At 38.7% G+C, this 209,898-nt stretch overlaps 5 protein-coding genes, 4 long non-coding RNA genes and 1 pseudogene across 12 annotated transcripts; 4 read left to right on the forward strand and 6 right to left on the reverse strand.

Annotated features, from left to right (window-relative positions):
• Window positions 1-1,587: 1,587 nt before the first annotated feature.
• LOC106179190 (ferric reductase 1) lies at window positions 1,588-5,519 on the forward strand. Of its 2 annotated transcripts, XR_015333922.1 has the most exons (5): window positions 1,588-1,930; window positions 3,832-4,060; window positions 4,431-4,497; window positions 4,841-4,967; window positions 5,004-5,519. XR_015333922.1 is itself a non-coding variant. In XM_013562725.2 (4 exons), exons 1-4 carry the CDS (start codon window positions 1,708-1,710, stop codon window positions 4,853-4,855), a joined length of 534 nt encoding a protein of 177 aa, XP_013418179.2. In that variant the 5' UTR covers window positions 1,588-1,707; the 3' UTR covers window positions 4,856-5,519. The 2 variants fall into 2 exon arrangements, 1 of the variants encoding a protein (XP_013418179.2); XM_013562725.2 differs by having other exon boundaries at window positions 4,841-5,519.
• A 4,025-nt stretch (window positions 5,520-9,544) lies between these two features.
• Window positions 9,545-27,616, reverse strand: LOC106179194 (uncharacterized). Its single transcript, XM_013562727.2, has 10 exons — window positions 27,287-27,616; window positions 26,216-26,389; window positions 24,533-24,802; window positions 24,006-24,262; window positions 23,202-23,836; window positions 18,024-18,382; window positions 13,447-13,620; window positions 11,545-11,814; window positions 11,023-11,279; window positions 9,545-10,847 (listed from the first exon to the last, which is right to left on the reverse strand). Exons 1-10 carry the CDS (start codon window positions 27,574-27,576, stop codon window positions 10,204-10,206), a joined length of 3,330 nt encoding a protein of 1,109 aa, XP_013418181.2. The 5' UTR covers window positions 27,577-27,616; the 3' UTR covers window positions 9,545-10,203.
• Window positions 27,617-28,306: 690 nt separating this feature from the next.
• On the reverse strand, window positions 28,307-28,430 carry LOC112042390 (U4 spliceosomal RNA; annotated as a pseudogene).
• A 1,445-nt stretch (window positions 28,431-29,875) lies between these two features.
• On the forward strand, window positions 29,876-37,867 carry LOC106179189 (cyclic nucleotide-binding domain-containing protein 1). Of its 2 annotated transcripts, XR_015333878.1 has the most exons (13): window positions 29,876-30,104; window positions 30,801-30,879; window positions 31,089-31,205; window positions 31,484-31,533; window positions 32,286-32,466; window positions 33,194-33,345; window positions 34,226-34,359; window positions 34,660-34,721; window positions 35,035-35,246; window positions 35,716-35,825; window positions 36,242-36,392; window positions 36,734-37,084; window positions 37,303-37,867. XR_015333878.1 is itself a non-coding variant. In XM_013562724.2 (12 exons), the coding sequence occupies exons 1-12, from the start codon at window positions 30,026-30,028 to the stop codon at window positions 36,928-36,930; spliced, it is 1,524 nt and encodes a 507-aa protein (XP_013418178.2). In that variant the 5' UTR covers window positions 29,876-30,025; the 3' UTR covers window positions 36,931-37,867. The 2 variants fall into 2 exon arrangements, 1 of the variants encoding a protein (XP_013418178.2); XM_013562724.2 differs by having other exon boundaries at window positions 36,734-37,867.
• A 2,423-nt stretch (window positions 37,868-40,290) lies between these two features.
• On the forward strand, window positions 40,291-43,351 carry LOC147762274 (uncharacterized). The gene is made up of 2 exons (XR_015333942.1): window positions 40,291-40,538; window positions 43,222-43,351. It is a non-coding gene; the product is annotated as an uncharacterized LOC147762274 (long non-coding RNA).
• A 2,502-nt stretch (window positions 43,352-45,853) lies between these two features.
• Window positions 45,854-58,643, reverse strand: LOC147762275 (uncharacterized). 2 transcript variants are annotated; one of them, XM_087011336.1, is made up of 8 exons: window positions 58,231-58,643; window positions 57,661-57,798; window positions 57,018-57,527; window positions 56,380-56,552; window positions 55,614-55,678; window positions 53,136-53,230; window positions 51,334-52,866; window positions 45,854-46,047 (listed from the first exon to the last, which is right to left on the reverse strand). In XM_087011336.1, exons 1-7 carry the CDS (start codon window positions 58,424-58,426, stop codon window positions 52,760-52,762), a joined length of 1,284 nt encoding a protein of 427 aa, XP_086867462.1. In that variant the 5' UTR covers window positions 58,427-58,643; the 3' UTR covers window positions 45,854-46,047; window positions 51,334-52,759. The 2 variants fall into 2 exon arrangements, 1 of the variants encoding a protein (XP_086867462.1); XR_015333940.1 differs by lacking the exons at window positions 51,334-52,866; window positions 53,136-53,230; window positions 55,614-55,678; ... (2 more) ...; window positions 57,661-57,798; window positions 58,231-58,643 and adding an exon at window positions 47,596-47,731.
• LOC106179191 (uncharacterized) lies at window positions 46,912-160,278 on the forward strand. The gene is made up of 4 exons (XR_015333941.1): window positions 46,912-47,053; window positions 48,384-48,518; window positions 157,328-157,449; window positions 160,149-160,278. It is a non-coding gene; the product is annotated as an uncharacterized LOC106179191 (long non-coding RNA).
• LOC147762276 (uncharacterized) lies at window positions 61,613-62,780 on the reverse strand. Its single transcript, XR_015333741.1, has 2 exons — window positions 62,472-62,780; window positions 61,613-62,051 (listed from the first exon to the last, which is right to left on the reverse strand). It is a non-coding gene; the product is annotated as an uncharacterized LOC147762276 (long non-coding RNA).
• A 2,569-nt stretch (window positions 160,279-162,847) lies between the features above and the next one.
• LOC106168648 (uncharacterized) lies at window positions 162,848-175,423 on the reverse strand. Its single transcript, XM_087010774.1, has 8 exons — window positions 175,228-175,423; window positions 174,658-174,795; window positions 174,015-174,524; window positions 173,377-173,549; window positions 172,611-172,675; window positions 170,133-170,227; window positions 168,331-169,863; window positions 162,848-163,041 (listed from the first exon to the last, which is right to left on the reverse strand). Exons 1-7 carry the CDS (start codon window positions 175,421-175,423, stop codon window positions 169,757-169,759), a joined length of 1,284 nt encoding a protein of 427 aa, XP_086866900.1. The 3' UTR covers window positions 162,848-163,041; window positions 168,331-169,756.
• A 3,192-nt stretch (window positions 175,424-178,615) lies between these two features.
• LOC147762277 (uncharacterized) lies at window positions 178,616-179,777 on the reverse strand. The gene is made up of 2 exons (XR_015333742.1): window positions 179,469-179,777; window positions 178,616-179,048 (listed from the first exon to the last, which is right to left on the reverse strand). It is a non-coding gene; the product is annotated as an uncharacterized LOC147762277 (long non-coding RNA).
• Window positions 179,778-209,898: the final 30,121 nt, after the last annotated feature.

Below are 209,898 nucleotides of genomic sequence, written 5' to 3' on the forward strand. Positions count from 1 at the left end.
AGCTTTCTTAGAAATAGAATCTTTCACGCCACTGTTATAACTTGAAACGGTCTTTCTTTTTAAAAAAAAAGATTGTATATCGGTCCATGTCATTCCACCTCCGTTTACTGTCTTGCTCTTGCACTCGTCCCGAGGTGACCTCGCGTCCACATAGTCTATTTTCTCCACTGTTCTCACATTTTCGTCATGTTTTAAAGTGGACAGTCCACACATTGACCCATGTATTGTGCAAATAACGATCTCCGAAGGGAAAATGAAAATGAAAGTACGGGGAAAAATTTTCCATTCGATCATTAAGCGCCCAGAACTGATCTGGGGGATTTCCCTTGGACTATTTCCCCGATGACTTCCGAAGTGAGTTGTTTTTACAGGTACCTCTGACGAGGAATTCACGTGGTTTAACAATGGGGTTGACTTGTACAATCGTTTTAGTTTAAACTGAATTGTTACAAGGAGATCTATGATTGTTCTTGCAGTCTTACCGACTCCCCCTCCCCCCTCCCCCCCGCCCACCCTACCTAGACTCAGCTTGAATTTATCTAGCAACTTATTAAATATCCACGGCTTTGACTTCTCTTATTGTTTGTCCCAATACCTTAATATAATTTACGCCTGTCGGATATTTTGGATTTTAAGACTCTCCCTCAAATGTATACTGTACGTCAGTGAGCTCAAGCCGAAAGGAAAATAGTCAATAACAGTGCTTTTTATTTCGTTAAAATGTCATCCATTTAATAATGGATGCACGTCACGATTTGACATAGGCATAACACGACGAGACAAACATAAACCCTTCTGCATGGTGGAACTCAAGCTCTGTATATCATGATAAAAGGTGTGTAATGTTTTTTTTTTTTTTTTTTTTTTTTTTTTAAGTTTTAAGCGGAGAGCGCTAGCAACGGGGGTTGTCAATTACAGAAGTCAATGCTGCCTTATCTTAATTATAAAATAGAATTTAGTGTGAATATATTTATTACTGTGAAAATTTCTACTACGTGCAGGCAGCACGATTGAATGTAAATTCTGTTTTGCGACTTTGGAAATACCCATTGTGCTACTCCACAAATCGAGCCGAATAGCTGCACCCATAGTCTTTTCTGTATTCTCTTTTTTTATTGTATCTATAGGCAAGGTGATGGCAACAGGAGCAGATTTCAGCATGCGGCATATAAACTACATGTACTGTGGTCTGCAAGACGTAAAATATATCTTGATCACGCATTATTGTGGTTATGTTTGTCAGGCTCTCTCTCCTGCAAGAGAAGACAGCATGACAGGATAGGTGACATTGAATGCAAACGAATCTTATTAAATATACAGGCCCGTTGACTGGGGGATTCGGGGGGTTCGAAAGAACCGCCTTTTTGTCGGGAAAAGGCCCATTCTGGGTAAAATTTGACCCAAGTACACAAAGGTTCCATTGTAAAAGGTCAATTTTTTTCAGAAAAGACCCCCCCCCCTTTTGAAATTGCTCGCTACGGACCTTGCTACGTATGTGCAAACCATAAAAGATTCGAAACTACAGCTTCTCCCGTTGCGATTTCATCATTTTAACCCTCTCTCTTGTTTTAAAACAAAACGCTCAGCTCATTTCAGTCAGCTCAGTGCGCTGTAACCCCAACGTAAGGTTAACAGTGGTCGTCCTCTTTTGTCAATACCTCATAGTTTTCAGTTTATTAACCTTCTGAAAATAAGATAACCTCCACCATGCTTCTGGTCATTGCCACGTCTGTTCTTCCATGTCTTCTACTGCTGTGTGGTGGTGTGGCGTCCTACCCGTCAGGGGCGTACATACCGTCCGGCGCGTGCGACTCCATGCTACCCAGCCCAAACGCGGACTCAGGCCACGGAGCAGCGCAGCAGACCGGGTCCAACCCCTTTTCTTTGGTCCTAGGAGCGTCCAAGTACACCCCCGGCCAGCCGTATAACGGTGAGTAGTTACCTTCCACAGGGACCACAGAGAAATCTGTACACTTGATAGTCACGGGTATCTGACTGTTTACATTAGCTGTGCACATTTTTATTCTATGCCCAGCAATGATTTTGACACTTGAAGAGCGTCAATACCCTTTGGAGCTCTGGTAGAAAATAGTAGGCTAAGTACTAGAACTCTCAGTGAAATGCATTTTCAACAACCTCTTTGTATTTCAAACGAATTCAAATAACCTCTTCTCCTATAAACCCAAATTCTCAGCCTCGTCTGAAAAAGACGAGACTTGTCAGTTTGCAATAGTGAAACGATTCTATTACGGCTCTGTAAGCCGTCATATTTGGGACGATGCAGTGCGATTTCTATGAGCAGTGTGGTGTTATGGGAAACCCCATCGTGCCTTCACTATTTAAATCTTTCGGGCTTAAAGGGGTAGAGTAGTATCGAAAATTCAGGAAGTGAAACTAGTTGTGACCCGAGCATTAAAGATGAATGAAAAACTTATACAGAGCAGCCAGGATCTCTTTCGTAATTTTTTTTGTCATATTTTCAGTGATTTTTCGGTAGGTAGGCCTATATACTTTAAATATCGAAGTGTTGGAGGGAAATTCCAGTATTTTCTAGGTAGTTGTTTTGTTTCTCGCATTTTTACAGGACAGTAGATTTTTGATCTTCGTACGCGTTCTATGTTTGTTTGGAATCGTTGGTAGGTTACAAAATGACGTAAGATCAAAATGTTGGTCCTCTTCATTTCAGATTAAATTCCAAAATAAGGTAACTGTTGTCTAGCATTTCACCTATATCATGCTTCTTAGAAATCAGACGCAATATTATATATAAGCAGAGTGATTTATTTTATGCAAAATCGATCACATTTTTGTCTGAAAGTGACCTTTTCACACGGAAATTATCCCTGTAGGATATTTCTAAGCAAAAAGGAGCAGAACGGAAAAGATAAAATTGTATGACATCCCTAATTTTTAGAAGTTGATGAATTCATCTCTGAGAAAAAAATTCCACATAACAATAACAACATCATAAATATTGGTATTATAATAATTAGCTAGCTTTACCCGTTTTTGTTTACCTACGTGGGAAGAAACAACGTGTAACTTGCTTACAAACGCATTTTAATGTAAATATTATGTTTTCATTTAACTGTTCATTTCACTTATTTCAATGTCGCATACCGAGTGTGTCTGCGTCTCCACTGGAAGGAAAAAGAAAGTTATAAGCATTGGCACTTTCTAGAATAAACACAATTAAAAAAGCATCAAACGGCGGGGATCATCAGGACTCCATGACATGACACATTTTTATGCAAATAATTCAACCACAAAATTGTTGACTCACCTTGTGCTTTTAAACAGGTTCTTATGCCCGGACATGAACATGTAGTTCTAGATTAAAATTTATTATTGTCATTATCACAATATATATTTCTTGTTTAGCTCATTTAGTGCATTAACAGAAGGGTCTTTCCACAAAAACTTAATTTTTATGCAGTGGCCCAGACACAACTTTCATGTCCAGTAGCAATAGGCCTACTGTGTTGACCGGCAACCCCCTCCCTGCACCTATGCTATCGAAATTACGTGCCTAAGACCTACACCAGTCTTAGACGATCCTTGTCTGAACACAGCGCTTAGTATGCGCACCTTTTTTTTTTTTTTTTTGCTTCGTAATGATGACGGTGTAGATTGGAAGCTGCACAGCTTTTTAATTCAAATCAAAGCGTAATTTGCTTGTTGAAAAGATAAATGCGTGAATTCCACGGCACAGTTAATTGGTCCCGTTTCGTCTGCACACTGAAGTGCCACGATTTTTTAAATAAAGAAGCAATGAATAAAGATAATAGCGACCACAGGTCAATTTCTTACCTTTCCGTTTCCAACTTTCAGTTTCTCTAATTGGACCTAGTCACTATGAGGGGTTCATGATACAAGCCCGGTCTAACACCACAGGGAGCAGAGTTGGGACGTGGCAGACATCTACTCTGACGGTTCTGAATGAAAACTGCAGCGGTGCAGAAGGCAAAGCGCTGGTTCACAAGGCGACACTAGAGGGTACAGGGAACATGACTTTCACGTGGACAGCGCCGCCTGCAGGCACCGGATACGTTAAATTTTAGTAAGCACACGTAGGGATTATAAATCTCATTTTTTGCAAAAAAAAAATATATATATATAATAATAATAATAAATAAATAAATAATAATTATTATTATAATGATCGAAATTACCCTTGATTGCGTTGACGGCACGTCCTGTAAATCGGCAATGCCGTGCTCATCCGTCTAATTATTTAAAGAGAAAAACACATTTCTCGAAGAGTTTGTTTTTAAATCTCAGCTAGGTGCATCATTTTTTAATATAAATGGCATTTCTGTCAACTCATATTAGACAAAGGAAAATATAAAGAACAGTTTTGAGTGTTTGATGCGGATGATAGGATTAAAAACAGACAGACAGACATCATAACATCCTTTGATTATTTTCAGTGCAACAGTGGTGCAAGAGAAGGAGGTGTTCTGGGCGAAGTTCCCAGGGCCGATGTTGGTGGGAGAGGTAGGCCTATGTAGACGATTCTCTTCTAAGAGAGGGATTGAGAGGAGGGAGAGAGACAATGTGGAAGAGAGAGAGAGAGAGAGAGAGATAGAGAGAGAGAGAAAGAGATGGGGCGGGGAGAAATAAAGAGATAGAGATACGGTTGGAAAAGAGAGAGAGAGAGAGGGGGCGAAAGAGAGAGAGATGGGGGTGGAGGGAGAGATAGAGAGAGACGTGGGGGTTAAGTGTATGCATAAGCCGAATTCTTATCCTTGCCGTGTTTACTATATTTTAAATCTTCTCTAGTTATGTATTTTCATCTTTTAGTTTTCTAACCAACTAATCAACATTTTTATTTTTCTAGGATCCATGTCCGTAACTTGCCACAGTAGCTCAGGGGACCGCTGGCGTCAAGCGATCACAGGAGCATATACATATGAATTATTTTTCCATTAATTCAATAGCTTTAAAAAATAAATAATAATAATAATAATAATAATAATAATAATAATAATAATAATAATAAAAAATACCAAACTATTTGCCCACATTAATATCCTAGCCATTTAACTATTGCTCTGCGACTCAAGCCCGCCCCCCCCCCCCCTCACCGCTGTCACAGAAGGGAATAAAGATACTAAATGCCACATCCCCCCGGATTTAAAAAAACTTTGAATGACTTTGAATGGTAGAAAAGATAAGTCGCTTGAAGACGTAGCCCAAGACTAACCCTGTTTTAATTAAAACATGCCCCCCAAACAAGCGTTTATGATAAAAATGGTGTTAAAATTTGGGATTATTCTACATTTTACACGTACATATCTCTATCATTAGTTATTTGATCACTTATCAAAGAAAGTGTGTGAAGAGAAATCATGTGAGATATAGCATTTTGGTTTGCTTAGGCCTTTGTGTTCAAGTACAGTAATTTCAACTAAAAGTCCTGGAGACTGGGATCGAATCTACCATTAAACAAACACACGCCACATGTATGTTGTACAATGTAGCAATAAGAACAATAATAATGATAATACACGAAACAAGTATTTTATTTGCGTTTTCAATTGCTGGTTTTGATAAAAATGTGGGTTTCTTATGATCTGTTTAAACACTGGCGTGCTTTCGTGGCTAGGAGTCCTACTCATTGGACACTGTTGACAGTCACTTTGTATGTGTTTTCCGCATCATTTGAAACCTCTGAGGTAAGCCTGCAGCTGGTTTCAATATAATTTGATTTTTGTTTTATCTGATTAAATGCCTTTGTCATCGTTTGCCAATATAATCGCCCATGTGCAAATCTATGTATCGAAGCATTGTGCAATTGCAACTAATTATTTTCTTAAAACAAAGCAAGTTCAAGTCATATTACAGTAAATAGTCTCACAACTTATGATACTTTTAAACAAAAAAAGAAAAACATCAAATCTTCCTTTAAGATAATTTACGCCACAGTAAACGGGACACTTTCGCTCTAAAGAATTTCTATGGTGTTTTTTATTTGGTCGACAGAAATGTACTTTTAATGACGACTGCGCATTAACATTAACATTACGTAAAAACATAAACGCTCTTGCGTGACGGAAGTTCACCCTAACTAACGACTGCGCCAAAGGATTCAGTATAATCCTATGTGGAAGAAGAGGGTGCAATGAGGGGAGGGGGGGTCAGTGATGGAGAATTGGGTGTGGTGGAATAAAAGTCATTTATTACAGGCGTCAGGTGTCCTTTTCAACTTCTGTGAAATGACTTTGATCAAAGCACTAAATGCTTTTGAAGAAATAGCCATAATCTAAACGTGCGCCGCGCACTTTAGTTGGCAAACCCTTTGGAGTAGACGAACAATTTCCGAATGAGATCAATGAAAAGAGAAAGCTTTTGATGCCCCGTTTGAGAGCAGCAAAAATGGGTTGGAAAGAAGGCTGTTTTGGTTGTGGATAAATTATTCATTGACGATCGTGAGTTTATCCCCCCGACATGCATCAGAGCACGGCACGTGGAACAAGTACTACTCAGCAGGATGTGATTCATGCCACGGGTCAACAACGCGCTCGCAGCCTGTCAGACCGTACCGAGAGAGGAAGACGAGGGAGACCTCGCTAGACGAATTTGCAGTACACCCGTCACATGGAACATTGATAGCGCTAACAACTTGAAATGGCAGAAATTATCAGCGTAAACTGTCAAGGTATGGGGAGTTTTGAGAAGAGAAAAGACGTCTTTCAATATTTACGAAATTTGAAATGTAATATCCTCTGTTTACAGGATACACATTTTATTATGAAAAAAAAGCTCAGATAAGGAATGAATGGGGTTACGAAGCCTATTTCAGTTCTTATATTTCAAACGCCCGAGGCGTAGCAATTCTATTACAAAATAACATAAATTTTAAATTGCTACAGGAATTCAAGGACGAATCCGGGAATATACTTATTCTTACATTTGATCTTGATGATAAAATAGTAAAAGTTGCAAATATCTATGGTCCTAACACTGATAACCCCGCATTCTTTGATCGATGAAATAGACAGTGAATTCCAAATAATCTGTGGAGATTTTAACCTGCTTCTGAATCCAGATACTGATTACTATAATTATTCACGGATAAATAACCCAAAGGCAAGATTAAGTGTTTTAAATATGATAAAAGAAAACGGCTGTGTAGACCCACATGGAGAACTATATGGCAATGTGTCTAATTTCACTTGGCGAAAAAGAAATCCAGTTAAACAACCCAGGCTGGATTTTTTTCTCACCTCAGATAATTTAGTTCCAAATTTGGTCTCAGTTAGCACCCTACTTAGTGATAGATCAGATCACTCACCAATTAAACTTCAAGTAAAATTTGACAGTTTAAGCAAGGAAGAGGACTTTGGAAATTTATTAATTCCCTTCTATGACATGACCTATGTCGAAAAAATTAATGAAGCCATACGAGATTTTAAAAATGAATATTGCATTCCTATATATAATCTTGAAAATATTGACAACATTCCTGACCAGGAATTGCAGTTTATGGTGAATTATCAGATGTTTCTAGAACTTTTGCTTTTACGTTTAAGAGGAACGACTATTTCGTATGCATGTTTTAAAAGAAAAAATTACAAGAGGTAGAAAAAGGGCTTATGAAAGAAATAGAACAATTAACAGAAGATTATGAAAATTCTGATGCCCGTCTTCAACTAGAATTTGAAAGGAAAAAACAACAGTTAGTTGAGATGAGAAGTGCAAGGTTAAAAGGTAGCATTATTAGATCGCGCGAGAAATGGTTAACTGATGGAGAAAAACCCAAAAAATATTTTTTCAGACTTGAAAAAAGAAGATTTACAGAAAAAATTATTCCCCGACTTCAGGTTGGTGAAAATGAATATATTACTAAACAGAATGAAATCTTAAAAGAAACAAAAAAGTTTTACGAAAAATTGTACTCAGAAAATACACAGTATGCTGATATTGACTGGCAAACAAATTAAAAAGATTTTAATGTACCAAAACTGACTACAGATGAGAGGGAAAGCCTAGAAGGCCCAATAACTAACGTTGAAGCCAAAATATTCCTCACTAAAATGAAAAATGATTTAAAGTCCAGGTTCGGACGGATTTACTGTGCAATTCTTAAAGTTTTTTTTTTTTTTTTTTTTTGGACGAAAGTAGGGACCTCTGTCATACGATCTTTAAATTATGGTCTTACACATGGGCAGCTCTCTGTCACCCAAAGGGAGGGAATCATAACATGCATCCTGAAGGAGGATAGACCAAAACAATTTCTAAAAAAATTGGCGCCCTATTACACTATTGAATACCGTTTACAAGATTGCCTCAGGTGTCGTACCAAGTAGAATAAAAACGATATTGGATAAATTGATAAGTAAAGAACAGACTGGTTTCTTAAATATAAAAGGGAGATACATAGGGGAAAATACTCGTTTAATCTACGATCTCATGCAATATACTGAGGAAAACCATATACCTGGAATATTACTTCTAATAGATTTTGAGAAAGCATTCGATAGTATATTTTGGAACTTTCTAAATCAAGTTCTTATCTTTTTTAATTTCGGTCTAGACATAATAAATTACATTAAAACTTTTTATAAAAATATTACTTCAAGAGTAAATCAAGGAGGTCATTTATCCGAAATGTTTTAACCACAGCGTGGCCTGAAACAAGGTGATCCGATATCACCATATTTATTTTTGATATGTTCTGAAATTCTTTCAGTAAGCAGAAAGAATAACCCTCAAATTAAAGGAATACAAATTGGGGAAAATGAATACAAGATATTGCAATATGCAGATGACACGTCCATAATCTTAGATGCTTCTGAACAGTCCCTTAACGCCTCCCTACAGGATCTAAGATGGTTTGAAAAAATTTCGGGTTTAAAAATGAATTATGACAAAACTCAGGTTATTTGGATAGGGAGTAAAAAAAAATTCAAAAGAGAAACTGTGCAATAATTGGACACTAATATGGGGTGCAACGTCTTTTAAATTATTAGGTATTAAATTCTATGTTGAACTAGATACTATATGTGAAAAGAATTATCGGGAAAAAATTGAAAATACTGAAAGATTACTAATTATGGGAAAGACGAATTTTGACCCCCTAGGCAGAATTACAGTAATTAAAAGTCTCATGATATCGAAATTTAACCATCTTTTTATTTCACTGCCTAACTCATCTAACCAAATAATTAAGGAGCTAAAAAAGTTAATCTTTGGATTTCTTTGGAAAGGTAAGCCGGATAAAGTAAAAAGGGAAATATTATGTAAAAAAAAAAAAAAAAAAAAAAAAAAAAAGATGGAAAACTAAATATGATAAATGTAGAAGCTTCAATAATGGCATTAAAGGAGGTAGAAACTATATACCATATACTTTGGGATTGGGATATTGTACAAAATTTCTTACGCCAAGTAGAAGCATGGTTAATTTCCTGTAATATATATTTAAATTTCAGTAATATACCGTTTATTCTAATTGACATTAATGAACGCAATGTATCCAATATAATCATGACTATACACATTAAATTTTTCATATACAAAACAAAATGTCAGAAAGACGCACTGTCACTCAAAAAAACTTCAACTTTATTTAGAAAATATATACAAAATCTATAAGAAAAAATACACTGTATCTCAAGATGTAGAAAAATTCAATGTTATATGGCAGAAATGCACAGTACACTTTTTTCATTCGTTTAATACGGAGTAAGGTAACATCTATACCGGTATCTGGTCTATAATTCAATCATGCTATTAGTCTCTAGTTCAATGTTTAATCATTTACTAAGACTTTGTAAGTACTGAAAAAAATATTGCCACCCTAAGATTTCTGTTCAACCTATAAGAAATACGGTGTGAACATTTCGGAAATAAGTCACAATAATTGTACTAGAAAAACATAACCTGCCACATTCTACAAAAGCACTAATATTTTAGAAGTCACCAGGGGCAGACACGTTTTTCCCCATCATAGTTTTTTTTTAAGATAGTGCTTTCAGTTAAGTATAATATGAACTTAATCAAACAGCAGACATATATCTCAAATGCAGGTAAAAAATTACAATTTCGTAAAGGACATGACAACGGCTGCTTTCTCAAATTGTCGTTGTTTTCATGACCATTGCTATGCCTTATATACAAATCAAAATAAAAGGAAATTTGATATAATTGTCTTATAACAGGGTATTTCAAGAAGTCATTTAGCCACACAAAGGGTACTAGTTATTTCAATAAGAACAATAAAATAAGTACATCGAGGACGGGAAATACCGAATTCATTCGCGACGCAATCGAAGTGGGACGCACAGCCTCTCTAACAAATGTGGGTGGGTCCCTCTGTTCCAATGACTCGAACGTTACAGCGTCTATGTCACCAGACTCTGCGTAGAGACTTTTGAATAATACTCCATTTAGTCTGAGAACAAACGCAGGACCAATTCCTTCGCCGTAGAACTCGTCTCCTCCAACGGGGTACAGCTTCCAGCGACCAAATGGACCGTAGAACATGCGGAGAAAGTTCTCCTCGTCCTTGTGAATGATTTCGATTTCGTCATACAGCGGCTCCTTAAATTTTCCTGTGTAACTCCTAAGAAGTCTATCCGCAGTCCCTGGCGTTCCTTTGGTAGGTTTTGTCGAGTTTGGAGGGTCCGCAAAAGGCTCAGGGAAGGAGCAAACTGAGGAGCTATTCAACCACGGACGTTCTCCAAGGAAAAGGTCCAAAATAAGCATCCCCAGCGCCTGCTTCTTTAGCCATGAACTAGGCATCGTGTTGAAGGTGTAATATATGCCAAGCCCTTTGGATGGAATGAGAACCAAATTTGAAGAGAATCCCCATGATAATCCAGTGTGAGTAACCATGGGATAACCTGAAATATTGATTAAAAGTTGGTTTTCTGAGAACGGTTGGCGCTTTCTTTCTCTCTCTCTCTCTCTCTTTTTTTTTTTTTTAAACTAAAACTCACAATTTGCTCGTGGAGGCGATTGCTTTCTTTTAAAATCAAAACATCTTTTGTGATTGACAACCATGCATACAATTATTACCTCGGTAACTGCCAATCCTCCACCCGAATCCATAGTGGGAAACATTGAACGTGACTGGGATGATAGGAGTGGAAAGATATTTGTCCAGTGAAGACGGGCAAGCAATATTCGGTCTGTACGTCTCCTCTAACGCATTCACCGACACAACCTGCGACTGATCATGAGCTTTGCCCGAGTTGAGGTGAAACAGCAGCCACTTTGCCATATCCACGGAGTTGCTCAAAATGGAACCAGAGGGAGAATTGCGGGCCCAGGATCTAATAATGAACGGATTAACATTATCGCAATAAGAACTTTCAACCAGATTAAATAAGATGTTGTCGAATTGTCAATTTGAAAAGGTGATGACAAAAAGTAGATCTGAATAAAAAGAAAAACAAGATCAAACTATTTGACGTTGAAACGGAAATTCCGAACACAAGCTATCGAAAACTATCAATAATAATAATAATAATGATAATAATAATAATAATGATAATAATAATAATTATTATTATTATTATTATCTGATATCAAACTCACTTTAAAAACTCTAAAGAGCCTATCCTCAATCCTCCGGGCCGTTCATCATCGTAATAGTGGGGAGATGCAATTGACAGTCCGTCTAACTTGGCGGTGGATATAAAAGTGGTGGTATCCATTCCCAGTGGAGAGAGAATGGTAGCTCTCACCGCCTCTTCCCAGCTCAGGCCAGTAAGTTGCTCCGTGATGAGACCGGCTAGCCCGTACATTTGATTGTTGTAAAAGTACTCCGCACGCAGCGGGGCTGAACTGTTGAAATACTTAAGCTTCCTGAAAAAAAAAAAGCGGCCGCACTGTTAGTTCGCTATGGTCAGCTGCTATGACATAGGAAATAATGGGCCTATTGTCTGACAGTCACGACTGAAGGAGGAGAAAGCGGGACAAAATGTAGGCCTACTTTTCGCTTCAGTTGCCCCCTTAACCTACCAACAATCATGGTAGAAAATTGGGAAAGAGAACCCCCAATCCAACTGTAGATATACAGGATTACTAAAAACGTAAGCAGCTAGTGATACCATGATACACTAGTGTAAAGATCTCTGTCCTTTATTGTTACAAATTGAAAATCACAGTCATAGAACTCTATCGTTTCAATATCAAACATCTTCTTTACGTCATGGCATCAACGATAGGATAATTTTAGCAGAAACTATTACGGAGAATACGTTGCCGTTGATTAATTAATTTGTTTATTTATTCATTTATTTATTTATTTACGGTGCAATTGACTAGTACCTGACATTGCATGGTTCGCCATTACACGAAGGCAAAGATCGTTCAAAGAATTGGACTTCCCTAAGTAGCAATCTGATAGCTTCTATTATGTCTGTTATTTGCAACATTAATAAATAGCATTTAGTGACATTTCAGCTTAGGGACAGAGAAAGACAAAACATCCCAAAAGTCTAAACTTTTACGCACATGTTTTGGATTTGACAGATAAATCTTCAGTGTTAAATAACTAAATTTCATTGCATTTACACTAGTACATAGTGTCATATAACATATAGCCTTCCAAAAAAGGGACTGTGCTGCACTCATTACCAACAAGTGTACTGGCAGTTGAGTAGGTAGAGCCAATTGGGCTCTGCCAAAAATGTTTTGTATTTTTCTTACAAGTAGTCGTACTATATAACGATTTAACATAATTCATATTTATTTATATTTGCATTCCTATTGTACATTTTCATCTACCCATGTAGATGCATACGATACAATGAATAAAGTATATAAAGTATATAACAGCTGACGTTATAATTAATAGATTGTGATTTTGGGGAGAAGATCGCTAAAAAGTTTCTCAAGGTTTCTGCGCACCCACGAACACCATTTAAACGCCAATGTAACGACACCATTGAGTACTTCAGAACCTTAGCAGCAATTTTATTTAAAAGCCTGACTTCGCAATATATCGTTATAAAGGCAAATTAATCCCTTTTTCATTGAAACATTGTAACAGGGGCCCATAATTCCTTGACATAAACTTTGAAACCGGTTTCGGGGCAACCTCAATTTGACGGCAAGGGGTTAAAGCCCATAATCCTATTGTCACCTATGCCATTTTCGTGATAAGATCTTGTTTAGGGATGTAGTTATGTCCCATGCCTATTGTTATCTCACCTCAAAATAGAAAGCTGTTTAAATGACGATAAACGCTCATGGGTGCAAATGCTTATATTATATTATATTATATTATATTATATTATATTATATTATATTATATTATATTATATATGCTTAGCAACGGGAAATATATATGCCTATATTTTATATTTTCGCGGGGACTTTTTTAATTGTTTTCAATCAGAAAAATGGTAGTTATCAGGCATTATTGAACAATTATATGCAGAGTAACCTCATTTTCTGTGTTTTGACGATCATTATACAGTCCCCAAGACTTACTCCCCAATGGTCTCCAGTGAGAAGTTGTTTTGGAGCCGTATTCTGTTGTAGTCGTTGAGACCCGTCCTGTGGCTTAGAATATCTCTGGCAGTCACTCGGGCCGTGAGTTCCTCTCGTATAAACGTGAGATTTTTCAGTTCATCGAAAGATGTCAGTGGAGCATCTAAATCATACCTAAAATTTGAAACAAAAGGAATTTAGTTGCTTGTGTATACAGGTTATGTACTAGTCCTAGATGATTCATTGTCACGTCTGAAAAATAGGCTTACAACAGTCACACAAATCCATAGTGATCTGGAATTCTGCTTTTTTACAGCCAACGTTTAAATGTTCTATAGATAACATAGGCCTATTTACAGCCAGAATGGCGTGTGATGAATATTGAAGGGGGGGGGGGGGTATAAAGAGCCCCTCCCTTTTTTGCTGGGAAAAGGTCCACTCATGAAGGTTTCACGGTAAAAGGTCCACTTTTTCAGAAAAAGAACCCCCTTTTGAAATTTCTGGCTATGGGCCTATATTGATATGAGTGCAGACATGTAACTCTTGTTGGAGGCATGCAGGAGATTAATGGCAGTTAGTGGACTACACGCTAACCGACACGAGACTTTTACAGAGAGCATGATGCCAATAACCTTGCGCGCGTTATACGTCACAGGTCTTGCGTAACTACCCACGTGCTACGATTTTTCCCTTGGGGGGGGGGGGGGGGGGGGGGGGGGCAGCAAGCGGACATTTTGTACAGGAGCAATGCAAAGACGGGTGAAAACGATACGTTGTTTTTAACCAAAGACGATGTCCCCGGGGCGAAACTGCCAACACCAAAAGTAAAGGAGCATAAGCTACTCTTACAACCGGTCGTGCGTGCTTCTACGAGCGGTTTGCGTGCAAAAAATTGGCCAAGTAGTAAGATACACGCACGTGGAGCGTACTATTTTTGGTGGACGCAAACACGACGCAAAGCACGCAGCCCGAAAACTGGCCGGCCAGTTTTTCGCTACGACCTGTCTGCGACAAATAGAACGCCTGGATCACGCTCGTAGCACGCAAGACAAAAGTACTGAGTAAGTGCGCTAGGCGTGCGTGTAACGCAGGAAAAGCATGCAGAAATTACGGGGTATTTTACCACGAAGACGTACTTACCACGCAAGAGACTCGTAAGTTTAACTTGCTTTCAATGTACGTGTTCACAAAAAGGGGGGTGAGCGCACTTCTTCCGTGCGTTTATCTTACTTCCAAAGTGCGTGGCGAGGACTACTACCATACCTGTGAAGTGCGTCACACTAACACGACGCACGTGCCCAGCACGATAAAAGTGCAGGCGATCCCGAGCAACCACTGCCAGCATTGCGTCACGATCTTCGGCCTCCTCTAGCATTAGCAGCTGTAGAAGTCGATGGCGCATCCTTCTTGGAAGTGCCTTTTTGGAAGCCAAAACAGTGAATGATGAAGAGACTCGGTGCTCCCTTTTATATTATTTTGATTATCCGTGCGTTCCACTTCCGTGCTTATTACGTTTCTCTTACGTTTCTCTTACTTCGTAAGTACGGTTTCTGAAAACGTACGCTTCACTTGCAATACACGTATGATTATCTCACTCACTGTGTGCGACACGAGTACAGATCGTACGTGCTCCTTACTTCTTCCTACTTCCAAAAAAAGGCGTACAGACCACTTGCGGGCCCCACGTTTAGAGCACGACACACCTACTCATAAAGTACTTACTACTTCGTCCGCTGCGATTTAATTTTCATCCTGCGACAACGCTACGTCTGACGAGAACTCCGAGGACGCACGATCTCTAAGCACGCACGACGGGTTGTAAGAGAGGCTATACCAACGTTGTTTTGAAACGATGTGGTTAGCCTGTCAGTGGCAAGTTGGGGAGAAAAGAGCAGCACTGATAGCAAGGTACTGTGTACACGTGAACCGGCAAAGTTAATGATAATTTCATGTTGCAAAAGCATAATTAAATCAGTTAGTTATTATCCAAACGATATTATTTGAATAGCAGATACATAGATCAAACTAACAACAATAAAATATTTTGATGACATTGAAAATCAAAGCCTGCGGTGCACGATAGGTTGAGGAGGACATTGCCACAGCAAGTAATGCATGGATTTTGTTACATAACACCATATGCTTGTGTCGTCGTTAACTCTGTTGTATTATTACTGATCAAATTAATACCTGATATTATTTCTCAGGCTTCCAAGTACAAATCAACTTATTTTTGTGACTATTGACCTCCATGTCCCATCATGTGTGCAGGTTGTTTATCATTATTATCATTATTATTATTTGTTCAAGCACATTTTGATAAAGTGGCTATGCTTTAACATGAAAAATTCAAAACTTATGCTGAAGTTTAAAAGATTAAATCATCAGTAGTATTTACAATTAAAGCTATTTGATTATGTAGATTTGATTTTCAGTTATCTTGATTATGATATGAGGTTTCTGCCTTTTTCTCTTGCCCTCATTCAATATATAACAAGCAAATTGATAGTGCTTTATTACAATTTTTGCTTTATACTTTCAGATGTAAAAACTGTGTAGCAGTTGGTAAAGCTGTAGAGATTGATGTGAGCATAGATCAGGGGAAATGGTATTAGAGAAACTAGGAGGACAAGACATAGATAATGTACTAGTAGATCCATCATCACAGCAAGGGTACATGTAGATGGTGTGATCTTGTCCCTGAAGCTGTGCCACAAGTTTTCAACTGGTTGAGTCCTTACTAAGACAAGCTGCTGCGGTGTGAATCGCAATATGTACATTCAGGTTATACGTGGCAGATTTATGACAAAAGAGACCTTCACAATATACTTCAAAGGAGTTTTTCTGGCGTCTGTGCCTCATCAAAAGTACACAGTTACAGTGACTAGAACATTGTCTGCAAATAGTGAGGCAGTGAAGGCTGCAAGGTGCCATTGTTTTTCAGTATTAAGAATGACAGTATCTGTTTTTTTATTTATTTTTTTTATTATTCATTTTTAATGGGAGGGAGACTCACTTTGTTCTTTCTATGCCCATTCAGTTACAGTAAGGGTTGGTGGCAATATATGGTAAATCTGTCATGCCTGTATGTAGAATTTCTCTTGCTCAAATTTCTACATTTATTGAGTGCATTATGAAGTTTCCTGACTGATTAATGAGGTTACTTGTAGAAATATCTTGCCTACACACATTTTGTGATATTTTTACTACTTTATACATATAATTATTAACATTTCATCAGTGGTGTGTGAAAGGTACTTGGTATTTGCATTTTAGAACTGTAGATCTGTGTACCAGCAGGGTTATATTGCAGTAATATCTGTTTATGTTTCTAAAAATAAGCTTCATGTTTGATAATTAATTGGTTTGAAATAAATAAATAAATAACCCAAACAAAATCAATTCATTTTATATTTCACATAATCTGTTTTTATTATTTCTTCTAAGCATTTAATCATAACATCTCCCATCATTATAGTGTTATTGTGTAATAACATTGAAAGGTTCCAAAATTTTATTAACAGGTTGATGCTAACGTATTACAAATAAATATAAGCATCAAAGCATATTTCCTTCCTCAAATATATCACACGTACCACTGGCATAATACCGGTAGAGATACAGGTAAAGATGACAGCCTTGATAACTGGGTTCACAGCTCTGTTAGTGCAGCACGGTTAATTAGTGTCAGATTGTTATCCGATAAAGTTTGCTACTAGTACCTGGGAACAAAAGGTCTGGCACTTGCCAATCAAGTTGATAAAATCACAAACCCTGTAGAAAATAGAGCATACCTGCCCAACATTGATTTGTTCAGATTCTTGACTAAGGGGTGCGTTACTGGTGACAAGGGCCAAGACTTGAACTTAGGGGGTTTGGTATGTCACTGGACATTCCTCTCGATTTCTGCCCAAATCTAATAAAGCCTGAGTTGATTGCCGTAAATATCAAATTTGTGAACAGAATGAGGAATAATGACAGTAATGATAAAATGCTTGAAAGTACCTGTCACCTTCGCCACAGTAACTATATGGGCTGTGCCCCCCCCCCCCCCCCCCACACACAACCACAGGCGACACCTTGCGGAGCAAGCGCGCGTAATCCAGGGTGCAACTGAAAATAACCTTGTCGCGCGACCCGTGTATGGATTTGATGACCTTCGGTGTGGGTTTTTCTACTTTCTGGCCATCTTTTACTTCTGTGAAAATCACTATGGAAACTAAGTTTTGAAGGGGTGCATGTTCTTAATTTGGATAAATAGTATAAAATATGGAAATCTTCATCAGTATTTTGAATTTTTTAACCCTTAGTCATGTTAAATATCTAACGTACCTTAACCTATTAATAATATAGCTTTTAAAACAGAAGTTAATTCGTTGACGAAAATAAATTCACTGGAATTCAGAACAATTATAAATTAAAGTGAAAGTCATTTTAGCAGGTTCACAACAGTGGATACCGATGCTGCTCAGTCCCTCGAGATCTCCCTCTCCCCCCTGCCCCCTCCCTCACCACCTTCTCTCTCTCTCTCTCTCTCTCTCTCTCTCTCTCACACACACACACACACACTGACTTACCCTTTATCTTCCATTACCTTTACCAAAGTTGTGGCAGCAAACGCTTTTGTTAGGGAAGCGATATTAAACAGCGTGTTATTGGACACGGGTTGATTGCTTTCTCTGTCCATCACTCCATAACTTTTTGCTATGACACTTTGCCCGCCTTGTACGACGGCGAGTGTTAGTGCAGGGGCGTTGAAACAAGCCATAGATGCGTTGATCAGATCGTCGATCCTCTCCTCCATTCTGGTCGCTAAGCCATAGCATATGCACGATAAAACAAGACTGAGTAAGATGATGATATGCATAGCGGTTGTATGTTCTTTTGGATCTGCCCTGATGAGTGTGGACCAGACGTGCAGACTGAGTAAGATAAAGCGTCAATAAGGGTTACCGGAGGAGATCAGCATTGGTCTGAATTGTGCCGGAAGTGACGTGTAGTGGTGTAAGACGTAAAGCTGAGATGTTATTTTTAGCTGGAGGTGAATGGGAATGAAGACGTGGGCTTGGAGAAAAAAGTAGTTATTCTAACAACAAGGTAAGATAACATTTTATCTTTATGCATTTGGGACAGAGAATACTTGTAGAAACAATAGGCACATGATATGAAAACGTGTCACGGAACTTGAAAGTGTAAAATTGTGCTAAATTTGCAGTCAATTTGTTTTGAAATACATGCTGCATCGACCGCCAGCGCGACAAAGAACGTAAAGGGAAAAGAATTCCCGGAAGGCTATAAATCTTTGTCATGTGGAATTTTGGAATTTATATAATCTGATATGTCCATATCTAAGTATGGGGGTATGGTATGGGCTGCAATTATAACGATGTTTTATGGTCTCTGAAGGACCATGTGAAAACCAGGAAGTAGTTCGTAAGTGACAACTGAGTCGTACAGATCCACAACTGCAAATATGAGGAAATTGATTGCCAGTCTCTATTGCTAGTGATTTTTAGCTCAGTTAACAGGTTGTCAGAATGTCACCTTTGTCTTGGCATTTGTCACTGATTAGTGCCTACCCCGATGTAAAAGGTGTAAAAGTGTGATCATATGTGTGGAATTTCATGTCAGATGAACATATAAAGATCTAAAAATTCGTCACAATATCAAAAAAGATAACTGTACTTCTTTGCACAGCAGTCGTAGATCGGTACGAATCAGTTGTTAGTTACGAACTACTTCCTGGTTTTCACAAGGTCCTTCAAGAACTCTAATATATCATTATAATTGCAACACATACCATAAAACACCCAAAAATACTTAGATATGGACATATCAGATTATATAAATGTCAAAATTCTACATGACAGACAACGATTTATAGCCTCCCTGGAATTCCTTTCCCTTTACGCTCTTTGTCTCGCTGGCGGTCGATGCAGCATTATTTCAAAACAAGTTGTCTGCAAATTAAGCACTATTTTGCACCTTCAAGTTCCCTGTAACGATTTCATACCATGTGCCTATTTTTTCTACAAGTATTCTCTGCCCAAAATGAGTAAAGAAGAAATGTTATCTTACCATGTTGTCAGAAAAACTGCTTTTTTCTCCAAGCCCACGTCTTCTCTCCCGTTCACCTCCAGCTAAAAATGACCACTCAGCTTCGCGTCTTACAACACTTGACGTCACATTTCCGGCACAATTCTGACCAATGCTGATCTCCTCCGGTACCCCTTATATAAGGTTGTAAAGGTCGTGCTTCGGTCAGGCGGCACAGCCTGAAAGTTGTTTACCAAACAGCCCTTAGCAAAATGATAAATTGCGGCAATAATGCTGCAAAGTAAAATATCGCAGCAACGACTTTGCAAGGTTTTGAAAGAAAAATTTTACTCCTGCTAATTTGCAGCCATATTGCAGCCATATTGCTGATATTTTGATAAGGGAGAGATCGCGAACGAGCTGGGGTGCCTTCTCCTATTTTCTTTCGGTGTTTGCATTTTTTATCTGTAGATGGCCATGTAGTTACATATTTCAGGCAGTTAATGATAACAATTTAAGTAGGTTTAATGTTAATACCCCCAATGCCTACAACCTATGCTATAAATAGAGGTCCTGTTAAGTTGAAAAATACGGAAAATTTAGTACGCATGCCTTTCATCATATAAATGAATATTTTTACAGTATATTTTAGTTGCATGTTGGGACACATTGTTATCTGCTAAATATGCATGAATATCTTCCATCATTGTTCCACAGTACATAAAAACAGAATTAATTATAGTTTAATTACCATATCCGACATGTAGGCCTACAATAGCCTATTGTTTACCTTTCAGCCTTTTTGTGTTATGTTGACAACCACCTGTAATCTCAAACACGATTCTTTACTTCAGAATACTCATAACTGTTCCATGATAATATTAAAAACAATAATCTGATGGTCATTTCAATTTCAATAAACAACTCCTGTTTGGGCCTGACATTATTTAAGTCATCCTATCCGGGATTTTCCGGTAAAAAACTAATTTCTTCAAAATTCTTTTCTCCTACTCACAAACCATTTCTCAAACCGCCCCTTCATAAAATTCGTTGTTTTATATCAATGCTAAGTGCACAATTTAATTAATTCTAAATGATTGTCCATTCACCATGAAAGTTATCGACATTTGGGTACATGTAGGCCCTACTTTATTTGAAGTGTTTTATCATTTTTAAGGACTGAATTAATTTAGGTCACATAGGGCAGGTAAGGAGCTTTGCAGGAGAGTGCACCTTTGGGAGATTTTTCATTTGAAGCGAAGCACATGGCACACGATTTTGATGACTGACTCACCTCCCTCAAATAGTGCAGACCTTTAAAACTATAAATCCCCTCAAATAAAGTAGGACCATACCTGACGTCGTTAGTTCCTTCGGAAATATACAAGAAGGCATGGCGTTTTTAATGACTAGCTTTTGTTATTAAGTCTCTACTTAAAAGAATAAAATAACTCTCCTTTATAATCCTATCTAGAAATCATGAAAACTCTTCACCTGCGACCCTGTCCCTACTGCAATGTATGGATATTGGACCATGTATCTTAATTCATGGGCCCAAACATCAATTCAATTAGAAATCGTTTAATAGGTTTCTATATTTGCCAAAGAATACAAGTTTCTCGTCAAGTTAGTCGTGAAAGAAATGTGATAAGAATCCCAAAGAAAATATACACACAATCTATATTTTCCATCAAAGACACTTTTAACTACTTATAACTTTAACTGGCGTCCACAGTTTTGTCCATTACAATCCAAAACGAGGTCCATGGTTGGAGGGTTTTTAACTCTCGTTACTCAGATCACACAGTAAATTTGTACAAAGACCAAGCAATAATAATATATATTTTTCTAAAAAAATCATTTTATAATAATAATCATAATAGATGGTTCTGAACAGTCCCTTAACGCCTCCCTACAGGATCTAAGATGGTATGAAAAAATTTCGGATTTAAGAATAAATTATGACAAAACTCAGGTTATTTGGATAGGGAGTAAAAAAATTCAAATGAGAAACTGTGCAATAATTGGACACTTATATGGGATGCAACGTCTTTTAAATTATTAGGTTTTAAATTCCATGTTGAACTAGATACTATATGTGAAAAGAATTATCGGTAAAAAATTGAAAGTACTGAACAATTACTTAAACTATGGGAAAGACGAATTTTGACCCCCTAGGCAGAATTACAGTAATTAAAAGTCTCATGATATCGAAATTTAACCTTTTTTTCATTTCACTGCCTAACTCATCTAACCAAATAATTAAGGAGCTAAAAAAGTTAACCTTTGGATTTCTTTGGAAAGGTAAGCCGGATAAAGTAAAAAGGGAAATATTATGTAAAAAAAAAAAAAAAAAAAAAAAAAAAAAAAAAAAAAAAAAAAAAAAAAAAAGATGGAAAACTAAATATGATAAATGTAGAAGCTTCAATAATGGCATTAAAGGAGGTAGAAACTATATACCATATACTTTGGGATTGTGATATTGTACAAAATTTCTTACGCCAAATAGAAGCATGGTTAATTTCTTGTGATATATATTTAAATTTCAGCAATATACCGTTTATTCTAATTGACATTAATGAACGTAATGTATCCAATATAATTATGACTATACACATTAAATTTTTCACATACAAAACAAAATGTCAGAAAGACGCACTGTCACTCACAAAACTTCAACTTTATTTAGAAAATATTTACAAAATCTATAAGCAAAAGTACATACACTGTATCTCAAGATGTAGAAAAATTCAATGTTATATGGCAGAAATGGATAGGTATATATGGATTTGTGTAGTTGCATGTATACAAGTTATTGACTGTAATTTTTTTATATGTTAAAACCTTGTGGACTTTGCTATTGTAATGAGTATTGTGTGCTTGTAAAGTTTATTATGTACTTGCTTTTTTTTCTATTGCAAAAAATTTTTAAAATAATAATAATAATCTAAACTTGTATTTCTTTGGCCACGTCTTCAACTTGCTCTTGAACTGAGTACTTTCGACATAGGAAATACTCAGGAAAAAACGAAAACATGTTCCAAAAAAAATATGCAGAAATATTAACTTTACAAAACTGGAAACCTCGTTTTACATGTTTTAAAGCAGCGGTATTCAGAGTAACAAAAGAATTTTTATCCACACCATTACTTCTTTTTAAAGAAATATGCACGTTTAAGCACATTACACTTTTTTCATTCGTTACGGAGTAAGGTAACATCTATATCTGGTCTATAATTCAATCATGCTAGAAGTCTCTAGTTCAATGTTTAATCATTTACTAAGACTTTGTTACTGTACTGAAAAAAATATTGCCACCCTCTGATTTATGTTCAACCTATAAGAAATACGATGTGAACATTTCGGAAATAAGTCACAATAATTGTACTAGAAAAACATAACCTGCGACATTCTACGAAAGCACTAATGGTTTAGAAGTCACCAGGGGCAGACACGTTTTTCCCCATCATAGATTTTTTTAAGATAGTGCTTTCAGTTAAGAATGATATGGAACTAAATCAAACAGCAGACATATATCTCAAATACAGGTAAAAAATTGCAATTTCTTTAAGGACATGGCAACGGCTGCTTTCTCAAATTGTCGTTGTTTTCATGACCATTGCTATGCCTTATATACAAATCAAAATAAAAGGAAATTTGATATAATTGTCTTATAACAGGGTATTTCAAGAATTCACAAAGGGTACTAGTTATTTCAATAAGAACAATAAAATAAGTACATCGAGGACGGGAAATACCGAATTCATTCGCGACGCAATCGAAGTGGGACGCACCGCCTCTCTAACAAATATGGGTGGGTCCCTCCGTTCCAATGACTCGAACGTTACAGCGTCTATGTCACCAGACTCTGCGTAGAGACTTTTGAATAATACTCCATTTAGTCTGAGAACAAACGCAGGACCAATTCCTTCGCCGTAGAACTCGTCTCCTCCAACGGGGTACAGCTTCCAGCGACCAAATGGACCGTAGAACATGCGGAGAAAGTTCTCCTCGTCCTTGTGAATGACTTCGATTTCGTCATACAGCGGCTCCTTAAATTTTCCTGTGTAACTCCTAAGAGGTCTATCCGAAGTCCCTGGCGTTGCTTTGGTAGGTTTTGTCGAGTTTGGAGGGTCCGCAAAAGGTGCAGGGAAGGAGCAAACTGAGGAGCTATTCAACCACGGACGTTCTCCAAGGAAAAGGTCCAAAATAAGCATCCCCAGCGCCTGCTTCTTTAGCCGTGAACTAGGCATCGTGTTGAAGGTGTAATATATGCCAAGCCCTTTGGATGGAATGAGAACCAAATTTGAAGAGAATCCCCATGATAATCCAGTGTGAGTTACCATGGGATAACCTGAAATGTTGAGTAAAAGTTGGTTTTCTGAGAACGGTTGGCGCTTTCTCTCTCTCTCTCTCTCTTTATTTTTTTAAAACTAAAACTCACAATTTGCTCGTGTAGGCGATTGCTTTCTTTTAAAATCAAAACATCTTTTGTGATTGACAACCATGCATACAATTATTACCTCGGTAACTGCCAATCCTCCACCCGAATCCATAGTGGGAAATATTGAACGTGACTGGGATGATAGGAGTGGACAGATATTTGTCCAGTGAAGACGGGCACGCAATATTCGGTCTGTACGTCTCCTCTAACGCATTCACCGGCATAACCTGCGACTGATCATGAGCTTTGCCCGAGTTTAGGTGAAACAGCAGCCACTTTGCCATATCCACGGAGTTGCTCAAAATGGAACCAGAGGGAGAATTGCGGGCCCAGGATCTAATAATGAACGGATTAACATTATCGCAATAAGAACTTTCAACCAGATTAAATAAGATGTTGTCGAACGTGTGTACGACCACATCCCCATTAAATGAATTGTCAATTTGAAAAGGTGATAACAAAATGTTAAGAACTGAATAAAAAGAAAAACAAGATCAAACTATTTGATGTTGAAACGGAAATTCCGCACACACGCTATCAATAATAATAATAATAATAATTATTATTATTATTATTATTATTATTATTATCTGATACTAAACCCACTTTAAAAACTCCAAAGAGCCTATCCTTAATCCTCCGGGCCGTTCATCATCGTAATAGTGGGGAGATGCAATTGACAGTCCATCTAACTTGGCGGTGGATATGAAAGTGGTGGTCTCCATTCCCAGTGGAGAGAGAATGGTGGCTCTCACCGCCTCTTCCCAGCTCAGGCCAGTAAGTCGCTCCGTGATGAGACCGGCTAGCCCGTACATTTGATTGTTGTATAAGTACTTCGCACGCAGCGGGGCTGAACTTTTGAAATACTTAAGCTTCCTGAAAAAAAAAAAAAAAAAAAAACAGCCGTATTGTAATATCACTATGGTCAGCTTCATTATGGGACCATTCCCACAGATATTTGGATCGATCTATGTCCCTGGGGAGTCTCACAAAATTGACCTATCAACGATCATGTTAGAAAATTGGGAAAGAGAGCATCCGATCCAACTGTGGACAGGATTACTAAAACGTAAGCAGCTAGAGATACCATGATACACTAGTGTAAGGATCTCTGTCCTTTATTGTTACAAATTGAAAATCACAGTCACAGAACTCTATCGTTTCAACATCAAACATATTTACGTCATGGCATCAACGATAGGATAATTTTAGCAGAAGATTTCCCCAAGATGCTATCTGACAGCTTCTATTGTGTCTGCTATTTGCAACAAAAATAAATGGCATTTAGTGACATTTCAGCTTAGGAACAGGGAAAGACAAAACATCCCAAAAGTCTAAACTTTTACGCACATATTTTGGATAAAAGATAAATCTTCAGTGTTAAGTGACTTTGGCGGAGTTCACATGAAAAATCTATTTTCTAAAAATTTAAAAATCTATTTGCGGTACATTGTGATCACGGTCTGTGCCCTGAATACCCCGCGGCGTAATTACTGGCAGCGCCGAGAATTAATTACAGCTTTGGAAGTAACTGGCTCTCGCTGCCCGTAATTACGCCGTGGGGTATTCAGGGCACAGACTGTGATCACAAGAAACCGCAAATAGATTTTTAGATTTTTAGAAAATAGATTTTTCATGTGAACGCAGCCTTAATTTCATTGCATTTACACCAGTGTCGTATAACAGCTGACGTTATAATTAATATATTGTGATTTTGGGGAGAAGATCGCAAAAACTGGTTTCTCAAATCTCTTTTACCTGCGCACCTACGAACACCATTTAAACGCCAATGTAACGACACCATTGAGTACTTCAGAACCTTAGCAGCAATTTTATTTAAAAGCCTGACTTCACAATATATCGTTAAAAAGGCAACATAATCCCTTTCCATTGAACCATTGTGGGGTCCATAATTCCTTGACATAAACATTGAAAACGGTTTCGGAGCAACCTCAATTTGACGGCACAGGGTTAAAGCCCATAATCCTATTGTCACCTATGCCATTTTCGTGATAAGATCTGGTTTAGGGATGTAGTTACGTCCCATGCCTGTTGTCATCTCACCTCAAAACAGAAAGCTGTTTAAATGACGATAAACGCTCATGGGTGCAAATGCTTATATGCTTAGCAACTGGAAATATAAATGTCTATATTTTATAATTTCGCGGGGACTTTTTTAATTGCTTTCAATCAGAAAAATGGTAGATATAATTCATTACTGAACAATTATATGCAGAATAACCTCATTTTCTGTGTTTTGACGATCATTATACAGTCCCCAAGACTTACTCCCCAATGGTCTCCAGTGAGAAGTTGTTTTGGAGACGTATTCTGTTGTAGCCGTTGAGACCCGTCCTGTGGCTTAGAATATCTCTGACAGTCACTCGGGCCGTGAGATCCTCTCGTATAAACGTCAGATTTTTCAGTTCATCGAAAGATGTCAGCGGAGCATCTAAATCATACCTAAAATTTGAAACAAAAGGAATTTAGTTGCTTGAGTATACAGGTTACGTACTAGTTTTAAGATGATTCATTGTCACGTCTGAAATGTAGGCTTACAATAGTCACCAAAATCCATAGTGATCTGGAATTCTGCTTTTTTTACAGCCAACGTTCAAATGTTCTTTAGATAACATAGGCCTATTTACAGCCTGAATGTCGTGTGATGAATATTGAAGGGGGGGTATAAAGACCCTTTTTTTGCTGGGAAAAGGCCCACTCTGGGTAAAATTTTATCTACATGTAGGTACATGAAGGTTTCATGGTAAAAGGTCCACTTTTTCAGAAAAAGAACCCCCTTTTGAAATTGCTGGCTATGGGCCTATGTTGATATGAGTGCAGACATGTAACTCTTGTTGGAGGCGTGCAGGAGATTAATGGCAGTTAGTGGACTACACGCTAACAGACACGAGACTTTTAAAGAGAGCATGATGCTATTGTGTATGTATTTGATGACATTCGGTGTGGGTTTTCTACTTTCTGGCCATCTTTTACTTCTGTGGAAATCACTATGGAAACTTAGTTTTGAAGGGGTGCATGTTCTTAATTTGGATAAATAGTATAAAATATGGAAATCTTCATCAGTATTTTGGATTTTGTTAACCCTCAGTCATGTTAAATATCTAACGTACCTAATTAACTTTATTAATAATATAGCTTTTAAAACAGAAGTTAATTCGTTGATGAAAATAAATTCACTGGAATTCAGAACAATTATAAATTAAAGTGAAAGTCATTTTAGCAGGTTCACAACAGTGGATACCGAGATCTCCCTCTCCCCTCCCCCCCCCCGCCCCCTCCCTCACCACCCTCTCTCTCACACACACACACACACACACACACACACACACACAGACTTACCCTTTATCTTCCATTACCTTTACCAAAGTTGTGGCAGCAAACGCTTTTGTTAAGGAGGCGATATTAAACAGCGTGCTATTTGACACGGGTTGATTGCTTTCTCTGTCCATCACTCCATAACTTTTTGCTATGACACTTTGCCCGCCTTGTACGACGGCGAGTGTTAGTGCAGGGGCGTTGAAACAAGCCATCGTTGCGTTGATCAGATCGTCGATCCTCTCCTCCATTCTGGTCGCTAAGCCATAGCATATGCACGATAAAACAAGACTGAGTAAGATGATGATATGCATAGCACTTGTACATGTACGTTCTTTTGGATCTGCCCTGATGAGAGTGGACTAGACGCAGGGGCGGATACAGAGCTATTTTCTGACAGTCTTCCAAGTTATCTTTGTTGATCCATCCTCCATTTTGACCGTCTTCCGACAGATAAAAAATTAGATACCCGTCAAGGTAAACTTGAAAATCTGACCGTCTTCTGGAAGACCCAGAAGACGGCCTAAATCCGCCCCTGAGACGTGCAGACTGAGTAAGATAAAGCGTCGATGCAAAGGTCATGCTGCGGTCAGGCGGTGCAGCCTGAAAGTTGCTTACCAAACAAACCTTGGCAAAATGAAAGGTTTGCAGCAACGACTTTGCAAGAGTTGAAAAGTAAAAAAATAATTCTGCTAATTTGCTGCAAATTCACTGCAAATTTGCAGCAGACCTGATATTTTGCTTAGGGAAGAGATCGCGAACGAGCTGGGTTGACTTCTACTATGTTCATTTGCTTTTCGTGTTTGCATTCTCTATCCGTAGATAGCCATGTAGTTACATATTTCAAGCAGTTAATGATAACAATTTAAGTAGGTTTAATGATAATGCCTTCAATGCCTATGCTATAAATAGCTAGAAATCCTGTCAAGTTGAGAAATACAGATAATTCTGAATGCATTCCTCGCAATGAACTAGACCTTTAGCTGGCTGCCAATCTTCGACAACTGTAAGCCAATCAGGACAATCAGCGTGCTGTATCTTTTCTAAGTGCCTCAAGTCCTGTCATTAGACATAGCTGTTATTCTGTTATTGGGTATAATTTTTCAACTAGCAAAAAACACGCCTCGGATAAATCTCATTGGCTATGGTACCGCCGCTGCGCGAAAGAAATGGGCTCAAAAACCTAGTTGCCTGTTAAGGTAGTGGTTTTCACGAACGCGAGGTTTTTGGGAAAAATGCCATAGAAGGTTTTTCTCTGGATCTTGAAACTCGACCCGATCTTAGTAAAAATGATGAAAAGGGTCACTTTGAAGATTCTGCAAAAGACAGTATATTTCCTGAACATTTATCAAGCGCGCATGCTGATCTATTTCCCAAAAACGTATCGTGATCCGTATATGAATTTCATCATATAAATAAAGATTTTTATATTTTAGTTGCATTGTTGGAACACATTATAATCTGTTAATTATGCATGAATATCTTCCATCATTGTTCCACAGTAGGCCTACATAAAAACAGAATTAATTATAGTTTAATTACCATATCCGACATGTAGGCCTACAATAGCCTATTGTTTACCTTTCAGCCTTTTTGTGTTATATGTTGACAACCACCTGTAATCTCAAACACGGTTCTTTACTTTAGAATACTCATAACTGCAGAATATCCCTTTGTATTAGAATTTTATTGTCAGTGACAACTGTTTAATCTGCTGTATATGCTGAGCCAGGGGCGGATCCAGGATTATTTGAAGGGGGGGATCCGCGGATGCGAAGCCGACCCTTTTCCTCCCCCCCCCTCCCCCCTTGGCGTGGGGTTCGAAAATTTTTGGTATTTTAGAGGGTGAACAATGCCATTTGGTGCGGTGTAGAACTATGATTCAGCTAGTCAAAATTCTAATTTCAAGAGGGGACCAGAAATTGAAAGGGGGAGGGGTGGTCAGGACCCCCTTGACCCCCCCCCTTTAAATCCGCCGCTGTGAGCCCCGTATAGGACCCAGCAGAGATATCTTTAAATTAAGCCCTCTGTGGTAACAAATTAAAGAATGCCTCCTGTAACAGAGATACTAGTTAGTAGTTGAAAATGGTATTCCTTACGAACAATCTGACGCTTAAAATAAAAAGAAAGGTCCAGTTAAAATGTGTGTAGCTCATTTCCCCATAGATACATGGTCCCATGAAAATATTGAAAACAATAATCTGGTCAGTTCAATTTTAATAAAGACAATATAGGCCCAAACATCAATTCGTTTCTTTCATAGGTTTCAACATTTGCCAAAGAATACATGTTCTTCACCAAGTTAGTCGTGAAAGAAATAAGAAAAAATTCCAAAAAAATATATATACACAATCTGTATTTTTCATCAAAGACACTTTTGACTACTTATAATTTTAACTGGCGTCCACAGGTTGTCCCTTACAATCCAAAACGAGGTCCATGGTTGGAGGGGTTTGAACTCTCGTTACTCAGATCACACAGTAAATTTGTACAAAGACCAAACAAGCCTTCAGCTGAAATTCCAACAATGTATAGAAATAATATCAACTTTTCCACAAATTGGTTAGGCAAATTCACCCAACAAAATACACTCAATGGTCTAACGATAGCAAAAATAGCACGATAAATAAACGAGAATCTGCGAGGTTTAACGAGACCTCAGTGTTTTGGTCCGCATGGTGAACGTAAACAATCACCTGTCGACGGAGTCCACCATATTTTCAGCTAGACAACTGTTACATTACGGGGAATTACAACGCTAAAATGTCGTTAGTGAACGTGACTGATGGAACTGTGGCTTTACCCACAAACTATTCTGTAGACAAAAGCATAAAACACAGACGTGAGTAGAAAATAATTTGATTTTTTCAACTGTATACAGATTTTGTCCTGTTTGAACGTCTTTGACGTTGAGACACAGTGTGTTGGATGAGTTGACGTGAAGTTGAGTGGGAAGTAATATTTACCTTGGTTGGATTAATTAACTTGAAGTTGAATGGGAAGTAGTATTTACCTGAACCTTAAAGGTCCTGCTCTGGTATTTACCTATGTACTAGCACGAAAATCCATGCGTTAATTAGCACTCCTATTGACGATTCTGATATGTACGGTACTGGCTGGCAATGCACAGCCAGTACATATCAGAATCGTCAATAGGAGTGCTAACGCATGAATTTTCGTGCTACAGGACCTATGTACCTGCTAAAAAAAGCAGAGTAAAGCCTTTAAAAAATGGAACTTGGAAGGAAAGGGGTTAAATGAAGTACATGTACACATCTGCACGAAGATTGTCTTCGACTTGAAATTTGAATTAAAATGTGGCTGTCAGTGTCAACATTGTCAAACTGTATGTTTATAATGGTTCGAATTGCTATTGGAGAGAGGGTATTATTCTAATATGTCTTTTTACTGTGTCATCGTTTCTCTTAGTGCTCATCCCTCAAGATGGACATGGTCAAGTTGAAATCCTATGTCAATACATGTTAAAACACAAAACATTTTTCCTTCAAAATAATCTGCCTCATGTGTACTGTTTCAGTGCCAGCACTTCAAGCAACACCAGTATTAGACTATGACTTTCTTAGAAGACTTTGCAAGGATCCTGGATTACAAAACAGGTATGTAAACTATAATTTGGGGGGGGGGGGGGATCTTAAAGAACTAGGTTTTTTGTTTGTTATCTTTTTGCTTAATTTATTAATTCTTTTAGTTTTGCTTTTCTTGTCCAAGACTTAGTTTTTCAGTCTCTTTAACAAAAAGATGAGGTTAATTACAAAAAAAGTTGTAAATGCTTTGAAAATACAGTCTAACCATTTCTTACTAACAGACACAACCCAGAAACCACAGAAGAGGCACATGAGCATTTCATGAAGAATTACCATAAGATGTTTATTGATCCACATGCCCATCTCAAGTCAAAGCCTCCTGGAGAATTGAATACAGGGTAAGAAAAAACAATTGGGATACATTTAAAAAATCTGTGTTAATTGATGGCAGTGGTGTGGTTAAGACTAATAAAACCAGTTTTACTTTTTTTTTTTGGTGTGGAATGGGAAAAATATACGCATGTTACGACAAAAAGTAAATTTATTTTAATGATTTAGGTATGTCTTCATTCTCGTGATTGCGTTATTATTATTATTATTGTTATTATTATTATTCACTCGTTTTTATTTGATAAAATGTTTCTCAATATTGCTCTGTAAATGTATTGAATTTCAGAGAAAGGAAGAAAAAAGCCTCACATCCAAGCTTGATATCACATGCAACTGGTAAGGGCTTATTATTCTTAATGCTATGCAACAAACAACTTTACAATTTGCATGACAAACTGTTCTCATTCTAAAAGGCACATAGGCCAATTATTGATGCAAATTACTTGGTTAACTTCATCTTGCAAGCATTTTTAAGCACTGTATCCAACATAAAACTGTTACCACCTCTGAACATCATCAACTTTTGTGAGTGATCTCAAAAAAAAAAAAAAAAAAAAAAAAAAAAAAAATATATATATATATATATATATATATATATATATATATATATATACAATTGCAATTAATAAATAAATAAACAAAAGACATGCAATAACCCCGACTAATTAATTGCAATTGTGTACAAATGCTCCGGACTGTTGAGCACTCTGTTCCACGCTCACGCTTGTTATATATATATATATATATATATATATATATATATATATATATATATATATCTTTTGCATCCAAAAAAGCTCTCATGTTTTCAGATGACCAAAACTCTGTATAAAATAATGTTTTTATTCACAAAATATTATTGCTTCATTCTGATATGGAAATGTTGCCTCCTTTGCATTTATATTTTACACATTAAGCCTTCTAACTTTTTCATAATTTAAGCTTATCGAATACAGGACTCCCTTTATTAAGTTACCAATCAATACCCATTTTATTTGCTAAATATAGACCTAGTTCTTAACAAACTCACTCATATAGCACATAAACAAATTTCCATGGCAAATAATTTTTATGCTTAACTTTTCTAGGGGGTTACACAGGCAATGTGCCAGCAATGAAGGATTTTCCTCAAAAATCATATCCCATAGATACCATCACTCACAATGTTGGAGACTACCTTCCATTTCTACATAAAGAAAGGAAAATATCAGATCCAAAACATGTCAGAAAACAGGGTATCAAAACGCTAAGGAGACTGACCAGAAAGTAGTAAGTTGAACTCTCGGTACTAGCCTGGCCTTCCAGTGTTGTGTGTTATTTATTTATTTATTTATTTATTTATTTATTTATTAAAGGAACAATTTTCATGGAAAAAAATATTAGGAAATGGAAAAATGCTGTAGAATAGCCTTAAAATTGAATGTTAGTAGTTGATCTTTACTTTAGCTTCCATGCATATCAATATAACAGCATTACCTTTTTGGAACATGAGAGAAACATCAACTTAGAGCCGTGGGTAGTCTGCTAGTAAAAAAAACTACAACAAACCTCAATTTTGGACTGATGTTTAGTCTGCTAGTATAGAAGACTATTAAAAACTGCAATAAGCACGTGTTGTATAAAGGTTTGATGCAGTAAATTTGTAGAGATTTCTCCTTTTTTTTTTTTTTTTTTTGCAATGCCCCTATTACAGGAAGGTTGTGCATGTGTCAGAAAAACAGTGTAGATAAAGAACTGGACATTGACATATGTTTTTCTTAATCTGTGAAAAACACATCAGTAAATAGACATTTTCTTTTTTATAATTGATACTAAACTGTCATATTGATGTTTGTCTTACATTTGAGAGAATGTGATACATTGTGGAGTGATGCAATGTTACAAAAGTAACTTTTTCTTTGTATTTCTTTAATATCTGTATCTTTAATTGCATGTGTTCACATATAAATAATGATATCAGCCAGTGCTATTTTTCTTTATCTTTTCAATATTTCAGCCCCTTTGAGAGGACAACAGATGAAAATAAAGTCATATTTGATATACTGAAGAAGATGCCTGTTATAACAAGACAAGTGCCCTCAGAACGTGTGCTCAAGGAATTAGCTGTTGTAGTTACCATAGATATCTGGAAAGAGCCAGAATTCACAGGTGGGCATAGGAGGCCTCTTGGGAGAAAGACAACTCTTCAAACTCAAAGTGAATTATAGACAAACATAAATAATGATGAAATTTGGCTTTGGAAATAGGGAAAAGTACACAATCTGTGATTTTAGATCTGGCCACATGCCAAATGCCAATATAAACTTGGGACCAGGCCAACAAAATTTTATGAATAAGTTATTGGTCACTGTTTCTGATTTGGGACACCAGATTCTTAGACAGCAGACCTTCATGGACCCTAGAGGCCAATAGCTTTTTAAGTGTTTGGCACAGACTGAATATGTAAAATATTTTTCAATTCTTTGCATACCGGGTAATTTATGGTTGATTTAGCTAACATTTTAATTTTTTATTTGTATCAAAATATCCCTCAAATTATTGCAAAAAGGATTCCACACCAATGTGCGTCCAGAGAGAGAGAAAAAAGTAATTGTTAAGTTTATTTTTTAGTTATTAACTACTGTGGCCACAGAGAACGCACTATTAGAGTTACTTCTTGTCTATACCCCTCGTAGTGTAAATTTGTGGCTCAGTTATTTGATCTAACACCCCATTCTCATAGATTAGATCGACCTACATTGGATCGACCTAACTCCCTGGGGGTTCACGCTAAATAGCTGTCAGCCGGGCGGACACGAAAGTTAATTACCCCTTAAAGCTTGTAGTAGGCGGGGACGGACACTTAAGGGGGATTATCTGACAGTAATCTAGTGAGACTCCCCGCGGTGATAGATCGATCTAAAAGTTGTGAGAACAGAGCCTAAGAAAGAGTGACAAAAAATTTACATCAGAAAAATTTTACAAATGAGGCATGTTAAATTTAAGTTTTCAATTACTTTAAGTAATCTTTTAAACTTTTTTTATCCAGTGTTTGGTAACACAGGGTTACATTTGATCCTGAAGGGTTCTGTGTCTCCACTGGCAATACCATATGTAAGGACGGAATCGAATGTGGCTGCTTTCAACAGAGTGCCCACACCAACACCATTTGAAGAGGATGTCGTAAGTATATACTTATGTCATGTTCAGGTTTGCAGGCAGGCGTCTATGTGTGTGTGTGTGTGTGGGGGGGGGGGGGGGGGGGGGGAAGGGGGGGTTGCTGCTCCATTTTGCTCATCTCAGGTCTGCTCTTTATCAATTCATTTTTTGCACTTGATCCTCTAAATTTAACATAATATCACTTTGATCTGTGAGAGAAAATTAAAACCTGTTCAATCTTTTTTTTTTCTCCATTTTTATGTTTAAGTATGTCTTGTTATTCAAATTTGTGTTGGTAAGAAAATTCTTTGTTGAAAATTTCAGCTGACAGTTGGAGAAGTATTTGGTACTTTAGTCAAAGTAGAGGGAAGAGAGCCGAACAGCAGGTGACTTTTTCACTTTCATTTGAAGTGGTGAAGTGGTCTGATTTTTTAATGTTTTTTTTATTGTATTTTCTAATCTGTAACTCCGTGTATATACACTTACTGTACATTTTAGTACTCACACACTGTAGCTCATTCTAGAAGAATTCATGGCCCATGTGAAAAACAAGTTTAACAATAATTCAGTTGACTTGCGTATAGTAAATTCAAAAACATTCCTATTTTCATAGGTGTTCACTTTTCTTAAAGAAGATTTTGTCACCAATATTTTCAAAACTATTTTAACCAGTGTATTATATTATCTTCTCTTCCTCAGGCTTTTGACAGTTAAAACTCTTGAGACAAACTGTGAGTTCCTTCGCATCACAACAACAGATTATAAAAGAGTTATAGAGCAGATTGAGAATCGTGACCAGACAGAGAAAACCAATGTTCTTTCATTCTGTTCATCCTATAAATACTGGCCACGTCAGCCTCTGTTAGCTTTGGCTAACTTAATAGAATGGACTTCTTTCCAAGCAAACACAGGTAGAGAATATGTTCGGATATTTAATCATTTGAGTATGAAGAGGGTGGGTGGTTCAGGTAGAAAACAAATAGTTTTATTAGTACTCTAATTTAGGATAATTTTTATTGGCTGTCATCTGTAATTATAGCTTATATATATATATATATATATATATATATATATATATAAATATATATATATATATATATATATGTTCCACTTGATTTAATTTTTTTAACGTATATGTGGTAATTTGTATATCATGAATTGTATGGAAATAATTTGCCATGTGAAGTCTTATTTCTTGATTTGATATGTACAATGAATGATATGGATACAGTGACACAATACAGGTTATCTGCATAAATCAATTATCAAAATAATAAAGCATGGGCGGGATAACAACTGAAACCAATTTATATCAGATATAATGATCTTGATGTTATTTTGCAAAATATATTTGAGTTCAAATTGTTTCTTATCTTCTAGTGTTGGTGAGTGAAGGGTTTAATGCCCCCTTCATAGGGTTCATCAGATCTGGAGAGTGCCATGTGCTGCGCCAAGTGGACGTTAAACACACTTTACCCAATGGAAAACAGGTACAGAATAGTGGAAATCCTTTTTAACACATGTATGTCATATGAAATGCAATAAAAAAAAATGAAGAATGAAGCCCAGTACTTAACAGACATATGTATGAAATACTAAATATTCTTTGAGATTAATTTTGATATTCTGAATGATATTCTGGAATTAGTTGTTTTTTTTATCTTATGCCAGCTGAACATTGTTCTTCTTTTTTATTATTTTAAATGTAATTTCATGTATAAAGTATACTGATCACAACCTTAATAACAGTGACCTTGGGAATATTTAAAATCAACTTCATTATGATATTTAAAATTTTACCAACATAGAAAGCAATATTTAATGACCAACTGAACATTGAGACGGTGTGAAAATAACAAGTTCTTTACTACTTTAATACCAGAATCCTGTTATGCTCTATTTTTAGGAGCAGAGAACCAAGCAAGTGGTGATGGGAAAGTTGACAGAGTCACAGTCATTTGGGGAAATCAGTGTGCTGCTGGATGAACCAATGACCTGCAGCATAGTAGCATCTACACATTTGGAAATGGGAATAATAGATCCAACAAAATTGAAAGGTACAGAATGAATAAAAAAAAAAGAAATAGTTGTCATATTTTTATCTTTAATGCTCGAATTATGTGTTGGTAGGTCTATTGAGAGTGTTTCTAACTCTGTAAAATTTGTTCTTGGTACTTGTGTTGAAATAAGTTTACTCACCTGAGAGGATTATTACGCGCCTTACAGGTCTTCTCATTTTCACACTTTAAATTCAAATTTTGATAGCTGTAATTACTGTGTTTTGAGTCTTGTTGATATTGTGGTAGATGAAACATACATTCCAAAGCTTTATAATGCTGACAAGACTCTTTTTTAAAATGATTTTGAGTTTTATCTTTTATCATTTTCTTTTTTTCAGAACTAGATGAAGTGACACTGCAGTTGCTTAAACAGTCAAATCAGAGAACATTTGGCAACTTAACACAAGAAGATATTCACGAGGAATACATGCAACAAGAACTGAAACGAGAGTGGAACGAATACAAGCACAGCATTGTAGTGGACGCTATCAACACCAGGGGAATCAGGCCTGGCTACGGGAAATGGGCAAAATAATGAACTTCTCCCTTAATCACGAAGCATTAAAACTTGTTTCTTTTTTTAATCTATTTATTTTCATTTTTATTTTTACCCTACATCACATTACCCACTGTTAATCTGTGACAAAAGCTTTGGTAACTATTGACCATACCAAACTCCAGAGACTAAGGCTCTATTCCCATAGATTTTAGATCGATCTATCCCCGCGGGGAGTCTCACTAGATTACTTTCAGATAATCCGACTTAAATGTCCGTCCCGCCTACTACAAGCTGTAAGAGGGTAATTAACTTTCGTGTCCGCCCGGCTGACAACTATTTAGCGTGAACCCCAAGGGAGTTAGGTCGATCTAAAGTAGGTCGATCTAATCTATGGAAATGGGGTGTAAGGCTATGTTCAGAATAGATGTTAACATACTAGTATGATCTATCTATCTCTGCAGGGATTCTCACTTAGATGCAGTCAGTGTAATCAGCTGATTTGTCTGGCATGTCCTTTCACAAAGCAACATGAACAACATCAAGTTTTCCCGACTTAATCCAAGTACTTAAAGTCATGAAGCCAGGTTTTGGAAAATGGGCAATCTAACAAGGTTAAAGGGTGCATTCCCATAGATTTTAAATCAATCTATCCCCGTGGGGAGTCTCACTAGATTACTGTCAGATAATCCGGCTTAAATGTCCGTCCCGCCTACTACAAGCTGTAAGGGGGTAATTAACTTTTGTGCCGGCTCGGCTGACAGCTATTTAGCGTGAACCCCCAGGGAGTTAGGTCGATCTAGTTGGATCCATCTAATCTCTGGGAATGGGGTCAAAGATTAGCCATAAAATTAAGAATTATAAATTTTAAAGAATATTATTTAAGTGGTTAACCTGCATCATATATTACCCAATAAGCACAAATCCTGGTATCAGTATGGAAATGGACTGATGAACAATGGATTTTGAACATTCAGTGATTGTTTTATCTTTTTTTAAGTACACTCTTGTACAGTATGTACAGTCATTCTGTATATTTATGAAATAGTAAAAGACTGATATATATATTCCTGGTTCATTTCATTTTTGATTTAAGGATAACTGGACTCCAATCGGATATTCTCAGAGAGAAATATGGGTCATATGTTTATCACTGTAATATGGGCACACAAAGAATAAGCACTGTTCATCGTTTGTAAACAATGACAAGATGAAAAGCTCATGCACTGTTATCATGTGTGTTTTGTGCTATGATCTGCAAAGAATATACGTAATTTTGCAGAGCACAGTTTAATACTACATACAATTTTGTTAAATGAGAATAAGAGGATTTATGACAAGTTATTATTAAGGGGGTCAAAGCATAGGTTGGTCATTTCAACAACGCATTATAAGGGCACATTCGTATTCCGACATCATAACAGCTGGTTCCGTCTTACTCTCTACGGAATGTGCAATAATGGCGTGATCATCTTATTGACTTATTTGCTCCTTTATAAGCAGGTAACGGAAATTGTTTAACTATAAAAAATGCAATACGTTTTATTAGCCTTATTCTGGTCAACAATGTTTCTGGGGAAAATGCTGCAGGGTGCTTTAAATTTCCACCTTTGCCTGGATCTATTTTACATAAAGACTACATGCAGTTTTTATTTCTTGTTTAACAGATTGCAGTGTTAAAATTGACCTTAGATACGGTTGTGCTGCCTTATATTGTGTTAAGTTAATACATAAAATCGATCTCATTAAATAAGGAAAACATCTTGGTAGAGCTTTTCTTGAGATATTAGTGGTTCTGAAAAGGACCGTTTGTTTTCTCAATGATAGGTTTGCTCCTAACCGCCGAATCCGTACAGAGTACGGCCTTGACGTTTCAAAGCATAGACGACATCCATGGCGGTGACCGTCTTCCTCTTGGCGTGCTCCGTGTAGGTGACGACGTGACGGATAACATTCTCGAGGAACACCTTCAGGACACCCTGGGTCTCTTATTAGATGAGTCCAGATATACGCTTGACACCACCACGGCAAGCCAAACGACGGATGGCTGGCTTGGTGATACCCTGGATGTTGTCACGCAAAACCTTGATTTTAGTCACATTTCGGAAAAATCGGAGACGGGTAGATACTGGGTGATTTTGAGTGATTTTCATAATAGTCTGGATGACTGGTGCTATATATTGGCCAAATTGCTCAGAATGTGGAAAAAGCATGAAATTTGGTTTACTTGGGCTTTTAATGGCTTAAAATAGTATAGTGATAGTTCTGATGGCTTGAAACATTATTAAATGCCTTTTTAAATCATTTAAACTGAACAAGAAAGGCCCAATTAGCTTGTTACTAAGGTAAATCACTTCCTTAGCAACGGTTGCTAAGCAACGCTTTGAAATTTTGGGCACTGCCCTTGAAAATGATCAGCATGGTCCAAAGAACATTTGTGCCAAGTTTCATGCTTTTTTCACCTTTTGAGCAATTTTTTCACCAGTCATCTAGACTTACCCTGAGCGTCAGAGCAACGTAAAAGCTAGCTTGCTAAATATACCTTGTGGTGGAGTCGCTTTTACTTTTACTGGTATTGCTACTATGGGTTATATATGAAATCAAGATCGAGCTGGCAATACCGGAATCTAGAACCTAGGGTATCTAGACTATAAGGGCCGGCACTGTCAGTCGATTCTCGGTGATTTTTGGGTGTTTTCAATAAGGGCCGACTCACTCATTGAAACAGCATGTTTTAATCGATATTAAAACAAGTTCATTTTTTTTTTTTTTTGGGGGGGGGGGGGTATACCTAGTAATCGATGAAATATCAGCATTCACCTTATTTCCCTGGTGTTTAGTTTTGTGGCAGTATCAAAGAAATATGAAATATGAAAGTATTCATGATAGAAGATGCATGCGCGATATTAGTGGAATTAAGCGGTGTGTTTTAACTAGTTTTGTCAAATCTACGTGTACATGTACATGTACATCAGGGGCGGATCCAGGATTTATTAACGGTGGAGGGGTCCGATTTTGTTACGGGTTCACCCCCTTGGCGTTAGGTTAGGGGCACGCACTAGGGCCCTCTAAAATTTGGTGTTTTAGAGGGCGAATTGCACCCATTTAGAACTATGATTCAGCTAGATGTTTTTGGTACAATTTTTGTAAATCAGAAATCGAAGGGTAGGGTCCAGAATCCCCCACCCCACCTCCGACACCCCCTAAATCCGCCACGTTACATATATTTGACTGTGAACATTCGTGAACAGTTTCAACCACAATGGAGGATAAAAGGGGTGTCAGGGGAGTCCGGACCTTCCCCTTCGACTTCTGATTTACAAAAATCGTACCAAAAATGTCTAGCTGAATCATAGGTCTAAAAAACCAATTTTTTTTTGGGGGGGGAGGGGGGGGGGCTACTAGAGCGTGCCACTGTACATGTATTTGACCGTGAACATTCGTCTACAGTTTCAACCACAGTCCCTCACCTAAAATGAGCCATACCTGTCTTTAATTTGCATAACAATAACTTGCTCATTGTAGTGCGAGGTGTCTTCCCGAATGCTCACTAGGCAGTAGGACACAATTGGGTGAAGACGCAACAGCATGTGTGGTGCAGACGCAAGGGCGAGCTTTTATGAGGTGTAGAAGCAAGTGCATGCTTCGTAAGTATTACTTTTTCTTCAGTGATCTATGACATTAGATGGAAAAAGCGTAGAAGAATGCAAGAAAATTTACGTCAAGTATATATGTTACAACTCTTTGTTATACTTTGCTTGTCGTTTTTGTTACTCAGTATGTAGGTCCTATATATTAGCTAGCGTATTAGTACATGTAGATGGGCATATTACTTCAAAGATCACGGACTATTTTAGGTGCTAATACCGTTCTTGTCACAGTTCTGAATTTTTGACCCATCAACATGTACATAAATTAAATAGAGAGTTTATCAAAAATTCAAACATTTATTTTACGACAATCACGATAGTTTGAAAGAAATAAAATACCCTTTTGATTTAAATTATCTTATGGTTACTTTTGTCTCTTTGAAGTTTCATTTCATTTCTTTAATTCAGTTTTTGTAGGTTTGTTTATTTTATCATACACGTATCCGTAAAAATGATTGTAAGCTATGTTGAAAAAACTGAAAATTAATAGAGAAATACAGTATGGTCCCCAAACGTGTGATGCATAGCGATTTTAGATATTACAAGATTAAATAGGAGGTAAAATAAATAAACGTCCCTTGTAATAACCTCCACAAATTAAACAAATATGTTCAATGTTTTTCTTTTTCAAAGCATGGTGTCTCAAATACCTTTATCATTAACTTAAGGTTTTAATTTTGGCGTAAGGTAACTTTGATGTCGATTGCTTTTTTATGTACAGACACAGATGTGCCTGTACTTATTGCCGTCACCTGCGTCTGTTGTCGCCGTCGTCGCCATGCACTTTCACCGATAACACGATAAGTGAAAAACCATTTTACTTTTTGGCTTGAAACTTCCAGAACTAATGAATATTCATAATCCGCAGGTCAAGTTCGAAAATCAGCATGATTGGGTCATTTTTACGTAAGTGATGCTGTTTTTTTTTCACTTTTTTTCAGCGTATATGTAACACCGATAACACAATTAGTGGAAATCCGTTTTACCTTTTGGCTTAAAACTTACAGAACTGATGAATATTCATAATACGCAGGACAAGTTTGAAAATCAGCATGATTGGACCATTTTTTTTTCTTTCTTCAGCATATATGTAACACTGATAACACATTTCAGCTGATAAGCAATTGTTTTGCAATTTACAGGAGTGATCAATCTTACTTAAATACAGTTTGGGTTTGAAAACCAGCTTGATTGGTTCAGTTTTGATGAAGTTATGCCCTTTTTTGTATATAAGTGTTTTTTCCTCAGATTCTCAGGCATGTTAATAGTCTCATTATTAAACTAATTAGATGCGTAAAAGAGTTCTTTTGACATTTTCTGCATCTTAACATCATTGTTAGTTGATTATATAAAAATGTCAAAAATGGAAATAAACTCATGAGTCATATCATTGAAGTTTGTCAAATTCAATCATTTACTACGTTCAGAATCTCAGAATAGAGCAAATTGGACATTTAAAATTGTTCCATTGATATTTTTCCCCATGTCAACAATTATCATAGATGATCATATTAACATGACAGTAAATGGATCATTTTGCTTTATATAAAGTGTTGAAAATGGCAAGAAATGCATTTCAGTAGTGGTCAGTCTGTAATTGTCCCTTGGGTAATCACTAGTGAACTTCAGAGCTATTACATCACTTGCCTAATTAAGTTTCAAGTGACCATTAAATGAGATTACATAAAACACACATGTTGTGATTTCCCTGTAAACTCCCATCAGTTTAGCTCTCTGCCAGATACAGTTTGTGAAAGTCTAAATCATTAGTGTCGTGTAATTTATAATCAGTGATAATTATGTAGGTAAATATTGTTTAATATTGCAAATAAGATTACAGAAGAAAAAACTATTTTGTGTAATGCCAACATTAATGCTATAGATGAATAACAGTGCTTTATTATCCTCAAACTCAATGGGGTTATTAATATCATGTTAATACAGCTGGATTAAAAGTATATATAGCATCTTTATTAGTATATTTTTTTCTTTTTTAATCTTAAATTTTTTAAACACTGGCATTTTCAAATGTGACTTAACTCCCATCCACCTGGCCCTGGTTTCAGAAAAAAACTTCAGTTCCCTGGCTTAGTTGATTAGGATTTCCAAGAGAGTGCTTTTACACTGCTCCCAGTAGGGTAAGATGTGACCATGTAACCTTGGTAATTAAGTTCTTAGCCAGGGAAATTGACAAGTTTTTGTGAAACATGGGGGCCTGAACCTCTGTACATTTTATGTATTTCCACATAAGCTATAATATTGGTGTTAATGCAGTTAAATATTATATAATATTGTTTTGCACTGTCATAATTTTTCACATGTTGGTATTTTCATTATGTGAATTTGAACTCTCATGGTCACGAAACTGTAATCTTAGTGACCATCTTACCTGTTGTGCACGATTAGAATTTAGTGTTGACTTTGCTGTCACAAGTATTATTTATTATTACATCAAAATTGACAAAGTGACCTATATTCTGCGTCCTTATTTTCTGCTTTTTGTCTGTACATTAGACGGCTTTGCTGCCTTTTTTGTGCTATCCGAGCCTGAACATCGGACAAGTCAGTAAACACCCACATCAGTTCAAGTGCCCTTTTCTTTTTGATGTAAAAAGCATGTGTCGTATTTCCCGAGCCTGCCGTTTAGTTATATATTGTTAACATTACCTTCTCATTTCAGGAGTCTACTGAGATACTGAGAACTGTACGACAGCCGCCTGCTAGCAACCAAGTCTTTCGTCCACGTTCTGGGACCCTACGAGCATTCATGCATCTGTTGTATTAAAGTTGAATAAATACATTTGTAATTCCTTGTTTTTTTTTCACTTTGATATGAAATAATGACAATAGAAATATTAGTAATAATAAAGCGAAAGGGGTAAAATTATAAAGATATGATTACTGTCTGAGCACTTTTAAGTTTAGTCTGCTAAAACTGATCTGTAAATATTGAGTTTGATTTTTACAGTAACAGAATGTCTTAAATCATGCAGTGTTTTGTAAATAATTGAGTTTGAGTATTTTAAGAAAACTACAAAATTTTACAACAGCCCACATTTATAAACACAATTTATATGAATTTACGACTCACTTTTGAAAATCTATTCTACATTTTGTTCTATAGTTAAACGGTTTTTTAATATTTCTTGGAATGAATTAGTTCGTCCTCCCCGATGTCATTTTCATAATTTTATACGGGTCCATTTTTAAAGGGTTCTGGTTTTTGCTACAGAAAATTGATTCTAATTTTACGCCCTTCTCATCTGATGAATGCTTCAATTTTAAACAAAAATGAGAAAGTTGACACACTTTTTGAAATGGTAACAGTTGAAATCTGCTTCTCCAACAAAACATGGGGTCTGTACATTCTGATATTTTTTAAAGAATGAAAATAATATAAAAAATATATTGATCCTTTAGTTTTGTGACGTATATTTATTTCCAAATAGTCCCAAATGCACAGACAAAAATATAGCATTAAACTGTGGAAATGAAAATTTTTAGACCAAACATTTAATGTCTATTTCTGCATTATACAAGTTTATATCATCCAAATACTTTGGTAACGTTATTAAAAATGTGTTCTTTATACACTTAATTACAGTGGCATTAAAATGTAATTTTGTGATTATTTAACTTGCACCTCAAGTGGGAATAAATTGCCCCACATGCCATCCCTCATTTGGAATGGACTCACCCTACCTGTCACCCTTCAAATTGAATGGACTCGCCCTACCTGTCACCCCTCAAATTGAATGGACTCGCCCCACCTGTCACCCCTCAAATGAAATGGACTCGCCCCACCTGTCACCCCTCTGACGAAATGGACTCGCCCCACCTGTCACCCCTCTGACGAAATGGACTCGCCCCACCTGTCACCCCCTCTGACGAAATGGACTCGCCCCACCTGTCACCCCCTCTGACGAAATGGACTCGCCCCACCTGTCACCCCTCTGACGAAATGGACTCGCCCCACCTGTCACCCCTCTGACGAAATGGACTCGCCCCACCTGTCACCCCTCTGACGAAATGGACTCGCCCCACCTGTCACCCCTCTGACGAAATGGACTCGCCCCACCTGTCACCCCTCAAATGGAATGGACTCGCCCCACCTGTCACCCCTCAAATGGAATGGACTCGCCCCACCTGTCACCCCTCAAATCAAATGGACTTGACCCATTTGTCACACTTAAAAAAGGATTCCTCTCATGTCACCCACATCTATGCAATCATACAAACCAGACTCCTACGAAACTATAAAACAAAGTCATTCTAGTGTGATATTTATTTATTTATTTATTTAGAACATCTTTTGCGACAGAAAATCATGGTGAGGAACTGTTATAAAGATAAATATATGCACACTTAGACTCTAGTCAAACTCTAGGCAAATAATTTTAAAAAATATGAATTATTGACATTTGGGAAATGTGGTTTGGACTTGCATTGGAACTTGTTCCTAATACTTTCTCTATTTGTACTGGAATTTCAATACCAGCATTCACGCTTTATACTTAAAGAATCCAATATTAAATTTAAAAAGGGTGTTGAGCTAAATTTAAAATTCAAGGAAAAAATATGTCGGCTTTTCCATGGACATTAAAAAATATCATTAGTACTGTATATTGTGTATACATTTATTGCTGTATACAGGATAGACCAAGGGGCGGCATGCTTTTTTATTTGAGCAGACATGATACATCTTTAAATTGGCAGATCCAGAATTTATATCAATTTTGTGACATACTACACTGCATAATTCTAATCTTGATTTCAGCACAAAAATGGTTAATTGCAACACTTATTTGTACAAATTCAATTTTTCTTTTTGTTTCAATTTGAAGGAACGAAATATATTTAAGATAGAGAAGACTGTAATTAATATTACTTTGGCTTTTATGTCTTAGATCGCCATTCACAGGATCAGGCACAGAACACATACAAATTTTAAAATAGAAATGACTCCTACAATGCAAATCAAATTAATGTAAACAAAGTAAATTAATTAATTACCCGAACTTCAACCTGCAACGTTGTGGAAATGTTACTTTCACCTTCAAGTTTGAATGTTGTGATACACAAATGCTTTAAAAATGTATTGTGGCATTTTAAACCCTTAAATAATACGTCATTGCACAATAATAAAATTGGAGAAAGACTGATGAGTTTCAAATAGAATCAGATGCATCCCAATTAACGTATAATTTAAAATTAAAAATGCTCAATAACTGAGTATAACTTGAAAAGGGAACATGATCGACCACATTTTTGAAAAACATTAAAATATGTTCAAATCTGATATGCACATGGTGTAGTCCTAAAATTTTTGACATTCACAACAAAAAACGTGTACCATTTTCGCCATATTACATGTGCGCTGCGTGTTGGTTCGAGCACGTCAGTGCGTGCGTGTGTGCCTGTGCAAGGTTCCAAAATCTGAGGCTTTGGAGGATTCTATCAGTCAGATGCACGTGCATTTTGCAGGCTCACCGCAGAGTTGACAGTTCTGAAAAATCAAAATAATGTGTTAATTACGATATTAAAATGATATCCCAATGCAATGCAATTTGAACTGAGATAAGAAAATTGAAAAAAAAAACGCATTAATTTTAAAAGAGTTTATTCAAACCATTCCATAAATCTTACAAATTAAATGCATTACACACACCAGCAATATTAAACTAAAATCACAGCAGGGAAGATGTATGTAAATTATCCTGACACTACCGTACACTTGCCTCAGTTTTCTGCGTCACATGCTATATGTAACCTTATTATACATAAAGGGAAACCATACACTACAAGGTGCGTCGGGGGAGGGGGGGGGGACAAGTTCTGACTGGGTGTGTATATTTATGACAACTACAGTCAACAACTACAACACCGGGCGACTTGAGGCCTTACCTGCGGTAGGCCTATGTGTAACTGCCCGTAACACTCTTTATTTGTTTTCATTTATGGGGGTCATTTATTTATTTATTATCATTATTTTTTTTTCTTTTACAGTATGTCCTTTATTATCTCCGCCAAGGAGGTTATGTTTTCGCCCCTGTTTGTCTGTCATGAACATAATTCAAAAAGTTATGGACCGATTTTGATTAATTTTTCAGGAACTGTCAGAGGTTGGCCAAGAAAGATATGATTAGTTTATGGTGGTGATCCGGATCTATAATCAATCAATAATCGATAATAATAAAAAAAATGCTGCCTTGGCAGAGGTCTGCGCTCTCGGAGTGCTTTTCTAGTTTATATATTATTCACACGAACTGCATTTTCCTTTCTTTCACGTTTGGCTTCCTTTGCTTTCTCTCGCTCTACTAATTATAACGTTACAGGCCACCGCACATACCTAACCGCGCCGTCACATGCCTCTGCCACATAATGCACTAAACAGTTCTCATTCCACTGTATATATACGGCTTCCTCTCTTGCTTCTTTTTCGCTTTAATATCAACCACAGAACGGGACAGGGAAATTTCTAAAGATATTAGCTCACTTAGTAGGAGGATAAGGTAATTTATTTCAAACGTAAACCTCTTTGACTTTAGGTCCTTGCAACGTTTCTGTCTATCCTTTTACAACGATATTAGCTCACTCAGTCAGTGGACAGGTACTGTAGTCTATTTTAAGGCTTACGGCTTTGGGTCTTAACAGCGTTTCTGTCTATCTTTTTTCTTACTCATTCCTATGTACTTCGTGTAATTTTCAGTTTCATTTTTAGGTTATTTTTCTTGTATTTCTAATTTGTGTCCAATATTTATACATGTACATTTTACGTTACACTTTTGTTCCTTTTACCGGGAGGCCTACTTATTATTTTATTTCTTTTCTTTCAGTTTAACGGTTGGTTTTTGGGAATAAATTGAATAAACCAAATCAATCAGTGTGAGTTTCTTGACCGAGTGCAGCTACAGTACGGTTACCTACATTGTAATATTTAAGGGCGACAACTTAGGAAACCAGTGCATTTACGTATGCACTGTACACGTACTACATTATTGGATCATTTAATTTCTTTCCACTTGTAAACGCTAGTAGACGATACTTTACTCACAAAACATTTTCTTCAACCGTGGTTCCACCAAACATGTACACAATGGGTCCGAGCTTCAACCACACATCATCTTGCAGGTCATCTTGTTACAGGGCCCAGCTGTCAGGTTACCAGCCAGAAGCACAGCTCGCACTGCGATGCATGACTTATTGTTATGCAAATTACAACTGGTACAGTGCATGGCACATTTTTATTGAAGGGGTAGTTGTGGAAATCGGTCTCAAAGAACGGCGAATCTACAGAATATTATTTTATTATTGTGACAAAACCATAACCCTGGCTGCATAGACCTATTTGTCACCATAGACCCTATTTCTTAAGGACAACAGTTTATATCAAATCAAAAATTGAAAATAACAATGACGATAAAAATAACAACTCAAATATTATTAAAGTGAATGATGCTCATACGGTCGGGGAATAGTGTTGCACGAGATGAAAAACATTTGTACGGTCCCCGGGCTATCTATTTTAATTGAAGATCTATACATTGCATGCAATCTGGCCCTCTCCGTGACAAGCTAAAATGTTTCCAATTGATTTAAAGCATGCCTACGAAGTTTCTGCGACTCCGCGGTAACTTCGTTGACTTAAAAACATGCCCCAGAAACGGAAAGCCGCGGAAACGAATGCAGGCTCTCCTGGGTCCGGACAAATTACAGTTTGCAATTTTAGATAAAATCCGGTATAGTTTAGGATAAGAGAACGATTTCACAACAATTTATTGCACGTTATCATGATGATGTATGCGTCGTCAATAATATTTCCTTTCTATTCTTCACTTAAAGGTCTGTAAAATGATGCTTAAGCGGGGATTGTCAGCAGCTGTTGTACCATACTGGGTGAATCTGTACAAATTGCAGGCCTACATGTATGCCAACTGCTGTCAGAAACACCCTGGCGATTGCTTTAGTGGAGATCAAGTAAGTTTTTCCCCAAACTATCACTCCTTTTATTAAAATGAAATGTATACTGTACTCAGTTTAACTAATTGGTGGTCAAATGATTGATGTTTTTAACACTTGTGTAAAAACCCGTCTTCCGTGGCGAACTGTCAGCTGTTTTTTCATGTAATTTGCTGATTAAACAGAAAATTAATTATTTGAGCATGTTCAACAATTCACTCTGCCTATTTCCATGTCAAAAAGAACTGGTGTATTTTTTTCTTTTTGCATAAAGTATTTATAGTAAATGAATAAAATAAGAAAGGAGAAAGAAATTTGGCAGAAAATCCAACGACTTAACATTTTCATAAAGCAAAGCTTGCAACAAAACCAAAAATAAAATTTTGAAATTCCTGTAACAATTTACATAAAATACTATTGGCATCACGCAACATGTACGTAGTAGCCGAAGGAAAGATGAACAAATAATGAGTAATGACAAAAGCAACAGTGATTTTAGAACAAATATCTATATCGCAAACAAGCTTATTACACGTAGTCTAGCTCACTTAATACAAATCACATGTACTGAAAAACGGGCTTTCTCAGATGACTGTTAACTAGGGCTCATTTTTAATAGGTTTAATTTTCCCACTATTTTTAACAACAAACTACATATTAACATGGACAATCAACAATGTGTCATGTTGCGCAGTGTTGAACGACCCGCGTTTAATTGGACGCATATTCAATATCTATCTGCAAGATTTTATTGGGCTTGACTTTTGACTTTATCCTGTTTAGTGCGTTTATACAACGTATTTAAACAATGTGAGTAAAAAAATTCTAGTTCCTGAACGTAACGATCGGCCGTTGTGGAACGGCCCTCTGGTTTAATTAATCTCATTTCCCTGCTGATGATCTGTCGACCTCAGATTATTTTTTCAGTTAAGTGCTTTATTTATTTCCCCTCCTTTGTGATATTTCAAGAAAGGGAGAGAGAAAGAGAGAGAATTCAGAAAATGCGTAAAATATATTATAATATAGCGGGCAAAACTTTGATCTCTGTCGATTTTTGTATAACGGCCTCTTTCGATCATGAGCTTATGACTTGAGCAACAATAATTTGAAATCATCTTTCTTTGTTTAGAAATTAAAGGTAATAAGTTTTTAAGTTTAAGGAAATGAAAGGTATCGCTCAGTATCGCTATTCAAAACGATTTTGTAGAGTTTATTACTGATACATTACGATACATTAATGTCAGCGAATAAAGTTTGTTGTGCACAGTCTGCTATTCTAGTTCTTAATAAACTTGACCCAATATTCAATACATTTTAGTCATGTATGACACATAAAGAGGAACTCTACCAAATTCGCTTAATGCTAGAAAATCTGTCACATTTTGTTTTAAGGAAGCCAGTCTTTTGCAAAAACGGGCATGGATTTGTTCGACTTTTGTGCACTGTTGAAATCACCATGGTTCTGCTGCATACAAGGTATATTAAAAGTAGTTTAACAGTTGCATCAAACAGTTTAGAGGCTTCTTGATGGTCATAATATCATAAGTATTTTTGACAACGGAATATTCCGTTAGATGCCTTTGTCGCTTGTAATGATAGGCGTTCCTGTGTTCTAGACCATGCTAATCGAAGGGTGAACAGGATTCCTAAGTATTTGTAACTGGATACGACCTCAGTTCTATTTCCTTTATAAGTCCGTTTTTCACATTTTACCTGTAATACACAGTGGCGGGTTTCGATTTCTGGTCCCATCTCGTAATTACATTTTTACAATCCTGGGCACTTTTCAGATTTGCCCACATATTGCTAATAAACAAATTACATACACACGATCAAAGAATTCTTATATCACTTTGTTAGAGAATGGTGTAAGTAAACACTGAAAACAGAAACTAAATATCACCACCGAGTCCAAAGTTATGCTAAAGCATAGTCAGAAAAATTACCAAAAAGTTTTCCCGTTTTAGTCATATGAAACAAAAAGCAATCTGAAATAAACTAAAGCAGTGTTTGGCATAGCATTTTTTTTGGATTATAAAACACTCAATAGCATGGTAGAAGCAAAAAAAATTGAATATTAGCAGGTATGAGAAGTATCCCAGAAAAAAGTCCTTTAATGGCATGATGGTATTTCCGTTGAAATGTCCATTCCGAAACAAAACAAAACAAAAAATAAATAAATAAATAAATAAATAAATAAATAAATAAAATAAAAATAAAAAAGGAAAATGAATTTCAGAAAATTTCATAAGGCATACAGTATAATAAACTATCCTAATCATTACTTGGATGCATTGGTATTGTTTGTATCAAATAATGAAAGCCTTGTAATGATCCTGGAGCTTGACATCGAGTGCAAAATAACCCTGCCGTATTTTTTCCGTTAAATTTGTCCATTCCAAAACATTGGGTTTCTCTTACAAAAAAAAAAAAAAAAAAAAAAAAAAAAAAAAAAAAAACATGTTGACACCTAGCCTGTAACAATATACATATATATTTCTATAAAGCCCGGGGCATACAGTATGTTATTTATTTTTATATAAGAAAACTCCCATTCAACTGTGTTTTTTTTTTAGATGCCTGTTAAGTAGAATACAAAAAGCTGGTGACTATATGAGTATGTTGGAAACAAGAGGAGGCATATCAATCTGTTCAGCTGATTGCACTTAGCAAGAGTCCCCGCAGAGCTGGGTTGATCCACACAGACTGATGGTGTGTCTATAGGAATGGGGTCTTACATACATGACAAACAAAAACTACAAAACAGTTTCACTTATTTGTTATGTCCTCTTGTATTGGGCATTGCACAACCCAAGCATAATAATAACCAAACCTTCTAGACTACTGGAACCTGCTCTTTTTGGCTTTAAGCAGTTCTTCTGTTGTGGGAGCAGGAACAGGTGCAGTATTTGGACTGAGGTTCCTTGGGTCCCATGGCTCAAGTTGCATCCGTGCTGTCATGGGACAAATGCTTGTCAGACTCAATGTCACTGCATGAGACTGTAACGTGGGAATGTAATGATATCTTTATAACTTTTTCCCCTTCTACATGTACACTGGATAGGCCACCCATGCTCTTATGTGCTTGCTAATCCAATTTCCATACCTACAAAGTGAGGATCAAATAATTATAATTATCATCTAGCTACATGTAATTATAACTTGGACTTTAGAATGAAAAAAATTTTAATTCTTCCTTTGCTCTTAGATTAATTATCCCAGCAGGCACACAACGTTGAATCAACGTTGGCAATTCAACGTTGAATCATGATTGATAGTTCAACATTGTTTCAACATTAGAAATCTCAATTAACGTTGATTATATGTTGATTTAGCATTGATTATATCTTGATTTAACATTAAATAAAAGTTGAGACAAATAGCATTTTCAATGTCTTTATTTTGTCACTGCATAAAAGGAAAAATGCTGCTAATTTAAGTTAAAATATACATAGTTTACAACATAGCAATAATAAATAAAAAAAACTAAGAACAACACTTTTTTTTTTACAAAACAAAGCTGCACATCGAATCTGAACTAACACAAAAATTGTAATTAAGTATGCATGTACATTGGGGAGGGGAGGGAGAGATTTTTGCACACCTTAACCTAAATTATACTGTACATTGTCATTTTTAAAGTAAATTATAATTCAAACATATCATTAATAATCATAATCGCTATAGTTCTGTATTAAATAAATCTTGAATAATGAATGAAAAAACATTGTTTTTTAGATGATGGAGAGTTCATTATAACAAAATTATAAATAATTAATCATGCAGTAATTAACTGTTTCAATTCAACTTGCATGCTGTCTACAAACTCTGAAAAAAGAATTATGTATGGTACCCCAGCATAAAACCTCATGTCTCATATCAAACCCCATGTCCCTTTCACTACTACAAATTCAAAAAAGGGCTATGGAAGTTAAATGTCAAGCAACATATCTTGTCAAAACACTGTATACAGTACGCATGACAACAGAACCAAATTGTAGAGTGAGTGAGTTACTGGCTGCGCTCGGAGCAGATTCTTACATCTTGACGCATGTGCAGTTAAGTTAGAGAGATAGAAATGGCTGTTGTGGTTGCTTTGATAAATGTTTGTCGATTTTTGTGCAACAAGACGTAGAAGATGAGGTGCTTATACACACGACAGATATGAGTGCAATCTGATGAACTCCACAGTTTAGAGATATAACTGTAAGCATTCTAGCAACGTCCTTCACCAAAATAATAGTTCAACTTCCTAATTGCTACTTTCTTCCTCCTCCATCTTTTCTTTCTGGTGCCCATTTTAGATACTTAACAATGCTGTCAGAGACTTCCTTCTCTGTAGATCTATATTTTGACATCATGACATCTGGAAAAAAAAGTGAAGTAAAAATGTAAGCATTTATGTATCGAATGTATGCTGGCAGGTGTGCCTATCATAGCTCATTGAGGGATTCTAAGAATGAGGTTAAGATTGGGGTTAAATTCCAACTAGGGTGCAAAATGTAAGAACTATTTTTTTAGGCTTAGGTGCCCAAATTGTAGCTGATAGATAGCTGATAAGTTTATTACAAAAATCAAATTGGGCACAAATTACAGCAGTAAATGTAAAACACAATGCAACATTAATTTAATTACCTTTGATCACCCTACAAAAGTTGGTGTGCCCAAAAGGAAATTTATTTTTCTTTCCTGAGAAATTCATCGTAGACATGATTCTGTTTGTCATACACCTACAAATAATATTTATAAAACTAGAGGATCAGAGAGGCGATATCGCCTCTGGATATTGTACCACCAGCTGGAGTAAGCGCATTCATATGGAACCCCCCCCCCCACCAAAAATTTAAAAAATGGACGCCACCACCAGTCTATAAAATGCAATAAACAAGAGTTCTAAAAATAAAAAAATAAAAAAAAAATCGAAAAACATAACTGTTAAAATGGTCCAATCAAGCAGATGTTCAAATTGACCTGTATTTTCCTAACACTGATCACTCCTGTGATTTTCTAGACAATAGGCCTACTGGTTTTCCTTGAAATGCGTTATCAGTATTGCATATATGCTGACAAAAGAGAAAACCTGGGGACAACAGTAAGCAGATCTCTGCTAGTTTTGAAGATATGAAGGGCAAGAAAATATGCAGAGTTCAGTTTGTGGTGAAAAAGTAGGTCAAAGGTCAATTTCAAGGTCACAGTATATGACTTCCTATATAAGTTCAATAGTAGCTATGGGCATTTCTTTGCGAATTATGGAGATATGAAGGCCAAGAAACATGCAAAGTGCAGTCCATTATAAATAGTAGGTCAAAGGTCAATTTCAAGGTCACAGTAAGATTGCCTGTGTATGACTTCCTATTCAAGTTCAATAGTAACTTTGGACGTATCTCTGCCAGTTTTCGAGATATAAGGGATAGAAAATTTGCAAAGTTCAGTTCATGGTGAAAAGTAGGTCAAAGATCAATTTCAAGGTCACAATAAGATTGCCAGTATATGGCTTCCTATTACAGTTCAACAGTAACTATGGGTGTATCTTTGCCAGTTTTGGAGATATAAGGGCTGGAAAATTTGCAAAGTTCAGTTCATGGTGAAAAGTAGGTCAAAGGTCAATTTCAGGGTCATATTTAGATTGCCAGTATATGACTTCCTATTCAAGTTCAATAGTAACTATGAGCGTATTTTTGCCAGTTTTGGAGATATAAAGATCAGAAAACTTGCAAAGTGCAGTACTGAAAAGTAGGTCAAAGGTCAATTTCAAGGTCACAGTAAGATTACCTGTATATGACTTCCTATTCAAGTTCAATAGTGACTATGGGCGTATCTTTGCCAATTTTGGAGATATAAAGATCAGAAAACTTGCAAAGTGCAGTTCATCATGAAAAGTAGGTCAAAGGTCAATTTCAAGGTCACAGTTAGATTACCAGTATATGACTTCCTATTCAAGTTCAATAGTAACTATGGGCGTATCTCTGTTAATTTTGGAGTATTTCACATTTTCCCCATTGAATATTGCGATGTTGTAATTTTTGATATAGCACAACGCCTAAACCATATCGAAAACAAAAAAATGGACGCCACCTCCAGTATTGCACTTGACAAGGTCTACAAAATGCAATAAACAAGAGGTCTCTGGCATTTACCGTTCCAGAATTAGAGCGAGTTTTCAGTTTTATATCTAATGGCTACTTCTCCCGTGAAAATGCACTGATTGACCCCAAACTCCCAAAGATGAAAGGAGTCCCCAATGGTAACCCCTCACTATAACAGGAGAGCTAAGGGCTGTGTAGTTTCCAAAAATTAGCACAAACAATTATTTTTTTGCAGAAAATTCCCATTTTTAGAAAATTTTAGCTTGTTTGACCTTGAAAAAAAGGTCAAAAGTCAAATCCAAGGGCATATTTGGAATCTCCACATATGACTTTCGGTCAGACTTCTATAGTAATTTTTCCCATAATTCCTTTGGTTTGGGAGATATTCAGCATTGAATTTTCAAAAATTTTGACAAGGGTGCGTTTCAACAAGTGTCACGCCCAGGCCAATGCACCAACTGAGACAAAAAAAAAACCAGGGTGTTCAAGTTGAGATTATATGTGACCTAAATCCAAGAGATGGGGACACAGGTCCTTGTGGTCTAGGAGGAGAAGCGGTAACGGTGACTTGTTTCCGGCGCCCGACTGCGGAGCCGGCGGAGCCGCAGGAGCCGGCAGAGCTGTACGAGACGGGTTGGGACTAAAACCATGAGTACCGCCAGCGTACACGCTGGTGGTACTAATAAAGGATATATTGAATAAAATCAGAAATGTCTTGGTTTGATCAAGAAAAGTCCAAAAAATTGGAATAATAACCTGCACTTATTTTTAAAATTCTGATAAAAAGGTTTTTACTGCCAAACAAACCAGTATAACGTAGCTATACACATGTAGGTTCGACTTTTTAATGTAATTAATTTACTAACATAGACAGAAATGTGTCAAGTGTAAAAGTATTAGTTATCATTTCATAAAGGTTTGATCATTTCTTATACCCGAGTTCTAGGTTTCAGATAATGAAATGTATTTTACACATTAAACACAGGAAAAAATTAAGTAAATGCATATATATTAGTATTTGTCCTACCTTTGCATGGCCTTTTTAGTGTGATCACACATGTTAATCCCTCCTATTGCAGCAACTGTGGCTTTCTATCAAATGGAAAAAATAAATGTCATTATTATAAAAATAATAACTAGTTTTTGTAATTATATTATTGAAACTGTGTGACAAAACTTGCAAATATACAGGCATCAAACAGCAAAACATGCTTTCTTTTTGGTAATTTTAGGTACTGATGTTATATATGAAATGCCCACAGTCACAAGATGGACAGAGACATACATATGTAACATTGATCCATATTGCATGAACTAATAAAAAAGGGAAAAAATCTTCATATTTGAGTTTTGAAAGAGTAAATCTTTTAAATTTTTAGCTACATGTACTTGTTTGAAATAATTGAATCAAATAAAAACCATAAGTACAAGCATGAAGTTGACTGATTATGTTGCCATTTTCTGCCTAAAATTAACTGAAATGTGATGAACTTTAACTGTTATAAGTATGTACACAAATAAGCATTTGTGAGGCTAATTTTCAAAATAAAAAATGCATCTTCCTCTCACAGATTTGGCTTGTTGGATCAAATCAGTACAACACAAAGACGGTGGTGATTATTATTAGAGCAAGTGAAGAATGATTCAATTCAGTGAAAGATTTAAGTAGTTTTCAAGTTGTAGTTATACTGATCCTGATGTTACTCCATATCATTCTCATCATTTTTATCAAGTCCACCTGATCAATGATACATAGCATGGACATAATTTGAACAGAAAAGTAGTATACTTACACAAATATCATATTCTTCTTTGTCCTTCAATGCATTATCAAATTCACTGAAGGAATCCATGGTATCATGTTGTTGCATTTGCATTGTTCTCATCTCTGTGTTGTTATTAGATTGATTTTTCTTCATTAGATCTCTTATTTCTGCTAATATGTATAATACTCTTCTCTGAAAACCTGTGGAAAAAATTTACACTACATATACAAAAAAGACAATTGAGGAATTAGCAAATTTGTCCTCATCCTATGTTACAGGGTACAATTAGGCACTGAAACTTCATAAAATTTTTCCTTAGGTAAATTGCTATTTTTGCCCTTTCTAGTCATTGCCTGTCTCAAATATTCATTCAAATTCACCCAATTGCAAAGTCTCCATAAGTAAGTGTTTAAATTTTGACTTAACAAAATGAAAATTAGTGTCAAAGAAAGAACCTGTGCATTATGTTAAGATTAGTTTCATATTCCCTAATTATTATATCATGTTCTATATATGGCATTAACCTAATTCTAAAATTTGAGAATAATAAATGACAACTTCACGTATGCCTTCTGCAAAAAAAAAAAAAAAAAAAAAAAAAAGGTTCACTCTTGGGGGTTGACATGTACAGATTTTGTCATGAAATTGAAAAAAAAAGTACATACGCTCTTCGGACATTGGAAATGTCGATCTCCTTGGTATTGGGCTACTTCTGCTATGATGACCCCCTCGACTCATACTCATGCTTCTCTGAGCCATGCGGTCACTGCTTCTGCTACATCTACCAACACGGTCCCTGCTTCTGCTACGTCTACCAACACGGTCCCTGCTTCTGCTACGTCTACCAACACGGTCCCTGCTTCTGCTACGTCTACCAACACGGTCACTGCTTCTGCTACGTCTACCAACACGGTCACTGCTTCTGCTACGTCTACCAACACGGTCCCTGCTTCTGCTACGTCTACCAACACGGTCACTGCTTCTGCTACGTCTACCAAACCGGTCCCTGCTTCTGCTACGTCTACCAACACTGTCACTGCTTCTGCTACGTCTACCAACACGGTCACTGCTTCTGCTACGTCTACCAACAGGCACGCTCCTGTCAGGGGGCGTTGGGCTCCTTGGTGGTGGGCTTATTGTTCTAGGAGGAACCCTTCTGTCCATGTTAGCTGCCTCTAAAATGCCAATATACATTATGAGGCATCAGTTTTTCTGTCTTTTACCTTTGGCAAAAATGTTTAAAAGATGGTGCTTCTTAACATTGCATACTGAATTTCTTATTAAGCAATTTCTTAGTAGCACTCTTACCGCTACTACTGCCCCCCGTGGTGAATTCTGCTCCAAAGGTTTTTTTCTTGGGGATTCTCTTCCTAAAAACTCCTAAGTCTTCTTCATCAGTATCTTCTGTGCAGGTAATGTTAACTGTCTCGCAATCTTTCTTGTTGTCTGTATAATTAAAATATATTATTATCATATCTTTTGTTCCATCTTATGCATGTATCTAACGTAACTTTCTGCTTTGGTCAAGCAATCTTATTTATAAAAATGAAAAGTGCAGTATTATTTTACAGTATTGAAAATATTCTGAATTCATAGTCAATGTAGACTAACTATGGGCATAGGCAGGAGAGAGAAATCTGCTCATTAACATGTCCCTTTGCCAATGGATAATTCCAAAACCCTGCATACATGTAGTATACTACCTTTACTAATTAATATTGCCAGGTATGAAATGTAATAAATCTGCAATTTTCTTAATATTAAAACGGAGAAAATTTTCAAATGGCACAAACTAGATCTTTTGCAAACATAAATGATATTGTTTATGAAGCTAAAGCATTAGTAGTGTGTGAAGATTAAACAGAATTCTGTACTGACCAGATGATTTCTTTACCCGCACAAGAGGGTACTTGATCCAAGTATTTTCAGGTACCCATCTTTCTCTAATTGCTCTCATGGCACCAAGGTTAGTAACATTAGGCGGCCACAGAACCTCATCGTCCACCACCCAGTGAGAAGGGATAACCTCCTCTACCTCCACATTGTTCTCCTCCCAAATAACTCTACTCCACATCTGTAATAAACAGAAAAAGTGTGATCTACTACATGCAGACCATTATTATGATGTGTCTGTACATATATCCATCATCTGCGTCTGTCGTCGCCGTCGTTGCCGTCGCCGTGCACTTTTACCGATAACACGATAAGTGGAAAACCATTTTACCTTTTGACTTGAAACTTGCAGAACTGATGAATATTCATAATACACAGGTCAAGTTCGAAAATCAGCATGATCGTGTCACTTTTAGGGAATTTATGCTGTTTTTTCACTTTTTTCAGCATATATGCAGCACCGATAACACGATAAGTGGAAAACCATTTTACCTTTTGACTTGAAACTTACAGAACTGATGAATATTCATAATACGCCAGTCAAGTTCGAAAATCAGCATGATTGGGCCATTTTTAGGGAATTTATGCTGTTTTTTCACTTTTTTCAATATAAATGCAACACTGATAACACAATATAAGAACAAGGCAGCAAAGCTGTCAAATGTACAGACAAAAACCAGAAAATAAAAACGCAGGAAATAGGATACTGTCAATTCTGATGAACTAATGTATTATGCTTACTGTAACTGCATAGCCAACATCAAATTCTTATTTTGCATAACATTGGATTAGGATGAAAGTAAAATGTGTATCAAGCGTAAGACTAAGTTCCAATACCTAGATCAATCTAACAGGATCAATGCAACTCCAAGGGGTTTCTCACTAAATTGCTTTCAGTTTGAGAGTCTTAGGATTCTGGCATGCCAGTTTCAGTAGGCGTGACAGACAACTAAGCCACTTACATTGATTGCAATTTAGCGAGAATTCCCATGGAGATAGATCGATCCACAGTTAGCGTGATAGGGTCTGGAAATAGTCCCTAAGGTGTCAGGCTGATAAGAGTTAAACTTTGGAAATGCCAGAATGAGGTACAGTGAAAATTACACACAAAAAAAAATTGCTTAACTCATTAAAATATATATATATATATATATATATATATATATATATATATATATATATATATATATATATTATTAATTTTTTTTTTTGGGCTGTATGTCAATCCTAAGAATCATTCTTGTAACTTAACAAAATACAGAAAATGTTACAAAGTAAGAGTACAGGGCTCCTGGCAGATGGGAGTGATAAGTCACAACTTGAAAATGCCAGTATAGCACTCTATAAACCTGCATTGCCTCCAAAACAGAAAACAATCACACTGGTTTTCAAACACAAGCTGCGCACTTCTGTCTTATGAAACTTTTCACTAAGTTTCAGTATCGTAAGTAACATGGTTTTCCCTTTATCGCTATCCTGGCAGCAGTGTCCAAAATAGGGTTTTCTTCAACTTTCATGCAATAAAACATAATACTTAACAGCATAATGACCATCAAATTTTTTATAAAAAAATAAAAGTATCATGAATATTCAGAAAATGTGATTTGGGAAGGTCTTCAAGGCCATGGAAGTTCAGAGTCACACTTTCAAAATGCCAAAATGTAAACAAGAGATAACTGTACTGAAATGATTTTCTTTCCATTTTCAACACCTTTTTTAAAACAAAATGATCAATAAACTGTCATTTTTAAATGTTCAACTAGGAAAATTGTTGACATAGGAAAAATAGCAATAGAACAATTTTCAATGTCCAATTTGCTCCATTTGCAGATGCTGAACATAGTGAATGATTAAATCTGACAAACTGCAATGATGAGTTCCTTTCCATTTATGATACTTTATTACACAATGCACAATATTATAACAGGTTTACCGTCATTTTTATATAATCAACAAACAATATTGTTAAGAAGCAGAAAATGTCAAAACAACACTTTTACATATCTTATTAGTTCCATAATGAGACTGTTAACATGCCTAAGAATTAAATCTGAAGAAATAACAATTATATAAATATACAAAAATACAGAAAATGCACAGCACTTCTGGTGGATGGGAGCATAAAATCACATCTTGAAGATGCTTGTGTTTGAAAAATAATTAAAAAAAATTTTTTAATAAAACGTAAAAAATTCCAATAAAGCTGCTATTCAAACTTTTAATCTAGCTGTATTAACTTGATATTAATAACCCCACCAAGTTTGAGAAAAATAAAGCACTGTTATTCATCTATAGCATGTTGGCATAACACAATCTTTTTGTTGTAAATTTATTTGCAATGTTAAACACCATTTATCTGCACAATTATCACCAAATCCTAATTTTGTGACACAGTTAAGAGAGCTAAACCTATGGGACTTTACAGGGAAATCTCAAGGAGTGTTTTATGTAATCTCATTTAATGGCCAATTGAAAATTAATGAGTAGGCAAGTGACTTTATAGACCTTAATTTAATTAGTGATCACCCAAGGGACAATTTTATAGACTGTCATCCATACAGTACCATCATATAGCACAAAGGTGTTGCATACATGCTGAAAAAAGTGAAAAAACAGCATTACTTCCCTAAAAATGACCCGATGATGCTGATTTTCAAACTTGACCTGCATATTATGAATATTCATTAGTTCTGCAAGTTTCAAACCAAAAGGTAAAATGGTTTTCCACTTATCGTGTTATCGGTGCTGCATATATGTTGAAAAAAGTGAAAAAACAGCATATCTACCCTAATAATGACCCGATCATGCTGATTTTCGAACTTGACCTGAATATTCATTAGTTCTGCAAGTTTCTGTGTCTGTACATAAAAACGGATTGGCCAATTGTCATTATCCTCACAGGAGTGGTCAATCTTACTAAAATGCAGGTTGAGTTCGAAAATCAGCATCAATTATTAGGCACGTTATCAGTCTCATTATTGAACTAATAAGATGCGTAAAAGTGTTTGTTTGATATTTCCTGCATCTTTACAACTGTAAATTCTGTAGTGTACGTAGCTGTACGAAGACATTTTCATGACTTGACAATGATTAATCAACATAGACATTTTTTGACATGTAATTTATTTTTTAAAAATTATATGATATCTTGTTGGCGTAAATTTTTCAAAATATACATTTGAATTGCAGACTATTAACTACATGTAATATTTAAATGTTAAAATTGCAATATTTCCTGAGCATTTTTTTTTTTTTGCTGATATATAAAAAGGTGCTAAAGGGAAATTGTACTAGTGTCTACAAGTCTTTCAAAAGTTAAATACCATATAAAAAATACTTCGCTATTAAAAAATGAAAAGAATGTACATTCAATGGAAATGTCTGCTTTTATTTCACAATAAAATATTGTATGATGTACAGTTACATAAAGAAAAGATAAAGTAAAAAACAAGATCACAGTATTGTAGGCAGGATTAATGGGAAAAAATCCAAGGAAACAGAAGTAAACTTCTATTATTTCTGAGAAGAATCTTTTTGCAAATAAAATATATTATTCAAAAAGAAAACTGGTCATTTAGTAAAGGGGCGCTGGATAAAAATTAAATTTCAATCTGCTTTAGAAATTTGTAAAAAAAAATTCATTAATCTAAATAGTGAAGTAATCATGCATGTAGCTGTTGTAAATTAACTTGAATGATGGATTCCTTCATGTATCCTCTCTAATATATATATATATATATATATATATATATATATATATATATATATCATGAGGTGCCTTCAATTTAACTTGCATGTTGGCTTTTCTGGAAAGAAAAAAAAAGATTTAGATGTATTTAAAAAAGAGAATTCTAGATATGCAAAAATATTTGTGCACAATATCTTACTTACATTATGTAAATAGACTTGCAGTAACTGTTGTAAACTTATATGTTGGCTTCTCTGAAGAAAATACATATAAATGTATTTAAAAAAGAGAATTCTGGGTATACAAAAATATATCAGTGGATATAAGAATATGAAGAACACATGCACACACACACACACATACATTTTTTAGATAGAGAGAGGGACAACTCTTCCATTATAACTGACTAATTTAAATGTCAGTTCAATATGATTGAATCAATGTTGAATCAAGGTGAAAAACTTACTCAAACATCAACATTCAAAAATGCAAGTTGAATTAAAGTTGAAATATTGTTGGTTTATCAACTCAATCTTACTTCAAACTTGAATCAATGTTGATATGCCAACTTTGAATTTGTTGTCGTTGAATCAAAGTTGAATCAATGTTGAAATGTCAACGTTGAATTTGTTGTCGTTGAATCAACGTTGAATCAACGTTGAAATGCCAATGTTGAATTTGTTGTCGTTGAATCAATGTTGAATCAATGTTGAAATGCCAACGTTGAATTTGTTGTCGTTGAATCAACGTTGAAATGTCAACGTTGAATTATGGTCGTTGAATCAACATTGATTCAACGTTTATCAACGTCTCAACATAAATTCAACATTGATTCAACGTTGAATCAACGTTGTGTGCCTGCTGGGATGCTTTTATATTTTCAAGAAAGTTGGGAACATCTAATTTAAAACATTTTATTATGTACCAGTTGACAGTATTTCATAAAAAAGTGTGAATAAATTGTGAGTCACAAAGCTGCTTTTCAGTTACAGTATCCAACAAACATTAAATATTTCAGTAGGTGAGAAAGCGCGTAACCATATGCTAAAGCTGCCGGTAGTAGCAATACCCAGTGCGAGTGTCTTGGGGACTGCGAATGTGTAACACGAGGAAACGTTAGCACTTACGTACGCTACTTACCTTTCACTACCAGGCATTTTGGATTCCCGGCCACCTTCCTACATGTATTTGAAAACTGCCCATAGTGAATATAACTCGCTTACCTGTTAAGGTTCTCTAAACATGGTCTATCTTCACCCATGATTTGTGTTTGTTTACATCTCGAATCTGACCAGAGACACCGCGTTATTTCAAACTGGGCCAATTAAGATGGCTTACAGACGGGGCGTGGCAGCTGCAGACGGTGATTATTATTATTATTATTATTTGCGATATTAAGGCACAATATTAGCACTTTCACATAAATGTGATTTATTCTGAAATGAGAGGCCTATATATAAGTACCGGTAGCTATGGGCAAATGGCTTGGATAATATCAGTTTATTTTGTAATACGTTTATATGCACACATCATGAAAACAATTGACAAATAATTTCCCATTGAAATGCCTGCAAAACTGTATGAATAAATAATTTGGTGAAATATTTCATAACCCTATGGACAGCAGACTCACTGACATAACTGCCAATGACACAAAAATATACTGTCAAAATGTTACCGGTACTTTTCATAACGTCATGCAGTACTTGAACACGTGCACACCCCTTGTGTGTAAACAAACCACTGCACTGCTCAAAGTCGGAAGCTCCCTCCGCCAGCGGTCTCACACGGCACAGTACCTGTGCCTGGTCCTGCAAAAAAATTGATGCCTCAATTGACGCCCCAGCCTGCTCCTTGATATCAAAATTAAACCTAACAACACTAAAAAATACCAGAAAAAAAAAAAAAAAAAAAAAAAAAACGGGAAAAATCACTAATTTTTTTCACAGCACTTCATTCGTTTATAACAATACGTGATTAGCCAGATAGGGTTGAAAAAATTTTTTTCTTCATTATTGTGATCAGAAGGTGTGTTTGGTCATTTGTAGTCAGTATAAAGTACTAGAACAGTGGTTTTGTCAACATTAAGGAAGAAATAGCGCAAAAACTCTCCCTGCCCCCCTCTCTCCAAATCCTATTCTCAGGAGTGCTTTTTGGCAATCCTTAAAGCTGAAATTGGGGGCTTTAATGAAGTGACCTGGACGCGTTTCCACATTTTTTAAGAATGACAGGTGTGGTAGATTGATTACAGTCACATTTCGGAAAAATCAGAGACGGGTCGATCCTGGGTGATTTTGAGTGATTTTCATAAGGTCCGGATATGGCAGTTTTCTTCAATTTTGGCCAGATAGGGTTGAAAAACTTTTTTCTTCATTATTGTGATCAGTAGGTGTGTTTGGTCATTTGTAGTCAGTATAAAGTACAAGAACAGTGGTTTTGTCAACATTAAGGAAAAAATAGAGCAAAAACTCTCCCTGCCCCACCTCTCTCCAAATCCTGTTCTCAGGAGTGCTTTTTGGCAATCTTTAAACCTGAAATTGGGGGCTTTAATAAAGTGACCCGGGCGCGTTTCCACATTTTTTATGAATGACAGGTGTGGGAGATTGATTTTAGTCACATTTCAGAAAAATCGGAGATGGGTCGATCCTGGGTGATTTTGAGTGATTTTCATAAGGTCCGGATATGACAGTTTTCTTCAATTTTGGCCAGATAGGATTGAAAAATTTTTTTCTTCATTATAATGTCAGGTAGGTGTGTTCGGTCATTTGTAGTAAGAATAAAGTGCTGGAATAGTGGTGGTGTCAACATTAAGGAAGAAATAGAGCAAAAACTGTCTCCCTCTCAGATTCTGTTCTCAGAGCTTATTTTTGGATCATCTTTAAAGCTAGAATTGGGGGCCTTGATGAAGTGACCCGGGCGCGTTTCCACATTTTTTATGAATGACAGGTGTGGTAGATTGATTTTCGTCACTTTTTGGAAAAATCGGAGACGGGTCGATTTTTGGTGATTTTGAGTGATTTTGAACAGTGCCGGCACTGTGAGATTTCTTCAATTTTGGCCAGGTAGGGATGAAAATTTTTTTTCTTCATTATAGTGTCAGGTAGGTGTGTTCGGTCATTTGTAGTAAGAATAAAGTGCTGGAAGAGTGGTTGTTGCGGATCCCACATCAAAACAAACAAACGACGGGAAATGTTCACACTTTATTTCACGCACACTGACATGGATATGGTGAAACTAAAAATAACAAAATAATGAAATATAAATACCAAACTAATTATACAAAATACACAAATATAACATAAATTGAATACAAATATAAAAAGAAATAATAAATTAATTATAAGAAACGGAAATGTTGTGCAAATGATTAACAATAGAATTGAATACAATACGTACAGAGAAATGTGGCTTTCCCGTCCAAATGTTGATCCACAAATTTTGCCTACTAAAACTTCAGACTCGGCGACCTGAGCCTTCGCTCGTCAAATACAACGTGGCCGCGCCCAGAAACTGCTGCATACAGTATATATACAGAGTAAATGATTTGCATAATAATACAAAGCTGACTAGTGATACGATTGTAAACGCAAATTGTTGGCATAAGCGACAACACTCCCACTTAAACAAAAAAAAAAAAATTAATTGTACAAACACACACACAAAAAATGCATTTATCTACCTCACTATATACTCAAACAAACACATATTCACTATATTATCTGTCACAAACAAACAAACAAAAATAAATAATATTACTTATTCTTATTCAAATCTACTTACAATTTATTGTTTAAACAATGTCACTTAAAAAATATTGTAACAATATAATACATATCTTAATAGTCTACTTATTCTTATACAAATTTACTTACAATTTATTGTTTAAACAATGTCACTTAAACAATATTGTAATAATATAACACATATCTTAACAGTCTCCCTCTAAAAATACTAATTTTGTGATGGGTCTATTATAGCGAGACGATTTAGTACGAACCGTAGCGCTACGCACTAAGCTATCTCTCCCAATCTTAACATTTTCTACTACAGCTAGAGGCCATGAACCACGGGGCATAGAAGCATCAACAATAAGGACAAGGTCCCCCTTCTTTAAAATTCGCTTGATCTCCCGCCACTTAGGTCTAGACTGAAGCAAAGATAAATATTCCCTAGTCCGTCGCTTCCAGAACTGGGAAACAAGAAATTGACAATGTCTCCACAACCGTCTATACGCATCTGCTATTTCAAAATCACCCCAAGGAAGAGAGGGATTGTTACGGAGTAGTAACAGATGGTTAGGAGTAAGAGCGTCACAGTCATTTGAGTCAGTGCTGACTTTTGTCATGGGTCTTCCATTTATAATGCTTTCGCACTCACATAAAATTGTTTGTAATACCCAATCAGATAATGACTTGGTAGACACATTTGACAACAGTGCTGTCAGGATTTTTCTGACAGTTCTTATCATGCGTTCCCAGATCCCTCCATGATGGGATGCATGTGGGGGGTTAAAATTCCACTCGACGCCTCTGCGTCTTGTTTCCCTAAGTATTTTACTCTTGTCAAGCTGACGTAAGCTTCGCGCTAGCTCACTTTGAGCACCAATAAAATTCGTAGCATTGTCACTATAAAGTTTGGAAGGACATCCTCTTCTCGCGACAAAACGGAAAAACCCATTGAGAAACGCGTCTGTACTCAAATTTTCCAACACCTCAATATGCAACGCCCGTGTTTTGAAACAAGTAAAAATGCATCCATAACGCTTTACGTCAGAACGTCCTACTTTCACAACAAGTGGCCCGAAAATATCGATGACGACAATATCAAAAGGAGGCCCCCCTGCGCTACACCTGTCCTCGGGCAAATCCGCCATTTTCTGCGACATAGAACGCGTAGAGCTTTTTGCAGATTACGCAGTTTTTGACGATTTTCTTCACCAAATTTCTTCCATCGACTATCCAGTACTTCCGACGGACAATACTATGGGTCCACTCAGTTCCCATATGTGCTCCACCGTGAAAGTCGCGAATGATTGAAGAGCAAATTTTGTGAGATCTGGGCAAAATGGGGGGCTGTTTACATGCTAATGATGAATGAATAAGCCGACCGCCAACAACTAAAATCCCGTCCTTCACAATAGGAGATAACTTGTAGATTGCACTCGATCGCGAAATAACGCCGGACTCACTCAAAGATTGAATTTCACGACCGAATACTTCGCTTTGGACTGCTCTGAAGATGTAATAGAAATAATCAGGCATGACTTCCCATTTAATCCCGAGAGCCTTTGCATGAGAATCGAACGCTAATTCTTTCACCTCTTTAGCTCTGTCATCAACAGGGATAGCTCTATTTAATTCGAAGTCATTTACTACGAATTGAGTGAGATCGAAACCGCCGCGGCTCACCGCGCGTTTTGTGCCTTCAATGACCTCACGAGCCTCTTTTCTGGTTTTCACGGATTTGAACAAATCATCTACATAAAAAGATTTCAACACGGTGTTTCTGATCAATTCTGTGACTTCATGGTCTTTTACTGTGCGTCTTAGAGCATAACAGCTTGCGCTCCCTGACCACTTTCCACCAAACAAATGGACGCGCATGCGATAGTGAACAAGATTTTCCCCGTCGCGCCATAAGAATCTGAGCGAATTTCTATCGCATTCGGGCACCATAACTTGATAGTACATGGCCTTGATGTCCGCCATTATCGCGTATTTATGTTGACGAAATCGCAACAAAATACCTAACAGCTTGTTTATGAAATCTGGGCCTTGTTTGGTCTGAGAATTTAGACTAACACCCTGCCATTTGCACGCACAATCATAAACAACTCGCAATTTCTCAGGTTTTGAGGGATTCAAAACATGTCTGTGCGGAATATACCATACTGTGCCGTCGCGCAGATCAATTTCATCATCTGGGACTTTCTCAACATAACTATCGGAAATCAAATCCAATATGTTGTCGTGATATTTTTCGTATAACCCGTCCTTCTCCAGCTTACGTTCTAAACTGTGTAAGCGGTCGAGCGCCACGTTCTTGTTATACGGAAATTTCGGACACCCTGTTTTCCACGGTATCGGTAACACGTAATGACCGTTGTCCTCACTAACAGTCGATTCCCACAGGGCCAAAACTTCTCTATCTTCTTGCGAGAAAGAAACCGCGCTCTCATTTTCGAGTCGCCATAAATTCTCAATATTTTCTTCAACCGAGAGAAAATTGACTGAAATGTCAGATGCCAACTTTTCGTTCAACGGGCCGTTCAATGTCCAACCTAAGCGCGAACGAGACGCGTAAAGTTTCAAATTTCCGCTTTCATCGCAACGCGTCTCTAACGGCATGATCAAATGCGCGTTGTCCATTCCAATAATAATATCTGCGTGACCCGATCCTGTGTTACTGAAAGGTATATCTTTCAAATACGGATACGCATCAGTGTTAACTCGCGAATTCGCTCGCACACGAATTTGTGGGATAACTAACACATTTGACAAACAATAGGAGACATTCAAATCATGAACAGGTGACACCTGAAATGACACAACGTGAGATTTTGTACTTTGTGAACAACTCAACGTGTTCATTTGATAGTTCAAGCTTTGTGAGTGTTTGAGAGAAAGTTCATTTGCAAGACGTTCAGAAATAAATGTTGAAGTAGAACCATTGTCCAAAAGAGCGGAAGCTATCACGTGTCCGTTTACTCTGACGGACACAATGGGCAGATTCACATGATTGGAATTAGAGTGAACACTAGCGTTCGTCACGGTGTCTGAAATGCCGGTTCTTGCGGTTTTGGAGGACGACTTCTCACTTTGACCGAAATGAATAAACTTTGAGTGCTTACGTCCACATCCTGGCACAGTACACACAGTATTTTTCCGACAATCTTTAGCAAAATGTCCAGCTGAAAAACAATTGTGACACAAGCGATTTTGCTTTATGATATCAAAACGAGCTTGAACGCTTTTGGCCTTGAAGACCTCACAATGAAACAAATCATGCGGCTGATGACAGACAACACATGGAGGGAGATCACGCTGAACAGGGGGTTCAAAAGGGGGGTCAATGGGCCCTTGGGCGGTATAGGAAAAAGTACTAGATGACTTACGGCCAGGATGATATACAGGACTGTCCCCATAAACCGGGTCATTGGCCTCTGTTGCTTGTTGTGACACAAAATCTACAAATTGTGAGAATGTGGGATACCTTTTCTCAACACTTTTAATTTTGAGTGCTTTATATCGCCATTTGTCTACTATCTTTACTCTACACCTTTTCACAGTATCTAAGATTGATTTTTGATTCTCAACCTCACTTAGCATGTCTAACTTTTCCAAAGTGACACTAGCAACTTGCAAATCATCTGCCAATTTTTGTAATTCATCTGGCGTATTTACATTTTTGCCTGATTTGAGATCATTAATAATACGCTGGGCTACTAAGTGATCATTACCAAATCTGGCCTTCAAAATTTCCCGTGCTTTATCATTACCCGATTCACCAATTAGAACACAATTTTTTATTGCATCTTTGGCAGCACCAGACGTGTATTGCAATAACCTGGTCAACTTGATATTTTTATCATCAATTTTGCTGTCAATAGTTTCGTCAAATACTGCACAAAAGCTATAGAAATCAGATGGATTTCCAGAAAATGTGTCTATTTCTGCTTTTGGTAATGAAAGTAAATTGATAAGTTTTTGCTCAGATAATTGTTCAGATTCACTTTCTGGTTTTAGACTTTTCATGAAAGTAACACCTGCTCCAATACCTCTTATGTAGCTATCTTGTACCTGAGAAAACCAAGCTTCACTGGTTTCAATGTCAGAGTCAGTTTCAAGTAGAGAATGATACGCATCATGACAGTTTTCAAAGCTTGTAAACACTTCTTTCAACTTACTAACGTTTGCGTCGACAGTCTTTGGTTCATCCGCGGCTATAGCACGCTCTATCACCCCAATCACTCGTGTAACAGCGCCCTTCCGTGCCCTACGTGCGAGTCGCAGCTTCTCGATTTCTTGATCCTTGCTTTCACTCATATTGTAGTTTCTTACATGGAAATGGTGTCGTCTAAGGGTAATTCAGTTGTCCAATGTCTAGATTTCTCTTTTCACTATTGCGGATCCCACATCAAAACAAACAAACGACGGGAAATGTTCACACTTTATTTCACGCACACTGACATGGATATGGTGAAACTAAAAATAACAAAATAATGAAATATAAATACCAAACTAATTATACAAAATACACAAATATAACATAAATTGAATACAAATATAAAAAGAAATAATAAATTAATTATAAGAAACGGAAATGTTGTGCAAATGATTAACAATAGAATTGAATACAATACGTACAGAGAAATGTGGCTTTCCCGTCCAAATGTTGATCCACAAATTTTGCCTACTAAAACTTCAGACTCGGCGACCTGAGCCTTCGCTCGTCAAATACAACGTGGCCGCGCCCAGAAACTGCTGCATACAGTATATATACAGAGTAAATGATTTGCATAATAATACAAAGCTGACTAGTGATACGATTGTAAACGCAAATTGTTGGCATAAGCGACAACAGTGGTGGTGTCAACATTAAGGAAGAAATAGAGCAAAAACTCTGTCTCCCCCCCCCCCCCTCTCAGATTCTGTTCTCAGAGCTTATTTTTGGATCATCTTTAAAGCTAGAATTGGGGGCCTTGATGAAGTGACCCGGGCGCGTTTCCACATTTTTTATGAATGACAGCTGTGGTAGATTGATTTTCGTCACTTTTTGGAAAAATCGGAGACGGGTCGATTTTTGGTGATTTTGAGTGATTTTGAACAGTGCCGGCACTGTGAGATTTCTTCAATTTTGGCCAGGTAGGGATGAAAATTTTTTTTCTTCATTATAGTGTCAGGTAGGTGTGTTCGGTCATTTGTAGTAAGAATAAAGTGCTGGAAGAGTGGTGGTGTCAACATTAAGGAAGAAATAGAGCAAAAACTCTGTCTCCCCCCCCTCTCAGATTCTGTTCTCAGAGCTTATTTTTGGATCATCTTTAAAGCTAGAATTGGGGGCCTTGATGAAGTGACCCGGGCGCGTTTCCACATTTTTTATGAATGACAGGTGTGGTAGATTGATTTTCGTCACTTTTTAGAAAAATCGGAGACGGGTCGATTTTTGGTGATTTTGAGTGATTTTGAACAGTGCCAGCACTGTGAGATTTCTTCAATTTTGGCCAGGTAGGGATGAAAATTTTTTTTCTTCATTATAGTGTCAGGTAGGTGTGTTCGGTCATTTGTAGTAAGAATAAAGTGCTGGAAGAGTGGTGGTGTCAACATTAAGGAAGAAATAGAGCAGAAACTCTGTCTCCCCCCCCCTCTCAGATTCTGTTCTCAGAGCTTATTTTTGGATCATCTTTAAAGCTAGAATTGGGGGCCTTGATGAAGTGACCCGGGCGCGTTTCCACATTTTTTATGAATGACAGGTGTGGTAGATTGATTTTCGTCACTTTTTGGAAAAATCGGAGACGGGTCGATTTTTGGTGATTTTGAGTGATTTTGAACAGTGCCGGCACTGTGAGATTTCTTCAATTTTGGCCAGGTAGGGATGAAAATTTTTTTTCGTCATTATAGTGTCAGGTAGGTGTGTTCGGTCATTTGTAGTAAGAATAAAGTGCTGGAAGAGTGGTGGTGTCAACATTAAGGAAGAAATAGAGCAAAAACTCTGTCTCCCCCCCCCTCTCAGATTCTGTTCTCAGAGCTAATTTTTGGATCATCTTTAAAGCTAGAATTGGGGGCCTTGATGAAGTGACCCGGGCGCGTTTCCACATTTTTTATGAATGACAGGTGTGGTAGATTGATTTTCGTCACTTTTTGGAAAAATCGGAGACGGGTCGATTTTTGGTGATTTTGAGTGATTTTGAACAGTGCCGGCACTGTGAGATTTCTTCAATTTTGGCCAGGTAGGGATGAAAATTTTTTTTCTTCATTATAGTGTCAGGTAGGTGTGTTCGGTCATTTGTAGTAAGAATAAAGTGCTGGAAGAGTGGTGGTGTCAACATTAAGGAAGAAATAGAGCAAAAACTCTGTCTCCCCCCCCTCTCAGATTCTGTTCTCAGAGCTTATTTTTGGATCATCTTTAAAGCTAGAATTGGGGGCCTTGATGAAGTGACCCGGGCGCGTTTCCACATTTTTTATAAATGACAGCTGTGGTAGATTGATTTTCGTCACTTTTTGGAAAAATCGGAGACGGGTCGATTTTTGGTGATTTTGAGTGATTTTGAACAGTGCCGGCACTGTGAGATTTCTTCAATTTTGGCCAGGTAGGGATGAAAATTTTTTTTCTTCATTATAGTGTCAGGTAGGTGTGTTCGGTCATTTGTAGTAAGAATAAAGTGCTGGAAGAGTGGTGGTGTCAACATTAAGGAAGAAATAGAGCAAAAACTCTGTCTCCCCCCCCCTCTCAGATTCTGTTCTCAGAGCTTATTTTTGGATCATCTTTAAAGCTAGAATTGGGGGCCTTGATGAAGTGACCCGGGCGCGTTTCCACATTTTTTATGAATGACAGCTGTGGTAGATTGATTTTCGTCACTTTTTGGAAAAATGGGAGACGGGTCGATTTTTGGTGATTTTGAGTGATTTTGAACAGTGCCGGCACTGTGAGATTTCTTCAATTTTGGCCAGGTAGGGATGAAAATTTTTTTTCTTCATTATAGTGTCAGGTAGGTGTGTTCGGTCATTTGTAGTAAGAATAAAGTGCTGGAAGAGTGGTGGTGTCAACATTAAGGAAGAAATAGAGCAAAAACTCTGTCTCCCCCCCCCCTCTCAGATTCTGTTCTCAGAGCTAATTTTTGGATCATCTTTAAAGCTAGAATTGGGGGCCTTGATGAAGTGACCCGGGCGCGTTTCCACATTTTTTATGAATGACAGGTGTGGTAGATTGATTTTCGTCATTTTTTGGAAAAATCGGAGACGGGTCGATTTTTGGTGATTTTGAGTGATTTTGAACAGTGCCGGCACTGTGAGATTTCTTCAATTTTGGCCAGGTAGGGATGAAAATTTTTTTTCTTCATTATAGTGTCAGGTAGGTGTGTTCGGTCATTTGTAGTAAGAATAAAGTGCTGGAAGAGTGGTGGTGTCAACATTAAGGAAGAAATAGAGCAAAAACTCTGTCTCCCCCCCCCTCTCAGATTCTGTTCTCAGAGCTAATTTTTGGATCATCCTTAAAGCTAGAATTGGGGGCCTTGATGAAGTGACCTGGGCGCGTTTCCACATTTTTTATGAATGACAGGTGTGGTAGATTGATTTTCGTCATTTTTTGGAAAAATCGGAGACGGGTCGATTTTTGGTGATTTTGAGTGATTTTGAACAGTGCCGGCACTGTGAGATTTCTTCAATTTTGGCCAGGTAGGGATGAAAATTTTTTTTCTTCATTATAGTGTCAGGTAGGTGTGTTCGGTCATTTGTAGTAAGAATAAAGTGCTGGAAGAGTGGTGGTGTCAACATTAAGGAAGAAATAGAGCAAAAATTCTGTCTCCCCCCCCCCTCTCAGATTCTGTTCTCAGAGCTTATTTTTGGATCATCTTTAAAGCTAGAATTGGGGGACTTGATGAAGTGACCCGGGCGCGTTTCCACATTTTTTATGAATGACAGGTGTGGTAGATTGATTTTCGTCACTTTTTGGAAAAATCGGAGACGGGTCGATTTTTGGTGATTTTGAGTGATTTTGAACAGTGCTGGCACTGTGAGATTTCTTCAATTTTGGCCAGGTAGGGATGAAATTTTTTTTTTCTTCATTATAGTGTCAGGTAGGTGTGTTCGGTCATTTGTAGTAAGAATAAAGTGCTGGAAGAGTGGTGGTGTCAACATTAAGGAAGAAATAAAGCAAAAACTCTGTCTCCCCCCCCCCCCCTCTCAGATTCTGTTCTCAGAGCTTATTTTTGGATCATCTTTAAAGCTAGAATTGGGGGCCTTGATGAAGTGACCCGGGCGCGTTTCCACATTTTTTATGAATGACAGGTGTGGTAGATTGATTTTCGTCACTCTTTAGAAAAATCGGAGACGGGTCGATTTTTGTTGATTTTGAGTGATTTTGAACAGTGCCGGCACTGTGAGATTTCTTCAATTTTGGCCAGGTAGGGATGAAAATTTTTTTTTTTCATTATAGTGTCAGGTAGGTGTGTTCGGTCATTTGTAGTAAGAATAAAGTGCTGGAAGAGTGGTGGTGTCAACATTAAGGAAGAAATAGAGCAAAAACTCTGTCTCCCCCCCCCCCCTCTCAGATTCTGTTCTCAGAGCTTATTTTTGGATCATCTTTAAAGCTAGAATTGGGGGCCTTGATGAAGTGACCCGGGCGCGTTTCCACATTTTTTATGAATGACAGGTGTGGTAGATTGATTTTCGTCACTTTTTGGAAAAATCGGAGACGGGTCGATTTTTGGTGATTTTGAGTGATTTTGAACAGTGCCGGCACTGTGAGATTTCTTCAATTTTGGCCAGGTAGGGATGAAAATTTTTTTTCTTCATTATAGTGTCAGGTAGGTGTGTTCGGTCATTTGTAGTAAGAATAAAGTGCTGGAAGAGTGGTGGTGTCAACATTAAGGAAGAAATAGAGCAAAAACTCTGTCTCCCCCCCCCCCTCTCAGATTCTGTTCTCAGAGCTTATTTTTGGATCATCTTTAAAGCTAGAATTGGGGGCCTTGATGAAGTGACCCGGGCGCGTTTCCACATTTTTTATGAATGACAGGTGTGGTAGATTGATTTTCGTCACTTTTTGGAAAAATCGGAGACGGGTCGATTTTTGGTGATTTTGAGTGATTTTGAACAGTGCCGGCACTGTGAGATTTCTTCAATTTTGGCCAGGTAGGGATGAAAATTTTTTTTCTTCATTATAGTGTCAGGTAGGTGTGTTCGGTCATTTGTAGTAAGAATAAAGTGCTGGAAGAGTGGTGGTGTCAACATTAAGGAAGAAATAAAGCAAAAACTCTGTCTCCCCCCCCCCCTCTCAGATTCTGTTCTCAGAGCTTATTTTTGGATCATCTTTAAAGCTAGAATTGGGGGCCTTGATGAAGTGACCCGGGCGCGTTTCCACATTTTTTATGAATGACAGGTGTGGTAGATTGATTTTCGTCACTTTTTGGAAAAATCGGAGACGGGTTGATTTTTGGTGATTTTGAGTGATTTTGAACAGTGCCGGCACTGTGAGATTTCTTCAATTTTGGCCAGGTAGGGATGAAAATTTTTTTTCTTCATTATAGTGTCAGGTAGGTGTGTTCGGTCATTTGTAGTAAGAATAAAGTGCTGGAAGAGTGGTGGTGTCAACATTAAGGAAGAAATAGAGCAAAAACTCTGTCTCCCCCCCCCCTCTCAGATTCTGTTCTCAGAGCTAATTTTTGGATCATCTTTAAAGCTAGAATTGGGGGCCTTGATGAAGTGACCCGGGCGCGTTTCCACATTTTTTATGAATGACAGGTGTGGTAGATTGATTTTCGTCATTTTTTGGAAAAATCGGAGACGGGTCTATTTTTGGTGATTTTGAGTGATTTTGAACAGTGCCGGCACTGTGAGATTTCTTCAATTTTGGCCAGGTAGGGATGAAAATTTTTTTTCTTCATTATAGTGTCAGGTAGGTGTGTTCGGTCATTTGTAGTAAGAATAAAGTGCTGGAAGAGTGGTGGTGTCAACATTAAGGAAGAAATAGAGCAAAAATTCTGTCTCCCCCCCCCCTCTCAGATTCTGTTCTCAGAGCTTATTTTTGGATCATCTTTAAAGCTAGAATTGGGGGACTTGATGAAGTGACCCGGGCGCGTTTCCACATTTTTTATGAATGACAGGTGTGGTAGATTGATTTTCGTCACTTTTTGGAAAAATCGGAGACGGGTCGATTTTTGGTGATTTTGAGTGATTTTGAACAGTGCCGGCACTGTGAGATTTCTTCAATTTTGGCCAGGTAGGGATGAAAATTTTTTTTTCTTCATTATAGTGTCAGGTAGGTGTGTTCGGTCATTTGTAGTAAGAATAAAGTGCTGGAAGAGTGGTGGTGTCAACATTAAGGAAGAAATAAAGCAAAAACTCTGTCTCCCCCCCCCCCCCTCTCAGATTCTGTTCTCAGAGCTTATTTTTGGATCATCTTTAAAGCTAGAATTGGGGGCCTTGATGAAGTGACCCGGGCGCGTTTCCACATTTTTTATGAATGACAGGTGTGGTAGATTGATTTTCGTCACTTTTTGGAAAAATGGGAGACGGGTCGATTTTTGGTGATTTTGAGTGATTTTGAACAGTGCCGGCACTGTGAGATTTCTTCAATTTTGGCCAGGTAGGGATGAAAATTTTTTTTCTTCATTATAGTGTCAGGTAGGTGTGTTCGGTCATTTGTAGTAAGAATAAAGTGCTGGAAGAGTGGTGGTGTCAACATTAAGGAAGAAATAGAGCAAAAACTCTGTCTCCCCCCCCCCTCTCAGATTCTGTTCTCAGAGCTTATTTTTGGATCATCTTTAAAGCTAGAATTGGGGGCCTTGATGAAGTGACCCGGGCGCGTTTCCACATTTTTTATGAATGACAGGTGTGGTAGATTGATTTTCGTCACTCTTTAGAAAAATCGGAGACGGGTCGATTTTTGTTGATTTTGAGTGATTTTGAACAGTGCCGGCACTGTGAGATTTCTTCAATTTTGGCCAGGTAGGGATGAAAATTTTTTTTTTTCATTATAGTGTCAGGTAGGTGTGTTCGGTCATTTGTAGTAAGAATAAAGTGCTGGAAGAGTGGTGGTGTCAACATTAAGGAAGAAATAGAGCAAAAACTCTGTCTCCCCCCCCCCCTCTCAGATTCTGTTCTCAGAGCTTATTTTTGGATCATCTTTAAAGCTAGAATTGGGGGCCTTGATGAAGTGACCCGGGCGCGTTTCCACATTTTTTATGAATGACAGGTGTGGTAGATTGATTTTCGTCACTTTTTGGAAAAATCGGAGACGGGTCGATTTTTGGTGATTTTGAGTGATTTTGAACAGTGCCGGCACTGTGAGATTTCTTCAATTTTGGCCAGGTAGGGATGAAAATTTTTTTTCTTCATTATAGTGTCAGGTAGGTGTGTTCGGTCATTTGTAGTAAGAATAAAGTGCTGGAAGAGTGGTGGTGTCAACATTAAGGAAGAAATAGAGCAAAAACTCTGTCTCCCCCCCCCCCTCTCAGATTCTGTTCTCAGAGCTTATTATTGGATCATCTTTAAAGCTAGAATTGGGGGCCTTGATGAAGTGACCCGGGCGCGTTTCCACATTTTTTATGAATGACAGGTGTGGTAGATTGATTTTCGTCACTTTTTGGAAAAATCGGAGACGGGTCGATTTTTGGTGATTTTGAGTGATTTTGAACAGTGCCGGCACTGTGAGATTTCTTCAATTTTGGCCAGGTAGGGATGAACATTTTTTTCTTCATTATAGTGTCAGGTAGGTGTGTTCGGTCATTTGTAGTAAGAATAAAGTGCTGGAAGAGTGGTGGTGTCAACATTAAGGAAGAAATAAAGCAAAAACTCTGTCTCCCCCCCCCCCCCCTCTCAGATTCTGTTCTCAGAGCTTATTTTTGGATCATCTTTAAAGCTAGAATTGGGGGCCTTGATGAAGTGACCCGGGCGCGTTTCCACATTTTTTATGAATGACAAGTGTGGTAGATTGATTTTCGTCACTTTTTGGAAAAATCGGAGACGGGTTGATTTTTGGTGATTTTGAGTGATTTTGAACAGTGCCGGCACTGTGAGATTTCTTCAATTTTGGCCAGGTAGGGATGAAAATTTTTTTTCTTCATTATAGTGTCAGGTAGGTGTGTTCGGTCATTTGTAGTAAGAATAAAGTGCTGGAAGAGTGGTGGTGTCAACATTAAGGAAGAAATAGAGCAAAAACTCTGTCTCCCCCCCCCCTCTCAGATTCTGTTCTCAGAGCTAATTTTTGGATCATCTTTAAAGCTAGAATTGGGGGCCTTGATGAAGTGACCCGGGCGCGTTTCCACATTTTTTATGAATGACAGGTGTGGTAGATTGATTTTCGTCATTTTTTGGAAAAATCGGAGACGGGTCGATTTTTGGTGATTTTGAGTGATTTTGAACAGTGCCGGCACTGTGAGATTTCTTCAATTTTGGCCAGGTAGGGATGAAAATTTTTTTTCTTCATTATAGTGTCAGGTAGGTGTGTTCGGTCATTTGTAGTAAGAATAAAGTGCTGGAAGAGTGGTGGTGTCAACATTAAGGAAGAAATAGAGCAAAAATTCTGTCTCCCCCCCCCCTCTCAGATTCTGTTCTCAGAGCTTATTTTTGGATCATCTTTAAAGCTAGAATTGGGGGACTTGATGAAGTGACCCGGGCGCGTTTCCACATTTTTTATGAATGACAGGTGTGGTAGATTGATTTTCGTCACTTTTTGGAAAAATCGGAGACGGGTCGATTTTTGGTGATTTTGAGTGATTTTGAACAGTGCCGGCACTGTGAGATTTCTTCAATTTTGGCCAGGTAGGGATGAAAATTTTTTTTTCTTCATTATAGTGTCAGGTAGGTGTGTTCGGTCATTTGTAGTAAGAATAAAGTGCTGGAAGAGTGGTGGTGTCAACATTAAGGAAGAAATAAAGCAAAAACTCTGTCTCCCCCCCCCCCCCCTCTCAGATTCTGTTCTCAGAGCTTATTTTTGGATCATCTTTAAAGCTAGAATTGGGGGCCTTGATGAAGTGACCCGGGCGCGTTTCCACATTTTTTATGAATGACAGGTGTGGTAGATTGATTTTCGTCACTTTTTGGAAAAATGGGAGACGGGTCGATTTTTGGTGATTTTGAGTGATTTTGAACAGTGCCGGCACTGTGAGATTTCTTCAATTTTGGCCAGGTAGGGATGAAAATTTTTTTTCTTCATTATAGTGTCAGGTAGGTGTGTTCGGTCATTTGTAGTAAGAATAAAGTGCTGGAAGAGTGGTGGTGTCAACATTAAGGAAGAAATAGAGCAAAAACTCTGTCTCCCCCCCCCCTCTCAGATTCTGTTCTCAGAGCTTATTTTTGGATCATCTTTAAAGCTAGAATTGGGGGCCTTGATGAAGTGACCCGGGCGCGTTTCCACATTTTTTATGAATGACAGGTGTGGTAGATTGATTTTCGTCACTCTTTAGAAAAATCGGAGACGGGTCGATTTTTGTTGATTTTGAGTGATTTTGAACAGTGCCGGCACTGTGAGATTTCTTCAATTTTGGCCAGGTAGGGATGAAAATTTTTTTTTTTCATTATAGTGTCAGGTAGGTGTGTTCGGTCATTTGTAGTAAGAATAAAGTGCTGGAAGAGTGGTGGTGTCAACATTAAGGAAGAAATAGAGCAAAAACTCTGTCTCCCCCCCCCCTCTCAGATTCTGTTCTCAGAGCTTATTTTTGGATCATCTTTAAAGCTAGAATTGGGGGCCTTGATGAAGTGACCCGGGCGCGTTTCCACATTTTTTATGAATGACAGGTGTGGTAGATTGATTTTCGTCACTTTTTGGAAAAATCGGAGACGGGTCGATTTTTGGTGATTTTGAGTGATTTTGAACAGTGCCGGCACTGTGAGATTTCTTCAATTTTGGCCAGGTAGGGATGAAAATTTTTTTTCTTCATTATAGTGTCAGGTAGGTGTGTTCGGTCATTTGTAGTAAGAATAAAGTGCTGGAAGAGTGGTGGTGTCAACATTAAGGAAGAAATAGAGCAAAAACTCTGTCTCCCCCCCCCCTCTCAGATTCTGTTCTCAGAGCTTATTATTGGATCATCTTTAAAGCTAGAATTGGGGGCCTTGATGAAGTGACCCGGGCGCGTTTCCACATTTTTTATGAATGACAGGTGTGGTAGATTGATTTTCGTCACTTTTTGGAAAAATCGGAGACGGGTCGATTTTTGGTGATTTTGAGTGATTTTGAACAGTGCCGGCACTGTGAGATTTCTTCAATTTTGGCCAGGTAGGGATGAACATTTTTTTCTTCATTATAGTGTCAGGTAGGTGTGTTCGGTCATTTGTAGTAAGAATAAAGTGCTGGAAGAGTGGTGGTGTCAACATTAAGGAAGAAATAGAGCAAAAACTCTGTCTCCCCCCCCCCCCCTCTCAGATTCTGTTCTCAGAGCTTATTTTTGGATCATCTTTAAAGCTAGAATTGGGGGCCTTGATGAAGTGACCCAGGCGCGTTTCCACATTTTTTATGAATGACAGGTGTGGTAGATTGATTTTCGTCACTTTTTGGAAAAATCGGAGACGGGTCGATTTTTGGTGATTTTGAGTGATTTTGAACAGTGCCGGCACTGTGAGATTTCTTCAATTTTGGCCAGGTAGGGATGAAAATTTTTTTTCTTCATTATAGTGTGAGGTAGGTGTGTTCGGTCATTAGTAGTAAGAATAAAATGCTGGAAGAGTGGGGGTGTCAACATTAAGGAAGAAATAGAGCAAAAACTCTGTCTCCCCCCCCCCCCCCCCTCTCAGATTCTGTTCTCAGAGCTTATTTTTGGATCATCTTTAAAGCTAGAATTGGGGGCCTTGATGAAGTGACCCGGGTGCGTTTCCACATTTTTTATGAATGACAGGTGTGGTACATTGATTTTCGTCACTTTTTGGAAAAATCGGAGACGGGTCGATTTTTGGATCATCTTTAAAGCTATAATTGGGGGCCTTGATGAAGTGACCCGGGCGCGTTTCCACATTTTTTATGAATGACAGGTGTGGTAGATTGATTTTCGTCACTTTTTGGAAAAATCGGAGACGGGTCGATTTTTGGTGATTTTGAGTGATTTTGAACAGTGCCGGCACTGTGAGATTTCTTCAATTTTGGCCAGGTAGGGATGAAAAATTTTTTTCTTCATTATAGTGTCAGGTAGGTGTGTTCGGTCATTTGTAGTAAGAATAAAGTGCTGGAAGAGTGGTGGTGTCAACATTAAGGAAGAAATAGAGCAAAAACTCTGTCTCCCCCCCCCCCCCTCTCAGATTCTGTTCTCAGAGCTTATTTTTGGATCATCTTTAAAGCTAGAATTGGGGGCCTTGATGAAGTGACCTGGGCGCGTTTCCACATTTTTTATGAATGACAGGTGTGGTAGATTGATTTTCGTCACTTTTTGGAAAAATCGGAGACGGGTCGATTTTTGGTGATTTTGAGTGATTTTGAACAGTGCCGGCAATGTGAGATTTCTTCAATTTTGGCCAGGTAGGGATGAAAATTTTTTTTCTTCATTATAGTGTCATGTAGGTGTGTTCGGTCATTTGTAGTAAGAATAAAGTGCTGGAAGAGTGGTGGTGTCAACATTAAGGAAGAAATAGAGCAAAAACTCTGTCTCCCCCCCCTCTCAGATTCTGTTCTCAGAGCTTATTTTTGGATCATCTTTAAAGCTAGAATTGGGGGCCTTGATGAAGTGACCCGGGCGCCTTTCCACATTTTTTATGAATGACAGGTGTGGTAGATTGATTTTCGTCACTTTTTGGAAAAATCGGAGACGGGTCGATTTTTGGTGATTTTGAGTGATTTTGAACAGTGCCGGCACTGTGAGATTTCTTCAATTTTGGCCAGGTAGGGATGAAAATTTTTTTTCTTCATTATAGTGTCAGGTAGGTGTGTTCGGTCATTTGTAGTAAGAATAAAGTGCTGGAAGAGTGGTGGTGTCAACATTAAGGAAGAAATAGAGCAAAAACTCTGTCTCCCCCCCCCCCCCCCTCTCAGATTCTGTTCTCAGAGCTTATTTTTGGATCATCTTTAAAGCTAGAATTGGGGGCCTTGAAGTGACCCGGGCGCGTTTCCACATTTTTTATGAATGACAGGTGTGGTAGATTGATTTTCGTCACTTTTTGGAAAAATCGGAGACGGGTCGATTTTTGGTGATTTTGAGTGATTTTGAACAGTGCCGGCACTGTGAGATTTCTTCAATTTTGGCCAGGTAGGGATGAAAAATTTTTTTCTTCATTATAGTGTCAGGTAGGTGTGTTCGGTCATTTGTAGTAAGAATAAAGTGCTGGAAGAGTGGTGGTGTCAACATTAAGGAAGAAATAGAGCAAAAACTCTGTCTCCCCCCCCTCTCAGATTCTGTTCTCAGAGCTTATTCTTGGATCATCTTTAAAGCTAGAATTGGGGGCCTTGATGAAGTGACCCGGGCGCGTTTCCACATTTTTTATGAATGATGGATGAAAATTTTTTTTCTTCATTATAGTGTCAGGTAGGTGTGTTCGGTCATTTGTAGTAAGAATAAAGTGCTGGAAGAGTGGTGGTGTCAACATTAAGGAAGAAATAGAGCAAAAACTCTGTCTCCCCCCCCCTCTCAGATTCTGTTCTCAGAGCTTATTTTTGGATCATCTTTAAAGCTAGAATTGGGGGCCTTGATGAAGTGACCCGGGCGCGTTTCCACATTTTTTATGAATGACAGGTGTGGTAGATTGATTTTCGTCACTTTTTGGAAAAATCGGAGTCGGGTCGATTTTTGGTGATTTTGAGTGATTTTGAACAGTGCCGGCACTGTGAGATTTATTCAATTTTGGCCAGGTAGGGATGAAAATTTTTTTTCTTCATTATAGTGTCAGGTAGGTGTGTTCGGTCATTTGTAGTAAGAATAAAGTGCTGGAAGAGTGGTGGTGTCAACATTAAGGAAGAAATAGAGCAAAAACTCTGTCTCCCCCCCCTCTCAGATTCTGTTCTCAGAGCTTATTTTTGGATCATCTTTAAAGCTAGAATTGGGGGCCTTGATGAAGTGACCCGGGCACGTTTCCACATTTTTTATGAATGACAGGTGTGGTAGATTGATTTTCGTCACTTTTTGGAAAAAATCGGAGACAGGTCGATTTTTGGTGATTTTGAGTGATTTTGAACAGTGCCGGCACTGTGAGATTTCTTCAATTTTGGCCAGGTAGGGATGAAAATTTTTTTCCTTCATTATAGTGTCAGGTAGGTGTGTTCGGTCATTTGTAGTAAGAATAAAGTGCTGGAAGAGTGGTGGTTTCAACATTAAGGAAGAAATAGAGCAAAAACTCTGTCTCCCCCATCCCTCTCAGATTCTGTTCTCAGAGCTTATTTTTGGATCATCTTTAAAGCTAGAATTGGGGGCCTTGATGAAGTAACCCGGGCGCGTTTCCACATTTTTTATGAATGACAGGTGTGGTAGATTGATTTTCGTCACTTTTTGGAAAAATCGGAGACGGGTCGATTTTTGGTGATTTTGAGTGATTTTGAACAGTGCCGGCACTGTGAGATTTCTTCAATTTTGGCCAGGTAGGGATGAAAATTTTTTTTCTTCATTATAGTGTCAGGTAGGTGTGTTCGGTCATTTGTAGTAGGAATAAAGTGCTGGAAGAGTGGTGGTGTCAACATTAAGGAAGAAATAGAGCAAAAACTCTGTCTCCCCCCCCCTCTCAGATTCTGTTCTCAGAGCTTATTTTTGGATTATCTTTAAAGCTAGAATTGGGGGCTTTGATGAAGTGACCCGGGCGCGTTTCCACATTTTTTATGAATGACAGGTGTGGTAGATTGATTTTCGTCACTTTTTGGAAAAATCGGAGACGGGTCGATTTTTGGTGATTTTGAGTGATTTTGAACAGTGCCGGCACTGTGAGATTTCTTCAATTTTGGCCAGTTAGGGATGAAAATTTTTTTTCTTCATTATAGTGTCAGATAGGTGTGTTTGGTCATTTGTAGTAAGAATAAAGTGCTGGAAGAGTGGTGGTGTCAACATTAAGGAAGAAATAGAGCAAAAACTCTGTCTCCCCCCCCCTCTCAGATTCTGTTCTCAGAGCTTATTTTTGGATCATCTTTAAAGCTATAATTGGGGGCCTTGATGAAGTGACCCGGGCGCGTTTCCACATTTTTTATGAATGACAGGTGTGGTAGATTGATTTTCGTCACTTTTTGGAAAAATCGGAGACGGGTCGATTTTTGGTGATTTTGAGTGATTTTGAACAGTGCCGGCACTGTGAGATTTCTTCAATTTTGGCCAGGTAGGGATGAAAATTTTTTTTCTTCATTATAGTGTCAGGTAGGTGTGTTCGGTCATTTGTAGTAAGAATAAAGTGCTGGAAGAGTGGTGGTGTCAACATTAAGGAAGAAATAGAGCAAAAACTCTGTCTCCCCCCCCCCTCTCAGATTCTGTTCTCAGAGCTTATTTTTGGATCATCTTTAAAGCTAGAATTGGGGGCCTTGATGAAGTGACCCGGGCGCGTTTCCACATTTTTTATGAATGACAGGTGTGGTAGATTGATTTTCGTCACTTTTTGGAAAAAATGGGAGATGGGTCGATTTTTGGTGATTTTGAGTGATTTTGAACAGTGCCGGCACTGTGAGATTTCTTCAATTTTGGCCAGGTAGGGATGAAAATTTTTTTTCTTCATTATAGTGTCAGGTAGGTGTGTTCGGTCATTTGTAGTAAGAATAAAGTGCTGGAAGAGTGGTGGTGTCAACATTAAGGAAGAAATAGAGCAAAAACTCTATCTCCCCCCCCCCTCTCAGATTCTGTTCTCAGAGCTTATTTTTGGATCATCTTTAAAGCTAGAATTGGGGGCCTTGATGAAGTGACCCGGGCGCGTTTCCACATTTTTTATGAATGACAGGTGTGGTAGATTGATTTTCGTCACTTTTTGGAAAAAATGGGAGATGGGTCGATTTTTGGTGATTTTGAGTGATTTTGAACAGTGCCGGCACTGTGAGATTTCTTCAATTTTGGCCAGGTAGGGATGAAAATTTTTTTTCTTCATTATAGTGTCAGGTAGGTGTGTTCGGTCATTTGTAGTAAGAATAAAGTGCTGGAAGAGTGGTGGTGTCAACATTAAGGAAGAAATAGAGCAAAAACTCTATCTCCCCCCCCCCCCTCTCAGATTCTGTTCTCAGAGCTTATTTTTGGATCATCTTTAAAGCTAGAATTGGGGGCCTTGATGAAGTGACGCGGGCGCGTTTCCACATTTTTTATGAATGAGAGGTGTGGTAGATTGATTTTCGTCACTTTTTGGAAAAATCGGAGACGGGTCGATTTTTGGTGATTTTGAGTGATTTTGAACAGTGCCGGTACTGTGAGATTTCTTCAGTTTTGGCCAGTTAGGGATTAAAATTTTTTTTCTTCATTATAGTGTCAGATAGGTGTGTTTGGTCATTTGTAGTAAGAATAAAGTGCTGGAAGAGTGGTGGTGTCAACATTAAGGAAGAAATAGAGCAAAAACTCTGTCTCCCCCCCCCTCTCAGATTCTGTTCTCAGAGCTTATTTTTGGATCATCTTTAAAGCTAGAATTGGGGGCCTTGATGAAGTGACCCGGGCGCGTTTCCACATTTTTTATGAATGACAGGTGTGGTAGATTGATTTTCGTCACTTTTTGGAAAAATCGGAGACGGGTCGATTTTTGGTGATTTTGAGTGATTTTGAACAGTGCCGGCACTGTGAGATTTCTTCAATTTTGGCCAGGTAGGGATGAAAATTTTTTTTCTTCATTATAGTGTCAGGTAGGTGTGTTCGGTCATTTGTAGTAAGAATAAAGTGCTGGAAGAGTGGTGGTGTCAACATTAAGGAAGAAATAGAGCAAAAACTCTGTCTCCCCCCCCCCCCCTCTCAGATTCTGTTCTCAGAGCTTATTTTTGGATCATCTTTAAAGCTAGAATTGGGGGCCTTGATGAAGTGACCCGGGCGCGTTTCCACATTTTTTATGAATGACAGCTGTGGTAGATTGATTTTCGTCACTTTTTGGAAAAAATCGGAGATGGGTCGATTTTTGGTGATTTTGAGTGATTTTGAACAGTGCCGGCACTGTGAGATTTCTTCAATTTTGGCCAGGTAGGGATGAAAATTTTTTTTCTTCATTATAGTGTCAGGTAGGTGTGTTCGGTCATTTGTAGTAAGAATAAAGTGCTGGAAGAGTGGTGGTGTCAACATTAAGGAAGAAATAGAGCAAAAACTCTATCTCCCCCCCCCCCTCTCAGATTCTGTTCTCAGAGCTTATTTTTGGATCATCTTTAAAGCTAGAATTGGGGGCCTTGATGAAGTGACCCGGGCGAGTTTCCACATTTTTTATGAATGAGAGGTGTGGTAGATTGATTTTCGTCACTTTTTGGAAAAATCGGAGACGGGTCGATTTTTGGTGATTTTGAGTGATTTTGAACAGTGCCGGCACTGTGAGATTTCTTCAGTTTTGGCCAGTTAGGGATTAAAATTTTTTTCTTCATTATAGTGTCAGATAGGTGTGTTTGGTCATTTGTAGTAAGAATAAAGTGCTGGAAGAGTGGTGGTGTCAACATTAAGGAAGAAATAGAGCAAAAACTCTGTCTCCCCCCCCCCTCTCAGATTCTGTTCTCAGAGCTTATTTTTGGATCATCTTTAAAGCTAGAATTGGGGGCCTTGATGAAGTGACCCGGGCGCGTTTCCACATTTTTTATGAATGACAGGTGTGGTAGATTGATTTTCGTCACTTTTTGGAAAAATCGGAGACGGGTCGATTTTTGGTGATTTTGAGTGATTTTGAACAGTGCCGGTGTAACATGAAAATCTGACTCCCATGAAAATGTGACTCCCCAGTCAGATTTTCATTATGAAAATGTGACTCCCCAGTCAGATTTTCATAATGAAAATCTGACTCCCCCCATGAAAATTTGACTCCCCCTCCACAAAACTTCATACATCTTATTTTATTTGAGTATATGACTGTGATCTTGTAGTATGTAAAATGGATGATACGTTGGCACATTTTTTGTAGTTTGCACTGAAAATTTTAATGAAAAAATTAGAAAATTAAAAATGTGCACATAATGAAAATCTGACTCCTCTATGAAAATTTGATTCCCCTATAAAAAACTTCATAAATTTTATTTTATTTTGGGTATATGACTGTAATCTTGTTGTATGTAAAAAGGAGGATAGATTGGCACATTTTTTGTAGTTTGCAGTGAAAATTTTAATGAAAAAATAAGAAAATTAAAAATGAGCACATAATGAAAATCTGACTCCCCTATCGTAAAACTTTATAAATCTTATTTTATTTTGGGTATATGTCTGTGATCTTGTAGTATGTAAAATGGAGGATACATTGGCACATTTTTTGTAGTTTGCAGGTGAAAATTTTAATGAAAAATAAAGAAAATTAAAATGTGCACAAAAGGAAAATTTGATTCCCCTGTGAAAATTGAACTCCCCCATCATAAAACTTCATAAAACTTTCTTTATTTTGAGTATATGTCTGTGATCTTGTAGAATGTAAAATGGAGGATACATTGGCACATTTTTTGTAGTTCGAAGGTGAAAATTTTAATGAAAAAATAAGAAAATTAAAAATGAGCATGTAATGAAAATGTGACTCCCCCATGAAAATGTGACTCCCCCATCATAAAACTTCATAAATCTTATTTTATTTTGAGTATATGACTGTGATCTTGTAGTAGGCCTATGTAAAAAGGAGGATAGATTGGCACATTTGTTGTAGTTTGCAGGTGAAAAATTATGTGAAAAAGTAAGAAAATTAAAAAATGAGCAAATTATGAAAATCTGACTCCCCCATGAAAATATGACTCCCCCTCCACAAAACTTCATAAATCTTATTTTATTTTGAGTATGTGACTGTGATCTTGTAGTATGTGAAATGGAGGATAAATTGGTGCTTTTTTGTAATTTGCAGATGAAAATTTTCATGAAAAAATAAGAAAATTAAAAATGTCCACTTAATCGCCTATTGTCTCCCCTATGTTATTTAATATTCAATGATCATTTCAACACCTTTTCTTTTAGGATACTTTATGAAAAATATATTGGAAATATTTAAAGGTTTGTTGATAAAATAGTGAAAGCATTAAAAAGAAATCATGAAAATCTTTATTTTTACACCCATGAGATTTGGACTCCCATGGAGAAAAGGACCTATTTTGTATTCAGTGACCATACCACTGTTTTCCACATTGTTTACATAGAGATGGATATTTTGTCATTATTTGAAAGTTTGATGATGAAAATTTTGGTCAATATTTAAAAAACAAGTATCCATCTTTATTCTTGTAGGTTTTGCACTCCCATTTCAAAACACTACATTTTTAAGACAAGAAATTGGCCCCATCGCCTTTTTGATTTAATTCTTCCTATATGGCATACCCAGCAAAACACTTCCTTTTGTTTTCCCATTATTTTCCCCAAAGCTGGATGAAAGATGGGGGTTAATTAAGCAAAAAGGATAATAAGTATGCATTCTTGCGCCCAAAGGACTTTGACGACCCATCTTACAAATCAAATGTTTCATATTTAATATTTTTTTTCCTTTAAGCTACGACATATGATTAAGCTACCACCAAGCATGTCACAGTCATATCACATTTTCAATTTTCTCATTTTTTCATTAAAATGTTCACTGCAAACTACAAAAAAATGTGCCAATGTATCAACCATTTTACATAATACAAGATCACAGTCATATACTCAAAATAAAATAAGATTTATGAAGTTTTGTGGCGGGGGAGTCAAATTTTCATGGGGGAGTCAGATTTTCATTATGTGCACATTTTTAATTTTTCTTTTTTTTTTGAAAAATTTCACCTGCAAACTACAAAAAAGTGCCAATGTATCATCCATTATGCATACTACAAAATCATAGTCATTTTCTAAATTAATTAGAGATTAATGAATGTTTTTTGTAGGGGAGTCAAATTTTCATAGGGGAACCACATTTTCATTATGTGCACATTTTTAATTTTTCTTTTTTTTAATGAAAATTTTCACCTGCAAACTACAAAAAAGTGCCAATGTATCATCCATTATAATACTACAAAATCATAGTCATTTACTCAAATAAAATGAGATTAAAGAATTTTTTTTGGGGGGGGAGTCAAAATTTCATAGGGGGAGTCACATTTTCATTATGAAAATCTGACTGGGGAGTCACATTTTCATAATGAAAATCTGACTGGGGAGTCACATTTTAGGGGAGTCAGATTTTCATGGTACACCGGCACTGAGAAATTTCTTCAATTTTGGCCAGGTAGGGATGAAAATTTTTTTTCTTCATTATAGTGTCAGGTAGGTGTGTTCGGTCATTTGTAGTAAGAATAAAGTGCTGGAAGAGTGGTGGTGTCAACATTAAGGAAGAAATAGAGCAAAAACTCTGTCTCCCCCCCCTCTCAGATTCTGTTCTCAGAGCTTATTTTTGGATCATCTTTAAAGCTAGAATTGGGGGCCTTGATGAAGTGACCCGGGCGCGTTTCCACATTTTTTATGAATGACAGGTGTGGTAGATTGATTTTCGTCACTTTTTGAAAAAATCGGAGACGGGTCAATTTTTGGTGATTTTGAGTGATTTTGAACAGTGCCGGCACTGTGAGATTTCTTCAATTTTGGCCAGGTAGGGATGAAAATTTTTTTTCTTCATTATAGTGTCAGGTAGGTGTGTTCGGTCATTTGTAGTAAGAATAAAGTGCTGGAAGAGTGGTGGTGTCAACATTAAGGAAGAAATAGAGCAAAAACTCTGTCTCCCCCCCTCTCAGATTCTGTTCTCAGAGCTTATTTTTGGATCATCTTTAAAGCTAGAATTGGGGGCCTTGATGAAGTGACCCGGGCGCGTTTCCACATTTTTTATGAATGACAGGTGTGGTAGATTGATTTTCGTCACTTTTTGGAAAAATCGGAGACGGGTCGATTTTTGGTGATTCTGAGTGATTTTGAAAAGTGCCGGCACTGTGAGATTTCTTCAATTTTGGCCAGGTAGGGATGAAAATTTTTTTTCTTCATTATAGTGTCAGGTAGGTGTGTTCGGTCATTTGTAGTAAGAATAAAGTGCTGGAAGAGTGGTGGTGTCAACATTAAGGAAGAAATAGAGCAAAAACTCTGTCTCCCCCCCCCCCCTCTCAGATTCTGTTCTCAGAGCTTATTTTTGGATCATCTTTAAAGCTAGAATTGGGGGCCTTGATGAAGTGACCCGGGCGCGTTTCCACATTTTTTATGAATGACAGCTGTGGTAGATTGATTTTCGTCACTTTTTGGAAAAAATCGGAGATGGGTCGATTTTTGGTGATTTTGAGTGATTTTGAACAGTGCCGGCACTGTGAGATTTCTTCAATTTTGGCCAGGTAGGGATGAAAATTTTTTTTCTTCATTATAGTGTCAGGTAGGTGTGTTCGGTCATTTGTAGTAAGAATAAAGTGCTGGAAGAGTGGTGGTGTCAACATTAAGGAAGAAATAGAGCAAAAACTCTATCTCCCCCCCCCCCCTCTCAGATTCTGTTCTCAGAGCTTATTTTTGGATCATCTTTAAAGCTAGAATTGGGGGCCTTGATGAAGTGACCCGGGCGAGTTTCCACATTTTTTATGAATGAGAGGTGTGGTAGATTGATTTTCGTCACTTTTTGGAAAAATCGGAGACGGGTCGATTTTTGGTGATTTTGAGTGATTTTGAACAGTGCCGGCACTGTGAGATTTCTTCAGTTTTGGCCAGTTAGGGATTAAAATTTTTTTCTTCATTATAGTGTCAGATAGGTGTGTTTGGTCATTTGTAGTAAGAATAAAGTGCTGGAAGAGTGGTGGTGTCAACATTAAGGAAGAAATAGAGCAAAAACTCTGTCTCCCCCCCCCCTCTCAGATTCTGTTCTCAGAGCTTATTTTTGGATCATCTTTAAAGCTAGAATTGGGGGCCTTGATGAAGTGACCCGGGCGCGTTTCCACATTTTTTATGAATGACAGGTGTGGTAGATTGATTTTCGTCACTTTTTGGAAAAATCGGAGACGGGTCGATTTTTGGTGATTTTGAGTGATTTTGAACAGTGCCGGCACTGAGAAATTTCTTCAATTTTGGCCAGGTAGGGATGAAAATTTTTTTTCTTCATTATAGTGTCAGGTAGGTGTGTTCGGTCATTTGTAGTAAGAATAAAGTGCTGGAAGAGTGGTGGTGTCAACATTAAGGAAGAAATAGAGCAAAAACTCTGTCTCCCCCCGCCCTCTCAGATTCTGTTCTCAGAGCTTATTTTTGGATCATCTTTAAAGCTAGAATTGGGGGCCTTGATGAAGTGACCCGGGCGCGTTTCCACATTTTTTATGAATGACAGGTGTGGTAGATTGATTTTCGTCACTTTTTGAAAAAATCGGAGACGGGTCAATTTTTGGTGATTTTGAGTGATTTTGAACAGTGCCGGCACTGTGAGATTTCTTCAATTTTGGCCAGGTAGGGATGAAAATTTTTTTTCTTCATTATAGTGTCAGGTAGGTGTGTTCGGTCATTTGTAGTAAGAATAAAGTGCTGGAAGAGTGGTGGTGTCAACATTAAGGAAGAAATAGAGCAAAAACTCTGTCTCCCCCCCCCCTCTCAGATTCTGTTCTCAGAGCTTATTTTTGGATCATCTTTAAAGCTAGAATTGGGGGCCTTGATGAAGTGACCCGGGCGCGTTTCCACATTTTTTATGAATGACAGGTGTGGTAGATTGATTTTCGTCACTTTTTGGAAAAATCGGAGACGGGTCGATTTTTGGTGATTCTGAGTGATTTTGAAAAGTGCCGGCACTGTGAGATTTCTTCAATTTTGGCCAGGTAGGGATGAAAATTTTTTTCTTCATTATAGTGTCAGGTAGGTGTGTTCGGTCATTTGTAGTAAGAATAAAGTGCTGGAAGAGTGGTGGTGTCAACATTAAGGAAGAAATAGAGCAAAAACTCTGTCTCCCCCCCTCAGATTCTGTTCTCAGAGCTTATTTTTGGATCATCTTTAAAGCTAGAATTGGGGGCCTTGATGAAGTGACCCGGGCGCGTTTCCACATTGTTTATGAATGACAGGTGTGGTAGATTGATTTTCGTCACTTTTTGGAAAAATCGGAGACGGGTCGATTTTTGGTGATTTTGAGTGATTTTGAACAGTGCCGGCACTGTGAGATTTATTCAATTTTGGCCAGGTAGGGATGAAAATTTTTTTTCTTCATTATAGTGTCAGGTAGGTGTGTTCGGTCATTTGTAGTAAGAATAAAGTGCTGGAAGAGTGGTGGTGTCAACATTAAGGAAGAAATAGAGCAAAAACTCTGTCTCCCCCCCCCCTCTCAGATTCTGTTCTCAGAGCTTATTTTTGGATCATCTTTAAAGCTAGAATTGGGGGCCTTGATGAAGTGACCCGGGCACGTTTCCACATTTTTTATGAATGACAGGTGTGGTAGATTGATTTTCGTCACTTTTTGGAAAAATCGGAGACGGGTCGATTTTTGGTGATTTTGAGTGATTTTGAACAGTGCCGGCACTGTGAGATTTCTTCAATTTTGGCCAGGTAGGGATGAAAATTTTTTTCCTTCATTATTGTGTCAGGTAGGTGTGTTGGGTCATTTGTAGTAAGAATAAAGTGCTGGAAGAGTGGTGGTGTCAACATTAAGGAAGAAATAGAGCAAAAACTCTGTCTCCCCCATCCCTCTCAGATTCTGTTCTCAGAGCTTATTTTTGGATCATCTTTAAAGCTAGAATTGGGGGCCTTGATGAAGTGACCCGGGCGCGTTTCCACATTTTTTATGAATGACAGGTGTGGTAGATTGATTTTCGTCACTTTTTGGAAAAATCGGAGACGGGTCGATTTTTGGTGATTTTGAGTGATTTTGAACAGTGCCGGCACTGTGAGATTTCTTCAATTTTGGCCAGGTAGGGATGAAAATTTTTTTTCTTCATTATAGTGTCAGGTAGGTGTGTTCGGTCATTTGTAGTAGGAATAAAGTGCTGGAAGAGTGGTGGTGTCAACATTAAGGAAGAAATAGAGCAAAAACTCTGTCTCCCCCCCCCTCTCAGATTCTGTTCTCAGAGCTTATTTTTGGATCATCTTTAAAGCTAGAATTGGGGGCCTTGATGAAGTGACCCGGGCGCGTTTCCACATTTTTTATGAATGACAGGTGTGGTAGATTGATTTTCGTCACTTTTTGGAAAAATCGGAGACGGGTCGATTTTTGGTGATTTTGAGTGATTTTGAACAGTGCCGGCACTGTGAGATTTCTTCAATTTTGGCCAGGTAGGGATGAAAATTTTTTTTCTTCATTATAGTGTCAGGTAGGTGTGTTCGGTCATTTGTAGTAAGAATAAAGTGCTGGAAGAGTGGTGGTGTCAACATTAAGGAAGAAATAGAGCAAAAACTCTGTCTCCCCCCCCTCTCAGATTCTGTTCTCAGAGCTTATTTTTGGATCATCTTTAAAGCTAGAATTGGGGGCCTTGATGAAGTGACCCGGGCGCGTTTCCACATTTTTTATGAATGACAGGTGTGGTAGATTGATTTTCGTCACTTTTTGGAAAAAATCGGAGATGGGTCGATTTTTGGTGATTTTGAGTGATTTTGAACAGTGCCGGCACTGTGAGATTTATTCAATTTTGGCCAGGTAGGGATGAAAATTTTTTTTCTTCATTATAGTGTCGGGTAGGTGTGTTCGGTCATTTGTAGTAAGAATAAAGTGCTGGAAGAGTGGTGGTGTCAACATTAAGGAAGAAATAGAGCAAAAACTCTATCTCCCCCCCCCTCTCAGATTCTGTTCTCAGAGCTTATTTTTGGATCATCTTTAAAGCTAGAATTGGGGGCCTTGATGAAGTGACCCGGGCGCGTTTCCACATTTTTTATGAATGACAGGTGTGGTAGATTGATTTTCGTCACTTTTTGGAAAAATCGGAGACGGGTCGATTTTTGGTGATTTTGAGTGATTTTGAACAGTGCCGGCACTGTGAGAGTTCTTCAATTTTGGCCAGGTAGGGATGAAAATTTTTTTTCTTCATTATAGTGTCAGATAGGTGTGTTTGGTCATTTGTAGTAAGAATAAAGTGCTGGAAGAGTGGTGGTGTCAACATTAAGGAAGAAATAGAGCAAAAACTCTGTCTCCCCCCCCCTCTCAGATTCTGTTCTCAGAGCTTATTTTTGGATCATCTTTAAAGCTAGAATTGGGGGCCTTGATGAAGTGACCCGGGCACGTTTCCACATTTTTTATGAATGACAGGTGTGGTAGATTGATTTTCGTCACTTTTTGGAAAAATCGGAGACGGGTCGATTTTTGGTGATTTTGAGTGATTTTGAACAGTGCCGGCACTGAGAGATTTCTTCAATTTTGGCCAGGTAGGGATGAAAATTTTTTTTCTTCATTATAGTGTCAGGTAGGTGTGTTCGGTCATTTGTAGTAAGAATAAAGTGCTGGAAGAGTGGTGGTGTCAACATTAAGGAAGAAATAGAGCAAAAACTCTGTCTCCCCCCCCCCCCCCCCTCTCAGATTCTGTTCTCAGAGCTTATTTTTGGATTATCTTTAAAGCTAGAATTGGGGGCCTTGATGAAGTGACCCGGGCGCGTTTCCACATTTTTTATGAATGACAGGTGTGGTAGATTGATTTTCGTCACTTTTTGGAAAAATCGGAGACGGGTCGATTTTTGGTGATTTTGAGTGATTTTGAACAGTGCCGGCACTTTGAGATTTCTTCAATTTTGGCCAGGTAGGGATGAAAATTTTTTTTCTTCATTATAGTGTCAGGTAGGTGTGTTCGGTCATTTGTAGTAAGAATAAAGTGCTGGAAGAGTGGTGGTGTCAACATTAAGGAAGAAATAGAGCAAAAACTCTATCTCCCCCCCTCCCTCTCAGATTCTGTTCTCAGAGCTTATTTTTGGATCATCTTTAAAGCTAGAATTGGGGGCCTTGATGAAGTGACCCGGGCGCGTTTCCACTTTTTTTATGATTGACAGGTGTGGTAGATTGATTTTCGTCACTTTTTGGAAAAATCGGAGACGGGTCGATTTTTGGTGATTTTGAGTGATTTTGAACAGTGCCGGCACTGTGAGATTTCTTCAATTTTGGCCAGGTAGGGATGAAATTTTTTTTTCTTCATTATAGTGTCAGGTAGATGTGTTCAGTCATTTGTAGTAAGAATAAAGTGCTGGAAGAGTGGTGGTGTCAACATTAAGGAAGAAATAGAGCAAAAAATCTGTCTCCCCCCCCCGCCCTCTTAGATTCTGTTCTCAGAGCTTATTTTTGGATCATCTTTAAAGCTAGAATTGGGGGCTTTGATGAAGTGACCCGGGCGCGTTTCCACATTTTTTATGAATGACAGGTGTGGTAGATTGATTTTAGTCACTTTTTGAAAAAAATCGGAGACGGGTCGATTTTTGGTGATTTTGAGTGATTTTGAACAGTGCCGGCACTGTGGGAGTTCTTTAATTTTGGCCAGGTAGGGATGAAAATTTTTTTTCTTCATTATAGTGTCAGGTAGGTGTGTTCGGTCATTTGTAGTAAGAATAAAGTGCTGGAAGAGTGGTGGTGTCAACATTAAGGAAGAAATAGAGCAAAAACTCTGTCTCCCCCCCCCTCTCAGATTCTGTTCTCAGAGCTTATTTTTGGATCATCTTTAAAGCTAGAATTGGGGGCCTTGATGAAGTGACCCGGGCGTGTTTCCACATTTTTTATGAATGACAGGTGTGGTAGATTGATTTTCTTCACTTTTTGGAAAAATCGGAGACGGGTCGATTTTTGGTGATTTTGAGTGATTTTGAACAGTGCCGGCACTGAGAGATTTCTTCAATTTTGGCCAGGTAGGGATGAAAATTTTTTTTCTTCATTATAGTGTCAGGTAGGTGTGTTCGGTCATTTGTAGTAAGAATAAAGTGCTGGAAGAGTGGTGGTGTCAACATTAAGTAAGAAATAGAGCAAAAACTCTGTCTCCCCCCCCCCTCTCAGATTCTGTTCTCAGAGCTTATTTTTGGATCATCTTTAAAGCTAGAATTGGGGGCCTTGATGAAGTGACCCGGGCGCGTTTCCACATTTTTTATGAATGACAGGTGTGGTAGATTGATTTTCGTCACTTTTTGGAAAAAATCGGAGATGGGTCGATTTTTGGTGATTTTGAGTGATTTTGAACAGTGCCGGCACTGTGAGATTTCTTCAATTTTGGCCAGGTAGGGATGAAAATTTTTTTTCTTCATTATAGTGTCGGGTAGGTGTGTTCGGTCATTTGTAGTAAGAATAAAGTGCTGGAAGAGTGGTGGTGTCAACATTAAGGAAGAAATAGAGCAAAAACTCTGTCTCCCCCCCCCTCTCAGATTCTGTTCTCAGAGCTTATTTTTGGATCATCTTTAAAGGTAGAATTGGGGGCCTTGATGAAGTGACCCGGGCGCGTTTCCACATTTTTTATGAATGACAGGTGTGGTAGATTGATTTTCGTCACTTTTTGGAAAAAATCGGAGATGGGTCGATTTTTGGTGATTTTGAGTGATTTTGAACAGTGCCGGCACTGTGAGATTTCTTCAATTTTGGCCAGGTAGGGATGAAAATTTTTTTTCTTCATTATAGTGTCGGGTAGGTGTGTTCGGTCATTTGTAGTAAGAATAAAGTGCTGGAAGAGTGGTGGTGTCAACATTAAGGAAGAAATAGAGCAAAAACTCTATCTCCCCCCCCCCCCTCTCAGATTCTGTTCTCAGAGCTTATTTTTGGATCATCTTTAAAGCTAGAATTGGGGGCCTTGATGAAGTGACCCGGGCGCGTTTCCACATTTTTTATGAATGACAGGTGTGGTAGATTGATTTTCGTCACTTTTTGGAAAAATCGGAGACGGGTCGATTTTTGGTGATTTTGAGTGATTTTGAACAGTGCCGGCACTGTGAGAGTTCTTCAATTTTGGCCAGGTAGGGATGAAAATTTTTTTTCTTCATTATAGTGTCAGGTAGGTGTGTTCGGTCATTTGTAGTAAGAATAAAGTGCTGGAAGAGTGGTGGTGTCAACATTAAGGAAGAAATAGAGCAAAAACTCTGTCTCCCCCCCCCTCTCAGATTCTGTTCTCAGAGCTTATTTTTGGATCATCTTTAAAGCTAGAATTGGGGGCCTTGATGAAGTGACCCAGCGGTGTTTCCACATTTTTTATGAATGACAGGTGTGGTAGATTGATTTTCGTCACTTTTTGGAAAAATCGGAGACGGGTCGATTTTTGGTGATTTTGAGTGATTTTGAACAGTGCCGGCACTGTGAGATTTCTTCAATTTTGGCCAGTTAGGGATTAAAATTTTTTTTCTTCATTATAGTGTCAGATAGGTGTGTTTGGTCATTTGTAGTAAGAATAAAGTGCTGGAAGAGTGGTGGTGTCAACATTAAGGAAGAAATAGAGCAAAAACTCTATCTCCCCCCCCCCTCTCAGATTCTGTTCTCAGAGCTTATTTTTGGATCATCTTTAAAGCTAGAATTGGGGGCCTTGATGAAGTGACCCGGGCGTGTTTCCACATTTTTTATGAATGACAGGTGTGGTAGATTGATTTTCGTCACTTTTTGGAAAAATCGGAGACGGGTCGATTTTTGGTGATTTTGAGTGATTTTGAACAGTGCCGGCACTGAGAGATTTCTTCAATTTTGGCCAGGTAGGGATGAAAATTTTTTTTCTTCATTATAGTGTCAGGTAGGTGTGTTCGGTCATTTGTAGTAAGAATAAAGTGCTGGAAGAGTGGTGGTGTCAACATTAAGTAAGAAATAGAGCAAAAACTCTGTCTCCCCCCCCCCCCTCTCAGATTCTGTTCTCAGAGCTTATTTTTGGATCATCTTTAAAGCTAGAATTGGGGGCCTTGATGAAGTGACCCGGGCGCGTTTCCACATTTTTTATGAATGACAGGTGTGGTAGATTGATTTTCGTCACTTTTTGGAAAAAATCGGAGATGGGTCGATTTTTGGTGATTTTGAGTGATTTTGAACAGTGCCGGCACTGTGAGATTTCTTCAATTTTGGCCAGGTAGGGATGAAAATTTTTTTTCTTCATTATAGTGTCGGGTAGGTGTGTTCGGTCATTTGTAGTAAGAATAAAGTGCTGGAAGAGTGGTGGTGTCAACATTAAGGAAGAAATAGAGCAAAAACTCTATCTCCCCCCCCCTCTCAGATTCTGTTCTCAGAGCTTATTTTTGGATCATCTTTAAAGCTAGAATTGGGGGCCTTGATGAAGTGACCCGGGCGCGTTTCCACTTTTTTTATGATTGACAGGTGTGGTAGATTGATTTTCGTCACTTTTTGGAAAAATCGGAGACGGGTCGATTTTTGGTGATTTTGAGTGATTTTGAACAGTGCCGGCACTGTGAGATATCTTCAGTTTTGGCCAGTTAGGGATTAAAATTTTTTTTCTTCATTATAGTGTCAGATAGGTGTGTTTGGTCATTTGTAGTAAGAATAAAGTGCTGGAAGAGTGGTGGTGTCAACATTAAGGAAGAAATAGAGCAAAAACTCTGTCTCCCCCCCCTCTCAGATTCTGTTCTCAGAGCTTATTTTTGGATCATCTTTAAAGCTAGAATTGGGGGCCTTGATGAAGTGACCCGGGCGCGTTTCCACATTTTTTATGAATGACAGGTGTGGTAGATTGATTTTCGTCACTTTTTGGAAAAATCGGAGACGGGTCGATTTTTGGTGATTTTGAGTGATTTTGAACAGTGCCGGCACTGTGAGATATCTTCAGTTTTGGCCAGTTAGGGATTAAAATTTTTTTTCTTCATTATAGTGTCAGATAGGTGTGTTTGGTCATTTGTAGTAAGAATAAAGTGCTGGAAGAGTGGTGGTGTCAACATTAAGGAAGAAATAGAGCAAAAACTCTGTCTCCCTCCCCCTCTCAGATTATGTTCTCAGAGCTTATTTTTGGATCATCTTTAAAGCTAGAATTGGGGGCCTTGATGAAGTAACCCGGGCGCGTTTCCACATTTTTTATGAATGACAGGTGTGGTAGATTGATTTTCGTCACTTTTTGGAAAAATCGGAGACGGGTCGATTTTTGGTGATTTTGAGTGATTTTGAACAGTGCCGGCACTGAGAGATTTCTTCAATTTTGGCCAGGTAGGGATGAAAATTTTTTTTCTTCATTATAGTGTCAGGTAGGTGTGTTCGGTCATTTGTAGTAAGAATAAAGTGCTGGAAGAGTGGTGGTGTCAAGATTAAGGAAGAAATAGAGCAAAAACTCTGTCTCCCCCCCCTCTCAGATTCTGTTCTCAGAGCTTATTTTTGGATCATCTTTAAAGCTAGAATTGGGGGCCTTGATGAAGTGACCCGGGCGCGTTTCCACATTTTTTATGAATGACAGGTGTGGTAGATTGATTTTCGTCACTTTTTGGAAAAATCGGAGACGGGTCGATTTTTGGTGATTTTGAGTGATTTTGAACAGTGCCGGCACTGTGAGATTTCTTCAATTTTGGCCAGGTAGGGATGAAAATTTTTTTTCTTCATTATAGTGTCAGGTAGGTGTGTTCGGTCATTTGTAGTAAGAATAAAGTGCTGGAAGAGTGGTGGTGTCAACATTAAGGAAGAAATAGAGCAAAAAATCTGTCTCCCCCCCCCCCGCCCTCTTAGATTCTGTTCTCAGAGCTTATTTTTGGATCATCTTTAAAGCTAGAATTGGGGGCCTTGATGAAGTGACCCGGGCGCGTTTCCACATTTTTTATGAATGACAGGTGTGGTAGATTGATTTTCGTCACTTTTTGAAAAAAATCTGAGACGGGTCGATTTTTGGTGATTTTGAGTGATTTTGAACAGTGCCGGCACTGTGAGAGTTCTTTAATTTTGGCCAGGTAGGGATGAAAATTTTTTTTCTTCATTATAGTGTCAGGTAGGTGTGTTCGGTCATTTGTAGTAAGAATAAAGTGCTGGAAGAGTGGTGGTGTCAACATTAAGGAAGAAATAGAGCAAAAACTCTGTCTCCCCCCCCCTCTCAGATTCTGTTCTCAGAGCTTATTTTTGGATCATCTTTAAAGCTAGAATTGGGGGCCTTGATGAAGTGACCCGGGCATGTTTCCACATTTTTTATGAATGACAGGTGTGGTAGATTGATTTTCGTCACTTTTTGGAAAAATCGGAGACGGGTCAATTTTTGGTGATTTTGAGTGATTTTGAACAGTGCCGGCACTGAGAGATTTCTTCAATTTTGGCCAGGTAGGGATGAAAATTTTTTTTCTTCATTATAGTGTCAGGTAGGTGTGTTCGGTCATTTGTAGTAAGAATAAAGTGATGGAAGAGTGGTGGTGTCAACATTAAGTAAGAAATAGAGCAAAAACTCTGTCTCCCCCCCCCCCCTCTCAGATTCTGTTCTCAGAGCTTATTTTTGGATCATCTTTAAAGCTAGAATTGGGGGCCTTGATGAAGTGACCCGGGCGCGTTTCCACATTTTTTATGAATGACAGGTGTGGTAGATTGATTTTCGTCACTTTTTGGAAAAATCGGAGACGGGTCGATTTTTGGTGATTTTGAGTGATTTTGAACAGTGCCGGCACTGTGAGAGTTCTTCAATTTTGGCCAGGTAGGGATGAAAATTTTTTTTCTTCATTATAGTGTCAGGTAGGTGTGTTCGGTCATTTGTAGTAAGAATAAAGTGCTGAAAGAGTGGTGGTGTCAACATTAAGGAAGAAATAGAGCAAAAACTCTGTCTCCCCCCCCCCCCGCCCTCTTAGATTCTGTTCTCAGAGCTTATTTTTGGATCATCTTTAAAGCTAGAATTGGGGGCCTTGATGAAGTGACCCGGGCGCGTTTCCACATTTTTTATGAATGACAGGTGTGGTAGATTGATTTTCGTCACTTTTTGGAAAAATCGGAGACGGGTCGATTTTTGGTGATTTTGAGTGATTTTGAACAGTGCCGGCACTGTGAGATTTCTTCAATTTTGGCCAGGTAGGGATGAAAATTTTTTTTCTTCATTATAGTGTCAGGTAGGTGTGTTCGGTCATTTGTAGTAAGAATAAAGTGCTGGAAGAGTGGTGGTGTCAACATTAAGGAAGAAATAGAGCAAAAAATCTGTCTCCCCCCCCCGCCCTCTTAGATTCTGTTCTCAGAGCTTATTTTTGGATCATCTTTAAAGCTAGAATTGGGGGCCTTGATGAAGTGACCCGGGCGCGTTTCTACATTTTTTATGAATGACAGGTGTGGTAGATTGATTTTCGTCACTTTTTGAAAAAAATCGGAGATGGGTCGATTTTTGGTGATTTTGAGTGATTTTGAACAGTGCCGGCACTGTGAGAGTTCTTTAATTTTGGCCAGGTAGGGATGAAAATTTTTTTTCTTCATTATAGTGTCAGGTAGGTGTGTTCGGTCATTTGTAGTAAGAATAAAGTGCTGGAAGAGTGGTGGTGTCAACATTAAGGAAGAAATAGAGCAAAAACTCTGTCTCCCCCCCCCTCTCAGATTCTGTTCTCAGAGCTTATTTTTGGATCATCTTTAAAGCTAGAATTGGGGGCCTTGATGAAGTAACCCGGGCGCGTTTCCACATTTTTTATGAATGACAGGTGTGGTAGATTGATTTTCGTCACTTTTTGGAAAAATCGGAGACGGGTCGATTTTTGGTGATTTTGAGTGATTTTGAACAGTGCCGGCACTGTGAGATTTCTTCAATTTTGGCCAGGTAGGGATGAAAATTTTTTTTCTTCATTATAGTGTCGGGTAGGTGTGTTCGGTCATTTGTAGTAAGAATAAAGTGCTGGAAGAGTGGTGGTGTCAACATTAAGGAAGAAATAGAGCAAAAACTCTGTCTCCCCCCCCCTCTCAGATTCTGTTCTCAGAGCTTATTTTTGGATCATCTTTAAAGCTAGAATTGGGGGCCTTGATGAAGTGACCCGGGCACGTTTCCACATTTTTTATGAATGACAGGTGTGGTAGATTGATTTTCGTCACTTTTTGGAAAAATCGGAGACGGGTCGATTTTTGGTGATTTTGAGTGATTTTGAACAGTGCCGGCACTGTGAGATTTCTTCAATTTTGGCCAGGTAGGGATGAAAATTTTTTTCCTTCATTATAGTGTCAGGTAGGTGTGTTCGGTCATTTGTAGTAAGAATAAAGTGCTGGAAGAGTGGTGGTGTCAACATTAAGGAAGAAATAGAGCAAAAACTCTGTCTCCCCCATCCCTCTCAGATTCTGTTCTCAGAGCTTATTTTTGGATCATCTTTAAAGCTAGAATTGGGGGCCTTGATGAAGTGACCCGGGCGCGTTTCCACATTTTTTATGAATGACAGGTGTGGTAGATTGATTTTCGTCACTTTTTGGAAAAATCGGAGATGGGTCGATTTTTGGTGATTTTGAGTGATTTTGAACAGTGCCGGCACTGTGAGATTTCTTCAATTTTGGCCAGGTAGGGATGAAAATTTTTTTTCTTCATTATAGTGTCAGGTAGGTGTGTTCGGTCATTTGTAGTAGGAATAAAGTGCTGGAAGAGTGGTGGTGTCAACATTAAGGAAGAAATAGAGCAAAAACTCTGTCTCCCCCCCCCCTCTCAGATTCTGTTCTCAGAGTATTTTTGGATCATCTTTAAAGCTAGAATTGGGGGCCTTGATGAAGTGACCTGGGCGCGTTTCCACATTTTTTATGAATGACAGGTGTGGTAGATTGATTTTCGTCACTTTTTGGAAAAATCGGAGACGGGTCGATTTTTGGTGATTTTGAGTGATTTTGAACAGTGCCGGCACTGTGAGATTTCTTCAATTTTGGCCAGGTAGGGATGAAAATTTTTTTTCTTCATTATAGTGTCAGATAGGTGTGTTCGGTCATTTGTAGTAAGAATAAAGTGCTGGAAGAGTGGTGGTGTCAACATTAAGGAAGAAATAGAGCAAAAACTCTGTCTCCCCCCCCCCCCTCTCAGATTCTGTTCTCAGAGCTTATTTTTGGATCATCTTTAAAGCTAGAATTGGGGGCCTTGATGAAGTGACCCGGGCGCGTTTCCACATTTTTTTTGAATGACAGGTGTGGTAGATTGATTTTCGTCACTTTTTGGAAAAATCGGAGACGGGTCGATTTTTGGTGATTTTGAGTGATTTTGAACAGTGCCGGCACTGTGAGATTTCTTCAATGTTGGCCAGGTAGGGATGAAAATTTTTTTTCTTCATTATAGTGTCAGGTAGGTGTGTTCGGTCATTTGTAGTAAGAATAAAGTGCTGGAAGAGTGGTGGTGTCAACATTAAGGAAGAAATAGAGCAAAAACTCTGTCTCCCCCCCCCCCCCTCTTAGATTCTGTTCTCAGAGCTTATTTTTGGATCATCTTTAAAGCTAGAATTGGGGGCCTTGATGAAGTGACCCGGGCGCGTTTCCACATTTTTTATGAATGACAGGTGTGGTAGATTGATTTTCGTCACTTTTTGGAAAAATCGGAGACGGGTCGATTTTTGGTGATTTTGAGTGATTTTGAACAGTGCCGGCACTGTGAGATTTCTTCAATTTTGGCCAGGTAGGGATGAAAATTTTTTTTCTTCATTATAGTGTCAGGTAGGTGTGTTCGGTCATTTGTAGTATGAATAAAGTGCTGGAAGAGTGGTGGTGTCAACATTAAGGAAGAAATAGAGCAAAAACTCTGTCTCCCCCCCCTCTCAGATTCTGTTCTCAGAGCTTATTTTTGGATCATCTTTAAAGCTAGAATTGGGGGCCTTGATGAAGTGACCCGGGAGTGTTTCCACATTTTTTATGAATGACAGGTGTGGTAGATTGATTTTCGTCACTTTTTGGAAAAATCGGAGACGGGTCGATTTTTGGTGATTTTGAGTGATTTTGAACAGTGCCGGCACTGTGAGATTTCTTCAATTTTGGCCAGTTAGGGATTAAAATTTTTTTTCTTCATTATAGTGTCAGATAGGTGTGTTTGGTCATTTGTAGTAAGAATAAAGTGCTGGAAGAGTGGTGGTGTCAACATTAAGGAAGAAATAGAGCAAAAACTCTGTCTCCCCCCCCCCCTCTCAGATTCTGTTCTCAGAGCTTATTTTTGGATCATCTTTAAAGCTAGAATTGGGGGCCTTGATGAAGTGACCCGGGCGCGTTTCCACATTTTTTATGAATGACAGGTGTGGTAGATTGATTTTCGTCACTTTTTGGAAAAATCGGAGACGGGTCGATTTTTGGTGATTTTGAGTGATTTTGAACAGTGCCGGCACTGTGAGATTTCTTCAATTTTGGCCAGGTAGGGATGAAAATTTTTTTTCTTCATTATAGTGTCAGGTAGGTGTGTTCGGTCATTTGTAGTAAGAATAAAGTGCTGGAAGAGTGGTGGTGTCAACATTAAGGAAGAAATAGAGCAAAAACTCTGTCTCCCCCCCCCCCTCTCAGATTCTGTTCTCAGAGCTTATTTTTGGATCATCTTTAAAGCTAGAATTGGGGGCCTTGATGAAGTGACCCGGGCGCGTTTCCACATTTTTTATGAATGACAGGTGTGGTAGATTGATTTTCGTCACTTTTTGGAAAAAATCGGAGATGGGTCGATTTTTGGTGATTTTGAATGATTTTGAACAGTGCCGGCACTGTGAGATTTCTTCAATTTTGGCCAGGTAGGGATGAAAATTTTTTTTCTTCATTATAGTGTCGGGTAGGTGTGTTCGGTCATTTGTAGTAAGAATAAAGTGCTGGAAGAGTGGTGGTGTCAACATTAAGGAAGAAATAGAGCAAAAACTCTGTCTCCCCCCCCTCTCAGATTCTGTTCTCAGAGCTTATTTTTGGATCATCTTTAAAGCTAGAATTGGGGGCCTTGATGAAGTGACCCGGGCACGTTTCCACATTTTTTATGAATGACAGGTATGGTAGATTGATTTTCGTCACTTTTTGGAAAAATCGGAGACGGGCTGATTTTTGGTGATTTTGAGTGATTTTGAACAGTGCCGGCACTGTGAGATTTCTTCAATTTTGGCCAGGTAGGGATGAAAATTTTTTTTCTTCATTATAGTGTCGGGTAGGTGTGTTCGGTCATTTGTAGTAAGAATAAAGTGCTGGAAGAGTGGTGGTGTCAACATTAAGGAAGAAATAGAGCAAAAACTCTGTCTCCCCCCCCCCCTCTCAGATTCTGTTCTCAGAGCTTATTTTTGGATCATCTTTAAAGCTAGAATTGGGGGCCTTGATGAAGTGACCCGGGCACGTTTCCACATTTTTTATGAATGACAGGTGTGGTAGATTGATTTTCGTCACTTTTTGGAAAAATCGGAGACGGGTCGATTTTTGGTGATTTTGAGTGATTTTGAACAGTGCCGGCACTGTGAGATTTCTTCAATTTTGGCCAGGTAGGGATGAAAATTTTTTTCCTTCATTATAGTGTCAGGTAGGTGTGTTCGGTCATTTGTAGTAAGAATAAAGTGCTGGAAGAGTGGTGGTGTCAACATTAAGGAAGAAATAGAGCAAAAACTCTGTCTCCCCCATCCCTCTCAGATTCTGTTCTCAGAGCTTATTTTTGGATCATCTTTAAAGCTAGAATTGGGGGCCTTGATGAAGTGACCCGGGCGCGTTTCCACATTTTTTATGAATGACAGGTGTGGTAGATTGATTTTCGTCACTTTTTGGAAAAATCGGAGACGGGTCGATTTTTGGTGATTTTGAGTGATTTTGAACAGTGCCGGCACTGTGAGATTTCTTCAATTTTGGCCAGGTAGGGATGAAAATTTTTTTCCTTCATTATAGTGTCAGGTAGGTGTGTTCGGTCATTTGTAGTAAGAATAAAGTGCTGGAAGAGTGGTGGTGTCAACATTAAGGAAGAAATAGAGCAAAAACTCTGTCTCCCCCCCCCCTCTCAGATTCTGTTCTCAGAGTATTTTTGGATCATCTTTAAAGCTAGAATGGGGGGCCTTGATGAAGTGACCCGGGCGCGTTTCCACATTTTTTATGAATGACAGGTGTGGTAGATTGATTTTCGTCACTTTTTGGAAAAATCGGAGACGGGTCGATTTTTGGTGATTTTGAGTGATTTTGAACAGTGCCGGCACTGTGAGATTTCTTCAATTTTGGCCAGGTAGGGATGAAAATTTTTTTTCTTCATTATAGTGTCAGATAGGTGTGTTCGGTCATTTGTAGTAAGAATAAAGTGCTGGAAGAGTGGTGGTGTCAACATTAAGGAAGAAATAGAGCAAAAACTCTGTCTCCCCCCCCCCTCTCAGATTCTGTTCTCAGAGCTTATTTTTGGATCATCTTTAAAGCTAGAATTGGGGGCCTTGATGAAGTGACCCGGGCGCGTTTCCACATTTTTTTTGAATGACAGGTGTGGTAGATTGATTTTCGTCACTTTTTGGAAAAATCGGAGACGGGTCGATTTTTGGTGATTTTGAGTGATTTTGAACAGTGCCGGCACTGTGAGATTTCTTCAATGTTGGCCAGGTAGGGATGAAAATTTTTTTTCTTCATTATAGTGTCAGGTAGGTGTGTTCGGTCATTTCTAGTAAGAATAAAGTGCTGGAAGAGTGGTGGTGTCAACATTAAGGAAGAAATAGAGCAAAAACTCTGTCTCCCCCCCCCCTCTTAGATTCTGTTCTCAGAGCTTATTTTTGGATCATCTTTAAAGCTAGAATTGGGGGCCTTGATGAAGTGACCCGGGCGCGTTTCCACATTTTTTATGAATGACAGGTGTGGTAGATTGATTTTCGTCACTTTTTGGAAAAAATCGGAGATGGGTCGATTTTTGGTGATTTTGAATGATTTTGAAAAGTGCCGGCACTGTGAGATTTCTTCAATTTTGGCCAGTTAGGGATTAAAATTTTTTTTCTTCATTATAGTGTCAGATAGGTGTGTTTGGTCATTTGTAGTAAGAATAAAGTGCTGGAAGAGTGGTGGTGTCAACATTAAGGAAGAAATAGAGCAAAAACTCTGTCTCCCCCCCCCCCCCTCTCAGATTCTGTTCTCAGAGCTTATTTTTGGATCATCTTTAAAGCTAGAATTGGGGGCCTTGATGAAGTGACCCGGGCGCGTTTCCACATTTTTTATGAAGGACAGGTGTGGTAGATTGATTTTCGTCACTTTTTGGAAAAATCGGAGACGGGTCGATTTTTGGTGATTTTGAGTGATTTTGAACAGTGCCGGCACTGAGAGATTTCTTCAATTTTGGCCAGGTAGGGATGAAAATTTTTTTTCTTCATTATAGTGTCAGGTAGGTGTGTTCGGTCATTTGTAGTAAGAATAAAGTGCTGGAAGAGTGGTGGTGTCAACATTAAGGAAGAAATAGAGCAAAAACTCTGTCTCCCCCCCCCCTCTCAGATTCTGTTCTCAGAGCTTATTTTTGGATCATCTTTAAAGCTAGAATTGGGGGCCTTGATGAAGTGACCCGGGCGCGTTTCCACATTTTTTATGAATGACAGGTGTGGTAGATTGATTTTCGTCACTTTTTGGAAAAAATCAGAGATGGGTCGATTTTTGGTGATTTTGAGTGATTTTGAACAGTGCCGGCACTGTGAGATTTCTTCAATTTTGGCCAGGTAGGGATGAAAATTTTTTTTCTTCATTATAGTGTCGGGTAGGTGTGTTCGGTCATTTGTAGTAAGAATAAAGTGCTGGAAGAGTGGTGGTGTCAACATTAAGGAAGAAATAGAGCAAAAACTCTATCTCCCCCCCCCTCTCAGATTCTGTTCTCAGAGCTTATTTTTGGATCATCTTTAAAGCTAGAATTGGGGGCCTTGATGAAGTGACCCGGGCGCGTTTCCACTTTTTTTATGATTGACAGGTGTGGTAGATTGATTTTCGTCACTTTTTGGAAAAATCGGAGACGGGTCGATTTTTGGTGATTTTGAGTGATTTTGAACAGTGCCGGCACTGTGAGATTTCTTCAATTTTGGCCAGGTAGGGATGAAAATTTTTTTTCTTCATTATAGTGTCAGGTAGGTGTGTTCGGTCATTTGTAGTAAGAATATAGTGCTGGAAGAGTGGTGGTGTCAACATTAAGGAAGAAATAGAGCAAAAACTCTGTCTCCCCCCCCCCCTCTCAGATTCTCTTCTCAGAGCTTATTTTTGGATCATCTTTAAAGCTAGAATTGGGGGCCTTGATGAAGTGACCCGGGCGCGTTTCCACATTTTTTATGAATGAGAGGTGTGGTAGATTGATTTTCGTCACTTTTTGGAAAAATCGGAGACGGGTCGATTTTTGGTGATTTTGAGTGATTTTGAACAGTGCCGGCACTGTGAGATTTCTTCAGTTTTGGCCAGTTAGGGATTAAAATTTTTTTTCTTCATTATAGTGTCAGATAGGTGTGTTTGGTCATTTGTAGTAAGAATAAAGTGCTGGAAGAGTGGTGGTGTCAACATTAAGGAAGAAATAGAGCAAAAACTCTGTCTCCCCCCCCTCTCAGATTCTGTTCTCAGAGCTTATTTTTGGATCATCTTTAAAGCTAGAATTGGGGGCCTTGATGAAGTGACCCGGGCGCGTTTCCACATTTTTTATGAATGACAGGTGTGGTAGATTGATTTTCGTCACTTTTTGGAAAAATCGGAGACGGGTCGATTTTTGGTGATTTTGAGTGATTTTGAACAGTGCCGGCACTGAGAGATTTCTTCAATTTTGGCCAGGTAGGGATGAAAATTTTTTTTCTTCATTATAGTGTCAGGTAGGTGTGTTCGGTCATTTGTAGTAAGAATAAAGTGCTGGAAGAGTGGTGGTGTCAACATTAAGGAAGAAATAGAGCAAAAACTCTGTCTCCCCCCCCTCTCAGATTCTGTTCTCAGAGCTTATTTTTGGATCATCTTTAAAGCTAGAATTGGGGGCCTTGATGAAGTGACCCGGGCGCGTTTCCACATTTTTTATGAATGACAGGTGTGGTAGATTTATTTTCGTCACTTTTTGGAAAAATCGGAGACGGGTTGATTTTTGGTGATTTTGAGTGATTTTGAACAGTGCCGGCACTGTGAGATTTATTCAATTTTGGCCAGGTAGGGATGAAAATTTTTTTTCTTCATTATAGTGTCAGGTAGGTGTGTTCGGTCATTTGTAGTAAGAATAAAGTGCTGGAAGAGTGGTGGTGTCAACATTAAGGAAGAAATAGAGCAAAAACTCTGTCTCCCCCCCCCTCTCAGATTCTGTTCTCAGAGCTTATTTTTGGATCATCTTTAAAGCTAGAATTGGGGGCCTTGATGAAGTGACCCGGGCACGTTTCCACATTTTTTATGAATGACAGGTGTGGTAGATTGATTTTCGTCACTTTTTGGAAAAATCGGAGACGGGTCGATTTTTGGTGATTTTGAGTGATTTTGAACAGTGCCGGCACTGTGAGATTTCTTCAATTTTGGCCAGGTAGGGATGAAAATTTTTTTCCTTCATTATAGTGTCAGGTAGGTGTGTTCGGTCATTTGTAGTAAGAATAAAGTGCTGGAAGAGTGGTGGTGTCAACATTAAGGAAGAAATAGAGCAAAAACTCTGTCTCCCCCATCCCTCTCAGATTCTGTTCTCAGAGCTTATTTTTGGATCATCTTTAAAGCTAGAATTGGGGGCCTTGATGAAGTGACCCGGGCGCGTTTCCACATTTTTTATGAATGACAGGTGTGGTAGATTGATTTTCGTCACTTTTTGGAAAAATCGGAGACGGGTCGATTTTTGGTGATTTTGAGTGATTTTGAACAGTGCCGGCACTGTGAGATTTCTTCAATTTTGGCCAGGTAGGGATGAAAATTTTTTTTCTTCATTATAGTGTCAGGTAGGTGTGTTCGGTCATTTGTAGTAGGAATAAAGTGCTGGAAGAGTGGTGGTGTCAACATTAAGGAAGAAATAGAGCAAAAACTCTGTCTCCCCCCCCCTCTCAGATTCTGTTCTCAGAGCTTATTTTTGGATCATCTTTAAAGCTAGAATTGGGGGCCTTGATGAAGTGACCCGGGTGCGTTTCCACATTTTTTATGAATGACAGGTGTGGTAGATTGATTTTCGTCACTTTTTGGAAAAATCGGAGACGGGTCGATTTTTGGTGATTTTGAGTGATTTTGAACAGTGCCGGCACTGTGAGATTTCTTCAATTTTGGCCAGGTAGGGATGAAAATTTTTTTCCTTCATTATAGTGTCAGGTAGGTGTGTTCGGTCATTTGTAGTAAGAATAAAGTGCTGGAAGAGTGGTGGTTTCAACATTAAGGAAGAAATAGAGCAAAAACTCTGTCTCCCCCATCCCTCTCAGATTCTGTTCTCAGAGCTTATTTTTGGATCATCTTTAAAGCTAGAATTGGGGGCCTTGATGAAGTAACCCGGGCGCGTTTCCACATTTTTTATGAATGACAGGTGTGGTAGATTGATTTTCGTCACTTTTTGGAAAAATCGGAGACGGGTCGATTTTTGGTGATTTTGAGTGATTTTGAACAGTGCCGGCACTGTGAGATTTCTTCAATTTTGGCCAGATAGGGATGAAAATTTTTTTTCTTCATTATAGTGTCAGGTAGGTGTGTTTGGTCATTTGTAGTAAGAATAAAGTGCTGGAAGAGTGGTGGTGTCAACATTAAGGAAGAAATAGAGCAAAAACTCTGTCTCCCCCCCCCTCTCAGATTCTGTTCTCAGAGCTTATTTTTGGATCATCTTTAAAGCTAGAATTGGGGGCCTTGATGAAGTGACCCGGGCACGTTTCCACATTTTTTATGAATGACAGGTGTGGTAGATTGATTTTCGTCACTTTTTGGAAAAATCGGAGACGGGTCGATTTTTGGTGATTTTGAGTGATTTTGAACAGTGCCGGCACTGTGAGATTTCTTCAATTTTGGCCAGGTAGGGATGAAAATTTTTTTCCTTCATTATAGTGTCAGGTAGGTGTGTTCGGTCATTTGTAGTAAGAATAAAGTGCTGGAAGAGTGGTGGTGTCAACATTAAGGAAGAAATAGAGCAAAAACTCTGTCTCCCCCATCCCTCTCAGATTCTGTTCTCAGAGCTTATTTTTGGATCATCTTTAAAGCTAGAATTGGGGGCCTTGATGAAGTGACCCGGGCGCGTTTCCACATTTTTTATGAATGACAGGTGTGGTAGATTGATTTTCGTCACTTTTTGGAAAAATCGGAGACGGGTCGATTTTTGGTGATTTTGAGTGATTTTGAACAGTGCTGGCACTGTGAGATTTCTTCAATTTTGGCCAGGTAGGGATGAAAATTTTTTTTCTTCATTATAGTGTCAGGTAGGTGTGTTCGGTCATTTGTAGTAGGAATAAAGTGCTGGAAGAGTGGTGGTGTCAACATTAAGGAAGAAATAGAGCAAAAACTCTGTCTCCCCCCCCCTCTCAGATTCTGTTCTCAGAGCTTATTTTTGGATCATCTTTAAAGCTAGAATTGGGGGCCTTGATGAAGTGACCCGGGTGCGTTTCCACATTTTTTATGAATGACAGGTGTGGTAGATTGATTTTCGTTACTTTTTGGAAAAAATCGGAGACGGGTCGATTTTTGGTGATTTTGAGTGATTTTGAACAGTGCCGGCACTGTGAGATTTCTTCAATTTTGGCCAGGTAGGGATGAAAATTTTTTTCCTTCATTATAGTGTCAGGTAGGTGTGTTCGGTCATTTGTAGTAAGAATAAAGTGCTGGAAGAGTGGTGGTTTCAACATTAAGGAAGAAATAGAGCAAAAACTCTGTCTCCCCCATCCCTCTCAGATTCTGTTCTCAGAGCTTATTTTTGGATCATCTTTAAAGCTAGAATTGGGGGCCTTGATGAAGTAACCCGGGCGCGTTTCCACATTTTTTATGAATGACAGGTGTGGTAGATTGATTTTCGTCACTTTTTGGAAAAATCGGAGACGGGTCGATTTTTGGTGATTTTGAGTGATTTTGAACAGTGCCGGCACTGTGAGATTTCTTCAATTTTGGCCAGGTAGGGATGAAAATTTTTTTTCTTCATTATAGTGTCAGGTAGGTGTGTTCGGTCATTTGTAGTAAGAATAAAGTGCTGGAAGAGTGGTGGTGTCAACATTAAGGAAGAAATAGAGCAAAAACTCTGTCTCCCCCCCCCCCTCTCAGATTCTGTTCTCAGAGCTTATTTTTGGATCATCTTTAAAGCTAGAATTGGGGGCCTTGATGAAGTGACCCGGGCGCGTTTCCACATTTTTTATGAATGACAGGTGTGGTAGATTGATTTTCGTCACTTTTTGGAAAAATCGGAGACGGGTCGATTTTTGGTGATTTTGAGTGATTTTGAACAGTGCCGGCACTGTGAGATTTCTTCAATTTTGGCCAGATAGGGATGAAAATTTTTTTTCTTCATTATAGTGTCAGGTAGGTGTGTTTGGTCATTTGTAGTAAGAATAAAGTGCTGGAAGAGTGGTGGTGTCAACATTAAGGAAGAAATAGAGCAAAAACTCTGTCTCCCCCCCCCCCCCTCTCAGATTCTGTTCTCAGAGCTTATTTTTGGATTATCTTTAAAGCTAGAATTGGGGGCCTTGATGAAGTGACCCGGGCGCGTTTCCACATTTTTTATGAATGACAGGTGTGGTAGATTGATTTTCGTCACTTTTTGGAAAAATCGGAGACGGGTCGATTTTTGGTGATTTTGAGTGATTTTGAACAGTGCCGGCACTGTGAGATTTCTTCAATTTTGGCCAGGTAGGGATGAAAATTTTTTTTCTTCATTATAGTGTCAGGTAGGTGTGTTTGGTCATTTGTAGTAAGAATAAAGTGCTGGAAGAGTGGTGGTGTCAACATTAAGGAAGAAATAGAGCAAAAACTCTGTCTCCCCCCCCCCCCTCTCAGATTCTGTTCTCAGAGCTTATTTTTGGATCATCTTTAAAGCTAGAATTGGGGGCCTTGATGAAGTGACCCGGGCGCGTTTCCACATTTTTTATGAATGACAATTGTGGTAGATTGATTTTCGTCACTTTTTGGAAAAATCGGAGACGGGTCGATTTTTGGTGATTTTGAGTGATTTTGAACAGTGCCGGCACTGTGAGATTTCTTCAATTTTGGCCAGATAGGGATGAAAATTTTTTTTCTTCATTATAGTGTCAGGTAGGTGTGTTCGGTCATTTGTAGTAAGAATATAGTGCTGGAAGAGTGGTGGTGTCAACATTAAGGAAGAAATAGAGCAAAAACTCTGTCTCCCCCCCCCCCCCTCTCAGATTCTCTTCTCAGAGCTTATTTTTGGATCATCTTTAAAGCTAGAATTGGGGGCCTTGATGAAGTGACCCGGGCGCGTTTCCACATTTTTTATGAATGAGAGGTGTGGTAGATTGATTTTCGTCACTTTTTGGAAAAATCGGAGACGGGTCGATTTTTGGTGATTTTGAGTGATTTTGAACAGTGCCGGCACTGTGAGATTTCTTCAGTTTTGGCCAGTTAGGGATTAAAATTTTTTTTCTTCATTATAGTGTCAGATAGGTGTGTTTGGTCATTTGTAGTAAGAATAAAGTGCAGGAAGAGTGGTGGTGTCAACATTAAGGAAGAAATAGAGCAAAAACTCTGTCTCCCCCCCCTCTCAGATTCTGTTCTCAGAGCTTATTTTTGGATCATCTTTAAAGCTAGAATTGGGGGCCTTGATGAAGTGACCCGGGCGCGTTTCCACATTTTTTATGAATGACAATTGTGGTAGATTGATTTTCGTCACTTTTTGGAAAAATCGGAGACGGGTCGATTTTTGGTGATTTTGAGTGATTTTGAACAGTGCCGGCACTGTGAGATTTCTTCAATTTTGGCCAGATAGGGATGAAAATTTTTTTTCTTCATTATAGTGTCAGGTAGGTGTGTTCGGTCATTTGTAGTAAGAATATAGTGCTGGAAGAGTGGTGGTGTCAACATTAAGGAAGAAATAGAGCAAAAACTCTGTCTCCCCCCCCCCCCCTCTCAGATTCTCTTCTCAGAGCTTATTTTTGGATCATCTTTAAAGCTAGAATTGGGGGCCTTGATGAAGTGACCCGGGCGCGTTTCCACATTTTTTATGAATGAGAGGTGTGGTAGATTGATTTTCGTCACTTTTTGGAAAAATCGGAGACGGGTCGATTTTTGGTGATTTTGAGTGATTTTGAACAGTGCCGGCACTGTGAGATTTCTTCAGTTTTGGCCAGTTAGGGATTAAAATTTTTTTTCTTCATTATAGTGTCAGATAGGTGTGTTTGGTCATTTGTAGTAAGAATAAAGTGCTGGAAGAGTGGTGGTGTCAACATTAAGGAAGAAATAGAGCAAAAACTCTGTCTCCCCCCCCTCTCAGATTCTGTTCTCAGAGCTTATTTTTGGATCATCTTTAAAGCTAGAATTGGGGGCCTTGATGAAGTGACCCGGGCGCGTTTCCACATTTTTTATGAATGACAGGTGTGGTAGATTGATTTTCGTCACTTTTTGGAAAAATCGGAGACGGGTCGATTTTTGGTGATTTTGAGTGATTTTGAACAGTGCCGGCACTGAGAGATTTCTTCAATTTTGGCCAGGTAGGGATGAAAATTTTTTTTCTTCATTATAGTGTCAGGTAGGTGTGTTCGGTCATTTGTAGTAAGAATAAAGTGCTGGAAGAGTGGTGGTGTCAACATTAAGGAAGAAATAGAGCAAAAACTCTGTCTCCCCCCCCTCTCAGATTCTGTTCTCAGAGCTTATTTTTGGATCATCTTTAAAGCTAGAATTGGGGGCCTTGATGAAGTGACCCGGGCGCGTTTCCACATTTTTTATGAATGACAGGTGTGGTAGATTTATTTTCGTCACTTTTTGGAAAAATCGGAGACGGGTCGATTTTTGGTGATTTTGAGTGATTTTGAACAGTGCCGGCACTGTGAGATTTATTCAATTTTGGCCAGGTAGGGATGAAAATTTTTTTTCTTCATTATAGTGTCAGGTAGGTGTGTTCGGTCATTTGTAGTAAGAATAAAGTGCTGGAAGAGTGGTGGTGTCAACATTAAGGAAGAAATAGAGCAAAAACTCTGTCTCCCCCCCCCCCTCTCAGATTCTGTTCTCAGAGCTTATTTTTGGATCATCTTTAAAGCTAGAATTGGGGGCCTTGATGAAGTGACCCGGGCACGTTTCCACATTTTTTATGAATGACAGGTGTGGTAGATTGATTTTCGTCACTTTTTGGAAAAATCGGAGACGGGTCGATTTTTGGTGATTTTGAGTGATTTTGAACAGTGCCGGCACTGTGAGATTTCTTCAATTTTGGCCAGGTAGGGATGAAAATTTTTTTCCTTCATTATAGTGTCAGGTAGGTGTGTTCGGTCATTTGTAGTAAGAATAAAGTGTTGGAAGAGTGGTGGTGTCAACATTAAGGAAGAAATAGAGCAAAAAATCTGTCTCCCCCCCCCCCCGCCCTCTTAGATTCTGTTCTCAGAGCTTATTTTTGGATCATCTTTAAAGCTAGAATTGGGGGCCTTGATGAAGTGACCCGGGCGCGTTTCCACATTTTTTATGAATGACAGGTGTGGTAGATTGATTTTCGTCACTTTTTGGAAAAATCGGAGACGGGTCGATTTTTGGTGATTTTGAGTGATTTTGAACAGTGCCGGCACTGAGAGATTTCTTCAGTTTTGGCCAGGTAGGGATGAAAATTTTTTTTCTTCATTATAGTGTCAGGTAGGTGTGTTCGGTCATTTGTAGTAAGAATAAAGTGCTGGAAGAGTGGTGGTGTCAACATTAAGGAAGAAATAGAGCAAAAACTCTGTCTCCCCCATCCCTCTCAGATTCTGTTCTCAGAGCTTATTTTTGGATCATCTTTAAAGCTAGAATTGGGGGCCTTGATGAAGTGACCCGGGCGCGTTTCCACATTTTTTATGAATGACAGGTGTGGTAGATTGATTTTCGTCACTTTTTGGAAAAATCGGAGACGGGTCGATTTTTGGTGATTTTGAGTGATTTTGAACAGTGCCGGCACTGAGAGATTTCTTCAATTTTGGCCAGGTAGGGATGAAAATTTTTTTTCTTCATTATAGTGTCAGGTAGGTGTGTTCGGTCATTTGTAGTAAGAATAAAGTGCTGGAAGAGTGGTGGTGTCAACATTAAGGAAGAAATAGAGCAAAAACTCTGTCTCCCCCCCCTCTCAGATTCTGTTCTCAGAGCTTATTTTTGGATCATCTTTAAAGCTAGAATTGGGGGCCTTGATGAAGTGACCCGGGCGCGTTTCCACATTTTTTATGAATGACAGGTGTGGTAGATTTATTTTCGTCACTTTTTGGAAAAATCGGAGACGGGTCGATTTTTGGTGATTTTGAGTGATTTTGAACAGTGCCGGCACTGTGAGATTTATTCAATTTTGGCCAGGTAGGGATGAAAATTTTTTTTCTTCATTATAGTGTCAGGTAGGTGTGTTCGGTCATTTGTAGTAAGAATAAAGTGCTGGAAGAGTGGTGGTGTCAACATTAAGGAAGAAATAGAGCAAAAACTCTGTCTCCCCCCCCCCCCTCTCAGATTCTGTTCTCAGAGCTTATTTTTGGATCATCTTTAAAGCTAGAATTGGGGGCCTTGATGAAGTGACCCGGGCACGTTTCCACATTTTTTATGAATGACAGGTGTGGTAGATTGATTTTCGTCACTTTTTGGAAAAATCGGAGACGGGTCGATTTTTGGTGATTTTGAGTGATTTTGAACAGTGCCGGCACTGTGAGATTTCTTCAATTTTGGCCAGGTAGGGATGAAAATTTTTTTCCTTCATTATAGTGTCAGGTAGGTGTGTTCGGTCATTTGTAATAAATATAAAGTGCTGGAAGAGTGGTGGTGTCAACATTAAGGAAGAAATAGAGCAAAAACTCTGTCTCCCCCATCCCTCTCAGATTCTGTTCTCAGAGCTTATTTTTGGATCATCTTTAAAGCTAGAATTGGGGGCCTTGATGAAGTGACCCGGGCGCGTTTCCACATTTTTTATGAATGACAGGTGTGGTAGATTGATTTTCGTCACTTTTTGGAAAAATCGGAGACGGGTCGATTTTTGGTGATTTTGAGTGATTTTGAACAGTGCCGGCACTGTGAGATTTCTTCAATTTTGGCCAGATAGGGATGAAAATTTTTTTTCTTCATTATAGTGTCAGGTAGGTGTGTTTGGTCATTTGTAGTAAGAATAAAGTGCTGGAAGAGTGGTGGTGTCAACATTAAGGAAGAAATAGAGCAAAAACTCTGTCTCCCCCCCCCTCTCAGATTCTGTTCTCAGAGCTTATTTTTGGATCATCTTTAAAGCTAGAATTGGGGGCCTTGATGAAGTGACCCGGGTGCGTTTCCACATTTTTTATGAATGACAGGTGTGGTAGATTGATTTTCGTCACTTTTTGGAAAAAATCGGAGACGGGTCGATTTTTGGTGATTTTGAGTGATTTTGAACAGTGCCGGCACTGTGAGATTTCTTCAATTTTGGCCAGGTAGGGATGAAAATTTTTTTCCTTCATTATAGTGTCAGGTAGGTGTGTTCGGTCATTTGTAGTAAGAATAAAGTGCTGGAAGAGTGGTGGTTTCAACATTAAGGATGAAATAGAGCAAAAACTCTGTCTCCCCCATCCCTCTCAGATTCTGTTCTCAGAGCTTATTTTTGGATCATCTTTAAAGCTAGAATTGGGGGCCTTGATGAAGTAACCCGGGCGCGTTTCCACATTTTTTATGAATGACAGGTGTGGTAGATTGATTTTCGTCACTTTTTGGAAAAATCGGAGACGGGTCGATTTTTGGTGATTTTGAGTGATTTTGAACAGTGCCGGCACTGTGAGATTTCTTCAATTTTGGCCAGGTAGGGATGAAAATTTTTTTTCTTCATTATAGTGTCAGGTAGGTGTGTTCGGTCATTTGTAGTAAGAATAAAGTGCTGGAAGAGTGGTGGTGTCAACATTAAGGAAGAAATAGAGCAAAAACTCTGTCTCCCCCCCCCCCTCTCAGATTCTGTTCTCAGAGCTTATTTTTGGATCATCTTTAAAGCTAGAATTGGGGGCCTTGATGAAGTGACCCGGGCGCGTTTCCACATTTTTTATGAATGACAGGTGTGGTAGATTGATTTTCGTCACTTTTTGGAAAAATCGGAGACGGGTCGATTTTTGGTGATTTTGAGTGATTTTGAACAGTGCCGGCACTGTGAGATTTCTTCAATTTTGGCCAGATAGGGATGAAAATTTTTTTTCTTCATTATAGTGTCAGGTAGGTGTGTTTGGTCATTTGTAGTAAGAATAAAGTGCTGGAAGAGTGGTGGTGTCAACATTAAGGAAGAAATAGAGCAAAAACTCTGTCTCCCCCCCCCCCCCCCCTCTCAGATTCTGTTCTCAGAGCTTATTTTTGGATTATCTTTAAAGCTAGAATTGGGGGCCTTGATGAAGTGACCCGGGCGCGTTTCCACATTTTTTATGAATGACAGGTGTGGTAGATTGATTTTCGTCACTTTTTGGAAAAATCGGAGATGGGTCGATTTTTGGTGATTTTGAGTGATTTTGAACAGTGCCGGCACTGTGAGATTTCTTCAATTTTGGCCAGGTAGGGATGAAAATTTTTTTTCTTCATTATAGTGTCAGGTAGGTGTGTTTGGTCATTTGTAGTAAGAATAAAGTGCTGGAAGAGTGGTGGTGTCAACATTAAGGAAGAAATAGAGCAAAAACTCTGTCTCCCCCCCCCCTCTCAGATTCTGTTCTCAGAGTATTTTTGGATCATCTTTAAAGCTAGAATTGGGGGCCTTGATGAAGTGACCCGGGCGCGTTTCCACATTTTTTATGAATGACAGGTGTGGTAGATTGATTTTCGTCACTTTTTGGAAAAATCGGAGACGGGTCGATTTTTGGTGATTTTGAGTGATTTTGAACAGTGCCGGCACTGTGAGATTTCTTCAATTTTGGCCAGGTAGGGATGAAAATTTTTTTTCTTCATTATAGTGTCAGATAGGTGTGTTCGGTCATTTGTAGTAAGAATAAAGTGCTGGAAGAGTGGTGGTGTCAACATTAAGGAAGAAATAGAGCAAAAACTCTGTCTCCCCCCCCCTCTCAGATTCTGTTCTCAGAGCTTATTTTTGGATCATCTTTAAAGCTAGAATTGGGGGCCTTGATGAAGTGACCCGGGTGCGTTTCCACATTTTTTATGAATGACAGGTGTGGTAGATTGATTTTCGTCACTTTTTGGAAAAAATCGGAGACGGGTCGATTTTTGGTGATTTTGAGTGATTTTGAACAGTGCCGGCACTGTGAGATTTCTTCAATTTTGGCCAGGTAGGGATGAAAATTTTTTTCCTTCATTATAGTGTCAGGTAGGTGTGTTCGGTCATTTGTAGTAAGAATAAAGTGCTGGAAGAGTGGTGGTTTCAACATTAAGGATGAAATAGAGCAAAAACTCTGTCTCCCCCATCCCTCTCAGATTCTGTTCTCAGAGCTTATTTTTGGATCATCTTTAAAGCTAGAATTGGGGGCCTTGATGAAGTAACCCGGGCGCGTTTCCACATTTTTTATGAATGACAGGTGTGGTAGATTGATTTTCGTCACTTTTTGGAAAAATCGGAGACGGGTCGATTTTTGGTGATTTTGAGTGATTTTGAACAGTGCCGGCACTGTGAGATTTCTTCAATTTTGGCCAGGTAGGGATGAAAATTTTTTTTCTTCATTATAGTGTCAGGTAGGTGTGTTCGGTCATTTGTAGTAAGAATAAAGTGCTGGAAGAGTGGTGGTGTCAACATTAAGGAAGAAATAGAGCAAAAACTCTGTCTCCCCCCCCCCTCTCAGATTCTGTTCTCAGAGCTTATTTTTGGATCATCTTTAAAGCTAGAATTGGGGGCCTTGATGAAGTGACCCGGGCGCGTTTCCACATTTTTTATGAATGACAGGTGTGGTAGATTGATTTTCGTCACTTTTTGGAAAAATCGGAGACGGGTCGATTTTTGGTGATTTTGAGTGATTTTGAACAGTGCCGGCACTGTGAGATTTCTTCAATTTTGGCCAGATAGGGATGAAAATTTTTTTTCTTCATTATAGTGTCAGGTAGGTGTGTTTGGTCATTTGTAGTAAGAATAAAGTGCTGGAAGAGTGGTGGTGTCAACATTAAGGAAGAAATAGAGCAAAAACTCTGTCTCCCCCCCCCCCCCCCCCCTCTCAGATTCTGTTCTCAGAGCTTATTTTTGGATTATCTTTAAAGCTAGAATTGGGGGCCTTGATGAAGTGACCCGGGCGCGTTTCCACATTTTTTATGAATGACAGGTGTGGTAGATTGATTTTCGTCACTTTTTGGAAAAATCGGAGACGGGTCGATTTTTGGTGATTTTGAGTGATTTTGAACAGTGCCGGCACTGTGAGATTTCTTCAATTTTGGCCAGGTAGGGATGAAAATTTTTTTTCTTCATTATAGTGTCAGGTAGGTGTGTTTGGTCATTTGTAGTAAGAATAAAGTGCTGGAAGAGTGGTGGTGTCAACATTAAGGAAGAAATAGAGCAAAAACTCTGTCTCCCCCCCCCCTCTCAGATTCTGTTCTCAGAGTATTTTTGGATCATCTTTAAAGCTAGAATTGGGTGCCTTGATGAAGTGACCCGGGCGCGTTTCCACATTTTTTATGAATGACAGGTGTGGTAGATTGATTTTCGTCACTTTTTGGAAAAATCGGAGACGGGTCGATTTTTGGTGATTTTGAGTGATTTTGAACAGTGCCGGCACTGTGAGATTTCTTCAATTTTGGCCAGGTAGGGATGAAAATTTTTTTTCTTCATTATAGTGTCAGATAGGTGTGTTCGGTCATTTGTAGTAAGAATAAAGTGCTGGAAGAGTGGTGGTGTCAACATTAAGGAAGAAATAGAGCAAAAACTCTGTCTCCCCCCCCCTCTCAGATTCTGTTCTCAGAGCTTATTTTTGGATCATCTTTAAAGCTAGAATTGGGGGCCTTGATGAAGTGACCCGGGCGCGTTTCCACATTTTTTTTGAATGACAGGTGTGGTAGATTGATTTTCGTCACTTTTTGGAAAAATCGGAGACGGGTCGGTTTTTGGTGATTTTGAGTGATTTTGAACAGTGCCGGCACTGTGAGATTTCTTCAATTTTGGCCAGGTAGGGATGAAAATTTTTTTTCTTCATTATAGTGTCAGGTAGGTGTGTTCGGTCATTTGTAGTAAGAATAAAGTGCTGGAAGAGTGGTGGTGTCAACATTAAGGAAGAAATAGAGCAAAAACTCTGTCTCCCCCCCCCCCTCTCAGATTCTGTTCTCAGAGCTTATTTTTGGATCATCTTTAAAGCTAGAATTGGGGGCCTTGATGAAGTGACCCGGGCGCGTTTCCACATTTTTTATGAATGACAGGTGTGGTAGATTGATTTTCGTCACTTTTTGGAAAAATCGGAGACGGGTCGATTTTTGGTGATTTTGAGTGATTTTGAACAGTGCCGGCACTGTGAGATTTCTTCAATTTTGGCCAGGTAGGGATGAAAATTTTTTTTCTTCATTATAGTGTCAGGTAGGTGTGTTTGGTCATTTGTAGTAAGAATAAAGTGCTGGAAGAGTGGTGGTGTCAATATTAAGGAAGAAATAGAGCAAAAACTCTGTCTCCCCCCCCCCTCTCAGATTCTGTTCTCAGAGCTTATTTTTGGATCATCTTTAAAGCTAGAATTGGGGGCCTTGATGAAGTGACCCGGGCGCGTTTCCACATTTTTTATGAATGACAGGTGTGGTAGATTGATTTTCGTCACTTTTTGGAAAAATCGGAGACGGGTCGATTTTTGGTGATTTTGAGTGATTTTGAACAGTGCCGGCACTGTGAGATTTCTTCAATTTTGGCCAGATAGGGATGAAAATTTTTTTTCTTCATTATAGTGTCAGGTAGGTGTGTTCGGTCATTTGTAGTAAGAATATAGTGCTGGAAGAGTGGTGGTGTCAACATTAAGGAAGAAATAGAGCAAAAACTCTGTCTCCCCCCCCCCCCCCCTCTCAGATTCTCTTCTCAGAGCTTATTTTTGGATCATCTTTAAAGCTAGAATTGGGGGCCTTGATGAAGTGACCCGGGCGCGTTTCCACATTTTTTATGAATGAGAGGTGTGGTAGATTGATTTTCGTCACTTTTTGGAAAAATCGGAGACGGGTCGATTTTTGGTGATTTTGAGTGATTTTGAACAGTGCCGGCACTGTGAGATTTCTTCAGTTTTGGCCAGTTAGGGATTAAAATTTTTTTTCTTCATTATAGTGTCAGATAGGTGTGTTTGGTCATTTGTAGTAAGAATAAAGTGCTGGAAGAGTGGTGGTGTCAACATTAAGGAAGAAATAGAGCAAAAACTCTGTCTCCCCCCCCTCTCAGATTCTGTTCTCAGAGCTTTTTTTTGGATCATCTTTAAAGCTAGAATTGGGGGCCTTGATGAAGTGACCCGGGCGCGTTTCCACATTTTTTATGAATGACAGGTGTGGTAGATTGATTTTCGTCACTTTTTGGAAAAATCGGAGACGGGTCGATTTTTGGTGATTTTGAGTGATTTTGAACAGTGCCGGCACTGAGAGATTTCTTCAATTTTGGCCAGGTAGGGATGAAAATTTTTTTTCTTCATTATAGTGTCAGGTAGGTGTGTTCGGTCATTTGTAGTAAGAATAAAGTGCTGGAAGAGTGGTGGTGTCAACATTAAGGAAGAAATAGAGCAAAAACTCTGTCTCCCCCCCCTCTCAGATTCTGTTCTCAGAGCTTATTTTTGGATCATCTTTAAAGCTAGAATTGGGGGCCTTGATGAAGTGACCCGGGCGCGTTTCCACATTTTTTATGAATGACAGGTGTGGTAGATTTATTTTCGTCACTTTTTGGAAAAATCGGAGACGGGTCGATTTTTGGTGATTTTGAGTGATTTTGAACAGTGCCGGCACTGTGAGATTTCTTCAATTTTGGCCAGGTAGGGATGAAAATTTTTTTCCTTCATTATAGTGTCAGGTAGGTGTGTTCGGTCATTTGTAGTAAGAATAAAGTGCTGGAAGAGTGGTGGTGTCAACATTAAGGAAGAAATAGAGCAAAAAATCTGTCTCCCCCCCCCCGCCCTCTTAGATTCTCTTCTCAGAGCTTATTTTTGGATCATCTTTAAAGCTAGAATTGGGGGCCTTGATGAAGTGACCCGGGCGCGTTTCCACATTTTTTATGAATGACAGGTGTGGTAGATTGATTTTCGTCACTTTTTGGAAAAATCGGAGACGGGTCGATTTTTGGTGATTTTGAGTGATTTTGAACAGTGCCGGCACTGAGAGATTTCTTCAATTTTGGCCAGGTAGGGATGAAAATTTTTTTTCTTCATTATAGTGTCAGGTAGGTGTGTTCGGTCATTTGTAGTAAGAATAAAGTGCTGGAAGAGTGGTGGTGTCAACATTAAGGAAGAAATAGAGCAAAAACTCTGTCTCCCCCATCCCTCTCAGATTCTGTTCTCAGAGCTTATTTTTGGATCATCTTTAAAGCTAGAATTGGGGGCCTTGATGAAGTGACCCGGGCGCGTTTCCACATTTTTTATGAATGACAGGTGTGGTAGATTGATTTTCGTCACTTTTTGGAAAAATCGGAGACGGGTCGATTTTTGGTGATTTTGAGTGATTTTGAACAGTGCCGGCACTGTGAGATTTCTTCAATTTTGGCCAGATAGGGATGAAAATTTTTTTTCTTCATTATAGTGTCAGATAGGTGTGTTTGGTCATTTGTAGTAAGAATAAAGTGCTGGAAGAGTGGTGGTGTCAACATTAAGGAAGAAATAGAGCAAAAACTCTGTCTCCCCCCCCCCCTCTCAGATTCTGTTCTCAGAGCTTATTTTTGGATTATCTTTAAAGCTAGAATTGGGGGCCTTGATGAAGTGACCCGGGCGCGTTTCCACATTTTTTATGAATGACAGGTGTGGTAGATTGATTTTCATCACTTTTTGGAAAAATCGGAGACGGGTCGATTTTTGGTGATTTTGAGTGATTTTGAACAGTGCCGGCACTGTGAGATTTCTTCAATTTTGGCCAGTTAGGGATTAAAATTTTTTTTCTTCATTATAGTGTCAGATAGGTGTGTTTGGTCATTTGTAGTAAGAATAAAGTGCTGGAAGAGTGGTGGTGTCAACATTAAGGAAGAAATAGAGCAAAAACTCTGTCTCCCCCCCCCTCTCAGATTCTGTTCTCAGAGCTTATTTTTGGATCATCTTTAAAGCTAGAATTGGGGGCCTTGATGAAGTGACCCGGGTGCGTTTCCACATTTTTTATGAATGACAGGTGTGGTAGATTGATTTTCGTCACTTTTTGGAAAAAATCGGAGACGGGTCGATTTTTGGTGATTTTGAGTGATTTTGAACAGTGCCGGCACTGTGAGATTTCTTCAATTTTGGCCAGGTAGGGATGAAAATTTTTTTCCTTCATTATAGTGTCAGGTAGGTGTGTTCGGTCATTTGTAGTAAGAATAAAGTGCTGGAAGAGTGGTGGTTTCAACATTAAGGAAGAAATAGAGCAAAAACTCTGTCTCCCCCATCCCTCTCAGATTCTGTTCTCAGAGCTTATTTTTGGATCATCTTTAAAGCTAGAATTATGGGCCTTGATGAAGTAACCCGGGCGCGTTTCCACATTTTTTATGAATGACAGGTGTGGTAGATTGATTTTCGTCACTTTTTGGAAAAATCGGAGACGGGTCGATTTTTGGTGATTTTGAGTGATTTTGAACAGTGCCGGCACTGTGAGATTTCTTCAATTTTGGCCAGGTAGGGATGAAAATTTTTTTTCTTCATTATAGTGTCAGGTAGGTGTGTTCGGTCATTTGTAGTAAGAATAAAGTGCTGGAAGAGTGGTGGTGTCAACATTAAGGAAGAAATAGAGCAAAAACTCTGTCTCCCCCCCCCCTCTCAGATTCTGTTCTCAGAGCTTATTTTTGGATCATCTTTAAAGCTAGAATTGGGGGCCTTGATGAAGTGACCCGGGCGCGTTTCCACATTTTTTATGAATGACAGGTGTGGTAGATTGATTTTCGTCACTTTTTGGAAAAATCGGAGACGGGTCGATTTTTGGTGATTTTGAGTGTTTTTGAACAGTGCCGGTGTAACATGAAAATCTGACTCCTATGAAAATGTGACTCCCCAGTCAGATTTTCATTATGAAAATGTGACTCCCCAGTCAGATTTTCATGATGAAAATCTGACTCCCCCCATGATAATTTGACTCCCCCTCCACAAAACTTCATACATCTTATTTTATTTGAGTATATGACTGTGATCTTGTAGTATGTAAAAAGTAGGATAGATTGGCACATTTTTTTGTAGTTTGCAGTGAAAATTCAAATGAAAAAATAAGAAAGATAAAAATGTGCACATAATGAAAATCTGACTCCCCCGTGAAAATTTGACTCCCCCATCATAAAACTTCATAAATCTTATTTTATTTTGGGTATATGACTGTAATCTTGTAGTATGTAAAATGGAGGATACATTGGCACATTTTTTGTAGTTTGCAGTGAAAATTCAAATGAAAAAATAAGAAAAATAAAAATGTGCACATAATGAAAATCTGACTCCCCTGTGAAAATTTGACTCCCCCATCATAAAACTTCATAAATCTTATTTTATTTTGGGTATATGACTGTAATCTTGTAGTATGTAAAAAGGAGGATAGATTGGCACATTTTTGTGTAGTTTGCAGTGGAAATTTTAATGAAAAAATAAGAAAATTAAAAATGAGCACATAATGAAAATCTGACTCCCCCATGAAAATTTGACTCCCCCATCATAAAACTTTATAAATCTTATTTTATTTTGAGTATATGACTGTGATCTTGTAGTATGTGAAAAGGAGGATAGATTGGCACATTTTTTGTAGTTTGCAGGTGAAAAATTATGTGAAAAAGTAAGAAAATTAAAAATGAGCAAATAATGAAAATCTGACTCCCCCATGAAAATATGACTGCCCCTCCACAAAACTTCATAAATCTTATTTTATTTTGAGTATGTGACTGTGATCTTGTAGTATGTGAAATGGAGGATACATTGGCGCTTTTTTGTAATTTGCAGGTGAAAATTTTCATGAAAAAATAAGAAAATTAAAAATGTCCACTTAATCGCCTATTGTCTCCCCTATGAAAAAGTTATTTAATATTTGATGATCATTTCAACACCTTTTCTTTTAGGATACTTTATGAAAAATATATTGGAAATATTTAAAGGTTTGACGATAAAATAGTGAAAGCATGAAAAGGAAATCATGAAAATCTTTATTTTTACACCCATGAGATTTGGACTCCCATTGAGAAAAGGACCTATTTTATATTCAGTCACCATACCACTGTTTTCCACATAGTTTGCATAGAGATGGATATTTTGTCATTATTTGAAAGTTTGATGATGAAAATTTTGGTCAATATTTTTAAAACAAGTATCCATCTTTATCCTTGTAGGTTTTGCACTCCCATGTCAAAACACTACATTTTCATTATGTGCACATTTTTAATTTTCTCATTTTTTCATTAAAATTTTCACTGCAAACTACAAAAAATGTGCCAATGTATCAACCATTTTACATAATACAAGATCACAGACATATACTCAAAATAAAATAAGTTTTATGAAGTTTTGTGGAGGGGGAGTCAAATTTTCATGGGGGAGTCAGATTTTCATTATGTGCTCATTTTTAATTTTCTTATTTGTTCATTAAAATTCTCACTGCAAACTACAAAAAAATGTGCCAATGTATCAACCATTTTACATACTACAAGATCACAGTCATATACTAAATTAATTAGAGATTAATGAATGTTTTTTTGTAGGGGAGTCAAATTTTCATAGGGGAACCACATTTTCATTATGTGCACATTTTTAATTTTTCTTTTTTTTTTATGAAAATTTTCACCTGCAAACTACAAAAAAGTGCCAATGTATCATCCATTATGCATACTACAAAATCATAGTCATTTACTCAAATAAAATGAGATTAATGAATGTTTTTTTGGGGGGGAGTCAACATTTCAACGGGGGAGTCAGATTTTCATAATGAAAATCTGACTGGGGAGTCAGATTTTCATTATGAAAATCTGACTGGGGAGTCACATTTTAGGGGAGTCAGATTTTCATGGTACACCGGCACTGTGAGATTTCTTCAATTTTGGCCAGATAGGGATGAAAATTTTTTTTCTTCATTATAGTGTCAGGTAGGTGTGTTTGGTCATTTGTAGTAAGAATAAAGTGCTGGAAGAGTGGTGGTGTCAACATTAAGGAAGAAATAGAGCAAAAACTCTGTCTCCCCCCCCCCCCCTCTCAGATTCTGTTCTCAGAGCTTACTTACAGGGTTGCTACTTAATATGGAATATTTTTTATCATTGTTATTTTTGAGTGCTGATTAAATTTTTTTGGGCTTGAGTCATTAAAAAAGTATGTCACCGAGTGATAAAAACAACCAGTCTTCTGTTGTGAGATATTTTGGTCAATTATATCAAATCTGACATAAGATGCCATTCAAAAGAAAGGAACACCCCCAGAAAACCATATCAACAGTTTGATGTCAGTATTAACTTTAAGCTAAGATATTAAAGAAAATGATAGCCTCCGGCCAGTGATATGTTACACAGTCAAAGAACTCACTACAGTAAATCATGAAAAGTCAGTAATTGAGGGTATGACCTCCAGCAGCCGCTTGCAGCGCCCTCATCCTACATGGCATACCCTGTGACACGTTTTTTAGAGTTTGGGTGGGGATATCATTCCACGCAGTGATATTTGCCTGTCGCAGTTCATCACTATTTACCGGTCGATGACCATAGCTATTAATTGTGTGAGTTACTTTTGCCCAAAGTTTTTCAATTGGGTTCATATCTGGAGAGTTTGCAGGCCAGGGCAGTTGCTGAACCCATTGGTTTTGAAGAAAAACAGTGATTCGTCGGCCTCGATGTGGGGTTGCGCAGTCGTCTTGGTACACAAAGTTGTTCCTGAAGATGACTCTTACCAATCGAAGCATTGTTTGCTCTAGAATGTCTCTGTAGGAATCCTGGATGAGGTTGCCTCCTAAAAAACCAACTGGTTCTGGGCACCGACATGAAATGCTCCCCAAACAGAGACGTTACCATCCCCTGCTTGCACCCTAGGCAGTACACAATCATCGTTTTATGCCCCTCGTACACGTCGGTGGACACGGATTCGACCATCAACCCTAAAAAATCCATATCTGACCTCATCACTGAAAACGACGTGATTTCAGTGTTTTGGCTTCAAACGCACGTGGTCCCCAGCCCATTGCAGACGTCGCTGTTTACGACCTGCTGTTAACAGTGGTTTCCCTACTGGCCTTTGTGCAAAATAACCGGCTTTCAGTAATCTCTTGTTCACGAGGGACCTTGAAACGGGAGTTTGAGTGACATTCTGCGACTCTTTTCTGAGGACACTGGTTGTCTTTGTACGACCAGCACGGCGTCCTCTAAGGAGAAGGCGATCCTGTCTTCTTGGTGTGAAACGCGGACACACTGGTCGAGGTATTGGAGTAGGTGCCCCTGTTGCAGTATTTCTTTGGAGGATTTTCCAAACGGTTCCTGATAAATGTTGAATTGCCTTGCAATGGCTGTCCGTTTCTGGCCATTTTCTCTGAGAGCAAGAATCCCATAGTAAGCTGCGTTGCTTAGCTGTCGAACCATATCTTCACTAAGGTACCTGTCAAGTTTCAGAGCGATCCCTCTGTTGCTTCTATAAACACACTCCAAAGATTGACCAAACCCATGCGTTTTTATACAAGGGCATAAAAAGCCGAAAAGACCACCCCTCACATTTCTGACCACAGAACATGCAACTGCATACATCAATTGTTTCGAGAGTTGTGTGGTAATTAGGTAACACACCTGGCTACACATGGAGTGACACCTCAGCTTTGGATTTAAAGTAGTTAGAGAGAAATTTAATATTTTGTAGAAAATTTACTCGCCAAAACGTAATATTCCATATTAAGTGGTAACCCTGTATTTTTGGATCATCTTTAAAGCTAGAATTGGGGGCCTTGATGAAGTGACCCGGGCGCGTTTCCACATTTTTTATGAATGACAGGTGTGGTAGATTGATTTTCGTCACTTTTTGGAAAAATCGGAGACGGGTCGATTTTTGGTGATTTTGAGTGATTTTGAACAGTGCCGGCACTGTGAGATTTCTTCAATTTTGGCCAGTTAGGGATTAAAATTTTTTTTCTTCATTATAGTGTCAGATAGGTGTGTTTGGTCATTTGTAGTAAGAATAAAGTGCTGGAAGAGTGGTGGTGTCAACATTAAGGAAGAAATAGAGCAAAAACTCTGTCTCCCCCCCCCTCTCAGATTCTGTTCTCAGAGCTTATTTTTGGATCATCTTTAAAGCTAGAATTGGGGGCCTTGATGAAGTGACCCGGGTGCGTTTCCACATTTTTTATGAATGACAGGTGTGGTAGATTGATTTTTGTCACTTTTTGGAAAAATCAGAGACGGGTCGATTTTTGGTGATTTTGAGTGATTTTGAACAGTGCCGGCACTGTGAGATTTCTTCAATTTTGGCCAGGTAGGGATGAAAATTTTTTTTCTTCATTATAGTGTCAGGTAGGTGTGTTTGGTCATTTGTAGTAAGAATAAAGTGCTGGAAGAGTGGTGGTGTCAACATTAAGGAAGAAATAGAGCAAAAACTCTGTCTCCCCCCCCCCCTCTCAGATTCTGTTCTCAGAGTATTTTTGGATCATCTTTAAAGCTAGAATTGGGGGCCTTGATGAAGTGACCCGGGCGCGTTTCCACATTTTTTATGAATGACAGGTGTGGTAGATTGATTTTTGTCACTTTTTGGAAAAATCGGAGACGGGTCGATTTTTGGTGATTTTGTGTGATTTTGAACAGTGCCGGCACTGTGAGATTTCTTCAATTTTGGCCAGGTAGGGATGAAAATTTTTTTTCTTCATTATAGTGTCAGATAGGTGTGTTCGGTCATTTGTAGTAAGAATAAAGTGCTGGAAGAGTGGTGGTGTCAACATTAAGGAAGAAATAGAGCAAAAACTCTGTCTCCCCCCCCCTCTCAGATTCTGTTCTCAGAGCTTATTTTTGGATCATCTTTAAAGCTAGAATTGGGGGCCTTGATGAAGTGACCCGGGCGCGTTTCCACATTTTTTTTGAATGACAGGTGTGGTAGATTGATTTTCGTCACTTTTTGGAAAAATCGGAGACGGGTCGATTTTTGGTGATTTTGAGTGATTTTGAACAGTGCCGGCACTGTGAGATTTCTTCAATTTTGGCCAGGTAGGGATGAAAATTTTTTTTCTTCATTATAGTGTCAGGTAGGTGTGTTCGGTCATTTGTAGTAAGAATAAAGTGCTGGAAGAGTGGTGGTGTCAACATTAAGGAAGAAATAGAGCAAAAACTCTGTCTCCCCCCCCCCTCTCAGATTCTGTTCTCAGAGCTTATTTTTGGATTATCTTTAAAGCTAGAATTGGGGGCCTTGATGAAGTGACCCGGGCGCGTTTCCACATTTTTTATGAATGACAGGTGTGGTAGATTGATTTTCGTCACTTTTTGGAAAAATCGGAGACGGGTCGATTTTTGGTGATTTTGAGTGATTTTGAACAGTGCCAGCACTGTGAGATTTCTTCAATTTTGGCCAGGTAGGGATGAAAATTTTTTTTCTTCATTATAGTGTCAGGTAGGTGTGTTCAGTCATTTGTAGTAAGAATAAAGTGCTGGAAGAGTGGTGGTGTCAACATTAAGGAAGAAATAGAGCAAAAACTCTGTCTCCCCCCCCCCCCGCCCTCTCAGATTCTGTTCTCAGAGCTTATTTTTGGATCATCTTTAAAGCTAGAATTGGGGGCCTTGATGAAGTGACCCGGGCGCGTTTCCACTTTTTTTATGATTGACAGGTGTGGTAGATTGATTTTCGTCACTTTTTGGAAAAATCGGAGACGGGTCGATTTTTGGTGATTTTGAGTGATTTTGAACAGTGCCGGCACTGTGAGATTTCTTCAATTTTGGCCAGGTAGGGATGAAAATTTTTTTTCTTCATTATAGTGTCAGGTAGGTGTGTTCGGTCATTTGTAGTAAGAATAAAGTGCTGGAAGAGTGGTGGTGTCAACATTAAGGAAGAAATAGAGCAAAAACTCTGTCTCCCCCCCCCCCCTCTCAGATTCTGTTCTCAGAGCTTATTTTTGGATCATCTTTAAAGCTAGAATTGGGGGCCTTGATGAAGTGACCCGGGCGCGTTTCCACATTTTTTATGAATGACAGGTGTGGTAGATTGATTTTCGTCACTTTTTGGAAAAAATCGGAGATGGGTCGATTTTTGGTGATTTTGAGTGATTTTGAACAGTGCCAGCACTGTGAGATTTCTTCAATTTTGGCCAGGTAGGGATGAAAATTTTTTTCTTCATTATAGTGTCGGGTAGGTGTGTTCGGTCATTTGTAGTAAGAATAAAGTGCTGGAAGAGTGGTGGTGTCAACATTAAGGAAGAAATAGAGCAAAAACTCTATCTCCCCCCCCCTCTCAGATTTTGTTCTCAGAGCTTATTTTTGGATCATCTTTAAAGCTAGAATTGGGGGCCTTGATGAAGTGACCCGGGCGCGTTTCCACTTTTTTTATGATTGACAGGTGTGGTAGATTGATTTTCGTCACTTTTTGGAAAAATCGGAGACGGGTCGATTTTTGGTGATTTTGAGTGATTTTGAACAGTGCCGGCACTGTGAGATTTCTTCAATTTTGGCCAGGTAGGGATGAAAATTTTTTTTCTTCATTATAGTGTCAGGTAGGTGTGTTCGGTCATTTGTAGTAAGAATAAAGTGCTGGAAGAGTGGTGGTGTCAACATTAAGGAAGAAATAGAGCAAAAACTCTGTCTCCCCCCCCCCCCCTCTCAGATTCTGTTCTCAGAGCTTATTTTTGGATCATCTTTAAAGCTAGAATTGGGGGCCTTGATGAAGTGACCCGGGCGCGTTTCCACATTTTTTATGAATGACAGGTGTGATAGATTGATTTTCGTCACTTTTTGGAAAAAATCGGAGATGGGTCGATTTTTGGTGATTTTGAGTGATTTTGAACAGTGCCAGCACTGTGAGATTTCTTCAATTTTGGCCAGGTAGGGATGAAAATTTTTTTCTTCATTATAGTGTCGGGTAGGTGTGTTCGGTCATTTGTAGTAAGAATAAAGTGCTGGAAGAGTGGTGGTGTCAACATTAAGGAAGAAATAGAGCAAAAACTCTATCTCCCCCCCCCTCTCAGATTCTGTTCTCAGAGCTTATTTTTGGATCATCTTTAAAGCTAGAATTGGGGGCCTTGATGAAGTGACCCGGGCGCGTTTCCACTTTTTTTATGATTGACAGGTGTGGTAGATTGATTTTCGTCACTTTTTGGAAAAATCGGAGACGGGTCGATTTTTGGTGATTTTGAGTGATTTTGAACAGTGCCGGCACTGTGAGATTTCTTCAATTTTGGCCAGGTAGGGATGAAAAATTTTTTTCTTCATTATAATGTCAGGTAGGTGTGTTCGGTCATTTGTAGTAAGAATAAAGTGCTGGAAGAGTGGTGGTGTCAACATTAAGGAAGAAATAGAGCAAAAACTCTGTCTCCCCCCCCCCCCCCCTCTAAGATTCTGTTCTCAGAGCTTATTTTTGGATCATCTTTAAAGCTAGAATTGGGGGCCTTGATGAAGTGACCCGGGCGCGTTTCCACATTTTTTATGAATGACAGGTGTGGTAGATTGATTTTCGTCACTTTTTGGAAAAATCGGAGACGGGTCGATTTTTGGTGATTTTGAGTGATTTTGAACAGTGCCGGCACTGTGAGATTTCTTCAATTTTGGCCAGATAGGGATGAAAATTTTTTTTCTTCATTATAGTGTCAGGTAGGTGTGTTCGGTCATTTGTAGTAAGAATATAGTGCTGGAAGAGTGGTGGTGTCAACATTAAGGAAGAAATAGAGCAAAAACTCTGTCTCCCCCCCCCCTCTCAGATTCTGTTCTCAGAGCTTATTTTTGGATCATCTTTAAAGCTAGAATTGGGGTCCTTGATCAAGTGACCCGGGCGCGTTTCCACATTTTTTATGAATGACAGGTGTGGTAGATTGATTTTCGTCACTTTTTGGAAAAATTGGAGACGGGTCGATTTTTGGTGATTTTGAGTGATTTTGAACAGTGCCGGCACTGTGAGATTTCTTCAATTTTGGCCAGGTAGGGATGAAATTTTTTTTTCTTCATTATAGTGTCAGGTAGGTGTGTTCGGTCATTTGTAGTAAGAATAAAGTGCTGGAAGAGTGGTGGTGTCAACATTAAGGAAGAAATAGAGCAAAAACTCTGTCTCCCCCCCCCCCTCTCAGATTCTGTTCTCAGAGCTTATTTTTGGATCATCTTTATAGCTAGAATTGGGGGCCTTGATGAAGTGACCCGGGCGCGTTTCCACATTTTTTATGAATGACAGGTGTGGTAGATTGATTTTCGTCACTTTTTGGAAAAATCGGAGACGGGTCGATTTTTGGTGATTTTGAGTGATTTTGAACAGTGCCGGCACTGTGAGATTTCTTCAATTTTGGCCAGGTAGGGATGAAATTTTTTTTTCTTCATTATAGTGTCAGGTAGGTGTGTTCGGTCATTTGTAGTAAGAATAAAGTGCTGGAAGAGTGGTGGTGTCAACATTAAGGAAGAAATAGAGCAAAAACTCTGTCTCCCCCCCCCTCTCAGATTCTGTTCTCAGAGCTTATTTTTGGATCATCTTTATAGCTAGAATTGGGGGCCTTGATGAAGTGACCCGGGCGCGTTTCCACATTTTTTATGAATGACAGGTGTGGTAGATTGATTTTCGTCACTTTTTGGAAAAATCGGAGACGGGTCGATTTTTGGTGATTTTGAGTGATTTTGAACAGTGCCGGCACTGTGAGATTTCTTCAATTTTGGCCAGGTAGGGATGAAATTTTTTTTTCTTCATTATAGTGTCAGGTAGGTGTGTTCGGTCATTTGTAGTAAGAATAAAGTGCTGGAAGAGTGGTGGTGTCAACATTAAGGAAGAAATAGAGCAAAAACTCTGTCTCCCCCCCCCCTCTCAGATTCTGTTCTCAGAGCTTATTTTTGGATCATCTTTAAAGCTAGAATTGGGGGCCTTGATGAAGTGACCCGGGCGCGTTTCCACATTTTTCATGAATGACAAGTGTGGTAGATTGATTTTCGTCACTTTTTGGAAAAAATCGGAGATGGGTCGATTTTTGGTGATTTTGAGTGATTTTGAACAGTGCCGGCACTGTGAGATTTCTTCAATTTTGGCCAGGTAGGGATGAAAATTTTTTTCTTCATTATAGTGTCGGGTAGGTGTGTTCGGTCATTTGTAGTAAGAATAAAGTGCTGGAAGAGTGGTGGTGTCAACATTAAGGAAGAAATAGAGCAAAAACTCTATCTCCCCCCCCCCCTCTCAGATTCTGTTCTCAGAGCTTATTTTTGGATCATCTTTAAAGCTAGAATTGGGGGCCTTGATGAAGTGACCCGGGCGCGTTTCCACATTTTTTATGAATGACAGGTGTGGTAGATTGATTTTCGTCACTTTTTGGAAAAATCGGAGACGGGTCGATTTTTGGTGATTTTGAGTGATTTTGAACAGTGCCGGCACTGTGAGATTTCTTCAATTTTGGCCAGGTAGGGATGAAATTTTTTTTTCTTCATTATAGTGTCAGATAGGTGTGTTCGGTCATTTGTAGTAAGAATAAAGTGCTGGAAGAGTGGTGGTGTCAACATTAAGGAAGAAATAGAGCAAAAACTCTGTCTCCCCCCCCCCCTCTCAGATTCTGTTCTCAGAGCTTATTTTTGGATCATCTTTAAAGCTAGAATTGGGGGCCTTGATGAAGTGACCCGGGCGCGTTTCCACATTTTTTATGAATGACAGGTGTGGTAGATTGATTTTCGTCACTTTTTGGAAAAATCGGAGACGGGTCGATTTTTGGTGATTTTGAGTGATTTTGAACAGTGCCGGCACTGTGAGATTTCTTCAATTTTGGCCAGGTAGGGATGAAAATTTTTTTTCTTCATTATAGTGTCAGGTAGGTGTGTTCGGTCATTTGTAGTAAGAATAAAGTGCTGGAAGAGTGGTGGTGTCAACATTAAGGAAGAAATAGAGCAAAAACTCTGTCTCCCCCCCCCCTCTCAGATTCTGTTCTCAGAGCTTATTTTTGGATCATCTTTAAAGCTAGAATTGGGGGCCTTGATGAAGTGACCCGGGCGCGTTTCCACATTTTTTATGAATGACAAGTGTGGTAGATTGATTTTCGTCACTTTTTGGAAAAAATCGGAGATGGGTCGATTTTTGGTGATTTTGAGTGATTTTGAACAGTGCCGGCACTGTGAGATTTCTTCAGTTTTGGCCAGGTAGGGATGAAAATTTTTTTCTTCATTATAGTGTCGGGTAGGTGTGTTCGGTCATTTGTAGTAAGAATAAAGTGCTGGAAGAGTGGTGGTGTCAACATTAAGGAAGAAATAGAGCAAAAACTCTATCTCCCCCCCCCCTCTCAGATTCTGTTCTCAGAGCTTATTTTTGGATCATCTTTAAAGCTAGAATTGGGGGCCTTGATGAAGTGACCCGGGCGCGTTTCCACATTTTTTATGAATGACAGGTGTGGTAGATTGATTTTCGTCACTTTTTGGAAAAATCGGAGACGGGTCGATTTTTGGTGATTTTGAGTGATTTTGAACAGTGCCGGCACTGTGAGATTTCTTCAATTTTGGCCAGGTAGGGATGAAAATTTTTTTTCTTCATTATAGTGTCAGGTAGGTGTGTTCGGTCATTTATAGTAAGAATAAAGTGCTGGAAGAGTGGTGGTGTCAACATTAAGGAAGAAATAGAGCAAAAACTCTGTCTCCCCCCCCTCTCAGATTCTGTTCTCAGAGCTTATTTTTGGATCATCTTTAAAGCTAGAATTGGGGTCCTTGATGAAGTGACCCGGGCGCGTTTCCACATTTTTTATGAATGACAGGTGTGGTAGATTGATTTTCATCACTTTTTGGAAAAATCGGAGACGGGTCGATTTTTGGTGATTTTGAGTGATTTTGAACAGTGCCGGCGCTGTGAGATTTCTTCAATTTTGGCCAGGTAGGGATGAAAATTTTTTTTCTTCATTATAGTGTCAGGTAGGTGTGTTAGGTCATTTGTAGTAAGAATAAAGTGCTGGAAGAGTTGTGGTGTCAACATTAAGGAAGAAATAGAGCAAAAACTCTGTCTCCCCCCCCCCCCCCCCCTCTCAGATTCTGTTCTCAGAGCTTATTTTTGGATCATCTTTAAAGCTAGAATTGGGGGCCTTGATGAAGTGACCCGGGCGTGTTTCCACATTTTTTATGAATGACAGGTGTGGTAGATTGATTTTCATCACTTTTTGGAAAAATCGGAGACGGGTCGATTTTTGGTGATTTTGAGTGATTTTGAACAGTGCCGGCACTTTGAGATTTCTTCAATTTTGGCCAGGTAGGGATGAAATTTTTTTTTCTTCATTATAGTGTCAGATAGGTGTGTTCGGTCATTTGTAGTAAGAATAAATTGCTGGAAGAGTGGTGGTGTCAACATTAAGGAAGAAATAGAGCAAAAACTCTGTCTCCCCCCCCCCCTCTCAGATTCTGTTCTCAGAGCTTATTTTTGGATCATCTTTAAAGCTAGAATTGGGGGCCTTGATGAAGTGACCCGGGCGCGTTTCCACATTTTTTATGAATGACAGGTGTGGTAGATTGATTTTCGTCACCTTTTTGGAAAAATCGGAGACGGGTCGATTTTTGGTGATTTTGAGTGATTTTGAACAGTGCCGGCACTGTGAGATTTCCTCAATTTTGGCCAGGTAGGGATGAAAATTTTTTTTCTTCATTATAGTGTCAGGTAGGTGTGTTCGGTCATTTGTAGTAAGAATAAAGTGCTGGAAGAGTGGTGGTGTCAACATTAAGGAAGAAATAGAGCAAAAACTCTGTCTCCCCCCCCCCCCCCCTCTCAGATTCTGTTCTCAGAGCTTATTTTGGGATCATCTTTAAAGCTAGAATTGGGGGCCTTGATGAAGTGACCCGGGCGCGTTTCCACATTTTTTATGAATGACAGGTGTGGTAGATTGATTTTCGTCACTTTTTGGAAAAAATCGGATATGGGTCGATTTTTGGTGATTTTAAGTGATTTTGAACAGTGCCGGCACTGTGAGATTTCTTCAATTTTGGCCAGGTAGGGATGAAAATTCTTTTTCTTCATTATAGTGTCGGGTAGGTGTGTTTGGTCATTTGTAGTAAGAATAAATTGCTGGAAGAGTGGTGGTGTCAACATTAAGGAAGAAATAGAGCAAAAACTCTATCTCCCCCCCCCCCCACTCTCAGATTCTGTTCTCAGAGCTTATTTTTGGATCATCTTTAAAGCTAGAATTGGGGGCCTTGATGAAGTGACCCGGGCGCGTTTCCACTTTTTTTTTTATGATTGACAGGTGTGGTAGATTGATTTTCGTCACTTTTTGGAAAAATCGGAGACGGGTCGATTTTTGGTGATTTTGAGTGATTTTGAACAGTGCCGGCACTGTGAGATTTCTTCAATTTTGGTCAGGTAGGGATGAAAATTTTTTTTCTTCATTATAGTGTAAGGTAGGTGTGTTCGGTCATTGGTAGTAAGAATAAAGTGCTGGAAGAGTGGTGGTGTCAACATTAAGGAAGAAATAGAGCAAAAACTCTGTCTCCCCCCCCCCCTCTCAGATTCTGTTCTCAGAGCTTATTTTTGGATCATCTTTAAAGCTAGAATTGGGGGCCTTGATGAAGTGACCCGGGCGCGTTTCCACATTTTTTATGAATGACAGGTGTGGTAGATTGATTTTCGTCACTTTTTGGAAAAATCGGAGACGGGTCGATTTTTGGTGATTTTGAGTGATTTTGAACAGTGCCGGCACTTTGAGATTTCTTCAATTTTGGCCAGGTAGGGATGAAATTTTTTTTTCTTCATTATAGTGTCAGATAGGTGTGTTCGGTCATTTGTAGTAAGAATAAAGTGCTGGAAGAGTGGTGGTGTCAACATTAAGGAAGAAATAGAGCAAAAACTCTGTCTCCCCCCCCCCCCTCTCAGATTCTGTTCTCAGAGCTTATTTTTGGATCATCTTTAAAGCTAGAATTGGGGGCCTTGATGAAGTGACCCGGGCGCGTTTCCACATTTTTTATGAATGACAGGTGTGGTAGATTGATTTTCGTCACTTTTTGGAAAAATCGGAGACGGGTCGATTTTTGGTGATTTTGAGTGATTTTGAACAGTGCCGGCACTGTGAGATTTCTTCAATTTTGGCGAGGTAGGGATGAAAATTTTTTTCTTCATTATAGTGTCAGGTAGGTGTGTTCGGTCATTTGTAGTAAGAATAGAGTGCTGGAAGAGTGGTGGTGTCAACATTAAGGAAGAAATAGAGCAAAAACTCTGTCTCCCCCCCCCTCTCAGATTCTGTTCTCAGAGCTTATTTTTGGATCATCTTTAAAGCTAGAATTGGGGGCCTTGATGAAGTGACCCGGGCGCGTTTCCACATTTTTTATGAATGACAGGTGTGGTAGATTGATTTTCGTCACTTTTTGGAAAAATCGGAGACGGGTCGATTTTTGGTGATTTTGAGTGATTTTGAACAGTGCCGGCACTGTGAGATTTCTTCAATTTTGGCCAGGTAGGGATGAAAAATTTTTTTCTTCATTATAGTGTCAGGTAGGTGTGTTCGGTCATTTGTAGTAAGAATAAAGTGCTGAAAAAGTGGTGCTGTCAACATTAAGGAAGAAATAGAGCAGAAACTCTGTCTCCCTCCCCCCTCTCAGATTCTGTTCTCAGAGCTTATTTTTGGATCATCTTTAAAGCTAGAATTGGGGGCCTTGATGAAGTGACCCAGGCGCGTTTCCACATTTTTTATGAATGACAGGTGTGGTAGATTGATTTTTGTCACTTTTTGGAAAAATCGAAGACGGGTCGATTTTTGGTGATTTTGAGTGATTTTGAACAGTGCCGGCACTGTGAGATTTCTTCAATTTTGGCCAGGTAGGGATGAAAAATTTTTTTCTTCATTATAGTGTCAGGTAGGTGTGTTCGGTCATTGGTAGTAAGAATAAAGTGCTGGAAGAGTGGTGGTGTCAACATTAAGGAAGAAATAGAGCAAAAACTCTGTCTCCCCCCCCCCCCTCAGATTCTGTTCTCAGAGCTTATTTTTGGATCATCTTTAAAGCTAGAATTGGGGGCCTTGATGAAGTGACCCGGGCGCGTTTCCACATTTTTTATGAATGACAGGTGTGGTAGATTGATTTTCGTCAATTTTTTGAAAAATCGGAGACGGGTCGATTTTTGGTGATTTTGAGTGATTTTGAACAGTGCCGGCACTGTGAGATTTCTTCAATTTTGGCCAGGTAGGGATGAAAATTTTTTTTTCTTCATTATAGTGTCAGGTAGGTGTGTTCCGTCATTTGTAGTAAGAATAGAGTGCTGGAAGAGTGGTGGTGTCAACATTAAGGAAGAAATAGAGCAAAAACTCTGTCTCCGTCCCCCCCCCTCTCAGATTCTGTTCTCAGAGCTTATTTTTGGATCATCTTTAAATCTAGAATTGGGGGCCTTGATGAAGTGACCCGGGCGCGTTTCCACATTTTTTATGAATGACAGGTGTGGTAGATTGATTTTCGTCACTTTTTGGAAAAATCGGAGACGGGTCGATTTTTGGTGATTTTGAGTGATTTTGAACAGTGCCGGCACTGTGAGATTTCTTCAATTTTGGCCAGGTAGGGATGAAAAATTTTTTTCTTCATTATAATGTCAGGTAGGTGTGTTCGGTCATTTGTAGTAAGAATAAAGTGCTGGAAGAGTGGTGGTGTCAACATTAAGGAAGAAATAGAGCAAAAACTCTGTCTCCCCCCCCCCCTCTCAGATTCTGTTCTCAGAGCTTATTTTTGGATCATCTTTAAAGCTAGAAATGGGGGCCTTGATGAAGTGACCCGGGCGCGTTTCCACATTTTTTATGAATGACAGGTGTGGTAGATTGATTTTCGTCACTTTTTGGAAAAATCGGAGACGGGTCGATTTTTGGTGATTTTGAGTGATTTTGAACAGTGCCGGCACTGTGAGATTTCTTCAATTTTGTCCAGGTAGGGATGAAATTTTTTTTTCTTCATTATAGTGTCAGGTAGGTGTGTTCGGTCATTTGTAGTAAGAATAAAGTGCTGGAAAAGTGGTGCTGTCAACATTAAGGAAGAAATAGAGCAGAAACTCTGTCTCCCTCCCCCCTCTCAGATTCTGTTCTCAGAGCTTATTTTTGGATCATCTTTAAAGCTAGAATTGGGGGCCTTGATGAAGTGACCCAGGCGCGTTTCCACATTTTTTATGAATGACAGGTGTGGTAGATTGATTTTCGTCACTTTTTGGAAAAATCGAAGACGGGTCGATTTTTGGTGATTTTGAGTGATTTTGAACAGTGCCGGCACTGTGAGATTTCTTCAATTTTGGCCAGGTAGGGATGAAAAATTTTTTTCTTCATTATAGTGTCAGGTAGGTGTGTTCGGTCATTGGTAGTAAGAATAAAGTGCTGGAAGAGTGGTGGTGTCAACATTAAGGAAGAAATAGAGCAAAAACTCTGTCTCCCCCCCCCCTCTCAGATTCTGTTCTCAGAGCTTATTTTTGGATCATCTTGAAAGCTAGAATTGGGGGCCTTGATGAAGTGACCCGGGCGCGTTTCCACATTTTTTATGAATGACAGGTGTGGTAGATTGATTTTCGTCAATTTTTTGAAAAATCGGAGACGGGTCGATTTTTGGTGATTTTGAGTGATTTTGAACAGTGCCGGCACTGTGAGATTTCTTCAATTTTGGCCAGGTAGGGATGAAAATTCTTTTTCTTCATTATAGTGTCAGGTAGGTGTGTTCTGTCATTTGTAGTAAGAATAGAGTGCTGGAAGAGTGGTGGTGTCAACATTAAGGAAGAAATAGAGCAAAAACTCTGTCCCCCCCCCCTCTCAGATTCTGTTCTCAGAGCTTATTTTTGGATCATCTTTAAAGCTAGAATTGGGGGCCTTGATGAAGTGACCCGGGCGCGTTTCCACATTTTTTATGAATGACAGGTGTGGTAGATTGATTTTCGTCACTTTTTGGAAAAATCGGAGACGGGTCGATTTTTGGTGATTTTGAGTGATTTTGAACAGTGCCGGCACTGTGAGATTTCTTCAATTTTGGCCAGGTAGGGATGAAAATTTTTTTTCTTCATTATAGTGTCAGGTAGGTGTGTTCGGTCATTTGTAGTAAGAATAAAGTGCTGGAAGAGTGGTGGTGTCAACATTAAGGAAGAAATAGAGCAAAAACTCTGTCTCCCCCCCCCCCCTCTCAGATTCTGTTCTCAGAGCTTATTTTTGGATCATCTTTAAAGCTAGAATTGGGGGCCTTGATGAAGTGACCCGGGCACTTTTCCACATTTTTTATGAATGACAGGTGTGGTAGATTGATTTTCGTCACTTTTTGGAAAAATCGGAGACGGGTCGATTTTTGGTGATTTTGAGTGATTTTGAACAGTGCCGGCACTGTGAAATTTCTTCAATTTTGGCCAGGTAGGGATGAAATTTTTTTTTCTTCATTATAGTGTCAGGTAGGTGTGTTCGGTCATTTGTAGTAAGAATAAAGTGCTGGAAGAGTGGTGCTGTCAACATTAAGGAAGAAATAGAGCAGAAACTCTGTCTCCCTCCCCCCTCTCAGATTCTGTTCTCAGAGCTTATTTTTGGATCATCTTTAAAGCTAGAATTGGGGGCCTTGATGAAGTGACCCGGGCGCGTTTCCACATTTTTTATGAATGACAGGTGTGGTAGATTGATTTTCGTCACTTTTTGGAAAAATCGGAGACAGGTCGATTTTTGGTGATTTTGAGTGATTTTGAACAGTGCCGGCACTGTGAGATTTCTTCAATTTTCGCCAGGTAGGGATGAAAATTTTTTTTCTTCATTATAGTGTCAGGTAGGTGTGTTCGGTCATTGGTAGTAAGAATAAAGTGCTGGAAGAGTGGTGGTGTCAACATTAAGGAAGAAATAGAGCAAAAAATCTGTCTCCCCCCCCCTCTCAGATTCTGTTCTCAGAGCTAATTTTTGGATCATTTTTAAAGCTAGAATTGGGGGCCTTGATGAAGTGACCCGGGCGCGTTTCCACATTTTTTATGAATGACAGGTGTGGTAGATTGATTTTCGTCACTTTTTGGAAAAATCGGAGACGGGTCGATTTTTGGTGATTTTGAGTGATTTTGAACAGTGCCGGCACTGTGAGATTTCTTCAATTTTGGCCAGGTAGGGATGAAATTTTTTTTTCTTCATTATAGTGTCAGGTAGGTGTGTTCGGTCATTTGTAGTAAGAATAAAGTGCTGGAAGAGTGGTGGTGTCAACATTAAGGAAGAAATAGAGCAAAAACTCTGTCTCCCCCCCCCCCCCCTCTCAGATTCTGTTCTCAGAGCTTTTTTTTGGATCATCTTTAAAGCTAGAATTGGGGGCCTTGATGAAGTGACCCGGGCGCGTTTCCACATTTTTTATGAATGACAGGTGTGGTAGATTGATTTTCGTCACTTTTTGGAAAAATCGGAGACGGGTCGATTTTTGGTGATTTTGAGTGATTTTGAACAGTGCCGGCACTGTGAGATTTCTTCAATTTTGGCCAGGTAGGGATGAAAATTTTTTTTCTTCATTATAGTGTCAGGTAGGTGTGTTCGGTCATTTGTAGTAAGAATAAAGTGCTGGAAGAGTGGTGGTGTCAACATTAAGGAAGAAATAGGGCAAAAACTCTGTCTCCCCCCCCCCCCCTCTCAGATTCTGTTCTCAGAGCTAATTTTTGGATCATTTTTAAAGCTAGAATTGGGGGCCTTGATGAAGTGACCCGGGCGCGTTTCCACATTTTTTATGAATGACAGGTGTGGTAGATTGATTTTCGTCACTTTTTGGAAAAATCGGAGACGGGTCAATTTTTGGTGATTTTGAGTGATTTTGAACAGTGCCAGCACTGTGAGATTTCTTCAATTTTGGCCAGGTAGGGATGAAAATTTTTTTTCTTCATTATAGTGTCAGGTAGGTGTGTTCGGTCATTTGTAGTAAGAATAAAGTGCTGGAAGAGTGGTGGTGTCAACATTAAGGAAGAAATAGAGCAAAAACTCTGTCTCCCCCCCCCCCTCTCAGATTCTGTTCTCAGAGCTTATTTTTGGATCATCTTTAAAGCTAGAATTGGGGGCCTTGATGAAGTGACCCGGGCGCGTTTCCACATTTTTTATGAATGACAAGTGTGGTAGATTGATTTTCGTCACTTTTTGGAAAAAATCGGAGATGGGTCGATTTTTGGTGATTTTGAGTGATTTTGAACAGTGCCGGCACTGTGAGATTTCTTCAATTTTGGCCAGGTAGGGATGAAAATTTTTTTCTTCATTATAGTGTCGGGTAGGTGTGTTCGGTCATTTGTAGTAAGAATAAAGTGCTGGAAGAGTGGTGGTGTCAACATTAAGGAAGAAATAGAGCAAAAACTCTATCTCCCCCCCCCCTCTCAGATTCTGTTCTCAGAGCTTATTTTTGGATCATCTTTAAAGCTAGAATTGGGGGCCTTGATGAAGTGACCCGGGCGCGTTTCCACATTTTTTATGAATGACAGGTGTGGTAGATTGATTTTCGTCACTTTTTGGAAAAATCGGAGACGGGTCGATTTTTGGTGATTTTGAGTGATTTTGAACAGTGCCGGCACTGTGAGATTTCTTCAATTTTGGCCAGGTAGGGATGAAAATTTTTTTTCTTCATTATAGTGTCAGGTAGGTGTGTTCGGTCATTTATAGTAAGAATAAAGTGCTGGAAGAGTGGTGGTGTCAACATTAAGGAAGAAATAGAGCAAAAACTCTGTCTCCCCCCCCTCTCAGATTCTGTTCTCAGAGCTTATTTTTGGATCATCTTTAAAGCTAGAATTGGGGTCCTTGATCAAGTGACCCGGGCGCGTTTCCACATTTTTTATGAATGACAGGTGTGGTAGATTGATTTTCGTCACTTTTTGGAAAAATTGGAGACGGGTCGATTTTTGGTGATTTTGAGTGATTTTGAACAGTGCCGGCGCTGTGAGATTTCTTCAATTTTGGCCAGGTAGGGATGAAAATTTTTTTTCTTCATTATAGTGTCAGGTAGGTGTGTTAGGTCATTTGTAGTAAGAATAAAGTGCTGGAAGAGTTGTGGTGTCAACATTAAGGAAGAAATAGAGCAAAAACTCTGTCTCCCCCCCCCCCCCCCCCTCTCAGATTCTGTTCTCAGAGCTTATTTTTGGATCATCTTTAAAGCTAGAATTGGGGGCCTTGATGAAGTGACCCGGGCGTGTTTCCACATTTTTTATGAATGACAGGTGTGGTAGATTGATTTTCATCACTTTTTGGAAAAATCGGAGACGGGTCGATTTTTGGTGATTTTGAGTGATTTTGAACAGTGCCGGCACTTTGAGATTTCTTCAATTTTGGCCAGGTAGGGATGAAATTTTTTTTTCTTCATTATAGTGTCAGATAGGTGTGTTCGGTCATTTGTAGTAAGAATAAAGTGCTGGAAGAGTGGTGGTGTCAACATTAAGGAAGAAATAGAGCAAAAACTCTGTCTCCCCCCCCCCCCTCTCAGATTCTGTTCTCAGAGCTTATTTTTGGATCATCTTTAAAGCTAGAATTGGGGGCCTTGATGAAGTGACCCGGGCGCGTTTCCACATTTTTTATGAATGACAGGTGTGGTAGATTGATTTTCGTCACCTTTTTGGAAAAATCGGAGACGGGTCGATTTTTGGTGATTTTGAGTGATTTTGAACAGTGCCGGCACTGTGAGATTTCCTCAATTTTGGCCAGGTAGGGATGAAAATTTTTTTTCTTCATTATAGTGTCAGGTAGGTGTGTTCGGTCATTTGTAGTAAGAATAAAGTGCTGGAAGAGTGGTGGTGTCAACATTAAGGAAGAAATAGAGCAAAAACTCTGTCTCCCCCCCCCCCCCCTCTCAGATTCTGTTCTCAGAGCTTATTTTTGGATCATCTTTAAAGCTAGAATTGGGGGCCTTGATGAAGTGACCCGGGCGCGTTTCCACATTTTTTATGAATGACAGGTGTGGTAGATTGATTTTCGTCACTTTTTGGAAAAAATCGGATATGGGTCGATTTTTGGTGATTTTAAGTGATTTTGAACAGTGCCGGCACTGTGAGATTTCTTCAATTTTGGCCAGGTAGGGATGAAAATTCTTTTTCTTCATTATAGTGTCGGGTAGGTGTGTTTGGTCATTTGTAGTAAGAATAAATTGCTGGAAGAGTGGTGGTGTCAACATTAAGGAAGAAATAGAGCAAAAACTCTATCTCCCCCCCCCCCACTCTCAGATTCTGTTCTCAGAGCTTATTTTTGGATCATCTTTAAAGCTAGAATTGGGGGCCTTGATGAAGTGACCCGGGCGCGTTTCCACTTTTTTTTTTATGATTGACAGGTGTGGTAGATTGATTTTCGTCACTTTTTGGAAAAATCGGAGACGGGTCGATTTTTGGTGATTTTGAGTGATTTTGAACAGTGCCGGCACTGTGAGATTTCTTCAATTTTGGTCAGGTAGGGATGAAAATTTTTTTTCTTCATTATAGTGTAAGGTAGGTGTGTTCGGTCATTGGTAGTAAGAATAAAGTGCTGGAAGAGTGGTGGTGTCAACATTAAGGAAGAAATAGAGCAAAAACTCTGTCTCCCCCCCCCCTCTCAGATTCTGTTCTCAGAGCTTATTTTTGGATCATCTTTAAAGCTAGAATTGGGGGCCTTGATGAAGTGACCCGGGCGCGTTTCCACATTTTTTATGAATGACAGGTGTGGTAGATTGATTTTCGTCACTTTTTGGAAAAATCGGAGACGGGTCGATTTTTGGTGATTTTGAGTGATTTTGAACAGTGCCGGCACTGTGAGATTTCTTCAATTTTGGCCAGGTAGGGATGAAAATTTTTTTCTTCATTATAGTGTCAGGTAGGTGTGTTCGGTCATTTGTAGTAAGAATAGAGTGCTGGAAGAGTGGTGGTGTCAACATTAAGGAAGAAATAGAGCAAAAACTCTGTCTCCCCCCCCTCTCAGATTCTGTTCTCAGAGCTTATTTTTGGATCATCTTTAAAGCTAGAATTGGGGGCCTTGATGAAGTGACCCGGGCGCGTTTCCACATTTTTTATGAATGACAGGTGTGGTAGATTGATTTTCGTCACTTTTTGGAAAAATCGGAGACGGGTCGATTTTTGGTGATTTTGAGTGATTTTGAACAGTGCCGGCACTGTGAGATTTCTTCAATTTTGGCCAGGTAGGGATGAAAAATTTTTTTCTTCATTATAGTGTCAGGTAGGTGTGTTCGGTCATTTGTAGTAAGAATAAAGTGCTGAAAAAGTGGTGCTGTCAACATTAAGGAAGAAATAGAGCAGAAACTCTGTCTCCCTCCCCCCTCTCAGATTCTGTTCTCAGAGCTTATTTTTGGATCATCTTTAAAGCTAGAATTGGGGGCCTTGATGAAGTGACCCAGGCGCGTTTCCACATTTTTTATGAATGACAGGTGTGGTAGATTGATTTTCGTCACTTTTTGGAAAAATCGAAGACGGGTCGATTTTTGGTGATTTTGAGTGATTTTGAACAGTGCCGGCACTGTGAGATTTCTTCAATTTTGGCCAGGTAGGGATGAAAAATTTTTTTCTTCATTATAGTGTCAGGTAGGTGTGTTCGGTCATTGGTAGTAAGAATAAAGTGCTGGAAGAGTGGTGGTGTCAACATTAAGGAAGAAATAGAGCAAAAACTCTGTCTCCCCCCCCCTCTCAGATTCTGTTCTCAGAGCTTATTTTTGGATCATCTTTAAAGCTAGAATTGGGGGCCTTGATGAAGTGACCCGGGCGCGTTTCCACATTTTTTATGAATGACAGGTGTGGTAGATTGATTTTCGTCAATTTTTTGAAAAATCGGAGACGGGTCGATTTTTGGTGATTTTGAGTGATTTTGAACAGTGCCGGCACTGTGAGATTTCTTCAATTTTGGCCAGGTAGGGATGAAAATTTTTTTTTCTTCATTATAGTGTCAGGTAGGTGTGTTCCGTCATTTGTAGTAAGAATAGAGTGCTGGAAGAGTGGTGGTGTCAACATTAAGGAAGAAATAGAGCAAAAACTCTGTCTCCGTCCCCCCCCCTCTCAGATTCTGTTCTCAGAGCTTATTTTTGGATCATCTTTAAATCTAGAATTGGGGGCCTTGATGAAGTGACCCGGGCGCGTTTCCACATTTTTTATGAATGACAGGTGTGGTAGATTGATTTTCGTCACTTTTTGGAAAAATCGGAGACGGGTCGATTTTTGGTGATTTTGAGTGATTTTGAACAGTGCCGGCACTGTGAGATTTCTTCAATTTTGGCCAGGTAGGGATGAAAAATTTTTTTCTTCATTATAATGTCAGGTAGGTGTGTTCGGTCATTTGTAGTAAGAATAAAGTGCTGGAAGAGTGGTGGTGTCAACATTAAGGAAGAAATAGAGCAAAAACTCTGTCTCCCCCCCCCCCTCTCAGATTCTGTTCTCAGAGCTTATTTTTGGATCATCTTTAAAGCTAGAAATGGGGGCCTTGATGAAGTGACCCGGGCGCGTTTCCACATTTTTTATGAATGACAGGTGTGGTAGATTGATTTTCGTCACTTTTTGGAAAAATCGGAGACGGGTCGATTTTTGGTGATTTTGAGTGATTTTGAACAGTGCCGGCACTGTGAGATTTCTTCAATTTTGTCCAGGTAGGGATGAAATTTTTTTTTCTTCATTATAGTGTCAGGTAGGTGTGTTCGGTCATTTGTAGTAAGAATAAAGTGCTGGAAAAGTGGTGCTGTCAACATTAAGGAAGAAATAGAGCAGAAACTCTGTCTCCCTCCCCCCTCTCAGATTCTGTTCTCAGAGCTTATTTTTGGATCATCTTTAAAGCTAGAATTGGGGGCCTTGATGAAGTGACCCAGGCGCGTTTCCACATTTTTTATGAATGACAGGTGTGGTAGATTGATTTTCGTCACTTTTTGGAAAAATCGAAGACGGGTCGATTTTTGGTGATTTTGAGTGATTTTGAACAGTGCCGGCACTGTGAGATTTCTTCAATTTTGGCCAGGTAGGGATGAAAAATTTTTTTCTTCATTATAGTGTCAGGTAGGTGTGTTCGGTCATTGGTAGTAAGAATAAAGTGCTGGAAGAGTGGTGGTGTCAACATTAAGGAAGAAATAGAGCAAAAACTCTGTCTCCCCCCCCCTCTCAGATTCTGTTCTCAGAGCTTATTTTTGGATCATCTTTAAAGCTAGAATTGGGGGCCTTGATGAAGTGACCCGGGCGCGTTTCCACATTTTTTATGAATGACAGGTGTGGTAGATTGATTTTCGTCAATTTTTTGAAAAATCGGAGACGGGTCGATTTTTGGTGATTTTGAGTGATTTTGAACAGTGCCGGCACTGTGAGATTTCTTCAATTTTGGCCAGGTAGGGATGAAAATTCTTTTTCTTCATTATAGTGTCAGGTAGGTGTGTTCTGTCATTTGTAGTAAGAATAGAGTGCTGGAAGAGTGGTGGTGTCAACATTAAGGAAGAAATAGAGCAAAAACTCTGTCCCCCCCCCCCTCTCAGATTCTGTTCTCAGAGCTTATTTTTGGATCATCTTTAAAGCTAGAATTGGGGGCCTTGATGAAGTGACCCGGGCGCGTTTCCACATTTTTTATGAATGACAGGTGTGGTAGATTGATTTTCGTCACTTTTTGGAAAAATCGGAGACGGGTCGATTTTTGGTGATTTTGAGTGATTTTGAACAGTGCCGGCACTGTGAGATTTCTTCAATTTTGGCCAGGTAGGGATGAAAATTTTTTTTCTTCATTATAGTGTCAGGTAGGTGTGTTCGGTCATTTGTAGTAAGAATAAAGTGCTGGAAGAGTGGTGGTGTCAACATTAAGGAAGAAATAGGGCAAAAACTCTGTCTCCCCCCCCCCCTCTCAGATTCTGTTCTCAGAGCTAATTTTTGGATCATTTTTAAAGCTAGAATTGGGGGCCTTGATGAAGTGACCCGGGCGCGTTTCCACATTTTTTATGAATGACAGGTGTGGTAGATTGATTTTCGTCACTTTTTGGAAAAATCGGAGACGGGTCAATTTTTGGTGATTTTGAGTGATTTTGAACAGTGCCAGCACTGTGAGATTTCTTCAATTTTGGCCAGGTAGGGATGAAAATTTTTTTTCTTCATTATAGTGTCAGGTAGGTGTGTTCGGTCATTTGTAGTAAGAATAAAGTGCTGGAAGAGTGGTGGTGTCAACATTAAGGAAGAAATAGAGCAAAAACTCTGTCTCCCCCCCCCTCTCAGATTCTGTTCTCAGAGCTTTTTTTTGGATCATCTTTAAAGCTAGAATTGGGGGCCTTGATGAAGTGACCCGGGCGCGTTTCCACATTTTTTATGAATGACAGGTGTGGTAGATTGATTTTCGTCACTTTTTGGAAAAATTGGAGACGGGTCGATTTTTGGTGATTTTGAGTGATTTTGAACAGTGCCGGCACTGTGAGATTTCTTCAATTTTGGCCAGGTAGGGATGAAAATTTTTTTTCTTCATTATAGTGTCAGGTAGGTGTGTTCGGTCATTTGTAGTAAGAATAAAGTGCTGGAAGAGTGGTGGTGTCAACATTAAGGAAGAAATAGAGCAAAAACTCTGTCTCCCCCCCCCCTCTCAGATTCTGTTCTCAGAGCTTTTTTTTGGATCATCTTTAAAGCTAGAATTGGGGGCCTTGATGAAGTGACCCGGGCGCGTTTCCACATTTTTTATGAATGACAGGTGTGGTAGATTGATTTTCGTCACTTTTTGGAAAAATCGGAGACGGGTCGATTTTTGGTGATTTTGAGTGATTTTGAACAGTGCCGGCACTGTGAGATTTCTTCACTTTTGGCCAGGTAGGGATGAAAATTTTTTTTCTTCATTATAGTGTCAGGTAGGTGTGTTCGGTCATTTGTAGTAAGAATAAAGTGCTGGAATAGTGGTGGTGTCAACATTAAGGAAGAAATAGAGCAAAAACTCTGTCTCCCCCCCCCCTCTCAGATTCTGTTCTCAGAGCTTTTTTTTGGATCATCTTTAAAGCTAGAATTGGGGGCCTTGATGAAGTGACCCGGGCGCGTTTCCACATTTTTTATGAATGACAGGTGTGGTAGATTGATTTTCGTCACTTTTTGGAAAAATTGGAGACGGGTCGATTTTTGGTGATTTTGAGTGATTTTGAACAGTGCCGGCACTGTGAGATTTTTTCAATTTTGGCCAGGTAGGGATGAAAATTTTTTTTCTTCATTATAGTGTCAGGTAGGTGTGTTCGGTCATTTGTAGTAAGAATAAAGTGCTGGAAGAGTGGTGGTGTCAACATTAAGGAAGAAATAGAGCAAAAACTCTGTCTCCCCCCCCCCCCCCCCCTCTCAGATTCTGTTCTCAGAGCTTTTTTTTGGATCATCTTTAAAGCTAGAATTGGGGGCCTTGATGAAGTGACCCGGGCGCGTTTCCACATTTTTTATGAATGACAGGTGTGGTAGATTGATTTTCGTCACTTTTTGGAAAAATTGGAGACGGGTCGATTTTTGGTGATTTTGAGTGATTTTGAACAGTGCCGGCACTGTGAGATTTCTTCAATTTTGGCCAGGTAGGGATGAAAATTTTTTTTCTTCATTATAGTGTCAGGTAGGTGTGTTCGGTCATTTGTAGTAAGAATAAAGTGCTGGAAGAGTGGTGGTGTCAACATTAAGGAAGAAATAGAGCAAAAACTCTGTCTCCCCCCCCCCCCTCTCAGATTCTGTTCTCAGAGCTTATTTTTGGATCATCTTTAAAGCTAGAATTGGGGGCCTTGATGAAGTGACCCGGGTGCGTTTCCACATTTTTTATGCAGGTGTGGTAGATTGATTTTCGTCACTTTTTGGAAAAATCGGAGACGGGTCGATTTTTGGTGATTTTGAGTGATTTTGAACAGTGCCGGCACTGTGAGATTTCTTCAATTTTGGCCAGGTAGGGATGAAAATTTTTTTTCTTCATTATGGTGTCACGTAGGTGTGTTTGGTCATTTGTAGTAAGAATAAAGTGCTGAGAGAGTGGTGGTGTCAACATTAAGGAAGAAATAGAGCAAAAACTCTGTCTCCCCCCCCCCTCTCAGATTCTGTTCTCAGAGCTTATTTTTGGATCATCTTTAAAGCTAGAATTGGGGGCCTTGATGAAGTGACCCGGGCGCGTTTCCACATTTTTTATGAATGACAGGTGTGGTAGATTGATTTTCGTCACTTTTTGGAAAAATCGGAGACGGGTCGATTTTTGGTGATTTTGAGTGATTTTGAACAGTGCCGGCACTGTGAGATTTCTTCAATTTTGGCCAGGTAGGGATGAAAAATTTTTTTCTTCATTATAATGTCAGGTAGGTGTGTTCGGTCATTTGTAGTAAGAATAAAGTGCTGGAAGAGTGGTGGTGTCAACATTAAGGAAGAAATAGAGCAAAAACTCTGTCTCCCCCCCCCCCTCTCAGATTCTGTTCTCAGAGCTTATTTTTGGATCATCTTTAAAGCTAGAAATGGGGGCCTTGATGAAGTGACCCGGGCGCGTTTCCACATTTTTTATGAATGACAGGTGTGGTAGATTGATTTTCGTCACTTTTTGGAAAAATCGGAGACGGGTCGATTTTTGGTGATTTTGAGTGATTTTGAACAGTGCCGGCACTGTGAGATTTCTTCAATTTTGTCCAGGTAGGGATGAAATTTTTTTTTCTTCATTATAGTGTCAGGTAGGTGTGTTCGGTCATTGGTAGTAAGAATAAAGGGCTGGAAGAGTGGTGGTGTCAACATTAAGGAAGAAATAGAGCAAAAACTCTGTCTCCCCCCCCCCTCTCAGATTCTGTTCTCAGAGCTTATTTTTGGATCATCTTTAAAGCTAGAAATGGGGGCCTTGATGAAGTGACCCGGGCGCGTTTCCACATTTTTTATGAATGACAGGTGTGGTAGATTGATTTTCGTCAATTTTTTGAAAAATCGGAGACGGGTCGATTTTTGGTGATTTTGAGTGATTTTGAACAGTGCCGGCACTGTGAGATTTCTTCAATTTTGGCCAGGTAGGGATGAAAATTCTTTTTCTTCATTATAGTGTCAGGTAGGTGTGTTCTGTCATTTGTAGTAAGAATAGAGTGCTGGAAGAGTGGTGGTGTCAACATTAAGGAAGAAATAGAGCAAAAACTCTGTCTCCCCCCCCCCTCTCAGATTCTGTTCTCAGAGCTTATTTTTGGATCATCTTTAAAGCTAGAATTGGGGGCCTTGATGAAGTGACCCGGGCGCGTTTCCACATTTTTTATGAATGACAGGTGTGGTAGATTGATTTTCGTCACTTTTTGGAAAAATCGGAGACGGGTCGATTTTTGGTGATTTTGAGTGATTTTGAACAGTGCCGGCACTGTGAAATTTCTTCAATTTTGGCCAGGTAGGGATGAAATTTTTTTTTCTTCATTATAGTGTCAGGTAGGTGTGTTCGGTCATTTGTAGTAAGAATAAAGTGCTGGAAGAGTGGTGCTGTCAACATTAAGGAAGAAATAGAGCAGAAACTCTGTCTCCCTCCCCCCTCTCAGATTCTGTTCTCAGAGCTTATTTTTGGATCATCTTTAAAGCTAGAATTGGGGGCCTTGATGAAGTGACCCGGGCGCGTTTCCACATTTTTTATGAATGACAGGTGTGGTAGATTGATTTTCGTCACTTTTTGGAAAAATCGGAGACGGGTCGATTTTTGGTGATTTTGAGTGATTTTGAACAGTGCCGGCACTGTGAGATTTCTTCAATTTTGGCCAGGTAGGGATGAAAAGTTTTTTTCTTCATTATAGTGTCAGGTAGGTGTGTTCGGTCATTGGTAGTAAGAATAAAGTGCTGGAAGAGTGGTGGTGTCAACATTAAGGAAGAAATAGAGCAAAAAATCTGTCTCCCCCCCCCCTCTCAGATTCTGTTCTCAGAGCTTTTTTTTGGATCATCTTTAAAGCTAGAATTGGGGGCCTTGATGAAGTGACCCGGGCGCGTTTCCACATTTTTTATGAATGACAGGTGTGGTAGATTGATTTTCGTCACTTTTTGGAAAAATCGGAGACGGGTCGATTTTTGGTGATTTTGAGTGATTTTGAACAGTGCCGGCACTGTGAGATTTCTTCAATTTTGGCCAGGTAGGGATGAAAATTTTTTTTCTTCATTATAGTGTCAGGTAGGTGTGTTCGGTCATTTGTAGTAAGAATAAAGTGCTGGAAGAGTGGTGGTGTCAACATTAAGGAAGAAATAGAGCAAAAACTCTGTCTCCCCCCCCCCCCCTCTCAGATTCTGTTCTCAGAGCTTATTTTTGGATCATCTTTAAAGCTAGAAATGGGGGCCTTGATGAAGTGACCCGGGCGCGTTTCCACATTTTTTATGAATGACAGGTGTGGTAGATTGATTTTCGTCACTTTTTGGAAAAATCGGAGACGGGTCGATTTTTGGTGATTTTGAGTGATTTTGAACAGTGCCGGCACTGTGAGATTTCTTCAATTTTGTCCAGGTAGGGATGAAATTTTTTTTTCTTCATTATAGTGTCAGGTAGGTGTGTTCGGTCATTGGTAGTAAGAATAAAGGGCTGGAAGAGTGGTGGTGTCAACATTAAGGAAGAAATAGAGCAAAAACTCTGTCTCCCCCCCCCTCTCAGATTCTGTTCTCAGAGCTTATTTTTGGATCATCTTTAAAGCTAGAAATGGGGGCCTTGATGAAGTGACCCGGGCGCGTTTCCACATTTTTTATGAATGACAGGTGTGGTAGATTGATTTTCGTCAATTTTTTGAAAAATCGGAGACGGGTCGATTTTTGGTGATTTTGAGTGATTTTGAACAGTGCCGGCACTGTGAGATTTCTTCAATTTTGGCCAGGTAGGGATGAAAATTCTTTTTCTTCATTATAGTGTCAGGTAGGTGTGTTCTGTCATTTGTAGTAAGAATAGAGTGCTGGAAGAGTGGTGGTGTCAACATTAAGGAAGAAATAGAGCAAAAACTCTGTCTCCCCCCCCCCTCTCAGATTCTGTTCTCAGAGCTTATTTTTGGATCATCTTTAAAGCTAGAATTGGGGGCCTTGATGAAGTGACCCGGGCGCGTTTCCACATTTTTTATGAATGACAGGTGTGGTAGATTGATTTTCGTCACTTTTTGGAAAAATCGGAGACGGGTCGATTTTTGGTGATTTTGAGTGATTTTGAACAGTGCCGGCACTGTGAAATTTCTTCAATTTTGGCCAGGTAGGGATGAAATTTTTTTTTCTTCATTATAGTGTCAGGTAGGTGTGTTCGGTCATTTGTAGTAAGAATAAAGTGCTGGAAGAGTGGTGCTGTCAACATTAAGGAAGAAATAGAGCAGAAACTCTGTCTCCCTCCCCCCTCTCAGATTCTGTTCTCAGAGCTTATTTTTGGATCATCTTTAAAGCTAGAATTGGGGGCCTTGATGAAGTGACCCGGGCGCGTTTCCACATTTTTTATGAATGACAGGTGTGGTAGATTGATTTTCGTCACTTTTTGGAAAAATCGGAGACGGGTCGATTTTTGGTGATTTTGAGTGATTTTGAACAGTGCCGGCACTGTGAGATTTCTTCAATTTTGGCCAGGTAGGGATGAAAAGTTTTTTTCTTCATTATAGTGTCAGGTAGGTGTGTTCGGTCATTGGTAGTAAGAATAAAGTGCTGGAAGAGTGGTGGTGTCAACATTAAGGAAGAAATAGAGCAAAAAATCTGTCTCCCCCCCCCTCTCAGATTCTGTTCTCAGAGCTTTTTTTTGGATCATCTTTAAAGCTAGAATTGGGGGCCTTGATGAAGTGACCCGGGCGCGTTTCCACATTTTTTATGAATGACAGGTGTGGTAGATTGATTTTCGTCACTTTTTGGAAAAATCGGAGACGGGTCGATTTTTGGTGATTTTGAGTGATTTTGAACAGTGCCGGCACTGTGAGATTTCTTCAATTTTGGCCAGGTAGGGATGAAAATTTTTTTTCTTCATTATAGTGTCAGGTAGGTGTGTTCGGTCATTTGTAGTAAGAATAAAGTGCTGGAAGAGTGGTGGTGTCAACATTAAGGAAGAAATAGAGCAAAAACTCTGTCTCCCCCCCCCCCCCCTCTCAGATTCTGTTCTCAGAGCTAATTTTTGGATCATTTTTAAAGCTAGAATTGGGGGCCTTGATGAAGTGACCCGGGCGCGTTTCCACATTTTTTATGAATGACAGGTGTGGTAGATTGATTTTCGTCACTTTTTGGAAAAATTGGAGACGGGTCGATTTTTGGTGATTTTGAGTGATTTTGAACAGTGCCGGCACTGTGAGATTTCTTCAATTTTGGCCAGGTAGGGATGAAAATTTTTTTTCTTCATTATAGTGTCAGGTAGGTGTGTTCGGTCATTTGTAGTAAGAATAAAGTGCTGGAAGAGTGGTGGTGTCAACATTAAGGAAGAAATAGAGCAAAAACTCTGTCTCCCCCCCCCCCCTCTCAGATTCTGTTCTCAGAGCTTATTTTTGGATCATCTTTAAAGCTAGAATTGGGGGCCTTGATGAAGTGACCCGGGTGGGTTTCCACATTTTTTATGCAGGTGTGGTAGATTGATTTTCGTCACTTTTTGGAAAAATCGGAGACGGGTCGATTTTTGGTGATTTTGAGTGATTTTGAACAGTGCCAGCACTGTGAGATTTCTTCAATTTTGGCCAGGTAGGGATGAAAAATTTTTTTCTTCATTATGGTGTCACGTAGGTGTGTTTGGTCATTTGTAGTAAGAATAAAGTGCTGAGAGAGTGGTGGTGTCAACATTAAGGAAGAAATAGAGCAAAAACTCTGTCTCCCCCCCCCCTCTCAGATTCTGTTCTCAGAGCTTATTTTTGGATCATCTTTAAAGCTAGAATTGGGGGCCTTGATGAAGTGACCCGGGTGCGTTTCCACATTTTTTATGCAGGTGTGGTAGATTGATTTTCGTCACTTTTTGGAAAAATCGGAGACGGGTCGATTTTTGGTGATTTTGAGTGATTTTGAACAGTGCCAGCACTGTGAGATTTCTTCAATTTTGGCCAGGTAGGGATGAAAAATTTTTTTCTTCATTATGGTGTCACGTAGGTGTGTTTGGTCATTTGTAGTAAGAATAAAGTGCTGAGAGAGTGGTGGTGTCAACATTAAGGAAGAAATAGAGCAAAAACTCTGTCTCCCCCCCCCCCCTCTCAGATTCTGTTCTCAGAGCTTATTTTTGGATCATCTTTAAAGCTAGAATTGGGGGCCTTGATGAAGTGACCCGGGCGCGTTTCCACATTTTTTATGAATGACAGGTGTGGTAGATTGATTTTCGTCACTTTTTGGAAAAATCGGAGACGGGTCGATTTTTGGTGATTTTGAGTGATTTTGAACAGTGCCGGCACTGTGAGATTTCTTCAATTTTGGCCAGGTAGGGATGAAAATTTTTTTTCTTCATTATAGTGTCAGGTAGGTGTGTTCGGTAATTTGTAGTAAGAATAAAGTGCTGGAAGAGTGGTGGTGTCAACATTAAGGAAGAAATAGAGCAAAAACTCTGTCTCCCCCCCCTCTCAGATTCTGTTCTCAGAGCTTATTTTTGGATCATCTTTAAAGCTAGAATTGGGGGCCTTGATGAAGTGACCCGGGCGCGTTTCCCCATTTTTTATGAATGACAGGTGTGGTAGATTGATTTTCGTCACTTTTTGGAAAAATCGGAGACGGGTCGATCCTGGGTGATTTTGAGTGATTTTCATAGGTGCCGGCACTGTGAGATTTCTTCAATTTTGGCCAGGTAGGGATGAAAATTTTTTCTTCATTATAATGATCGGTAGGCGTGTTTGGTCATTTGTTGTGAGTGTAAAGTACTGGAAGAGTGGTTGTGTCATTATTAAGGAAGAAATAAAGCAAAAACTCTCTCCACCCCCCCCCCCCCCTCTCCAAATCCTGTTCTCAGGAGTGCTTTTTGGCAATCTTTAAAGCTGAAATTGGGGGCTTTAATGAAGTGACCCGGGCACGTTTCCACATTTAATATTCAATTCAATTCAATTTCATTTTATTAAACCTTTAAGCCCTACGGCTCATCAGAATATAAAACAGTGACAATATAAAGTTATATCTAATCAACTACCATGACTACAATAACTACTACTGATACAAACAATAATAATAATAATAATAATAATAATTGAAATTGAATTGAATATGAATGACAGGTGTGGTAGATTGATTTTAGTCACATTTTCGAAAAATCAGAGACGGGTCTATTCTCGGTGATTTTTGGGTGTTTTTAATAAGGGCCGACTCATTCATTGAAACAGCATGTTTTAATCGATATTAAAACAAGTTCATTTTTTTTTTGGGGGGGGTATACCTTTTAATCGATAAAATATCAGCATTCACCTTATTTCCTTGGTGTTGAGTTTTGTGGCAGTATCAAAGAAATATGAAATATGAAAGTATTCATGATAGAAGATGCATGCGCGATATTTGTGGAATAAAGCGGTGTGTTTTAACAACTAGTGGTGTCAAATCTACATGTACATGTACATGTACATCAGGGGCGGATCCAGGATTTATTAACGGTGGAGGGGTCCGGTTTTGTTACGGGTTCACCCCCTTGGCGTTAGGTTAGGGGCAAGCACTAGGGCCCTCTAAAATTTGGTGTTTTAGAGGGCGAATTGCACGCATTTAGAACTATGATTCCGCTAGATGTTTTTGGTACAATTTTTGTAAATCAGAAATCGAAGGGTAGGGTCCAGAATCCCCCACCCCACCTCCGACACCCCCTAAATCCGCCACGTTACATATATTTGACTGTGAACATTCGTGAACAGTTTCAACCACAATGGAGGATAAAAGGGGTGTCAGGGGAGTCCGGACCTTCCCCTTCAACTTCTGATTTACAAAAATCGTACCAAAAATGTCTAGCTGAATCATAGGTCTAAAAAACCAATTTTTTTTTTTTTTTGGGGGGGGGGGGCTACTAGAGCGTGCCACTGTACATGTATTTGACCGTGAACATTCGTCAACAGTTTCAACCACAGTCCCTCACCTAAAATGAGCCATGCCTGTCTTTAATTTGCATAACAATAACTTGCTCATTGTAGTGCGAGGTGTCTTCCCGAATGCTCACTAGGCAGTAGGACACAACTGGGTGAAGACGCAACAGCATGTGTGGTGCAGACGCAAGGGCGAGCTTTTATGAGGTGTAGAAGCAAGTGCATGCTTCGTAAGTATTACTTTTTCTTCAGTGATCTATGACATTAGATGGAAAAAACGTAGAAGAATGCAAGAAAATTTACGTCAAGTATATATGTTACAACTCTTTGTTATACTTTGCTTGTCGTTTTTGTTACTCAGTATGTATATATTAGTTAGCATATTAGTACATGTACATGTAGATTGGCATATTACTTCAAAGATCACGGACTATTTTAGGTGCTAATACCGTTCTTGTCACAGTTCTGAATTTTTGACCCATCAACATGTACATAAATTTAATAGAGAACGTTTATCAAAAATTCAAACGTCTCCTTTTACGACAATCACGATAGTTTGAAAGAAATAAAATACCCTTTTGATTTAAATTATCTTATGGTTACTTTTGTCTCTTTGAAGTTTCATTTCATTTCTTTAATTCAGTTTTTGTAGGTTTGTTTATTTTATCATACATGTATCCGTAAAAATGATTGTAAGCTATGTTGAAAAACCTAAAAATTAATAGAGAAATACAGTATGGTCCCCAAACGCGTGATGCATAGCGATTTTAGATATTACAAGATTAAATAGGAGGTTAAATAAATAAACGTCCCTTGTAATAACCTCCACAAATTAAACAAGTATGTTCAATGTTTTTTTTTTCAAAGCATGGTGTCTCTAATACCTTTATCATTAACTTAAGGTTTTAATTTTGGCGTAAGGTAACTTTGATGTCGATTGCTTTTTTATGTACAGACACAGATGTGCCTGTACTTATTGCCGTCACCTGCGTCTGTTGTCGCCGTCGTCGCCGAGCACTTTCACCGATAACACGATAAGTGAAAAACCATTTTACTTTTTGGCTTGAAACTTCCAGAACTAATGAATATTCATAATCCGCAGGTCAAGTTCGAAAATCAGCATGATTGGGTCATTTTTACGTAAGTGATGCTGTTTTTTTCCCTTTTTTTTCAGCGTATATGCAACACCGATAACACAATTAGTGGAAATCCGTTTTACCTTTTGGCTTAAAACTTACAGAACTGATGAATATTCATAATACGCAGGACAAGTTTGAAAATCAGCATGATTGGACCTTTTTTTTTTTTTTTTTTTTTTTTGCTTTCTTCAGCATATATGCAACACTGATAACACATTTCAGCTGATAAGCTAATTGTTTTGCAATTTACAGGAGTGATCAATCTTACTTAAATACAGTTTGGGTTTGAAAACCAGCTTGATTGGTTCAGTTTTGATGAAGTTATGCCCTTTTTTGTATATAAGTGTTTTTTCCTCAGATTCTCAGGCATGTTAATAGTCTCATTATTAAACTAATTAGATGCGTAGAAGAGTTCTTTTGACATTTTCTGCATCTTAACATCATTGTTAGTTGATTATATAAAAATGTCAAAAATGGAAGTAAACTCATGAGTCATATCACTGAAGTTTGTCAGATTCAATCATTTACTACGTTCAGAATCTCAGAATAGAGCAAATTGGACATTTAAAATTGTTCCATTGATATTTTCCCCATGTCAACAATTATCATAGTTGATCTTATTAACATGACAGTAAATGGATCATTTTGCTTTATATAAAGTGTTGAAAATGGCAAGAAATGCATTTCAGTAGTGGTCAGTCTGTAATTGTCCCTTGAGTAATCATTAGTTAACTTCAGAGCTATTACGTCACTTTCCTAATTAAGTTTCAAGTGACCATTAAATGAGATTACATAAAACACACATGTTGTGATTTCCCTGTAAGCTCCCATCAGTTTAGCTCTGTGCCAGATACAGTTTGTGAAAGTCTAAATCATTAGTGTCGTGTAATTTATAATCAGTGATAATTATGTAGGTAAATGTTGTTTAATATTGCAAATAAGATTACAGAAGAAAAAACTATTTTGTGTAATGCCAACATTAATGCTATAGATGAATAACAGTGCTTTATTATCCTCAAACTCAATGGGGTTATTAATATCATGTTAATACAGCTGGATTAAAAGTATATATAGCATCTTTATTGGTATATATTTTTCTTTTTTAATCTTAAATTTTTTAAACACTGGCATTTTCAAATATGACTTAACTCCCATCCACCTGGCCCTGGTTTCAGAAAAAAACTTTAGTTCCCTGGCTTAATTGATTAGGATTTCCAAGAGAGTGCTTTTACACTGCTCCCAGTAGGGTAAGATGTGACCATGTAACCTTGGTAATTAAGTTCTTAGCCAGGGAAATTGACAAGTTTGTTTGTGAAACATGGGGGCCTGAACCTCTGTACATTTTCTGTATTTCCACATAAGCTATAATATTGGTGTTAATGCGGTTAAATATTATATAATATTGTTTTGCACTGTCATAATTTTTCACATGTTGGTATTTTCATTATGTGAATTTGAACTTTCATGGTCCTGAAACTGTAATCTTAGTGACCATCTTACCTGTTGTGCACGATTAGAATTTAGTGTTGACTTTGCTGTCATAAGTATTATTTATTATTACATCAAAATTGACAAAGTGACCTATATTCTACGTCCTTATTTTCTGCTTTTGTCTGTACATTTGACGGCTTTGCTGCCTTTTTTGTGCTATCCGAGCCTGAACATCGGACAAGTCAGTAAACACCCACATCAGTTCAAGTGCCCTTTTCTTTTTGATGTAAAAAGCATGTGTCGTACTTCCCGAGCCTGCCGTTTAGTTATATATTGTTAACATTACCTTCTCATTTCAGGAGTCTACTGAGATACTGAGAACTGTACGACAGCCGCCTGCTAGCAACCAAGTCTTTCGTCCACGTTCTGGGACCCTACGAGCATTCATGCATCTGTTGTATTAAAGTTGAATAAATACATTTGTAATTCCTTGGTTTTTTTTCACTTTGATATGAAATAATGATGATAAAAATATTAGTAATAATAAAGCGAAAGGGGTAAAATTATAAAGATATGATTACTGTCTGAGCACTTTTAAGTTTAGTCTGCTAAAACTGATCTGTAAATATTGAGTTTGTTTTTACAGTAACAGAATGTCTTAAATAATGCAGTGTTTTGTAAATAATTGAGTTTGAGTATTTTAAGAAAACTACAAAATTTTACAACAGCCCACATTTATAAACACAATTTATATGAATTTACGACTCGCTTTTGAAAATCTATTCTACATTTTGTTCTATAGTTAAACGGTTTTTTAATATTTCTTGGAATGAATTAGTTCGTCCTCCCCGATGTCATTTTCATAATTTTATACGGGTCCATTTTTAAAGGGTTCTGGTTTTTGCTACAGAAAATTGATTCTAATTTTACGCCCTTCTCATCTCATGAATGCTTCAATTTTATACAAAAATGAGAAAGTTGACACACTTTTTGAAATGGTAACAGTTGAAATCTGCTTCTCCAACAAAACATGGGGTCTGTACGTTCTGATATTTTTTAAAGAATGAAAATAATATAAAAAATATATTGATCCTTTAGTTTTGTGACGTATATTTATTTCCAAATAGTCCCAAATGCACAGACAAAAATATAGCATTAAACTGTGGAAAAGAAAATTTTTAGACCAAACATTTAATGTCTATTTCTGCATTATACAAGTTTATATCATCCAAATACTTTGGTAACGTTATTAAAAATGTGTTCTTTATACACTTAATTACAGTGGCATTAAAATGTAATTTTGTGATTATTTAACTTGCACCTCAAGTGGGAATAAATTGCCCCACATGCCATCCCTCATTTGGAATGGACTCACCCTACCTGTCACCCTTCAAATTGAATGGACTCGCCCTACCTGTCACCCCTCAAATTGAATGGACTCGCCCCACCTGTCACCCCTCAAATGAAATGGACTCGCCCCACCTGTCACCCCTCAAATTGAATGGACTCGCCCCACCTGTCACCCCTCAAATGAAATGGACTCGCCCCACCTGTCACCCCTCTGACGAAATGGACTCGCCCCACCTGTCACCCCTCTGACGAAATGGACTCGCCCCACCTGTCACCCCCTCTGACGAAATGGACTCGCCCCACCTGTCACCCCCTCTGACGAAATGGACTCGCCCCACCTGTCACCCCTCTGACGAAATGGACTCGCCCCACCTGTCACCCCTCTGACGAAATGGACTCGCCCCACCTGTCACCCCTCTGACGAAATGGACTCGCCCCACCTGTCACCCCTCTGACGAAATGGACTCGCCCCACCTGTCACCCCTCAAATGGAATGGACTCGCCCCACCTGTCACCCCTCAAATGGAATGGACTCGCCCCACCTGTCACCCCTCAAATCAAATGGACTTGACCCATTTGTCACACTTAAAAAAGGATTCCTCTCATGTCACCCACATCTATGCAATCATACAAACCAGACTCCTACGAAACTATAAAACAAAGTCATTCTAGTGTGATATTTATTTATTTATTTATTTAGAACATCTTTTGCGACAGAAAATCATGGTGAGGAACTGTTATAAAGATAAATATATGCACACTTAGACTCTAGTCAAACTCTAGGCAAATAATTTTAAAAAATATGAATTATTGACATTTGGGAAATGTGGTTTGGACTTGCATTGGAACTTGTTCCTAATACTTTCTCTATTTGTACTGGAATTTCAATACCAGCATTCACGCTTTATACTTAAAGAATCCAATATTAAATTTAAAAAGGGTGTTGAGCTAAATTTAAAATTCAAGGAAAAAATATGTCGGCTTTTCCATGGACATTAAAAAATATCATTAGTACTGTATATTGTGTATACATTTATTGCTGTATACAGGATAGACCAAGGGGCGGCATGCTTTTTTATTTGAGCAGACATGATACATCTTTAAATTGGCAGATCCAGAATTTATATCAATTTTGTGACATACTACACTGCATAATTCTAATCTTGATTTCAGCACAAAAATGGTTAATTGCAACACTTATTTGTACAAATTCAATTTTTCTTTTTGTTTCAATTTGAAGGAACGAAATATATTTAAGATAGAGAAGACTGTAATTAATATTACTTTGGCTTTTATGTCTTAGATCGCCATTCACAGGATCAGGCACAGAACACATACAAATTTTAAAATAGAAATGACTCCTACAATGCAAATCAAATTAATGTAAACAAAGTAAATTAATTAATTACCCGAACTTCAACCTGCAACGTTGTGGAAATGTTACTTTCACCTTCAAGTTTGAATGTTGTGATACACAAATGCTTTAAAAATGTATTGTGGCATTTTAAACCCTTAAATAATACGTCATTGCACAATAATAAAATTGGAGAAAGACTGATGAGTTTCAAATAGAATCAGATGCATCCCAATTAACGTATAATTTAAAATTAAAAATGCTCAATAACTGAGTATAACTTGAAAAGGGAACATGATCGACCACATTTTTGAAAAACATTAAAATATGTTCAAATCTGATATGCACATGGTGTAGTCCTAAAATTTTTGACATTCACAACAAAAAACGTGTACCATTTTCGCCATATTACATGTGCGCTGCGTGTTGGTTCGAGCACGTCAGTGCGTGCGTGTGTGCCTGTGCAAGGTTCCAAAATCTGAGGCTTTGGAGGATTCTATCAGTCAGATGCACGTGCATTTTGCAGGCTCACCGCAGAGTTGACAGTTCTGAAAAATCAAAATAATGTGTTAATTACGATATTAAAATGATATCCCAATGCAATGCAATTTGAACTGAGATAAGAAAATTGAAAAAAAAAACGCATTAATTTTAAAAGAGTTTATTCAAACCATTCCATAAATCTTACAAATTAAATGCATTACACACACCAGCAATATTAAACTAAAATCACAGCAGGGAAGATGTATGTAAATTATCCTGACACTACCGTACACTTGCCTCAGTTTTCTGCGTCACATGCTATATGTAACCTTATTATACATAAAGGGAAACCATACACTACAAGGTGCGTCGGGGGAGGGGGGGGGGACAAGTTCTGACTGGGTGTGTATATTTATGACAACTACAGTCAACAACTACAACACCGGGCGACTTGAGGCCTTACCTGCGGTAGGCCTATGTGTAACTGCCCGTAACACTCTTTATTTGTTTTCATTTATGGGGGTCATTTATTTATTTATTATCATTATTTTTTTTTCTTTTACAGTATGTCCTTTATTATCTCCGCCAAGGAGGTTATGTTTTCGCCCCTGTTTGTCTGTCATGAACATAATTCAAAAAGTTATGGACCGATTTTGATTAATTTTTCAGGAACTGTCAGAGGTTGGCCAAGAAAGATATGATTAGTTTATGGTGGTGATCCGGATCTATAATCAATCAATAATCGATAATAATAAAAAAAATGCTGCCTTGGCAGAGGTCTGCGCTCTCGGAGTGCTTTTCTAGTTTATATATTATTCACACGAACTGCATTTTCCTTTCTTTCACGTTTGGCTTCCTTTGCTTTCTCTCGCTCTACTAATTATAACGTTACAGGCCACCGCACATACCTAACCGCGCCGTCACATGCCTCTGCCACATAATGCACTAAACAGTTCTCATTCCACTGTATATATACGGCTTCCTCTCTTGCTTCTTTTTCGCTTTAATATCAACCACAGAACGGGACAGGGAAATTTCTAAAGATATTAGCTCACTTAGTAGGAGGATAAGGTAATTTATTTCAAACGTAAACCTCTTTGACTTTAGGTCCTTGCAACGTTTCTGTCTATCCTTTTACAACGATATTAGCTCACTCAGTCAGTGGACAGGTACTGTAGTCTATTTTAAGGCTTACGGCTTTGGGTCTTAACAGCGTTTCTGTCTATCTTTTTTCTTACTCATTCCTATGTACTTCGTGTAATTTTCAGTTTCATTTTTAGGTTATTTTTCTTGTATTTCTAATTTGTGTCCAATATTTATACATGTACATTTTACGTTACACTTTTGTTCCTTTTACCGGGAGGCCTACTTATTATTTTATTTCTTTTCTTTCAGTTTAACGGTTGGTTTTTGGGAATAAATTGAATAAACCAAATCAATCAGTGTGAGTTTCTTGACCGAGTGCAGCTACAGTACGGTTACCTACATTGTAATATTTAAGGGCGACAACTTAGGAAACCAGTGCATTTACGTATGCACTGTACACGTACTACATTATTGGATCATTTAATTTCTTTCCACTTGTAAACGCTAGTAGACGATACTTTACTCACAAAACATTTTCTTCAACCGTGGTTCCACCAAACATGTACACAATGGGTCCGAGCTTCAACCACACATCATCTTGCAGGTCATCTTGTTACAGGGCCCAGCTGTCAGGTTACCAGCCAGAAGCACAGCTCGCACTGCGATGCATGACTTATTGTTATGCAAATTACAACTGGTACAGTGCATGGCACATTTTTATTGAAGGGGTAGTTGTGGAAATCGGTCTCAAAGAACGGCGAATCTACAGAATATTATTTTATTATTGTGACAAAACCATAACCCTGGCTGCATAGACCTATTTGTCACCATAGACCCTATTTCTTAAGGACAACAGTTTATATCAAATCAAAAATTGAAAATAACAATGACGATAAAAATAACAACTCAAATATTATTAAAGTGAATGATGCTCATACGGTCGGGGAATAGTGTTGCACGAGATGAAAAACATTTGTACGGTCCCCGGGCTATCTATTTTAATTGAAGATCTATACATTGCATGCAATCTGGCCCTCTCCGTGACAAGCTAAAATGTTTCCAATTGATTTAAAGCATGCCTACGAAGTTTCTGCGACTCCGCGGTAACTTCGTTGACTTAAAAACATGCCCCAGAAACGGAAAGCCGCGGAAACGAATGCAGGCTCTCCTGGGTCCGGACAAATTACAGTTTGCAATTTTAGATAAAATCCGGTATAGTTTAGGATAAGAGAACGATTTCACAACAATTTATTGCACGTTATCATGATGATGTATGCGTCGTCAATAATATTTCCTTTCTATTCTTCACTTAAAGGTCTGTAAAATGATGCTTAAGCGGGGATTGTCAGCAGCTGTTGTACCATACTGGGTGAATCTGTACAAATTGCAGGCCTACATGTATGCCAACTGCTGTCAGAAACACCCTGGCGATTGCTTTAGTGGAGATCAAGTAAGTTTTTCCCCAAACTATCACTCCTTTTATTAAAATGAAATGTATACTGTACTCAGTTTAACTAATTGGTGGTCAAATGATTGATGTTTTTAACACTTGTGTAAAAACCCGTCTTCCGTGGCGAACTGTCAGCTGTTTTTTCATGTAATTTGCTGATTAAACAGAAAATTAATTATTTGAGCATGTTCAACAATTCACTCTGCCTATTTCCATGTCAAAAAGAACTGGTGTATTTTTTTCTTTTTGCATAAAGTATTTATAGTAAATGAATAAAATAAGAAAGGAGAAAGAAATTTGGCAGAAAATCCAACGACTTAACATTTTCATAAAGCAAAGCTTGCAACAAAACCAAAAATAAAATTTTGAAATTCCTGTAACAATTTACATAAAATACTATTGGCATCACGCAACATGTACGTAGTAGCCGAAGGAAAGATGAACAAATAATGAGTAATGACAAAAGCAACAGTGATTTTAGAACAAATATCTATATCGCAAACAAGCTTATTACACGTAGTCTAGCTCACTTAATACAAATCACATGTACTGAAAAACGGGCTTTCTCAGATGACTGTTAACTAGGGCTCATTTTTAATAGGTTTAATTTTCCCACTATTTTTAACAACAAACTACATATTAACATGGACAATCAACAATGTGTCATGTTGCGCAGTGTTGAACGACCCGCGTTTAATTGGACGCATATTCAATATCTATCTGCAAGATTTTATTGGGCTTGACTTTTGACTTTATCCTGTTTAGTGCGTTTATACAACGTATTTAAACAATGTGAGTAAAAAAATTCTAGTTCCTGAACGTAACGATCGGCCGTTGTGGAACGGCCCTCTGGTTTAATTAATCTCATTTCCCTGCTGATGATCTGTCGACCTCAGATTATTTTTTCAGTTAAGTGCTTTATTTATTTCCCCTCCTTTGTGATATTTCAAGAAAGGGAGAGAGAAAGAGAGAGAATTCAGAAAATGCGTAAAATATATTATAATATAGCGGGCAAAACTTTGATCTCTGTCGATTTTTGTATAACGGCCTCTTTCGATCATGAGCTTATGACTTGAGCAACAATAATTTGAAATCATCTTTCTTTGTTTAGAAATTAAAGGTAATAAGTTTTTAAGTTTAAGGAAATGAAAGGTATCGCTCAGTATCGCTATTCAAAACGATTTTGTAGAGTTTATTACTGATACATTACGATACATTAATGTCAGCGAATAAAGTTTGTTGTGCACAGTCTGCTATTCTAGTTCTTAATAAACTTGACCCAATATTCAATACATTTTAGTCATGTATGACACATAAAGAGGAACTCTACCAAATTCGCTTAATGCTAGAAAATCTGTCACATTTTGTTTTAAGGAAGCCAGTCTTTTGCAAAAACGGGCATGGATTTGTTCGACTTTTGTGCACTGTTGAAATCACCATGGTTCTGCTGCATACAAGGTATATTAAAAGTAGTTTAACAGTTGCATCAAACAGTTTAGAGGCTTCTTGATGGTCATAATATCATAAGTATTTTTGACAACGGAATATTCCGTTAGATGCCTTTGTCGCTTGTAATGATAGGCGTTCCTGTGTTCTAGACCATGCTAATCGAAGGGTGAACAGGATTCCTAAGTATTTGTAACTGGATACGACCTCAGTTCTATTTCCTTTATAAGTCCGTTTTTCACATTTTACCTGTAATACACAGTGGCGGGTTTCGATTTCTGGTCCCATCTCGTAATTACATTTTTACAATCCTGGGCACTTTTCAGATTTGCCCACATATTGCTAATAAACAAATTACATACACACGATCAAAGAATTCTTATATCACTTTGTTAGAGAATGGTGTAAGTAAACACTGAAAACAGAAACTAAATATCACCACCGAGTCCAAAGTTATGCTAAAGCATAGTCAGAAAAATTACCAAAAAGTTTTCCCGTTTTAGTCATATGAAACAAAAAGCAATCTGAAATAAACTAAAGCAGTGTTTGGCATAGCATTTTTTTTGGATTATAAAACACTCAATAGCATGGTAGAAGCAAAAAAAATTGAATATTAGCAGGTATGAGAAGTATCCCAGAAAAAAGTCCTTTAATGGCATGATGGTATTTCCGTTGAAATGTCCATTCCGAAACAAAACAAAACAAAAAATAAATAAATAAATAAATAAATAAATAAATAAATAAATAAAATAAAAATAAAAAAGGAAAATGAATTTCAGAAAATTTCATAAGGCATACAGTATAATAAACTATCCTAATCATTACTTGGATGCATTGGTATTGTTTGTATCAAATAATGAAAGCCTTGTAATGATCCTGGAGCTTGACATCGAGTGCAAAATAACCCTGCCGTATTTTTTCCGTTAAATTTGTCCATTCCAAAACATTGGGTTTCTCTTACAAAAAAAAAAAAAAAAAAAAAAAAAAAAAAAAAAAAACATGTTGACACCTAGCCTGTAACAATATACATATATATTTCTATAAAGCCCGGGGCATACAGTATGTTATTTATTTTTATATAAGAAAACTCCCATTCAACTGTGTTTTTTTTTTAGATGCCTGTTAAGTAGAATACAAAAAGCTGGTGACTATATGAGTATGTTGGAAACAAGAGGAGGCATATCAATCTGTTCAGCTGATTGCACTTAGCAAGAGTCCCCGCAGAGCTGGGTTGATCCACACAGACTGATGGTGTGTCTATAGGAATGGGGTCTTACATACATGACAAACAAAAACTACAAAACAGTTTCACTTATTTGTTATGTCCTCTTGTATTGGGCATTGCACAACCCAAGCATAATAATAACCAAACCTTCTAGACTACTGGAACCTGCTCTTTTTGGCTTTAAGCAGTTCTTCTGTTGTGGGAGCAGGAACAGGTGCAGTATTTGGACTGAGGTTCCTTGGGTCCCATGGCTCAAGTTGCATCCGTGCTGTCATGGGACAAATGCTTGTCAGACTCAATGTCACTGCATGAGACTGTAACGTGGGAATGTAATGATATCTTTATAACTTTTTCCCCTTCTACATGTACACTGGATAGGCCACCCATGCTCTTATGTGCTTGCTAATCCAATTTCCATACCTACAAAGTGAGGATCAAATAATTATAATTATCATCTAGCTACATGTAATTATAACTTGGACTTTAGAATGAAAAAAATTTTAATTCTTCCTTTGCTCTTAGATTAATTATCCCAGCAGGCACACAACGTTGAATCAACGTTGGCAATTCAACGTTGAATCATGATTGATAGTTCAACATTGTTTCAACATTAGAAATCTCAATTAACGTTGATTATATGTTGATTTAGCATTGATTATATCTTGATTTAACATTAAATAAAAGTTGAGACAAATAGCATTTTCAATGTCTTTATTTTGTCACTGCATAAAAGGAAAAATGCTGCTAATTTAAGTTAAAATATACATAGTTTACAACATAGCAATAATAAATAAAAAAAACTAAGAACAACACTTTTTTTTTTACAAAACAAAGCTGCACATCGAATCTGAACTAACACAAAAATTGTAATTAAGTATGCATGTACATTGGGGAGGGGAGGGAGAGATTTTTGCACACCTTAACCTAAATTATACTGTACATTGTCATTTTTAAAGTAAATTATAATTCAAACATATCATTAATAATCATAATCGCTATAGTTCTGTATTAAATAAATCTTGAATAATGAATGAAAAAACATTGTTTTTTAGATGATGGAGAGTTCATTATAACAAAATTATAAATAATTAATCATGCAGTAATTAACTGTTTCAATTCAACTTGCATGCTGTCTACAAACTCTGAAAAAAGAATTATGTATGGTACCCCAGCATAAAACCTCATGTCTCATATCAAACCCCATGTCCCTTTCACTACTACAAATTCAAAAAAGGGCTATGGAAGTTAAATGTCAAGCAACATATCTTGTCAAAACACTGTATACAGTACGCATGACAACAGAACCAAATTGTAGAGTGAGTGAGTTACTGGCTGCGCTCGGAGCAGATTCTTACATCTTGACGCATGTGCAGTTAAGTTAGAGAGATAGAAATGGCTGTTGTGGTTGCTTTGATAAATGTTTGTCGATTTTTGTGCAACAAGACGTAGAAGATGAGGTGCTTATACACACGACAGATATGAGTGCAATCTGATGAACTCCACAGTTTAGAGATATAACTGTAAGCATTCTAGCAACGTCCTTCACCAAAATAATAGTTCAACTTCCTAATTGCTACTTTCTTCCTCCTCCATCTTTTCTTTCTGGTGCCCATTTTAGATACTTAACAATGCTGTCAGAGACTTCCTTCTCTGTAGATCTATATTTTGACATCATGACATCTGGAAAAAAAAGTGAAGTAAAAATGTAAGCATTTATGTATCGAATGTATGCTGGCAGGTGTGCCTATCATAGCTCATTGAGGGATTCTAAGAATGAGGTTAAGATTGGGGTTAAATTCCAACTAGGGTGCAAAATGTAAGAACTATTTTTTTAGGCTTAGGTGCCCAAATTGTAGCTGATAGATAGCTGATAAGTTTATTACAAAAATCAAATTGGGCACAAATTACAGCAGTAAATGTAAAACACAATGCAACATTAATTTAATTACCTTTGATCACCCTACAAAAGTTGGTGTGCCCAAAAGGAAATTTATTTTTCTTTCCTGAGAAATTCATCGTAGACATGATTCTGTTTGTCATACACCTACAAATAATATTTATAAAACTAGAGGATCAGAGAGGCGATATCGCCTCTGGATATTGTACCACCAGCTGGAGTAAGCGCATTCATATGGAACCCCCCCCCCCACCAAAAATTTAAAAAATGGACGCCACCACCAGTCTATAAAATGCAATAAACAAGAGTTCTAAAAATAAAAAAATAAAAAAAAAATCGAAAAACATAACTGTTAAAATGGTCCAATCAAGCAGATGTTCAAATTGACCTGTATTTTCCTAACACTGATCACTCCTGTGATTTTCTAGACAATAGGCCTACTGGTTTTCCTTGAAATGCGTTATCAGTATTGCATATATGCTGACAAAAGAGAAAACCTGGGGACAACAGTAAGCAGATCTCTGCTAGTTTTGAAGATATGAAGGGCAAGAAAATATGCAGAGTTCAGTTTGTGGTGAAAAAGTAGGTCAAAGGTCAATTTCAAGGTCACAGTATATGACTTCCTATATAAGTTCAATAGTAGCTATGGGCATTTCTTTGCGAATTATGGAGATATGAAGGCCAAGAAACATGCAAAGTGCAGTCCATTATAAATAGTAGGTCAAAGGTCAATTTCAAGGTCACAGTAAGATTGCCTGTGTATGACTTCCTATTCAAGTTCAATAGTAACTTTGGACGTATCTCTGCCAGTTTTCGAGATATAAGGGATAGAAAATTTGCAAAGTTCAGTTCATGGTGAAAAGTAGGTCAAAGATCAATTTCAAGGTCACAATAAGATTGCCAGTATATGGCTTCCTATTACAGTTCAACAGTAACTATGGGTGTATCTTTGCCAGTTTTGGAGATATAAGGGCTGGAAAATTTGCAAAGTTCAGTTCATGGTGAAAAGTAGGTCAAAGGTCAATTTCAGGGTCATATTTAGATTGCCAGTATATGACTTCCTATTCAAGTTCAATAGTAACTATGAGCGTATTTTTGCCAGTTTTGGAGATATAAAGATCAGAAAACTTGCAAAGTGCAGTACTGAAAAGTAGGTCAAAGGTCAATTTCAAGGTCACAGTAAGATTACCTGTATATGACTTCCTATTCAAGTTCAATAGTGACTATGGGCGTATCTTTGCCAATTTTGGAGATATAAAGATCAGAAAACTTGCAAAGTGCAGTTCATCATGAAAAGTAGGTCAAAGGTCAATTTCAAGGTCACAGTTAGATTACCAGTATATGACTTCCTATTCAAGTTCAATAGTAACTATGGGCGTATCTCTGTTAATTTTGGAGTATTTCACATTTTCCCCATTGAATATTGCGATGTTGTAATTTTTGATATAGCACAACGCCTAAACCATATCGAAAACAAAAAAATGGACGCCACCTCCAGTATTGCACTTGACAAGGTCTACAAAATGCAATAAACAAGAGGTCTCTGGCATTTACCGTTCCAGAATTAGAGCGAGTTTTCAGTTTTATATCTAATGGCTACTTCTCCCGTGAAAATGCACTGATTGACCCCAAACTCCCAAAGATGAAAGGAGTCCCCAATGGTAACCCCTCACTATAACAGGAGAGCTAAGGGCTGTGTAGTTTCCAAAAATTAGCACAAACAATTATTTTTTTGCAGAAAATTCCCATTTTTAGAAAATTTTAGCTTGTTTGACCTTGAAAAAAAGGTCAAAAGTCAAATCCAAGGGCATATTTGGAATCTCCACATATGACTTTCGGTCAGACTTCTATAGTAATTTTTCCCATAATTCCTTTGGTTTGGGAGATATTCAGCATTGAATTTTCAAAAATTTTGACAAGGGTGCGTTTCAACAAGTGTCACGCCCAGGCCAATGCACCAACTGAGACAAAAAAAAAACCAGGGTGTTCAAGTTGAGATTATATGTGACCTAAATCCAAGAGATGGGGACACAGGTCCTTGTGGTCTAGGAGGAGAAGCGGTAACGGTGACTTGTTTCCGGCGCCCGACTGCGGAGCCGGCGGAGCCGCAGGAGCCGGCAGAGCTGTACGAGACGGGTTGGGACTAAAACCATGAGTACCGCCAGCGTACACGCTGGTGGTACTAATAAAGGATATATTGAATAAAATCAGAAATGTCTTGGTTTGATCAAGAAAAGTCCAAAAAATTGGAATAATAACCTGCACTTATTTTTAAAATTCTGATAAAAAGGTTTTTACTGCCAAACAAACCAGTATAACGTAGCTATACACATGTAGGTTCGACTTTTTAATGTAATTAATTTACTAACATAGACAGAAATGTGTCAAGTGTAAAAGTATTAGTTATCATTTCATAAAGGTTTGATCATTTCTTATACCCGAGTTCTAGGTTTCAGATAATGAAATGTATTTTACACATTAAACACAGGAAAAAATTAAGTAAATGCATATATATTAGTATTTGTCCTACCTTTGCATGGCCTTTTTAGTGTGATCACACATGTTAATCCCTCCTATTGCAGCAACTGTGGCTTTCTATCAAATGGAAAAAATAAATGTCATTATTATAAAAATAATAACTAGTTTTTGTAATTATATTATTGAAACTGTGTGACAAAACTTGCAAATATACAGGCATCAAACAGCAAAACATGCTTTCTTTTTGGTAATTTTAGGTACTGATGTTATATATGAAATGCCCACAGTCACAAGATGGACAGAGACATACATATGTAACATTGATCCATATTGCATGAACTAATAAAAAAGGGAAAAAATCTTCATATTTGAGTTTTGAAAGAGTAAATCTTTTAAATTTTTAGCTACATGTACTTGTTTGAAATAATTGAATCAAATAAAAACCATAAGTACAAGCATGAAGTTGACTGATTATGTTGCCATTTTCTGCCTAAAATTAACTGAAATGTGATGAACTTTAACTGTTATAAGTATGTACACAAATAAGCATTTGTGAGGCTAATTTTCAAAATAAAAAATGCATCTTCCTCTCACAGATTTGGCTTGTTGGATCAAATCAGTACAACACAAAGACGGTGGTGATTATTATTAGAGCAAGTGAAGAATGATTCAATTCAGTGAAAGATTTAAGTAGTTTTCAAGTTGTAGTTATACTGATCCTGATGTTACTCCATATCATTCTCATCATTTTTATCAAGTCCACCTGATCAATGATACATAGCATGGACATAATTTGAACAGAAAAGTAGTATACTTACACAAATATCATATTCTTCTTTGTCCTTCAATGCATTATCAAATTCACTGAAGGAATCCATGGTATCATGTTGTTGCATTTGCATTGTTCTCATCTCTGTGTTGTTATTAGATTGATTTTTCTTCATTAGATCTCTTATTTCTGCTAATATGTATAATACTCTTCTCTGAAAACCTGTGGAAAAAATTTACACTACATATACAAAAAAGACAATTGAGGAATTAGCAAATTTGTCCTCATCCTATGTTACAGGGTACAATTAGGCACTGAAACTTCATAAAATTTTTCCTTAGGTAAATTGCTATTTTTGCCCTTTCTAGTCATTGCCTGTCTCAAATATTCATTCAAATTCACCCAATTGCAAAGTCTCCATAAGTAAGTGTTTAAATTTTGACTTAACAAAATGAAAATTAGTGTCAAAGAAAGAACCTGTGCATTATGTTAAGATTAGTTTCATATTCCCTAATTATTATATCATGTTCTATATATGGCATTAACCTAATTCTAAAATTTGAGAATAATAAATGACAACTTCACGTATGCCTTCTGCAAAAAAAAAAAAAAAAAAAAAAAAAAGGTTCACTCTTGGGGGTTGACATGTACAGATTTTGTCATGAAATTGAAAAAAAAAGTACATACGCTCTTCGGACATTGGAAATGTCGATCTCCTTGGTATTGGGCTACTTCTGCTATGATGACCCCCTCGACTCATACTCATGCTTCTCTGAGCCATGCGGTCACTGCTTCTGCTACATCTACCAACACGGTCCCTGCTTCTGCTACGTCTACCAACACGGTCCCTGCTTCTGCTACGTCTACCAACACGGTCCCTGCTTCTGCTACGTCTACCAACACGGTCACTGCTTCTGCTACGTCTACCAACACGGTCACTGCTTCTGCTACGTCTACCAACACGGTCCCTGCTTCTGCTACGTCTACCAACACGGTCACTGCTTCTGCTACGTCTACCAAACCGGTCCCTGCTTCTGCTACGTCTACCAACACTGTCACTGCTTCTGCTACGTCTACCAACACGGTCACTGCTTCTGCTACGTCTACCAACAGGCACGCTCCTGTCAGGGGGCGTTGGGCTCCTTGGTGGTGGGCTTATTGTTCTAGGAGGAACCCTTCTGTCCATGTTAGCTGCCTCTAAAATGCCAATATACATTATGAGGCATCAGTTTTTCTGTCTTTTACCTTTGGCAAAAATGTTTAAAAGATGGTGCTTCTTAACATTGCATACTGAATTTCTTATTAAGCAATTTCTTAGTAGCACTCTTACCGCTACTACTGCCCCCCGTGGTGAATTCTGCTCCAAAGGTTTTTTTCTTGGGGATTCTCTTCCTAAAAACTCCTAAGTCTTCTTCATCAGTATCTTCTGTGCAGGTAATGTTAACTGTCTCGCAATCTTTCTTGTTGTCTGTATAATTAAAATATATTATTATCATATCTTTTGTTCCATCTTATGCATGTATCTAACGTAACTTTCTGCTTTGGTCAAGCAATCTTATTTATAAAAATGAAAAGTGCAGTATTATTTTACAGTATTGAAAATATTCTGAATTCATAGTCAATGTAGACTAACTATGGGCATAGGCAGGAGAGAGAAATCTGCTCATTAACATGTCCCTTTGCCAATGGATAATTCCAAAACCCTGCATACATGTAGTATACTACCTTTACTAATTAATATTGCCAGGTATGAAATGTAATAAATCTGCAATTTTCTTAATATTAAAACGGAGAAAATTTTCAAATGGCACAAACTAGATCTTTTGCAAACATAAATGATATTGTTTATGAAGCTAAAGCATTAGTAGTGTGTGAAGATTAAACAGAATTCTGTACTGACCAGATGATTTCTTTACCCGCACAAGAGGGTACTTGATCCAAGTATTTTCAGGTACCCATCTTTCTCTAATTGCTCTCATGGCACCAAGGTTAGTAACATTAGGCGGCCACAGAACCTCATCGTCCACCACCCAGTGAGAAGGGATAACCTCCTCTACCTCCACATTGTTCTCCTCCCAAATAACTCTACTCCACATCTGTAATAAACAGAAAAAGTGTGATCTACTACATGCAGACCATTATTATGATGTGTCTGTACATATATCCATCATCTGCATCTGTCGTCGCCGTCGTTGCCGTCGCCGTGCACTTTTACCGATAACACGATAAGTGGAAAACCATTTTACCTTTTGACTTGAAACTTGCAGAACTGATGAATATTCATAATACACAGGTCAAGTTCGAAAATCAGCATGATCGTGTCACTTTTAGGGAATTTATGCTGTTTTTTCACTTTTTTCAGCATATATGCAGCACCGATAACACGATAAGTGGAAAACCATTTTACCTTTTGACTTGAAACTTACAGAACTGATGAATATTCATAATACGCCAGTCAAGTTCGAAAATCAGCATGATTGGGCCATTTTTAGGGAATTTATGCTGTTTTTTCACTTTTTTCAATATAAATGCAACACTGATAACACAATATAAGAACAAGGCAGCAAAGCTGTCAAATGTACAGACAAAAACCAGAAAATAAAAACGCAGGAAATAGGATACTGTCAATTCTGATGAACTAATGTATTATGCTTACTGTAACTGCATAGCCAACATCAAATTCTTATTTTGCATAACATTGGATTAGGATGAAAGTAAAATGTGTATCAAGCGTAAGACTAAGTTCCAATACCTAGATCAATCTAACAGGATCAATGCAACTCCAAGGGGTTTCTCACTAAATTGCTTTCAGTTTGAGAGTCTTAGGATTCTGGCATGCCAGTTTCAGTAGGCGTGACAGACAACTAAGCCACTTACATTGATTGCAATTTAGCGAGAATTCCCATGGAGATAGATCGATCCACAGTTAGCGTGATAGGGTCTGGAAATAGTCCCTAAGGTGTCAGGCTGATAAGAGTTAAACTTTGGAAATGCCAGAATGAGGTACAGTGAAAATTACACACAAAAAAAAATTGCTTAACTCATTAAAATATATATATATATATATATATATATATATATATATATATATATATATATATATATATATATATATTATTAATTTTTTTTTTTGGGCTGTATGTCAATCCTAAGAATCATTCTTGTAACTTAACAAAATACAGAAAATGTTACAAAGTAAGAGTACAGGGCTCCTGGCAGATGGGAGTGATAAGTCACAACTTGAAAATGCCAGTATAGCACTCTATAAACCTGCATTGCCTCCAAAACAGAAAACAATCACACTGGTTTTCAAACACAAGCTGCGCACTTCTGTCTTATGAAACTTTTCACTAAGTTTCAGTATCGTAAGTAACATGGTTTTCCCTTTATCGCTATCCTGGCAGCAGTGTCCAAAATAGGGTTTTCTTCAACTTTCATGCAATAAAACATAATACTTAACAGCATAATGACCATCAAATTTTTTATAAAAAAATAAAAGTATCATGAATATTCAGAAAATGTGATTTGGGAAGGTCTTCAAGGCCATGGAAGTTCAGAGTCACACTTTCAAAATGCCAAAATGTAAACAAGAGATAACTGTACTGAAATGATTTTCTTTCCATTTTCAACACCTTTTTTAAAACAAAATGATCAATAAACTGTCATTTTTAAATGTTCAACTAGGAAAATTGTTGACATAGGAAAAATAGCAATAGAACAATTTTCAATGTCCAATTTGCTCCATTTGCAGATGCTGAACATAGTGAATGATTAAATCTGACAAACTGCAATGATGAGTTCCTTTCCATTTATGATACTTTATTACACAATGCACAATATTATAACAGGTTTACCGTCATTTTTATATAATCAACAAACAATATTGTTAAGAAGCAGAAAATGTCAAAACAACACTTTTACATATCTTATTAGTTCCATAATGAGACTGTTAACATGCCTAAGAATTAAATCTGAAGAAATAACAATTATATAAATATACAAAAATACAGAAAATGCACAGCACTTCTGGTGGATGGGAGCATAAAATCACATCTTGAAGATGCTTGTGTTTGAAAAATAATTAAAAAAAATTTTTTAATAAAACGTAAAAAATTCCAATAAAGCTGCTATTCAAACTTTTAATCTAGCTGTATTAACTTGATATTAATAACCCCACCAAGTTTGAGAAAAATAAAGCACTGTTATTCATCTATAGCATGTTGGCATAACACAATCTTTTTGTTGTAAATTTATTTGCAATGTTAAACACCATTTATCTGCACAATTATCACCAAATCCTAATTTTGTGACACAGTTAAGAGAGCTAAACCTATGGGACTTTACAGGGAAATCTCAAGGAGTGTTTTATGTAATCTCATTTAATGGCCAATTGAAAATTAATGAGTAGGCAAGTGACTTTATAGACCTTAATTTAATTAGTGATCACCCAAGGGACAATTTTATAGACTGTCATCCATACAGTACCATCATATAGCACAAAGGTGTTGCATACATGCTGAAAAAAGTGAAAAAACAGCATTACTTCCCTAAAAATGACCCGATGATGCTGATTTTCAAACTTGACCTGCATATTATGAATATTCATTAGTTCTGCAAGTTTCAAACCAAAAGGTAAAATGGTTTTCCACTTATCGTGTTATCGGTGCTGCATATATGTTGAAAAAAGTGAAAAAACAGCATATCTACCCTAATAATGACCCGATCATGCTGATTTTCGAACTTGACCTGAATATTCATTAGTTCTGCAAGTTTCTGTGTCTGTACATAAAAACGGATTGGCCAATTGTCATTATCCTCACAGGAGTGGTCAATCTTACTAAAATGCAGGTTGAGTTCGAAAATCAGCATCAATTATTAGGCACGTTATCAGTCTCATTATTGAACTAATAAGATGCGTAAAAGTGTTTGTTTGATATTTCCTGCATCTTTACAACTGTAAATTCTGTAGTGTACGTAGCTGTACGAAGACATTTTCATGACTTGACAATGATTAATCAACATAGACATTTTTTGACATGTAATTTATTTTTTAAAAATTATATGATATCTTGTTGGCGTAAATTTTTCAAAATATACATTTGAATTGCAGACTATTAACTACATGTAATATTTAAATGTTAAAATTGCAATATTTCCTGAGCATTTTTTTTTTTTTGCTGATATATAAAAAGGTGCTAAAGGGAAATTGTACTAGTGTCTACAAGTCTTTCAAAAGTTAAATACCATATAAAAAATACTTCGCTATTAAAAAATGAAAAGAATGTACATTCAATGGAAATGTCTGCTTTTATTTCACAATAAAATATTGTATGATGTACAGTTACATAAAGAAAAGATAAAGTAAAAAACAAGATCACAGTATTGTAGGCAGGATTAATGGGAAAAAATCCAAGGAAACAGAAGTAAACTTCTATTATTTCTGAGAAGAATCTTTTTGCAAATAAAATATATTATTCAAAAAGAAAACTGGTCATTTAGTAAAGGGGCGCTGGATAAAAATTAAATTTCAATCTGCTTTAGAAATTTGTAAAAAAAAATTCATTAATCTAAATAGTGAAGTAATCATGCATGTAGCTGTTGTAAATTAACTTGAATGATGGATTCCTTCATGTATCCTCTCTAATATATATATATATATATATATATATATATATATATATATCATGAGGTGCCTTCAATTTAACTTGCATGTTGGCTTTTCTGGAAAGAAAAAAAAAGATTTAGATGTATTTAAAAAAGAGAATTCTAGATATGCAAAAATATTTGTGCACAATATCTTACTTACATTATGTAAATAGACTTGCAGTAACTGTTGTAAACTTATATGTTGGCTTCTCTGAAGAAAATACATATAAATGTATTTAAAAAAGAGAATTCTGGGTATACAAAAATATATCAGTGGATATAAGAATATGAAGAACACATGCACACACACACACACATACATTTTTTAGATAGAGAGAGGGACAACTCTTCCATTATAACTGACTAATTTAAATGTCAGTTCAATATGATTGAATCAATGTTGAATCAAGGTGAAAAACTTACTCAAACATCAACATTCAAAAATGCAAGTTGAATTAAAGTTGAAATATTGTTGGTTTATCAACTCAATCTTACTTCAAACTTGAATCAATGTTGATATGCCAACTTTGAATTTGTTGTCGTTGAATCAAAGTTGAATCAATGTTGAAATGTCAACGTTGAATTTGTTGTCGTTGAATCAACGTTGAATCAACGTTGAAATGCCAATGTTGAATTTGTTGTCGTTGAATCAATGTTGAATCAATGTTGAAATGCCAACGTTGAATTTGTTGTCGTTGAATCAACGTTGAAATGTCAACGTTGAATTATGGTCGTTGAATCAACATTGATTCAACGTTTATCAACGTCTCAACATAAATTCAACATTGATTCAACGTTGAATCAACGTTGTGTGCCTGCTGGGATGCTTTTATATTTTCAAGAAAGTTGGGAACATCTAATTTAAAACATTTTATTATGTACCAGTTGACAGTATTTCATAAAAAAGTGTGAATAAATTGTGAGTCACAAAGCTGCTTTTCAGTTACAGTATCCAACAAACATTAAATATTTCAGTAGGTGAGAAAGCGCGTAACCATATGCTAAAGCTGCCGGTAGTAGCAATACCCAGTGCGAGTGTCTTGGGGACTGCGAATGTGTAACACGAGGAAACGTTAGCACTTACGTACGCTACTTACCTTTCACTACCAGGCATTTTGGATTCCCGGCCACCTTCCTACATGTATTTGAAAACTGCCCATAGTGAATATAACTCGCTTACCTGTTAAGGTTCTCTAAACATGGTCTATCTTCACCCATGATTTGTGTTTGTTTACATCTCGAATCTGACCAGAGACACCGCGTTATTTCAAACTGGGCCAATTAAGATGGCTTACAGACGGGGCGTGGCAGCTGCAGACGGTGATTATTATTATTATTATTATTTGCGATATTAAGGCACAATATTAGCACTTTCACATAAATGTGATTTATTCTGAAATGAGAGGCCTATATATAAGTACCGGTAGCTATGGGCAAATGGCTTGGATAATATCAGTTTATTTTGTAATACGTTTATATGCACACATCATGAAAACAATTGACAAATAATTTCCCATTGAAATGCCTGCAAAACTGTATGAATAAATAATTTGGTGAAATATTTCATAACCCTATGGACAGCAGACTCACTGACATAACTGCCAATGACACAAAAATATACTGTCAAAATGTTACCGGTACTTTTCATAACGTCATGCAGTACTTGAACACGTGCACACCCCTTGTGTGTAAACAAACCACTGCACTGCTCAAAGTCGGAAGCTCCCTCCGCCAGCGGTCTCACACGGCACAGTACCTGTGCCTGGTCCTGCAAAAAAATTGATGCCTCAATTGACGCCCCAGCCTGCTCCTTGATATCAAAATTAAACCTAACAACACTAAAAAATACCAGAAAAAAAAAAAAAAAAAAAAAAAAAAACGGGAAAAATCACTAATTTTTTTCACAGCACTTCATTCGTTTATAACAATACGTGATTAGCCAGATAGGGTTGAAAAAATTTTTTTCTTCATTATTGTGATCAGAAGGTGTGTTTGGTCATTTGTAGTCAGTATAAAGTACTAGAACAGTGGTTTTGTCAACATTAAGGAAGAAATAGCGCAAAAACTCTCCCTGCCCCCCCTCTCTCCAAATCCTATTCTCAGGAGTGCTTTTTGGCAATCCTTAAAGCTGAAATTGGGGGCTTTAATGAAGTGACCTGGACGCGTTTCCACATTTTTTAAGAATGACAGGTGTGGTAGATTGATTACAGTCACATTTCGGAAAAATCAGAGACGGGTCGATCCTGGGTGATTTTGAGTGATTTTCATAAGGTCCGGATATGGCAGTTTTCTTCAATTTTGGCCAGATAGGGTTGAAAAACTTTTTTCTTCATTATTGTGATCAGTAGGTGTGTTTGGTCATTTGTAGTCAGTATAAAGTACAAGAACAGTGGTTTTGTCAACATTAAGGAAAAAATAGAGCAAAAACTCTCCCTGCCCCACCTCTCTCCAAATCCTGTTCTCAGGAGTGCTTTTTGGCAATCTTTAAACCTGAAATTGGGGGCTTTAATAAAGTGACCCGGGCGCGTTTCCACATTTTTTATGAATGACAGGTGTGGGAGATTGATTTTAGTCACATTTCAGAAAAATCGGAGATGGGTCGATCCTGGGTGATTTTGAGTGATTTTCATAAGGTCCGGATATGACAGTTTTCTTCAATTTTGGCCAGATAGGATTGAAAAATTTTTTTCTTCATTATAATGTCAGGTAGGTGTGTTCGGTCATTTGTAGTAAGAATAAAGTGCTGGAATAGTGGTGGTGTCAACATTAAGGAAGAAATAGAGCAAAAACTGTCTCCCTCTCAGATTCTGTTCTCAGAGCTTATTTTTGGATCATCTTTAAAGCTAGAATTGGGGGCCTTGATGAAGTGACCCGGGCGCGTTTCCACATTTTTTATGAATGACAGGTGTGGTAGATTGATTTTCGTCACTTTTTGGAAAAATCGGAGACGGGTCGATTTTTGGTGATTTTGAGTGATTTTCATAAGGTCCGGATATGGCAGTTTTCTTCAATTTTGGCCAGATAGGGTTGAAAAACTTTTTTCTTCATTATTGTGATCAGTAGGTGTGTTTGGTCATTTGTAGTCGGTATAAAGTACAAGAACAGTGGTTTTGTCAACATTAAGGAAAAAATAGAGCAAAAATTCTGTCTCCCCCCCCCCCTCTCAGATTCTGTTCTCAGAGCTTATTTTAGGATCATCTTTAAAGCTAGAATTGGGGGCCTTGATGAAGTGACCCGGGCGCGTTTCCACATTTTTTATGAATGACAGGTGTGGTAGATTGATTTTCGTCACTTTTTGGAAAAATCGGAGACGAGTCGATTTTTGGTGATTTTGAGTGATTTTGATCAGTGCCGGCACTGTGAGATTTCTTCAATTTTGGCCAGGTAGGGATGAAAATTTTTTTTCTTCATTATAGTGTCAGGTAGGTGTGTTCGGTCATTTGTAGTAAGAATAAAGTGCTGGAAGAGTGGTGGTGTCAACATTAAGGAAGAAACAGAGCAAAAACTCTGTCTCCCCCCCCCCTCTCAGATTCTGTTCTCAGAGCTTATTTTTGGATCATCTTTAAAGCTAGAATTGGGGGCCTTGATGAAGTGACCCGGGCGCGTTTCCACATTTTTTATGAATGACAGGTGTGGTAGATTGATTTTCGTCACTTTTTGGAAAAATCGGAGACGGGTCGATTTTTGGTGATTTTGAGTGATTTTGATCAGTGCCGGCACTGTGAGATTTCTTCAATTTTGGCCAGGTAGGGATGACATTTTTTTTTCTTTATTATAGTGTCAGGTAGGTGTGTTCAGTCATTTGTAGTAAGCATAAAGTGCTGGAAGAGTGGTGGTGTCAACATTAAGGAAGAAATAGAGCAAAAACTCTGTCTCCCCCCCCCTCTCAGATTCTGTTCTCAGAGCTTATTTTTGGATCATCTTTAAAGCTAGAATTGGGGGCCTTGATGAAGTGACCCGGGCGCGTTTCCACATTTTTTATGAATGACAGGTGTGGTAGATTGATTTTCGTCACTTTTTGGAAAAATCGGAGACGGGTCGATTTTTGGTGATTTTGAGTGATTTTGAACAGTGCCGGCACTGTGAGATTTCTTCAATTTTGGCCAGGTAGGGATGAAATTTTTTTTTCTTTATTATAGTGTCAGGTAGGTGTGTTCGGTCATTTGTAGTAAGAATAAAGTGCTGGAAGAGTGGTGGTGTCAACATTAAGGAAGAAATAGAGCAAAAGCTCTGTCTCCCCCCCCCCCTCCCAGATTCTGTTCTCATAGCTTATTTTTGGATCATCTTTAAAGCTAGAATTGGGGGCCTTGATGAAGTGACCCGGGCGTGTTTCCACATTTTTTTTGAATGACAGGTGTGGTAGATTGATTTTCGTCACTTTTTGGAAAAATCGGAGACGGGTCGATTTTTGGTGATTGTGAGTGATTTTGATCAGTGCCGGCACTGTGAGATTTCTTCAATTTTGGCCAGGTAGGGATGAACAATTTTTTTCTTCATTATAGTGTCAGGTAGGTGTGTTCGGTCATTTGTAGTAAGAATAAAGTGCTGGAAGAGTTGTGGTGTCAACATTAAGGAAGAAATAGAGCAAAAACTCTGTCTCCCCCCCCTCTCAGATTCTGTTCTCAGAGCTTATTTTTGGGGGCTTTGATGAAGTGACCCGGGCGCGTTTCCACATTTTTTATGAATGACAGGTGTGGTAGATTGATTTTCGTCACTTTTTGGAAAAATCGGAGACGGGTCGATTTTTGGTGATTTTGAGTGATTTTGATCAGTGCCGGCACTGTGAGATTTCTTCAATTTTGGCCAGGTAGAGATGAAAAATTTTTTTCTACATTATAGTGTCAGGTAGGTGTGTTCAGTCATTTGTAGTAAGAATAAAGTGCTGGAAGAGTGGTGGTGTCAACATTAAGGAAGAAATAGAGCAAAAACTCTGTCTCCCCCCCCCCCCCCCCTCTCAGATTCTGTTCTCAGAGCTTATTTTTGGATCATCTTTAAAGCTAGAATTGGGGGCCTTGATGAAGTGACCCGGGCGCGTTTCCACATTTTTTATGAATGACAAGTGTGGTAGATTGATTTTCGTCACTTTTTGGAAAAATCGGAGACGGGTTTATTTTTGGTGATTTTGAGTGATTTTGAACAGTGCCGGCACTGTGAGATTTCTTCAATTTTGGCCAGGTAGGGATGAAAATTTTTTTTCTTCATTATAGTGTCAGGTAGGTGTGTTCGGTCATTTGTAGTAAGAATAAAGTGCTGGAAGAGTGGTGGTGTCAACATTAAGGAAGAAATAGAGCAAAAACTCTGTCTCCCCCCCCCCCCCCCTCTCAGATTCTGTTCTCAGAGCTTATTTTTGGATCATCTTTAAAGCTAGAATTGGGGGCCTTGATGAAGTGACCCGGGCGCGTTTCCACATTTTTTATGAATGACAGGTGTGGTAGATTGATTTTTGTCACTATTTGGAAAAATCGGAGACGGGTCGATTTTTGGTGATTTTGAGTGATTTTGAACAGTGCTGGCACTGTGAGATTTCTTCAATTTTGGCCAGGTAGGGATGACATTTTTTTTTCTTCATTATAGTGTCAGGTAGGTGTGTTCGGTCATTTGTAGTAAGCATAAAGTGCTGGAAGAGTGGTGGTGTCAACATTAAGGAAGAAATAGAGCAAAAACTCTGTCTCCCCCCCCCCCTCTCAGATTCTGTTCTCAGAGCTTATTTTTGGATCATCTTTAAAGCTAGAATTGGGGTCCTTGATGAAGTGACCCGGGCGCGTTTCCACATTTTTTATGAATGACGGGTGTGGTAGATTGATTTTCGTCACTTTTTGGAAAAATCGGAGACGGGTCGATTTTTGGTGATTTTGAGTGATTTTGAACAGTGCCGGCACTGTGAGATTTCTTCAATTTTGGCCAGGTAGGGATGAAATTTTTTTTTCTTTATTATAGTGTCAGGTAGGTGTGTTCGGTCATTTGTAGTAAGAATAAAGTGCTGGAAGAGTGGTGGTGTCAACATTAAGGAAGAAATAGAGCAAAAACTCTGTCTCCCCCCCCCCTCTCAGATTCTGTTCTCAGAGCTTATTTTTGGATCATCTTTAAAGCTAGAATTGGGGTCCTTGATGAAGTGACCCGGGCGCGTTTCCACATTTTTTATGAATGACAGGTGTGGTAGATTGATTTTCGTCACTATTTGGAAAAATCGGAGACGGGTCGATTTTTGGTGATTTTGAGTGATTTTGAACAGTGCCGGCACTGTGAGATTTCTTCAATTTTGGCCAGGTAGGGATGAAATTTTTTTTTCTTTATTATAGTGTCAGGTAGGTGTGTTCGGTCATTTGTAGTGAGAATAAAGTGCTGGAAGAGTGGTGGTGTCAACATTAAGGAAGAAATAGAGCCAAAACTCTGTCTCCCCCCCCCCCTCAGATTCTGTTCTCAGAGCTTATTTTTGGATCATCTTTAAAGCTAGAATTGGGGGCCTTGATGAAGTGACCCGGGCGCGTTTCCACATTTTTTATGAATGACAGTTGTGGTAGATTGATCTTCGTCACTTTTTGGAAAAATCGGAGACAAGTCGATTTTTGGTGATTTTGAGTGATTTTGAACAGTGCCGGCACTGTGAGATTTCTTCAATTTTGGCCAGGTAGGGATGAATTTTTTTTTTCTTTATTATAGTGTCAGGTAGGTGTGTTCGGTCATTTGTAGTAAGAATAAAGTGCTGGAAGAGTGGTGGTGTCAACATTAAGGAAGAAATAGAGCAAAAACTATGTCTCCCCCCCCCCCCTCCCAGATTCTGTTCTCAGAGCTTATTTTTGGATCATCTTTAAAGCTAGAATTGGGGGCCTTGATGAAGTGACCCGGGTGCGTTTCCACATTTTTTATGAATGACAGGTGTGGTAGATTGATTTTCGTCACTATTTGGAAAAATCGGAGACGGGTCGATTTTTGGTGATTTTGAGTGATTTTGAACAGTGCCAGCACTGTTAGATTTTTTCAATTTTGGCCAGGTAGGGATGAAATTTTTTTTTCTTTATTATAGTGTCAGGTAGGTGTGTTCGGTCATTTGTAGTAAGAATAAAGTGCTGGAAGAGTGGTGGTGTCAACATTAAGGAAGAAACAGAGCAAAAACTCTGTCTCCCCCCCCCTCTCAGATTCTGTTCTCAGAGCTTATTTTTGGATCATCTTTAAAGCTAGAATTGGGGGCCTTGATGAAGTGATCCGGGCGCGTTTCCACATTTTTTATGAATGACAGGTGTGGTAGATTGATTTTTGTCACTATTTGGAAAAATCGGAGACGGGTCAATTTTTGGTGATTTTGAGTGATTTTGAACAGTGCCGGCACTGTGAGATTTCTTCAATTTTGGCCAGGTAGGGATGACATTTTTTTTCTTTATTATAGTGTCAGGTAGGTGTGTTCGGTCATTTGTAGTAAGCATAAAGTGCTGGAAGAGTGGTGGTGTCAACATTAAGGAGGAAATAGAGCAAAAACTCTGTCTCCCCCACCTCTCAGATTCTGTTCTCAGAGCTTATTTTTGGATCATCTTTAAAGCTAGAATTGGGGGCCTTGATGAAGTGACCCGGGCGCGTTTCCACATTTTTTATGAATGACAGGTGTGGTAGATTGATTTTCGTCACTTTTTGGAAAAATCGGAGACGAGTCGATTTTTGGTGATTTTGAGTGATTTTGATCAGTGCCGGCACTGTGAGATTTCTTCAATTTTGGCCAGGTAGGGATGAAATTTTTTTTTCTTTATTATAGTGTCAGGTAGGTGTGTTCGGTCATTTGTAGTAAGAATAAAGTGCTGGAAGAGTGGTGGTGTCAACATTAAGGAAGAAACAGAGCAAAAACTCTGTCTCCCCCCCCCTCTCAGATTCTGTTCTCAGAGCTTATTTTTGGATCATCTTTAAAGCTAGAATTGGGGGCCTTGATGAAGTGACCCGGGCGCGTTTCCACATTTTTTATGAATGACAGGTGTGGTAGATTGATTTTCGTCACTTTTTGGAAAAATCGGAGACGGGTCGATTTTTGGTGATTTTGAGTGATTTTGATCAGTGCCGGCACTGTGAGATTTCTTCAATTTTGGCCAGGTAGGGATGACATTTTTTTTTCTTTATTATAGTGTCAGGTAGGTGTGTTCAGTCATTTGTAGTAAGCATAAAGTGCTGGAAGAGTGGTGGTGTCAACATTAAGGAAGAAATAGAGCAAAAACTCTGTCTCCCCCCCCCTCTCAGATTCTGTTCTCAGAGCTTATTTTTGGATCATCTTTAAAGCTAGAATTGGGGGCCTTGATGAAGTGACCCGGGCGCGTTTCCACATTTTTTATGAATGACAGGTGTGGTAGATTGATTTTCGTCACTTTTTGGAAAAATCGGAGACGGGTCGATTTTTGGTGATTTTGAGTGATTTTGAACAGTGCCGGCACTGTGAGATTTCTTCAATTTTGGCCAGGTAGGGATGAAAATTTTTTTTCTTCATTATAGTGTCAGGTAGGTGTGTTCGGTCATTTGTAGTAAGAATAAAGTGCTGGAAGAGTGGTGGTGTCAACATTAAGGAAGAAATAGAGCAAAAGCTCTGTCTCCCCCCCCCCCTCCCAGATTCTGTTCTCAGAGCTTATTTTTGGATCATCTTTAAAGCTAGAATTGGGGGCCTTGATGAAGTGACCCGGGCGTGTTTCCACATTTTTTATGAATGACAGGTGTGGTAGATTGATTTTCGTCACTTTTTGGAAAAATCGGAGACGGGTCGATTTTTGGTGATTGTGAGTGATTTTGATCAGTGCCGGCACTGTGAGATTTCTTCAATTTTGGCCAGGTAGGGATGAACAATTTTTTTCTTCATTATAGTGTCAGGTAGGTGTGTTCGGTCATTTGTAGTAAGAATAAAGTGCTGGAAGAGTTGTGGTGTCAACATTAAGGAAGAAATAGAGCAAAAACTCTGTCTCCCCCCCCTCTCAGATTCTGTTCTCAGAGCTTATTTTTGGGGGCTTTGATGAAGTGACCCGGGCGCGTTTCCACATTTTTTATGAATGACAGGTGTGGTAGATTGATTTTCGTCACTTTTTGGAAAAATCGGAGACGGGTCGATTTTTGGTGATTTTGAGTGATTTTGATCAGTGCCGGCACTGTGAGATTTCTTCAATTTTGGCCAGGTAGAGATGAAAAATTTTTTTCTACATTATAGTGTCAGGTAGGTGTGTTCGGTCATTTGTAGTAAGAATAAAGTGCTGGAAGAGTGGTGGTGTCAACATTAAGGAAGAAATAGAGCAAAAACTCTGTCTCCCCCCCCCCCCCCTCTCAGATTCTGTTCTCAGAGCTTATTTTTGGATCATCTTTAAAGCTAGAATTGGGGGCCTTGATGAAGTGACCCGGGCGCGTTTCCACATTTTTTATGAATGACAAGTGTGGTAGATTGATTTTCGTCACTTTTTGGAAAAATCGGAGACGGGTTTATTTTTGGTGATTTTGAGTGATTTTGAACAGTGCCGGCACTGTGAGATTTCTTCAATTTTGGCCAGGTAGGGATGAAAATTTTTTTTCTTCATTATAGTGTCAGGTAGGTGTGTTCGGTCATTTGTAGTAAGAATAAAGTGCTGGAAGAGTGGTGGTGTCAACATTAAGGAAGAAATAGAGCAAAAACTCTGTCTCCCCCCCCCCCCCCTCTCAGATTCTGTTCTCAGAGCTTATTTTTGGATCATCTTTAAAGCTAGAATTGGGGGCCTTGATGAAGTGACCCGGGCGCGTTTCCACATTTTTTATGAATGACAGGTGTGGTAGATTGATTTTTGTCACTATTTGGAAAAATCGGAGACGGGTCGATTTTTGGTGATTTTGAGTGATTTTGAACAGTGCTGGCACTGTGAGATTTCTTCAATTTTGGCCAGGTAGGGATGACATTTTTTTTTCTTCATTATAGTGTCAGGTAGGTGTGTTCGGTCATTTGTAGTAAGCATAAAGTGCTGGAAGAGTGGTGGTGTCAACATTAAGGAAGAAATAGAGCAAAAACTCTGTCTCCCCCCCCCCCTCTCAGATTCTGTTCTCAGAGCTTATTTTTGGATCATCTTTAAAGCTAGAATTGGGGTCCTTGATGAAGTGACCCGGGCGCGTTTCCACATTTTTTATGAATGACAGGTGTGGTAGATTGATTTTCGTCACTATTTGGAAAAATCGGAGACGGGTCGATTTTTGGTGATTTTGAGTGATTTTGAACAGTGCCGGCACTGTGAGATTTCTTCAATTTTGGCCAGGTAGGGATGAAATTTTTTTTTCTTTATTATAGTGTCAGGTAGGTGTGTTCGGTCATTTGTAGTGAGAATAAAGTGCTGGAAGAGTGGTGGTGTCAACATTAAGGAAGAAATAGAGCCAAAACTCTGTCTCCCCCCCCCCCCCTCAGATTCTGTTCTCAGAGCTTATTTTTGGATCATCTTTAAAGCTAGAATTGGGGGCCTTGATGAAGTGACCCGGGCGCGTTTCCACATTTTTTATGAATGACAGTTGTGGTAGATTGATCTTCGTCACTTTTTGGAAAAATCGGAGACAAGTCGATTTTTGGTGATTTTGAGTGATTTTGAACAGTGCCGGCACTGTGAGATTTCTTCAATTTTGGCCAGGTAGGGATGACATTTTTTTTTCTTCATTATAGTGTCAGGTAGGTGTGTTCGGTCATTTGTAGTAAGCATAAAGTGCTGGAAGAGTGGTGGTGTCAACATTAAGGAAGAAATAGAGCAAAAACTATGTCTCCCCCCCCCCTCCCAGATTCTGTTCTCAGAGCTTATTTTTGGATCATCTTTAAAGCTAGAATTGGGGGCCTTGATGAAGTGACCCGGGTGCGTTTCCACATTTTTTATGAATGACAGGTGTGGTAGATTGATTTTCGTCACTATTTGGAAAAATCGGAGATGGGTCGATTTTTGGTGATTTTGAGTGATTTTGAACAGTGCCAGCACTGTTAGATTTTTTCAATTTTGGCCAGGTAGGGATGAAATTTTTTTTTCTTTATTATAGTGTCAGGTAGGTGTGTTCGGTCATTTGTAGTAAGAATAAAGTGCTGGAAGAGTGGTGGTGTCAACATTAAGGATGAAACAGAGCAAAAACTCTGTCTCCCCCCCCCTCTCAGATTCTGTTCTCAGAGCTTATTTTTGGATCATCTTTAAAGCTAGAATTGGGGGCCTTGATGAAGTGATCCGGGCGCGTTTCCACATTTTTTATGAATGACAGGTGTGGTAGATTGATTTTTGTCACTATTTGGAAAAATCGGAGACGGGTCAATTTTTGGTGATTTTGAGTGATTTTGAACAGTGCCGGCACTGTGAGATTTCTTCAATTTTGGCCAGGTAGGGATGACATTTTTTTTCTTTATTATAGTGTCAGGTAGGTGTGTTCGGTCATTTGTAGTAAGCATAAAGTGCTGGAAGAGTGGTGGTGTCAACATTAAGGAGGAAATAGAGCAAAAACTCTGTCTCCCCCACCTCTCAGATTCTGTTCTCAGAGCTTATTTTTGGATCATCTTTAAAGCTAGAATTGGGGGCCTTGATGAAGTGACCCGGGCGCGTTTCCACATTTTTTATGAATGACAGGTGTGGTAGATTGATTTTCGTCACTTTTTGGAAAAATCGGAGACGGGTCGATTTTTGGTGATTTTGAGTGATTTTGAACAGTGCCGGCACTGTGAGATTTCTTCAATTTTGGCCAGGTACTGATGAAATTTTTTTTTCTTTATTATAGTGTCAGGTAGGTGTGTTCGGTCATTTGTAGTAAGAATAAAGTGCTGGAAGAGTGGTGGTGTCAACATTAAGGAAGAAATAGAGCAAAAAGTGTGTCTCCCCCCCCTTCTCAGATTCTGTTCTCAGAGCTTATTTTTGGATCATCTTTAAAGCTAGAATTGGGGGCCTTGATGAAGTGACCCGGGCGCGTTTCCACATTTTTTATGAATGACAGGTGTGGTAGATTGATTTTCGTCACTATTTGGAAAAATCGGAGACGGGTTGATTTTTGGTGATTTTGAGTGATTTTGAACAGTGCCGGCACTGTGAGATTTCTTCAATTTTGGCAAGGTAGGGATGAAATTTTTTTTTCTTTATTATAGTGTCAGGTAGGTGTGTTCGGTCATTTGTAGTAAGAATAAAGTGCTGGAAGAGTGGTGGCGTCAACATTAAGGAAGAAATAAAGCAAAAACTCTGTATCCCCCCCCCTCTCAGATTCTGTTCTCAGAGCTTATTTTTGGATCATCTTTAAAGCTAGAATTGGGGGCCTTGATGAAGTGACCCGGGCGCGTTTCCACATTTTTTATGAATGACATGTGTGGTAGATTGATTTTCGTCACCATTTGGAAAAATCGGAGACGGGTCGATTTTTGGTGATTTTGAGTGATTTTGAACAGTGCCGGCACTGTGAGATTTCTTCAATTTTGGCCAGGTAGGGATGAAATTTTTTTTTCTTTATTATAGTGTCAGGTAGGTGTGTTCGGTCATTTGTAGTAAGAATAAAGTGCTGGAAGAGTGGTGGTGTCAACATTAAGGAAGAAATAGAGCAAAAACTCTGTCTCCCCCCCCCCTCTCAGATTCTGTTCTCAGAGCTTAATTTTTGGATCATCTTTTAAGCTAGAATTGGGGGCCTTGATGAAGTGACCCGGGCGCGTTTCCACATTTTTTATGAATGACAGGTGTGGTAGATTGATTTTCGTCACTATTTGGAAAAATCGGAGACGGGTCGATTTTTGGTGATTTTGAGTGATTTTGAACAGTGCCGGCACTGTGAGATTTCTTCAATTTTGGCCAGGTAGGGATGAAATTTTTTTTTCTTTATTATAGTGTCAGGTAGGTGTGTTCGGTCATTTGTAGTAAGAATAAAGTGCTGATAGAGTGGTGGTGTCAACATTAAGGAAGAAATAGAGCAAAAACTCTGTCTCCCCCCCCCCTCCCAGATTCTGTTCTCAGAGCTTATTTTTGGATCATCTTTAAAGCTAGAATTGGGGGCCTTGATGAAGTGACCCGGGCGCGTTTCCACATTTTTTATGAATGACAGGTGTGGTAGATTGATTTTCGTCACTTTTTGGAAAAATCGGAGACGGGTCGATTTTTGGTGATTTTGAGTGATTTTGAACAGTGCCGGCACTGTGAGATTTCTTCAATTTTGGCCAGGTAGGGATGAAAATTTTTTTTCTTCATTATAGTGTCAGGTAGGTGTGTTCGGTCATTTGTAGTAAGAATAAAGTGCTGGAAGAGTGGTGGTGTCAACATTAAGGAAGAAATAGAGCAAAAACTCTGTCTCCCCCCCCCCCTCTCAGATTCTGTTCTCAGAGCTTATTTTTGGATCATCTTTAAAGCTAGAATTGGGGGCCTTGATGAAGTGACCCGGGCGCGTTTCCACATTTTTTATGAATGACAGGTGTGGTAGATTGATTTTCGTCACTTTTTGGAAAAATCGGAGACGGGTCGATTTTTGGTGATTTTGAGTGATTTTGAACAGTGCCGGCACTGTGAGATTTCTTCAATTTTGGCCAGGTAGGGATGAAAATTTTTTTTCTTCATTATAGTGTCAGGTAGGTGTGTTCGGTCATTTGTAGTAAGAATAAAGTGCTGGAAGAGTGGTGGTGTCAACATTAAGGAAGAAATAGAGCAAAAACTCTGTCTCCCCCCCCCCCCCCCTCTCAGATTCTGTTCTCAGAGCTTATTTTTGGATCATCTTTAAAGCTAGAATTGGGGGCCTTGATGAAGTGACCCGGGCGCGTTTCCACATTTTTTATGAATGACAGGTGTGGTAGATTGATTTTCGTCACTTTTTGGAAAAATCGGAGACGGGTCGATTTTTGGTGATTTTGAGTGATTTTGAACAGTGCCGGCACTGTGAGATTTCTTCAATTTTGGCCAGGTAGGGATGAAAATTTTTTTTCTTCATTATAGTGTCAGGTAGGTGTGTTCAGTCATTTGTAGTAAGAATAAAGTGCTGGAAGAGTGGTGGTGTCAACATTAAGGAAGAAATAGAGCAAAAACTCTGTCTCCCCCCCCCCCCTCTCAGATTCTGTTCTCAGAGCTTATTTTTGGATCATCTTTAAAGCTAGAATTGGGGGCCTTGATGAAGTGACCCGGGCGCGTTTCCACATTTTTTATGAATGACAGGTGTGGTAGATTGATTTTCGTCACTTTTTGGAAAAATCAGAGACGGGTCAATTTTTGGTGATTTTGAGTGATTTTGAACAGTGCCGGCACTGTGAGATTTCTTCAGTTTTGGCCAGGTAGGGGTGAAAATTTTTTTTCTTCATTATAGTGTCAGGTAGGTGTGTTCGTTCATTTGTAGTAAGAATAAAGTGCTGGAAGAGTGGTGGTGTCAACATTAAGGAAGAAACAGAGCAAAAACTCTGTCTCCCCCCCCCTCTCAGATTCTGTTCTCACAGCTTATTTTTGGATCATCTTTAAAGCTAGAATTGGGGGCCTTGATGAAGTGACCCGGGCGCGTTTCCACATTTTTTATGAATGACAGGTGTGGTAGATTGATTTTCGTCACTTTTTGGAAAAATCGGAGACGGGTCGATTTTTGGTGATTTTGAGTGATTTTGAACAGTGCCGGCACTGTGAGATTTCTTCAATTTTGGCCCGGTAGGGATGAAAATTTTTTTTCTTCATTATAGTGTCAGGTAGGTGTGTTCGGTCATTTGTAGTAAGAATAAAGTGCTGGAAGAGTGGTGGTGTCAACATTAAGGAAGAAATAGAGCAAAAACTCTGTCTCCCCCCCCCCCTCTCAGATTCTGTTCTCAGAGCTTATTTTTGGATCATCTTTAAAGCTAGAATTGGGGGCCTTGATGAAGTGACCCGGGCGCGTTTCCACATTTTTTATGAATGACAGGTGTGGTAGATTGATTTTCGTCACTTTTTGGAAAAATCGGAGACGGGTCGATTTTTGGTGATTTTGAGTGATTTTGAACAGTGCCGGCACTGTGAGATTTCTTCAATTTTGGCCAGGTAGGGATGAAAATTTTTTTTCTTCATTATAGTGTCAGGTAGGTGTGTTCGGTCATTTGTAGTAAGAATAAAGTGCTGGAAGAGTGGTGGTGTCAACATAAAGGAAGAAATAGAGCAAAAACTCTGTCTCCCCCCCCCCCTCTCAGATTCTGTTCTCAGAGCTTATTTTTGGATCATCTTTAAAGCTAGAATTGGGGGCCTTGATGAAGTGACCCGGGCGCGTTTCCACATTTTTTATGAATGACAGGTGTGGTAGATTGATTTTCGTCACTTTTTGGAAAAATCGGAGACGGGTCGATTTTTGGTGATTTTGAGTGATTTTGAACAGTGCCGGCACTGTGAGATTTCTTCAATTTTGGCCAGGTAGGGATGAAAATTTTTTTTCTTCATTATAGTGTCAGGTAGGTGTGTTCGGTCATTTGTAGTAAGAATAAAGTGCTGGAAGAGTGGTGGTGTCAACATAAAGGAAGAAATAGAGCAAAAACTCTGTCTCCCCCCCCCCCTCTCAGATTCTGTTCTCAGAGCTTATTTTTGGATCATCTTTAAAGCTAGAATTGGGGGCCTTGATGAAGTGACCCGGGCGCGTTTCCACATTTTTTATGAATGACAGGTGTGGTAGATTGATTTTCGTCACTTTTTGGAAAAATCGGAGACGGGTCGATTTTTGGTGATTTTGAGTGATTTTGAACAGTGCCGGCACTGTGAGATTTCTTCAATTTTGGCCAGGTAGGGATGAAAATTTTTTTTCTTCATTATAGTGTCAGGTAGGTGTGTTCAGTCATTTGTAGTAAGAATAAAGTGCTGGAAGAGTGGTGGTGTCAACATTAAGGAAGAAATAAAGCAAAAACTCTGTCTCCCCCCCCCCCTCTCAGATTCTGTTCTCAGAGCTTATTTTTGGATCATCTTTAAAGCTAGAATTGGGGGCCTTGATGAAGTGACCCGGGCGCATTTCCACATTTTTTATGAATGACAGGTGTGGTAGATTGATTTTCGTCACTTTTTGGAAAAATCGGAGACGGGTCGATTTTTGGTGATTTTGAGTGATTTTGATCAGTGCCGGCACTGTGAGATTTCTTCAATTTTGGCCAGGTAGGGATGAAAATTTTTTTTCTTCATTATAGTGTCAGGTAGGTGTGTTCAGTCATTTGTAGTAAGAATAAAGTGCTGGAAGAGTGGTGGTGTCAACATTAAGGAAGAAATAGAGCAAAAACTCTGTCTCCCCCCCCCCCCTCTCAGATTCTGTTCTCAGAGCTTATTTTTGGATCATCTTTAAAGCTAGAATTGGGGGCCTTGATGAAGTGACCCGGGCGCGTTTCCACATTTTTTATGAATGACAGGTGTGGTAGATTGATTTTCGTCACTTTTTGGAAAAATCAGAGACGGGTCAATTTTTGGTGATTTTGAGTGATTTTGAACAGTGCCGGCACTGTGAGATTTCTTCAGTTTTGGCCAGGTAGGGGTGAAAATTTTTTTTCTTCATTATAGTGTCAGGTAGGTGTGTTCGTTCATTTGTAGTAAGAATAAAGTGCTGGAAGAGTGGTGGTGTCAACATTAAGGAAGAAATAGAGCAAAAACTCTGTCTCCCCCCCCTCTCAGATTCTGTTCTCAGAGCTTATTTTTGGATCATCTTTAAAGCTAGAATTGGGGGCCTTGATGAAGTGACCCGGGCGCGTTTCCACATTTTTTATGAATGACAGGTGTGGTAGATTGATTTTCGTCACTTTTTGGAAAAATCGGAGACGGGTCGATTTTTGGTGATTTTGAGTGATTTTGAACAGTGCCGGCACTGTGAGATTTCTTCAATTTTGGCCAGGTAGGGATGAAAATTTTTTTCTTCATTATAGTGTCAGGTAGGTGTGTTCGTTCATTTGTAGTAAGAATAAAGTGCTGGAAGAGTGGTGGTGTCAACATTAAGGAAGAAATAGAGCAAAAACTCTGTCTCCCCCCCCCCCCTCTCAGATTCTGTTCTCAGAGCTTATTTTTGGATCATCTTTAAAGCTAGAATTGGGGGCCTTGATGAAGTGACCCGGGCGCGTTTCCACATTTTTTATGAATGACAGGTGTGGTAGATTGATTTTCGTCACTTTTTGGAAAAATCAGAGACGGGTCAATTTTTGGTGATTTTGAGTGATTTTGAACAGTGCCGGCACTGTGAGATTTCTTCAGTTTTGGCCAGGTAGGGGTGAAAATTTTTTTTCTTCATTATAGTGTCAGGTAGGTGTGTTCGTTCATTTGTAGTAAGAATAAAGTGCTGGAAGAGTGGTGGTGTCAACATTAAGGAAGAAATAGAGCAAAAACTCTGTCTCCCCCCCCCCCTCTCAGATTCTGTTCTCAGAGCTTATTTTTGGATCATCTTTAAAGCTAGAATTGGGGGCCTTGATGAAGTGACCCGTGCGCGTTTCCACATTTTTTATGAATGACAGGTGTGGTAGATTGATTTTCGTCACTTTTTGGAAAAATCGGAGACGGGTCGATTTTTGGTGATTTTGAGTGATTTTGAACAGTGCCGGCACTGTGAGATTTCTTCAATTTTGGCCAGGTAGGGATGAAAATTTTTTTTCTTCATTATAGTGTCAGGTAGGTGTGTTCGGTCATTTGTAGTAAGAATAAAGTGCTGGAAGAGTGGTGGTGTCAACATTAAGGAAGAAATAGAGCAAAAACTCTGTCTCCCCCCCCCCCTCTCAGATTCTGTTCTCAGAGCTTATTTTTGGATCATCTTTAAAGCTAGAATTGGGGGCCTTGATGAAGTGACCCGGGCGCGTTTCCACATTTTTTATGAATGACAGGTGTGGTAGATTGATTTTCGTCACTTTTTGGAAAAATCGGAGACGGGTCGATTTTTGGTGATTTTGAGTGATTTTGAACAGTGCCGGCACTGTGAGATTTCTTCAATTTTGGCCAGGTAGGGATGAAAATTTTTTTTCTTCATTATAGTGTCAGGTAGGTGTGTTCGGTCATTTGTAGTAAGAATAAAGTGCTGGAAGAGTGGTGGTGTCAACATTAAGGAAGAAATAGAGCAAAAACTCTGTCTCTCCCCCCCCCCCCCCTCTCAGATTCTGTTCTCAGAGCTTATTTTTGGATCATCTTTAAAGCTAGAATTGGGGGCCTTGATGAAGTGACCCGGGCGCGTTTCCACATTTTTTATGAATGACAGGTGTGGTAGATTGATTTTCGTCACTTTTTGGAAAAATCGGAGACGGGTCGATTTTTGGTGATTTTGAGTGATTTTGAACAGTGCCGGCACTGTGAGATTTCTTCAATTTTGGCCAGGTAGGGATGAAAAATTTTTTTCTTCATTATAGTGTCAGGTAGGTGTGTTCGGTCATTTGTAGTAAGAATAAAGTGCTGGAAGAGTGGTGGTGTCAACATTAAGGAAGAAATAGAGCAAAAACTCTGTCTCCCCCCCCCCCTCTCAGATTCTGTTCTCAGAGCTTATTTTTGGATCATCTTTAAAGCTAGAATTGGGGGCGTTGATGAAGTGACCCGGGCGCGTTTCCACATTTTTTATGAATGACAGGTGTGGTAGATTGATTTTCGTCACTTTTTGGAAAAATCGGAGACGGGTCGATTTTTGGTGATTTTGAGTGATTTTGAACAGTGCCGGCACTGTGAGATTTCTTCAATTTTGGCCAGGTAGGGATGAAAATTTTTTTCTTCATTATAGTGTCAGGTAGGTGTGTTCGGTCATTTGTAGTAAGAATAAAGTGCTGGAAGAGTGGTGGTGTCAACATTAAGGAAGAAATAGAGCAAAAACTCTGTCTCCCCCCCCCCCCTCTCAGATTCTGTTCTCAGAGCTTATTTTTGGATCATCTTTAAAGCTAGAATTGGGGGCCTTGATGAAGTGACCCGGGCGCGTTTCCACATTTTTTATTAATGACAGGTGTGGTAGATTGATTTTCATCACTTTTTGGAAAAATCGGAGACGGGTCGATTTTTGGTGATTTTGAGTGATTTTGAACAGTGCCGGCACTGTGAGATTTCTTCAATTTTGGCCAGGTAGGGATGAAAATTTTTTTTCTTCATTATAGTGTCAGGTAGGTGTGTTTGGTCATTTGTAGTAAGAATAAAGTGCTGGAAGAGTGGTGGTGTCAACATTAAGGAAGAAATAGAGCAAAAACTCTGTCTCCCCCCCCCCCTCTCAGATTCTGTTCTCAGAGCTTATTTTTGGATCATCTTTAAAGCTAGAATTGGGGGCCTTGATGAAGTGACCCGGGCGCGTTTCCACATTTTTTATGAATGACAGGTGTGGTAGATTGATTTTCGTCACTTTTTGGAAAAATCGGAGACGGGTCGATTTTTGGTGATTTTGAGTGATTTTGAACAGTGCCGGCACTGTGAGATTTCTTCAATTTTGGCCAGGTAGGGATGAAAATTTTTTTTCTTCATTATAGTGTCAGGTAGGTGTGTTCGGTCATTTGTAGTAAGAATAAAGTGCTGGAAGAGTGGTGGTGTCAACATTAAGGAAGAAATAGAGCAAAAACTCTGTCTCTCCCCCCCCCCTCTCAGATTCTGTTCTCAGAGCTTATTTTTGGATCATCTTTAAAGCTAGAATTGGGGGCCTTGATGAAGTGACCCGGGCGCGTTTCCACATTTTTTATGAATGACAGGTGTGGTAGATTGATTTTCGTCACTTTTTGGAAAAATCGGAGACGGGTCGATTTTTGGTGATTTTGAGTGATTTTGAACAGTGCCGGCACTGTGAGATTTCTTCAATTTTGGCCAGGTAGGGATGAAAAATTTTTTTCTTCATTATAGTGTCAGGTAGGTGTGTTCGGTCATTTGTAGTAAGAATAAAGTGCTGGAAGAGTGGTGGTGTCAACATTAAGGAAGAAATAGAGCAAAAACTCTGTCTCCCCCCCCCCTCTCAGATTCTGTTCTCAGAGCTTATTTTTGGATCATCTTTAAAGCTAGAATTGGGGGCCTTGATGAAGTGACCCGGGCGCGTTTCCACATTTTTTATGAATGACAGGTGTGGTAGATTGATTTTCGTCACTTTTTGGAAAAATCGGAGACGGGTCGATTTTTGGTGATTTTGAGTGATTTTGAACAGTGCCGGCACTGTGAGATTTCTTCAATTTTGGCCAGGTAGGGATGAAAATTTTTTTCTTCATTATAGTGTCAGGTAGGTGTGTTCGGTCATTTGTAGTAAGAATAAAGTGCTGGAAGAGTGGTGGTGTCAACATTAAGGAAGAAATAGAGCAAAAACTCTGTCTCCCCCCCCCCCCTCTCAGATTCTGTTCTCAGAGCTTATTTTTGGATCATCTTTAAAGCTAGAATTGGGGGCCTTGATGAAGTGACCCGGGCGCGTTTCCACATTTTTTATGAATGACAGGTGTGGTAGATTGATTTTCGTCACTTTTTGGAAAAATCGGAGACGGGTCGATTTTTGGTGATTTTGAGTGATTTTGAACAGTGCCGGCACTGTGAGATTTCTTCAATTTTGGCCAGGTAGAGATGAAAATTTTTTTTCTTCATTATAGTGTCAGGTAGGTGTGTTCGGTCATTTGTAGTAAGAATAAAGTGCTGGAAGAGTGGTGGTGTCAACATTAAGGAAGAAATAGAGCAAAAACTCTGTCTCCCCCCCCCCCTCTCAGATTCTGTTCTCAGAGCTTATTTTTGGATCATCTTTAAAGCTAGAATTGGGGGCCTTGATGAAGTGACCCGGGCGTGTTTCCACATTTTTTATTAATGACAGGTGTGGTAGATTGATTTTCATCACTTTTTGGAAAAATCGGAGACGGGTCGATTTTTGGTGATTTTGAGTGATTTTGAACAGTGCCGGCACTGTGAGATTTCTTCAATTTTGGCCAGGTAGGGATGAAAATTTTTTTTCTTCATTATAGTGTCAGGTAGGTGTGTTCGGTCATTTGTAGTAAGAATAAAGTGCTGGAAGAGTGGTGGTGTCAACATTAAGGAAGAAATAGAGCAAAAACTCTGTCTCCCCCCCCCCCCTCTCAGATTCTGTTCTCAGAGCTTATTTTTGGATCATCTTTAAAGCTAGAATTGGGGGCCTTGATGAAGTGACCCGGGCGCGTTTCCACATTTTTTATGAATGACAGGTGTGGTAGATTGATTTTCGTCACTTTTTGGAAAAATCGGAGACGGGTCGATTTTTGGTGATTTTGAGTGATTTTGAACAGTGCCGGCACTGTGAGATTTCTTCAATTTTGGCCAGGTAGGGATGAAAATTTTTTTTCTTCATTATAGTGTCAGGTAGGTGTGTTCGGTCATTTGTAGTAAGAATAAAGTGCTGGAAGAGTGGTGGTGTCAACATTAAGGAAGAAATAGAGCAAAAACTCTGTCTCCCCCCCCCCCCCTCTCAGATTCTGTTCTCAGAGCTTATTTTTGGATCATCTTTAAAGCTAGAATTGGGGGCCTTGATGAAGTGACCCGGGCGCGTTTCCACATTTTTTATGAATGACAGGTGTGGTAGATTGATTTTCGTCACTTTTTGGAAAAATCGGAGACGGGTCGATTTTTGGTGATTTTGAGTGATTTTGAACAGTGCCGGCACTGTGAGATTTCTTCAATTTTGGCCAGGTAGAGATGAAAATTTTTTTTCTTCATTATAGTGTCAGGTAGGTGTGTTCGGTCATTTGTAGTAAGAATAAAGTGCTGGAAGAGTGGTGGTGTCAACATTAAGGAAGAAATAGAGCAAAAACTCTGTCTCCCCCCCCCCCCTCTCAGATTCTGTTCTCAGAGCTTATTTTTGGATCATCTTTAAAGCTAGAATTGGGGGCCTTGATGAAGTGACCCGGGCGTGTTTCCACATTTTTTATTAATGACAGGTGTGGTAGATTGATTTTCATCACTTTTTGGAAAAATCGGAGACGGGTCGATTTTTGGTGATTTTGAGTGATTTTGAACAGTGCCGGCACTGTGAGATTTCTTCAATTTTGGCCAGGTAGGGATGAAAATTTTTTTTCTTCATTATAGTGTCAGGTAGGTGTGTTCGGTCATTTGTAGTAAGAATAAAGTGCTGGAAGAGTGGTGGTGTCAACATTAAGGAAGAAATAGAGCAAAAACTCTGTCTCCCCCCCCCCCCTCTCAGATTCTGTTCTCAGAGCTTATTTTTGGATCATCTTTAAAGCTAGAATTGGGGGCCTTGATGAAGTGACCCGGGCGCGTTTCCACATTTTTTATGAATGACAGGTGTGGTAGATTGATTTTCGTCACTTTTTGGAAAAATCGGAGACGGGTCGATTTTTGGTGATTTTGAGTGATTTTGAACAGTGCCGGCACTGTGAGATTTCTTCAATTTTGGCCAGGTAGGGATGAAAATTTTTTTTCTTCATTATAGTGTCAGGTAGGTGTGTTCGGTCATTTGTAGTAAGAATAAAGTGCTGGAAGAGTGGTGGTGTCAACATTAAGGAAGAAATAGAGCAAAAACTCTGTCTCCCCCCCCCCCCCTCTCAGATTCTGTTCTCAGAGCTTATTTTTGGATCATCTTTAAAGCTAGAATTGGGGGCCTTGATGAAGTGACCCGGGCGCGTTTCCACATTTTTTATGAATGACAGGTGTGGTAGATTGATTTTCGTCACTTTTTGGAAAAATCGGAGACGGGTCGATTTTTGGTGATTTTGAGTGATTTTGAACAGTGCCGGCACTGTGAGATTTCTTCAATTTTGGCCAGGTAGGGATAAAATTTTTTTTTCTTCATTATAGTGTCAGGTAGGTGTGTTCGGTCATTTGTAGTAAGAATAAAGTGCTGGAAGAGTGGTGGTGTCAACATTAAGGAAGAAATAGAGCAAAAACTCTGTCTCCCCCCCCCCCTCTCAGATTCTGTTCTCAGAGCTTATTTTTGGATCATCTTTAAAGCTAGAATTGGGGGCCTTGATGAAGTGACCCGGGCGCGTTTCCACATTTTTTATGAATGACAGGTGTGGTAGATTGATTTTCGTCACTTTTTGGAAAAATCGGAGACGGGTCGATTTTTGGTGATTTTGAGTGATTTTGAACAGTGCCGGCACTGTGAGATTTCTTCAATTTTGGCCAGGTAGGGATGAAAATTTTTTTTCTTCATTATAGTGTCAGGTAGGTGTGTTCGGTCATTTGTAGTAAGAATAAAGTGCTGGAAGAGTGGTGGTGTCAACATTAAGGAAGAAATAGAGCAAAAACTCTGTCTCCCCCCCCCCCCCTCTCAGATTCTGTTCTCAGAGCTTATTTTTGGATCATCTTTAAAGCTAGAATTGGGGGCCTTGATGAAGTGACCCGGGCGCGTTTCCACATTTTTTATGAATGACAGGTGTGGTAGATTGATTTTCGTCACTTTTTGGAAAAATCGGAGACGGGTCGATTTTTGGTGATTTTGAGTGATTTTGAACAGTGCCGGCACTGTGAGATTTCTTCAATTTTGGCCAGGTAGGGATGAAAATTTTTTTTCTTCATTATAGTGTCAGGTAGGTGTGTTCAGTCATTTGTAGTAAGAATAAAGTGCTGGAAGAGTGGTGGTGTCAACATTAAGGAAGAAATAGAGCAAAAACTCTGTCTCCCCCCCCCCCCCTCTCAGATTCTGTTCTCAGAGCTTATTTTTGGATCATCTTTAAAGCTAGAATTGGGGGCCTTGATGAAGTGACCCGGGCGCGTTTCCACATTTTTTATGAATGACAGGTGTGGTAGATTGATTTTCGTCACTTTTTGGAAAAATCGGAGACGGGTCGATTTTTGGTGATTTTGAGTGATTTTGAACAGTGCCGGCACTGTGAGATTTCTTCAATTTTGGCCAGGTAGGGATGAAATTTTTTTTCTTCATTATAGTGTCAGGTAGGTGTGTTCGGTCATTTGTAGTAAGAATAAAGTGCTGGAAGAGTGGTGGTGTCAACATTAAGGAAGAAATAGAGCAAAAACTCTGTCTCCCCCCCCCCTCTCAGATTCTGTTCTCAGAGCTTATTTTTGGATCATCTTTAAAGCTAGAATTGGGGGCCTTGATGAAGTGACCCGGGCGCGTTTCCACATTTTTTATGAATGACAGGTGTGGTAGATTGATTTTCGTCACTTTTTGGAAAAATCGGAGACGGGTCGATTTTTGGTGATTTTGAGTGATTTTGAACAGTGCCGGCACTGTGAGATTTCTTCAATTTTGGCCAGGTAGGGATGAAAATTTTTTTTCTTCATTATAGTGTCAGGTAGGTGTGTTCGGTCATTTGTAGTAAGAATAAAGTGCTGGAAGAGTGGTGGTGTCAACATTAAGGAAGAAATAGAGCAAAAACTCTGTCTCCCCCCCCCCCCCCTCTCAGATTCTGTTCTCAGAGCTTATTTTTGGATCATCTTTAAAGCTAGAATTGGGGGCCTTGATGAAGTGACCCGGGCGCGTTTCCACATTTTTTATGAATGACAGGTGTGGTAGATTGATTTTCGTCACTTTTTGGAAAAATCGGAGACGGGTCGATTTTTGGTGATTTTGAGTGATTTTGAACAGTGCCGGCACTGTGAGATTTCTTCAATTTTGGCCAGGTAGGGATGAAAATTTTTTTTCTTCATTATAGTGTCAGGTAGGTGTGTTCAGTCATTTGTAGTAAGAATAAAGTGCTGGAAGAGTGGTGGTGTCAACATTAAGGAAGAAATAGAGCAAAAACTCTGTCTCCCCCCCCCCCCTCTCAGATTCTGTTCTCAGAGCTTATTTTTGGATCATCTTTAAAGCTAGAATTGGGGGCCTTGATGAAGTGACCCGGGCGCGTTTCCACATTTTTTATGAATGACAGGTGTGGTAGATTGATTTTCGTCACTTTTTGGAAAAATCGGAGACGGGTCGATTTTTGGTGATTTTGAGTGATTTTGAACAGTGCCGGCACTGTGAGATTTCTTCAATTTTGGCCAGGTAGGGATGAAATTTTTTTTCTTCATTATAGTGTCAGGTAGGTGTGTTCGGTCATTTGTAGTAAGAATAAAGTGCTGGAAGAGTGGTGGTGTCAACATTAACGAAGAAATAGAGCAAAAACTCTGTCTCCCCCCCCCCCCTCTCAGATTCTGTTCTCAGAGCTTATTTTTGGATCATCTTTAAAGCTAGAATTGGGGGCCTTGATGAAGTGACCCGGGCGCGTTTCCACATTTTTTATGAATGACAGGTGTGGTAGATTGATTTTCGTCTCTTTTTGGAAAAATCGGAGATGGGTCGATTTTTGGTGATTTTGAGTGATTTTGAACAGTGCCGGCACTGTGAGATTTCTTCAATTTTGGCCAGGTAGGGATGAAAATTTTTTTTCTTCATTATAGTGTCAGGTAGGTGTGTTCGGTCATTTGTAGTAAGAATAAAGTGCTGGAAGAGTGGTGGTGTCAACATTAAGGAAGAAATAGAGCAAAAACTCTGTCTCCCCCCCCCCCCTCTCAGATTCTGTTCTCAGAGCTTATTTTTGGATCATCTTTAAAGCTAGAATTGGGGGCCTTGATGAAGTGACCCGGGCGCGTTTCCACATTTTTTATGAATGACAGGTGTGGTAGATTGATTTTCGTCACTTTTTGGAAAAATCGGAGACGGGTCGATTTTTGGTGATTTTGAGTGATTTTGAACAGTGCCGGCACTGTGAGATTTCTTCAATTTTGGCCAGGTAGGGATGAAAATTTTTTTTCTTCATTATAGTGTCAGGTAGGTGTGTTCGGTCATTTGTAGTAAGAATAAAGTGCTGGAAGAGTGGTGGTGTCAACATTAAGGAAGAAATAGAGCAAAAACTCTGTCTCCCCCCCCCCCTCTCAGATTCTGTTCTCAGAGCTTATTTTTGGATCATCTTTAAAGCTAGAATTGGGGGCCTTGATGAAGTGACCCGGGCGCGTTTCCACTTTTTTATGAATGACAGGTGTGGTAGATTGATTTTCGTCACTTTTTGGAAAAATCGGAGACGGGTCGATTTTTGGTGATTTTGAGTGATTTTGAACAGTGCCGGCACTGTGAGATTTCTTCAATTTTGGCCAGGTAGGGATGAAAATTTTTTTTCTTCATTATAGTGTCAGGTAGGTGTGTTCGGTCATTTGTAGTAAGAATAAAGTGCTGGAAGAGTGGTGGTGTCAACATTAAGGAAGAAATAGAGCAAAAACTCTGTCTCCCCCCCCCCCTCTCAGATTCTGTTCTCAGAGCTTATTTTTGGATCATCTTTAAAGCTAGAATTGGGGGCCTTGATGAAGTGACCCGGGCGCGTTTCCACATTTTTTATGAATGACAGGTGTGGTAGATTGATTTTCGTCACTTTTTGGAAAAATCGGAGACGGGTCGATTTTTGGTGATTTTGAGTGATTTTGAACAGTGCCGGCACTGTGAGATTTCTTCAATTTTGGCCAGGTAGGGATGAAAATTTTTTTTCTTCATTATAGTGTCAGGTAGGTGTGTTCGGTCATTTGTAGTAAGAATAAAGTGCTGGAAGAGTGGTGGTGTCAACATTAAGGAAGCAATAGAGCAAAAACTCTGTCTCCCCCCCCCCCCTCTCAGATTCTGTTCTCAGAGCTTATTTTTGGATCATCTTTAAAGCTAGAATTGGGGGCCTTGATGAAGTGACCCGGGCGCGTTTCCACATTTTTTATGAATGACAGGTGTGGTAGATTGATTTTCGTCACTTTTTGGAAAAATCGGAGACGGGTCGATTTTTGGTGATTTTGAGTGATTTTGAACAGTGCCGGCACTGTGAGATTTCTTCAATTTTGGCCAGGTAGGGATGAAAATTTTTTTTCTTCATTATAGTGTCAGGTAGGTGTGTTCGGTCATTTGTAGTAAGAATAAAGTGCTGGAAGAGTGGTGGTGTCAACATTAAGGAAGAAATAGAGCAAAAACTCTGTCTCCCCCCCCCCCCCCTCTCAGATTCTGTTCTCAGAGCTTATTTTTGGATCATCTTTAAAGCTAGAATTGGGGGCTTTGATGAAGTGACCCGGGCGCGTTTCCACATTTTTTATGAATGACAGGTGTGGTAGATTGATTTTCGTCACTTTTTGGAAAAATCGGAGACGGGTCGATTTTTGGTGATTTTGAGTGATTTTGAACAGTGCCGGCACTGTGAGATTTCTTCAATTTTGGCCAGGTAGGGATGAAAATTTTTTTTCTTCATTATAGTGTCAGGTAGGTGTGTTCGGTCATTTGTAGTAAGAATAAAGTGCTGGAAGAGTGGTGGTGTCAACATTAAGGAAGAAATAGAGCAAAAACTCTGTCTCCCCCCCCCCCTCTCAGATTCTGTTCTCAGAGCTTATTTTTGGATCATCTTTAAAGCTAGAATTGGGGGCCTTGATGAAGTGACCCGGGCGCGTTTCCACATTTTTTATGAATGACAGGTGTGGTAGATTGATTTTCGTCACTTTTTGGAAAAATCGGAGACGGGTCGATTTTTGGTGATTTTGAGTGATTTTGAACAGTGCCGGCACTGTGAGATTTCTTCAATTTTGGCCAGGTAGGGATGAAAATTTTTTTTCTTCATTATAGTGTCAGGTAGGTGTGTTCGGTCATTTGTAGTAAGAATAAAGTGCTGGAAGAGTGGTGGTGTCAACATTAAGGAAGAAATAGAGCAAAAACTCTGTCTCCCCCCCCCCCCCTCTCAGATTCTGTTCTCAGAGCTTATTTTTGGATCATCTTTAAAGCTAGAATTGGGGGCCTTGATGAAGTGACCCGGGCGCGTTTCCACATTTTTTATGAATGACAGGTGTGGTAGATTGATTTTCGTCACTTTTTGGAAAAATCGGAGACGGGTCGATTTTTGGTGATTTTGAGTGATTTTGAACAGTGCCGGCACTGTGAGATTTCTTCAATTTTGGCCAGGTAGGGATGAAAATTTTTTTTCTTCATTATAGTGTCAGGTAGGTGTGTTCGGTCATTTGTAGTAAGAATAAAGTGCTGGAAGAGTGGTGGTGTCAACATTAAGGAAGAAATAGAGCAAAAACTCTGTCTCCCCCCCCCCCCCTCTTAGATTCTGTTCTCAGAGCTTATTTTTGGATCATCTTTAAAGCTAGAATTGGGGGCCTTGATGAAGTGACCCGGGCGCGTTTCCACATTTTTTATGAATGACAGGTGTGGTAGATTGATTTTCGTCACTTTTTGGAAAAATCGGAGACGGGTCGATTTTTGGTGATTTTGAGTGATTTTGAACAGTGCCGGCACTGTGAGATTTCTTCAATTTTGGCCAGGTAGGGATGAAAATTTTTTTTCTTCATTATAGTGTCAGGTAGGTGTGTTCGGTCATTTGTAGTAAGAATAAAGTGCTGGAAGAGTGGTGGTGTCAACATTAAGGAAGAAATAGAGCAAAAACTCTGTCTCCCCCCCCCCCCTCTCAGATTCTGTTCTCAGAGCTTATTTTTGGATCATCTTTAAAGCTAGAATTGGGGGCCTTGATGAAGTGACCCGGGCGCGTTTCCACTTTTTTATGAATGACAGGTGTGGTAGATTGATTTTCGTCACTTTTTGGAAAAATCGGAGACGGGTCGATTTTTGGTGATTTTGAGTGATTTTGAACAGTGCCGGCACTGTGAGATTTCTTCAATTTTGGCCAGGTAGGGATGAAAATTTTTTTTCTTCATTATAGTGTCAGGTAGGTGTGTTCGGTCATTTGTAGTAAGAATAAAGTGCTGGAAGAGTGGTGGTGTCAACATTAAGGAAGAAATAGAGCAAAAACTCTGTCTCCCCCCCCCCCCTCTCAGATTCTGTTCTCAGAGCTTATTTTTGGATCATCTTTAAAGCTAGAATTGGGGGCCTTGATGAAGTGACCCGGGCGCGTTTCCACATTTTTTATGAATGACAGGTGTGGTAGATTGATTTTCGTCACTTTTTGGAAAAATCGGAGACGGGTCGATTTTTGGTGATTTTGAGTGATTTTGAACAGTGCCGGCACTGTGAGATTTCTTCAATTTTGGCCAGGTAGGGATGAAAATTTTTTTTCTTCATTATAGTGTCAGGTAGGTGTGTTCGGTCATTTGTAGTAAGAATAAAGTGCTGGAAGAGTGGTGGTGTCAACATTAAGGAAGAAATAGAGCAAAAACTCTGTCTCCCCCCCCCCCCCTCTCAGATTCTGTTCTCAGAGCTTATTTTTGGATCATCTTTAAAGCTAGAATTGGGGGCCTTGATGAAGTGACCCGGGCGCGTTTCCACTTTTTTATGAATGACAGGTGTGGTAGATTGATTTTCGTCACTTTTTGGAAAAATCGGAGACGGGTCGATTTTTGGTGATTTTGAGTGATTTTGAACAGTGCCGGCACTGTGAGATTTCTTCAATTTTGGCCAGGTAGGGATGAAAATTTTTTTTCTTCATTATAGTGTCAGGTAGGTGTGTTCGGTCATTTGTAGTAAGAATAAAGTGCTGGAAGAGTGGTGGTGTCAACATTAAGGAAGAAATAGAGCAAAAACTCTGTCTCCCCCCCCCCCTCTCAGATTCTGTTCTCAGAGCTTATTTTTGGATCATCTTTAAAGCTAGAATTGGGGGCCTTGATGAAGTGACTCGGGCGCGTTTCCACATTTTTTATGAATGACAGGTGTGGTAGATTGATTTTCGTCACTTTTTGGAAAAATCGGAGACGGGTCGATTTTTGGTGATTTTGAGTGATTTTGAACAGTGCCGGCACTGTGAGATTTCTTCAATTTTGGCCAGGTAGGGATGAAAATTTTTTTTCTTCATTATAGTGTCAGGTAGGTGTGTTCGGTCATTTGTAGTAAGAATAAAGTGCCGGAAGAGTGGTGGTGTCAACATTAAGGAAGAAATAGAGCAAAAACTCTGTCTCCCCCCCCCCCCTCTCAGATTCTGTTCTCAGAGCTTATTTTTGGATCATCTTTAAAGCTAGAATTGGGGGCCTTGATGAAGTGACCCGGGCGCGTTTCCACATTTTTTATGAATGACAGGTGTGGTAGATTGATTTTCGTCACTTTTTGGAAAAATCGGAGACGGGTCGATTTTTGGTGATTTTGAGTGATTTTGAACAGTGCCGGCACTGTGAGATTTCTTCAATTTTGGCCAGGTAGGGATGAAAATTTTTTTTCTTCATTATAGTGTCAGGTAGGTGTGTTCGGTCATTTGTAGTAAGAATAAAGTGCTGGAAGAGTGGTGGTGTCAACATTAAGGAAGAAATAGAGCAAAAACTCTGTCTCCCCCCCCCCCTCTCAGATTCTGTTCTCAGAGCTTATTTTTGGATCATCTTTAAAGCTAGAATTGGGGGCCTTGATGAAGTGACCCGGGCGCGTTTCCACATTTTTTATGAATGACAGGTGTGGTAGATTGATTTTTGTCACTTTTTGGAAAAATCGGAGACGGGTCGATTTTTGGTGATTTTGAGTGATTTTGAACAGTGCCGGCACTGTGAGATTTCTTCAATTTTGGCCAGGTAGGGATGAAAATTTTTTTTCTTCATTATAGTGTCAGGTAGGTGTGTTCGGTCATTTGTAGTAAGAATAAAGTGCTGGAAGAGTGGTGGTGTCAACATTAAGGAAGAAATAGAGCAAAAACTCTGTCTCCCCCCCCCCCCTCTCAGATTCTGTTCTCAGAGCTTATTTTTGGATCATCTTTAAAGCTAGAATTGGGGGCCTTGATGAAGTGACCCGGGCGCGTTTCCACATTTTTTATGAATGACAGGTGTGGTAGATTGATTTTCGTCACTTTTTGGAAAAATCGGAGACGGGTCGATTTTTGGTGATTTTGAGTGATTTTGAACAGTGCCGGCACTGTGAGATTTCTTCAATTTTGGCCAGGTAGGGATGAAAATTTTTTTTCTTCATTATAGTGTCAGGTAGGTGTGTTCGGTCATTTGTAGTAAGAATAAAGTGCTGGAAGAGTGGTGGTGTCAACATTAAGGAAGAAATAGAGCAAAAACTCTGTCTCCCCCCCCCCCCCCTCTCAGATTCTGTTCTCAGAGCTTATTTTTGGATCATCTTTAAAGCTAGAATTGGGGGCCTTGATGAAGTGACCCGGGCGCGTTTCCACATTTTTTATGAATGACAGGTGTGGTAGATTGATTTTCGTCACTTTTTGGAAAAATCGGAGACGGGTCGATTTTTGGTGATTTTGAGTGATTTTGAACAGTGCCGGCACTGTGAGATT

This window comes from Lingula anatina, chromosome 4, assembly GCF_051362555.1.
Source record: "Lingula anatina isolate TDL-2025a chromosome 4, LinAna3.0, whole genome shotgun sequence".
Classification (NCBI taxonomy): Eukaryota; Metazoa; Brachiopoda; class Lingulata; order Lingulida; family Lingulidae; genus Lingula; species Lingula anatina.

What these genes read in the sequence shown, in the direction of transcription:
- LOC147762275 (XM_087011336.1), bottom strand. Translation starts at nt 58,426, where the DNA reads ATGTGGAGTAGAGTTATTTGGGAGGAGAACAATGTGGAGGTAGAGGAG. An exon ending in CACGGGGGGCAGTAGTAGCG is followed by an intron (nt 57,528 to 57,660) that starts GTAAGAGTGCTA and finishes TTGGCATTTTAG; the next exon opens with AGGCAGCTAACATGGACAGA. An exon ending in AAGAAGAATATGATATTTGT is followed by an intron (nt 55,679 to 56,379) that starts GTAAGTATACTA and finishes TCCATTTGATAG; the next exon opens with AAAGCCACAGTTGCTGCAAT.
- LOC106179190 (XM_013562725.2), top strand. Translation starts at nt 1,708, where the DNA reads ATGCTTCTGGTCATTGCCACGTCTGTTCTTCCATGTCTTCTACTGCTG. An exon ending in CCCCGGCCAGCCGTATAACG is followed by an intron (nt 1,931 to 3,831) that starts GTGAGTAGTTAC and finishes TCCAACTTTCAG; the next exon opens with TTTCTCTAATTGGACCTAGT. An exon ending in ACCGGATACGTTAAATTTTA is followed by an intron (nt 4,061 to 4,430) that starts GTAAGCACACGT and finishes GATTATTTTCAG; the next exon opens with TGCAACAGTGGTGCAAGAGA.
- LOC106179189 (XM_013562724.2), top strand. Translation starts at nt 30,026, where the DNA reads ATGTCGTTAGTGAACGTGACTGATGGAACTGTGGCTTTACCCACAAAC. An exon ending in CTTGATATCACATGCAACTG is followed by an intron (nt 31,534 to 32,285) that starts GTAAGGGCTTAT and finishes TAACTTTTCTAG; the next exon opens with GGGGTTACACAGGCAATGTG. An exon ending in GGAAGAGAGCCGAACAGCAG is followed by an intron (nt 34,722 to 35,034) that starts GTGACTTTTTCA and finishes TCTCTTCCTCAG; the next exon opens with GCTTTTGACAGTTAAAACTC.
- LOC106168648 (XM_087010774.1), bottom strand. Translation starts at nt 175,423, where the DNA reads ATGTGGAGTAGAGTTATTTGGGAGGAGAACAATGTGGAGGTAGAGGAG. An exon ending in GCGGGTAAAGAAATCATCTG is followed by an intron (nt 174,796 to 175,227) that starts GTCAGTACAGAA and finishes TTAATTATACAG; the next exon opens with ACAACAAGAAAGATTGCGAG. An exon ending in CACGGGGGGCAGTAGTAGCG is followed by an intron (nt 174,525 to 174,657) that starts GTAAGAGTGCTA and finishes TTGGCATTTTAG; the next exon opens with AGGCAGCTAACATGGACAGA.
- LOC106179194 (XM_013562727.2), bottom strand. Translation starts at nt 27,576, where the DNA reads ATGCATATCATCATCTTACTCAGTCTTGTTTTATCGTGCATATGCTAT. An exon ending in TCACTGGAGACCATTGGGGA is followed by an intron (nt 11,815 to 13,446) that starts GTAAGTCTTGGG and finishes TTTTTTTTTCAG; the next exon opens with GAAGCTTAAGTATTTCAACA. An exon ending in GGCTCTTTAGAGTTTTTAAA is followed by an intron (nt 11,280 to 11,544) that starts GTGAGTTTGATA and finishes GTTCATTATTAG; the next exon opens with ATCCTGGGCCCGCAATTCTC.